This window comes from Puma concolor, chromosome C2, assembly GCF_028749965.1.
Source record: "Puma concolor isolate L17-30 chromosome C2, mPumCon1.1.hap2, whole genome shotgun sequence".
Taxonomy (NCBI): domain Eukaryota; kingdom Metazoa; phylum Chordata; class Mammalia; order Carnivora; family Felidae; genus Puma; species Puma concolor.
Genome location: NC_141675.1, coordinates 147,641,504 through 147,857,046, shown reverse-complemented (window position 1 = coordinate 147,857,046; position 215,543 = coordinate 147,641,504). Strand labels below are relative to the sequence as shown.

The 215,543-nt window shown below is 50.2% G+C and overlaps 3 protein-coding genes, 1 long non-coding RNA gene and 1 pseudogene across 9 annotated transcripts; 1 reads left to right on the top strand and 4 right to left on the bottom strand.

Moving 5' to 3' along the window:
• Positions 1-21,962: 21,962 nt before the first annotated feature.
• EVA1C (eva-1 homolog C) lies at positions 21,963-99,690 on the bottom strand. Of its 4 annotated transcripts, none has more exons than XM_086675854.1 (8): positions 99,079-99,688; positions 62,949-63,145; positions 59,967-60,090; positions 50,381-50,533; positions 39,220-39,363; positions 32,316-32,396; positions 30,879-30,968; positions 21,963-22,531 (listed from the first exon to the last, which is right to left on the bottom strand). In XM_086675854.1, the coding sequence occupies exons 1-8, from the start codon at positions 99,236-99,238 to the stop codon at positions 22,155-22,157; spliced, it is 1,326 nt and encodes a 441-aa protein (XP_086531980.1). In that variant the 5' UTR covers positions 99,239-99,688; the 3' UTR covers positions 21,963-22,154. The 4 variants fall into 4 exon arrangements, with proteins under 4 accessions (XP_086531980.1, XP_086531984.1, XP_086531983.1 ...); XM_086675858.1 differs by lacking the exon at positions 99,079-99,688 and adding an exon at positions 63,781-63,915; XM_086675857.1 differs by lacking the exon at positions 99,079-99,688 and adding an exon at positions 63,693-63,798.
• An 8,292-nt stretch (positions 99,691-107,982) lies between these two features.
• Positions 107,983-111,923, bottom strand: LOC112849762 (elongation factor 1-alpha 1 pseudogene; annotated as a pseudogene).
• Positions 111,924-115,605: 3,682 nt separating this feature from the next.
• URB1 (URB1 ribosome biogenesis factor) lies at positions 115,606-197,778 on the top strand. Of its 3 annotated transcripts, XR_015240418.1 has the most exons (41): positions 115,606-115,856; positions 118,837-118,976; positions 119,897-120,048; positions 121,019-121,151; positions 126,360-126,456; positions 128,677-128,762; positions 130,139-130,264; positions 134,514-134,638; positions 138,607-138,802; positions 140,078-140,215; positions 142,217-142,390; positions 143,007-143,136; positions 143,707-143,823; positions 144,923-145,035; positions 147,342-147,461; positions 149,165-149,281; positions 149,750-149,888; positions 150,670-150,840; positions 151,865-152,058; positions 153,890-154,108; positions 154,869-155,048; positions 156,717-157,572; positions 158,388-158,589; positions 159,267-159,453; positions 162,014-162,072; positions 164,116-164,309; positions 165,320-165,430; positions 165,845-165,908; positions 169,620-169,791; positions 170,290-170,392; positions 180,475-180,635; positions 181,183-181,294; positions 182,222-182,328; positions 182,833-182,976; positions 184,078-184,187; positions 184,576-184,773; positions 185,936-186,177; positions 186,604-187,200; positions 188,248-188,470; positions 191,562-191,698; positions 197,310-197,778. XR_015240418.1 is itself a non-coding variant. In XM_086675853.1 (40 exons), the coding sequence occupies exons 1-39, from the start codon at positions 115,715-115,717 to the stop codon at positions 188,427-188,429; spliced, it is 6,810 nt and encodes a 2,269-aa protein (XP_086531979.1). In that variant the 5' UTR covers positions 115,606-115,714; the 3' UTR covers positions 188,430-188,470; positions 191,562-191,699. The 3 variants fall into 3 exon arrangements, 2 of the variants coding, with proteins under 2 accessions (XP_086531979.1, XP_086531978.1); XM_086675853.1 differs by lacking the exon at positions 197,310-197,778 and having other exon boundaries at positions 191,562-191,699; XM_086675852.1 differs by lacking the exons at positions 191,562-191,698; positions 197,310-197,778 and having other exon boundaries at positions 188,248-189,036.
• On the bottom strand, positions 170,838-172,477 carry LOC147577588 (uncharacterized). Its single transcript, XR_015240419.1, has 3 exons — positions 172,260-172,477; positions 171,642-171,760; positions 170,838-171,273 (listed from the first exon to the last, which is right to left on the bottom strand). It is a non-coding gene; the product is annotated as an uncharacterized LOC147577588 (long non-coding RNA).
• Positions 190,344-213,215, bottom strand: MRAP (melanocortin 2 receptor accessory protein). Its single transcript, XM_025913290.2, has 3 exons — positions 212,994-213,215; positions 192,930-193,029; positions 190,344-190,607 (listed from the first exon to the last, which is right to left on the bottom strand). The coding sequence occupies exons 1-3, from the start codon at positions 213,097-213,099 to the stop codon at positions 190,478-190,480; spliced, it is 336 nt and encodes a 111-aa protein (XP_025769075.2). The 5' UTR covers positions 213,100-213,215; the 3' UTR covers positions 190,344-190,477.
• Positions 213,216-215,543: the final 2,328 nt, after the last annotated feature.

The window sequence follows — 215,543 nt, the reverse complement described above, 5'->3', positions numbered from 1 at the left end:
CACGGGTGAAGACCAGGGGCTCGTGTTCAAATCCTGACACAACCACCTGGCAGCTGTGAAATCCGAGGGAGTTCATTTATCCTTGTGTGCCCCACTTTCCTCGTCTGCAGAACGGGCATGATGATAGTACTTTATTTCACAACGTTGTTGTGTGGATGAAGCGAAATACGCCTTAGGTAGCGTGGCCCAGAGAAAGAGTTCCAGAAGGCCTGGTTATTATTCACAGCTTCCGGAGACCTGATTTGAGGATAGTAAAACCCTCTGGAGGCCAAGTGACAACTGAGTTTTCCTGGACTGGGCATATCATGGCCTCAGGCTCAAGTCCTGGGTCTGGCTGGGGTCTCAGCGTACCTGCCACAGGGTCAAATTTCAATAGAAAGTTGTCGAATGAGGAACTCCACAAGGATGGAGAGGATCCGGGGCTCCATGAGTCTGTGATCTGTTTGGGGACCATCCCGGGTGGTCCCATCGTGTCTTTTATCCACAGTTATGATGGTCCCAAGAAGCCCAAGGTTCCTGGGGTATCTCTCATCCTCATCCACTTCCCAGCCTCCACGCCTGCCTGCACACAGCTTCCATCTGACCCTCGGGGGAACTTGCGGTGCACCTGTAAAACCCCTGGTATGCTCAGGACGTCTGGGGGGCTCAGTCGGTTAAGCGTCTGACTTCCGCTCAGGTCATGATCTCATGGTTCACGAGTTCGAACCCCAGGCAGGGCTCTGTGCTGACAACTCAGAGCCTGGAGCCTGCTTCGGATTCTGTGTCTCCCTCTCTCTCTGCCCCTCCCCTGCTCACACTCTGTCTCTGTCTCTCTCAAAAATAAATGCACATTAAAAAAATTTTTTTTAATACAAAATAAAATAAAAACAACATTCCAGCTTAGCACAGTGGGGAGAACCCCAGCCTCAAGGTCACGGGGAGAGGGCTGGACGCCCCTGGTGCCTGAGTTCTTCCCTAGAACAGCAATGTCAAGCCTCCTCTCGCCGGGTCTCCAGCCCTCCCCCCAACGCTACCCGCTTCCGAGCTCAGAGCTCACCGAGAAAGCAGAAGATCCTCTGGGCCCAGAGATGCTGCGTGTGCTGCCTCCCTATCCCTTCCCCATCCCTCCCCCCTCCCCCCGTTTCAGGGAAAAGCCACCCAGGCTCCAGCCAAGGCCGTTCACATGATTCTGTCCCCTGCAAGGACACAGCTCTGGCATTTCCAGCCTTCCCCTTCCACAGCGTCACTTTTCTTATGGTGTCATCCCATTCATAAATACACATGCAGTAGTGGCCACCGTCGTTTCACATTTATTTTATTAAAACTTTTTAATGTTTATTTTTGAGAGAGAGAGAGACAGAGACAGAGTGCATGCAGGGGAGGAGCAGAGACAGGGAGGGAGACACAGAATCCGAAACAGGCTCCAGGCTCTGAGCTGTCAGCACAGAGCCCGACGCGGGGCTCGAACCGATGAACCGTGAGACCTTGACCTGAGCCCAAGTCGGACGCTTAACCGACTGAATCACGCAATGTGCCCCAGTAGGCCCCATCTTAAAACAAATCCTCTCCATCCACATAACAACCCGGTTCTCATCAGGCTTTATTTATTTATTTATTTTTGCTTCCTCAACTGAAATTGAAAGTTTGAAATTGACAACTCATGTTTTAAAGAACTCGCCAATCTATGATTTTGTTCTGATCATTCCTTTGCATCCAACAGCCTACGAACAATACCGTATCCAAGGACACACGGTTTTTAGGAACACGCGGCTCTTTCAACCTTAGGAGAGATATTAACGTGACGCAGTCAGTGCCTTGGTAGTTGAAAGGGAAAAAAGCTTATTATTTCCACAAATACTACAATGGTGTTTTATAAATCAATACCCATTCTTCTTTTTTAAATTTTTTAAAGTTTATTTATCTTGAGAAAGAGAGAGAGTGCAAGCAGGGGAGGGGCAGAGAGAGAGAGGGGGAGAGAGAGAGAGAGGATCCCAAGCAGGCTCCGCACCGTCAGTCCAAAGCCCCACGTAGGGCTGGATCCTACAAACTGTGAGCTGAGCCGAAGCCAAGAGTCGGATGCTTAACTGATGGAGCCCCCCCCCCCAGGCTCGGTATCCCCCGTGGTGCCTATTCTCGATAAAAGAAACAAAAACAGCTCTTGGTAACCCATGAAACGAGGGATACTTTCTCAACATGGTAAAGAATAGAGAGCAGCTAATGTCATGCTTAACACTGTATAAGTGAACACTCCCCAAAGCGTGTCCTCAGAAAAATGGATCTGGTGCTTCATACAGAAAGTAATATCCTAGCGTAGGAGTTAAGGTAATGTAACGTACCCCAACATTTCAGAAGCTTATCACAGTAGGAATGTGTTTCTCCCTCACGTAACAGTCCTCCATGGATGTTTCCAGTAGGTGGGCAGGATTTCTCCGTCTGGCGATTCAGGGACTCAGGCTTCTTCCATCATGGGGGCTCTAGCATTGCCCAGGACCTTGGAATTGGCTTCCAGCTGGTGTGCAGGAAAAGACAGACTGCAGGATCCAGAGTATCTCAATTACTCTGTGGCACGCCTCGCTTCCGTTCACACTCTGCAGGCCTGAGCTAGGCTTAGGAGGTCACTTGTCCGCAGAATTTCGCGCGAGACCCCCAGGGAGGAAGACGGGCAATCCTGTTCGTAGTGGCAGGAGGGCATGTTAGGACCCCCGGGATGGGGGACGTCCTGCTAAAAATCTCCCACATTTTAAAATATGGCATATCCTTTGACCTCCTAAACTCACCTGTAGCAATTTGCACCGCAGTTATGTTCGCGAACGTGTAGATTTACACGGTAAGGCTGGATGCATCTCACGATGACGTCCCGTGGCCGCTGATTCAAATGACCGCAAACTTGCCGACTTCAACAACAGAAATTTATTATCTCGAAGTTCTGGAGGCCAGAAGGCCAAAATCAGCATCACCGGGCTCGAATCAAGGTGTCGGCGGGGCCATGCTCCCTCTGAAGGCTCTGGAGAGATTCCTTCCTTGCCTCCTCCAGCCTCTGGCGGCTGCGGGGACGCCCCCGTCCCCGCCTTCAGCTTCACATTCTGGTCTCCACGTGCGTCTTCTCTTCTACATGTGTCGGACCTCCCTCTGCCTCTCTAAGCACATTTGTAATCTTCTCAGATTAGCTTCTTTCACTTAGTAATGGGTATTAGCGTTGCCTCCGTGTTTTTTCATGACTTGACGGCTCATTTCCTTTTAACCCCGAATAATATTCCATTGTCTGGATGGACCACAGTCCATTTATCCACTTACCTACTGAAGGACAACTTGTTTGCTTCCCCGTTTTGGGAATTATGCAGAAAGCTGCACACATCCGTGTGCAGGTTCGCCTGGGGAGGTGAATTTTCAACCCGTTTGGGTAAATACCAAGAAGCCCGATTGCTGGATCGTGTGGGAAGATCGTCTGGGCCAATTCCTACCCACCACGTTCACCCTCCCAATGCCTCCCCGTGTCCCTACACAACCAGCACCCCGGCGCCCATGTGATTAGTCTGTTTCTCACCGGTGCTCATGCATGTGGCACGTTCCCACTGTGTCTCCACCCAGGGTGGGAGGGGGCACAGCCTCCATTCCAGCAGGACAGACTCAGGCAGCGAAATGCGGGGCTGAGGGCAGCTGGGGGACCCCAAGTCAACCGCTGACAGACTCGCCCAAGTGTTTGGTTTCTGAATTGTGTAAGGATGAATTCTGTAAGTAGTTTTTGAGTTGCGGTAAAATACACATAACGTAAAACTTACCATCTTAACCATTTCTTTTTTATTGTTTTTTTTTTAAGTGTTTTTACTTATTTTTGAGACAGAGAGAGACAGAGCATGAGCAGGGGAGGGGCAGGGAAGGAGCGAGACACAGAATCGGAAGCAGGCTCCAGGCTCCGAGCTGTCAGCACAGAGCCTGACGCAGGGTTCGAAGTCACGGAGTAGGAGATCATGACCTGAGCCGAAGTCGGACGCTTAACTGACTGAGCCACCCAGGCGCCCTGATCTTAACCATTTTTTTTTTAACGTTTTTATTTATTTTTGAGACAGTGAGAGACAGAGCATGAACGGGGGAGGGGCAGAGAGAGAGGGAGACACAGAATCGGAAGCAGGCTCCAGGCTCCGAGCTGTCAGCACAGAGCCTGACGCGGGGCTTGAACCCACAGACCACGAGATAGTAACCTGAGCCGAAGTTGGTCGCTTAACCGACTGAGCCACCCAGGTGCCCCGATCTTAGCCCTTAGCGCACACTTCAGCCCTGTTAAGTGTATTGAGATTGACAAGTGGAATCACTTGTCTTCTGTGACTGGTCTATTTCACTCAGCATAATGTCCTCAAGGGTCATCCGTGTTGCAGCACGTGTCAGGATTCCCTTCCTTTTTAGGGCCGAATCATATTCCATCATGGCGTGTACCACATTTTGTTCATCCATTCGCCTGTCGACGGGCATCTGGGTTACTGCCAGCCTTTGGCTGTTGTGAATCATGCTACTAAGTCAATATTTATATTTTTATACGTAAGAATTACACATCCCAGCACATCCTATTAGATGCTTTCCTCTATGCACAAATATGTTACTTTCACTGTTTTTTTAGACGACCTTACAATACAGGATTTGATTTTATTTATTTTTAATTTTTTAATGCTTATTTATTTTTGAGAGAGAGAGACAGAGCACAAGCAGGGGAGGGGCAGAGAGAGAGCAGACACAGAATCAGAAGCAGGTTCCAGGCTCTGAGCTGTCAGCACAGAGCCCGACGTGGGGCTCGAACTCGTGAACCAGGAGGTCATGACCTGAGCCAAAGTCGGACACTTAACCCACTGAGCCGCCCAGGTGCCCAGAATACAGGATTTTAAAAAGACATTATTTGTGATCTCCTCCATGTCAGGTCTCTCTTCCTTGCCCCTGGGGGGCTATGCAGAGCGGGGGGTGATGGGGTGTGGCCTTGGGGATGGTGGGCAGGCTCTGGCACTGAGCACGAGGGAACCATTCTAGGGGCACAAGGTGAGATGAGCTGGGTTTTGTTCAGGGAAACACCCAGGTGGCAGGGAAGGCACGTGAGCGAGGGTCTGGCCAGGATGCAAGTCAAGGTTCCCTTCCATCTTCTGCCTCCCTCGCTGTTTTCCTTTGCGTCAAAGAAGACAAATTTCTCAGGGCGCCTGGGGGGCTCCGTCAGGCGTCCAACTTCGGCTCAGGTCACGATCTCGCGGTTCATGAGTTCAAGCCCCATGTCGGGCTCTGTGCTGACAGCTCAGAGCCTGGCGCCTGCTTCGGATTCTGTCTCCCTCTCTCTCTGCCCCTCCCCAGCTCATACACTGTCCCTCTCTCTCTCAAAAACAAATTAAAATTTTTTTTAATTAAAAAAAAAAAAAGACAAATTTCCTTTGAACTCCGTGTGCACGAACCACCTGCCTGGTGAACAGGAAGAGTGAGCAGAGAAAGGAAAACATTCCATCTTTTCCACCAAAGAAGCCAGACTTTTCAACAAGCAGGGAGGGGGGCGGGCAGGGGGTGCACCTGTCGGGGCTGAAACGGCCCTCAGGTAACGCTGGGGCTGGCTACTGTCTGCTGAACGCTATGCCATCTGGGCCCGTGAGCTCAGATGAGCACCTCTGCCTTCCCGACCTCATTCACTTCTTGCCACAGCCCTTCTGCAGTGCTCCCACGGTGATGGCCACCTTCTGGAAGCCCAGAGGTGACACCCAACCTTCATACAGCTACCAAGCGGCAGAGACGGGATTTGCACCCCGGGATCACCCGAAGCCAGCGCCCCCCCCCCAGCTGAGCCACGAGGGATCAGATGGAACCCCAGTTTGGCTGCCCAGCCTGTGACGTCCTCAACAGACCCCGAGGAGCCCCCTGGCTCTAGGACCACCACCTTCTTCTTTTTTCTGGGGTCACATTCCTGGGAGCACTGAATATGTCAAGCTGACATTTGGTGGTTCAGCCATCCAAGAGGAGAAAAGGGCATTATCTGAGACTCAAAAGGTGTATTTTATACTCACACGCTTGACTTTCAAGACCCTGAATGAATTTTGCTGAAATAAAAAGTCACCTTTGGGCGTAAGCCAAGTATGTGAAGTTCTAGGCCCCAGAGCCTTTTTCTCTTTCTTTCAAAAAGAATATTAAAAGTGACTGAAAAGAGGGATTTAGAAATGAATGGCTATTTTTCAACATGTCTTATAAAATGAAAAGGAGCAAATGCTATAATATGTCTCGGGGACACGGATTTAGGGAGAGCGAGATTTAGAGCCCGGTGGGTGTTTAGTGCAACGTGGGATTTCTATCCTCGCCGGCCTCGGTGTTCAATGCTGTGCAGTCAGAAGAGGTGGAAGCTCAGGTGACCCCCCCATCCCGGTTGCCAGCCTGCACCCCGATTCTAGCACCGAGGGTCCTGCCCGGCGGAAAACGCCTCGGTCCTTAGCAAGGAAGTGGGGTGGTAGGTCTCCCTCATATCTGCAGTAAAGAGATAGGAGAGGTGCTCCTACAACCCGGCCCAGGTGACCCGATGTCCCTGTCAATTTGATGTCACAGTGCATAGGCATCAAGGACGCTACGTAACACGGGTTGCAGGGATTTTAGGAGGCTCCGGAAATAACGCCTTATGTCCCGGTCTGGTTCTAGCTAACTGAGAATCACCTGTCACCTTCAGGACTGATAGAGCAGAGAGTGGGGACCGGGACAGAGCTGCGTGACAACAAAGGTTTAGATCAGCCCCAGAGCTAGACACAGGTGGCCTTGGACAGCCACAGGCCTCTCACTAGACTGTAAACTGCTGGAAGGCAGGGACACTGCCTTCGTCATGTTAATATGCCTAGTGCTGGCCTGCTTCCTGATACAATGAGCCCCTAACTGGGGACAACTGTCATGGGGACAGTTGTACTGGGGACAACTGTCATGGTGGAGGTGCAAAGAGATGTGTGCGTGTGCACACCTGGGGGGAGAAAGAGAGAGAGATGTCAGGAGGTGAGGCCCGGGCTCTACACAATCAGCCTTCACTGTACTCCCCGCCCCCCCCAACCCCTCCCCCCCACCCCTGTCTGCAATGACAACAAACGCCTTGGTGGAATCCTTCCCCAGGGGACAGAACAGCTACCTTGGAGACCGCCCAGCCCCCACCTTCCCCCACCCCCCTGTGCCAGCTCCAGGGACCCGTGGATCAATGGGGGTCCCGAGAGCTCACAGACACAAGCTGATGTGGCTGGGTAGCTACCAGAACATTCTTCACTGACTCTGCTGCCCTGGTCTAGTTGAGAGCTGAATTCCAAGGTCCCTCTGTGGACCTCACTTCCTCCGGGCGGCTCCGCAGCCATCGGAGGTGGAGATCCTCCCGGGAAATCTTCCCAAGAGTCCACTGGAGCCAGATCACCACGTGACAAGCCCCACGAGGTGGTGGCTGCGTTCACGGAGCCTGTCTCCTCCGCTGCCGGACTCCCTCCAGACAGCTCCGTGCCAGCTTAAACATTCAGGGATTTTGTAAGCCGGTTGTTAAACACGGCCGCTGCGAAACATCAAATCATAGGAGCTAACTATTAGATAGATTATCTTAGACACAAAGGTAATGACTTCTCAAAACTTATCACTTCCTGATTATTTCACTTCCTGTTACTATTACCCATGAAGTCATTTACACCTGCTGAGCCTGGGAGGCGGGACACTATAATGGGGTGTTATGGGGCGTCTCTTCCCAGCTCCGAGACGCTGATGTCACGCTGGCCGCTTGCATTGGCCATAGAAGGAGTATTCACACCACAGAAATCGACAAATACTATGTTTATTTTTGAGAGAGAGACAAGAGCGTGAGCAGGGGAGGGGCAGAGAGAGAGGGAGTCACAGAATCGGAAGCAGGCTCCAGGCTCCGAGCTGTCAGCACAGAGCCCGACACAGGGCTCGAACTCACAAACCGTGAGATCATGGCCTGAGCCGAAGTCGGACACTCACCTGACTGAGCCACCCAGGCGCCCCCATGAGTACTATAAATCAGGACTTTTTCTCCCCCGATTACTGGTAGTTCATATTTACCAGCACCACCATGTCCCCCCCCCCGCCACACCCCCACCACCAGCCCAGCTTGGTGGCTGACACAGAACAGGGCTCAACTGTCCACCCGTGGTGAGTAAACTGCCTGGAATGATCCCACGTGGCACATGCCGCCTGCTTCCTGCCGGGATTCTTGGGATGGGTCGATGCCTCGGCTACTTCGGTTCCCGGGAGCTGCTGGGGAATCAATCTGTATCAGCCTCCGGCGCTGCTATAACAAATGAACACAAACTGGATGGCTTAACACAGCAGAAATTCATTCTGCCACTGTCCTAGGGGCCAGAAGTCCCAAATCAGGTGCTGGCAGGGCCACGCTCCCTCCGAAGTCTGACGGGGTGGATCCTTCCTTGCCTCTTGGCTGTTTCTTGGCTTGTAACTGCAGCGTTCAAAGTCTGCCTCTGTGTTCATGTGGCCTTTGTCCCTCTGAGTGCTTCTGTGTGCCTTCTCCTCTTCTTATACGAACACCAATCCCTGGATTTAGAGCCCACCCTCTTCCAGTACGACCGTACCTCAACTGATTGCATCCGCAAGGCCCCCATTTCCAAATGAGGTCACATTCTGAGGTTCCGGGGGGCCTTTTCTCCCACCCCCACCCAGGTACACTCTCTCTCCCAGTAAGCATTCTCTGAGGACACTCACACCTTCTAGGGATGGCCTGTTCCGTGTGGCCTCCCAGGAGCTAGAGTTCAGCCTTATCCCAACAACTACAGCCACTGCCCAGTGCTCACTTACGTGCCGGACCAGCCTCGGGGCTCGCTCTAAGAGGCGTTCCACAAACACCGTGGACACGGAAAGACACGCGTTAACTTCTCCCAACCTGCTGCGATCACAACATCTCATCGCTGTGGAGCACTTAGCACATGTCACGGCCGTGGTCTGTGCCAAAAGGTGCCATTTCTATGCTCTCCTTCGGTCCTTATTTCAAGCTGACGAGAAAGTCAGAAAGATGCACGCTCTCCTATCCACTAACTTTTGCTTGGAGTTTCAGTGGCTTGTGGACTTCTGGAAGAGCACCACTGGTCTCCTAAGAGTTCATAAACCCCAGGATAAGAAGTTCAGGAAAGGAACACATCCCATTAAGCTGGTGGCACGAACACGCAGCCACAGATGACTGGAGACACAGATGCTCGGGACGGGGCCTCAAGAGACCCAGGCATCACATAGAGGAGCCTGTCAGTCTGCAGGAACTGGGGGGAGGGCCCTGGGCAGGCAGGACAGGGAGGGAAAACAAGGCTAAGGCCAGGGTAAGACCCAGGGTGCAGAATTTAAGGAGCTGTTCACTCTCTCTGAGGGTAACCCCCCTCCTGGCCTTGAAGGAGGATCCCAGCAAAACCCTAGTAGTGCAAAGTGGGCACCGGGCAGGGATGAGTCCCCAGGCACTGTGACAGTGGGGCCCCCCCAGGAAACTGATGGCATAGTCACTTTGGGACACTTCAGAAGGGCTTATTTACAAAGGAGTGAATAGCAGAGAGGGGACCTCGGGGCACAGCGCGCTGCCTGGGCTTTACCAACGGGAGCCGGTACCGGGCCTGACAGATGAACATGACTGACGGGCCCAGAAGGAAAGTGAGGCTCAGAGGCGGCTGCCTTGACAGGGGCAGGGACCCGTGGTTGGGGGCCACGGTCAGTCAAGGTGACCTGGTGGGGAGAATTAACACCTGACCTCCCTCTCTTTCCCCTCCCCCATCTCCTGCTGGGGCTCCCCACTCCCTGAGCCCAACAGGAAGTCAGAGGGCAGGGGAGACGGCTGATGATGGCCTGGGTACACGGCAGGGTAGAGGAGCCTGGAGGAGAACAGAGAACAATGGGTTGGGGCAAAACGAAGTGATCCCGTACAGAGCAAACCCAAACCAGATGTGGGAGTTGGGTTCTGAGAGGTGAGCAGGTAGTTGATGGGGCCCAGGAAGCCCAGGCCGAGCGAGCCCCAGGCCCTCAGCCACCTGCCAGAGGAAGCTCCTGTAAAGAATGCAGATTCCTCGGGGTGCCTGGGTGGCTCAGTCGGTTAAGCGTCCGACTTCAGCTCAGGTGGTGATCTCACCGTTCATGAGTTCGAGCCCCGCGTCGGGTTTTGTGCTGACGGCTCGGAGCCTGGAGGCTGCTTCGGATTCTGTGTCTCCCTCTCTCTCTGCCCCTCCCCTGCTCATGCTTTCTCTCTTTCTCTCTCAAAAGTAAATAAACATTAAAAAAAAAAAATTTTTTTTTTAAAGAATGTGAATTCCTGGGCCCTGAACCCTGATTCGGATTCAGTGACTCGTGGAGTGATGGAATCTGTCCTGCTAGACCCCTTGAACCGGCATTGTTGAGCCTTGAGCAGGGGCTACAGGTGGCCTCTGCCGAGGGCCAGGCCTGGTCCCTGGGCTCTGGGGTCCTTGGCCTGGGAAAGGCAGGGGGTGGGAAGCCAAAGAGATACTGATGGCTCAGCCTCACACCTCCGGAGACCCCAGACCCTCCCCCAAGCCTTTATCTCCTTCCCCTCTTCTCTGTCACCCTCGAGGGGCTGTGCATGCAAGGTGACCCACAGTGGGTGGCCTCGGGGCCTGCACACCGGACTGGGGAGAAGCTGAGGTGGGGTATGGGCGGAGGGTGCCGTGGATGGGGAGGGCCACACTGGGGAGCCACTTCCGAGTGGCTGTGCACAGGAGTATTTGGGGGACACAAGGACCCTGCCTGTCTCCATTCCCGGGCTGGCATCTGGTCCACTGCCCAGGGCTGGCCCGCCTGGCCCATGACAGCCTTCCACAGTCCTATCCCCTGGCTCTGCTATGACCTTCGCAGCCCGTGGGGGACCCGAGGCCACTCCTTCCCTTCTGGGTGTGTCTCTGCGGGACAGCTTATGGGGAGCGAGCCCCCAGATGGGCCAACGGGGTCCGGGACCAGCTGACCCCGGGCCAGCTCTCCTCCGGAAGAAGGGCATGGCTTTGAGGTCTCAGCCACTCCTGGCTTGAACCCACACCGGAGCCCAACTCAGGGCTGGCCACGGAAGTGCCAGGCTGCCCTCGAATGCACCAGGGGCAGACGGCCAACACGCAACCCTTCCTAAGTTGACCTGACGTGAAACAAAAGCCAAGCGCTGCGAGTGAGGGGACCAGCTCCCCGGATGACATCCCGGGGCCCCAGTGTGAAAAGACCCTGGGCCGCTCGGCTTGCTGGGCTGCTGGCAGAGCCGGGTCCCACCTCCACTCCCCAGGCCGCCTCCCCTGGCTGCGGGCGAATCTCCAGCTCTAATCCCACTGTACTGCCGGCCCCGGCCCCGTCCTGCCAGGATCGGGAGTAATTAGTGCTGTCGTGCTGGGCTTGTAGAAGGGCGGGCAGTCCCCAGGGGCACCTGCAGCAAGAGTGTGGACTCCGTGACACGACGGCCACCTTCTTCGGGAGGAAATCCACCCCCCGGACCAGAACCTCAGGACTCTGACCTCTGTGCGAGCCGGGCCTTCCCTCCTGCGGAAGGGTGGAGGGTCAGAGCGGGTGGTGGGCCAGGCTCCCTTAACCAATGCCCAGGGCTTTCCACAGTGCCCCGCACAAAGTGCCACTCCCTGGAGATTTGTAGAATGAATTGACAGAAGGCTGGACGGACACAGCCTCAGACAAAGGAAGAAGGAAAGAAAGAGGCCACCCCTGTCCCGGGTCTGGGAGAGCAGAGGGAACAAACGACACCTGCTGTGGAGCGGGGAGGTGGTCGAGGAATCTGGGAAGGCGGGTGCTTCCTGATCCAAGGTTGGTCATGACGAAACCTCTTGTTGGCATAAACTGACGCGAAGCGCCCTTCGATCCCAAGGCCGAGAGGTGAGAGGTGGTCATGGAGGGGATGCAGAGGTGGGGTGCAGGGGGATGATTTATCCACACCAGTCAGGGGCACACCACTTCTTTACCACCGAGACCCTTCCTATTACTTTCCCCTCTTGTCCGCCGACCCCCATGTCTTGAAGGTGTTGGTTTGTCAAACAGGGTTAGGAATGATCTATTTATTTGCAATTTTCTTTTTTTTTATTCATTGAAGACATCTGTAACTCTTTGATCGCCTTTCTTACCAATATGAGATAATGAAGCTACTTCTCGCCCAAAGCCAAGTCACGTGATATCTTCATTAACCATTGTGGTCGGATGGTGGGTCCATGTATGGTTTCCATGACACTATCTGGAAATGGTTCCAGATCATCCACGGACAACTCCCTTCCGAGCAAGCAGCCGTATTCTTGGTCTTTTCCGTCTCTCTCTTTGCTAGGCTCCTCAGGACTCACTATGTGAGAAACACTGTAAATGCTTCATCATCTTACTGTTGGCAAGAACTCCCTGTTTAAAAACTTCCCACTCACCTTCTATCCCTTTTGTCTTTGACCATGGCCTTTGCTTCTTTGAAGACCCACTTTCCTTCCCTGACTTCTGTTGAATTTCACCAGCTCCCCACTGACAGCTACTTCCCGATCACCCTAAGAGGCATGCGTAGGCAGTGTCTCCACTTTACAGATGGGGAAACTGAGGGCCGGTGAGGTCAATAAATTGCCCGAGGTCCATAGCTGCTGAGTGGCGGTGGTGGAATTTGAACTCCGGGCTCTGCTTCCCGACTGGCAGACTTTGAAGAGCTTCGGCGGTGATACAACCGACCTCTGCCCTGGATTTTCCTTCTGGTTCTATTTACTCCCCCTCTTTGGGGAAAGAATAAGCCAAGTGTGAGACAATTTAAGATTATTACAAGTTGGTTTGATTGTGTAAAAGGAAGATGATGAACCACCTTTCCTGGACACAACACCGCTTCCAAGGCTGGCACGGCTATCTCACAAGGTCTGTCCTTGAGGCTGGTGCGTGCATCCCTGGTCCCATGCCACGTCAAGGAGGTGGTGGCTGTTTGGGGGGATCGACGGGATGGAGCACGGATACATGAACTGTGTCGTCCACTGTAAGTATGTGAGGCCCCTCACAGAGAAGGACAGAGGCGGGGTCTGAAGAGAAAGGTGGGCCAGGGGCTGTGCCCTCCCCCCACCTCACCCCACACTACGCAGCCACATGTCTGCACCCACAGAAAAAGTTTTATTTTGAGTCTTTTTCTTTCACCTGAACGGAATCACGACACACGTATTATTTTACGATTTGCACTTCTCCCTTAATAACAGGACTTCCAGAATTTTTCAGGTCAGTACATGGAGATCTATCGACTTCGCTTGAAAACACGATACAAGGCGTCTCTATTATTATTATTATTATTATTATTATTTTCCAGAACAGCTGGAATTCTTCCCAAGACATCTTCGATAAGAACAGAAGTTTTCCTGGTGCGCGAACGGAGGGGTATAGGCAAGACGGGTGTCACCGAAGCCTCCGTGGAGACAAGCCTGGCCTGTTCCTGAGACGCCCCCCTCCACAGACAGCACATGCCTCGCTCTCCCAGGGTCCGGAGGCTTTCCAGCCAGAGGTCAGGTTCTAAGGAAGGAAGTTCGGGAGCTCAGAGCTGGGAGGCAGCTCACTGGGTCTGCACATTCTTCACAGATTAGTAACACATTCTCCTCCAGTTCATTGTTAGCCAATTGGGAGCGCTTTCCTTTTGCTCCCTTAGTGAGGTAATGTCACGATTTTACACATGCCTTTAATTGCAGCTCCCTCCCTTCCTCAGAAACTAATCGAGCATTTTCCAGGTCAGATTGCTGTTTAGTCATCTGGACACGAGGCCCTTTCCTCTTGCCTTAATCTTTCCCAGGCTGGAGTCTGTCTTTGAAACAATAGGAAATGACAAGGTCTATTTTTCTTTTCTTGAAAGGACTCAATCCATGGAGTCATGAGTTGGAACGGAGAAAGTAGGGGGAATGAATATGTACCCCCCAATCGGAAGTGACCAGCTTTCCTCCCTTTGTTCTGCCCGGTGCCGCGGGCTCAGCTCACGATATCCCAGAGAGTTTGCTTAAAAGCAGGAAGGCGGCATTTTCACCTCAAGATAAATTCCCAGTTGGATTTTCTGTTGGCCCAGTCTGAAATGCAATCAGGCTGTGAGCAAATCTCGAAGCAAAGGCTGGGAACCTTTCAAAGACAGGCTTTGCCAGAATAACTTGCTGGGCCCTGGATGAGATTGATCACAGCTTAAAGCACCCACGTGAGTCAGTCACTAGAATAGCTTCCTAAGCGTGATGATTTTAATTTCTCCAACAGAATTAAGCTGTAATCTGGTACTTTCCAAGATACTAACTGGATAGTGAGAGTTAAAATCGGGAGCGATCGCTATTCCGAGAGTCGGAAGGCCAAGGTTCGAGGCCAGGCCAGGCCCTGCTGGCCGAGGGTGGAAGAGCTGAGTCCCTTACCTGCTCTGGGGGGTGGAAGGATGTTTCCCAGAGAGGGTGATTCCATACTTACTGCCAGGGCTCAGACAAGTCCCGTGGCCCGGAGCACTGACCCGCCTCCCGGTGTCCTGCACCATTGTCCTGTTTTCCCACGGTGTGCCCCGCCCTGCCTCTGGCTCTTCCCCATCCCTGAACATGCCCTTCCCACCCCCGCCTCCGGGTCTATCACTGCTGCTCATTTCTGCACGTCAGGTTTCCACACCTTGATTCACCTTTTACGATTCTGCTCATTCTGGGGCGCCTGGGTGACTCAGTCGGTTGAGCGTCTGACTTCAGCTCGGGTCATGATCTCAGCGTTCGTGAGTTCGAGTCCCACGTGGGGCTGGCTGCTGTCAGCACAAAGCCTGCTTCGGATCCTCTGCCTCCCTCTCGGCGTGCCCCCCCCCTGCTCTCTCTCTCTTTAAAATAAATAAACATTAAAAAAAAAAAATACTGTCAGGGGCGCCTGGGTGGCTCAGTCGGTTGAGCATCGACTTTCAGCTCAGGTCATGATCTCGAGCTTTGTGGGTTTGGGCCCCGCGTCGGGCTCTGTGCTGTCAGCTGGGAGCCTGGAGCCTGCTTCGCATTCTGTGTTTCCTCTCTCTCTCTCTCTCCTCCCCTGCTCTCTCTCTCTCAAAAATAAACAAACATTGAAAACAAAACTTTAAAAATTAAAATAAAATTTTATTAAATAAATAAATAAATACAGTTCTGCTCATTCCTTGAGGACCAGGCTGAACGCCTCCCGCATTCTTTCTGTGCTCCGGGCCGCCTGGTTTGACCATATACTGTCATTCTCACAGCCTGCCTTGTGAAACCAGAACATCCAAAGGATAAAAGGGAAGGGCCGGCTCTGCGCCCGGGTTCAGGGGCCATGTGAGATACTGCAGGAGAAGAGGGGGAGGAGGGAGGGAAGGGGGCTCAGTCGTGGTGACCTAGCAGAGCGGCCTGGGGACGGGGGACAGGCTCCCGGGGTGCGAAAGGCCTGGCCCGAGGTTCTCTGGACTGTTCCCGGGGGTGCCGACTGTCTCTGGATCAGGAGGAAGGATAAGTGGCCAGGGCAGGGCCGGTGGATAGGGCTCCCATGGCTCTGCAGCGGGTCAGAGCCCACGAAAGTTGGGGTGCAGCTGTGGCTGTGGGCCCGTGCACCCACCGAGGCGCACCAGGACGACAGAGGCCTCGGGACTGGAGAGCAGGGACACTTGGGGGCATCCCCTTGAAGGTGAGCCGAGGTGGGGTACGTGGCACCTGGGTCCCACATTTCTGTGCCTGGGATTTCACCTGATCCCACCCCTGGTTGGCGAGGCCCAGGGTGCATACCCGCTCCATTCACTGCAGTGAGTTGGGCTCACGCCTGTGCATCTAAAATTTTTTTAATTTAGTATTTATTTTGAGAGAGAGACAGACCATGAGCAGGGAGGAGCCGAGAGAGAGGGAGACACGGAATCCGAAGCAGGCTCCAGGCCCTGAGCGGTCAGTACCTCATGAGCCGTGAGATCACGACCTGAGCCGAAGTCAGACACTCGACCGACGGAGCCACGCAGGTGCCCCTACGTGTCTGATTTAACCCACTAGCCCAGCGTCACTCAGCAGAACCGCCCACACTAGGACAGTAGCCACCGGCCACGTGGCTGGTGAACCCTTGCCATGTGACCGGTGTGACTGAAATCTGACGTTGAACTTGCGTCAGCTGATTTAAATTTAGGTTTAGATAACCACGCGTGGCACTGGACAGCACAGCCTTGGGTTGTCCACGTCGGCGATTAGACGTCGTCTCATTCATTCCCCGGGGAGCCCGCACAGCGCCCCACAGAGGGGGTGCCCGTGAAATTCCTAAAAAGGAGGTAGTGACCTCGGGTTATTAGCCAGCTTCCTGAGTTCTCCCTTATGTGGTTGGTGTTATCATGGCCCTTTCTTGCCTTATTTCCAACTATAGGCCAGCATGGCTCCCAGTTGACAAGGCATTTGGAATGAGTATTTGTTTAGGATTTAATCTCCCGGGCTCCTGTCCAGTCTTGGGATGGACTTTGGCCAGCTCTGGTCAGGCTTACAATGGGCTTCTTAAAAAAAAAAAAAAAAAAGACCACAGTTCCGGGTTCGTAACTACCCCGCCCCCCCAGAACTGGGCATAGCCTTTTAAGTCCATGCGGGGGAGACTCCACAATGGACTCGGCTGAAGAATCCAAGGAAAGTCCGACCTTGACACTTTCCCCTGAGCCCTGCCGACAGTTGCCCGTCCTCTATGAAGTCTTCCGGGCAGCAGGGCAGAAACGGGGCTGCCTCGTCCCCTCCCTCAGCTTGTTCTTGCTTTGCCCTTGAATTCTGTCAGATCTCCTATAGAAGGGACATCGGCCTTGGCCATGCTGGATGCTGCCCCTCAGGGGGGAGGAATAACCGATGATAAAAACTTGCCTTCCCTGTTGTTCGTACTGGATGCGAAGCACCACGACCCTCAACACCACCAGGAAGGACGTATTGTTATTATGCCCATTTTACAGATGGGGAAACGGAGACGCAGGGAGATCAACCCGAGATCAAACTGGGACCGAGTCAGAGTAGAAGCTGGGAGGCAACAGGGCAGTGAAGGGAGCCTGAGTCGGGGACAGAGCCACATTCACTGTGGTTGGCCTCCGTGTCTCAGTGTCTGGGGTGGGGGCAGGGAGCAGGGTGAAAGGAGGGCTCCCTTCCAAGACTTACCAGACACGAGGCTGACTCTTTCCTGGCACCACTCGACGGTGGGAGGGGTACCTGATGATCCTTTGGGTCTGGCCTCCACTGAGGTTTCGAGCGACGTTGTGCCAGCAGTGTGGGCCAACAGGGACCGGCACACGCCCCCCCCCCCCCCCGCCAGGTCCACAGCCCCTCACCCCGGGGGGCAGGTCAGTTCCCTGAGATGGGGACCCTTGCATGAGTGATTTCCTGAAGGAGTGCTCTCAGGAGGAATTCGTGTAAGCAAACGGCTCCGTTCAGAATGATCGTGTCCCCCCCGCCAAGATTCACGTGCGGAACTCTTAACCCTCAGATATCCTGGTATTAGGAGGTGAGGCGTCTGGGTGGTGATCGGGCCATGAGGACAGAGCTCCCGTAAGTGGGACTAGCGCCCTTATGAAAGAGGCTGCATAGAGCCCTGCCCTGTCCCTTCTACCACATGAGAAGGTGCGGGCAGGGAACCGGGATGAGGGCCCTCCCCCAACCGTGCTGACTCCCAGAGCCTGGGCCGCAGCCTCTAGAACTTCGAGAAACAGGTTGGTGTTGTTTACAAGCTGCCCAGTCTGGGGCCCGTTGTGGTAGCAGGTCTGGGAGGACCAAAACAGAGAGGATGGGAGCCGGTTCTCTGCAGAAAAGGGCAGCCGGGGGCCGTCGGGGGGCACCCCCCCCCCCCGGTCCGGGGATCCGGGCATCACCCGCTCCACATCTGTGGAAGCTTCTGGGTCCCCGGGGGTGTGCCGCTCCTCCCCGAGGCGGCCCCGGACGCTCGGCGTCTACGAGGCCCCAGCGGCCCCCGCCAACGTCCAGCCCCGGGACTGCAGAAGGGCCTTTTCCAGTGGGCAGCTCGCGTCTGGCGAGGCGGTGTTTGCAGCAGGGGCCTGAGGTGCTGACCGGGGCAAACCTCCCACCGAGGGCTGGCTTCTTCTCGCAGGGCTTCCGGGACCCCACCGCTCGGAAACAGAGGGGTGTCTGTTGCCCAGAGAGGCACAAAGCGGAGGAGCAGCCGCGTGGGCCCCGCGCTCCCCGGGGAGCCTTCCACCCGGGAGCTTCCTCCGGCCGCCACGCTCCAGCGGCAGCCCTTCATCCGAATCTGGTTCGGTCCTCTCCCTCCTGGGCTTCGTGCCCGTGCAAACACATTCTCAGCGGGACCCCTCAGGCTCCATGCATGAGAAGAACGTGGCATTCTTCTTTGAGGCTCAGAAAATGCAAATAAACAGCTCACTACGTTCGCGGGGGCCAAACAAGGGCCCTTGCCCGTGGCGGGCCTGTCCTCCGTGTGGCCTCCTCAGGGGTCCTGGGAGGGGTGTGCACGTGCGTGGGGCTTGGGGGTTGGGGACGGCTCAGAGAAGGGAAGACCCCTTGGGACACTCCACAAAAGCTTTACGACGGAGGTCCATGTGGGCCAGACTCTTTCTCCAACTGGTAAAGGGAAGACCTCCAGCTGCCATGTTCCCTTCAGCCCCAGGAAGACAGCAGAGGGACAGTATTTATGCTCATGGATGTGCCGCCTGGGAGCTAGATATGGAGACAATGGGGACAGGCGGCTCCAGGAGCCGGGACAATACCCAAGTGCTCCTTGCCGGGCTCCCAGAAATGAAAGGACAAGCCTTCTCTTTGATTAGAACGGAATCCTCAGGAAGAAGTTAGACAATGGAGCCGTGTGTTCATGTCACTGTCTGCCATGACCCAGAAGAAATTTCTCTCGCGTGACAGGTTTAAAACATGGCATCTCCAGCCCCGCCAACCTCTCCCAGGACCCTGCATTACGGAGGACTCAGCTACCTGGAGGTCCTGAGGCGTTTCAGCCTCTGCCCAAACCACCCCAACCAAGCTCTCTCGACCCATCCCTACCCTCCCACCTTCTCAGGGGTCAGAGTAAGGGAAGTTCATTCTGAAATTGGCAGGAGGACGGGGTGAAAGAGGGGATGTCACTCTGACTCATCTTCAGCGCCCCCCCCTTCCCTCTGTTGAGTGGAAAACATAGAATTTCTCAACAAACCTGCAGTCGCCATTTTGGGCGACGGCACTGTTGTTAAAATACCGCGTGTTAAAGTACACGAATGTTTACGGCAGCCTAACTCACAGTAGCCAAAGGTGGAAACAACCCGGGTGTCCACCAACAGACGAATGAGTGAGCAGAATGTGTTCTACCCATGCAATGGGATAGTATTCGTCCACAAAAAAGGAACGAAGTCCTAACACGTGTTACGACACGGTGGAACCAGAAGACGTTGCGCTAAGCGAAAGAAGCCAGGCACGACCAGACCACCCACGGTGTGATTCCATTTATAGGAACTGTCCAGATGGCACCTTGATCTTGGACTCCAACCGTCCCAAGCTGTGAGAAATAAATTTCGACTGTTCCTAAGTCACTCAGTCTGCGGCATTCTTGTTGTAGCAGCTCAAACGAACTAAGACAAATTGAATGACACAAAAACAAACAAACAGGACTGCAGACTCCTTCTCAAGGCAGGATGCTGGGCCGGTTGAGGACAGACTCCACACCCACCCTTTCCTGCATGCCTCGGATGGGCCCTTCACTCTCAGGTCCTGGGGGGGTGGGGGGGGTGGGGGGGGACTGAGAGAAAAATGCCTTCTCCATATCCAGCATTGTTTGAGTCCCTGAGGGAACAGCTAGTTATTCCAGATCACCTCACAACTAAGTCCCCTCCATCCCGTTCTGCCATGTGAACTGGGCCCCCATACTTAACCTGTCAGCCTTCCGCTTCCTCAACTACATGTGCCTGCTTGCCGGGTTGGTGGCAGAAAGCTTGTCCATCCACAGCAGACATACGAGATGGATACGACACCATCATTTTTGTACTCTAGGTACCACTGGAACAAAAAAGAAAAAAAATGGGGGGGCGCCTGGGTGGTTGAGTCAGTTGAGCATCCTATTCTTGATTTTGGCTTGGGTCATGACCCTAGGGGAAGTGGGATCGAACCCTGCCTCGGGCTCCATGCTGGGTGGGGAGCCTGCTTGGGATTCTTGCTCTCTCTCCTTCTGCTCCTCTCCCCCCTTTCACACACACACACACACTCTCTCTCAAATAAGTAATAAATAAATAATAAAATCTTATTCTACTCCATAGCTATAAGCCTCCTGTCCAGCAGGGGGAGCTGTCTAAAGGAACCTCTCACCAGTTCTCCTATTAGGAATCGGTTTCCTTACTTTTTTTTTTTTTTTCTTCTGCTCCCCTGAAATGATTTGAAAGGTAACTCCCCACCTTGATCCTTGCCCAAAGGACCATTGGGTAATCTGGATGATCCCTTTTACCACTAGAAGCTGTGCACTTTTACATTCTGAATCAGGAGTGGGCAAACTTTTTCTCTAAAGGGCAAGAGAGCAGGGGCGCCTGGGTGTCTCAGTCGGTTACGCGTCAGACTTTGGCTCAGGTCATGATCTGGCGGTCCATGGGTTCTGAGCCCCACGTGGGGACTCTTGCGCTGACAGCTCAGAGCCTGGAGCCTGCCTGAGATTCTGTTGTTTTCCTCTCTCTCTCTCTGTCCCTCCACCGTTCATTCTCTCTCTCTCTCTCTTTCTCCCCACGTCTCTCAAAAATAAATAAACATCAAAACAAAATAAAGGGCAAGAGAGTAAATATTTTAGGTCTTGTGGCCCACACATTATTTACAAAATCAGGTAAATGCTTGCTACCTGTTTTTGTACACCTGTGAGCTAAGAAAGGTTTTTACATTTTAAAGTGATTAAAAAAAAAAAGAATAACATGTGACATGTGAAAATGAAATCAAATTCAAAATTTCAGCGTCTGTAAATAAAGTTTTTTTTTTTTAATTTTTTTCAACGTTTATTTATTTTTGGGACAGAGAGAGACAGAGCATGAACGGGGGAGGAGCAGAGAGAGAGGGAGACACAGAATCGGAAACAGGCTCCAGGCTCTGAGCCATCAGCCCAGAGCCTGATGCGGGGCTCGAACTCACGGAGCGCGAGATCGTGACCTGGCTGAAGTCGGACGCTTAATCGACTGCGCCACCCAGGCGCCCCAATAAAGTTTTATTGGACACAGCTACATTGACTCATTATGTATTAGCTATGTATAGCTACCTGTGAGCTACAATGGCAGAGTTGGGCAGTCATGGCATGACCCACATGCCTAAAATATGATCTTGCCCTTTAAGAAAAATTTTGCTGAGGGGCACCTGGGTGGCTCAGTCGGTTGAGTGTCTGACTTCGGCTCAGGTCACGATCTCGCGGTCCATGGATTCGAGCCCCATGCCGGGTTCTGTGCTAACAGCTGGGAGCCTGGAACCTGCTTCGGATTCTGTGTCTCCCCTCCCCCCTCCCCCCCCCCCCCGCACCTCCCCTGCTTGCACTCTCAGAAATAAGTAAACATTTAAAATTAAAAACAAAAAAAAGAAAAGAAAAATGTTGCTGATCTCTGTTCTAAACAAATAATTTTAGTGATTAAAATCCGCCATAGTGGATGGATTCAAGCTTGCTGTCCTGTATATCAGTACTTTTTTTTTTTTTTTTTTTGATACAAGGAATCTCCTGTTTACTCATTTGTAAAAGGGATGATAGCCCTACCTCATGAGGTTGTTGTGAGGAATTAATGACTTAACATACGAAAAGCAGCTACAACAGAGCCTGGAATTATAAGCACGCAATAAATGTGCATTCTATGTTAATGTATAAAAATGAATTTAAGGGGCACCTGGGTGGCTCAGTCGGTGAGTGTCCAACTTCAGCTCAGGTCACGATCTCACGGTTCATGAGTTCGAGCCCCGCGTCGGGCTCTGTGCTGACAGCTCAGAGCCTGGAGCCTCCTTTGGATCCTGTGTCTCCCGCCCTCTCTGCCCCTCTCCTGCTCATGCTCTCTCTCTGTGTCTCAAAAATAAATAAACATTAAAAAAAATTTTTTTTAAATAATTTAAATAAATAAAGAAAACAAAGACTTCCCTCCTAATTTATTTTGAATGTGCTGTAAACAGTTTGAAAGGTCCCTTTAACAGCTTCTGGCTTCTCTGGTATTGGATGACATAACAAATACTCCTTCATGGAAGGTACAAGTGAAATAGAACCGGAGGGGCATTTTGGATCCTTCCCTCTTCAGAAAGTGTGATCGCATAAGATGTGTCTCTTTTTCAGTAGAACTGGCTCATATTTCTCGGGAGTGAGGTGTCCAAACCACTGTTCATCCATATTTCCTGGATGATTTGCTCCCTGCGCTCAATCCTTTCGGCCAGCTCTGCAGCTTCTATGGAACTGTAGACAGGATATGCAGTCCTACAAAACCCAGATGGTTCCCCTGGAAAATCAGAGTCTGAAGAGTCCTCCTCCCCCTCTTCATCCTCACTGTCTTCCTCAGCCTTGTCACTTCCTGGCACGAGGTGTTCCTTCACCAGCTGCAGCTCCCGGAAGTCCTTGGTGCAGGACACCCTGATGACCAGGGCGCACAATGTGAGTGCAAGACCGATGCAGACACTGGACACGAACAGCAGGGCTGCTCTCTCTGGGTGGGCTGTGGGGGGGGGGGGGGGGGAAAGGACAAGTCAGGAGCTGGCCGGGACTGTCAGCCTTCACCAATCCACAGAAACAGACGTCTGCCCAAACCAACAGCTCACGCAGGACGCCAATCCTGAGCAGCATCTTTTTCTTTAAATATTTTTTTTAATGTTTATTGATGTTTGAGAGGGGGAGAAACAGAGCACGAGCGGGGTAAGGGCAGAGAGAGAGAGAGGCAGGCACAGAATCCGAAGCAGGCTCCAGGCTCCGAGCTGTCATCAAAGAGCCCGACGCGGGGCTCGAACTCCCGAACCACGAGGTCACGACCTGAGCCGGAGTCAGAGGCTTAAGCGACTGAGCCACCCAGGTGCCCCTTGAACAGCATCTTTGAAACCAGCCTCACCTAACTGGTCGTACACTCCCGTTGGCTTAAAACAAGAAAAGGTTTTGAGCCTGCGTGGTCAATCCATATAGGTACACGAGAGGACACACAGCAGAGCGACTCAGAAGCTGGATCCCCCCCCCCGCCCCCGACTGCCCCGAGTGCAAACTACGATCTGCCACTTATTAGCTGCGTGACTGTTGGCTGGTTACATAACCCCTCTGTGCCTCAGTTTCCTCATATGTAAAATGGGGCTAATAGCACCTTCCTGCCAAAGAGTTCATTCCTGTAACACTCTGGGAACATTCACTGACACATAGTAAGTGCTCGATAAACTGTTCACTAGTATTAGTGGTAGCAGCGAATTATGAAAAATTAATTTATATATAAAGTATACGTACATGAATGTACTACGAATACAGTAGATGCTAGCAAAGCTTGATGTCTTTTAGATTAAAAAATAAATGTACACAGAAGTTTCTAGTAGTTCTTCCCACATCCAAATGATTGCGTAAGAATAACAGAAACAATGCTAATTTGTACCACGTATTCTGGCCTAAGTCCCGACATAAGGTGAATCCTTACCTTACCCCTGCGCGGAAAGGGCCATTATTGTCCCCATTTTGTAGTTATGTATCCCTTGAGGTCCTAGCACTCCCGCTTTGGGAAATAACGATGCAGCAAACTCCCTCAAAACAGAAATCAGGCGCTGGCAGACTTTCTCCTTCAAGGGCAGATAGTGAGGATCTCAGCCTTTGTGGGCCGTGAGTCTGTGCTGCCTTTGTGCACAAAGGCAGCCCCAGACCTACAGGGGTGGCTACTAAAACTGGATTTACAAAACCGGCCCGAGGGCCACAGTTTGCTGACCCCTGAAACAAAGGCTCAAGCTGAGCCAGCAAAGGGAAGCCACCGCCTGTGGACAACTGGCCTCTGTAGGCTTAGCCAGACCTGGATTCGGGATCTCGGGCTGTGAGCTCCTTGTGGGGTGGGCACTTGGAACCCCTGGCATTTGCTCAGTGCATCTCAGTGATCCTTCTCTAGGCACAGCACCCCCCCCCCCGCCGCCCCCCATTTACCACGCGGAAGTATCATGAATAATGACTATTGCCTTTGCTGCCTCTGTCCTTCCCCAGAGGTCCAGACTGGTGTCAAAACTCCAGGGTTGTTAAGTTTCCTATATCATCAAGGGATCTAGCCCACTGTGGTCTGATGGGAAGAGATCTAACCTCTCGAAACCTCTCCGTTCGGCGTCCTTCACTTGCAGCTCAAGTCGCGGGTGCAGCTCCTGGACCCAGATATGTTGTTCTTTGTTGCCATCACCCCTACTAGTAAAATCTGATCGCTCTCTTTATGACACGAAGTCTTAACGCCAATCGATCCAGCTCAGGGAAGGACAGGGTGTGTTCTTAAGTGCTATTAATAGTAATATATTTTTCCTGAGGGTCAAGGCACTTTGAAGATTTGGTCAAACACAGCCATGCATCCTTTGCGAGAAAAGAAAAGGCTATTTTCGTTTCTGGGAGTGGAGGTAGAATGGGGATTGGGCTGCCATTTGGGACAAAGTCATTAAACAACAACACACAGAATGATGGAAAGACCGGAGACTCTAAGGCAATAGGGCGGATGTTTCTTTCTCCCTCCCGCACGTCACAGCCTCCGCTGACAGCTGACTCCTCACCCCTGACTCCTCTCCCCTCCTGTCCCTTTGAATGTCCCTTTCCTCTCCCTGCTGCCCCCACCCCACCCCACCCCACCCGCCCCAAACCTCCCAGCCAATGTCCCCTCCAACCCCGCCATTCTCGGGGCACCCCGATGTGGGCTTTGGATGCAGTCACTACCCATGTCCTCCTTCCCTCAGCATAAACCGTGAGTCCCGCTGGCGGCCACGCCTGCCGCCATCACCCCTGTGGCACCCGTAAGGACTGTGGGTGGGGCCACGGAGTCCCGCCTCTTCCTTTTCCAGCCACCCACAGGTCAGGACAGGGCCACTTCCAGGGAGAAAGAGTCCCGTGATGGTCGAGCTTCCAGGAAACCACGATCACCGGTTTCTCTCCTCTCCTCTGAGAGGTCAGTCATTCCCAGCAGTGGCGTGGTGGGCAAACCTGGGCCTCACCCTCCCTGGACAGAGTTTGAGATCTGGCTCTGCCCCAGGCAGGCAGGTTAACTCTGGGCTAGTTACCCTTTTTCTCCCCCCTCCCCTCCCTTCTTCCCTTCCTTCCTTTTTAAGGAGCCCAGGTGGACAGAATTAAATTAGGAATTAAATTAGGCTAGGACACACCCTCTTTGCTGGTCAGGGCACGGCCCTCCTTGATGTTTATTCATTTCATTACTTTTATTTTTTTAAGTTTATTTATTTGAGAGAGACAGAAAGAGAGAGCATGAGCAAGGGAGGAGAAGAGAGAGAGAGAGAGAGAGAGAGAGAGAGAGAGAATCCCAGGCAGGCTCCACACTGTCAGCACAGAGCCCGATGTGGGGCTCAAACTCACAAACAGCGAGATCGTGACCTGAGCAGAAATCAAGAGTCAAACGCCTAACCGACTGAGCCACCCTGGGAGTTTTTAACTGAATATTACGCTGCCTCCTACTGCTCCGTTATCTTGACTACGCGGTGGCTTATTCACACTCTCTCCTGCTGGTCACTGTCTCCGTGGTCGTCAGGCTCTTGCCACGTGGGCACCGTAGCCTCAAACAGTCCTGTAAATGTCCCTGGCGTCCACGTGCAAGTGTTCCTCTTGGGGACGGACCTACGAGGGAGCTGATACATGTATACAGTTTCTATATATTCTTGGTAATAACCATTTGACAGTATGTGTTGTGACTATCTCTTGGTGAGTGGCTGGGACTTCCACTTTCATTAAGGCGTCTTTTGATCTGGTGAATTTATCTGAAAACCAGGAACAGCACCGCCCTTCTCCGTCTTCCTCTCTCCTCTCTCGCCCTGTCACCCACCTTCCCACTGTGGCCACTGCAATCTTTTTAAAATTGCACACGGGATCACATCACTGCCCTACTTAGCACCGGGAAACAGTTTCCCTCTTCTCACTAAGTTGGAAATCAAATCCTGACCGTAGCCTGCGAAGCCTTGGCCTTGCTAGGCCTTGGCCCCAGCTACCCTCCCCAAGTTCAGCTCCAAGGACTCATTCATGCCTCAGTTTCTGTTTTCCTGCCGCATTGGCCTCCTTCCATTCCCCACGGGGCTGGGGCGAGGGGCAGATGGCCTCACACCTTGGTGCTTTTGCACGGAATGTTCTTTCTTCCTCCTTCATCTAGACCTTTCTGCCCCCACCCCCAGGCTGGGCCAGGCCCCCCCCCCCCCCCCCCCGTCGTTAGGTTCCATAGCATCTTGAATGTCACTAAATCGCTGAAGGTGTTTTATCCTGTCTCACCCCAGAGAACGCAAGCTCCATGAGGGCAGGGGCCGAACTCTCTTGTTCTTCACGAATCCCCAGCGCCCAGGGCAGAGCAGGGATTATGCAAACACCTGCTGAGTCCGTGAGAAGAGGGGTGCCCTGTGGGCGGGGCTCCATTACATAGCTGCCTCTCTTCCTCTCTCCCTCTGCTTCTGGGAGGTGACGGTCAACTTCAAGGAGAGCTTCTCACTTATCAGGCCCTACGTGCCTCCTGCCCAGCGGTCGCTCTTTAGGCCAGGTCTACGCCAAGTCTGCTGAGATCCCGTGATCAAAGTTGGTGAACACGGCAAAGCCTCATGGGAGCCAGGGTTCCTCATCATCTACGCTGACTCGTTTGAGGTCACAGAATCACCAGGTGTTAGTTAGAGGGCACCTGGAGGTGGGCCGGCCCAAGTCCTCCTGAGGCAGCCTCGTCCTTTGTCCACAGCCACCGCGTGGCTGGGACCCCGAGCTCCGGCCGGGCTCTCTCTCCACAGCCACCGCCCCCTGGACTTTACATTGAGGGCACATCGTCAGTTTTCAACTGGACCACTCGCAGCTTTTACGACCCCTTTCCTATTATGTGTTCCAGAAAGATAAAGGCATTAGTCTCCCTGCAGTTAAAGAGAATCTTCACATCGTGTTATTGTTCTCAGTTCAGCCTCAGTTCGTCACAGGCTTAAGTGAAGGGCTTTAATGTCATCGGCTGCGGTAAGCCCACAGGAATCTCACAAGGGTGGCCTGTGACCTTTAAGGCCCCTGACCCTTAGATCTCTGGTCTGGAGCCAACACGAGCTCCAGTTCCAACCTGTTGTGTCCCAGTAAGACGCCAAGAAGCCGGGGCCAGGGTCCCGCCTCCTGGGCCCTGCTACTGGTGGGTGAAAGCACAGAGCTTCCTGAGCCCTTGGTCTGACAGCACTTACGGATGCGATAATAACCTTGTCACAGAACCGAAGATTAGAGACCGTGGGAACACATCGGAAGCCACACCTCAGTGGCAAGGTGGCGCTGATCCCTGATCATCCTCCCTCTCATGTAACTCTGACTTTGGAATGTGTTATCATACTTCTATTTCAATGCGAGGCCGTCTCGTAGCCTAGAATTCCTTTCATATAAAACACGATGCCTCCGCATCTCAGGACAAGCTCTGCTTTCTGACCGTGACCCCCAGCTACCCTAGTTACCCCAGGTACCCCGGGCGCCCGGACCGTCCACAGCATGCTCTGCCAGAGGGCTGGAGGCCCAAGCAGAGGCAAGTGACAGAAATATTAGGACACGAGAGGCATGCCTGCGGGTATATGTGGGGGAAACACACCAAGCTGCTGTCACGAAACTTACATAGGTGGAGCGGGTGGGGCGTCTGGGTGGCTCAGTTGGTTAAACGTCCGACTTTGACTCAGGTCACGATCTCACAGGTCACGAGTTCAAGCCCCACATCAGGCTCTCTGCTGTCATGCAGATCCTCTGTCTCCCTCTCTCTCTGCCCCTCCCCCACTGATGTACATGCACGCGCACGCACCCTCTCTCTCTTTCTCTCTCTCAAAAATAAAATAAACATTAACAAAAAATAAGTGCAGGGGGAGAGTCAGGTTCTGAACAAGACTGTCCAAATAAGGCTCCTTGGGTACAGTCTGCTGGGGGCTGATGGCTGAGCCAGCAAATAAACCGCTTTCCAAGAAACACACACACACACACACCTCTCCATTTCTCTGATTTCAGAATTTTTCCACAGGCTTCTTCAAACTGATGATCTGGTTCTAGAATGAATTAGGTGTGCACAATTAAGCATACGTTCGAACGTACTAAATGTACTAAACGTACTAAAATGATGCCTCACTGTTGGGGAAAGCTTCACAGGTCACTTACATGGCCCAAAGAGAAACTGTTCATCGGGGACCCCTGGACATTCTCACGTCCGTTCTGCCGACCCCTGTGTTCCAGTATCCCAGGACATGCCCCTCAGTTTTGGCTTCCAGTCGACTTGTCCCCTGTGTGTATGTGACTGCGCCAATGTGTCAAAACCACGTGCAGCCTGACCTGGGGAAACGTCCTTTGGGATCCACCCAATCTCCGGAGCATGCGAAGCTGATTTTTCCAGAAGCTGACCCGGCTCACTCTCAGCTCCGGCTGCTCCTGCCGGTGGTTCCCCCACCCTCTCAGACAGGCCTCCTCCCCACGGCTTTCGGGGACGGAGGCGCCCAAGCAACCCTCAATAAAACCAAGTCACCGGGCATGAAGTCCTTACATTTCTTCAAAACGGACTACCTATAAATAGCAAATACACGGTGACAAGAAGGTGCAGGACAGCTCATGACGCCAGATGAAGATTCATCATCTGCTCATTGGTTAACCACTTGCCAAGCATCTGTCCCATGCCAGCCTGTCCTGGTCCCTGGGCCGTGACAACAACTAAGAGAGCAAGCACTGGTCCCCAAGTCAGGCAATGTGTAGCAGTAAAATGGGCGCTAATGAGAAAATCTCTCACTTGATTTCTGGGAGGCACGTGTGTGTGAAAGGACAGACACGGGGGGAGGGAGTAATTCGGGTACATCCACCCCTCAAACTTCTGAAGGGCACATTTGTTGCTCAGAGGAAACCAGAGCACAGGTTTTCTATCTGCTGAGTCTGAATCGTGGCCCTGGTGATGTCCCTGCTGTGGCCTCAGGCAAATGGCTCAACTCCTCCGACCCTGAGCTGTCCTATGTGCAGAGTGGGGGATCAGAATCCTCTCTCTCGGGGTCTTTGCTATGGACTAAATTGTGCCCCCCACCCAATTCGTGTGTCAAAGGGTTAATCCCCGATGCGGCTGTATTTGGAGACAGGACCTATAAGGAGGTAATTAAGGTTAAATGAAGTCATTAAGGGTGGGGCCCGAATCCAAGAGGATCAGGGTCCTTACAAGAAGAGATGCCAGACAGCATTCTCTCTCTCTCTGTCTCTCTCTGCCTTCCTCCTTCTCTCTCTCTTCCTTCCTCCTCCTCCTCTCTCTCTTTCTCTCTCCCCATCTCCTGTGAGAGCACAGTGAGAAGGCATCCATCTCCAAGCCAGGAAGGGAACTCTCACTCGAAACGGACTCTGTGGGCGCCTTGATCTTGGACTTCCAGCCTCCAGAACGTGAATTTCTGCCGTGGAAGCCGCCAGCCTACAGTGTCTTGCCACGGTGGCCCAAGGCGACCAACACAGTTGTCGAGAGGCACTGACAAGGCTCAGCATGGCCACAGCTCCGTGAGCAGAGTCATCGCGGCTCCTGGTTGCTCGTTATTCCCTGAGAGATTTTTCATGACGCCTTTCCTCCAGGGGGCTCTCCACGGACTCTGAAAACGTGGGGAGATTTCTGACAAAAATCCTTGCGGCGCTTAACTTTGACAAGGGTGACACAGGGCTCTGGGGCCTCCCCTGCTGGGGGATCGGGATATTCATGGGAGCCCTGTTAGAAAGAACAGCAGGGCTGGGAAATGCAAAGCCTGGTGGGGAGCTGGCCGTGGGGGGAGGGGGGTGGGAACCAGAAGAACACAGAACGTTAATACTAGTTCTCTCCAAGCTTTGAGAGTAGGGGCGAGTCCTAGTTCTTGGTGGGCTCCCGTGTTTGCCACATCAAACATCCTCTACTTTTATGCAGAAGGGGAGCAAAGGCCTCATAAATGTTATCAGAAACAGCAAGAAATGGAAGTCGGAGGGTCGTCTGAAGAGAGAAGATTCTCAGAAGAAACCAACAACCGCACAGCACACACTCAGGAGGAATACGGACGCCGGAAGACGATGGAACAGTAGAAGATCCCAAGACCATCCTTTCCACTCCCGTGTGGAGCTGTTTCCTTAACACTTTTCTTTTCCTCTGAGGAAGGCTTCCCCCCAAAGAGCCTCAGCCCCGGCGGGCCCTGAGCGGCAATGCCACAGCGCTCTGTGGTCACACGAATTGTACAGAAGGCCTCAGAGGCTTTGGCCTCCCTGAACGGAGTCAGGCAGACATCGCTGAAACCTGCGGAGCTCACATGACAAAATATGGTCTACCCTGAGGTGAGCGGACAGGGTGGTGACGAACGAAGGCAAGGCACGCACCGTCCCCTCACTGATGCCGACGAGCAGCTTTGGCTCCGCCGGGTAGGGAGGGCTGAGTCTGATGGATCCTTGAGGGGAAGATCATCAAGGGGACCCTTGGCAACCGTGGGAGGTAACACTGGCGAGTCAGGAAGAGACTCAGCCTTCCCAGGGCATGGCCTGTTCTGTTCACCAAGGGGACCTTTTAGCTCCATTGTCTCCCAGCCAAGGGTGGGATTTAAGAACCCCGTGCCCTTCCCAAGTTTGAGAACTGGGAAATGTACTCCTCGGGTTCCTACTTCTCTCAGAGCAAACTACTCATGGAACCCAACTCCTAAGCAGTGTGACTTGATCTGTTTGCCTCCTCCCCATGTTGCTCTCTGGTGGGTGTTAACCCAGCTGGAGCGGCCCCTGTGTTTCCAGATCTTAGGAGACAGCACGTGCTGAGTCATACTTCCAGTCGTTTTTCGTTAGCCGAGTGTTGTAATTAAACATCGCAGCTGGCAGTAAGGGTTCGGTAAAGCATTCTGGGAAGCTTCGATTCATTGACCTACCTCTGATGTAGGCAAAGGCAGCCAGAGAGTTGCTAACAATAACTCCGTCTTTCCTCAGAACCCTCGTTTCGCTTGGGTCAAAGTTTATACCTGTTTCGTAGAAAAGAAATGCAAGGGCGATGAGTCACGGCCGTTCGCGGGATGCCCTCTGTTCCCAACCCAGGACTGCCATAATGAATAAAAAGTCACAGAAATCCAATAAATGGGCCTCTGACTGAATTACAAAAGACTACAAGCCAGCAAGAGCACTGAGTAAATAGTCTCTGAAAATATTAAGCCACAAGAGGGATTTAGAAACCCTAAAATGGGTGGGTTCCAACGTTAGATGCCACTCATCCACCCCACTGCGGCAGGGAACAAGCGGATTTTCCCGTCCTACGGGCAATGGCATTCGTCATGCCTCTGGGAGGCTTACTCACGGCATACGTACCTAACCACAGAGCTGCTGTCTGCACAGAGAAGAAGGGAGGGAGATTATGGAGGGAGATCGTGCAGGGCCACTTTTCTGGAAATGATAGCAAATGCAGGGCAGGTCTGATTGCAAATGCCTGGTTACACTTCTGTGATAGAGCTCAGCGATGGGCAGCCTGAGAGATCTGGGGACCCCTGGGGATGACAGACAGGGCAGAAGCCTCCGGGGCGGGGGGGGGATCGGGATATTCAGGGGCTCAGGGTAGGAACCGTGTCAGAAGCAGCAGTGGGGCTGGGAGATGCAAAGCCCGGCGGAGAGCTGGCACGGGGGTGGAACTCGAACACAGAACGTTAACATTAGTTCTCTCTAAGCTTTGAGAGTAGGGGCGAGTTCTAGTCCTTGGTGCTTTCCCGTTTTCCGCGTCAAGCATACTTCACTTTTCGATTTAGGGACAGAAGACCTCATAAATGTAATAAGAGTAATATAAAACTTTCAACACACAATGTGCAACATCTTCGATGCTCTACAGAAACTTTGTGGTTCCCATCAGGAGTCCCAAAGGGCTGAATTCCATTCTCGATCGGATAAGAAAACTAAAATGTTCACCCCCGCCCTCCTATTTACAAGAGCCCAGTGAAAACCGGAGGGAGGAGAGGGGCTTCTGGAAGTCCTCACGCCCAGCCTCGGTCTGGCCCACCTGCATTTCCGATGGGTCCTCTTTCCAGGAGGCCCATCGTCCAGGAACCCCAAATTTGTTTCCGAGCAGATCTCTTTTGCCAGGTGGTACTTTGTTTGGGAAATAAGCAGGGAATGGAAAGAGGTTTTATCCCACTTATAATTTGAAAAACAAAGCAAAACGCCAGCCACCGTTTGCAACCGATCGCCACAGCCCTGCCATCACCAGAGCTGGTAACTCCAATGACCTCCTGACATCCCCTGTCCAACCAATGTCACCCGACTGCAGTCACATGGGGCTGTTTACCTTCACTTAAAGAAAAATGCTGGTAGTAAGCCAGAAAAATTACCATATTCACCGTCTTTCTGCTTCAAAGAAGGTTTCAGATTAGCAACAGCTGGATCGATCGCTGTGAGTATGTTCTTGGGAACTAAAAACCAAAAAGAAATATCTTAATTCAGGGATGCTTGGGTCGTCAGTTGGTTAATCATCCGACTTCAGCTCGGGTCATGATCTCACAGTTTATGAGTTGGAGCCCCGCGTCGGGCTCTGTGCTGACAGCTCAGAGCCTGGAGCCTGCTTCCGATTCTGTGTCTCCCTCTCTCTCTGCCTCTCCCCTGCTCGTGCTCTCTCCCTCTCTCTCTCTCAGTCTCTCTCAAAAATAAACGAAACATTGTTTAAAAAAGTTTTAAAAAACTGCAGTTTGGTGCTGGTTGTGCATTTCTGTCAATTTCCTAGAACGCACTGAACTGTTTTTACTTAAAACGGGTGAATCTTAAGGTATGTAAATGACACCTCAATAACTAACGCTGTTAACTCTGAACGCGAACTTCTCGGAGATTCAGTGAAACAAGATGACTGTAATCAGCCCGGAATCCACCACAGAGCTCTCCCAGCTCCTCCTCTGCTTTTCATCCACGGCTCTCAGTCCTCACTCGCTTCCTTAATAAGCCTGAAAGAGAATTCTAAGACCGCATGCTAGAATGATCCTCTAAGTACTATAAGGACAATAGACAAATGAGAGGGGGCAGCAAAACAGACTGTTTTGGAAGTGGATTAAAGATTCTGCAGAACTGACCCTAAGAATAAACCATCCGATCTCAAGATGCCCTGGGGCAAAGCAGACAGGACTGCAGCGTGAGCGAAAGCAGAGGGCAGAACAAGACTTCTGAAGGCGAAGTGCACCACAGCCAGCTAGGAGAAGCGAGAGGAAACCAAATATTTTTTCCTGCAGAAAATTGCTTATTTTTGTTTGTTCGTTAGCCCAGCTGGTATCTGGGAGAAGTGGCAACAGGAAACAGGAGTGAGCCAACGTAAACCGTCCAAGTTCAACTGCACTGATTTTTAAAAAAGAGCTGGGAAGACATCTTCAGCAGCAAGAAAAGCTCATTTCCTTTCTCAAAGTGCTTAACTAAATTCTTTTAGGGATGTCCCAGGACCAACAACCAGAGAACATTCCTAAATTGTGGATTTTCCGTGCGCAGGAGACCCTGGTGCCTTCGCGCCCATCGGCAGGGACGGTCACATCTAGGTGACGATGACAGGAGGCGGCAGAAGCTGTCCAGGGCCCCCCAGGAATGCCCTTCGGCTGACCACGGCCATATCGCTGACCCAGGGACCAGGGCAGCGCCCCAGAGAACCGAACCGGGTTGCCACAAAATGCTTTCTGACGAAATAGCCTCTGCAGCCTGAGAAGGACGCCCCTGATTCCCTGGCAGGATTAAGTCCTCCCTGCCAGGAATGACACTTCTTTCACATCTGTCTCTCACCTTGTTCTCAAGATACGGCCTGAGCAGGGCTGGGCTCACTGCAAATGCCAGAGGCTTTGCAGTTGGAGACAGACGAAGAGCTCAGGGAGGAAGGACAGTCCAGAGGAGCTTTGCAGAATAACCCGGCCCTCCAGACATTAAACTGCTGTGCGTGATACAGGCTCATGTCAGGAAACTTGCCCACTTACTACATGACGACGGCCCCGCGAGTGGGTTAGGAACCTGAAAATAACAACAGGAGCTGGGATGCGATTTACTACCACCCCGCAAGCCTGACTCTCTCCATTTTAGATGCATTTGTAAGACCACGAGCAAACTGTTATTCGTGGAGCTCCTGATACGCGCTGGACCCCGGGCTCAGCGATCCAACGGTGCATCTCGGGCAGTCTTCACGGAGTGAAGACGCGTCTCATCCCCTTTCCCGCAGATGGGACAACTGAGGCTCAGAGATGCACCGTTCGCCTGGGGAGAGGTAGCGCCTCCGCTCCTGGTCTTGGGCACACATGCCCTCGATCCTTCCGTGATGCTGTGCTGTCCGTGGCACGCTCAGCCTTTGGCAACTGGATAAAGGATTATAAAGACGGCAAGGTGATTCCCATAGTCCCTGTGAGTCTGTCTAGGTGAAACCAGAGAAGACGATTCGCTAAATTTGGGCAGGGCAACCACCTTGAGTTCTTTTCCCCCCTGAATAAATCTTCTGTGTCAAGCTTCGGTCCGTGCAGACCTTAAGAAAGAAGTCTCTCCCCCCGCCCCCCCCCCCCAAAAAGAGAAGGAAAGAAGTCTCTCCAGGTTGAACTTAGGGTGCGAAAGGATTCTTCGTGTTGGAGAAAAAATGGTATCTCTGCTAAACTTCTCCTTCTAGGTAGGAGCCTAGACTACATGAGCACCTACAAATCCTTGCACTGAATCCTTCCTGTTCCCCAATCCTGGTAACCCCCCTTCCTGCTGCCCTTAAATCCTAGCACTCATTCTTCTTGCCCCCAAATACTGGTACCAGTATCCCTCTTGTCCCCAAATCCTGGCCCCTGTTTCCCTCGCCCCCAAATCCTGGTACCACCATCCCTCCTGTCCTCAAATCGGGCACCCTCAGCTCCCAGAGCAGAGACAATAACTGCTCACCGCAATTTCCCTACCCAACCCCCAACCATGAAGTGCAATCGTGGTCGCTGTGGGTGAGGCACCTCGTCCCCCTGCCTGAGTCACAGCAGTGATGAGTGGCATGTGTTTCTATAGAAATGAGGGCCCTCAGCTTGATATTCAGTATTTGTCCCTAAAGCACCCCCCCCCACAGGGTGGGGTGCCCTGTCCCCTGTGTGGGCACAGCAAGACTGCTGGGTAGAATCCCAAATCTGGATCAGACGCTGCAGTTAGAAGCAGGGTATTGGTGGGTCTTCTCTGATCCTCTTATGTAAGAGCATCTTTTTTTTTTTTTTTAATGTTTATTTTTGAGAGAGTACAAGTGGGCGAGGGGCAGAGAGAGAAGGAGACACAGAATCTGAAGCAGGCTCCAGGCACAGAGCCTGATGCGGGGCTCGAACTCATGAACTGTGAGATCATGACCCAAGCTGAAGTCAGACACTCAACCAACTGAGCCACCCAGGCGCCCCAGGAGCATCTTGACTTGGGTGGAGTTTGGCTGGGCCCCTCTCTCCAGGCATCCGTGTTTACAATCACATCACATGGCCTCTGGTCAGGGCTGATCAAAGGAGGGAGGCTACCTGACCCCAGCCCAGCCAATTACATATCTTTCTGTTAGAAATTTGGGGGGCACCTGGGTGGCTCAGTCGGTTAAGTGTCCAACTCTTGGTTTCAGCTCAGGTCACGATCTCATGGCTCGTGAGTCTGAGCCCCGCGTCCGGCTTTGTGCTGATGGCGTGGAGTCTCCTTGAGATTCTATCTCTCCCTCTCTCTCTGCCCCGCCTGTGTGTCTCTCTCTCCCTCAAAATAAATAAATAACTTAAAAAAAAAAAAGAAATTTGGAATTACTCCATATTGCTAGAAATGGGACACGAAAATGATTCAGGCGGTGGCGGTGGCCATATACGATCCAGCTCAGCTCACAGGCAGGCTGTGTGTGTGCAAGAGAGAGAGAGAGAGAGAGAGAGAAAGAGAGAGAGAGAAAGAATAAGGAAGAAGTGCCATGAGAAGCAGAGAAGAGAGATGCCAGAGATGTTTGCCATGACCTTGGAGCTTCAGCCCCTCCTGAGGCCTTGCTTCCCAGCCCTGTCTTCTGAAGATGGGCTTCTAGCCACATGATGCCCACCTGCCTCAACCCTCTTTTTGGCTTAAACCCACTCACGTTCATTCCTTCACTCACACCTGAAGGGTCCTAAGACAGATTCAATTAGAAATCAATGATTGACAATCCTCGGTCTTTGTATCCACGTCCACATCCATTGGGAGAAAATTTTTAAAAATGGAAACCTTTTCATTCCCATTCGGTGACCTATAAAATATTCAGACATTGCAAATCATTTTTTAATGATTCTGGTTGCACCGAGAAGAGCCATCTGGCCGAGGGTGGAGAGGGGGACATTTTTTAAATGCCAGCCACTTAGAAGGTGATGAGAAGGTGTCTTAGGAAGTGTCTGCTTGGTGGGGGATGGGCATTAGCTTGCCTCCCAGCGAGGCACCCCTTCCCTTTGGAATACATCTTGGGACCGCACTGGCGGACAAGGGGGCATGTCCTAGGGAGACGGGAAGGACACGGTCAACATCCCATTACCTCCACTGCCCCAGATCTAACACCAAGCTGCAAACCCCGTCTCTGACCTCAGCCTCCGTCCCTCAGGTGGCTCCCTCTGTAGCTCTCAACCTCGTCCAGACCCCTCCACTGACCCTACCTTCCCTTCTTCCTGAAGCCCCCTCCTGTCTGCAGCTGGGATCCCACTCCCCACCGCTGTGATCACTCACTTGGGATCACCCCAACTCTCTCCCTCCTTTGTCTTTGACCAGTGAGCCTGGTCTCACATCTGGTCTCAAGCAACTGGTCCCACTGGAAGGAACCACGCCCCCGGGCAGACCAGTGTCCTCCCCCAAGAAGTCTGACACGAGCCTCACTTTATACCTTCCCCCATCTTTTCAAACCGTCTTCCCTCCCCTGTCCTCACAGCTGATGACCTTATACTCAGAGAAGACCGAGGCCGTGCGACAGAACAGCAAGCCCCCCCTCTGCTCCCTGAGCCTCCTGTCCCGTTGTGACATTGACGCCCGTGTAAGGCCACACCCCATCTCTCTGCCTTCTCCGGGCGCCAATCCTTCCACCAGGCAGGAGTCCTCAGCGTCTGTCTTGCCTTCGCACTTTCCAAACCCTTCTCCAATCCACCTGATTTTTTATTTTTGCCATGGCCACCAGGCCTGCTCAGCCCGAGTGGCTCCTGTTCTAGCTGGTCGCCTGCCCCCAGCCCGTTCCCTGGAGCTGCCTGATGCCACCTTGACCTCTGTAGCTCCTTGCCTCCCTCCTACTTGGTGCTTCGCATGAGCCTGGCAGATTCACCTGCTTGTTTGCTTAGTTAAGTGCCCATCTCTCTCCCTCAACCGATAATCCCCAGCACAAGGACTGTGCCTTTTTTTTTTTTAAACTACAGAATCCTGGCACCAAAACCACCTTGACCCAGGGAACGTGCCCACGATGCGCTGAATGAACGAACGAGGGACAAGAAGCTCGAGCTGAAGCATGATGTCCAGGCCCTGAAAGCCCACCTTCTCTCAGCTAAGAGCCCCAGCCAGAGAACCTGCGCTCACCTCCTTCTCGAAGGCACACCGGGAGATCCCCCACATCCGCAGGCTAACGTCCCGCAACACTCAGCTGCAGAGGTCTGACGTTACTAGAACCTCAGAGTGATCTGTGTGGCTTCTTGGGGAACCCCAGCCAGAGGGGGTTCAACGCTACAGCATGGGAGCAGGAGTAAAGCTTGAGGGGGGAAGTAAAACCACGCTTTCCGCAGCGCAAGCGTGGGTGCTATTATTTCGGGAATGCGCTGATGCAGCCACTTCGTTGGACCCATGACGGCTTTGGCGCGGCAGAGGCCAACGTTTTGAGCTCAGGATACAAGAGGCAGGGGACGCATCAGAATAGCACGAGGCCACAAAAAAGAAGGGCGTACTTTCACGTGCTACAACATGGATGAACCTTGGCGACACGCTACGCAAAAGAGCCGACACAAAGGAAGAACCGCACATTGCGTGATTCCATTTATACGGGCCATCGAAGAGGCAAGTCCATAAAGACAGAAAGTAGATGGGTGGTTGTCTGGGGCGGGGCGGTGGGGGTGTATTGGAGGTCGCGGCTAAAGGTGCAGGGTTTCCTTCGGGGACGACGAGAAGGTTCTTAAGTTAATTGTGCTAAGGGTTGCGCGATTCCGTGCCTAGACCAAAACCAACTGCTTCGCGTGCCTTAACGGGTGACCTGGGTGATCTGTGAGTCACCCCTGAATATGCTACAGAGAGAAAAAGGGAGGACTGGCCAGCAGGAGAAGGGGTTGCCACGAGCACAGGGACGGGGCTCCTCAGATGCGGGACTCTGTGCTCTCCCTTTGCTCCTATGAATCATTTCGGGATGAACAGTCCACACGTCAGGATTACAAACCAGAAACCCGCCGCACCCGCAGGGAGTTAATTAGTGCCGGTTCACTTTGAGGTAGCTTTACAAAGTTGGAATCTAATGAACCAAGCATTTCATTTTCTTGCTCGAAGACACCGGAAAACCGAGACATGCTGCCTTGTAACATTTTTAATGGCTTTAGGGTGAGGATTTGCTCTGTTGACTCACCGCTGTGGGTTTGCAGATAGAATGGCAGCAGAGAGAGTTAGAGCCAAACACCGAGACGGGGAGGTTAACCAGGACCCAAACAATACTTCCGGGAGCCTGCATGACGTATCCATACATTTTAGAGCCTCCTAAGCACTCAGATTAAAATCACTATTCTCAACGACATCAGGTTTACCCCATTCACTTGTTCTTTTCCTATTCTCCCCGTTTGCGGCCAATCTGATTGCTGAAAAGGCTTTTAAAATTGTTTTTTTTAACGTTTATTTCTTTGAGAGAGAGAGAGAGAGAGAGAGAGAGAGAGAGGGCATGAACGGGGGAGGGGCAGGGAGCGAGAAGGAGACACAGGATCCGAAGCAGGCTCCAGGCTCCAAGCTGTCAGCACAGAGCCCGATTCAGGGCTCGAACTCACGAACCGCGAGATCGTGACCTGAACCGAAGCCCGACGCTTAACCAACTGAACCACCCAGGCTCACCCTGAAAATACTCTTAAAACAAATTCTGACCCAAGAACTTGGACGGCTCTTCTAACATGAACAGCATTTACAAGAATAAAGGATAGAAAAAGAGACTCTTGAATATTGGGGAAGATAACACACTTCCAGGTGTAGCCTCAGTTTGGCGTGCTGCTGGAAAATGCCTTTCGTTCCCATGATCACCTCCTCCCAAAGAGGCAGGGTCTTCCGTGGAGAAGTTTGTTGAGGGTGCGTTCTTACCACAGGCATAGGTGACAGAGAGGTATTTTTGCACTCCTGGCAGACACGGGCTCCCGAAATGGTGATTGTTGGCGATGATTTTGCATCTCTGCTTCCCGTAGCACCTCCTGGATAACACTTGCAAAGCTGAGTAAGACAGACAGTCTGAAAGGCAGGGAACAACGGGAACGTTATGGTACATTCCGTATCTGGCCACCACGTGGCTCTTGTTATTTTCTGTAAGGAAATACACGGAGCTGACTTTCAAATCTCACGGACATGGTCTCTCTGGTTATTTTCCGCGTCATCAATGCTTTACCCTATAATCGTACAGGCTAAGTACCTATTAATCGTACGGGCTAAGTACCTTATAGGCAGAGCTGGCCTCCTGACATGTGCTAGAAGGGTCCGGTGCTTACTGTAACGCCCTGCAGTCACCACCTTGAAATTCTTACGTGGTTTTTGAACAAGGGGTCACATATCCTCCTTTTTGCGTCAAGCCCCGCAAATTATGTAACGGGCCCTGCATACAGAACAGGCAAAATATGTAGAAAGTTGAACGAAGGTCCTTATTTCTCTTATGCCCTTTGCCACTCCTTAAAACATTTTATTTGCCTATGAGAAACTTAACAGAAGACCACGGGGGAAGGGAAGGGGGAAAAATAGTTGCAACCAGAGAGGGGGGCAAACCCGTGAGAGACTCTTAAATACAGAGACCAAGCCGAGCATTGATGGGGGGGTTGGGGGATGGGGAAAATGGGGGATGGGCACGGAGGAGGGCACTTGTTGGGATGAGCATCGGGTGTTGTATGTAAGCGATGAACCACGGGAATCTACCCCCGAAACCAAGAGCACACTGTATACACTGCATGTTAGTCAACTTGACGATGAATTATATTTAAAAAAAATAAAAATGAAATGTGTAACCCCAAAATATATATTTAATTTGTCTAGTTTGAGAATCCATCTCCCCTACGTGAACATAAGCTCCACGAGGACAGGGACTCTTCCTGTCTTGTTCATCCTTGAACCCCAACACGCTGATGAATGAACGAAACGTACTAATAAACGTGAGGCCATGTTTCTCAGCACCTGGCACAACGCCATCGCAATCAGTAAATATTAATTTAACATGCACACAGGATGAGGTGCAGCGACGCTATGTGCCATCAGGAAGACAAGTCGGAAGACATCTACTTTTCACTCACAGGATGGGCTGCAGCTGGAGAGACAACCCACCCACCCCCCCGCCCACCCCATGAGACCTGATGTCTTAACAATGGAAAACAGAGAGTGAGCGTCAGCAGTGAATGACCAGGACAAGAGGTGCCGGGGTCAGAGATGGGAGAGATCAGTGTGAACCAGAGTGTGGTCATGACAGGCTGTGCGGAGTAGAGGGGCTTGGTCAAGGGAGAAAGAGCATGAATTAGGCAGAGGCAAGTAAGAAAGAAAGGCATAAACGCCAAGGCAAGTGGGCTAGCGTCACTCGGGGAGGCTAGAGGGCTCATTGGGAGCTGGAACAGTGGACGCGGGCAGGGAGGCCATACAGAATGATCAGGAAAAGGAAACTGGAGAGGGACAAAGTTTGCCTTCGAACGCCTGGCCAGAGACAGATGTTACTCTCCAAGTAACATGGAGCCTAAGAAGTGGACGGCCTGATGCTTTTGTCCTTTAGCGACAGTGTACGGGAGCCCCCGGGAGAGAAAGAGAACCAAGCTCGGGGAGACCGGTTCGGAAGCGATTTTAATAACACACACTGGGAGGAATTAAGAGCTTGAAGAGGAGAGAACAGAGGCGAGAATTTTGGAGACCTTACAAAGTTCGGTCCACTTATAACAACAGCTAACATTATGACAAACTCTAAAAATTGAGAAGACTGACAATCCCAAAGGTTGAACAAGACACGGATCCGTGGAAACTCCTGAGCACGGCCCGTGGGGGTGTAGATCGTTCCTGGACCATACATCTCCATCTTTTACATTGGCACATTTCACACCCTCAGACTCCATGGATTTACTCTCAAGAGGTCCCATCTGCTGTCACCAAACCCTGCAGGATTTGCAGTCAAGAGGTCTGAGGATGGGATGTACGGTCTCTGCTTTGGGAGGAAGTCGCTAGCTGTCTGAATTACGAAATTCCTAGAAGTCTGATGTAACTGTTGTTGTTTTTTCTGTCACAAAGGAAATGCCTGTTTGTAGTCGAAAACTAGAAGAGCCCAGAGAAGCCCAAACTAGGAAACCAGAAATTCCCAGCGAATCCAACCATCGAGGAAAAGAACTAGTAACCTTTAAGGAACCTCCTTCTGGTCTCTTCTATGTGTGACTGTCCTTCCCCCTCAATGGTGGCATATACCTATTACTCTGCATGCTCCTTCTTCCTCATTTGTTAATGTGTCTGTGAAAATTTTAACACGAACATCACTGCGAAGAATTGCACGGTTTTTCATCTTATGGATGCGCCGGCTCTATGTTCAATACTCAATACAATCATCATTCCGATGGTTTCTGGAGTGGAACCTTAGAAGCAGTTGTGTATGGGGCGCCTGGGTGGCTCAGTCGGCTGAGCATCTGACTCTTGATTTCTGCTCAGGTCGTGACCTCGTGGTGTGGGACAGAGCTCTGAGTTGTGCTCTGCACTGACAGCGTGGAGCCTGCTTGGGGTTCTCTCTCTCCCTCTCTCTGCCCCTCCTCCTCCTCCCTCAAAATACATAAATAAACTTAAAAAAAAAAAAGCAGCAGTCCTGTGTGGGACATCCGTTGAACTAAATATTTGCACACGAGCACGACGCTTGCCGCAGGAATTCTTGGAAGTAGATTGTTTTGTCAAAGGCTATTCAAAATATTAAGGCTTTTGATACTCACCGCCGAACTGTCATCCAGAAAAGTTCTACCCATCCACGCTCCCGCCAGAATGGAACGAGGACCCTATAAACCTTATATTTTCTTAGGACTTGTGACAAGCGTGATTTACAGAGGCAGGTGTCTGCACCCTTAAATTACCCTGGGACTAAAAGAATTTATCTTGGTCGGAGTGAAACCCACAGTGTGTTTTCAGGAAGCGGCCCAAGGTAATTCAGGTCTGACTCAGGTCTGACCATATCCTTGTTGACACTGAGCTCTGAACTGTTCGCGGGATTTTTTTTTCCAGCAATTATCTCCCTCTCAGGCTGATTTTGTTTGCGCCCTCTCTTCCTGGCAGACCATCCTCCACCCCCAATGCATCTGATAACACGATATTCAACCATTTAATTCAATTTTTTTCTCGCGATTGTTTAGCACTGAAACTGAAGGCAATTAATCCTCACAACGTGTGTTTATTTTGATAATTAGGCCGCTCTCAAGTGACTCTGTCTTGGCAGTGGGGGCCCCTGGCACCTTAATCTTTGGCTGGAAAGTTCGAGGCCCACCCACACTTGGCCTTGGGATGGCCTTAGCCCAGCCTCTGAGGCCCACTGGGTGGTTTTTCTCGTTCTCTTATTAAGAAAGCAGCAGGATCCCTGGAGCCCACCCAGAAAATGTAACTGCAGCAGGAAATGACATGTCACAGTGGACGCCCAGCCAAGGGAACTTTCTGAAGTTCATGCCCAGGTCTGTGGGAAGGCTCACTCCCTTCTGTGATGAGATGCAGTTTCACTGGTGTTCACTTGGGGCCGGCGGTGGTCAAACACTTTCACACCTTCCCTTCCCTTCTCCTCAGTAAGACCTACAGGTCCTGATGGATCGGACTTGCCCGAAGACCTTTCAGAAGTGACTTCCAAGGGTCAACACCCTCAAGATAAGACACCAGATTAGCCTTGGTTGAACCAGTATGCAGCGGGATCTTACTTTTGGAAGACGGTCTCACAGCTGGCTTAGTTAGTCACCAGCCTTCTGTGTCTTCCCTTTTATTTCACAGTTTACTTTCATTTCAAAGTATTACTTTGTTAGGGCTGCTATAGCAAGTACCACAGCTGGGAGCTTGCACAACAGAAATCTATCTCCTCTCAGTTCTGGAGGCTGGGAGTCCAAGATGGCGGCAGGGTCAATTCCTTCCAAGGCCTCTCTCGTTGGCTTGCAGATGGCCGTCTTCTCCTTTTGTCCACACACACGGTCTTCCTCGGTGTGTGTCTGTGTCCTAACTTCCTCATCTTATAAGGACACAAGTTATATTGGGTTAGCACCCACATGACCTTAATTTAACTTCAACATTTCTTTAAAAACCCTTTCTTCGGGGTGACTCGGTCGGTTAAGCTTCTGATTCTTGATTTTGGACCCAGTCATTGTCTCATGGTTCCTGGGAGCCCCTTGTCAGGTTCTGCGCTGACAATGCGGAGCCTGTTTGGGGATTGTGTCTCTCCCTCTCTTTGCCTCCCTCTGTCTCTCTCTCTCTCAAAAATAAATAAATAAAAGTAAAAAAAAAAAAAAAAAAGACCCTCTCTTCAAATCTGGTTGCATTCTGAGGTACTGAGGGTTAGGACTCCAGCATATGAATTTTAGGGGCACACAATTCAGCCCACGACAGCCTTCACGATGGCCTCCAGTCATCTTCACCTCCTGGGACTCACACCCCTTTGTGTTCTCTCCTCTCACAATGAATCAGAGGTGGTTTGTGGGGCCCATATGGTACGGCGGAGGTGACAGCGTGTGGCTTCCATTTGTTTCTCTGTATCACTTGCTCTGGGAGAAGCCACCTGACACATCACAGGACACTCAAGAGACCCACGGGAGGAGAATAAAGTCCTCCCACCCACAACCGCACCAACCCGCCCACCATACAAGCGATCCACGTTGGAAGCCCAGCCTTTAGGTGACCGCAGCCCCAGCCGGCCACCCATCTGCCACCTTACCAGAACCCAGGAGACCCTAAGCAACAGCCACCCAACCTAACTACCCCAGAATTCCTGCCCCACAGAAACTTTAACAAAAATAAATGTTTGTTTTTATTTCAAGCCATTAAATTTGGGGGGTATTCTGCTACATTGAAACAGAAAACTAACACATGTTTTGATACTTAAAAGGGGGTTGCTGGGGTAATAAGAAATTCTTAAAAATGTGGGCGTGGCTTTGGAACTGGACTTTGGGCATAAATTGGGAAGACATCGAGGAAAGTGTTGATGAAGGTCTAAGGCCTTGAAGAGCCTTCCAGCATCTGTAACCTCTGCACCCTGAGGCCAAGTGCATCTCAGAGTAGAATTTCCCAACTTCAGAAGTGAATGGGCACAGGTGTGCTGGATATTTCCCTTGGGACCCCGGGCTGCCCCCCAGCCATTAATTTTGGCATTGGGTACGCCTCCCTTCACCCTACTGTGCCATACAAATAGAATTTTCTGTCACTGTGGAGAAAAGGCTGGGGAGACCTGTTCAAGGCCAGGGTGTGGTGTGTGACCAATGACTCTCTATGGCCTCGCCTGCCTGATACATTCCAAATGGGACCAGCTTAGGGCACTGAACACAGAACGGAGGCTTTGTTTGACTTCTTCCAGGCATGGGCTCAGAGCCTTTGCTGAGCCCAGGCGTGAGCATCTTTATGTCCTTGGGAACGTCCAGTACGAGCTCAGGTCCCACTAGAGCATCCCCTGAGGATGCTCATGGGAGCGTGATGGCGTCACGACATGGGGTCGGAGGTCATGTGCAGACGCCCTGACTTCCACCAGGGGTGTCCTCCTCCCCGCCGCCATGAAGCCCCTTCCTTCTGAACCTATCTGACGTGTAACATTCACAGAATCGAAAAAGCAACCAGCTGCGCATAACAAACCCAAACTCAAGTCCAGAAAAAAATATACCGTGGGGTGGGACAGCAGAAAAGCATGTAAATGATCCACATCTCTACTCTGTTATGTAAAAGTTTATGAAAAAAAATGAAGGGTCCCACCACCAAAAAGAAAAAAAGAAAGAAAAGAATAAAGGCGAGAGTGACAGTGGGCAAAGTGCAAATACAAGAATCACAAAAACATGGGAAACTTTCAAAGTCATTAATATTCAAAGAAAGGCAGACCCAAAGGACCATTTTATAGCCATTAAATTGGAACCACGAAGAACTATCACACACACCTCTGCCAGAGTCATAAGGTAGCCCGGAGTTACACATTGCTGTTTAGGCGTTTAAATTGATATAAAAAGGTTTTGGAAAAGAGTTCTGGTGATACATATAAAGCATTGTCAACATACCCACGCCCCCTTTTAGTATAAAACTTCTGGGAATTCATCCCAAGGAAACAATCCAGAGGAAAGAGAAAGCTACAAGCCCAAGGTTGTTATACATCACTCACAATATTCGAAAATCAGAAGCAGTAAAATAAGCCAGCCCCTAGGGAATGGTTAATCAATGATCTGTATCCCTTTTAGAAGATATGAGGAAAGGACTGGCATTGTTAGGATTTTGGTGGCCGCACGGAAGAACACCCATGATGTGAAGTGAAATTTCAGAGCAGAATCAAATGCGTCTGTTCTAGAATCGCCAATACGTAAAAACTGTTCTGTGCTCCCACACCAGGACTTGGAAGAGACCCTGCAAAGGAAAAAGCTGCTCATTTGATGGGTAACATCTGTGGCTGAACTGTTTTCTTATTTCTCTCTCCCTCTCCCTCCCTCTCTCAGACAGAGGGAGAGAGAGGGAGAGAGAGGGAGTGTGTGAGCTGGGGAAAGGGACCGAGGGAGAGAGAGAATCTTAAGCAGGTTCCACACACCTAGTGTGGAGCCCCACGTAGGGCTCGATCTCACAGCTGTGAGCTCAAGACCTGAGCCGAAATCAACAGTCGGGCGCTCAACCCACTGAGCCACCCAGGCGCCCCCGAACCATTTTCTTATTTCTGTTAAATGTAACTTATGGCACTGGTGCAAGAAAGTAACAATGATCGTAGCAATCATCTTCCAGAAGGACCTGGAAATGCCCTCCCTCGGTATTTAAGTGCCACATCAGCTGCGTTTCCTGACGTCACTGAGGTCCGGCTGGCCTCCACCGCGCATGCTCCCGGGGAGGCCCCGAGGCCGGAGCTTACGGGGTTCCTACAAGAGGAAAGGTGCGCACATCACCTTCCAGAGGCCGCAGGCAGGCCTGACCACCCGGCCCTAGACCTGTCATCCTGCAGAGCTCACGCCAGGCCCCGGGGTTGAGAAGAAACGGCCCTTTCCCCTTCTTCAAAGCCATGTTGCTGAGCTCCAAGTACTAACTGGGAACTTAGAACACAGATCCCGCTGGCAGCCTGTGGACCGGATGTGGCCTGTAGGCATGTTTTCTTTGGCTGAATCACTGTTTGAAAAGTTGGAACATTTCACATTACAAAAAAAAAAAAAAAAAAAAAAAAGGCCATATTTCCAGCAACTCATGAGGGTTTGGAAGCCGTGACGACACTAGACCCACCTTCTGGGCCGGCAACCATGAACCTGCGGGAGCTCCGGGTGGGCGCCTCACTTAGGACAGGCTCGGATTCATTCATGCATGCCAAGAGTCACCTGGGCACCTGCTCCGTGCCAGGCACTGCTCTAGCTGCTGGGAATCCTGCAGGAAGCAGACAGACACCATCTCTACGGTGCTTCCCTTCCCCAGGGAAACAGGCCATAGACCTGTATGCGATGGTTCCCACATTATGAAGACAAACACGGGACCGCGCAGACAAGAGGCCATGCTGGTGGGGAGCCCCAGGAGACCTGTCTCAGAAGGACATTTGACTTGATCCCTGAAGGATGAGACGGGGCCAGCTACACAAAGATGTGGGGTGAGAACGTTCCAGGCCAAAGGAAGAGCTTGTGCACAGGCCCCAGCCTATGAATGAGTGTGCCGAATGGCCCACAGTTCATTCGTTCATTCATCCATTCTCCCCACAGCTGGGAGAATGGATTTATTCTAATTACAGTGGACAAAGCGCTGGGCTTTAAGGGGTGGGAGGGTATGGTGATCTGATTTATTTTAATGATATCTCTCCGGCTGCTAAGTGAAGAAAGGGCCAAGGGAGGGGAGGGAATCAGGGAGGAGAGGGGGCCGAGACACCAGTCAGGAGGTGGTCCGGATGGTCCAGGCGAGAGATGCCCAGAAGCAGGGAGCAAAGTGGCCGGATGAGAGACCCTCAGTGCAGGAGAGCCGAGGACGTGCGGACAGAGTCAGTGGGAGGCAGGGTGTCAAAAGGTGTGCTTTCGAAAGTGGGTGATATCGGGCGGGCCTGGGCGGCTCGGTTGGTTAAGCGTCTGACTTCGGCTCAGGTCATGATCTCACGGTTCGTGAGTTTGAGCCCCGAGTCAGGCTCTGTGCTGACGGTGCTGAGCCTGCTTGGGATTTTCTCTCTCCGCCCCTCCTCCACTTGGGCGCGTTCTCCCTCCTCCCTCTCAAAATAAATAAATAAACTTAAAAAAAAAAAAAGTGGGTGATATCAAGGCGTTTACACAAGAGGATAAATGGATGGTCTGGTGGAGGGGGGATCATGCCAAGTGCAGTTTATAATCCTCCCGTGTGGCTTTCCTGGGCCAAGAAGTGAACAGCTTCTCAGCGTTCAGCTAAAGGGAGAAAACACATCGGCACGGGCAGCCGGGGTCTGCCCTTTAGCGCTGACCTGATGGGAGGGAATAGTCCAGGTTTCCATGTGAGCCCTCATAGGGCCTTTTGTGTCCCCTGGGAGCCTCTTCCCACCGCAGAGCACAGGCCCAGACGGTCTCCGGGGCTTGGCAGTAGTTCACGAGTGAGGCAGTTTGATCTTCAACCTCACGTGTAGTCAACGGGCAAGGGACAGAAGCCCTTGCCCGTGAGGGGTGGGAGGGCACAGGGGAAGGATGAGCCCGTGGCTTTTGCATGTGTGACTTTGCCAGGGCTCAAACCTTCTCAAACTGAACCGCTAAGTGAGGGGCCCGGTCGTGCATTCACGGACCTTTCCTGTATCAACAAGGGTTATTCATGGCATTAGGACAGCTGGTTGACCTGAGGATGCCTCGACGTCTCTATGGAAACCTGTCTTTTAGCCATGATGTCTGCTAACATTTTCTTTGGCTCATTACTTGATGAAGAAGGATGAGGGTCCCTTTGGTGCAGAAGTAGGTCAGATCACCAAGGCTCCCGTATCCAGCCAAGGAGACCGGATCATTTCAGGATGTTCAGAAGAACAGCCATCAGACTGGCCTTTGGGAAGGATGCCTCTGGCCATCTGGGCAGAAAAGCAGGCTGGGAGTAGGGAGATGGCACAATGACCAGCGCCCAGACCTGACACAGTAGCGGGGGCCAGGGCAGAGGGGCTGGAGACGTTCTGAACGCATGCGGGTGTTATACGAGAGGGACGCTGGAGTGTCAGGAACTCACAGGTCGCTCACTGGGGTGTGGGGTGGGCTGAGGGGCGTGCAGTGACATACGAGGGGAAGCCACCCTCACAAAGACCTCTCTGTCCCACTTGGCAGCCAAGCCTGTTAAACGGGAGTCCCCTCCCCCAGACCTGGTCAAGAGCAGCTAGATGCCAGCTCTGCCCCTTCAAAAGACCCTCTGCCGTCCTCAACAGAAGGGCCTTCCTTCCCAGAACACCGGGCTGGGGGGCTTTGGTGGCCCGTGTCCCTCCTGAACGGCTTCTTTGCTCTCTCTTCTCGTTTTGCCCGAGAACTTGCCTGCGCACTGGAGTCACATCACGCTCTTTTCAGATCCAAGATAATTGGTTTGGTATGAATTTCTTTTTAAAATTAACGTTTCGGGGCGCCTGGGTGGCGCAGTCGGTTAAGCGTCCGACTTCAGCCAGGTCACGATCTCGCGGTCCGGGAGTTCGAGCCCCGCGTCAGGCTCTGGGCTGATGGCTCCGAGCCTGGAGCCTGCTTCCGATTCTGTGTCTCCCTCTCTCTCTGCCCCTCCCCCGTTCATGCTCTGTCTCTCTCTGTCCCAAAAATAAATAAACGTTGAAAAAAAAAAAAATTAAAAAAAAAAAAAAATAAAATTAACGTTTCATTTCACATGTGATCCACGAATAAATTGTAGCGATTTAATACATTTCAGAGCTCATTTTACTTTTGATGAATAAAGTGCAACTCCCAGTAGGGCCCGTTCTCTCTGGTAACACGGTGGGTAAAGATCAGGCCTCTTCCCCACCACAGACTGGCATGCGTGAGGGTTAATTCTGTGTCTCAACTTGACTAGGCCATGGTGCCCTGCTGTTTGGTCAAACACCGGGGTAGACTGCTGTGAAGACACTTTTAAGATAGGGCTGACATTGAACTTAGTAGATTTTGTGTAAAGCAGATCACTCTTCCTCATGTGGGTGGGCCTCAACCAATCAGTTGAAGGCCTGCTTTTCCTCCGGGCTGCAGCATAGAAAATCTGCCCGTTTCCAGCCTGCCGTCCTGCAAAATTCAGACTCAAGATTGAACACCAACTCTTATCTGAGTTCCCAGACTGCCGACCTGCCCTGCAGGTGTCAGACTGACCATATTCCACCACTGTGCGAGCCGATTCCTTAAAATCAATCTCTCCTTCCAGATACAGGTCTATATGTCCCGTTAGTTCTGGAGAGCACGGACTAATCATAACCTCAGGTGACTCTGACGGCTCCCCAGGTTCACTCCCTCTCCTCCTTCAAGTCTCTGCTCAGCACGACCCTGTGAGACCATGCCTCTCTGTGGTACACCCCAGCCTTCCCTGTCCACCCCCACCCCCCGCCCGCCGAATGTGCCCTTCCCCTCCGCACTTGTGTGCACCTGAAATACAACACACATCGTTCGTTCTCTCATTACCTCTTGGTCCACTGCTGGAAGGTCAGTGCCACGTGAACCCTGTGTTGGTCACCGATGACTCCCCCACACCTAGAACGGGGCCCTGCATACAGTTGGCGCTCAGTACCTACTCGGTGTGAAGCAACTACACAACGGACAGATTTGGGAATGTGGGTCAGAAGGAGGTGGGACCACGTGGGCGGTTCCTCCCTGCCCTCGACTTTCCCTCTAATCCAGGGACCAGCCCCTGCCAGGCTTCCTTCCTTGGGGAAGTCAGGGCCCTAATCCACTCAGCACCCTAACGATAGCCACATAGTAACACATACCAGGGGCGCCTGGGTGGCTCATCGGTTAAGCGTCAGACTCTTGGTTTGGGCTCAGGTCATGATCTCATGGTTCATGGGTTTGAGCCCTCCACTGGGCTCTGTGCTGGCAGCTGTGAGCCTGCTTGGGATTCTCTCTCTCTCTCTCTCTTTCTCTGCCCCTCCCCACCTCAAAATAAATAAATAAACTTAAAAAAAACCACACACACGTACCAAAAGGGGGGAGCCGCTCTGCTTCTGAGAAGCAGATGTCTGGCTCCTGGGTCCTCCTGCCGTAGCTCGCAGAGTAGATGTTGAGAAACTTCGATGGGTGACAGTGCAGCTTCAGCTCTTGGTTTTCACACACGGTTTTGTTTTTTAGTTCATCTGAAGCAGAAACAAAGATCAGCGACACCATCAGCTTCCCCCAGAAGGACTCAGGGAGCCCTACAGGAGCCCTCAGGGGCTGTATGCTGAGAAGGACAGTGGGAACAGCCCCTCCAGCCCATGGCATCTATGACCCTGAGAAACAGCGCCCTCTGCAGGAAGACAGTGGGAATGACAGGTGCACAAGGAGGAGATTGGGGGGCGGGGGTAGTCACGGCAGGCAGGGAAGGCAGGACTTTCTGGCTTGGGTTTGCGGATGGGGGGCCTGGCCGGAAAGGATGTTTCTCTCCCTCTCTCTCCACCTGAGGTCACATATTCCTTAAATGAAGGGAGCCTTTTCTCAAATGCGGGCTTGGAGCTGCACAGGTAAAGACCAGGGATCGCCTGATTGAGGATTAAACCTCTGGAGACAGCCCGCTGACACCTCACCACCGGACCTCCTAATGTTCTAGCACACACCCCCATTTATATATTTAAAAAGAAAAATGATACAAAAGCGAGTTATTTCCTTGGGTAGAATACGGGAAAAAACAGGGCATGTGAAGAGTCCCTCTTCAGGGCAGTATGAAGATCTCAGTCCAGGAGCACCTGCGGCTGGGGCCGCGGTTGTGTGCTACCTTCCGACTCCCTGCACCAGGTCACAAATTCCCAAAGAATTTAGGAGAAGGTCTGTGTGTTTGTTTAATCCGCATGCCACTGTAAAATTTCCCTCTGCAATGTCACACAGCGTTGACACTGTAAATGCATTGCTGATGAAAATATAGTTTATTGTTTTTTTCTTAAAGAATGTACTGGAGGGGTGCCTGGGTGGCTCAGTCGGTTGAGCGTCCGACTTCAGCGCAGGTCATGATCTCGCGGTCCGTGGGTTCGAGCCCCGCATCCGGGTCTGTGCTGACAGCTCAGAGCCTGGAGCCTGCTTTAGATTCTGTGTCTCCCTCTCTCTCTGCTCCTCCCCTGCTCATGCTCTGTCTATCTCTGTCTCTCAAAAATGAATACACATTAAAAAAAAAAAGGGGCGCCTGGGTGGCTCAGTCGGTTGAGCGTCCGACTTCGCTCAGGTCACGATCTCGCGGTCCGTGAGTTCGAGCCCCACATCAGGCTCTGTGCCGACAGCTCAGAGCCTGGAGCCTGCTTCAGATTCTGTGTCTCCCTCTCTCTCTGGCCCTCCCCCCATTCATGCTCTGTCTCTCTCTGTCTCAAAAATAAATAAATATTAAAAAAATTAAAAAAAAAAGAAGGTACTGGAAAAGCATTCAATTAATAAAAAAAAAAAGAGTTTCATAATGATTTGATTTTTTTTTTTCAACGTTTATTTATTTTTGGGACAGAGAGAGACAGAGCATGAATGGGGGAGGGGCAGAGAGAGAGAGGGAGACACAGAATGTGAAACAGGCTCCAGGCTCTGAGCCATCAGCCCAGAGCCCGATGCGGGGCTCGAACTCACGGACCGCGAGATCGTGACCTGGCTGAAGTCGGACGCTTAACCGACTGCGCCACCCAGGCGCCCCTGATTTTTAAAAGCAGTAACAGTTAACCTGCCAGACACAAAGAACCACAGAGTGTATGATTCTATTTTTTTGAGATATCCAGAAAAGGCAAAGCGAAGAGACAGAATGTGGGTTAGCGGTTCCCTGAGGCTGAGGGTTGGGGACAAAGGGAAATGACAATACACGGACACAGGACATTTTTTGAGATGATGGAAATGTTCTAGAGCTGGGTTATGGTGATGGTTACATGACTCAGTACAGTTACTGAAAATCACTGAATTGCACTTAAAACCGATGACCTTTATGCTACGCAAATTATATTTTAATAAAGATATTTCAAAAATAATAATAGCCAAATTTATTGAGCACTTCCTTGAATTAAGCCCTGTTCTAAGATCTTTAAATGTATCGGTGAATTTTTTTTTAAGTAGGCTTCATGCCCAGTGCACAGCCCCATGTGGGCTTGAACTCAATGATCCTGAGATCAAGACTTAAGCTGAGATCAGTCATGAGATCAAGACCTAAGCTGAGATCAAGAGTTAGATGCTTAACTGACTGAGCCACCCAGATGTCCCTAAATGGATCAATCAAGTTCATACTCAAAATAGCCCTTCTGGGAACCACCTCTTCATATACTTGGCATGTTGTGTTTTGGATTTTTAGACACTGTAGCAGTGATTCATATAGTCTGGATGCTAACCTTCCTCTTTTACGTGTTATAAATATCTTTTCCTAGCCTGCCACTTATCTTAAACTTTGCAAAAGCAAAGCAAAGCAAAACACAAAGGGGACTACGGCCATTTATTTGCACATGTGGTTCTCTTCTCCCTACCTCCCCAATGTTTCCTAAAGAAAAAAATCATTCTATTACCCTCGTTCTAGATTTGTTTTTACTTTGAAATGTCAACTGCAGTGCAAACAGGAACATTTTTCAGCCAAACAAGCCAAGAGGAGCTAAATTACAGGAGCTAATGAAGGCTGTTTGGGGTGGGGAGGAAGAACATACCGAGAAGAAGGAAAACTAGCCCCCCGCGATGACCCCCCATGACCACCCCTCCTATGACCATCTCCCAAGACCATCTATGGCCATCCGCCCATGACCACTACCACTGTGACCATTCCCCATAACCATTCCCCATGATTGCCCCCCCATGACCATCCTCCATGGCCATTCCCCATGACCACCTTCCACAACCACCCCCATGATCACCCCCCCCATGACCATCCCCCCCCAGCTCCCACTTTCACTTCTCTGACTCAGTCATGTTTTTGGATTGGAGGTGCAGGCCATGCCCAGATCCCTCATAGATCTCAAGTTTTCCAAACAGTGACTTAAGGCCTATTCTATTCATGAAATCAATTTAGCAAATCGTGACCAGCAATTTTAAAAAAAACAAAGAGTTTAGAAAACATCAAAGCACCTCACTGCAAAAAAGGATAAACACTGTTTTACAATTTTTAAAAATCCTTTCAGTTGTGTGTATGTTATGCCGGGCCAAAATGTAAAATGTTTTCCTTACCCTGCATTGTAATCAAACCAATCTGAAAGCCCCCACTGAAGCCTTACGGGAAGGCGTAATTTCTACATCAGAGAAGCAGCAGTGAGGAAAGCTTCAGGATCTCAAGATACCGTCAGCTCTGGTGCTGTTTAAACCTGACACTGGTCCTTTTTTTTTTTTTTTTTTTTTTTTTTTTTTTTTTTAATGTTTATTTATTTTTGAGAGAGAGACAGACAAACAGAGCATGAGCCGGGGAGGGGCAGAGAGGGAGACAGAATCGGAAGCACGTTCCAGGCTCTGAGCTGTCAGCACAGAGCCCGATGTGGGGCTCGAACCCACAAACCATGAGATCCTGACCTGAGCTGAAGTTGGACATTGATCGACCGAGCCACCCAGGCGCCCCGGCCTTACGCTGTTCTTTAATCCGTGCTGAGGGGAACACTCAAGATGAGTGAAAGGCGTGAAGCAGAAACCAGGTTACAGATGCTCACCAAATCCCCGTACGGCCTAGTAACACACAAGGAACTATCAGAGGAGGGAAGGTTCTGGGGTGACCAAGCAGTATGTAGAATGCCCTTCACCCACTCATTGGAATCTTAATACAACAAGTTTGAACCTAAAGCCAAGAAGCTTTGTTTTCTTTTTCTGAACAAAAAGAACACTGAGTCTGACCCTGACATCGAGGGTTTGATTTTGGTGAGTCACATCCGCACTGGTATGAGTTTTTCAGTGCTTTTTATGAGTAAACGCTAAATCCCACCAACACCGAAATATTGCCTGACTTCAAAGGCCCGGAATGAACGATGGCCTTTGATGCAGAACAGGGGGCATATGGGTAGACGCACCAAAAAGAGCTCAAGCAAGCACCCTTCCAACGGGGAGAAGGCTGAAAAATGTCAAGAATGCCTTCCAGTGGCAGAGCTCGCCAGAAAGGATGAAAACCAAGCCTGATCTCAGCAAACTGGAAGCTTTTCTTTTTTTTTTTAAATTTTTTTTTTTAATGTTTATTCATTTTTGAGACAGAGAGAGACACAGCATGAACGGGGGAGGGGCAGAGAGAGAGGGAGACACAGAATCGGAAGCAGGCTCCAGGCGCTGAGCCATCAGCCCAGAGCCCGACTCGGGGCTCGAACTCATGGACCGTGATATCGTGACCTGAGCTGAAGTCGGACGCTTAACCGACTGAGCCACCCAGGCGCCCCAAAGCTTTTCTTTTTAACAGGACTGGCTCCTTCCTTCCTTCCTTCCTTCCTTCCTTCCTTCCTTCCTTCCTTTCTTTCTTTCTTTCCTTTTCTTTTCTTTTTCTTTTTTCTTTCTCTTTTTTTCTTTCTTCCTTCTTTTTCTTTCTTTCTCTTTCTCCTTTCTTTCTCTTTTTCTTTCTTTCTCTCTTTTTCTTTCTTTATCAGAATTTTTAGAAATTAGAAAAGACTTTTTAAGGCTTGTCAAGAAGTGCATTTATTTTTTTTTTTTTTAATTTTTTTTTTCAATGTTTATTTATTTTTGGGACAGAGAGAGACAGAGCATGAACGGGGGAGGGGCAGAGAGAGAGGGAGACACAGAATCGGAAACAGGCTCCAGGCTCCGAGCCATCAGCCCAGAGCCTGACGCGGGGCTCGAACTCACGGACCGCGAAATCGCGACCTGGCTGAAGTCGGACGCTTAACCGACTGCGCCACCCAGGCGCCCCAAGAAGTGCATTTATTAGCCATCATCTTTCTGATGTATTAAGGCCCATTCATTAAAGGAGGCCTTGATGCTGGCCAAACTCACGCAGAATAAAACAACACCTCCATGTAAGGCCTCCAGTGATCCTGTCCTCAGATTATGGGCAAACCATCTCTTGGAACGGAGAGGCCTGTGAGTGTCACCTTACATACATGGGGTTACTGCTGTTTGATGATGTGTCACTTGGTTCCTTAAGAATGTACTAATTCGCTGTCGCCTAAGAGTGACATTTCTGGGCCCTAAACACAGTGGGGCCACTAACAAAATCGCTACTTTTCTTAGAGAGAGAGAATTTGTTTCAGAGCTGGGTGAGACTGCTCAGTGGTCTCAGATTAGAAAAGGCATACACAGCCTTCCCAGTGGGTTTGGACAGGGAGGGTGACAGGAGCCCGGGGAAGTGGGAAAACCAGGACAACAGTAACAAAGTCCCCTTCCTGATTCTGCAAACTAGGGGGCTCTGTTTGTCCTCTTTAAAAAAAAATAATGTTTATTTATTTTTGAGAGAGAGAGAGAGAGAGACTGCAAGCAGGGGAAGGGCACAAAGAGAGGGAGACACAGAATTTGAAGCAGGCTCCAGGCTGTGAGCTGTCAGTACAGAGCCCGAGACGCAGGGCTTGAACTCACGAGCCATGAGATCATGACCTGAGCTAAAGTCGGACGCTTAACCGACTGAGCCACCCAGGTGCCCCTCTGTGAGTCCTCTTTAATAACACAGATACACATGTGCATATCAGCAGTAGCCTTCCACAGAAGGGCAGAGAGGGTGATCTGCCAGGATGAGAATGTGTTACTACTGATGTTAGTTACAAGGCCATGCGGGGCGATATTGACATGCAGACAGATACTTATTCACTTTTACCGTGTTTTTAAAATTCTCTACGGTATACCCTGCTCATGCCTGCACCCAGGGCAGACTCCCCTCAGCCCCCCAACATCTGGGTATCACTGCCTTTCGGTCAGTCACATCTTCAGCAAGAATGACCTTAATCTGCCTCCTGGAATAACAGCTACCAATTACTGAGCACAAGTGCACAACACCGTACTTTTACACACTCTGCCACAGTGTGGAAGGCGCACTGTCTTCACTCTACCGTTGGGTCACGGAGCCGACCCTGGGAGTTTCCCTATGCTATCCAAGGTCACGCAGCAGCCACACAGCAAACAGGGTTATGAACCCAGAACTGCCAAAATCCAAAGCCTCACGGAAACCAAGATTCTCTGCAAGGATGAGATTTAAGGAGGTGAAGCGGGGTGCCTCCTTGAGAAAAGAAGGCTCTTTCTACTGAGGTTTGCTGGTAAAATAGCTCTTCCACCATCCACAGGCAAGCCCTGATTTATAGCATTTGCCCATCTCCCTGGTGTAAATACTCCCGTTGTGGCAGATTTCACTGCACTCAGGCAGAGATGGGAAGAAATGCCCACAGTCGGCTCTCACGATGAGGGCTGGCTCCCCGGGCCCCTGGCTGCAGCAGTGGGGGTGCCTTCTGAGGATCAGTGTCAGTGTCACGCTCGGGCTGGCATCAGAAACAGAGAAGAGCCGCCGGGGTGAAAGGGCTGCAGAAACAGAGGCTGGAGGGGGTAGGAACGACCTCTCTTCTGCCTTCCTCTCACAGTGGTGACAGGGACCGCCTCCCAGCCTGCAGGGCCTCAGGTCACCAATGTCTACATTGCCCAAGGTGCTCTGGTCTGAAGGATCATGTTCCTGTTAAATTCGAGTTGAAATTCTGATGCCCAACTTGATGGTACTAGGGGGTGGGTCTTTGGGAAGGGCTTAGATCATGAGGATGGAGTCCCCATGCATGGGATTAGGGCCCTGAAGGAAAGATACCCTAGAGAGATTCCTTGCCCCTTCTGCCAAGTGTGGTTACAGCAAAGAGACAGCCATTTGTGAAGCAGCGGGCCCTCGGCAGGTGCCAAAGCTGCCATCCCCTTGATCTCGGTCTTCCCAGCCTCCAGAACTACAAGAAATAAACCCCTGTTGACTATAAGCCACCCAGTTGATGGCATTTTGTTAGAGCAGCTCAAACAGCCTAAGATACAGGGCTGTGCCCCACATCTGTTATACATGAGGCAACCAGAAGGGACGTGAAAACCCCAGCCACGCGTCCTCCCTGCTTAATGCCCCTCACAGAAAGAGTCCACCCCCTTCCTTGCCCATCAGGTCCCGGGGATCCTGCTCCAACTCCCCATCCGGTGCTCCTGCTGGCTCCCCAGAGCCCCCTGCTCCCTCCGGCCACAGCCTTCCATATGAAGTGCTCCTTCTGTGCCCGACCCCTAGTCTGCAGTCCCCAGCCCCATCACTAGCCAGGAAAGCCTTCCTTGCACCCCTGCCGGGCTCAATTCCCCCTGAGCTCCTGGCACAGTACCAAGAGAGTAGGGTTCTCCTGAGATGTATTCTGGACAGATACGATCTTTCTGGAGAAAGCTGATATTTGCTAGAACCTAAAAGGCAAGAAGGAAGCAGCTATGCGAGGTGAATGCTTGCTGGATGAAAGAACGTGGAAGCTCTCCAAGCTGGAGCCGCCATCCAAGAAAGTTCTGCAAAACAGGAGTTGCCTTCATATGCCAACACCTGGCCCCACACCTGTGCACGGTAGGTGCTTCAGCAGTGTTTTGCTGAAATGACATGAGCAATCAGACCTTATCACTGGCCACAGTAATAAGGCTGTGGCCTGGCATGATGTAGTCGAGGTTCGGCCACTTCCACAGGAGCCTTTTTATGTCTTTTACGGGTTGGTCTTTTGCAACTTCGCATTATGAAAAATTTCCAAGAATATCACAGGAGACAGGCATATTCTCACTGCGCAGATCCTTCAGCCGTTAACATTTTGAACACGCTTTAAAATGAGTTGCCTTTGGGGTGCCTGGGTGGCTCCGTCAGTTGAGTGTCTGACTCTTGATTTCGGCTCAGGTCACGATCCCAGGGTCGTGAGATCGAGCCCTACATCAGGCTTTATGCTGGCAGCTCAGAGCCTGCTTGGGATTCTCTGTCTCCCTCTCTCTCCGCCCCTCCCCTACTCAAGCTCTCTCTCTCTCTCTCAAAATATATAAACTTAAAAAAAAAAAAAAGGGTTGTCATTTCCACCATGGAAGGAGGACAGCATTTTTTGAGATTTAGCCATGGGAAGGACACTACTAAGAACACAGAGATGTAGACGGGATCTTCCCGAGTGAGACAGGAGGTGACGAGGATTCCTGGGGAGGGTTTGGCTGGTCTGCAAAGTTCGGGACTGTGTGTGGGTGTTTGCGATCATGTGCACGTGTGAGTATGTGTGTGACAGTGCATGTGTGTGTGATAGCACGTACGGGGGGGGATTGTATGCATGTATGAGTGACTATGTGCAATGTGAGCGTGCAATCGTGGGTATGCGTGCAAATGAGTGTGTGCATGTGAGTGTGAATGTGTGTTTGAACACACAGCATGGGGGGAAGAGCCATAGGGGCCGTTCTGAGGCATCTGGGCCCCAGCAAGGAAAGGGTTTAAGACAGAAGGCTGGGTATTTGCTGGAAGGTTCTAGTGCTTTCTCTGCAAATGTGCACTTGAAACTACTACACACGTATGAGCTAAAGCTTCACCCGCCTCCGGCACCTAGTCTGCCACTGTCTTGGGGGGGATGCTGGGAACCAGAGGCAGAAACCAAGAGAGAACAAAATGCAGAAAATAAAACCAACGCGTTGGGGTGACAGTGCAGAATTTTTAAAGTGATCATGCCTTCCTATCATCATTTGGTTAAATATTGTTGCTATAACTTTGCTTTCTTTTCAGCAGGTTATTTCGGGGTTGCCAGGAGCCTCTAATGTGGCAGTTACCCATGGGTTCTCTCAAGCAGGCTCTCCACACCTGCACGTGTGACCTCCTCGCTGAAAGGCAGTTACTTGTGGTCTTTAACGGGTTAATCACAAAACTGATGTGCGTTACAGGTGGCACAAGTCAACTGAGAAAAGTGCGAGAATCTGAGTAAGAAAGGCTGCTCCAGCCAGAATCTCCTCCTCTTTCTTTCCCCTTAGGGAAAGACACTGTGTGCGGAGCCCCTGCTGTAGGTGAAAGCGGAAGAAGCAAGTTCAGAAAGATCTAGAACCAGGGGCTCCAGCAGCAAATGTGCCCCCCGGCCCTCTCGAGAGAACAACAAACAGCCCAGCGACTGATGGTGAGCTTCCTTTGAGTAAGGAAAACCCAGTTCCCCATTTTGGGGAAAGGCAACTTCAGCCTCTTGCCACCCCTGATACCTTTAACATGGGTACAACTGGGTTTTACATATTACGAAGGATTTAAAAACAATTTTTTTTAATGTTTATTTATTTTTGAGAGACAGACACACAGACCACAAGCAGGGGAGGGGCAGAGAGAGAGGGAGACACAGAATCGGAAGCAGGCTCCAGGCTCCGAGCTGTCAGCACAGAGCCCCACATGGGGGTCAAACCCATGGACCACGAGATCATGACCTGAGCTGAAGTCGGACGCTTAACTGACTGGGCCCCCCAGGCGCCCCTACGAAGGATGTTTTGAATTCAAGGATTTGAAGAATGCACATGGATATATGGCTGCACACACACGTGCACACACACACCACAAAAGAATAGGTAGGACATCTCTATTAACAAGTTTCCAAGTTGGACAAACACCCACTGGCGGAGAATTTCCAACAGGGGTGTGAATAAAACAGGATATCCACACCCCAAACACACTGTCCCCCCCCCTCCCCCGCCCCAGACGTTACTTACTAGGCTGGCATTTAAAGGAGACCAGGAGGTATTTACTGCTTCCTGGACAAAGGTCAGGTCCAAAAACACGGCTATTGACCAGGAGATGGCAGGCACGCTGGTTCTGGCATTCATCCAGCACCTTCTAAAATGAGGGGGGTAGAAAAGGGATAGGCTTGAAAACCACACACGGTGTCTGTGAGACCCCACACCCGGGCTGCTCTGGGCTCTGACAAGGAAAGGACACCTGTCTGCTTGGCCTGGGGGCCACACAAAGAACCTTCGAGCTGCTATGAGCTGTGTCTGAGACCGCACACCTGTGCATTGACCAGGTCGGCTGCCTGTCTCCCTGTCTGTCCCAGAGCAAGAAACCCGACCCTACGGCGCCAGGCCCCCACCAGAAGCCCAGCCTCCAGTCTTCCTCGAGTGGAAGTGTTGCCGATGGTTTTGACCGAAGTGCTGCATCATGGAGGCTTCGGGAAACACGAGCGAGACCCGAGGACCTCAGAGCGTGGGCCAGATGGGACACGGAGGTCCCTTCCGGAAGGCGTCCCCCTGGCTGCAGAGCTGAGAGAGCCCTGTGAGGACCAGGAATCACGGCCGTCGCTCTACGTCCTTAGAAACGGCCGAGCACAGACCACAGAGAACTCAGCATTTGGGGGAGGCCTTGGGAGACCCAACCCAAAACAGGCCAAACAATAAACATTAGAAAGCTGATTCTTCCCACCCTTGCCAACCTGGAGGGCACAGGGCCTACTTGTTCCCCAGGGGGTAATTTTCCTCTTTGGAAAACTCAGGCCTTCTGTTGCTCATTTGGCTCCAAAGTTCTCCTTCAAATCTCTCTTTCCCTCATTTTTTTCCCAGACAGTGCACACTCCTTTGTGAATGAATCTGTTCCGTGCAAAAGCCCATGAATCGCCCTGTGGAGGGTCACAAAGGGGCCTCACTGCCGTGCTTCCTGTCTCCAAACACAACAGGCGCTGCCTGTAACACACAGGTCTTACACTTAGTGTCCGCTAACAGGATACCCAGCACACTATACGTTTCCCAAGAATCTACTCACTACTGTTGGACTCAATTTACCTCAGCTTCACGAGCCTGTCCGAATCGCCACGCTCTCATAGTAGATTATGGAATATCTCCATGAAGGCTGCTGGCCTTACCAGGCATCCCCTGTCACCTCAGGGGCCCGGCAGAGGTGGTATGAAATCTGGAAAAACGCCCAGGGACACCCCCCCCCCCCCCCCCCCCGCAGAGGACGGGACACATCCTCATGGCTGAGGGTCACCGTGCAATGACTCAGCCCTTGTGTGGCTCCACGTGATACAACCACAGAGTGGGACCCGAGGCGGGGCTGTTCCCAAAGGGGGTTAACAGCTGAGAGATGCGTGGGGCGGGGGGATTTCCTGTCGGCATTCAGTCACGGGCCAGACCAGCTGAGGTGCCCCTGGGTGGACATCAACACCTGTTCTCTCCAGCCTTAGGTGACCTCACTCTGTGGAGGAGGAAGCACTTTGCCTCAGTTCCCAAACGCGGCCCAAAAGACACAAAATAAAGGATCTCTTGCCTTCTGGATGAAAGAGCAGTGCACGGGGGATGTTTCTGGCAAACAAACCTTCTGAACAACAATTGGAGTCGTGTTCACAAATGCTAACTTGTCTGCCTGGCTCTGGAAACGCCCGCTTCCCTCAGGCCTGCCTGGCAGAGCCAGGCACCATATTGGAGAGCGAGGGTGGTGCCCATTCTTTGCAGCTCCAAGGTGCCAGGGGTTCATATTTCCACAAAGCAGGGCACCCGTCCTATGGCACCGGCCGGTGTTCTTTTTATGCACCTAGGAGAGCGGCAGCCGGCCTGGGGGGCCGGGAAGGGTGGGCAGGGCAGTTGGGGTAAGGACTGGGGGCAGGCCAACCGGGATACAGCTCCTGGAGTGGCACCCCAGGGACAGGACTGGGGGCTGGGTGGGGCACCCACAGGAAGTAGCTGCTGGTCTCCAGAAGCAACAGGTGGCCTCTCCTCGGGGGGTGTGGAAGCCACGTCCAGGGATTTCACTCAAACACATCCTTTTGGCTACTCGGCTGGTATCTTTACCCATCACATGGCCATTCTAGATACTAAGACGCTTGGAATGGAAGCAGTAAGTGGTGTAAGAAATAGAAAAATCCTTATGTTATCACATGAGTTTGGCTTCTCCTCTTTGGACCTCAGAGAGAGCTACACGGCATGAACACCAATTCCATCAGTCCTTAGTCTTCCTAGAAAATTTATCTTTCCCCCCCATTTCCTGCGGCTGAAAAACAGTCGAAGAGCCATGAATAGTCTAAAATCACCACTGAAATACTAGTCTTGACCTCTTCCTATACCAAATCTTTTGCTAATCCCAACCCTCCCCCCCAAAAGAAAGTCTTAGATGCCCCCTCCCCAAATTCCTGGTCCTATATGACAGAAAAGCAAATCAGCAGAGGCCGCCCAAAGAAGCTCGAAACAAGAATAATGTCATTATCTACAACTGGAGAAGAAAACCATTTTTTTTTAAAAGACCATGATTGCTATTTCCCTTCCTCGAGAGCATTCTCTGAGAAGTTGGTCAGGATCTCGACTGTCTGCCTCACACAGCCCCCCGTGGTTTCCACTAAAGGAATCACGTTCCCTCTCTACTGGGGTATCGACGGGACAGGTGGTCCTGGAGGGTGAAGGCCAGCACGACTGTACTTTGCTTTACGGCAGTGAGAGGTACGTCTCTGAATAAATTCGTAAGGCAAGCGTATTAAGGGAGCTCCCCAGCAGGCAGGAATCCCATTTAGTCTTGTTTGGTGAAGAACCTTTTCCAGAAGCAAATAATAGCGCACTTGTGAAACCGGTGATTTGTATAAGTTGGGGTTTTCGTGGATCAGGTTTGCTTTGAGCAAACTATATAATCACAAGCATATATACAGAGAGAGAGAGAGAGAGAAGGAGAGAGAGAGGACCATTTTATCATCCTAAAACATCTACGAAAGATAATACCTGCAGTGTTGTGGGTGCCACGCAGGTTAAGCTGTCTTCCCTCTGGGAGGCAGGCTGCTGGGTGCTACACATTTGGTAATCTTGCCCATAGAAGGCCGACTGGACACTTATCGTAGAATGCCGAGGGCACTGTAGATTCAAATGGTCCCCATCGCAGGCATAGGCGGTGTGATTCTGCAGGAGTTTGGTTAGGTAACCTGGAAAATATTCAGCTGGGTTACAAGAGGCCCAGGAACTCACCACTCCTTCACAGATGTCCAAGCAAGAGGACCTCAGCTCCCCAGGGGAAGGGCTGGTCAGTCCGGAAGACACCGGGTGGAGCTTCCCTAGCGGCTGCCGTGGAGAAGACCCCAAACGAGGCTGGTAGCTGAGACTAATGGAGCCAGGTGCCAGTTTTCCCATCTGGGTTGTAAACTTTGGTCTGGAGTGGCCCATGGGAAGGCTGGGAGGGCTCTTTCCCTTTGGGATTGGCCAAGGGCCAAGGAATCCTGAAGCATCTCCATAAAACAGGAAAAAATTCCAAGTGGGGGTCCCTTGGGCACGTAGTTGCCTGTCCCTGGAGAGATTCGGGCTCCGTGATCTCCCACTTGCTAGGCCAGGCCTTCCTGGAGCGAGGGGATGCCATTTTACTTCGGGGTAACCACTCCTGGGCCCTGGACAGCCTATGTGGGGTAAGGGCCTGCTCTGGGGCCAGGGGAAAGGGAGGGATGGTGGGGCTCTGTTGCAGGTTGAACAATGTCCCACCTCAAATTCATGTTCACCAGGAACCTCAGATGTCACTTATTTGGAGACAGCCTCCTCGAAGATGGAATTAGTTAAGATAAGGCCATACTGGAGGAGGCTGGCCCTCAATTGGTGTGACTGATGTCCTTATAAGAAGAGACAGAGGGAAGACAGCCTTGTAGAGACTGGAGTGATACATCCACAAATCAAGGAACCCCCAAGGATTGCCTGCAACCACCACAAGCTGGAAGAGGCAAGGAAAAGATTCTGCCTTAGAACCTTCAGAGGCACCAATGGCCCCAGGACACCTTGACCTCCGCCTTCCAGCCTCCAGAGGGAATGAATCTCTGCCATTTTCAGCCACCTCAGCCTCCGGTCATTTGTTACAGCAGCCCCAACAAACTCATACAGGCTCCGGGTCCCAGCCTCCCTGGTTCCTTCTCCAAGCAGACTGGACGAGCCACGGGGCCCCGGGCTCTGAGGAGCTGTGTGCGTGACCTGGCAGGCGCGGGAGGCCTGGACCACTTCTCAGAAAGGAGGAAGGAAGCTTCATCTGAAATGTAGATTCCTTTCCTCCTTCTCACACCTCATGAGGTCAGTCGCAAGGCAGCTGGGAGGGAAGCCAGGGACTTTCTGGTGAGGTGTGTGGGAGACGGCTTTGGCAGGCCTCAGCCTCGGAGGGGGCGGAGGGGGTGTGGAGGAAGGCAGTTTCAGAACTCCCCAATTCCCACGCAGATGGCCCGTGCTTAAGTTATTCCTGTTTAAGTTTCATAATCCTCTCAGGCCACAGTTCTCTGCAAAGGGCACCCACTCCAGCTCCCCGGCCTTCCCTGAAAGTCACAGTGAAAGGGACCCTGACGTCTGCCACAGGATGGTCACACTCACCAACCGGAAGGTGAAGAGGGGGACTGTTCGACATGTAACCCAGACCTGAGGCCTCTCACCGCCATCCCCTTTTTCCTTCCCACCCTTGAAAGCGGCCATAAATAGGCCAAGAAGGCCACTAGCTTGAAGTGGCCTAGCTTGAGCAGACCCTAGCTTGAGCCGCAAAACTGACATCAGGCACGGGGAGGGGGTGAAGGGGGGGGTGGAGTCTGGGTCCTGCTGGTTAGAACAATGTCATCACTCTCACTGTGCTCCCCTCCAGGCACGGAGAGAGGAGAGGCAGAGACCCCCTCGGTGGTCCCACGGCCACAAGTTGGCATCTTCCTGCGGGACACAGGCGGGCCGTGGTAAAGCCATGACTTGGGAAAGTTCCAGCCCCTTTGTGGGATCTCAGCTCCCCATGATGAGCCACACCAGGGAACTCAGAGTCGCCCTCATGCTGCCCCAGGCTAGCACCCACCCCGAAGTTCCCCAGGCTGCTACGCCCTCCCTTGTGTCTCTTGAAACTCATCATTAAAACTTTCTTGCCCATCACCACGCCATTCCCCAGGACCACACTGGGTGACCAGCTGACTAAAATGTTACATCAATCCCGGGAGCAAGACTTCGGCTTAATGGTTTGTCCCAACAGGCCATGCGTGACTCTAGCTAGATGAAGGAAATGACAGGGCCGGGGGGTGTTGGAGGCACAGGCCAGAAGGGGCCTGGGTCCCAGATTCATGGAGAAGATTCATGGAGGCTTCTCCACAAACTGTTACACGAGTGGGAAAGAAACTTCCGCTGTTTGGACCATTCTTCTATTTGTCATGCAGTCTGTCCCCAGTAAACAGAACTTGATCTCCGTGGGACCATTTACATCAAAACATGATGTGAGTGGGGTGTGGTGGCCGGAGCCCCCGTGCATGCCATATTCGTATTCTGATGGTGCTCTGGAGGCAGAAGCTCAAGGCAGAGGATGGCCTCTCAAGGCCTTCCGGGCCCTTCTGCACTTTGAGCGGGGAGAGGACTGTGTCAGTCCTAACAGCATGAGATACAAAGAAGACACTTCAGCAGTAACATCTGCTCTATGCTCAGTCCAGTTCCTTCTTCAAAAACCTATGCCTGTGTCCGCCCATGATTCAGCACTAAAATGAAGTGAGCGAGGAAACTGCAAACAGACACGGAGGGAACTTAAATGCACATGAGTAGCGAAAGAAGCCAGGCTGAGGAGGCTACAGGCTGTATGATGCCAACGACATGACGTTCTGGAAAAAGTACAACTACAGAGATGGTAAAAAGATCGGTGGTTATCAGAGGTTTGGGGGAGGGAGGGCTGAATGGGGGGATCTCAGAGGATTTCAGGGAGATACAGCTACCCTGCAGGACACGAGCGTGATGGACGCTTGTCAAAACCTCCAGAACACTTGTCATTATACACAGTCAAAACCTACAGCACACAACACCCAGAGTGAACCCAGACGTAAACTATGGACTGTGGTCCATACTGTGATGTGTCAATGTGGGTTCGTCAATTGTAACACACGTGCCACCCTGATGGGGAACATGGAGAGTGCGGGGGGGGGGGTGGCACTCAGGGCGTTGTCTGTGTGGGCACAAGAGGTATCTGGGAACTCTCTGTAGCTTCCACTCAACTTTGTCCTGAACCCGAAACTGTTCTACAAATAAATGTCTATTTAGGGGCGCCTGGGTAGCTCAGGAGAGTAAGCATCCAACTCTAGGTATCAGCTTGGGTCGTGATCTCACGGGATCGTGAGTTTGAGCCCTGCCTCAGGCTCTGTGCTAACAGTTCAGCGTCTGCTTTAGAATCTCTCTCTCCCTCCCTCTCTCTGCTCCTCTGTGCTTGTGCTCCTGTCTGTCTGTCTCTCTCTTTCTCGCTCTCAAAAATAAATAAGTAAACATTAAAAAAAGAAGAAGAAAGTCTACTTAAAAGAAAATAATTAAAACCACTTGGGCTTCCCCAGAATAGTGTCACCTTTGGGAGACGAGGGGTTGGCGACAGGGAGGGGTCATGAGGGTGAGCTGGCCAAGCTCTTTTCTGGATCTGAAAGGTGGATACATGTTTTACTTTGTGAAAGGTCACCCAGCTATGCACTAGGGATAGGTGCATTTTTTTGTAGGTAGGTAAATAAAACTGCTTAAAAAAACCTTTCTCTGACCAATGCTTTTAAGTAAATGAAGGACATCTAGACTCCATGGAGCCTCCGGAGGATCAATAGAACAAGGGCAGTGGAGAGATACCATGTTCTTTTTTTTTTTTTTTTTTTTTTTTAAATTTTTTTTTTTCAATGTTTTTTATTTATTTTTGGGACAGAGAGAGACAGAGCATGAACGGGGGAGGGGCAGAGAGAGAGGGAGACACAGAATCGGAAACAGGCTCCAGGCTCCAGGCTCCAAGCCATCAGCCCAGAGCCTGACGCGGGGCTCGAACTCACGGACCGCGAGATCGTGACCTGGCTGAAGTCGGACGCTTAACCGACTGCGCCACCCAGGCGCCCCGAGAGATACCATGTTCTACAGCCAACCACAACCACACCAGATGCTACTCAAGAGTGACGGCAGGAGATGCCCCTGAGGACAGACCACTGGCCCTCAAACCTTGGGGTCAGGATCCCTCCACATTTGCATCCCACACCTCCTTCTGACTGGCCCACTGTGTCAGAAGAGGTCAGGAAGAAGGACAAGTTACAAGTATCTAGTGTTTTCAGCAACAAAGAGGACATCACGGACCTTCTTGAGAGGCATTTGGGATGGTGGGTGGGGACAGAAGCCACTGAGCAGAGAGTTGAGGAAAGTTGAGGAAATCCAAGATGGTTCATGTGGTAGGAAGCATAGTGGCCTCCCAATGATGTTCACAGGCCCCCTCCTGGGAGCCTGTGAACATGTTACCTTACAGTGGAAAAGGGACTTTGAGGTTGTGATTAACTTAGAAATCTGGAGATAGGGAGGTGATCCTACAGGACCTGAGAGGCCCAATAGAATCGCCAAGGTCCTTATAAGACGGCCAAAGTGGATAAAAGATGTGGCAATGGAACCAGATTTTGAAGCGATAGAGTCATGAGCCGAAGAATATAGGTGGTTTGTAGAAACTGGAAAAGGCAAGAAAACAGACCGTGCCCTGAAGCCTCCAGAAGAACGCAGCACTGTTCACACCTTGATTTTAGACCTCCGATTTCCAGAACTGTAAGAAAATACATCTGTGCTGTTTTCAGCCACCAAGTGTGTGACGATTTGTTATAGCAGCCATAGGGAACAACACAGTTTATACGGATGACTCTTGCAACAACTTGGTAAAGGGGAGGAGAAACACAGGGCTAAAGTTATAAGAACTGATGTCCGGGGACAGATTTTTAAACAACTGTGATTGAGTTAAAGCTGGGAGAGACTTATGCACGTACGTGTGTGTGTGTGTGTGTGTGTGTGTGTGTGTGTGTGTAAATACATATGTAGACGAGCCCTAGGTCATGTGCAAATTATATTTCTCGCTGTGGGTTGAGGTGGAACACATTTGAAAGTGGGTCCTAGCAGGAGGGCGCTTGAAATGTTGGAGCGTGGGCTCCAAGCTAAATATAGGGCAGGAATTGAGCACAGGAGAGGCCCAGGGGAATAGAGGTCTGCTCAGATCCAGCAAGCTCAAGGTGGGTGCAACCACACCAGCAGGCTGCAGAGGCAGGAGGTTGTGCCCCATGTGATTTCGAGGCGGCGCACTTGGAGACCATGGCGATGTCCAAGAAGTGGCCACGGAAGAGGGTGTGAGAAGCGGGTGGAGGGGAAGGTTGCTAGAAACGAGGATGCCCCCTGGACCAGGCATCTCCCAGGATACAAGTAGGAACTGTGACGGAGCAGGAGCCTGCTGCCAAGGTTGCTCTTAAACAAAGGGCAGATGACAGATGACCCACTCCCAGTCCAATGCCTCTTCCAGTGTGCTGTCCAGCTTCCAGTGAGCACGTGCACTCTTCCCATTGCGTTGGGCAGAGTCAACACATTGCTTAGTGTTTCGGTCCATTCAGGCCTCCTATGACAAAACACCACAGATGGGGTGGCTTATAAACAACACAAATTCATTTCTCCCAGGTCTGGAGGCTGGAAAGCCGCAAATCAAGGCACCAGCATGATTGCATTTTAGTTAGGCCCCTCTTCCTGGTTCAGAGCGAGCCCCATCTTGCTGTGCCTTCACATGGTGGAAGGGGCCATGGAACTCTGCAGCATCTCTTTTATAAGACATTAATGGGATTAGGGAATCTCATTCATAAAGACTCTACCCTAATGACCTAATCACCTTCCAAAGACCCTACCTCCTAATACCATCACCTTCGGGGGTTAGGATTTCAACATATGAGTTTTGGAGGGACACAAACATTCAGACCATAGCACTTCGCTTCTCTATACCTTGGTTTCTTGGCTGGTTCAAATGAGATCCCTTTTAAAGAATGACTACTGGGGCACCTGGGTGGCTCAGTCAGTTAAGCGTCCTACTTCGGCTCAGGTCATGATCTCACAGTTCCTGAGTTCAGGCCCTGCTTCGGGCTCTGTGCTGACAGCCCAGAGCCTGGAGCCTGCTTCAGATTCTGTGTCTCCCTCTCTCTCTGCCTCCCCCATGCTCGCACTCTGTCTCTCTCTCCAAAATAATAAATAAACATTAAAAAATTAAAAAAAAAAAAGAATGACTACTAACGCAACTTTTTGTTGGCAGTTCTCTCTGGATTGAATGCCCCATCATTCCGGATCAATCAAAAATGCTTTATTTCTTAATATGCTCACCCAGAGCTCTTGGTCTAGCTCTATGTGTGTGGGCAAATATTTACTATCCTGAAAGAAAGCAGAAGAGCAAACTGTTAGGAAATCAGTCTTTGGAGCCTGGCCTGGCCTGGGAATACTCTGTTGTTCCTTGTTCATTTCACATAGTTCAGGGGCCAAGGTACAGCTTCTGTTTAACTCCAAGATCCTCTCCTGATGAATCTTTCCACTGTGTCACCAGCAGAAGCTTCCACAGCCATGGCCATGGCTAGAACTTTCCTTAAGGGATCATCTTGCAAGGCCTGGCTGGGTTGGGCAAATCTTAGAGTAGTTTAGATAAAGGCTTTTATGTGTTCCTTATTTTAAAGGCAGATGGATAATTCACAGGGAAGGAACCCCCTAAGAGTGCCAGGAGCTCTCCTCTGTCTTCAGAAAGACAAGGGGAAGTCACTCCTGAAGATTCTCATTCCCGTCACTTTTACGAGGAAAAGCCATTTCTACAGAAAAACTCCAGTGACCAGAGAATGACCAGAATGCAAATGACCAATTTTCAAGGAATCGTGGGTGTGTCCCAAAGTGTCCCGTGAGAGGAACAAACATTACGCGGGGGAGAAAGGAGGTTAAGTTATAGCAAAATGAGGCTGGGATGTACGGGTTAAAACAAGGCAAACACAGGTCTTTCCCTGAAGCATTTCCCAGGGCCACAGACAGGCCCATGTGCACTGCAACTGGCAAGCATCGGAAAGAGGAGACAGAATCCCTCGCACACAATTGACCAGCCCTCCTTTTTTTTTTTTTTTTTATATTAAGCATCTAAAGGTTATTGTTAAACGCATCACTCTTAAGGAAACGGTTAGAGTTCCGTAAAACACAGTGCAGACGGCTACATCTAACTTGGATGATTTCAGAAGGTAGTTCAGAATCCCATACGCCTGCGGAAACCTCCATGCGGCATCTGTGGGTGGGGAGGAGGAGCCGGAGCCGAGGGTTAAAAGCCTGAGAGCAGGGTTCAAAGCGGAATTAAGCTGTGTGACTGTGGCCATCACCTCTCAGCCTCGGTGTCCTCGTGTTTTGCGGTGAGGATCAGATGATGTGAAGGGCATAGCATCTTTATCGGCCATAATCCACGGCACCTGTCCGGGGTATCACTATTGGATTGTCAACCTTGAAGAACACGAATTTACACAGAGCTCTTTGGTGGCTTGCAAATCAAACCGCACTTCCGTAAGCCCCGTCTGCTCTGAGCACTGATGGTAGGACGGTCAGCTCACAGACAAGCGCATGGCCCAGTAGCCACCCTCATGGTCCAGAAATGTCACTGCTGTGCTTGAAGGGAAAGGGAAATTTACCTTCTTTCCTGCCTGCCTTCCTTCCCATCTTTCCTTCATCCCTCCCTCCCTTTCTTCTGTTCTTCTCTTTCTCTCTCCTTCTCTCTCTCTCTCTTTCCTTTTTTTTTTTTTAATAATTAAGGTTTACAGCATTACAATATTTACAACAGGCCAAACGAGCTGCAAATCCTTCCTCCTTTCTTTTCTGAAGTCAGAGCCCTCCGCCAAGAGTCCAGGTTTCCCAAGGGCTAATGGCTGCCTGAGTCACTCTAAGCACAGGATATAAGTACATTAGTTGCTGGCCCCACATCCATGTGCTAAAGTCCCCCAATCACCAGGGGCCAATTTCCCAATCTTCCTTCTGGGAAGAGAGTAGAATTCAATTATATTGCCCTTGCTACCCCCCCCCCCCCCTTCCCCACTTATTTAATAAAGCAGCACCTTCCAATCCATTAATGCCTTAGATAAGCGACTACACCCTTTTATTCACAAATACTCAAAGGTGTTTCTACATGTTTGAAGTTCTTTTCCAGAAAAGGGTTTTTTTTTTTTCTTTTGTGTTTGTGAGTATGTTTGGAGAATTGGCAAAAGCAGGAGCAGGGGGCAGTCCACGTGGCTTTAGGGCAATGAGTCAGTGTTTCTAAGAGCGCAGGAAAGGCCCCACAACGGATAAAGGGCTCATGACTGGGCACCACACACCCCAGAGCATTATGATCAAAAAGTAAAGTCAGTTTCAGTGATTTCTCTAGGCCTGGGTCTGGCACGAGAAGGTTGAACCTGGAGGTTTATGATGAAGAGAACGACAGCCTTCAGTATATATCTTCGATGTTTGAGGAGGAATCACAAAGGTGAGGGACCACCAAGGGTGGCCCTCTGATGTAACAGTGAGCTCAGATCCTGGTCCCAAAACAGACCAGGGGAGGACAGAAGGGGACCTGAGGGTCTCCATGGGGTAGCAATCATACATTTTCTTCTGAGCACATGAGAGGAGCACGTTTCCCAGTCCTGCTGTGTGGGCCAGTGGAAAGCTCTGACCAATGGAAACAGGGCAGAAGGGATGTCGGCCACTTGCAGATATGGCCCTTGAGACTCCACGTGACCCTCCACTCCCTCTCTCTGCCCATCTGCTGTCACATGTGGAAGACAGAAGGGACAGGGACAGCTCTGAGGACCCAGAAGATGGGGGAGGCACAAGACGGAAGGAATCTGGGTCCCTGAATGACTGCATGAACACAACCTCCCCCTTTTCTAATTACACTGGACCACAGCATGAGCAAGAACTAATCCTTTATTCTGTTATTCCCCTGGGGTTGGGAGTTGTGCGTTTCAGCAGCTAGCCCTACCCTGTCTAGTACTCCAGCATTCTGTCAACTGGTACCTGTGTTAAGTAGAAAGCCGGCAGGACTTTGAGTAGTACCGAAAACTTTCGCCAAACACACCCCCCGTTGGTTTGTGACCGTGGTGCTGACACCATTTCACATGACCTTCAATTTCACCAGAGGAGTCATTTCTTTGAGTCAAGACCTTGCAACCGAAAATCTACAGTTGAAGTGAGTTAAATTACTAAGGAGTTCAAAGGGATTAGCGGCCTCATTAATCAGTCACCGCTCTTCCTAATAACACTGACTTTTAAAAAGTGCATTAGCAAAAGTGGAAAGCAGAGGCCAGTGGGCTTGGATGGAATGCTCCCGAGGCAGGCGTTATGGCCATGTACTTGTTTCTACACACTGATGGATGTGAGAGAGGGCGTGGGGCCATGACCATGCTGGGCGATGCCCTTGCATCCGAAGTGCCACAGCACAGAGGTGGCGGCCATGGGCTATGAATACGGGGAATTCATGCTCTGAGCCCTCTCAGATCAGATGTGTGTTTGGGCATACTGAGAACAACCTCTTTAGACCTCTGTTTCATCGTCTGTAAAACCAAAGACTTATGCCTGCTTTATACTGCTGATGTGCAAGGGATAAGAAATAGTAGGGCACCTTTTAGGGTGGCTGGCACGTCATTTTTTCTTCCCTGAGGAGAGCATGAGTGTACCAGAAGGAAACTAGATTGGCAGTCCAATCTCTGGAAGAGGGAGCCCCAAAGAAGGCAAGGGTGAAGAACATGCCAAATCCACATCTTCTCAGCTTAATCTTGGTTTGGTCGTGGGACAAAGACTTCTGTAAAAACGTAGACGATGTTTGCTTTCATATTTTATGAACTTGTCCCCAAACAGGTGCTCATCTCCATGATGGGGGGATTATGCCATTAATCATTTACCCTCAGGTTTCAGGGGCTGTAGAAGCATTTTTCATAGAAAGAGCACAATGTTCCCTAAAAAGAACCAGTTAAGTGCTAATTTGGGTAAGTTTGCTGGCCTCTGATAAGCCACTTTTCAGCCTACAAATTCCTGAAGTCCAGTTTCTGACCACTTTTTCTCAAGAGCCACCTATTCTCTTTGAGAACAAAACTGCTTGGTTTTCTTAAAGCCAAATAAAAATACCACTTCCAAAGGCATAAACCCTACAAACTTTCCACGTTTGCTTGTGCTTCCAAGAGCATTTAAAGGAATCCCAAAGTGGATTGATTAAAATACTCTCCAATTTCTAATCAGACATGGAGTAAATAACCCTGGAAATTGACTGCTGACCTTTCTCGAGGAAAGTGACAAGCCGATCCCTGCCCCACCACCACAGGCTCTCTCTGTGACTTTTCTGCCTTGAGAAAGAAACATCCTGGGGTGCCTGGGTGGCTCAGCCAGTTAAGCATCCGACTTCGGCTCAGGTCACGATCTCACGGTTTGTGGGTTCGAGCCTGGCGTTGGGCGCTGTGCTGACAGCTCAGAGCCTGGAGCCTGCTTCGGATTCTGTGTCTCCCTCTCTCTCTGCCCCTTCCCCACTCACGCTCTCTCTCTCTGTCTGAAAAATAAAATAAAAACATCAAAAAAAATGAAATGAACATCCTGTATCTTTCAAGAGTGCCACACGGCACCCCATCACCCTTTTCCAGGCACACAGAGACTTTCCCATTGCCCCTGGACTTTGAATCCTTGTAGCCAACGCTAGGTTCTGAGAGTCACTTACCCAGTTCTCTTTTACCTTGTTACTTTTTCTCCCAATACCTCCCTGTTTTCTCTTCCTACACACCCACCTTCTGATTCATCAAGCCCCACACTTTCCCCTTTAGAATAGAATTATGTATGTTCTTAAGTGGATTTTTCTGTGTGGCTGCTCACGTGTAAATTCACGTGTATGGATTTCAGATCCCCGGGCCTGGCTAAGCACTTGTCTACACATGTGAATCCACTGTATGACTTTCCAACTCACCCAAACAAAAAAATCTAAAGTCCTTATGTGACTGGGCGCCCTTCTACCGTTGTGACCTCATCTCCTACCGTTCTCCCGTAGGCTCTGGCCGCAGTGGTCTTGTTTCTTAAAAATGCCACCCAAGCTCCCACCTCAGGATTTTGCTTTGGCTGCTCTTTTTGCCTGAAACCGTCTTCCCTCCAAATAGATGCTCCCCCCGGCCCCCCGGCCATCCCGCCCTTTGTTCAGACGTAACTTTGGGAGATAGGCCTTCCCCGGCTGCTGTGCAAAACAGCACACCCCCTGCCCCGTCACCCCTGATTCTGCTTATTTCACAGCACAGACACCTGTCGTGGTGTCTCCCCTTTCAACCCGTAAGTCGGGATTTTGTTTCATTTACTGCTCTGTCTCTAGCACCCGGAAGGAATCTGACATATAGCAGGAGGGCGAGGAATCGCGTTTTTAAACGAGTGAGAGAGTGAGGGAGACCAGCAGAGCAAGAGGAGGCCAGAGGAGCACGAAAGAGTAGCAGATTCTGATGCACCCTTACAGCAGCCGGCATGGCCCAGTACTTACACGTCTCCCTGTGCAGCTTCAAAGTCGCCCATCACTAAAACTTCTATCTTTCTGATGCCTCGACATCCCACAAACCGTGCGCAGTGACCAGGGTCAGAAGGCTGGCCCCCGTAACCAGTTCCCCTGCCTGACCATGAGCTAGTCACATTCAATAAAACCCCTCATGCCTTTGCTTGTATACTCCATCTAACCTCCCCAAAGGCGTATTTGCCTATCCGTCCGCTCTCTCTCTGCTCCCCACCTGGTTCAGCTGCTCCCTGGGCACTCCTCCCATGTGGCCCCCTGCATGGCCTCCGTGCCTCTGTCCTCTAGGACCTGTGTATTTCATAACGTCTTTAATTCCATGTGCCTCCGGAGGTGTAGTTTCCATGGCCATGATGGAGTGATCCTTAAAGACTCTACAAGAACTTACTCCCCAATTTGCAACACAGTAAAATACTGTATTACATATATATATGTATGTATTTATAATAATATGCTACTTATAGTAACATACTATACCATATATATTTACATATATAACATGTATACAATTATACTTATATACGAATATACAGAGAAGGAAGGGTACCAATCAACTGATTAAAAATTACTCCAAGCATGCTCTGTTGGCCTTGAATTACAATCTTATGATTACACGCATGATTTTATTTTGAACAAATCTGGTAGGAGCTCCTTCATGCTTTTCAACCAAAGATTTCCAATCCTATCGAAATGAACACGGGGCGCCTGGGAGGCTCAGTCGGTTGAGCATCTGGCTTCAGCTCAGGTCATGATCTCACGGTTTGTGAGTTCGAGCCCCGTGTCAGGCTCTGTGCTGACAGCTCAGAGCCTGGAGCCTGTTTCAGATTCTGTGTCTCCCTCTCTCTCTGCTCCTCCCCTGCTCATGCTCTCTCTCTCTCTCTCTCAAAAATAAATAAACAGTAAAAAAAATTAAAAAAAAGAAATGAATACCTTGTTCAGTAACCAGGTACTAAACCCAGAAAGTTATTCAGTGAACACCATCTGGACTAGATTAGCGTAAAAGTAACTGGATCAATCCCCATTTGCCTCAAGCACCTAAACGGAACACTTTTCCTTTTCTTTGGAATGCCGAGTAACCCCCAAACTACAGGGCCACTTGGTGATGAAGGCGGGGGACTGCAGTGCATTTGATAACTTAATGCAACTTTTTACCAGCACTTGAAACTCACATATGAAATCTACACTTGATCTTTTTCTGTTCGGAACTGGCCAAATTAGCAGCTCTATCCCCATGGACAACAAAAGGCTCTCAGAAATACTCAGGGAAGCTGACCAACCAGAAGGCCCAACGCACGGACGTGGGGGCAGACAGGTGCCGCCTTCCCCGCCCGCCCTGTAAACAGCCTTTCAACTTCAGATTGCTTATTTCACGTCTGCCTGCTGCCGAAATGTGTAGGATGATCAAGGTACATGGGATATGTTCAAGGTCCAAATGAAGACTTCAGGGCACACATTCAGTTAATTGGGAAATTATATAGTGATTTCACTGCTCATTATAATGAAACTTTTTTTTTTTTTTTTTTTTTTTACTTTAGAAATGATGCTGTTTGGTGAGTAGCACTAAAACCTCATAAGGCTATTTGGAAGGTTACAACGACTAGATTTAGGGGCAGGACAGGTTTGCTGTACTTTCAATGGGACATGGTTCGTTCCTCCAAGCAGTGAACAAAATCAGAGCAGGGGAAGTTTCTAAAAGTTGAAACCAACCTAAACAGCCTATCCAAACGGCTGCGTTTGGGAACAGGCTGGGTGACCCCTTGTATCTATTACAGCCACCTCACTGGGTCAGTGGACAATTTCGGACAGGCCCTTTGGCTTCCCCCCTTCTTTGGTTTCGCCTTAGACTTAGGGGAAGTAACAGTATTTCTCCCTTTGTATTTCACAGACACAGGGACAGCCGGACAAATGTAAAGAAATACGGGCGCCCACACAGTAATTGGGCTGGCCCCGCCTCGCCCTTTATATTCATCCTTAATTGAGTCCCTGGCACGCTCCCCCCAGGGCTGGGTTTAAAACTTCCCGAGCAGGTCCCGGGGGGCCCCTACTTCCTTAATTCTCCTAGAAGCTGCTTAGTTACTCTTCTGTATCCTTCCTTTGTGGACAGTGGTTTTTTCTGACTGTCCTCACTCTTCATGATCGATCACTTTATTTTACATTCAACGGCTTAGGTCCAGCTGAGTGATTACACCTCTCACTTTTGAGCCCTGTTTGGTCTACTTTATTCTCCACCACCCAGGAGTTTTCCAGTTACTGGCTCCCGGCCATCTTCTGGATGGCTAAGTTGGGGAAAAGTCTGACCCTGGTCATTGGTATACACAGCCCACCCTCATTATTCACAGATTCCGTATTTGCAAATTCGCCTACTCTCGAACGTTGATTCGTAACTCCCGGGTCAAGAGTTGCAGGGCTTGCTTAGCTCAAAAAATTCTCGTCGGCAACGTGCACGGCCCCAGCGGAGGTGGAGCAGGGCGACAGATGCTCTGCCTTTTTGATCCAGCTCTCCTACCGAAAACAAGTGTCCTTTCCACGGTCTATTTAATGCCAGTGTTTTTCACGCTCTTGTGAAGTGTTGGTGACTTCGCGGTGTAAAATGGGTCCAAGCACAGTGCTGAAGGACCATCAGGTATTCCTAAGTGCAAGAAGGCTGGGTGAGGCCTTAGGAGGAATATGCGTGTGCCAGACAAGTTTCCTCCAGGCATCAGTTATAGTGCTGTTGACCATGAGTTCAATATTAACGACAAGGGGTCATGAAACAGAAACACGCATAAAACGAGGTCACGTATTCCCCTACGGATGACTGTTCAGTATTTGCTAATTCAGTGTTGTAAAGCAATGGTCTTATAGGCTATAAGTACCTCAAATAACAAAAATCAAGTGTATTTATATATGAGATAGAGTAGGATTTATGTAGCCACGTGATTGCTAGCCTTCCGATTGGACACCTTTCTTAGATAACTCAAACGTCAGAACTGCCGTCTGGGATTGCCTTCAGAACAAGGTTCAATGTGGCAGAACTTTGCCTTTGATTTTTAAAAAAATACAATTATTCATTCCTACTGTTTTTATAAAATCTTCAACCTTTAAAAAAAAATCCTTGCCAGGGCGCCTGAGGGTTTCAGTCAGTTCGGTGTCCGACTTCGGCTCAGGTCATGATCTCACGGTTAGTGAGTTCGAGCCCCACATCGGGCTCTCCACTGTCAGCACAGAGCCGGCTTCAGATCCTCTGTCGCCCAATCTCTCTGTCCCTCCCCCACTTGTTCTCTCTTTCTCTCTCTCAAATAAATAAATAAATACTTTAAAAAATCCTTGCCATCTCCCTGCTCATTATGAAGCTCACAACAGCTAACAGTGATGCCAAGGAAGTCTTTCACTCTGGGCTGCACGGAAGGTGGCACAGCCAGCTCGTGACGGGGACAGGACAAGGCCCCGCTCCGGCTTCTGGTCTGGAGTCTCTTCTCCAGGTTCAAGGGGCTCCTCATGAACCTTGAATCCAGGGCTCCGAATGGAGGAGGAACTGCTCACCACTTCTCCTTCTACACTTTGTTACAAGGTTATTGCTATATATATATTATATATAATATTGGGGTGGCCTTGAATACTATGGTAGAGGAAGCATAGGGAGTGTTCAAAACACGGTGGAGGGGGGGAGGGAAAGGCCAATAAAACAGGCATGTGACACACCCAAGAGGCCAGGAGGGCTTCCAAGTGGGAGGTAACTCCTGAAGAAAGAGCAGGAACCAACCAAACGAAAATAAGCCTCGGGCATCAGGGACAGAAGTGCCAAGGCTCAGCGGGTGTGTGGAGACAGTCAGCCTGGCCAGCATGTAGGGTAGGAGGTCAGGTGCAAAGGCTGAAGTAAGCTGCACCTTGCTAAGGAGTCTGGATTTCCTCCTAAAGGCAGAGGGGAGCTACTGCAGGTTTGTTGGGGGCAGGCGATACTGGTCGGATTTACATTTCAGAGAAATCCTTCTACTGGTCTGCGTTGGATGGACTGGAGAAACCCGTGATGAAATGAGGGTGGTTGCAATCTTGCCAGGGAGCCTGGCTGCAGGGGATGGGGTAGGAGGGGCTGAGACCAGAGTCAACAGCACGAGTGTATGACCTGAGCATTGCACACAGCCCCACACTCAGAAGGGCCCCCGCGCTTGGTTTAACGCTCTGCTCTCACCATCTTGAAGTTCTTCATAATTTAAATCCTGAACTCCTGTTTTGTAAGTGAAGCCCGCCAGGACGATTGGGGCATGTGCGTGGGCACAGGAGGCACCCGTAGTATGAGTCACTGCTGTTCCTTGTCACCCCATTCCCATGATGCATTCCAGATGCCCTGAGCATAGAATTCTGGCCGACCCACAAGGGCAACGCGTCCTGGGAAACTCAAAGGGAGCACGGGAAAGGTGGGTTCTGTCCAGGACCGAGGAAACAGAGATGCTGACAGCGAGCCCCGGGCAGCCAGAGCTTCCGTTAGGATCAGAATTGGTTTGGGGAGGAGGGGCGCCTGGGTGGCGCAGTCGGTTGAGCGTCCGACTTCAGCCAGGTCACGATCTCGCGCTCCGTGAGTTCGAGCCCCGCGTCGGGCTCTGGGCTGATGGCTCAGAGCCTGGAGCCTGTTTCCGATTCTGTGTCTCCCTCTCTCTCTGCCCCTCCCCCGTTCATGCTCTGTCTCTCTCTGTCCCAAAAATAAATAAAAACGTTGAAAAAAAAATTTAAAAAAAAAGAATTGGTTTGGGGAGGAGCAAGGCCATAGCAGTGTGAGAAAGAGGGACGATCAAGGAGCCCCATCACATCCTTCCTTACCAGTGTCTCTTCAGGATGAGCCGCCACTTGTCCAAAAACGAGGACACAGAAGGAACAGGAAAGAAGGGGGAGCTTTCAGTCCCTCCTCACACGTCAGGAAGCCAAAGGCAGAGAGCGGTGACAGAGTGTGTGGTGCACGCGGGAAATAGGCGTTGTGCCACTTCTGTAATTCCTTATACGTGTTAGATGCCCTCATAGTCGCACTGAAAACTGGCATCGCCCAACGTGAAGAGGAACAGTGAAGTCCATGCTAGTAACTCACAATGCTCACTTGCTCATCGTCTTTGCTCAGAATGACACGGAGAGCAAATACAAACACCATACCAGGTTGGGAGAGAGGCCATGGAAGGAAAGGGAAATCTTTGTATTTTACTACCTTTAACAGCACGTTGCCCCTGATTTCTGAACAAGAACAAATTTCTGAACAATCTCAAATTACAGAGATTTGTCCCCAGGATCAGTGGGGACAGGGGACAGGGGCGGGGGGGGGGGGAGAAGAACGTGGCAGGAGGGACAAGGGAAGATACAGTCATGACTCCAGGTTTTGAATCGGTGGCACGTCCACTTGAGAAGTCCGGCATCCCACTGAGCGCCCCGGGTCAGAAGCTCCAAGAGAGGCCCTGGAGGAGGACCAGCAAGTGGAGGCTGAGGTCGGGAGGTGGCTGGGGGCAGGACTGTGGGCAGGTCTGCAGAGATGTAGACGGTCCAGAGATGGGGCAACAAAGAAGGTCCCAGAAGGGAGCCTAGAGGGAGGGCCACAGGAGCAAGGGAAGGGCGTGGGGTGGCTGTGGAGGAGAGGCGGGAAATAAGATGGCTGGCAGAGGCGGATGTGAGAGAGTTGACCAAAGTGAGGTGTGGTTAGCTCGAGTGGCCTTGAACCAAGTGCCCAGTCTCCCCGTGCCTCAGACGGTCATCTATCTGTAAGATGAGGGTACTGATAACACCGTTTGCCGCAAGGGGTTGCTGTGGCCTTCCACAGTTCTCAAGGCCGGAAGGCACAGACCAAGGTGCCCACAGGACCACGCTCCCTCTGAAGTCTCTAGGAAGGCTCTGTTCCAGGCCTCTCTCCAGCTTCCGGCAGCTCCTTGGCTTGGGGCAACGTCACTGTGACCTTCACATGGCAATCTCCCCGTGCGTGCCTCTGCGCCCAAATTTCCTCTTTTCGGAGACACCAGTCATCTTGGGCCGGGGGCCACCCAGATAACCTCGTCTTAACTTGATTACTGCCGTAAAGACACTCTCTACGAGGGAGGTCCCATTCTGAGGTAGCAGGGGTTAGGACTCCAACCTGTGGTTCTGGCATTGGGGGCAGCGGGACGCGATTCAACCCATAACTGCTCCACCCAGAGTCAAGCTGCTATATAAACATTCTTCTTCACCTTGACTCCTTCCGTTTATTCTTGTTTTCTTCAAAGGTATGAGGAAGAGGCCAGCAAGAGCTTGAGTTTGGGGAACCCAAATGTGTTGTGGTCACAATCTCCATGGCAACGTGACGCTCCTCCAGCCGCGCTCAGCTGCCCAGGTGAAGGTAAATACGTGGAGGAAGGAGAGGGAACAAAGAAAAGGGAATGGCACGTTCTGATAAGAAGCCAAAGCCAACCACGGGCAGAAATACCGACAGCGAGGCAGAGAGGGAAGGCGGCTCGCTGCCCCGTCTCCCCGCGGCTGCCCCGGAGCCCACGGGGGAACTGGGATACAGGTGGACAGAAATCAACGGCAACCCCTTCTCGACCTCAGCTAACACACTGTTCCCTACACGCGCGCAGAAGGAAAAGCAAGTTTGGATGATCTGTGAAGACGACAGATTTCACCTGTGGAGCAGAAAGGCATTCTGAGCCCGTGGCAAAGTGGAGGCCTTCGAGGAACTGAACTTCTGATGTTCTTTGAAGTGGTGAGAATCGCACCTGATCCGGAGATAAGCAACAGGTGGGAAGCTGGGTGAGTGACCGGAAGGGTCAGGCCGGGCATCGCCTTAACTGAAAGTATTTCTGGGGCTAATTTGCAAGGCATCAACCCCCAAGGAAAAAAACAGACGGAGCTGGGAGGGGGGTCAGAGCCTAGACAGCGAGAGGCGCTCCGATGGGGTCTTATCTGCACCTCTCTCCTTAATCCACAGCCCCTCCCGCGCTCATGTTCTCCTCTCTTCATCCCAACACCAGGAGTAACACTGATGGTGCCTTCTCTGGAGCAGTTCCCCTTGCCAAAGCTCCAGGTCCCAGAACCTTTCCCTCCCCACTCTCTCCCGCTCTAAGGCCTGTTTATCCTGAGTAGAAGACCCTCCCAGCTTTGCTAGACACATTACCAACTAAAAGGCTCAATGCATCTATGTGAGCATGGTGGGCAAGGGCACCTGCAATCTAAGAGGCCCGCACCCACCTTCACCAAACATCAAAGCTCACTTCGGAACCGCGAGTGACGGAACACCACATTCCTCCCCATGTGACGCACAGAGAACGCAAGGTCGCTGCTGTGACAGTCCTGCCCAAATGCATGGGGATATAATCACGACACACGAGACTGATCCAAACTCAGGGACATCCTCTAACATAACCGTCCTGTAATCTTCACAGACGCCAGCGTCATGAAAGATAAAGGCTGGGGGACTGTCCCAGGCCACAAGGACACTACAGAGACGTGAAACCTGAAAAATCCCAGTGAGTAGGGGTTTTCTTTTGCTCTAGATTATGGGGACAACTAGTGAAATCTGAATGAGGGCTGTAGATTAGAAAACAGTACCACGGCAGGTTAATTCTGATCATTGTTCTTGGTTCTGTGAGTCCCCGTTCTTGAGAACATGCAGAAGCATTTAGGAGTAAAGACATCTTGCCCGTGACTTGGAAAAGAATGAAGCAAATGTGATACAATGGTAACACTTGGGGAATCTGAGCAAAAGGTATAAAGGAAGTCTCTGTATTACTCTTGCAAATTTTCTGAGTCTGGAAAAATAATAGTAATTTTTTAACATTTAATAAACATACAGATGAATGGCACAAAAACAGACACTCGGATCAATGGAACAGAATAGAGAACCCAGAAATGGACCCACAAACGTACGGCCAACTAATCTTTGACAAAGCAGGAAAGAATATCCAATGGAATAAAGACAGTCTCTTCAGCAAGTGGTGCTGGGAAAACTGGACAGCGACATGCAGAAGAATGAACCTGGACCACCTTCCTACCCCATACACAAAAATAAACTCAAAATGGATGAAAGACCTAAATGTAAGACACGAAGCCATCAAAATCCTCAGGAGAAAGCAGGCAAGAGCCTCTTGGACCTTGGCCTCAGCAACTTCTTACTCAACATGTCTCCAGAGGCAAGGGAAGCAAAAGCAAAAATGAACAATTGGGACCTCATCAAAATAAAAAGCTTCTGGGGGCACCTGGGTGGCTCAGTTGGTTAAGCGACCGACTTCAGCTCAGGTCATGATATCGCAGTTTGTAAATTTGAGCCCCGTGTCCGGCTCTGTGCTGACAGCTCAGAGCCTGGAGCCTGCTTCAGATTCTGTGTCTCCCTCTCTCTCTGCCCCTCCCCTGCTCACACTCTGTGTCTCTCTGTCTCTCAATAATAAATAAATGTTAAAATTTTTTTTTAATAAAATTTAAAAAAACAAAAACAATCAGCAAAACTAAAAGGCAACCGATGGAATGAGAGAAGATATTTGCAAACAACATGTCAGATAAAGGGTTAGTATCCAAAATCTATAAAGAACTTACCAAACTCAACACCCAAAAAACAAATAATCCAGTGAAGAAATGGGCAAAAGACATGAATAGACACTTCTCCAAAGAAGACATCCAGCTGGCTAACAGACACATGAAAAAATGCTCAACATCACTCATCATCAGGGAAATACAAATCAAAACCACACTGAGATACCACCTCATGCCTGTCAGAATGGCTTACATGAACAACTCGGGCAACAACACATGTTGGCGAGGATGCGGAGAAAGAGGATCTCTTTTGCATTGTTGGTGGCAATGCAAGCTGGTGCAGCCGCTCTGGAAAACAGTATGGAGGTTCCTCAAAAAACTAAAAATAGAACTACCCTATGACCCAGCAATTGCACCACTAGGCATTTATCCACGGGATACCAGTGTGCTGTTTCGAAGGGACACATGTACCCCCATGTTTATAGCAGCACTATCGACAATAGCCAAAGTATGGAAAGCGCCCAACGGTCTGGCTGCGACATCTGTCACCCCATTGATCGCCAGGGTTGATTCGGCTGATCTGGCTGGCTAGGCGGGTGTCCCCTTCCTCGCTCACCGCTCCATGTGTGTCCCTCCCGAAGCTGCGCGCTCGGTTGAAGGGGACGACCTTCCCCGATAGAGGAGGACCGTTCTTCGGTCAAGGGTATACGAGTAGCTGCGCTCCCCTGCTAGAACCTCCAAACAAGCTCTCAAGGAAAGCGCCCAAATGTCCATGGATGGATGAATGGATAAAAAAGATGTGATATATATATATATATATATATATATATATATATATATATATACACACACACACACACACAATGGAGTATTACTCGGCAATCCAAAAGGATGAAATCTTGCCATTTGCAACTACGTGGATGGAACTGGAGGGGATTGTGCTAAGTGAAATTAGTCAGTCAGAGAAAGACAAATATCATATGACTTCACTCATATGAGGACTTTTAAGAGACCAAACAGATGAACGTAAGGGAAGGGAAGCAAAAATAATATAAAAACAAGGAGGGGAACGAAACAGAAGAGACTCTTAAATGCAGAGAACAAACTGAGGGTTGCTGGGGGGGGGGGGTTGTATGTGGGGGAGGGATGGGATAAATGGACAAGGAGCATTAAGAAAGACACATGCTGGGATGAGCACTGGGTGTTATAACCTAGGGATGAATCACGGGAATCTACTCCTGAAATCATTATTGCACTGTATGCTAACTAATTTGGATGTAAATAAATAAATGAAATGAAATGAAATGAAATGAAATGAAATGAAATGAAAAACTCATTTCCTCATGGTATAGTGTTTTTTTTTTAAAACCTTTTGGGGGCCACGGACACCTATCTGGCACTGTGTTGATGTTTACGAACCCTTCTCACAACAACGTTTTTAATGCACAAATAAAATACATGAGGCTAAAACAAAAAGAAAAATAAAAAATAAACATACAGATGGATTACAAGCGTGCAGTGCTTTCCAGTAGGGTCCCAACTTTGGCTGCACCACAGAGTCACCTCAGGGGATTTAAAAACGTCAATGCCCAGGCCCCAGCCCAGAGATACAGATTCACTCAGCCTGGGGTGAAGCTTCAGACATCACTACATTGGAAAAGCAGCCCCCCACCCCCGCCCCGAGGTGATTCTAGCATAAAACCCAGAGGAATGACAAACAGCCTGGGGTATTGTGAAGTGAGGGGGGAGCTCTGAGCTGGGGGTCTTTCTGAGCCCCTCAGCTCTGCTTCCTGTGAGAGCTGATCCTGGGAGCAACACAGTGACTCAACCCAGGTGCCGAGTCCCGGGTCCAGTCTTGGTCCCGCCACCATTAAGCTGGGAAATGTCCTGGTCGGTCCCTTCCCTGTGCCCAGCCTGGGTTCTCTCCCCCGTGGATGAGACCAAACGAGGGCAGCCTCAAGGCACAATGATTCACCAGCACTTGCTTCTGGGGGCCCCAGGGCTCCAGGGTGGGTTGACACAGGATGACAGCCTCAAAGCCTTGTGACATCCAGGTGGCAGAAAAAGAACCAGGTGAGTCAGGCTGGCCGACTTCTGGTATTGCTGGCAGGTCCTGTCACAGTCTGGGTGACTCCCTAGAGGCCCCTCCCTTCCCAAGGACTGAAGTCTGGGGAAGTTCTTGGAAAAGGTGCTAGAGGAGGAAGGGGACACGAGTCCTTCTCCAAGCAACAGAGAGGCAAGCTGGGGAGGCCAAGCTTCCGAGGGGCAGCTGGGCACCTGCCACTGGCCCTTTCACGAGGCAGGCCTGACAGAGGCTCTGTGGGAAGAAGGTGCTAAGAAAGGTGCTCCGTCCCGATCCCAGAACTCCACTTCTGCCCTGCTCTAGACTCCCCTTCTAGAACAGCACTGCTCAGGGGGCGCCTGGGTGGCTCAGCTGGTTGAGTGTCCGACTTCGGCTGACAGCTCAGAGCCTGGAGCCTGTTTTCAGATTCTGTCTGTCTCTCTCTCTGTCTACCCCTCCCCCATTCTCACATTTTCTCTCTCTCTCTCAAAAATAAATTAATATCGGGGCGCCTGGGTGGCGCAGTCGGTTAAGCGTCCGACTTCAGCCAGGTCACGATCTCGCGGTCCGTGAGTTCGAGCCCCGCGTCAGGCTCTGGGCTGATGGCTCGGAGCCTGGAGCCTGTTTCCGATTCTGTGTCTCCCTCTCTCTCTGCCCCTCCCCTGTTCATGCTCTGTCTCTCTCTGTCCCAAAAATAAATAAAAACGTTGAAAAAAAATTTTTTTTTTTAAATAAAAAAAAATAAATTAATATTAAAAAACAAAATTAAAACTGCACTGTCTCAGGTTGGTGGCCCCAGCCATGCATGACTATCGGGCCCTTGAGACGCGGCCGGTCAGACTTGAGATGTGATGTGGTAAATACACACCAGATTCCCAAGTCTTTGTGAGCCGAAAAGAAACGTAAACATCTCATTAGTAATTTTTAACGTATTCATGTCGAAATAAGGACACTTTGGGTGAAACAAAATTTAACTATGGAAATTCATTTCACCTCTTGCTTTCACTTTTGCCAACAGGGCTACCAGACTAGCTGGCATTACATCACATTTGTCCTGCACGGCTCTGTTCTAACGTGTGCATATTGTCCTGTGCACCACACTGCCCTGGTAGAATTGTATTACAGTCCAATGGAGAAAGGGTTTTGTATGCAAAGGCATCAGTCCTGGACCCCTAAAAGCCCGTCAGTGAGAAGTGCTTACCACTTCCCCCTGTGGTTCGAAGACTTCTGTGATCCCGGCAAAGCCACTCCTCCCCACGGCCCACGGAAGGGCCGATACTGTCAGGGAATGTCAGGGAATGTCCATTCCTCGCAGCTTTCTTGAATAACAAAACGGTAATTACGTTAATTTACAACCTAACCCTCAGCACCGTGATTTTAACCCCATCTGTGCAGCTGAACCACACACATCTGACCTTCGTAAAGTAAAGCTTTCAATGAATATACCGGACCTTGTATACGCCACCTAATGCTTTACCTTCCCACAGAAAGAGAAGACGTGGGTAATGCAAATAAACGGTGCAGAGTAGACTCAAGTCTACATTCCAGAAGTTTCCACAGGATTCCCCGGAAATCTTTGGTTTGGGTTTGGCTTGCATGTGACTGTCTGACTGCCTTCTAAGGAGAAGAGTCCCTTTGCTTTTGTGCGTGTGTGTGTTTTAGCTACATAGACAGGAGTAATTAATTAAGACGTGCCCTCTGGTCGGGCCTTCTTCACATTAACTGATCTGGGACCACGGAGAGCTGAGACGGGTTTATGTGTGTTCTGTTTCCAGACACTGATCTTCTCCATGGTCTGATTTTATCTTGGACCCAACCTGGTATAATCCATGCTGTGTGTAGAGTCTCCACGTCAAGTTTCCCATTATGGAAACAAACAAACAAACAAACAACAAACTTAAATTCAGGGACTGTCTAGGTCTTTAAGGGACTTTTCCAGAAACCAGCAAGAAAGAAACAGAGGCTGTTCTGCTGAGGTCTGGTGATTCCGGATGTAGGACCCAAGTGACTGGTTTGGGTACAAAGCTACTTCCATAACACGGATCAGTGCTTGGCAACCACCTACTACAACTTATTCATAGTTCAGTTGAACCCAGGGGTTGAATATGATGCTTCGATTCTTTCTTTCTTCTTTCTTTCTTTCTTTCTTTCTTTCTTTCTTTCTTTCTTTCTTTCTTTCTTTCTTTCTTTCATGTAGTACCTGATCTCTATGCCCAAGAGAAGGCAGAGACACAGAGGACAAAATGGGTATACATTAAAATAAACATATATGTGATAAAGAAAAATGACTGTTCACTGTTTAATGTTCTGGAAAGGAAACAACTAGGAAAGAGAATTTTCATAATAAATTTTTCCTGCTTATTTTTATAGCATCAATACTCAGAAGTAAATACCGAATGCATGAGGCATTTGGGAAAATTAATAACGTCTTTAGGCCTGCATTTTCAAAATTGCATTGCAACAAAGAAAGGTATGATCTTGCAAGAGGATCCTCTGAAAAAAATACATATATGCACAAATACATATATACACAAAATCTTTTGCATATATAGGTACGTACATATATACGTGTATGTATATATAAACACAAGTAGGTTTTTACTTTCATTGCAGGAAACCATTTCATTTTACTTTATTTTTTGTTTACATTTTTGAGAGAGTGAGCATGTGTAAAGGAGGGGAAGCGACAGAGGGAGACAGAGGATCTGAAGCAGGCTCCAGGCTCCGTGCTGTCAGGACAGAGCCCGACCTGGGGCTCAAACTCACAAACCCTGAGATCATGACCTGAGCTGAAGTTGGACGTTCAACCTACTGAGCCACCCAGGTGCCCCTGGAAGCCATGTTCATTTCCAAAACATACTAGTCTTTCCTTAAGAACATGATGCCTTTTTGTAAAACAGGCATCGAGGGAAGGTGCTTTGATTTCTCATATAAACTGATTCTTGAAAACCCAGGTTCTAGCACACCAAATAGGCAGGGACGAGAAAAAGAGCAAAGCCCTCCTGTTGGACGGCATTCTTACATCACCCACTTTAAAATTAAATCTGAAACAGAGTCCTGACAGGCCTGCTATTTTCTTCAGTGCCAACAGCCACACAATAGACCTTTTTTTTTTTTTTTTTTGGACAAAGCTCTTAAAATGCTTGGAGATTCAGATGTACTGAGTCACCAGGGTTCACAAATACTGCGCACCCGTTCTTGCGGGTGCCCCGTCCCTTCCTTTGGAAACGATACTATATTTTCTCTGTGTTTGGCCGAAGGAAAGAAATATTTTCATTGGACTTGCAAGCTGTTTGAAAGAGGGTGACTGGGGAGGGGCAGGTCTGAAAGTGGGTGGCTGTCCTTTGATCTGGTGGCCTCCGAGCAGGGGTGGCCAAGTTACCATTTTAGAGGGACCTGTTGGTTTTCCTTCCACGCGGCGTGCAATGGTGCTCAACCCCACGGCCACATAGGCTTCAAGCGCGCCCTGGTAAGTGCGTAACATTCAGCACCGGGCGTGGTGAACAGTGTCGCTCTGAAAGAACACTCTTCCCGCAATTAGCCCTCTTAGAAACATCTCGAACTTGTCTCTCTGCAGAGTGTATAACACGCAGCACCGAGAGGTGGATGCAACGCTTCACAGACACAACCGTGGGTATGATGTGCCAGACGCCGTGTGAATGCGGGTGTGCAGGGGTGGGTGGGGGTGGGGGTCATAGAGAGCAGGTGCAAGAGGGACCGGGAGGAAAGGAGGAGGAGGCGGGGAGAGATGCTGCCGAGGGAAAGCAGATCTAGGCACAGTTTTTGTGACTTACACTCTCTCTCTTTAAAATGCAAACTAAATTGCACCCCCCTCCCCGTCACAGGACTGCTTCGCCGAGTTGTGAAATAATTGAGAGGTGTTGCAAATGCATCCACGCGCCGCGAGTGAGCAACCGACTTCAAGTCTGAACACGTCTCCCGAGGGATATTTTAGCTTGACGATAATGATGGCGAGTGTGCGCGCTTGAAATCAGGAGGGCAAAAGGGCCCGAGGCAGAGCCAAGTTCCGTGGAGGGAAGGGGTGGGACTGGGAGCCACGGGGCGCGCGAGCGGGTGTAGACGCGGGAGGTAGTGGCTGCATCTCCGTTTCCTGGGCTTTAAAGACACTGCTCTTGGCGGCTGCAGAAGGCAAGCCGGCCTTGAAGAAGGGCGCCAAGGAGCCGTGTCTAGGTCTTCCAGACCCCCCCTTTGGTTATTACAAATTTTCCCCACCCTCCTCTGATGCTGAACGTGTAGCATATAAAACAGGGACACGCCAACTGGTCTAGCCCAGTGTTCCTCAAGCCCAGGGATGGGGGTCATTCCTTGTGGCGGGGGGCGGGGAGAGGGGACTGTCTGTGCGTTGTGGGTGGCTTAGCAGCATCCCAGGCTCCCACTCACTAGGTTCCAGGAGCGCGGCTAGTTGTCACAAATAAAATTGCCTCCAGACATTGCCAAATATCCCCGGGGGTGAGGGGATGGTATCTCCCTGGATTGGGAACCACGGGTTCAGTCTAACCATTAGGCCAAGCGAAGTTTTCATCAGTAAAGATAAGTCATCTAGTAGAAGGACCATATGGCATTTTTGGTGAAAGTTGACAACCCCAAATAACATGCCTGGACCAACCAGAGATGAGGACAGAAGTCAGAGACAAAGTGCTTCAAAGCACTGGCTTATGGCTTTAGGGAGCCATAACACCATTTCAAAAGAATTCTGGAGAAAAAAAAAAAAATCCTGGGGCATCTAACTTAAAAAAAAAAAAGGTAAATTAGAAGAGTGGAACCTTTACACTTGAACTCCAGGGATTAGAGAGGCAGAACAGACAAGACCTCAAGACCCACTCAGTGGAATTCTCCACAGCCTGCTGTGACCACTCCCACACAGTGGGTCCCACAGCTCTGGGTCTTCGAGATCCCTTTTCATCCTGAGGCTGTGGACGGGACCATCTTTGCATTCTGTCTAACCTGTGCAAAAAGCATTTGGCATTATTAACTTTGGAAGGCACGTTTAGTGGTTCAGGCCTCAGAGAATGGAGGAAGGTGTTTAAAAATGCTATCCCTTGGGGCACCTGGGTGGCTCAGTCAGTTAGGCGTCCGACTTCAGCTCAGGTCATGAACTTGAGGTTCATGAGGTCGAGCCCCACATCGGGCTCTGTGCTGATAGCTCAGAGCCCGGAGCCTGCTTCGGATTCTGTGTCTCCCTCTCTCTCTGCCCCTCCTCTGCTCGTGCTCTCTCTCTCTCTGTCAAAAATAAATAAACATTAAAAAAAAGAAGGCTATCCATGGGGCACCTGGGTGGCTTAGCCAGTTCAGCGTCAGACTTCAGCTCAGGTCATGATCTCACGGCTTGTGAGTTCGAGTCCCACGTCGAGCTCTGTGCTGACAGCTCTGAGCCTGGAGCCTGCTTCAGATTCTGTGTGTGTGTGTGTGTGTGTGTGTGTGTGTGTGTGTGTGTGTGTCTGCCCCTCCCCTGCTCTCTGTCTCTCAAAAATAATAAACATTAAAAAAAATGCCCATCCCTTAATTTTACAACCAAATTGACAAAAAAAAAAAAAAATCAGACAGTTGTGTAGGTCTGATTTGGGGTTCAAGTACATTTTTTTCCAGCAGAAAAGGGGCTATAAAATTGTATGCATCCCTTGAAGTGTATCCCTCAAAAGCTGTACAAATTGGCCTTTTCTGGATAAGGTCAAGTATTCTCATTTCCACCTGTCTCCCATCGAATGGGCAGAGAGAGACAGGGCTTGGTGGCCCAGGTCTCTCTTGTTCCAGAGTACAGTACGATGATTTATGATTTCTGAGCCTGAGAACTTCAGAAGCTGCTGAACATAAAAAGAGTGAAAAAATCTCCTAAGTCAAGAGGAAGAAAGGAATAACGTGGTAGCACAGTGCTCTTCTCAGACCCTGAAACACTACTCTGAAAGCTGTCACGAGTACGCATCACACTGGCCCTTGCAGACAAAAAGGGTTATTTTATCCAGATTATTCCCCCACATTGCAGGGGAAAAGGGACTCATTTGTAATCATCAAAAGAATGCTGACAGACTTGAAATGGGATTACATTCTATTATACTCATCCGAATTAAAGATTTGTTTTGGAGATCATTCTTAGGTTTCCTCCTCCCTGTTCCTCCGACCCCAAATGAGGCGATTTGTATTCACGAGACATCTGAGGCAGACATGAAATCAGACAGTTTGCAAACATACATTTCAGATTCAGTGGCCTGAGTTTTGAATTTTAATGTTGCCTGGTTCTCTGTGTGTGGAAAACTTGGCTCTCGGGTCAAAACGAACCCCAAGCAGCACTTCATTCCCTAGCTTATTAATGCAAGAGAAATTTCATTTCAGGGGCCTGAGTGAGCAAGTGACACAGGTGTCCAGAATGAAGGTATGAAAATGTAAAATCTCTGCAGGGCAGAGATTTCTGGGAGGTCTGTGAGCACGCTACTAAACCCTCAATTCCACGCTCTGTGGTACCATTCGGAGAATGCGACCTGCCCAATTGAGTACTGACCCCTCAAGTCTCTTTGTGTCTGTGTGTCCATGAATCGACTGAGAAGGAAGTTTCCCCAGGACAGGACTGGCTCTTTAGGGCAGCCCTGTATCATACCACACACAGCATCTGGTACCTGAAAGAACTGAACATTTCCCGTTCTTTCATACAGAACACCCATTGTGTAGTCACCGTAGAACTGCTGGCCACCTGGGGAGCAGGCGTGGGTACCTCAGGCTGGAAGTCATAAGGCAGTCAAAAGGACAAGATAGCTTCAAGAAACCTCCTGCAGGCAAGGAGACGGTAGTCTCTAAGAAGGAGGACAGAGCAAGAAATGTAGGCAAAGTGCCATCCTTTGTACCATTACTTTGCTCACCATTTCTTTTCTTTATAACTCGGTCCTTCCTTCTAGACTCAGTGTCCTTCTCCATGAAGGATATCCTTTAGTAGTCCTTTCAGTCAGCATTTATCGGTGGTGAGCATGTCTTCATTTCACACGCTGTCTAGAAGATAGTTTAGCTGGGTATACAGTTCTGCTCTGACAGGTTGTTCTGTTTTGTTCCATCTTTCCAGAACCTGGAAAAATATTTCACTGGCTTCTGGCTTTCACTGTTGTGGTGGCAAAGACTTTATAGAAGACATTTTTTCCTCTCTTTTTTTAAAGACTGTCACTTTGGTTTTAGTATTTTATGCTTTAAGTACAATAGGTATAAATTTATTTTTATTTATCTTCCTTGGGATACATGAATCTGAATTTTTCATTAAATCTTGAAAATGGATTCCAAGATCGTATCACTTCAAGCATTACCACTCCCTCATTTTCCATATTCTCTCTTTTTGGAATACAGATCCGACGTATGTTAAACCTTCATTCCATCCTCCATATCTTACAAACTTTGTTCCCTATTTTCCATGCCTTTACCTTTTTTGCTGCATTCTAGATAATTTCTCCAGCTTTATGTTCCAGTTCATTGATTCTCTTCAGCTGTATATGAGTGATCTATTAAGCTTTAATTTCAATGAATATATTTTTCATTAGTATAGTAGTATTAGTATAGTTAGCAGATATATTTTGCTCGTTTTCAAATCTTTATCGCCTTTCATTCCTTAGTCACATTTTAGCTTTGCTCTTTTATTTGCTTTTCTGTTTTCAGTTTTCCTCTGTTATTAAGAACTCTGTTGTTTTTACCACTGGCTGTTGCTCATATAATGTAGTTTGGACTGTGTGTTCATAACCAGGATTTCATCAGTAGGGGTCTTATAGAGTCTGTGATGATGTCTCTATGTAGGGAGCATTTGTGTGTGTGTGTTTGTGTGTGTGTGTGTGTGCGTGTGTGTGTGTGTTGCCAACTATCTTGGGGCACAATCAGTTTTGGACAATTTTGCTAGGGTCTCTTTCTCTGCTCCTCCCCCCACTCTCTCTCATGCTCTCTCTCTCTTCCTCAAAATATATAAATAAACTAAAAAAAAAAAAGAATGTATCTGACCAGTTTTAAAAAATCAACATACAGTTTTTAGAAGAGTGTCTGTCCGGGGCGCCTCATTAAAATAGTGACTGAGTATCATAACACTTCAGAGAGCCCTCACCTCTACCTTCTCGGTTCATTACTTAGCTTGAATGACAAGAGTATGGACTTTTGAAACCAGACAGTTATTGGGTTCAAATCCTGTGTCTACACTTAACCAGCAGGTGTAGAGCCAAGGTAGGCAGCGAGATTGGGGGCAGAGGCAGGTAACTGGGGAGTAGGTGTTCATTCCACATGCATCACCCCCAAAGTGGCGCCTTTGCAACCATTTTAAAGATGTTGACCGGGTGGCTGAGACCGGTGACCTCCAAATCTTTAAAATCACGAACGTCAGGGGCGCCTGGGTGGCTCTGTCGGTTAAGCATCCGACTCTTGGTTTCGGCTCGGGTCACGCAGTTGGTGAGTTCGAGCCCCACGCTGGGCTCCACACTGACAGCACGGAGCCTGCTCAGGATTCACTCTCTTCTCTCTCTCTCTCTCTCTTTCTCTGCCCCTCCCCTGCTCTCTCGCTCGCTCGCTCGCTCGCTCTCAAAATAAATAAACCTTTTAAGGTTGAAACCTTTCTTTTTAAGGTTCTTTTTAAGGTTGAAACCTTAAAGAAACCGATATGAAAAGACAGAAGTTCTAACGTTTTCCTCCTACATCTGTTGGATCGCCTCGTGTGCGCACCCAGTTTGGATGGCCGGGGTCAGAAAGATGCTGAAGGAAGGAACGGAGAAAGGGCTGTGTATTCAGCAGGCACCTGGCATAGCGGTGGTGGCTCCGTGAGCTGGTTAGGCCGATGGTGGCCCGTTTCTTCTCTAGCCTTGCCTCCCCCACCACCCTCCCATCACCCACACGGGCCAAGTGCCCCAGCCGCCCCCACCCCCGCCCTGCGCAGGTCAGAGCCTGAGTCCGCTCTGTCTCATAGCTGGGTGGTCTTGGACAAGTGAGTTAACCTCTCTGAGCCTGGATGAGTACTTACTTCACAGGGTTGTCAGGAAGAGGAAATGAGATAACACAGCACTCTATGAACACTTTCTCCCTGTCTTTCTGTCCCTTCCCTGAAACCGCTGCTAGGCTGCCCTTTCCAATAAAGTGCCTGGGAGAGCAAAGCCATTAATAATGGAGTCACTCGCTGGCCCCGACTCCTCTTCTCTGCCGCAGAAAGAGCCAGCAGAACACTTTTCAAATGTAGTTACTTTCCATGGAAACAGACTAGCAGTCTCAGAGCTTCTCTTCATCTCTCCTCTTCTGTGACAGCTGCACAATCCTTCAGACGTTTGGTTTGTTTTTCTTTGGTTATGAGCTGGCTTTTCATCCCATAAAATTTCTGAAAGGGAAGACAACCCCCGAATAAAAGGGCGGTGTGACTAGGGCGTCAGAAAATGCAGAACTCTGGGGCGCCCGGGTGGCTCAGTCGGTGAGGCGTCCGACTCTTGATCTCAGCTCAGGTCACGAGCTCACTGTTCATGAGTTTGAGCCCCGGGTCGGGCTCCGCGGTGACAGCGTGGAGCCCGCTTGGGATTCTCTCTCTCTCTCTCTCTGCCCCTCACGTCTTTGCGTGCTCTCCCGCTCACAAAATAAATGGATAAACGTTAGGAAAGAAGGGAATAGAAAATGTAGAACTTTGTGTGCGTGTGCTGGCATGCAGGGACAAACTGGTAGCTGGGAAAATATAGTCCTGGTCTCCCTGGTGGGGAGCCCTGACCCTGACCGGGGGTGGGGGGTGGGGTGAAGGGGCAGCCAGTCGTGCCCGTGTGCCCCCAAACAAGCTGATGCACACAGGAGATAGTCCAGCCCTCTGATCACCCCGAGCAGTGGTTCTCAACTCTGGCTGTACTAGAATTGCCTGGGGGGCTTTCAAAAATGAGACCCAGGCCTGGCTCTCCCCACACCAGTTACACGAGAAGTCGGGGAGTGCTGCTTGAGCACCCACACATTGTTCCGCGTCCAGCGATTCTAATGCACAGCCAGGGTTGAGACCCACTGCTTACCTGAGCAGAACGGGAAGGTTCGGCCTCCCCTAAATGGACACCTGTGTTCCCTCCATCAGGACCCGAGACTTCAAGATCGATCGAATGACCATTTTTCAATATTCTGAAATTCCTGGCCAGTGAAACCAGGAGCTAGGGTTGGGTTTATTTGCTAAGCTGCAAATGATGTGGTTAATGCGCATCACTTCCTGTTTGCTTGGGCAGGGAGCAGGACATCTGCCCAGAGAAGCCCTTCCATCTTTGAGGCCTGGGGACAATTTGGTGCCAGGAAGGCCTTTAAAGGCTGCCCCCACTCCCCTTGGGTTTCATCTTCCTCCCCTTCTGCTTCCCACAGTCATCACTATATGCCCTGGGGTAAAACCAAATGTGCGAACACATGCTCACAACCTTTTTCTAGGACGCCAAGTGGGAACTAGAACAATTTTCCACCCCTTCCCTCCCTGCCCCCCTTCCTCCACCTCCCTCTCAATAAGCCCATCAATCACTTTGAATGGAGAGAAAAATCACCAAAAAAATGAACAGGACCCAAGGGCAAAATAAGTTTGAGAGACACTCTGGAACTCTTTAAAGCAGTACAATATACAGAGGATCCTTTCCTTTTGATGGCTGGAACCCAAAATGGCACCCCCCCCTCCTCTCAGCCCTCACCCCTACCTTGTTCTCTGAACAAAGATGATGTTGGCATTATACTTCTATTTGAAAAAAAAAAAAAAATCAATGATCAGTTTGGACCGCTCAGGCTAAACCCCCAATTTGGGAATGCAGTCAAAACAACAACAACAACAACAAAGAAAAAAACAAACAAACCAACAAAATCAATCAATCAATCAATCAATCAATAAAAACAGAACTCCATCCCAAGGAGGAAAAAGGAAAACTGAGTGCATCTAGGGGTGGGATTAAGGATCACAGGCACTAATTTTGCATGAACTGCTCTTGTCTTCCTGGGATATGTTTTTAGTGCAGTGATGATAGCCTTCCAGTGGCCACTGGCAGCATCTCAACATCTTTGGGGATGAGCGCGAAGGGGCTGTGTGGGGAGGCTGTTTCCCAGCAGGCTTGGAGGTGATTAGCACAAGTCACGAGCAAGCAGGGGGAGGAGGCGGCCAGGACACAGCCCCTGGCTTATTAAGAGTGAGATCCGATGCTGGAATCCTCAGGGCAAAAAAAAAAAAAAACCCAATGACCCAGGAAAACTACACCAGCTGACAGCCTCAGGAAAAGGCTGAAGGAAGAGTTGCAAAGAAGAGAAAGGCTTAAGTAACTTTCCAAAACTCTGCACTGTTAATCTCCTGGGAGGCCCTATACTGTACACACAATGGCTGGGACCCCTGATATTCTGGTACTTTCTTTCATGTGGAAACACCATCCTTTCTCCATCCCCTTCTTCCCAGGGCGGAGGGCTCCCAAGTTCCCTCCACCCTCCCTCAGCTTCAGTTTTTGATGTTTCCCTCGTTTAGAAAAACAAGCAAGTATCTGCATTGTGGATTGCTGCTCTCTAGGGCTGGGCTATTGTTGTAAGGCTCCGTGGGGGACGGGGTAGGGGTGGGGACTGTCTCCTTACAGGCCTCTGGTTTCTAAACACCCCCTCGAAGTGCACAAAAAAGAACAAGACCACCTGTCCCCAGGAAAGCAGGCATCCGGTTTGCCCCCCCCCTCCCAGGGGTTTTGGAATTAAGTGATCAGTCTCCACGGCTTTGACTAAAGCCTTCAACTGAACCCTCAGACCCATCTTTAGAGCTGGGGAATTGTCCTCAATGCTGTGTATCACACAGTTAGGCGGTCCCTAAAAGTTTCAAGTCAAATTGATCAACTTTGAAAGACCCCTGAGCCTTCTCTAACGTTTCCCCAGTGCCGCACATACAGCGTTTAGATTTAAACCTGAATGTGTCTGTGCTTTGAGAAGACGGCGTTTTTTCTTTTCTTCTCCCAAAAAGGTTCCCTTGACCCTTAAAAAAATTTTTTTTAATGTGTATTTACTTTTGAGAGAAAGTGGGGGGAAGGGCAGAGAGAGAGAGGGAGACACAGAATCCGAAGCAGGCTCCAAGCTCTGAGCCGTCAGCACAGAGCCCGATGTGGGGCTCGAACTCACGGACCATGAGATCATGAATGACCTGAGCTGACGTTGGACGCTTAACTGACTGAGCCACCCAGGCACCCCTCCCCCCTTGACACTGTCTCCCTAATCCTCAGGTCTCTGGTGAGCAAAGGTGATTAGAGGAAAGAATGGGGGCTACTTGTGGATGGACCTGGCATTATCACCACCTACTGCGGACTCAACGAGTTTTCAACCCTGGAATTCAAGTTCACACCGAAAGCAGAAGGAAATATTTTCCATCATTTGTATCATTTAGAAGAACATGTATCAAAATATCCATTTCCCTCGGGATATAGTCCCTCTGTGACAGCCAAAGCACTATAACGTACAATGTAATATACAGAATACAGACAATTCCTAATGTGGGTGATAACCTGCAGGCTGCTGGGAGTATTGCAACTGCTTCACTAAAGACAGAGTGTCTATAATCTGTGAAAACAATATAATGGTCACACCGCGATTTACCTAAAGCGCTATTTTTTCAGTTGCAATGATGTCACACACGCAAAAAGGGCTTGTCAGCTTTCAATTCTTTCCTTACTAGTCAGAGCTACAGGGTGGCTGAATCAGAATTGCTCTCCATAGCTGAAATCAGCAAATATAAAACTTTTTTAGCAGCCAAGAAAGTTCTATTACCACCACCAAAAAAAAAAAAAAAAAAAAAAAAGTCAATAGCACTTGAAAAGCATTTCCCTCGCACATTTACCACAGCATTCTGACCCTGTGGTGCTCGATTTTAAGGACCACGGTTTGCTTGCCAAATAGGCATATCTTGGCTTCCTTCGCTAGGTAGAAACACTGCCTTGATATTAAATATTCAAAGCAAAGAACCTCTGACCCAAGGGCTCTCAGCTAACAATGACATTCTCTGTAAGTAAACTAGAAACCCAGCTCAGCTTCTGGTTTGCCAGTGTTCTCTGCTGTGTATTAGTCTACTGCAGGACAGGGTGAGCAGTGACTCCGTTTACCACGATTGGATTGCAAAAGTCCCTGCAGGCAAAAGCCTAAACTTGGCAGAAGATCCCTGGAGAAGGGGGGGGGGGAGTGGGGTTCAGAGCTGCCTCCTGGGGTGGGCAGGGGCTGGGAAAGGGTGAAGGCATCCAGCCTCACCAGAGGGAGACCCAGGTCTGTTACAACTGTAAGGACTTTGTTACTCTAAGCAAGTGCAGCGGTAACATAAGAATGTGGCTCCTACAACCATCATCAACACAGAAACTTCTCTCACTTTGTGGTGCCACACCTACAGCCCCAGAACTGAGATAAGCTGTGGGAGCTTTGGTCTGAGTCTCCCAGAAGAAAAGCCTCACCGTTTACTGGGAGGAGAAAAGCATTTTTGTTAAGAAGCCTGGGACTGGAGGGTGGAGGGCAGGTACCATCTGGCAGTAAAGACCCAGAGTCTCCGTTCTGTACATTTCTCCTCATCCGGCACACAGACCTCCCGCCCGGCTGGCTTCCCATCCCTGCCTGCAGGCGCAGACTTCAGGTCAGATGTCTCCAGGACTAGTGTCCTTACATGGGCACCCTGGAGGCCGGCTGGGGCGCACCCGGGCTACCCGGGTTTGCCAGTGGCAAACCAAGTGAAACTCCTCCGATCACAACACGTGTATTTTACAGCGCTGGGTGCGGCACAGGGCACAGCTTAAGGGGCCTCCAGGGGACACACATCCTTCAGAGGCGGGAACTTGATGCTGGGACCCGATGCAGGGAATTTGACGAGATAAACACCGGGGCGAGAAACTCGAAATGTTACCCATCCTTCCTCGGGGAGGGGAGGGACTCCTCTGCCATCGCTCCACACGGAGCCACCTCTGCCAAGGGCTCACACCAGGCAAGAAAACTGGCTATGAGCGTGCCTCAACTTCAATCCACCCCGTCTGTGCTCCCTCGGGAGGCTGCCCCCAGCCGAGGTATCACCTGAGCGCACCGCAGCGCGGCGCCGGGGGCGCAGGACGAGGGAGGGCGCTTCTTACCAGAGAAGTCCGTGAGCGCTGAGATCTCTTTGGAACAGACCAGGACAGTGCAGTAGAAGAGGCGCAGGAGCTGCCCGGGAGGCTCTACCTGCCTGCGGAGTCCAGGATGCTGCGCGGGCTGCGGCGCGGGCGGCGGGCGCGCATGGCCCGGCAGAAGCATGGTGCCCGGCGCGATCCAGCGCGGGCGCGGGCCGGGGGCTCGATGGGGGTCCCTGGGCGGAGGGCAGCGTCACATGGCGAAGCGAGTCAGTGGCCAGCGGCTCCGTGGCCCCCCGCCACCTCCCGCTCAGGCTGCCAGAGCCTCTTCCCGGCGCAGGCCGGTACCGGCTCCCCAGCAAAGGGGAGGGGGCGGAGAAGTGGGGCGGGGCGAGGAGCCCCGGGAAGGATCCGCGTAGTTTCCCCGAGAGGAAATCTCCGCTGCCGCCCCGCGGGAGGAAACCGGTGGGGGTGGGTGGGGGTGGGGGGGTGTTGGCGAAGGGAAAGTGCAGCCTTAGCGCGCCCGGCGGGCTGCGGAGGCCGGTCCCTGGCGAGCCGCCCGCCGCGGAGGGCGCCCCCAACAGCGCGCCGAGGGCCGCGCAACTTGAGCGCCTTCCACGCCTGGGTCCCCGCCCCGGAGACGGCCCGGCACCCCTGGCCCGGCCCGCGCTGGCCCGGTGCCAGCCTCGCCCTGGCTGCCGGAGGAGCGCGGCCGGTGCCCGTGACGCACTTCGGAGCCAGCGCCGCGGGTTGAGCCCAGGAGCCCCCGGGGCGGGGCCGAGGCAGGGGCCGCGAGAAGGTGGGGTCTTGGAGGTGTGTGACTACAGCACCGACGTCCCTGCGACCTGCTGCGCGTCTCGCAGTAGAATCACCAAGCACGCACAGTTCTCCCCATTTCTTGGAAGAGGAGACTGAGACTCCGCGCTTTGCCGGAGCTAACACAGCCAGGACGCGAACGAGTGGGCGAGCGCGGGGTTGGGGGAGGGGGGTTCAAAATGGGTCAGAAGACTCCAGAGCCGGTTTCTTTTTTCTGGTTGGGACTGTGCGCTTCCTTTGGGTACTGGTTGTCCGCAGCGCTCAGAGGATCTGACACTGGCCGGGCATAAATAGCCACCGAGCGCTAATAATTGGGCTTTGTTTTAAAATGGGCCACCGCATCTTTCTGAACCTCTCGATTACGCGCAGTGTGACCCAGGCCCAGCCCGTGGGCGAGGAACGGGTTGTGTGGCCGGGACTCGGGTACATAGAGGACAAGTGCGTGGGAAGGCATGTGGACTCGTGGCTTCGCGCGGGGTACGGGTACCTGGGGCTCCAGCGACCCAAACCCCCTCGGACAGGCCAGTAGACGCGGGAGGCAGGGAGGAGGGCTGGGCGGGCGGGCGCTCGGCACAAAGTGTTCCCGAACACCGCGGGGAGGCCCTGCCAAGTTCTCGGCGGGCCTGACGCGGAAACGTAGATAATGAGGCCCAAGGGCGGGACCAGGCGCACTGCCCCAGCGGGCTCCCAGATGCGCTGTGAGGGCCGCACGGTACGGCGGCGGGGAGGCCTGGAGAGAGAAAACCAAGACGCGCTGATTTACCCGTGGGACCCTCGTAGAGATACGCGAAAGGATCCGGGGGCGGGGCTGGGTGACTGGAGTCCCACAGTGCTCCAGCAGGAGCAAGGTCAGAGGACTTGGTATTTCCCTCCCCTTCCTGCCTGCCCGGAGGTGGGGTGGCAAATGCTAAACCTCCATATACATTCAGGGGGACCCACTCTACTAGGCACGATGAGTTTCAAATTCTATATTAAAATACTCAGCCTTCTTGGGGTGCCTGACTGGCTCAGTCGGTAGAGCATGTAACTCCTGGTCTCCGGGTTGTGAGTTTGAGCCCCACGATGGGTGTGGCGACTACTTAAATTTTTTTTTTTTAATATTTTCAAAAAAGGACTCAACCTTCTCAATAATTTTTGGCTGTAACTATTAGTGTGCACGTTCTAGGTTGGGGAAACTGAGGTGGGAAGGTAGGTAGGGATGCATAGCACTTAGCAGCCACCCTGTAAGTAACGTTTGCTCAATACCCAGGTCCCTCATGTAGTTTCCATCCCATCTGTTCACCCCTCTGGTTGGGTATGAGCTGGTGTGTGCTGGGGAAGCTGGCACAGGAAGAGAACCTGGCTCCCACAGAGCTGGGGGGCTGCCCCCACTGTCTTGAAGGCATAAACTGGCTTTCCAGATGCCAGTGTGGGCTCTCTTACTAACTGTGCACCCCCAGGTTTCCTTCTCTGTAAAGTCTCAGACTTGTGATGCTTTAATTAGTTGGTACAGGTGACATGGGTAAGACAGGGCCTGAAACGAGTAAATGCTCAGTCCATATTAGTCATTATTGCAGACAGGAAGACAGTGATTGGACAATCAGGAACTAAAAGAGGCCAGGGAACAAAAGAGGCGGAGCTGAGTGGGAGGGAGAGAGGTGTTAGGGGCTTTTTAAATTAAAAAAAAAAAAAATGTTTTATTGAAGTATAGTTGACATAGCATGTTTTGTTAGTTTCAGGGGCACAACATAGTGATTTGACAATACGTGTGTCACGAAACACTCACCGCCATAACTATAGTCGCCATCTGTCCCCCTGTGTTGCTACAGCGTTATCGACTATATTCCCGGTGCTGTACTTTTCATCTCCATGACTGATTTATGTTATAACTGGGAGTTTGTACCCTTTAATGAGCTTTACCTACTTCACTCATACCCCCAGCCCTCTCCCTTCCGGCAACCACTGATCTGTTCCTGTATTTATGAGTGTGTTTTCTTTGTTCCTTTGTTTTGTTTTTAAGGTAAGGTGGGTAACATGAGAAGAGTTGGCCAAGCCACAGCTAGCCAAAGCTGGGTGTCTGGGAGGGCGAACATTTTAGAAAAAAAAGGGGCCAGCATGTGTGAAATCCAAAAGGAGCATGGCTCCGTAGAAGAATGGAGAAAAGTTTAGAGGGAACCGGGCAGAGATGAGAGGGCGGACATGGTGAGGCGGACAGGTTGTTGGCAGCCAGAGCTCAGGGATCCAGAGACTTTGGTGAGCACTTCCATTTTTACCCTTAGCCCTTGTGAGCATTGCCATCGGTACCGTAAGCCACCGAAAGGTTGTTAGCCGGTGAGGGAGGTGACCAGGTGTGCGTTGGGAAAACATTGGGCCGGCTGCTGAGTGCCCCTGGACTGGAGGAGTCAAAAGTGGGTCCGTGGATTTTTATACGCCAAAGAAGTGAAAACAGGGACTCAGACAGGTACTTGTAAGCCACCATTCACTGCAGCATTATTCACAATAGCCCAGAGGCAGAGGCAACCCTAGTGTCCATCATCAGATGAATGGATAAAGAAAATGTGGAATAGTATTCAACCATAAAGTGGAATGACCTCTGGCACCTGCTACAACATGGATGAACCTTGAAAACATTATGCCAGGTGAACTAAGCCAGACGCAGGATGATAAACATTGTATGATTCCACTTACGTGAAATATCTAGAAAACGCAGATTCACAGAGACAAAGTAGAGGTTCCTAGGAAGTGGGAGAAGGCAGAATGGAGAGTTATTGCTTCATGGGTACAGAGCTGTCGTGATGAAAGAGCTCTGGAAATAGATAGTGGTGATGGTTGCACAACGTTGTGAATGTAATTAATGCCACTGAATGGTACACTTCAAATGGCAAATTCTATAGGTTTTTCCAACTTCAAAAAATTAACAATGTATTCCAAAAACCATCAAAACTGTGTGCTTTAAATGGGTGAGTTGTATGGTGTGTGAATTATATCTCCGTAAGGCTGTTGTTGTTGTTTTCAAATCTAACAAGAACATCAGAGTTGGTCCGAGAGGGATGGCCAGGGGGAAGTGTCGCCAGGAGGCTATGGCTGTGCTTTGGGCTGGGGCTTTGCGGACACAGAGAGAAGGGGCAAGTGGCTAAACTGGAAAGGCATTGGGATGGGGTGGATAGTGCTGGATGACCAGGTGGCTGTGGGACACGGGACAAGGGACCCTGAAGAGAAACTCCAGCTGCCCTCGGCTTTGCCCTTAAGCTGCTTGCTGTTAAACCAGACTGTAGTCCTAATCTGATCTCTTTAAGGATTTTGGAAGCTTGGATGCCTGGGTGGCTGAGTCGGCTAAGTATCCAACTCTTTATTTTAGCTCAGGTCATGACCTCACAGTTTGTGGGTTCGAGCCCTCCATCGGGCTCTGTGCTGACACCGTGGAGCCTGCTTGGGATGCTGTCTCTCCCTCTCTCTCTCTCTTTCCCTCCCCCTTTTCAAAATAGATAAATAAACTTTAAAAAGAAGAATTTTGGAATCTTGCAAGAAAATCAAAGAATTCCATTTATCTTCCTCTCTGGACCCCACACTTCCAAGTCCCTTTATGCCCCGAACCAAATGGAAACCAGTTACTGCCTATGCCCATTCCCTCTCTGTAAATATCGTACAAACACCTCAACCCTGGGGACCGTATAAACTCTAAGGACAGGAAGATGTGAAGAAAGCACGCACTTCAAAGACAAGGAAACCCTTGTAAAAATCAATCTGGGGCATGAAGAGCAACCTTTCCACCAAGATAATTTCCCCCTGAACTCTTTCTCCTATGATGGAATTTTAAAAATCACAAGTAATCACAGCCACTTGGGTAATTCAGCACTACTGCGGGAGCTGGAATCAAAGCAAATGTAGTCCGAGGAGAATGAGCCAAACAACAGTGCTCCTTAAATGTCAATACTCACAGCAGCCCTTTGAGATATGTACTAACCAGGACCAACTGCGTCATTTACTGGTCTAATGCAAAATGAAAGCGAGGGCTTCGTATTCAAAAATAATTAAGAGTTTCAAGATAGTGATAGCAGAGCATTAAGACAAACATGGGTGGGGGGCACGTGGGTGACTCAGTCTGTTAAGCATCTGACTCTTGGTTTTGGCTCAGGTCGTGATCTCACGGTCTGTGGGTTCAAGCCCTGCATCAGGCTCTGCGCTGACAGTGCGGTCAGTGCAGAGCCCGCTTGGGAGTCTCTCTCTCTTTCAAAATAAATAAATAAACATTAAAAGAAACCTACAAAAACACAGAAAGCAGGGATGAATGCTGGTATGGAGTAAAAGTGTTCCTTTCTATGCCATGGCACCATTGGATAGTCTTGACCCTCCTTGCACGCATGTGAGAACTGCCTCTGCACCTGCCACATTTATTCTGGGTGAAAGGCAACTGTGCAGGACATTGTAAGTTCTGTGCCTTTTTTCTTCTTCTTCTTTTGAAGCAATCCTGCCCCTTCTTTCCAGCTCTAAGGAACATTCCTATTTTCCTTCCTTTGGAGACCCTGGCTACTTCCCTCTCCACGGAGGCAAGCATATTTTGGAGGCTGTTTGAGTGCTGTGTGCTCAGACTCCAGTCCTGAGCCTGACCTCTCTCCTCGGCCATCAAGGTAAGGCTTTGGGCTTTCAACAAAGACAGGCTGTAGCCGTCCTCAGAAGACATAAGCCACCATTTGTCAGCCTCAAAGAAACCAACCTTTCAGCTCAGCAGAGTGAGGCCGAATGTTGTCCAGAGCTAAAAAGGCTTATTTTTAGAAAGCAACAAATGGTGGTTTGTTTATAGAGCTGGCACCAAAGAGCCACATCAATAGCAAAGAGCCTGCTCACTAAAACTGAAAGCTGAGGGGTGCACTAGGAAGGTTGTGTAGGGAATGTTTGGGCCCAGAAGCCTATGGAAGGAGGCCTTTAAGAATATGTGCGCAGAACTGATGTCTGTATGACAGTCCATTCAAAGTCAAAGGCATCAAGGGCAATAATGTCTACATTGCCACGCCTGGAGGCATTTAACCTCCCTGCCTTCATTGTTCCACATCTGCAAAATGAAAAGCTTGGACCATAAAGTCCATTGTGGCTCTGAAAGCCCATAGCCTATTTAAATTAGATGTGGAATTTCAGAAAATTGGGCTAAGTCTATACTGATTCCTTGACATTCCTTGATGTTTTCTCAAATACATATTTTCGTTCATTTTTTTTTTTGTATATGCTGTTTGTTTCTATGTGAATCATATTTTTTCTCTTTCTTAAAGAAGAAAAGCAGCACAAGCAAACTTCTGGGGGTTCTTGGAGCAGTGTGGATGATTGATTGGAATCTGATCCATGGGAGTTTTCAGGGTGAAAATTCCCAAACATGCAAAGCGGTAAACTCAGTTCCTGAAGGGGAGCAGACCCTTCCCCCGCAAGATGTGAAGGTGCTGGGTTCCCACGGAAGCTCTAAGGCTTTCCTTCTGCCTTTTAGCAAGCGCTACAGGAAGCCAGATCTGCCTGAGAGAGACCCTAGTCTGCTCCAGGGACCCCTAACCGCCTCTCCACCCTCTTGTCTCCTCCTCCCTTCCCTGTTGGGGACCAGGCACCCTCCCTCCCCAGCTCTCTGCCATCAGAAAGGAAAGTGTACTGATAGAAGGAAACTGTAGTATGCTGGAAAGAAGCACATAAACTAAGCTTGCCCTGCAGGCTGGCACGACCTAAGGCAATGGTGAATTGTATGGGTTTTGTGTTCGGAGTTTGCGCACACAGGTTCGAATCCTAGCTCTGCCAGTATGGACTCTAGCGGAAGGTGGTGCCGTTTAGAGCTAATGTAGCTGAAAGACTAATCAGAGTAGAGGCCTCATAGGTGGTAGCCGTGATAATAAGTGTAACCGTTTCAGGGACTTAGTGAATTATTATTTACTGAGCAGAAGACAGTGTTTGATTCCCATTTGAACCCCTGGGAATGTCTTCGTGATCAAATATACTTTTCCTTCTTAGACTATAGTTAAAATGTTTTCCAACTTGTTCCTTTCAACAACAGTGCCCCTGGTCCCCTGGTGGGACCCTGGAATGGGTTTAATTAGCAGAATTTAGTTTTCCTTTTCCTGTGAACTGACTAGGACACTCTCCACAATCCTGGTTTTTGACTATTCCCCCTCTTCCTCCACCTCTGATCCACTCTGTCAGTCTCCTCAGGCTTGGCTCACCTCCTCACCCTCTTCCTGGAAGTGTCCCTGTTCCCAACCCTCTGTGATACACCCGAGTTCTTGGGACCGGGCTTTCCTTCAAAATGGCAGCCAAATCTGACACCAGCTCTTCAAAGCTTCAAAGGTCTGACACCGTAGATATAGATATAAATATACTTAGATAGATATTACTTTTGTGGTGATAAAATGCACATGAGATAAAATTTAACGTCTTAACCATTTTGTAAGTGCAAAGTTCAGTGACATCAAGTATGTTCACATAGTTGTGAAACCGTCTCTCCCTCCATCTCCAGAACTCTCCATCTTGCAACCCTGAGACTCCGTTCCCATTAAATACTAACTCCCCGTTCCCCCCCCTCCCTCCAGGGCCTGACAACCACTATTCTACGTTCTGTCTTTAGGAGTTTGACTAATTCAGATGCTCGTATAAGTAGAATCATACAGCATTTGTCCCTTTTGTGACTGGTCTATTTCACGTAGCAGTATGTCCTCAAGATTCATCCGTGCCTTAGCATGTGTCAGCATTTCCTTCTTTCTCATGGCTGAGGAACATTCCGTCGTATGTATGTACCACATTACCACCTCTAGTGACATCGTCTCTCCCCTAAAGAAGAAAAGGGGATGGTCGGTTTCCCCCTTGGTCAACAGCAGTAAAAACCCTTCAGCAAAAGTCTCAGGGAGGTGAGGGATTGGCCGGGAGGCCCAGGACTGTTGCACAGGCTCCGGGAAAGGAGAAAGCTGGAGCTTCAGGAGGTTCAATTACCGCTTGCCAAAGAAATGCCGCCAGGAACTGTCAATGGCGCCCTCTGTAGGCGAGAATCTTAATTTTTTCTTAGTAATGGTGACAGGAGCCCGTGAACTCCAAAAATAAATTTTTTTTATTGTGGCAAAATACATATCACACATTTACATTTTAGCCATTTTTAAAGGTATAGTTCAGTGGTATTAAGCACGATGACTTCTATCCATCTCCAGAACTTTTTCATTCTCCGAAACTGTGAGATACTGTACACGTTAAACACGAACTCCCCATTTTCCCTCCCCTCAGTCCTTGGCAATTCCCATTCTACTTTCTGTGCCTAATGCTTTGACTACTCTAGGTAGCCTATATGAGTGGAATCATACAATATTTGCCCTTTTGTGACTCGCTTATTTCACTTAGTATAGTGTCTTCAACGTTCATTCAGGTTGTAGCAAATGTCGGAATTTCTCTCCTTTTTGATGTGGACTAATATTCCATTGTGTGGACATATCACATTTTGTTTATCCAGTCATCTATCCATGGAACTTAGGTGGCTTACACCGCATTGGTTACTGTGAATAATGAACATGGGTATAAAAAAAAATGGTTTTAATTTAAATTATCATTCCCAAGAAAAAGGGTAAAGCTACCAAAAGGAAAACAAACACAAGTCCATTGACAGGAATTCAGAATCAACAAAAGTGATTGCCAATTAAGGGTATAGAGCAGATATTCCAGAACTTTTTCAGTTCATGGTGTCCTGAGTGTCTCAGTGATTTTGCATAGAGCCTCTAGGTCAAAACAAACAAAAATCTGAACTGCTCTGTTTGTTAAGTAGCTAGATCCAAACTTAATAAGTATTTATGTTCCAACAGTTAAATAGTTGTTTGAAAAAAACACACATTTATTGAAAGAAAATGGTTTGTTTTTGTTTTCGAGAGAGAGAGTGTGAGCAGGGGAGAGGGGCAGAGGGAGAGAGGGAGAATCTTAAGCAGGCTCCACGCTCAGCACAGAGTTCGACATGGGGCTTGATCCCACGATTGTGAGATCATGACCTGAGCTGAAATCAAGAGTCTTCCGCTTAACCGACTGAGCCACCCAGGTGCGCCCCCCCCAAAAAAAATCCATTTTTATTTTGTTCTTATCTAACCACCATTATTTACTAGTGAGGTATGTGCACCTGTTGGGCATGTCACTAACTCTCCAACCTTGAAATCAGATTGGACACCGCCATCTTTATTTTCTGCCCTATGTTGTTTTTTCTCGGTACTTGCTTTTTATCAAAATCGGGCGCTTCACTGACTGAGCCACGCAGGTACCCCTAGCACCAAATTTAAATGGCTAAGTGGGACAAACAGTTCTGAGACTGTTCTCCCATCGCTGATTAATTTAGGGGTGGTACATATTCAGGTTTGTATTCATTTAGCCGTCTGAATGTTCTGGGCAGACTTGGTGACCTTGCCCGTTCCGGCAGCCTTCTTGGCCACTGCTTTGATGGCACCCACATCACCATCTCTCTCATGTCAGGAACAGCAAAATAACGCAGAGGAGGGTAGTCAGAGAAGCTCTCAACACACGTGCATTTGTCAGCAATCATATCAACAATGGCTACATCACCAGATTTCAAGACTTTGGAGCCATCTTCCAGCTTTTTCCCTGAACAGCCATCAGTCGCCTTTAGCTCAGCACATTCACAAAGCAGTGGGAGCTACGCGACCATCCAGCACAGGTGTGTAGCCAGCACTGATTTGGCCTCGATGGTTCAGGATAGTCACCTGGGTCACAGCACCAGCTGCTTAGATTGGTGGGTCATTTTTGCTGTCATCAGCGAGGTTGCCATGATGAACATTTTTGACAGACACGTCCTTGGCATTGAAGTCCCTGTTGTCCCCGGGAAGAGCTCCTGGCAAAGCTTCATGGCGCATTTCAACACACTTGACTTCAGCTATAATGTTGACTGGAGCAAAGGTGACCGACCGCCATCTCAGGTTTGAGAACACCAGACTCCACTAGGTCTACGGGGACAGTACCAGCACCTCCAATTTTGTGGACATCCTGGAGGGGCAGGCAAAGGAGCTTGCCAGTTGGATGAGTTGTGGCAGACGCAATACAGAATTTCCGGCAGCGTGGTTCCACGGGCATTGCCATCTTTGGGGGTGACTTTCCACCCCTCGAACCAAGGCATGTTAGCACTTGCCTCCGGCACATTGTCACCATTCCAACCAGAAATTGGCACCGAGGCTACCGTGTCGGGGTTATAGCCAACTTTTTAAATGTAGGTGCTGACTTCCTTAGCGATTTCCACATGCCTCTTCTGGCTGAAGAAATTCACCTTGTTAACACGGACAATTAGTTGCATCACGCCCAGTGTGTAAGCCCGAGGGCACGCTCTCAGATCTGCCCGTTCTTGGAGATACTGCTTCAAATTCACCGACACAGCAACAATCGGGACTCCACAGTCAGCTCGAGATGTGCCGCGATCACGTTTTTGATAAAGTCTCTGTGTCCTGGGACATCAACGCTGGTCACGTAATACTTGTCTCCAGTTTCTGTGGAGAGCTATCAGTGGTGATACCAACTGATATCAGTTTATCCAAGACCCAGGCACCTTGAAGGGCCTCTTTCCCATCTCAGCAACCTCCTTTTCAATTCTTCAACGATTCTTTGGTTGATCCCACCACATGTGTAGATCAGATGGCCAGTAGTGGTGGACTTGCCTGAATCTACACGTCCAATGATGACCCTGCTGATAGGAATCTTTCCCTTCCCACTTGGCTGAGATTCAGCGGTGGTTTCCACCACACCTCTGTTCTGGTGGCCAACCCGTGACAAAAAAGGGGTGTCATCGTCACCATGCACCAAGTTGCTATATATGCATAGGCATAGGTCTTTGTTTTGGATAGACTTTCTATGTTGGAATATTCTCGATTTACAGAAAAGTTGAAAAGAGAAGGATTCTGTATGCTCTCACCCAGTTCCCTCTAATATCTGTATTTTTCACACTTCTATGATACGTTCGATAAAACTAAGAACCCACATGCGTACACTGCTATTAACTAAACTCCCGACTTTATTTGTAGTTCACCAGCTTTTCTCTCAGGGTCTTTTCTCTGTTCCAGATCCAGCCCAGGGTATCACGTGATTTTAGTTATCGTATCTCCTGAATCTCATCTGATCTGTGACAATTTCCAAGTCTTTCCTTGTTTTTCATGGCCTTGACAGTTTGAAAGAGCACAGGTGATGTATTTTTTAGACTGTCCTTCAATTTAGATTTATTTGACATCGTTCATGTGACTGGGCTGGGTTATGGGTTTGGGGAAAGAGACTGCGAAGGTGATGTCCTTCTCATCATATCACAGCAAGGGGACAAGATAGCAACAGAACTTATCACTGGTGATGTTAGCCTTGATCACGCAGTTAAGGTGTTTACCGTGTTTCTCCACAATAAAGCACCAATTTCCCTCTTTCCTAATCTAATCTTTGGAAGTTACTCAGTACGTCTACACTGGCGGAGGTGGAGGGACAGTGTGAATTAAGCTCCATTTCTTGGAACAGGGAGTAACTACGTATATTATTTGGATTACTTGTATAAGAAAGATTTGTAAGGAAACTTGGTTTGTAAGGAAGATTTTCTCCCCAATTTATTTTTGCAATCATTTTTATATCATTGTATATTATATCATTTTATATTATATAGACTTATGTATATTTATTTTATAACTTAGGTGATAATCGAATACTATATTCATTATTTAGTCACTCATATTATTTTATTGGGAATTATTTCCGATTGGTTCCTGTGTCCCTCTGACATATTCCCTCTCCCTTGCTATTTTTTTTTTCTCCAGCATTTTGTACTTTATGGTACTACAAGATGCTCCAGGCTTATTTTATGTGTGCTCTGTCCCAGCCTTAGAATCAGCCACTTCTCCAAGGAGTCATGGTTCCTTTTATTTGATAATGGTATTAAAACCCAAGTTCCGGGCACTGGGTATGCTAATTACTACCGGCCCCTTCAGTGAACAGAACTAAAAAATATATGCGTATGTACCAACCTAGGTAGAATGCACCCATACAGTTATTTCAGTATCTCTCCATCTCTGTTTACATTAAGCTAAACATGAGATCATACTGATGTCTCTAACTCTAATCCAGTCCTACAGGGTTCATTCTAGCCCAACCTTCTCGATTATAGGTAACTTTCCTTTCCAGTAGTTGGAAGCGTGGCCCACATCTTCTCCCATCCATTTACTGATTTCCTCAACCCCAGGATACATGAAAAGCAGTTTCAGAGTTGGTAACCCATATCGCCATAACATGGGTCTGTTTTTGAGTCTATATTCTGTTCCACTGGGCTATTTGTCTAGTCTTTTACCATTCCCTGTAGAATTTGATTATTAAAACTTTGACATAGGTCTTCATACATGATAAGGAAGATCTCCTTATTCTTTTTGGCTTAGCCATTCACAGACCTTTATCTTCCCGTACAAAGTAATCATGATTTTTTTGAGTTTCCTAATTTTGATTGAAATGGCAATGGCTTTATAGTTCGATTTAGGAAGAGTTAACAAATTTGCAACATGAAGACTTTCTTCTACAGACACAGCATGTCTCTTTATTTAGTCAAATCTTTTACAATGTTCTCCTTAAACATGCTGTGCACTCTTCTTTAGTTTAATTCTGAGATAATTTACTGGTTTCCCCCACTCCCCTTCATGAATGGTGTCTTGTTTTCTATTACATTTTTTTTTAATTTTTTTTTCAACGTTTATTTGTTTTTGGGACAGAGAGAGACAGAGCATGAACGGGGGAGGGGCAGAGGGAGAGGGAGACACAGAATCAGAAACAGGCTCCAGGCTCTGAGCCATCAGCCCAGAGCCTGACGCGGGGCTCGAACTCACGGACCGCGAGATCGTGACCTGGCTGAAGTCGGACGCTTAACCGACTCCGCCACCCAGGCGCCCCTCTATTACATTTTTAAATTAGCTACTGCTAAAGTAGAGGGGACGATACTGACTTGGTAATTTAATCTCATATCTGACAACCTTGTGAAACTCTAGTTACTATTTCTGTTGAATATTCTAACTAGATGACAGTTTTATCTCTTTTCATTCTTTCATCTCTTTTTTGTCTTACGTCATCTCATCACCCAAGATCTTTAGTAATAGACAGTAGCATAAACAGTGGGTATCCCTATCTTTCCTATTGCCCCCCGTCACAATTCAAGTGCATCTACAGTTTTTCTATTATGCCTGATGATTGCTGCAGGCTTTGGGACATAGAGCCTTTATCAAGTTTTTTCTATTCCTAGTTTTATGTGAATTTAATAAATCATAGATTTTTTTTTCAAAACAATATGCCTTTTCCCATCTATTGAGATAATAACTTGTTTTTCTGCTTTAATCCATTAATGTGGTTAATGACAGACATATTAAACCATCCTTGTATTTCTTTTTTTTAATTTAAAAAAATGTTTATTCATTTTTTTTTTTTTAATTTTTTTTTTCAACGTTTTTTTATTTATTTTTGGGACAGAGAGAGACAGAGCATGAACGGGGGAGGGGCAGAGAGAGAGGGAGACACAGAATCGGAAACAGGCTCCAGGCTCCGAGCCATCAGCCCAGAGCCCGGCGCGGGGCTCGAACTCACGGACCGCGAGATCGTGACCTGGCTGAAGTCGGACGCTTAACCGACTGCGCCACCCAGGCGCCCCGTGTTTATTCATTTTTGAGAGACAGAGAGACAGAGTGTGAGCGGGGGAGGGGCAGAGAGAGAGGGAGACACAGAATCTGAAACAGGCTCCAGGCTCTGAGCTGTCAGCACAGAGCCCGACGCGGGGCTCAAACCCACGGACAGTGAGATGATCACCTGAGCAGAAGGCAGATGCGCAACTGACTGAGCCACCCAGGTGTCCCTTGTTTTTTTAAGTACAGTGTTGGTTCAGGTTGGCTAATATGTTATTTACACATATGTATGTCCACAAGTGAGATTAGCCCATCATTTTCTCACTTTGTGTTACCCTTAAGCTAGTTTTGTATTTAAGTTCTATTAGCCTCAAAAAAGATACTGGGACACTTTCCTTCTCTCTTGTTTTATGGAGCAAACTGAATAAGATAAAGATTATCTGTTTCCTAAAAGATTGGTAGAATTCACCTAAAAATTATCTGTACCTCGAGAAAGGCTTGATGATCATGTCATTTTATTGAATGATTGTTGGTCTATTCAAATTTTCTGGTGCCTTTTGTGCCAGTTTTGGTACGTTTGCTTTTTCTAGAAATGTATCCATTTTTTTTTTAGTTTTGAAAGTTTTGGGGATAGGTGTTTCTAATATTCTTTATTATTTAAAATCCTGCCAGTTTGGCTTACTTAATCTAAAAAACAAAAACAAATAGCTTTTGGTTTCTGGATATTCTTTAGTTTAGTGTTTGTTTTTTTAAAATTCTCTTTGTAATTGATTTCTCTCCTCATCTTTGCTTCTTTTCCCTTCTTCTATCTTTGGGTTGTTTCTGTTGTACTTTTTCCAATTCTTCATTTGAACATGTATTATTAGCTCATTTGTTTTCAATTTTTCTTGACTTCTGACAAAAATATTTTAAGCTATAAATTTTCCTCTAAGAACTGTGTCCCACAGATTTTGCTGTATGAAGTGTTCCTTTTGTTGCATTCCAAATCTTTCATGATTTTCCAGATGCTTTCCAAGGGTTACTTAGATTTTTTCTCCCTCCCAGCCTTATGGGATTTAAAAAAACAAAACAAAACTATCTTCTTATTATCAAGGTTAAATTTTATTGCTTGGTGGCTAGAGAACATGGTCTGTAAATGTTGATTTTTTAAAAAATTTATGGGGGCCTCTTTTGTGGCCTAAAACATGGTCAATTTTATGTCTTTCAATGTTATTTCAAAAGAACATATATTCTCTATTCATGGGTATAAAGTTCTATTACTAACTATCAACATGAATATATTGTTGTTACTCAAATTTTCTATATTTTCTAAAATTTCTGTGTAATGAGAAGACAGTAGGTAGACCAGTCTCCATAATACCCTTGAAATTATCATTTGATATTTTATTCTCTAAGTTGGGTGTGGATTTTGCTACATTTTGCTGTTCAAAGAATAGGGCCGTCAATTCAATAACCTTGTATTTTGAGTGGTCTAGTCTAAGATTCTGGTCATTGACATAACACATGTTTATTGAGAACATGGCTCTTGTACCAGGATCGGTGCAGACTTCCTGAGTGGATTTGGAAGTATATTTTTAAAAACTGAGGGGCACCTGGGTGTCTCAGTTGGTTAAGTGTCTGACTCTTGATCTTGACTCAGGTCATGATCTCACTGGTCATGAGATCGACACCTGCACTGGGCTCTGTGCTGACAGTGCAGAGCTTGCTTGAGATTATCTCTCTCCGTTCTCTCTGCCCCTCCTCCCATTGGCGCCCACTCTCTCTCCAAATAAATAAATAAACTTTTTAAAAAAGGCAATGAAGGAAAATAGAGGAGGGTGAGAAGAAGGGGAGTGAAAGATGGATAGGAAGAGCCCACATGAAAGGAAAGTATGAGTCATGTGAGGTCTGGGCAGAGTTTCAGAAGAAACAGCAAGTGCAATAGCCCCATAAAGGATACCAGCTTAGAATGTCATGGGGCAGTGGTGTTTATCTTTAACAGAGCAGAGTGTTCTTCGGGACAAATAAAGCCCTGTCTCTCCATGAAGACCTTTAATATAGAAAGCCATGTCACTACTTGGAAGTTTACTACTTGAAAGTTTGGTAAGCCTGATACATGAACGAGTGGGGTTAGGGATCTGGCATCAGTGACTCATGGCACTAGGCTGACTGAGTCTGAAGCATCCATCCACACACTTCTGAGCCACTTTAAGTTTTTACTTACTCATTTAAACCTCTACTTTACTGCAAAGCATTTAATTCGGCTCTCAAGTCATTGACATCTTACAAGAACACAGAACTTTTTGTCCCCCGTCAAAGCAGTTTTTCATACACAATGTATCACTTTCTCAGCTCAGGACAGCCCCAAAGATTAGGTAGGGCTGGCTCTGCTGGCTCCATTTCAAGGACGGGAACTTGGATGTGGAAGCCGCTGCACTGTTCACGAAGGGTTTTCACAGAAGTTACGTCTCTCCTCGCACCTGCTTGGCCAGAAGGGCTCACGTCCTCCCATTAGTTTGGGGAAGCCTGGGATGGAGGCCAGTGTGGGGCGACATCCCACCAGACAAGCCGGTCTGGTTCGGCCTGTGAGACAAGGTGCGGTCAGAGTTAAGGGCACCTGCACGACCCTCGGCCCAGGTGCCAGAGGAAGACCTCCCGCTCAAGCCCGCCTGGCATTTAGCCAGGGGCAGTCACCCTCCCGGCCAACCCGAAGGCCCTTAAATAGGGAAAGCATCGAAGCCCGTTGTTTGACAAGAGAGTTCTTCTACCGGCAGCGTCAGGGCGCCCCAGGTCGAGAACTGATCCGACTGTGCAGCAGCTTAGCACCGGGGCTCGTGCCCTCAGGGAATGGAGAACCCGGGGACTCCACCCGCCAAGACCCTCGAGAGAGCCGCTGGGGCAGGAGGGCTCCTCCTCACTGTGGCAGGGCGGTGTCGGTTCGTCCTAAGAAGCGAGCGAGCCAGCGTGAACAACAGAAACAGGAGAAACCTCGGGGTTCGGCGCCTGCAGCACCTCCCCGAACGGTGTCTAGCTTCCCGGCCGCCCCCCCTGGTTCAGGCCCCGCCCCGCCACAGGCCACGCCCCTTCCGCCGGCCCAGTCGCGCAGGCCCGCCCCGACCTCCCACTGAGGTCCCGCCCCTTCCGCCGGTCCCGCCCCTTCCTGCGCACGTGTGGGCACCTGGCACGCCGAGGTGGTACTCTGCTGTCCGCGCGTCCTCTTGCCGGGTTTCCTGGTGTGTAGATCCCGGCGCGCCCCTGCCCTCTCGGCCATGGGGGTCCCCAAGAGGAAGGCCGCGGGCGGCCAGGACAGCACGGCTCTCCGCGCGGGCGCAGCCAAGCGGCCCCGCTCCGAAGAGCTCACGGGCGTGCGCTTCAAGGCTGAGCTGCGGGGTCCGCAGGGCGCGGAGCCGGGTGAGTGCGGGGCTGGCCGGGGCGGGGAGCACGTGCGGGCGAGGCGGGTCGCGGCCGCGTGCCAGGCTCAGCCCTCCTCTGTGCATTGTTCGGTCCCGGAGTCTCAGAGCCGGGCCTTCCGGTTTGCAGACGGGAAACCGTGGTCCCGGTGCTCGGGCGTCCAGGCTCCCGGGCGGCCGGGGCCGCTGTAGGGCCGCGCGCTGCACTGTCTTGCCCTGGGCTGTCAGCTGGTGGAATCCGCCTTGCTCGGTCGTGACAGTTCCACGCGACTGCACGCCTCCTTTGGCCGGGCGGCATTCCTTAGCAACCTCTAAAACCTCTATTGCAATTGTCAGAGAAGCGTATATGTATACTTGCCGAGTCCCAACTGTGAGTCAGCTCGGGGCCGTTCATTGAGACAGTTTGCTGGTTCTGTGGCCGTCAGCGCTATTTTCAAGAGCTTTGAGCCCCCAACACTCAAGCTGATCCGATGACATGTAATAAACTACCGCATGAAGTGTCCCAGGGACTGGTCAGTTGACCAATATGGAACTGGTCTAGTCACTGGACTAGTGACCAATACGGAACAGATTCTGTAATTTCACTTTCTGAAAAGTGTGATCACGCTTCACAACCTCTTGTAATCCATTGGAAAAGTATGTAGGTTAGGAGGAAAAAAATGCAATTGAATTTTTTAAAGAAATTTAAGGTGTTTATTTATTTTTGAGGGACAGAGAAACAGTGTGAGCAGGGGAGAGGCAGAAAGAGAGGAAGGCACAGAATCTGAAACAGGCTCCAGGCTCCGAGCTGTCAGCACAGAGCCCATCTCGGAGCTCAAACCCACTAACTGTGAGATCATGACCTGAGCCGGAGTCGGCTGCTTAAGTGACTGAGCCACTCCTGAGCCACCCAGGAGCCCCAACAATTGAATATGCTAGTATGTGAGAGCACTGGTAGTGTGTCAAAATAGAAGTGACAGCATTTCTCCCTGGTTAAAGAGATTATTAAGTTGATGGCCAGGATAGCCCCACTTAACAATTTGTCCTCCCATAAATTTTGTTTTTAAACATTTGATGCCTGCAACTGCCAGCCAGTGCTTTGAAGATGATACCTGCTTTAGCTCAGAGTGCTACATTTCAGCCATTCGTTCATTTCTGCGTTATTTACTAGGGGCTGTGATGTGCTAGAGAGAAAATGGTGAGTAAAAAATCAGACCTGGGCCTTGCCATTCTGGAGCACATGAATAGTGAGGTGGAGAAGGCAGGTGTCAATGAATATAATTACATATGAAGAGTTCCAAGTACCAGTCCTCCAAAGGAGAGGTACATAGGGCCTTCAGTCCTCAGACCTAATCTGGGGGATCAAAGAGGTCTCCCCAGAGGGAGTGGCTTTTCAGCGGAGTTGTAGGTTGGGGTAGGAACAGGGACAGGAACCATTCTGGCAGAAGAAAGAGCATGCTTAATGATTTGAAAGATTGTATTCATGTACGTGTTCACGGTTTTGCTCAGGCAGCTCCTTGGCATTCAGGTGCTGCATTTGAACAGGTCTCAGAAGGAAACTCAGGTTGACGGGCAGTGGGTACAGATGAGGTAGTTGGAAGACACGGCGAAGCTGAAGTCAGTGGGTGAAAGCGTGAATCCGTTGTATGAGATTGTGTTGAATTTGTGTTTGAATCTGGTCTCTCTCTTGGATTCTGTCTCCCTTTTGATGTGTTCTCATAGCTTCCTGTGATGTGATCTCCTGACAGATCAGAGAAGTAGAATTGACAGATGTTGGGGGTTTTGATTTCATCCAGGCATTAGGAAAGGTTTTTTTGTTGTTATTTTTGTGTTGTCTTTTTACGTAGCTTTATTGACATACGATTGACATAACTGATGTAAGTTTAAGATGTACGATGACAGGTGCCTGGGTGGCTCAGTCAGTTAAACATCCCACTCGTGGTTTTGGCTCAAGTCATGACCTCACGGTTCGTGAAATTGAGCCCTGTGTCGGGCTCTGTGCTGACAGCGTGGAGCCTGCTTGGGATTCTCTCTCCCCCTCTTTATCTGCTCCTCCATCGCACGTGCTCTCTCCTTCTCTCTCAAAATAGAAAAACTTGAAAAGATGTACAGTGAGATGATGACACCCATATACCGTGTGAAATGATTACCGCATCAAGCTTCAAGTATATGCTACAGTACTGTTAATTACAGTCACCATGCTGTACATTAGATCCCCAGAACTTACTCATCTTTCTCATTATTTTTTTTCTTTTAAGCAAACTCTGGCCGCAGTGTGGGGCTCAGACTCTCCACCCCCAGATCAAGGGTCGCATGCGCTACCTACTGAGCCAGCCGGGTGCCCCAGAATGTACTCATCTTTATAGCTGGAAGTCTGTACCCTTTGACTGACATCTCCCCATTTCTGCCACCCCCCAATCCCTGGCCACCATTCTGCTCTCTGTTTGTATGAGTTTGGCTCTTTTAGGTTCCACCTATAAGTAGAACATACAGCGTTTGTCTTTCTCTGACTTACTTCACTCTGTGCCCTCAAAGGTCCATACATGTTGCAAAAGGCAGAGTTCCTTCTCTCTTCTGGCTGAATAATATATATACACTTAGATACAGATCAGCTACGCCACATTTTCTTTATCCGTTCTCTGATTTTACCCCCTTCATGGAGGTGAGTGTATGGCTTCAGGGTTAGATTGGTCTAGACCCAGAGGGTGCCCAGGAGTGGATCGATGTCAGCGGTGGGGAGGATCCCTGCCCCTAGAAGGCTTGGCTCTAAAGCTCTTCCTTTGAAAGTTGTTCCCCTTTACCTCAGTGGAGATAGAGAAAAGGCCATGTCAGAACTCTGGATGGCCCCGTCTCCGCATTGCTGCCGTGTTCTCCCTCCGGGTGAGCGGCACCTCCAGCCGCCTGGATGCTTCTGCTGGAAATCTGCCTCTGTCGCAGCCGCGGCTGTGATTGTTGCTAAGGAGACCGTCCCTGTTAACATTTGAACGTTACTCTTATTTCAGCCTTGGAAGCATTTGTCGCTGCTGCCAAGAAGCTACCGAGGGAAGACGTGTATGATGTTGTGGAAGGGTACATAAAGATTTCGGTTGAATGTGCAGAGATTTTCCAGCTCCTGAGCGGGGAGAAGCGGCCGGAAAGTGAAGTATGTCATTCCTCACCTGGCTTGCTGAAGAGAAGACAAAGTTCACGCCACTATGGTGTTGAGCTTGATGGAGAGAAATGTGATAGAAATTTCCAGAACATTATCACCTTTCTATAGAAGACTGTGTTTTGTTCCTGTGTCATAGGAATACATCCAATTGTGCATCATGACTTTTTAAAGCATGTGGATGGAAAGTGCTAACTTCATGTTAGTGAATGATACCAGAGGGAAGGACCATAGACCCTTAATCGCAATGCACTTGGTTTTGCCATGGTTTGTTTTTCTTTTTTTTTTTTTAATTTTTTTTTTTTTCCAATGTTTATTTATTTTTGGGACAGAGAGAGCCATGGTTTGTTTTTAAGCAATCTCTGCACCCAACCTGGGGCTCAGACTTGTAACCCCAAGATCAAGAGTCGTATGCTCCACCAACTGAGCCAGCCAGGTGCCCCCTTGACATGGTTGGTTTGTTTTGACAAAAGGGAAATAGGTAGAAACTGTATGTCATAGTTGCACACACATATTGAGTTGAGACTTCTGGTTCCAGAGAGGTTCAGAATTCGGGATATTTATGAACCTGTTGAAATCTCAGGGTTATTGCTGTAAGACTGTCGACCTGAATATCCCCAGAGCAGGGAGGTCCAGTCATGAGTAGAGATCGCTCTTTTCATTTCATTTTGTGTAATTATAAGCAGGGAAGAGTTCTCCACTTAGCTGGACCGTGGGAGCAGGACTAATTCCAGAGCTGGGGGTCTGCCGAGCAGCCTGTGAAGCTGTCACCTTCCTGCCTTTGGCTCAGGATGTGAGCAGGCCTGTCATGCACGTTGAAGGTTTTAAATGACTGGCTAGGACAGGCGGAGTGTATGTATAGAGGGAAAACAGAAATGAGCTGATTCATAAGCATTTTAATTCTGTCTTTGCAGACACTATTAATATTTCAAGTTTTTGAGGCCATACTATTGCGGACAGCGAGCGACCTTTCCCATTTTCATGTTGTGGGAACCAACATCGTGAAAAAGCTGCTGAACAGCCACATGAAGCTCATCTGTGAGTCCCTGTATGCCTCGGGCTACAGGTAAGTTGCCCGCTGTTATGTGGCAAGACCAGCCGTGGGCTTGGTCTGCGTTCAGCTCTCTGGGAGTGCTCTTGACCTTTCCTTCCCTCGTAAAGCCATGGCTCTGCCTCTGCTTCCCCTGGGGCCAGCCCCTCACACCATAGACTCCTACCATGCGTCCTTGTCACGCCTGTGCTGCTGTTCTTTTTGCTGTTATGGGAACACTCTGGACATTCTTTACGTTTCCTGCCCTTCTGCCCTAGCGGCTCTTTGTGGTCACTGCAGTCTCCCTCCCTCTCTCCTTCAGGACCCTGTGGTCCAGAAGTGTCATCTCAGGGAGGCCTTGCTCCACTGTCCTCCATTTGCTGTCACTTTCTGTCCTTTTAGCTGGCAGGCAGAAGTATCCATTTGCAGGTCTATTCGTGCAGCCAGACATTTGACATAATGTTCTAGGTCCGTCTATTGACTGTCCACTTCCCTTTGCTGGAATGCAAGGTGCATGCAGGCGGGGGCCTTGAGTGTCATATGAGATGCTGTCTTCCAGCACCTCGAACGGGACCTGGGGTGTGGTAGGCACGCAGTCAACCACGGGTTTTGGGGGGCAGTGGAACCGAAAGGCAGCTGAGAGCTTGCTTTTGGAGACGCCCGCTCCGAAGACGTCTTCGTGCCCTCAGTGGCGGGGACAAGCCGCGGGTCTCCCAGTTACGTGATGAGTTAGTGGGGAGAGACCTTGCCATCTTCTTTGTGTCTCACATTTTGTATTCTTGGATCCTCTTCAGACTCTGTTTTTAAGCTTTATTTGGAGATTGTGTGAAGTTTTGGTTTTGGGTGTTTTTGTTTTTGCTTTTGTTTTTTTAAGCATGCCTGCCTATCTGTTTCCTTCCTTTTTCTGATTTGGGGACAGCAGACCGCACAGCCTGGAGTGCACTTGGCTTTGCAGTGAAGTGGCTTTGTGCTTCTGCTCTTCCTCACGTGCCTGATGTTCCCACAGGATGGCTCGAGCCTGTCTCAACCTGATGGCCGCCATGGTGACCCAGGGTCCTGAGGCCGCCAGGGACGTCTGCAGCCATTTTGATTTGAATAAAAAGACCTTGTACACCCTGGCAACCAAGAGGGATTCAAAGGTGAGGAGCTCCCAGCGTCTTGTACCTCCCGTGTGTTTCTTTGCTCTCTGGAGGGCCGTAGCAGTTTGTTTCTTGTCCTTTCTTCGACCTTGGTCTTCATGTGGGCGGAGTACAAGGCCTGTATGTGTGGCAGAGCCTGGATGACAGGGACATCTGAGGACGGCTTCTCTGGGGGCTCAGCATCGCCGTGCCCTCCTGGCCCGTGAGGATGACATAGCTCGTGAGCGTCTTCACAGAGTAGACGGAATAACCTCCCACGTACTTCGTGGGGTGTCCCGGTCCTGGTCCTATTCTGTCCACTTTGGAGAAAACCCTTGGAAGTTTCAACTAGGAAGTGGCATCATCAAGGAAGATACAGCTTTTTAATGTTTCTTGTGCCTCCTGTTTGTACGTCTTATAAGGAGTAGGTGCTGGACTGTGCCAAAGAGAATTGAAGTGTGAATGGTTTTCAGGAGAGCTTTTTTTTTTTTTTTAGATGTTTATTTAGTTTTGAAAGAGAGGGAGACAGAGGAACTGAAGCGGGCTCTGTGCTGACAGCAGTGGGCCCAACGCGGGGCTCGAACTCACAATCCATGAGGTCATGGCCTGAGCCGAAGTTGGACATGCCCCTCAGGAGAGCTGTGTTTTTTTTTTTTTTTTTTTTTTTTAAAAAAAAGTTCCCAGGCGACTGAGTGGCTCAATCGGTTAAGCGTCTGACTTCAGCTCAGGTCACAACAGTTTGTGAGTTCGAGTCCCACGTTGGGCTCTGTGCTGACAGCTCGGAGCCTGGAACCTCTTCGGATTCTGTGTCTCCCTCTCTCTCTGCCCCTCCCCCGCTCACGTTCTGTCTGTCTCTCTCATAAACATTAAAAAAAAAAAAAAGTTCCCCGGTGGCCCTAGAAGTTTCACTTGGGTTGAGAGAGGTTCTTGAGGAGAAAGCACGAGTTTGAGGACTCAGAAGCTGCAAAGAGTTGTGTGAGCCCTCCCTGCTGGCATGGCTGTGCCGTCGACAGCTGGGTCTCCGTTCTCCACACCCCCATCCCGAGCGCAGACGGCAGACCGACGGTCAGCAACCTGTCTGCCCAGGTGGAGGGCCACGTGAGCGTGATTTACCTCCGCACCCCATTCTCTAACTCTTCAGGGATTCGGAGTTTCCGCACCTCCAGGTAATAGACTGAAGGTTAATCATAGTAACACCAAGTAACTTGTATGGCTTCGGGAGGTTGGGCCCCGTGTTGAGGGTTTTCCTGGAATTACAAACAAGGTGTTCCCTGAGGAAAAAAAAAAAAAAAATCCCAGGTCTTAGTGTCTCGCGGATTCTCTTTTTTTAGTACTGTGAATTATTCACATACTCTGTGTCAACAAATTCCGTTCATTGAGTGATGGCTCCTGACATTTAAATGCATCTGTAAAAAGAATCTGCGTGCCGTTTGCACATTAGGGCAGATGTCATGCTTCTTTGGTCTTACCTGGCAGTCAGCCTGCCAGTAATTACCCATCAGATTCCCTCCCTGCTTCCACTCCCTCTCTCTTGACCTCAACTAGCTCAGCCTCCTAAGTACAATATGTCAGTGCCCAGACCACCCACCAAGACACGACTGGGGCGTCCCTGCCTGAACCCCGGCTGTAGGCCGCGCCCGCTTCACCTCGGGGTCTCGGCAACTTATTGTACGTTTCCTCTGTCTGTAAAATGAGAATTATCGTCAAGATGAAAGTGTTTTTACTTTGTGGCATACCTTAAATGTTTTGTTTCAGGAAATGGTTTTAGACAATAATTTTTTTTTTTTCCCCCATATAGGGATGTCAGGGACATTAAAAAAGAGAGCAGCACAGAGAATTCCCACCTACCTGTCCTCCAGCTGCAGGCACGGCCCCCTCTCCCACATGTTTGGTTGTTTCGGGACGGTCTAGTGCCACAGATCCCACCCGGGAACCACATTTCCCCGTAAAAATTGCAGTGTGTACCTTTAACAAAAAGTGAGCTTTTAAAACAAAACCACACTACCATCACCACACCTAATACTGCTCACAATTCTTAGTATCAGTGAATGCCCAGTTTGGTCTCCGTTTTTCCCACTGTCTCAGAAATGTCTTTACGCTTTGTGATTCAGATCAGGATCCAGACAAGGGCCACCCATTGTGTTTGGTGGGTATGTTTCTTAAATTTCTTCCCTGGCTTTGAGTTTTCTCAAAGCCCCGCCCCCCAACCTTTTTCTCATGCCCTTCGGTTGTTGAAGAAGCTGATAGATCTATAGATCTATTTTTTCTTAATGGGTGTGTTTTAGCATCTTGGAGGGAATTCTTAACGCTTTGTGAAAAGAGTTATTTTTCATCCAGCCAAAGAAAGCGCTGTTCAAATCCTTTGCCAGAGAGCAGTTTTACCAAATATGTTTTGGTCTATTTTAGACAGCGTTTTGCGGAACGAGCCGTAAAGAGCCCAGGATGCTTTCTTCCTAGGATAATAATGCTGTGAAGTCAGAGAGTAGGAATGGGGCATGTGGCCCTCTTGCCTTCGATGGAGCTTGCTGGGACGGAGGGCAGAGGCCCAGGGGACAGTGAGGGGCTGTCTGGCTGGGGGCATGAGCAGGAGGCAGGGCAGTGGCTGCTTGGAGGGGGTGCACGCTGTGTCTAGGGTGATCTTGGTGTGTTCACAGTCAGGGGTCTGAAATTGGGGGCTGGCTGGGATATGTGAGATGGAGGCCGGGAGGTGAGGACCCACTTGCATATCAGTTCAAAATTCATTGCTGGGGGGGCCCTTGAGGGGATCTAGTCCAGCTGCTGTGTACAAGCAGGATGGAAGGATCCAGAGTGGCACATAACTGCGACCGACCTTCCAGGGCCCTGACTCCCAGTACTTAAGTGGGCACCCCCCCCACCCCCCCAAACTTGTAGAACCTTTCCAGCCAGCCAGCTAGCAGTACCTCACTGAACCTTACCAGGCAAGTTTTGGCATCTCACCAGCATTCTTGCGGAACACGAGGCACACGTGGGTCGAGATAACAAGTTACCTGTGCTTGAGTTAGTTGATGTGTTTCTTTTAACGAGGCATCTAGATAATTCGGGAGCGGTGGCTCCTTTAAGCTTCCTGAGGACAGGAACGGTATCTTAGTCGTCTTTGAGTCGTCTCTCAGCCCGAGATTATGGCGTCTTGAATATAACTGCTGTTTGCACACCACTGAACTATTGTGTTTTGAAGGCACTAAAGCGTTGCAGGTACGCTGAGGAAAAGCAGCTCACTTTCAAGACCTTAGTGACCGTGGTACCCAAACTCTGTCTTGTGAGGAGGCCCACAGAGTCGTCCCTGGAATGGGGAGCATAGTTTTGAGCGCTTAGTGTATTTGGAATAAACCAGGATCGGTCTGAGAGGGTCTTGCTGAAATGCCATGGGGCACGGATGGAAGTGTAGACCCAGTGAGGACAGCAAATGTGCAAGGCCTCCGTCTGGATGTTGCAGGGTAGGGGTCTGATGGCCTTTCTTTTCTCCCCAAGAAACACACACCCGACAAAACAAGACAGAATTAATTCAGTTCTCATGTAGAGGCCTAGGTGGTTCCAAGTGCGATCCTTGCAGATTGAGAAAAAGCAAGATGAAAATGCCGTGGCAGCTCGGAGAAGAAAGCACTTGTCCAGTCAGACGTAAAGTCGAGCACGAGGCAGTATGTTTGTACAATTATTTCCTGTTTTCCAGTTCCAGTACGTACTCACTTTAGTAGCTGCATGTCCTTGAGTGAGTTTTTAAAGCCTGTTTCCTCATCTGTAAAATGGGCGTAGAAGGCGTCTCCACCTCAAGTTGTTCAGAGGAGTAAATGAAGTAACAGATGTGCAGCCTTTGACTTAGTGTCTGGTATAGTGAATGCTCAGTAAATGACATTGGCCGCCGCCGCTGCCGCCGCCGCCTCCCCCGCCTCCTCCCCCGCCTCCTCCTCCTCCTCCTCCTCCTCCTCCTCCTCCTCTTCCTCCTCTTCCTCCTCCTCCTCCTCTTCCTCCTCCTCCTCCTCCTCCTCCTCCTCCTCCTCCTCCTCCTCACCACCACCACCCTGCCACTACTAAATGGAATGGAACCATCTGGAAGGCAGACTTCTTAATCTTTCCAGGCATTCAGGGAACTAATTCTCCATGGCATTAACTTATTTCCTGGCAACCAATTAGGGTATCTTTGGAATAACTCAAGTAGGGAGGAGGTGACAGTTGAAGCAGTGGAGGATCCCAGCATATGAGCTGCTGCTGGTACAGCCAGTGAGCGTTCCACATGACTCCTGGCGTGTGAACCTGATGAGGAGACACGCGTGTGTCTTAAAATTACTGGCAGGGAAAGCTGATCAGATGGCCCCCGCGACTTCCCCTGAAGTGTTGGCTACTGGTCATGGCCTGTGGGCCTCCTCGGGGACGCCCTCTGTCTTGGGTCGCGGCTGACACTGTCTTGGGTCATGGCAGAGTAGTGCAGATGTCAGTCCCAGGAAGGCCACGCAAGGTTGGTAACAGGACAGCGTCTGGGCCGCGGTGTCTGGTGTGAATTTATAATACCTGATAAAACCCAGACAGCACCTCGTTGGTGTCAGCAAAAGCAGAACCAGTCTTTCCATTGGCTCTGGATTTTCAAAAATGCGTATATTATTTCATTGGCAAGTGAAGTAGATGGTGTCTGGACAGGCTGGGAATCTTCTGCTCCATACCAAAGTGGTCCAGACACCCAAAATGTTTACGTTATGACCGGGAAGGGGACTCAGCCAAACTTTACCCATGCTTCTCTTTTTTTTTTTTTGATTTTTTTTTATTAAAAAAGATTTTTTTTTTGATCTTTATTTTTTGAGAGAGAGACAGCGTGTGAGCTGGGGAGGAGCAGAGAGAGATGGGAGATGCAGAATTCGAAGCAGGCTCCAGGCTCTAAGCTGTCAGCACAGAGCCTGACGTGGGACTCAAATTCACAACCTGTGAGATCACGACCTGAGCTGAAATCAGACGCTTAACCGACTGAGCCACCCAGGTGCCCTACCCATTCTTTTCTATTTAAAAACAGCTTGAAAGACAAGGAAAAGTAGAGCAGAAGATTGAGGGAGAAGAGCAGAGAGAAGGTTCCATGTTCCCATAGAGACATGACCATTGTTTTAGCCTTTGAGCCTTCTGACGGCACAAGCCCCAAGGCCTCTGTGCCATTGGGACAGGAGGGGCGTGCGTGCCGCCAAGTCCCTGCTTCCTGCACGTGACACGTGGTCTCCTTCGCCCCTCCAGGGTGTGCACGACGTCCGGCTGGCCTACATTCAGTTCGCCCTCTCCTTTCTGATCGCCGGTGATGACAGCACGATAGCACAGGTGCTGGAGTTGAAAGGTAGGTGCGCCTCTTTGTCTCGTAGCAAAGCCTGGTGGTGATTGTGTTTTGGAAGATCTGCTGCAGAACATTTTTCCAGGTTGAGCAGTCTGCAGCCTTTATGGCCGCTGCACACACTAGAATGGAGGACGCGTGTGCGGCAAAGCCGCGGTCGGTGCGTTTTTGATGTCGCTCGTGAGCACCGACAGAGGCATTCCTGTCATGCTACCTGGAATGCTGGGCGATGTGCTGACAAAGGAGAGATGCAAACTTGAGAGACCCGTACGAACAAAGGAGGCTCTGTGGCTCCAGAACATGCACAGATACGTAGCCCTGGCTGCCCGGCCCTCCTTAGTAATTGGCTTCGGAAAACTAAAGTTTAGTTACTTCGGTGGCCTTGCTGAGTGTTACCAGAATATCGGTAATGGAGCTTCAGAGAAGTCTAGCTGGACCACCTTCTGGTGGCTGTGGCCGAGAGCCTGTTCGGGCCGCTTGCTTCTCATCGAGAGATTGAGTAAGACGGAGAACGATGGCACTAGAAGGCACTTCGCACGTAGCAGGTGTTCGGTGTGATACCAGGCTCTGTGCGCAGGTTCCACGTCCTTGCCAGAGCTCTGGGAGTCAGAGGAACAGCACGGTTCCTGTGGCCCGGGGTGGCCGAGTCTCCAGTCCTTCTCTCACCTCCCCCAGGGTAGGAGCCCCGAGCTCTCTCTGGACAACAGCCAGCGACCGTTTAAGAACAGGGTGGTGGGTGCTGGTCACTCCATACGGTGTCAGCCCTGGTCCGCGCAGGTAGCCCCATTGATGGGGGAGGCGGTGCCACGGAGGAGACCCCTTCGTTGCACGGTGCAACAGACAGGCCTTAACTGCTGTGGCCGCTCCTGTGTGAGGTCTGCTGCTGCTGCTGCCAGGGCTAGGGTTCTTCCGAATTCCAGTGGTCGTCTGCGCCGTCCGGCCTTTATTAAAGGACAGCGGTTTGGGGTTACTCATGTGCGCTGCTGATGGGGCAGGGTTGTACTTCAGTTAATGTTTTTGCAGGGCGCTTTGCAAAACTTGAAAAATGCGTCGAAACTTTAAAAATGTGTGATCCAGCAGCCATTCCAGGTCTGGCCATTTATCCTAAGGGTAGAATTAAGGATGTGAGTAGAGGTTTTCTTAGTGGATAATTTTTTCATGTTCGCTGAAAATTGGACTCCTCCTAACTGTTCACCATCAAGGGATTGATTGCACAAACAGGACTAATCGTAAGGTGGAACGCAGCTGTTAGAAATGACGTAGAAATATGCTTCCCGATGTCAGCCTTTTAAACAACATATGATTGGGTGTAGACTCAGTTATAAAACTCGAGTATCCCATTTTACTGAAAAATACATTTAACGGAATATGGATATAGCAGAAGGTTAGCGGTTACTAGTTACCTCTGGGTAGTGGAATTATGTTTGCTTTCAGATTTCATCCTTTTGGTTTGTTTGGTATTTTCTGATTTTTCTTCTTTTCAGAATGAATTTCCTTTGTAGAAAATATGTGTGTGCCCTTTGAGCACCTCTGGAGCAAGCAAAATTCTAATTGCTTTGATGTTTCTGCCCAGTGTCACCATTACGTTAGTCATGATACGGCATCGAGCTGTGGTAGCTGATTCCTTGGAGATCAAAAGCATGAAAAGAAAGCAAACACATCATCCCAAATTCTACCACAGTTAATAAAATGATTTAAAATATAAATCTGGGGGCGCCTGGGTGGCTCAGTCGGTTGAGTGTCCGACTCTTGATTTCGTCTCCGTTGAAGACGGATCGAGTTCTATATCTGGCTCCGTGCTGAGCATGGGGTCTCCTTAAGATTCTCTTTCCCTCATTCCCTCTGCCCCTCTCCCTGCTAGCCCTCTCACTAAAAAAACATATATAAAGATATAGGTATCAGCAAATCTAAGCAAAGAGAGAAATTCAGCAAAATTGTACGTACATTCTCTGTCAAATAGTCAGTATGAAGGACAGTAAAACAGAACTACTGAACCTCTTTAATGGCTCTGTTATTGTTTTACCTTTAGATATTGATTTCCCATGTCATGAAGTGGTTTATTCCTACTGTGAACATGTGTAATCGAAAATGACAAAACCTTCAAAAAATAAAAAAGGGAGCGAATGGCATTGTTTGCTGTGCCACTTTATGAAGTAATTTGTTCTCTCATCTGCTCTCGTGTTCAAAATATTTTTGAGTTTAATGCTTTGAACCTTTTCCTTTCAGAATTTATTCCTTGCATTTTTAGCTCGGGCATAAAGGAAGACAGGATTTCTACCGTCAATATTTTGTTATCCACGCTGAAAACAAAGGTACGTGTTTGGTACTCAGTGTTGTTCTGTGGTTTGTCTTCTCCAGGGTGTGACAGGACCCTAGAGCTACAGTGTCTTAGGGCGCACAGGCTGTGGGATGGCAAACTGTTCCTTCGGGCTGCAGTTTTATCACCCCAGGAGACACGCTGTTGCTCGCCCTTTCACGGGGAGCCACAGGGATAATTGGGAGCCGTAAGTTATGGCTGTTTTCATTTACACACCCGGCAGAATGTGACTTTGTATCGCCTTATATATTCTGCCTTTTACAAGCATCTTGTAGAAACTTTAAAACTGGTTGAACGAATCACTGACTTTAATACAGAAGCAACTTAAACGCTCAGTTAGAAAAACTCTATGACTCTGCCAACACGAAAAGTCGTTAAAAGCCATGAACTGGCAGTCCATATAAAAATGGCTGATTAGTATAGTATTTAAAACTGTGGTTCTCAGCTGGGGGTGGTTTTGCCCCCTCCACTGTAGACATTTGGCAGTGTTGGAAACATTTCTGGTTGTCATAACCGGAGAAGTAACAACTGGCACCCAGTGGGTAGAGACCAGGCCCAGCGTCCTGCCCGCACAGGTCCGTCCCCTGCAGCAGTTATTTGGGCCAGAATGTCAGTGGTGCTGAGAAGCCCTGATTTAAAGTAACACAGGTCATGAGGTACAGGTTTTTTTCACCAACCAAATTGGCACTGACCTTTTAAAACAATGCCGTTCGGTGCTGGCAAAAGTACCTTTGAGTCGGGTGCTTTCGTGGAGGCAGTGTTCTAGCAGGTCTGGCGGTGTGCGTTAGAGGTCTTCAACATGTTCCCAGACTTGGGAACCTCAGAACCACCCAGGACACCCTGGGAGGCAGCAGGAGTGGGTTTGAGGGGAGCTGAGGCCTTGTGCCACAATTCCGAGTGCATGATCAGGGACGCAGGCAGGACTCGGCGCAAGGAAGCAGACGATAGAGTGCAAACAACCTCGCTTTGCACCCCCCGGGGAACGGTGACATAAATTATGGTCGCTAGAATGATAGCCTTCCAAAATGGTGTTCTAAAGGAGTTTTTAATAATGTGGGAAAAGTTCATACTATTTAAAAGTAGGCAGAAAACTATATATAATCTCACAGAGACAAAAACAAAACAAAACACAACAGTGATACACATACATCTTCTGTGTTGCGGGGTGGAGGGATGAAAGGAAGTATACCAGATGCTAACTTATCCTAGGACGGTTCAGATACCGATGAATTTTGTTTTTCTCTTTATGTTTTTCCTTTTTCTGGTCAAATATTTTGCCGTGGGCCCACAGGATTTTGGTAATGATGAAAAACAACACACACTGTTGTGAAAATCGAGCTCCTTGAAATGCATCTGTTTTATTGTTTTCAGGTAGTTCACAATAAAAATATCACAAAAACCCAGAAGGTGCGTTTCTTTACGGGGCAGTTGTTGAACCATATAGCAGCTCTCTACAGCTGGAATGGGATTGTTGACGTGAACCTGGAACATGGCAAGGTACAGTCCTGTTGAGTTTGAGTTGACCTCACTGTTAGTGTGTGAGCCTCACAGCTGGAGACTGGGGAACGTACCCCCTAAAGTCCCTCCGTTCGATCTGTATCTCTTGGCTCGTGGTTATATTGATTCTCCGCTTAGATGAAATATGATCTTTTTAAAGTTTTGGTTTTTTGTTTTTTTTTTTATAAGATTGTTTCTATTCTCTGAGGTATTTTGACATTAGACTTTTTTTTCTCCCTTGAAGGGAAAACCGTTACTCCTTTTAGCTGAGCGACATGCTGGTTTTCCCTGCTGGGCTTGCCCAGTAGACGCATAGTATTGACCCAGGCTCTCTCCTCCTCTCATTTACCTCTTCTTTTCCTTCTTTCCATCCTGTTCATACCAGCTCTTAGAGTTTCAAGGCCCGTTGCTTTTACTTCCAAGTGTCTAGGAAAACCCCAATTTCCTCACCTACTGACATGTGTAATTTATTTTGTAATAGTTCCTCAAACGTTGAATTAGAACAGTTGCTTTCAAGTTGACCCAAGGCCAGTGTACATTTTCATCCTCATTTTGATTTTCTTCAGGGTGTTTCGGAACATGGACTTGGCCAGAGTAGTGAAGGCTCAGCCTTCCTGTGAACTTTATAGTAATTTACCTCTCAAGAGCCCTGTGTTTTACGTCCTTTTATCTTTGTGACTGGCCTATGTCCTCTTGTTTTGAACATGTTTTGTATGCCCTATTATCAGGAAGCCTCGGGGGCTTAATAAAAACACTCCCAAATGTGGAATTTTATTCAAAAGACCAAGAGAAATTAAGTCATTCTTAAGCTTGTTTAAAACTACAGGTTTAAACTTGCCCCTCTTAAGAGTATTTTTTAATCTTTTTTTTTTAATGTGTCTGCTTTATAGGTGAGGACATTCAAATTCAGGGAGGTCAGTAATGCTTCTCACTACTGGTTACATTCTGGTGTCCAGCCAGAAGCTGTCCAGGAGCCTGTTAAGAGTTGCCTCATTAGAATAAAAAATGTTCCTACCACATAGAACATTCCAGGGGATTTTGGAGCCCTGTGTGAGAATTGGTGTTACCCCCATCACACAAGAAATTACTGGGGTTCTAGGGGCTCTCCGCCAGGAGCTGGGGTTGAAGACCAAATACAGTTGACCCCTGAACTATGCAGGGGCTGGGAGGGCCGACCCCCATGCAGTCAAAATCCGTGTATAACTTTTAACTCCCCAGAATCTTAACTACTGGGGCACCTGGATGGCTCAGTAGTTAAGCACCCAACTCTTGATTTCAGCTTGGTTATGATCTGGTGTTCATGAGTTCGAGCCCTGCTTCGGACTCTGCTGATAGTGCAGAGGCTGCTTGGGATATTCAGTCTCCCCCTCTCTCTGTCTCTGTCTCTCTCTCAAAAAATAAATAAATAAACATTAAAAAAGAAAAAAACACTTGGGGTGCCTGGGTGACTCAGTCAGTTAAGCATTCGACTTCAGCTCAGGTTATGATCTCACAGTTGGTGGGTTTGAGCCCGGTGTCGGGCTCTGTGCTGATAGTTCAGAAACCTGGAGCCTACTTTGGAGCCTGCGTCTCCCCCTCTCTCTCTGCCACTCCCCTGCTCGCTGTCTTTCTGTCTCTCAAAATAAATAAACATTAAGAAAAAAAATTTTTTTTAACTCTACTAGTAGCCTACTGTTGACAAAGACTTACGCGTAGCAAAAACAGTCAATGAACACATATTTTGTATGTCATATGTATTGTAAACTGTATCCTTACAATAACATAAGCTGGAGAAAAGTAAATGTTATTAAGGAAACCATAAGAGAATACATTTATAGTACTGTACTGCATTCATGGGAAAAAAAGTACTCATAAGCAGATCTGTGCAGTTCAAACCTGTGTTGTTCAAAGGTCAGCTGTATTTCTTTCTTTTTTTTTTTTTAATATAGGAAATTTATTGTCAAATTGGTTTCCATACAACACCCAGTGCTCATCCCAAAAGATGCCCTCTTCAATGCCCATCACCCACCCTCCCCTCCCTCCCACCCCCCATCAACCCTCAGTTTGTTCTCAGTTTTTAAGAGTCTCTTATGCTTTGGCTCTCTCCCATTCTAACCTCTATTTTTTTTTCCTTCCCCTCCCCCATGGGTTTCTGTTAAGTTTCTCAGGATCCACATAAGAGTGAAAACATATGGTATCTGTCTTTCTCTGTATGGCTTATTTCACTTAGCATCACACTCTCCAGTTCCATCCATGTTGCTACAAAGGGCCATATTTCATTCTTTCTCATTGCCACGTAGTACTCCATTGTGTATATAAACCACAGTTTCTTTATCCATTCATCAGTTGATGGACATTTAGGCTCTTTCCATCATTTGGCTATTGTTGAAAGGGCTGCTATAACCATTGGGGTACAGTGCCCCTATGCATCAGTACTCCTGTATCCCTTGGGTAAATTCCTAGCAGTGCTACTGCTGGGTCATAGGGTAAGTCTATTTTTAATTTTTTGAGGAACCTTCACACTGTTCTCCAGAGTGGCTGCACCAGTTTGCATTCCCACCAACAGTGCAAGAGGGTTCCCGTTTCTCCACATCCTCTCCAGCATCTATAGTCTCCTGATTTGTTCATCTTAGCCACTCTGACTGGCATGAGGTGGTATCTCAGTGTGGCTTTGATTTGTATTTCCCTGATGAAGAGCGATGTTGAGCATCTTTTCATGTGCCTGTTGGCCATCTGGATGTCTTCTTTAGAGAAGTGTCTATTCATGTTTTCTGCCCATTTCTTCACTGGATTATTTGTTTTTTGGGTGTGGAGTTTGGTGAGCTCTTTATAGATTTTGGATACTAGCCCTTTGTCTGATATGTCATTTGCAAATACCTTTTCCCATTCCGTCGGTTGCCTTTTAGTTTTGTTGAGTGTTTCCTTTGTTGTGCAGAAGCTTTTTATCTTCACGAGATTCCAATAGTTCATTTTTGCTTTTAATTCCCTTGCCTTTGGAGATGTGTCAAGTAAGAAATTGCTGCGGCTGAGGTCAGAGAGGTCTTTTCCTGCTTTCTCCTCTAGTGTTTTGATGGTTTCCTGTCTCACATTCAGGTCCTTTATCCATTTTGAGTTTATTTTTGTGAATGGTGTAAGAAAGTGGTCTAGTTTCATTCTTCTGCATGTTGCTGTCCAGTTCTCCCAGCACCATTTGTTAAAGAGACTTTTTTTCCGTTGGATATTCTTTCCTGCTTTGTCAGAGATGAGTTGGCCATACTTTTGTGGGTCTAGTTCTGGGGTTTCTATTCTATTCCATTGGTCTGTGTGTCTGTTTTTGTGCCATGTATTTATTTCTTATATCACAGTATCAATCACAACGCAAAAGCAAATAGAAGCTTAGGAAAATGATTTTCTAATTGAAGTGTATGCTGTAAAGAGAGACTCTATTTTTTTTTTTTTAACTTATTTCTGAGAGACAGAGAGCACGTGCACTTGCTTGTGTAAGTGGAGGAAGGGTCAGAGAGAGAGGGAGACACAGAATCCAAAGCAGGCTCCAGGCTCTGAGCTGTCAGCACAGAGCCCGATGTGGGGCTCACACCCACAAACCGTGAGATCTTGACCTGAGCCAAAGTCAGATGCTTACCTCACTGAACCACCCAGGTGCCCCAAGAGAGATTCTTTAATGTTGGGGGTACGGATACTGATCTGCTCCATATTTGCTAACGCAGTGGGGAGTTCCACTATGTGATCCATGGTTTGCCCTTACATAAAATGGTGTAATCATCTCTACCCTGCCAGACTCATAGGCCTGCCGTAAAAATTAAATGAGAACCCTTACTGTGGAGTGCTTGGAAACAATGAGACATGACTTAAAGTGTCCCCTTATCTGTTGTTTCTTGTTCCAGCAACTCCGTTTGTTCAATGTTAAAAATAAATATTTTCTTTTTAAATTCAGCTTATTTAAACTAAAACAAAAACAGTTCACCCATTTTTTTCCACTCCCCCCAACCTCTACCTCTGGCAACCACCAGTCTCTTCTCTGTATCTATGAGCTTTTTTTTTTTTTTTTTAATACTCAGTTTATTCTTTTTATATTCCACATATGAGAGTATTTTTGTCTTGTCTTGATTGGTGTTTCTGTTCTTTGGGGTTTTTTTTTTAATGATACCAAGCATGTAAGATGTTTTCTAAGTCATCATCAGGCACGTGGTATCGCCCAGTTTTTACTCTGTAGATGTTACCGAGGCTCATGAACTTCAGATTTTCATTGAATGTTAAAAAACTCTTGTAGACTTCTTCTGAGGACGCAGGGAAGATCCTGGTGAGGGAGCTTGTTCACACCTTCCTGATGGATCTTTGCTGTTCGCTCAAGCATGGGATTAATTTTTACGACGCATCTTTCGGTACCATCGGCAGGTAAAGTGGCACATTTGAGAAGCGCGGGCCTGTGTTCCGTCACGTACATGACTTCCAGCGGAAGTCTGTAGAACAACGGAATTGTGGTGGTTTACAACTAGAATTTTAGACATGACCTCACTCGTTACAGGGATGAACATTTGGAAGCCCAGAGACTCCCTGCTCATCACGTGCCCTTAGGGCACAGGGCTCAGGGTAGCCGCTGACTTAGGCCCCCAGTAGGAGGTGTCTCACCCAGGGGGGTGCTGCGGGTTTCACTCGAGACTGTGGCGTCGGCTGGGTCCGAGGAAAGTCTTACGGCCACCTTGCCAGAGAGGGTAGGCCCCTTCGCAGGCCTCCACACAGGCCGGAGGCGGGAGCCACCGCTCTCCCAGTTTTGCAGGTGAGGGAAATGGGCACAGAGAAGTTGGGTCACTCAGCGTGTGTCAGAGTTAGGGTTTACACCCAGGGAATCTGGGGGCCCCTGGCTGACTGACACTTGATTTCAGCTCAGTCATGATCTCACAGGGGACCGAGCCCCATGTTGTGCACTGAGCTAACAGTGCTGAGCCTGCTTGGGGTTCTCTCCCTCCCTCCCTCTCTCTCTCTGCCTTCCTCCCCCTCCTCCTCCTCCACCACCACCATTACCACCACCTTCTTCTCTCTCTCTCTCTTTCTTTCTCTCCCAAAATAAACTTTAAACCCAGGGAATTTGGTTCCAAGTCTGTCCTCATAACAGCTAAATAGTCCTTCTTCTCCTCAAAGCTGTTGATGTGCTAGGTTTTCAAAATTTGTTTCATGTTGCACACTTATGGCAATGTTTCATCAGTAAGGAAACAGAAAGTCCCTACCTGATGGTTTAGATGATATTCTTTTAGATTTTCTTTTAGTCTAATGGTAAACACATATCCATGTTACTATTTTTAATAACCAAAATACTCTAATGTTAGATTTATCAACCTGCTTTTCTTCCCCCCTGACGGCAAAAATATTAGGTATATTTTCTGTTCATTGTGAATACCCTCATTTTTAAAAATTTTTTTATTTTACTTCTGTGGCGCTTTTATCATAAGGATCTGGATGGTTTGGTTTAGTTTCTACCAGTTAGGAAATGACTGATTCCTTCAGAATGGGAGAACACCGTGGAAATTTTTCTCCCTGCTTGTGACTTGTTTTGATTCTGAGATTATTATGACTTAATTTGCCACATTATTTCTTTTTCTTTCAACTTTGTTTCAGCGATAGTATAACTTTGCTGTCATCAGGGAAAACAAGCTCACCTTCCTGGTAACATGTAACAGCAGACTTTTATCATCTAATATGATGTAACACCATGCTTAAAACACATTTTTTTCCCCCTAAGTAAGTAAGACCCATAAAATAGGTCGTTTGATGAGTGTATTTGAATCAGCTTGTGGGTGTGGGTCTGTTCGAATAAGCTGTGGTTTATGTCAGTTTTTGAAGCCAGGGACAAAAGACAAATGTTTGCGCTTAGGGGAGAGGAAGGGAATTTTGTTTGTGGGGCGTTAATGGAAAGTTTTGAGAAAATTGACATGTGCGGTTCCCCAGCGGAGGTGAAGCTTACTCCCTCCCTCCCTCCATTCAGGTGTCTGTGCACATGTCACCATATCCAGGAGGCCTTCCCCAGCAGCCCTTTTCTGAAATAGCCCTTCCACTGTCCCTGTCCTTTTGCCTTGCTCTTGACTATGACTTACCACCACCTTGCACATTTATTTATTTGCTTGGTCATTATGTGATAGATGAGAACCAATGTGAACAGAGGCTGGTCTGTTTGGGATCCCCAGTGTCTAGGACAGTGCCGGGCACCCAGTGGGTGTGTGAAAGCCAGGCATTACAGTTGGTAAACTTCTTCTCTAAGGGAAGAAGTAAGTATTGGAGGTGTGGTGTGCGGTCTGTATTGTGACCTCTCAGCTGTGACCTTGTAGTGCCGGAGCAGACATGGACATAAACAAATGGGTGTAACTGTGTTCCGATAAAGCTTTATTGACAAAGATAGATAGTGGGCCACAGTTTGCCAACCCCTGGTGTGGAGGTTGAGAGAACAAATTCTGGGGTCAGCTCTGAGACCTTGACAAGTCCTACTACGCTCTGCCTCTGTTGCCTCATCTGTAAAATGGAAATAAAGTTGGCATCCACTTCAGGGGGAAGTAGAGCGTGGGAAGTGCCTAGAGCAGTGCCCGGCCCACGTTGTACGCTGTGGAAATATGTTACTTTATTGCATTGTCCGTTAAAATAACGTGGATGTTTATAGTATTTTTAGTGCACTTTGTAGTATTCAGCGTGTTTGTTTGACAGCAAAAACTGTTTTGTTCGTGAAATTTTCATATTAGGAATTTTAAACTTTTTTTTTTTAAGTTTATTTATTTTGAATAGAGACAGAGCACGAGCAGAGGAGGGGCAGAGAGAGAGAGACAGACAGACAGACAGACAGACAGACTCCTAAGCAGGCTCCACACCGTCAGTACAGAGCCCAGTCGGGCCTCAAACCCGCGAGACCAGGAGATCATGACCTGAGCTGAAACCAAGGGTTGATTGCTCAACCGACTGAGTCACCCCAGGCGCCCCAAGAATTTTAAGTTTTTGAAAAGATAGCTTTCTGATCAAAATTCCACTCTAATTCAGTTTTTGAAAAATGTTTTATTATAGGTGAAGCTGTCATAATGCATCTTAATTTTAGTCAATTCACAAGGGGACACAGAACAGTGAGAATTCTGGAAGCCGTCAATGTGGCATGCTAGTGATACATTCTGAGATGTTTTGGATTTGGTGACTTCCCAGGAACAGGCAGCTCTGAAAAGTCATCCTCCCTTAGAAGGATCTGGGGGTAACCCTAGAGTACCGTGGGCTTGGCTGTCTAGATCCTGGGCTAGCTCCTTCCTTTATGCACGGTTTAATGTCTACAGGTTTTCCTGATTCTTATTTTTATGATCTTTTGAAAACTGCTCACTTAGGGACAAGTTTTGAGTATTTTCATACAGTAGATTTTTTTTTTCTACGTTAGCTTCTTGCAGCAGCTCAGTGAAGGCATAGGAATTTGAAATATGTTAGAAACGGAGGAGGCAGAAAACCTGTGGAAAGACTTGGAGCCATTTTGTCGAGTTTTAGAAATAATTTATGGCACTGTGGACTGTGGGGCAGTTCATTCGCCCTTCACGTGAAAGTCTTTTCAAAAGTTAAATGCATTCTCTGTTTTTTTATACCTAATGCTTACACGTATGTTTATTTACATACATGCCTTTTCGTGTGCGGTTGGAGGAAAGAGGTCAGGAAAATCCCACGGGGAAATTAGGGGAGTGGATTCCTCCCTGCGGGTTTGGCCCTTTCTTTACGTTAGCCTTGACTTCTGGGTAGACTGGTAGGTGGCCAGGGTGGAGACAGAGAGTGGGTTTCTTCCTTCTCTTTAAAAGTCAAACGGAGGAGTGCCTGGGTGGCTCAGTCTGTTGAGTGTCAGACCCTTGATTTCAGCTCAGGTCATGATCTCAGGGTCGTGGGATCAAGCCCCGTGTTAGCCCCGTGCTCAGCATAGAGCCTACTTGGGACTCTCTCTCCCTTCTGCCCCTACCCCCCGCCCCCCAAATAAATAAAATAAAAGTCAGATGGAACTCAAGGGAGGGAAGGAGAGGTTGGAGACAGGAAAGGAGAGACTTTTTCAGGTACTCAGAAATAGAGGAGAGAGATTCAAGCCCTTTCTTGAGGAGCTGGAACCCCGCAGGCCATGAAAACACCCCACTTAGTGTCACGAGGGAAATTCAAAGGTGAAATTTGCCGGTCGCCCTGTTTCAACTGTGTTTCCTGAGGGCGATTTCGAGGAGCTGCCGTTCTGACCCTGAGCTCTCAGTTTAAGTTTATTTATTTTGAATAGAGGCTTGTTTTTATTCTGAGATTATTATGAATGAATCATGAATTATGAATTATCTCAGTGTGCTGTGGAAATTCCTTGCCGACCCTTGTCTCTCTCTCAATGGCAGAGGCGGGAACCTGACCCTCCTGCACTTCCTGTTGGGTTTGAAAACTGCAGCAGACGACGAGCTGGTGGCCGAGCTGGTGGTGAACATCCTCAAAGTGTGCCCGGACTTGCTGAACAAGTACTTCAAGGAAGTAACATTTTCCTTTCTGCCCAGAGCGAAGTCCACTTGGTCAAATAACATCAAACTACTGAACAAGGTGAAACCCCCGGGGCTCTGGCCTGTGTCAGGGGCCGGGAGAGGGGGAGTGATGAGCTGACGGACTGCAGGAAGGATGGAGAACTCGTCCAGCCATTCTGCAGGGGCGACGTCAGCTCACGTCGGGCTGGCGTCCCGGTCCTCTGAGGACATCCTGCTCTTCGCTGAGCAGAACTTCAAGGTGGACGCCTTTTGCATCTGTTAAGACAAATGCGTCTCCTTCGTCCAGATTTTGCTTAGAGGGAGATCTCGGTGAATTTTGGCACATTGAGGCTGACGTGAGCGAAAGGTGTGAAATGGAGAACCATGTTTAAAGACCGCCGTCTTAAGTACTTACAACGACATAGGACACGCTGTGAAACGATGCTGTGTCTGTCTGGGTGCCGGCATGCGAATGTCCTCCTGATCAGAGTCCGCCCTCCTTCACCCGCCGCCGCGGACGTGCCTGCTGCACGTTCTTTCGCAGCGCTGCCTGGCTCGGGGCGCGCTGTCCGACTCGTGGTCTGGTGGTGAAATAGCGAGGGTTGCAGTGTCGTGCCTCCACTAGGCAGGCGCGGGTTATCTGCCAGACAAGCTCTCACCCACGCTGGCTTCGTTCTCCTTGAACGCGTGCGGTCCCCACGTAGATCTTGGGGCGAGAAGGAGGCCATTTGCCCCTTACGTTGGCTGGGGGGGCGGCCCGTGGCCACCCCCACCCCCGCTGGGGGCTGCTCTGGTTCCGCCCTCCCTGGGGAGGGGTGGGGGGGGCAGGTGTGCAGCCTTTGCCGGCCTGGGTGCGAGCCCTCGTGTCACTGCTTCCTAGCCGGGTGCCCCCGGGTGAAGTTATGGGATCTTACTGAGATCCAGCTTTGTCATCCACGAACGCTTTTTACTGTTAGTGTCCAAGGTCTCTACCCTAAAGGGTGGTCATGAAGTGTTAAAAAGATGACACAGTGTGTCAGGTGCCACAGCCGGTGAGTAGCGCGATTGTTACTTCCAGCGGTGACTTTGTCACCATCAGAGGTTTTAAGAGGCTCCCAGGCCGCAGGCAGAGCTCTGCTTTGAAGGTCACGGCCCTGCTAGCATGCAGGCTCGTGAGCTGACTTTTCTCTGACTAGTAGAGTTGACCGTCTACTAGTCCGGACGGGGTTGACCGTCCGGAGCCTGTTCCTTGGAAGTCCCCGGACTTCCGTCACTAGGACTGCTGCATTGGACTGGCTTCGCTGTGGGGTGCCTACAGTTGGCCTGGTTTGCAACGGAACCTGTAGCAGCTCATGCTCTCGTCTCTTTGTTGTAGATCTATGAAGCCCAGCCAGACGTTTCCCGGGCCTTTCAGACCAGAGAGTTCGTCCCCTTGCCTCGGCTCCTGGCAATGGTGATGGTGACCACCGTGCCCCTGGTGTGCAATAAGACGATGTTCACCCAGGCATTAAATGTAAGTGGTCACCTTTCTTCTAGAACTTTCTGTTCACTGCATTGGCCATGCTGGGGATTGTTCTGAGAACACCTGCCTGGATTCAGCGGCTGGTATTTTGTCAGCGAGCCTCAGGCTTTCCATGTTTCCACTCACCTGGACAAGGGCCCCTGGAGCCCAAGGCACGTTCCGGCCAGGGGATCTTCCTGCTCCAGCACAGCCAGGACCATGGCCCCCTGCATGGCTCTGCGCTCGCCTGAGGGTGAGAGCTTGTTAGACTCAGAGGAAGGGAAGTGTGTTCGGCTACAGCCCAGTGTCACATATGAAAGTGTTAGCTCAGGGTTTGTGGAAGGGGTAGGACTGAAATTTGCCTGGCAAATCCTGTCTCTTGTGGTTTAAGTGAATGAGATTTCTGGGGAACATTTACTTTGAGGATGAGCTGTGTCGGGCATTTTGACAGGACGTGCACGGAGAAGTGAAATTCCGTATCATTATTCGTGATGGCGGTCCCTGAGTCCCTCCAGAAGCCACCTTCTCAGGGACTCGTGTGTCTCCCACCACAGCACCGTGGCCTCAAGCGAACGGCTGTGAGCTGTCGGCACACGTGGGTCCCGTGCCCTGCCAGCCCCTCCTAAACCCAGCTTCCTCAACACTCAGCTGGGAAGGCCGGGTGTCCCCACGCTTCCAGCAGGCTGGGTTGTTGTGTGGACACAGCGGGACCAGGGTCAGCCAGGGTGGGCCGCACAGGCAGGAGGTGGCCCCGGCAGTGAGGGGGCGGTCAGCACAGAGTGGTGAGGACCCCCTAGGATATGCAGCCGAGCTCAGCATTGTTTTTAAAAATGTTTATTTTGAGACAGAGAGGGAGAGCATGTGAGCAGGGGAGGGCAGAGAGAGAGGGAGAGAGAGTCCCAAGCAGGTTCCACACTCAGCATGAAGCCCATTGTGGGGCTTGATCCCATGACCGTGAGGTCGGGACCTGAGCTGAAATCAGAAGTCAGATGCTTAACCGGCTGAGCTACCCAGGTGCCCTGGGGCTCAGCATTTTCAATGCCTGTCCAGGGTTTGTGCTGGCTGTGGGCGAGGAGCAGGGAGGCCAGAACGAAAGGCCTTTTGTTCTGGTTGCCAAATCATAACAGTCAAAATTGGGACCCTGCTCGCTTGCCCATCTGCCTGGTGGGGGAGACAAAGTGTTTTATCTCAAGGGGCTTTCAGGGAAACAGCTGAAAGGCATGTGTCTAATGCAGTGCCACTTTAGCATACCGCACACGTACAAAATGAACCCCCAGCTCGCTGGAACGCCGAGGGAATGGGGCGTTGTAGTTGTTAAACTGAAAGCCCATCGGGTAGCCGTTTTGTGTCTCCCTGCCCCTCACTCTGCTGTGGCCCAGCTGGCTCGCCCCAGCCTTCCCTGCCCCTGGGGTGCCCCTGGGCCTGAGTTGGTCGGGGCCGGGCCTGAGACGGCATCTCCCGGGGGTACCCTCGTTCTGGTGATCGCTCCGGTTCTTGAATTCTGTTCAACCTCTGCAGCGAGGGAGGATTCGGAAGTCTCCTGGCTGTCCTTATGAAGGTCCCTGAGCCCATGTTTGGGGGCTGCACGCTTCCCAAGCCTGGAGGTGGTTTTTCCTACTAAGTGTGTGGTGCCTTTTCTTGTCACCTGTGCGCCTGACAGTGAGTGCTAGTTGGGGCTGGGTGGGTGCTGGTGAGATCGTGGCCGTTCTTGATGTGGATAATCCACATGAGGTCAGTGGCTGTCGGAAAAGACTTAACCAAACACAGTGAAACAAAATTGAGAATAACTCTCAGACTCTAGTAGCCACCTCTTCAGCAGGTGCTGAGGTCAGATGTGTGGCAGGTCAAGGGGGCAGGGTCCCCAGGCCACCTCTTCTCACGGCGTCCCAACTCACGCAGCCTTCCCTGGGAGTGACCCCCGGAGAGGCCAGAGCCAGCCACACCCGGGGCTTGGGAGGTCTGTGTCCACAGTGCAGCCTACAGACGTGTGGATTTAGCTCTTTTTCTTCCCAGTTGGACAGCATATCAGTGAAGCACACAGCCTTGTCCCTTGTTTCCGTCATTTTGAAAAGAGCATTAAAAACGATCGAGCACTGCCTGAAGAAAGAGACGTGGCAGGAATCAGGCGTGTACACGGCCGCGGCGATAGAAGAGTTCGTGCGCCTCTTCAGAGAAGCCCTGAGCAAGGTAGGCGCGGGAGGTGGGTTTGGCCTTTCCGGGGAAGTTTCCGGGGCTTTCCTCACAGCTGTCACAGGTAAGCACACCAGGTGGAAGAGGCAGCTCCGGGAGCACAGAGGGCAGGTGTGAAACGAAACGTAGCGTAGGGGTCGGGGTGCTCCTCGCCAGAAGCTGACGTGCTCTCCCACTGCCGCACGCACGAGGGCCAGGGCCACGGCGAGGGGGTGGCTTGGGAGGCCTGTTCTGGTGAGTAAGGAAGGGCAGTCATCTGCAGACGGGGTACCTGCCCCAAAGGAGCCGAGGTCATGATGGACGCGGCCCCCGGCCGGTCGTCGGACATGTGTCTTCATTTCTAGTGTTTGGCTCAGGTGAAGGAGGCCTCGGAGCTTTGTTAAAATTATCAGCGCTTGTGTTTTCAACCACGTCCTTGTTGTACACAGTCGTGGGGATTACAGCGCGAAGCAGAGCTCACAGAGGGCGCCGTCCCGTCCTCCCCCCACGTCCCGTCTCGTACACACTCACACCACGTGTGCTCGTGTCCTCCCTTTGTGTTTAGCTTCTCCTTAGTGGACTCGTTTCATCCGCGACTCTCTCTTGTTTAACGTGACTGTCTTTTCCCTTTCAGGTCTTACCAGACCTGAACACCATCGTGTGGGTCTGGCAGTCACTTCGAAAGCAGGAGACAAAACAGGATGATGAGAAAGGAAAGAAAAGGGGCATCCAGACTCCTGCTGCCTGCGTGGCTCCCCAGTGCGGTGAGGGCTGCGTGGGGCCCTGCTCTTTGCAGACAGAGGTGACACAGGCAGCCAGGGACCCCTCCGGCCTACAGGGGCTTTGGAGGCATCTGTTGCAAATGTGCCCAGGCTTTACACAAGCACCTTGACTCTCTAAAGATTTGAGCGATGGGCACCATGTGCTCTGGCCTTTCCATGAGGGCCTCTCTTTGGCTGTGCAGGCAGAGGTGGGCTTCATGGTCCTCCTCCCCCCCCCCCCCCCCCCCCAGTAATGAGACACATTGACTCAGACCTTGCTGTTGGCCTGCTGGGCAGTGGGCTTTGTACCTTCTGTTTATATCCTGTTTAGTCCCCGTTGTTCACACGAAGGCGCTGACACACAGAGAGACAGTCGCTTTAACCTGTCCTAGGTTACAGCCCCCAAAAGAGGACTTACACCCAGTCTGTTTGAACAGTCTTGACTCTTCCCACGTAGACTCTGTAGGGATCTGTCCGCAGCCTCTGCCTGTGGCCGTTGACCGCATACCACCTGCTGACTAAGGACAGAGACGAACTGTGTTTCCTAATTTAAGGTGTTTTATCTTGGTTCAGATGATGCGGAAACCATTCTTCTGAAGGCTGTTCTGCTCCAGGTCATATGCCTGTACCAGAAGGTGGTCCCACACGTGGTCCTGCAGTACAACTTTGACTTCAGCAAGCTCCTGAAAGGTGCGTCTCAGGAGACGGCGGGGGCCCCTCTGCTCTTTCTGCCAGCGGGGATGAAGGAAACGCTCGTGAACCGGAGCTGAGCCCCCGGAGCTGAGGCCCGGGGAGGCCGGTGGGCAGTTTGGCTGGTGCACACGATCCACCTGACTGGTTATTTTTATTTGTACTAATGTTTTTTAAATTGCCAGTTGTCCTTAAGTAAATATCGGATGAACATTTAGCAGCAGTGGGCACAGCAGGGAGAAGCCAGGCTGCCAGAGGTTTCTGCCTTAGATAAGTGACAAATCAGATTGTGTGCATTAATGCTAAAGCCCCTCTTCAAAGGAGCAGGGGTGCAGAAATGAGAGCCCCTTAGAAGGGATGTCCCGTTCCCGCAGAGGCACTTTGGACGTAGTTACTCATGGTTTACCCAGTGAGTCAGGTTCAAACCACATCTTGTAAAAGTAACGTTACGCTTGTCTGGTCACGTTTCCTTGATGGAAAAGTGTGTCTAATAACTTCATAATTGGGCCCACGGAGGAAAACTTGCAGAAGCGTCATTCCTGGGGTTTATATAAGCTATTGGGATGGTTCCACTGAAAAGTTGTAATTAACTTCTTAATCGTTGGAAGGCGAAAGGTTCTTTTTGCTGTGAGAATACGAAATTTACTAGCACTGTGTCATTCCCAAGCAAAGGGAAATCCAGAAATCAGGCCAGCGGATGAGGACGCGGTCTTGGGCTCGCGTGGCCACAGTCTGTTCACAAAACGTCTGCGGTCTGGGGAGCAAGGCGGCGCCTCTCGCTCGAGACAACGTTAATGAGAGACCGCACCCGGGAGGCAGCGAGAGGTGTGGGCCTCACGCTGTAGGGAGAGGTCACTTCAGGCCGAGGGGCTGTTCTGGGCAAGTGGAGTTAGGGCTTATTGCTGAAGATTTGGATAGACCACAGGAGGGGAGGTTGTGCCAGGTGGGGCGCGTCTGGGCAGAGGAGAGGAGAGAGCCCCCAAGCCCCCTTCTTATTTCTACAGCTGGAGCTCCTTATCTGGCCCCCATGGCCAGGGGCGGCCTTGTTGGGCGCCCCCCTGCGCGTGACTTCTGGTCTGTTTCCCTCTTTCTGCCACAGGAGTCATCTCCGAGCAGGGCCTTCGAGAGGAGGTGCCTCCCATTCTGCAGCAGCACATCCTGAAGGTGGCTCTGGAGCTGCCCGCCAGCAAGTTCTTGTGGTTAAAGGCACAGGTGGGAAGCGGACAGCTTCTGCGTCTGTTAACTAACTCCCGGGCATGTTTTGGCCTGGAAGTGTCTAACTGGATCAGAACCCGACAGTTGGTTATCCAGAAGACATGCACGGTTCCCCTCTTAGACGCATCTAGAGCAGAGGCCAGGTTCTGATTCATGAACCAGGAGGCCTGTGAGTCTGTTTGCTTTTGCAAAATAGGATGTTGAGTGTGTCCTTACTGAAACAATATTGTTGGTGGGTATTGGGAGGGGTTTTGTTTTGTTTGTTTTACCTTGATGACTTTATATTTTGTTTGTCATTTTAACGTTTATGTATTTTTGAGACAGAGAGAGCATGAACAGGGGAGGGGCAGAGAGGGAGAGGGAGACACAGAATCAGAAGCAGGCTCCAGGCTCTGAGCCATCAGCCCAGAGCCCGACGCGGGGCTCGAACTCACGGACCGTGAGATCGTGACCTGAGCTGAAGTCGGACGCTCAACGGACTGAGCCACCCAGGCGCCCCGATTTTGTTTGTCATTTTAAAACCTTTTCGGAAATAGATACGTTTTGAAATACAAAATAACTCCTCTTCCTTTGTCCTCATCCTGGAAGAACTTAAGACAGAGATGGAAATAGATACCAAGCCGGGAGAGGACCGAGGCTGGTGCAAAAACCAGTAAAGATTGCTGGAATTTTTTTCTGCCTGTCACAATGTCTTCTAGGACCTTCTGGAGAATATAATGCTGACTCATAAAGGCAACTCAGGCTGCAGCAGACACTTACCTGTGTGTTTAGGCACAGGACACTCTATCATTTCTATCCAAGGAGGAAAAATAACCAGGCAAAATTAAGCATTTTCTAAGTGTGTTTCTTAGTAGCTCTGATGGTGATTTTTTTTCAGCGATTTAGGTCTTATTTAAAATTTTATGGAACCACAGTGCCTGGGTGGCTCAGTCGGTTAAGTGTCTGACTTTGGCTCAGGTTATGATCTCACGGTTTGTGGGTTCAAACCCCACACGGGACTCTGTGCTGACAGCTCAGAGCCTGGAGCCAGCTTCGGATTCTGTGTCTCCCTCTCTGTCTCTGCCCTTCCCCCACTCATTCTCTCTCTCTTCTTCTCTCTCTCTCTCTCTCTCTCTGAAAACTAAATTTAAAAAAAAGTTTTTTTGGGGGGCGCCTGGGTGGCTTGGTCGGTTGAGCGTCCGACTTCGGCTCAGGTCATGATCTCACGGTCCGTGAGTTCGAGCCCCGCGTCGGGCTCTGTGCTGACAGCTCAGAGCCTGGAGCCTGTTTCGGATTCTGTGTCTCCCTCTCTCTCTGCCCCTCCCCTGTTCATGCTCTATCTCTCTCTGTCTCAAAAATAAATAAACGTTAAAAAAAAAATTTAAAAAAAAGTTTTTTTAAAATTTTATAGAACCAGTAGCATGGAAATGTATGTAGGTATTTTTACATGGCACATTTCCAGAAAAGCGTGAGAATGTGGGAGCACTGGCATCTGTGCATGTTCCCCCAGGTCCTCTCCTGAGGTTCACCTGCATCGTAGTTGAGGGTTGACACGTGTGCCCTGTGCATCCATGCCTTTACCACCACTTAAAGAGGCAGCCGGGGCACAGAGTAGTACGGACACCCTTGCAGTGTGCTGGCCATAACTGGAGGATCCAGGGTTGGCTGTGGGCAGTGTTGCCCACGGCCCTGCTCTCAACCTCTGCACCCACCATGAGGCCATTGCCACAGACCCCAGAGAGATGACCAGCCCGGGGAGCCATTGAGTTTTTTACCGCAGCTGAACAGGGCCAGTGGGATCCTGGTGATTCATTTGGGAAGTGAACAGAGGGAGGCCTCTGAACTTTGAAAGAACTGGTATAAAAAATATTAATTTATATTCTGTGCCCCACCTTCTGCTTATAAGATGAAGTCTGCTGGGCTTTATGAACACCAGCACTTCCCATGTTCAGGGTCACCCTCATTGCCAGGGGCTGCAGGGACGCCAGCCAAACACAGCCTCAGTGGCATTTGGGCGGGGGATCTGGAGCTCCATGAACTCTGAGACGTATGTTCAAAGCTCACAAGCCTTTGTGAGAAGCTAAATTACGTATAAGGGATCGACTCTGTCGGCACCTGCATCTTGCTGAAATGCAGCAAATACAATTACCCAGCTGCTGCTGAGGCTTTGGTTGAGCACCTGGCCTCTGAGCCTCCTCGTGTAAAATTCCAGCCGTGTTGCCGAGTTGTAGTTAAAACGAGATAAGAGGCCTGGAGCCATACTGGGCTCCGTGTATATCCGTGACCTGTGTAATGTTTATCATCTGTTACTGTTCAAACTCCAGGAAGGCCCAGAGGCAGAAATTATTGGAGGAGAACGATCTGTGTTTTACTTGCTGATGAAAATGTTCGTGACCAGTAGCCATCTACAGCTCAAGTCATCCACCAAACTTCTGATCACAAAGGTGAACGTTCCCTACCCATTCCTAGTTCTGGGAAGCGTTTTCACAGTCTTCATTACAGAAGGTGCTTAGTAAACAGCTGTCGAATTCAGGAAGCGTCAGGGCTTCTGTAAATTTAAAGCGCGGAGGTTTTAAGGCAGTTTTAATTTATCATGTCTAAACTTAGCTACGTTCCCAAGGCAGCACGGTGAAGTGGAGAACATGGGCTCTGAAGTCTTGTTCCTGGATTTGAGTCCCGGTCCTACTTCTTCCTGGATGGCATTAGGCAGATGACCCAGCCTCTCTGAACGTTGTTTTCCCAGGTGAACGGGAAGGATGAAACGGTAGGGTTGCAAAGGAGGGCGCACGGGAGATCAAGCAGTAGATCAGGCCCGGCACATGGTAGGCTCAGTAACGTGTCCGGTTTCCGGCCCTCCGGGGAACTGTTGAATGGGCGGTGCCTTTCCGCACCTGTCCAGACTCCGCCTTCTCCAGGGGCTCAGCCTTTCTGACCTCCTTCGTCACCCGCAGCACAGGTATCCTCACAGTCGCTGGAAGGGAACGGGGAGTTGGGCTGTTAGCTTCTCTTTGTCACACGCGATCCTCACTCTATAGGGCTACTGCCCCCCGGTCTGGACGTCACCGTAGGAAATCTCGTTTCCGCCACCCAGCAAATGTCTTGGGTGCTACAGATGCAACAGACTGCACGTTCATTGTTTGGTGGGGGGGGGGGGGGTGCAGAGATTTTATCTTTGCAGCGTTGATATAACCTCCTCACCTGAGCTGCTTGAAGAGCATGAACATCTCAGCCTTGACCTTTACAAGCTGCCGTTTCCCTGTAGGCATGCACTTGACCCAGGCCTGATTTTGTGTTCGCTTAGTGCACGTAGGCGGGCTTGGCACAGTCGGGTCACTCTTCGGTGCGCTGTTGGGGCTCGTGCCTTGGGAGTCTGTGCCACCAGGCCATTTGGGGGCATCATTTAATGGTGTTGGCTCAAGGTCCTGCCTCTTAACACGTTCCACTCTCTTAGAAACACCGCTGCTTCTTGTCCCGGGTCTGAGGCTCCGGGGGGCCGCACTGAGGTGACGTGACGTGACTGGTTTGTTACCTTGGAGAACGTCACGCAAGCTGACGGTTGGGGGCTGTGAGGGGCTGAGTCGTGCTCGTTTACCTGGTTGTGAAAATCCAGCTATAAAAATCAGCCTCTGAAGCAGCAGCTGGGTTTTGTTTTTTTTTTTAATCTTTTTATTGTTTAGGAGTTGAAGGAAAGGAGTAAGCAGCAAGACGAAGGATTATGTGGTCTTTTTTTTTCAACGTTTTTTTTTTTTTTTTTTTTTTTTTTATTTTTGGGACAGAGAGAGACAGAGCATGAACGGGGGAGGGGCAGAGAGAGAGGGAGACACAGAATCGGAAACAGGCTCCAGGCCCCGAGCCATCAGCCCAGAGCCTGACGCGGGGCTTGAACTCACGGACTGCGAGATCGTGACCTGGCTGAAGTCGGACGCTTAACCGACTGCGCCACCCAGGCGCCCCTATGTGGTCTTTAATAGAGCTCAGAATGGTCTCTTTTCCTCGTTTCCCTCAAGTCTGGGAGCACTGTTGTGAAAGAGTGGCTTTTGGAGTAAAACTGCAGATGAGACTTTGACCCCCTCTGTGCTGTGCTGCTTTGTCTCCACGGGGCGCTGGCTCCGTCCTGACGCCCTGCCCCGGGTCTGCTTCCCGACAGATTCTTCGGGACACGGGGGTGTTTGAGCACACCTGGAAGGAGCTGGATCTATGGCTGGAGCACTTACATGACACCGTGGAAGAGAAGAGAGAAACCGTGATTCAGTTTTTGGAACGCGTAAGCACCTATTTCCAGTGTGAAGGAGCCTGTTAGTACACATGCCATGTGGTCTTTAGCATGACGAAGGCATTTTTGGTGCACCGGTGCCAGTGCCAGAAGCCCTGTGTTTCTGGCTTCCTTCCTAATTCCTGCTGAGATGTCAGAATCTGCTCAGTTTTAGAATCTGTAAAATGGGCCTCTATTACTGTGTACCGTGTAATTTCCTTTTGGGGATTTGTTTTTGCACCAAGAGAATAGAGGTGTGCTTAGAGCAATATTCAAAGCAGTGGTTTAAACCAAAAGGAAATTTTTTTTAATTCTGTAACAAAAAGTTAAAAAGAAACTTTGCATAAAAATTGTTCTTATTGGGGACTATTAACATTTTAGCTCTTCCCTTTGTATTACTGGTGACTTTTTTTTGGCTTTTTTTTTTCCATTTCATTTGTGACCATCTAAGTGTTTTCTGCTTGGCTCTTCAACACCCAGGTTTTACTGACGTTGGTGGCGAATCCCTATTCCTACACAGACAAAGCATCTGACTTTGTCCAGGAAGCCAGCACACTGCAGGCCGCGGGGACGAAGCAGGAGGCTGATGATGTCAGCATTCCGGTCTCCCACATCGATGGTAGGTGCCACTGCCTCTTTGCTCCTCGGGCTTCTGAAGCTCCAGCCGCCGTGGCAGATCAGTGATGAAAATGAGAATTGCGTTCATGTCTTACGCCAAGTGCAGGTGTCCGTTTCTTTGAGTTAAAGATCAGCCTACTCCGGAAATGAAAATTGCCTTCTTTGCTCATCCAAGGGGGAGTAGGCACAGAGCCTGTTTGCTGGGTTATTTTTGTTTGTGTAGTGTTCACTCTGTGCCAGGTGCTGATCCTAGCTGTTTACAGATCTAACTCCTGGAACCACATAAGCCGCCCTAAGCGGCAGATGTCATCATCCTCATTTTATACAGTGATAATGCAGCCGAGGCCCAGAAAGATTAGGGAATTAACTCAAGCTCACACAGCTAGTACATAGCAGACTCAGGATTTGAAATCCAGACCCGGGCTCTGGTCTGTGCTGCAGCCCCTGACCCTATTTTGCTTCTCCGATTTTGACTCGTTCACCTGAATATCCAGGTTAAGGTTTTGGGGCTTCTTAGGGTCACTTGAGGAAACTTCAGATTATTATCACACGAGCTAAACATCCTGTGTTTCGTCTGGCAGAGATCTTAAGATTTGATAGATGATGTCCTTGTGTGTTTAGAATCAAACTTCATATTAAATCTTTTCCCCCCAGAGATGTTTGGCTTTTATGCCTCCTTTTTTTCTCAGACATTCTCTTATGTATCCCTTCCTGCGGAGCTCTTTGCAGTGGGGTCCTTCGGTGTCTCTGGCCTTAGTTGGACTGTCCTTTTTCTGTCTCAGATGTTCTTGACATGGTGGACGTCCTGGTGGAGGACAGCGAAGGCTTAGATGAGGAAATTGGATTCTTACTGAACGAAGACATGATCCTGCTCACGTTCCCCTTCAGTGCGGTGGTCCCTGCGGCCCTGGAAGCCAGGAATAAGTTGCTCCTTGGGACGGAAAGTGAAACAGGTACCCGTGTATAGTTGGGATATTCTGGGTGCATCCAGCTGGGTCTTTGTGGGGTAGGAGGTGTGATTCCAGAGGCTCTGGGAATAATTGCTGAGAACCCAAGGTAGCAAGGTTCAGACCCACTGAGTGATAGCCACCTGGCCTTTAGAGCTAAGCATGTTGGGGTAAGAATCTAGAGGCTAGTGGACTTCTGGGAAATTGGCCATTTAAGGGATAAGTCCATAATAATGCATTTTTTGTATGGCTGCACAGACACCTGTTGTAACACTGATGTTTTCTCTTCAAAGTTTATTCTTGTCCTCACCATGCTAGGGTGTGAGTCCTTCATACTTGTTGGAAGTTACTGGAACTTAGAGCCAAGGAAATACTCATAGATCACAACGGTGTAATTAGTCAGGGTTGCTCAGGCTTTGCTGTGGTAACAAATAAGGCCCAACTTACAGTGGTTTAATGGGCAAAGGTCTCTCTTTGGACCTTGTCATAGTTCAGTACAGGTGTGGTTGCTCTCTTGGGTGACTGTCCTCAAGGAGGCAGCTCAGGGATCCAGGCCACTCCCATCTTGTAGCTGCACCATCTCAACATACGACTTCCAAGGTCACTGTGGAAGAGGAAGACGGAGCGCGCAGTCAAGCAGAGGCTGTTCTAGCCAGGCCTGGAAGTGGCTGAATCAGCCACATGGTCCCAGCCTGACCACAGGGGGAAGCCCATGTGCCAAGGACCAAGAGATGGATTAGTGAGCACCAAGCAAGTCTTGGCCCCAGATGGCTTTTGTGTCACTTCTTTTGTGCCTGGGTCTCCACTCCCAGGCCTTGGGAACTGAAGCCTGACTGTGCATCACACGTTTAGTGAAACGGAGCCTGGTGTGCCGTGCGGTGATAGCATCTGCCCTCCAGTGTGTTTGCGTGACCCCTTGTGGAATTGGCGTGTGTTTTTCTGGATCTTGAATACCTGTGGGAGTTGGTGTTATCGACGGGTCACGGAAGGGTCCCGGCGAGCCACCCACACAAGTCTCATTTCTTTGCAGGAGAGAGCATCGTGGCTTATATGACGGCGGTGCTGACAGACCTCCTCCACACCCAGAGGGACCCGCTGGCTCTGTGTCTGCTGCTTCAGGCTTATGACAAGTTGGAGCCTCCGGTGCCACCCTGCTGCCACCAGCTCTCTCGGTTCCACACGTACTACAGCCGCTGGATCCCAGAGCCAGTCCGCGAGGCCTTGGTGAGCCACGGCGTGACCGCCCCCGTGGAGACCCGGCCTTTCCCTGGAAAACCCCACAACGGCTTCCGTGGGCCGCACCTGCTGTGCCCCAACGGCGTAGTCTTACCGCTGTGCGGCCTGCAGGGAGAAACCTGTTAGCCTCGTGCTTTCCCCGGGCGGGAGAGGAAGCCCCGTGGCCTCACTGCTGCTTAGCTGGTGTGACGGGGGCACAGATGGCTCAGTGGTGCAGCAGAATTGCAGTTTCCGCTGGCTGCGGGATTGCCTAGTCACCGTGCCAGCTTTGGGGCGGGAGGGAGGTTGCTTTTTCTGGTCTCCTCACCGAGTGATGTGGCGTGCCTGGGTCCCAGCCTCCTTTAGCGGGCCTCAGCCTGCCCCTGGGCTCCGCGTGCTCCGCTGGGCGAGGGGGCCGCTGGTGGCCCCCGGCAGTCTCCTGTCTGTGAAGACTGGGAAAATGGAAGCAAAGAAAGAATGTTCTTTGCGTGGGGGCTACATACCTGTAACGGGGTCCTGCTCATCTGGCTCCAGCACCAGAGTATTTACAAATGTTGGGGGCTGGGGGTGGGAGAGGTTAACTTTGTGGTGTGCCTTTTGTGTATTCATTCACAAGTGTTAGCTGTTTGTGAAAAAGCAGGCGGCTGGGGACCTCTTTGTCTTGTGATAACTTGTGGCAGACGCTTTTGTTGAGGGCACATTTCCCGTTCATCAGGGCCTGGTACCAAGGGTACTAGGTGTAATTCAAGGCATTTAATCCTTACGGCACCTCTGGGAGGAAGGTTAGGACCTGCTGTGCTCGTTACACATATGGGGAACCTGAGGCATAGCCATTCCACCACTAGGCAGCAGTGGTGGGGGAGGGGGTGGTGGTCAGGATTCGGCTCAGGCAGTCCGCCCCAGCACCACGCCCTGCCTGGCCGCTGCTACCTTCCCCTGCAGGCTCAGCTGTGGTTCAGAATTGGATGTAGCCGTTCAGAGCTTAGCAGGTCAGTGCTGTGTCTCACGGGTACTCGAAGGAAGGTGTCCACTCTCTGGTGGGTAGGTCACAGCGGTGCTTCTCACCCTGGAGGGGACGTCAGTCCCCTGGCGGCTTGTTCAGACATGGTCACTGAGCCCCACCCCGAGTGGGTTTGGCTAAGCGTGTCCGCAGCGGGCCTGGAGATTGGCCTTTCTCACCCGGTCCCGGGCGACCCTGCTGATTGGTCCAGGGACCCCACCCGGAGACCTGCTGTGTCTCCAGGCCTTGTGACCTGGTTTTGTTGGCTTTAGAAAGTGGAGTGTTTGTGGAGACACGGTAATAAAAGGCACATGGGGTCAGTAAAGAAGGCAGTTTGGCAGTTATTGTAGAAGAAATTAACAACTTCAGTTTGAGGTAGAGTTCCAGAAATTTCTTTTCATTCTGTCCACGGTCTTGTTTTTCTCCCAACAAGATAGTCCGACCGAGGCTCCTGGCAAAGGCCTTTGGAAGGCAAAGAGCTTGCTGAGCTGGCTCCTTTACAGGATTGGCAGTGATTAGTCACAATGACTCCTCAGAGTCAAGTGAGCGCCCCTCATGGCTCCAGCCTGCGGCGTCTGTTCTCGGTGTGTGAGCACCTTCCTGATCCAGTGGCTTCGTGTTCGCGCACTCTGGGAACGGATGTGTGACTGAAAACATTGGGCTTAACTTCTTCCTTAAATAAAATGCTGGGCAGTCACATATTTTTTAGTTGGAGGACACAATTGTGAAATGTCCGCTTGTCATGAACGCCACCCTGTACCTTTTTTAGCAGACTGTGCACCCTGTTCATCTGTGGTGGTTTTTCTTTCCTTCTGTCCGGGCTTTTGCTGCCTTCCCAAGCCCTTTCAGACGCCGGGCAGTCTCGCGCCCCAGGGTCCTCCGGCCTCCTCCTTCTCCGCCCTGTTGCAGACGGCCTACGAGAGCGAGGGCGCGCTCCTGGACGAGCAGGTTCAGGCGCGGCTGCGGGCCGCCCTCCCACACCTCCCGATGCACCAGGTCCTGCGCTCGGCGAAGCACCTGCTGCTCTACATCAGGAGCACCGTGGAGACCTTCGGCCAGGTGAGCGCTGCTCCCCCCCGGGCCCACAGCCCCTGCGTGCTCCCACGTCTCTGCCTACAGAGTGGCCGCCTGTCATTCAAGTCCAGACCCAGCAACCGTGTCGATAGAGTATTGGAGTCTCGCTGTCACCCCATTGCACACAAGGGGACTTAGTGATGTGACACACGCAGGGCCACGGAGGTTCCTCCCCGCCCCCGCCACTTCCCCACAGCTGGGAGCCTGGGCTGCTGGTTCACCGCCCCTCTGTGCCGGGCTGCTCCCCCTCCCGGAGCAGACGTGCAGAGGTGGCTGCGGCACCCTTTTTCTGCGGGCCTCACTTGCAGATTCTGGACCTTCAGCAGGCGCAGACAGCATGGCCGACCTCTGTTGCTGGGGCAGCTGTCAGTCGAGCCAGGGCCCCTCCCACGGCAGACCGGACCGGTGCGCGGCCAGATGCTGCCTCTCTCAGAAGCATTAGTTTAGTAGTTCGTTGGTGAGCTGTCTCCAGTGTGGTTTACAAAGTTTTAGTTTGCGTTTTCCTCATCTTGGTCAAAATAAACCTGGTTCCTTCATGAAGGTTGAGGGTGCACATCTTCCTGAGAAAGGACCTTGAGGTTGTTGGGGTTTTGTAAGGACCGGCCGCGCTGGCCTGCCTCCCTCCTCAGTCCTTGTTTCTGGGAACACGGCACCTTCTGGTCGCGGAGGGACTCGGTCACTGTCGCGGTGACTGGGAGCCCTTCCCTGGCCTGAGCTCTCGTGTGTGTGGCTCTCATCCTCACAGCTGGGCCGAAGCGCAGGGCCCCCCGTCCTGCAGCTCCTCCTGGACCTCCTCAGGCTCCTGGTCGTCCACTGTGCGCAGCTGGACGCGCAGAACCAGCAGAAACGCGAGGCCGCCCAGGCCGAATCCGACCTCTTTTTGGACGTGGAGTCCGTGGCCTCGCTGGAGCTGGCCGGTGACGAGGTACCGCTGCCCTCCTTCCGTGGGTCTCCTTCCTGTTAGCCTTCTCCTGTAGAGTCTCGGACCCTGGCTTTCCCTCTGCTTCTGGCCCTAGACAAGTACGTGTTCATCGCAGGTAAACGAGGAAATGCAGCATAGAGGAGATGCTGCAAGCCATCCGTGACCCTCACACCCACAGATGAGCATGGTGCCATTGGGCGTTTCTCTTTCCAGTCGGTTCCCTGCTCCCACTCGCCCTCCCTGCAACTTGTGTCCCCTCTCCTTACGCCGGGAGACGTGAACATCTTGAGAAACCCAGGAGGAATGTTTTTCTTTTGAACAGTTGCAGCCTGTGCGGAATAAAGGCTGGGCAGTGGGTGCGGCTCATCCCAGCAAATACACACTGGGAACTTGCAGCTCGGAGAAGGAGCCTTTGTCCTGCTGTTAACCTTGTGCGGCCTCTGTGGGGCTGGGGCCAGGGTGAACCCTTCTCTCTCAGTCTGCATCTCACCTGCAAACAAGTTCCTCATCTCACAGTCTAATGACGGCCTCCTTCCTTTGATCTCCAGGTTGACTTCCCGGGAGGTGGCTGGGGCAACAGGACCACCTATGAGCCGTTTGACAGGGGCAGGGCGGTGCTAACATGAAATCACGCTTTTCTGTTTTTTTGTGTGTTTTTTTTTTTAACGTTTATTTTATTTTTGAGACAGGGAGAGACAGCATGAACGGGGGAGGGTCAGAGAGAGAGGGAGACACAGAATCTGAAACAGGCTCCAGGCCGAGCTGTCAGTACAGAGCCTGACGCGGGGCTCGAACTCATGAACTGTGAGATCATGACCTGAGCCGAAGTCGGATGCTTAACCGACTGAGCCACCCAGGCGCCCCACGCTTTTCTGTTTTTAACGGGCGCAGCTCTGTTGGAAGGTGTGATGGATTCCTCTTTCCTTCCTTGACGAGTGAAGGAGGAAGGACAGCGTCTTCCCATCCTTGGGGACTGTTGTTGGGACTTTGTTGGCTAGGAACCCTGTTCCGCGAGGCTGCTTACAAAGATCATTCCCTAACCCGGCCAGGCTGCTCACTGCTTTGTGCTCGGTGGTTTAAACACAGTGCTGGGTCTGAGTGAGTTCCCCAGGGGTCACTCAAGGTTCAGCCTCCTGGAACGTGACCTTTAGTTCCAGACTGTGGTCTTGCAGCTGTGTCCCCATGTGCTGTTCCAGGCGCGGGGTCTCTCCCAAACCGTGATCACGCTGCTCCGGTTGACGGGAGATCCCCACATCCCCCCCAGTCAGATTGATGCTGGAGGGCAGGGCTGCTGAGCGGAGACCAGATGACTGGCCTTCATCACATTTCGGCTTTCCTACACAGCCCGTCCCCTGTCCAGAGGGACTGGAGAGCAGTTTCACTGTGCAGTAAATTCACTCAAGCTGAACTCCTCAGACACGTGCCGGTGTGGGTGGGGCCCCCGCCGAGTCACGGTTGAGCCATCACAGTCGCCCTGGGGAGGGGGTGTGCTGTAGTCGGGTTACAGCTGTGATGGGCTCAGACTGGGGTGCCGCAGGGCACCCCCGAGAAGGGCATCAGAACTCGGGCCAGGGGATGGGGTGGCTTAGGAATGCTCCTGCCTGCCCTTCATCCTACTCCCCGCTGGCCCTGGGCCGCGAGTGAGGTCTGTGCCTTGTTGCCGTATTTCAGACGCTGGAGGAGGTGCTGGTGGCCATCCTCAGACATCCCACGCTGGAGGGCTGGTACCTGGCCCTGGAGCGACGGGCCCTCCCTCCGCACGCCCTCAGCCCCATCCTCGTGAAGCTCCTGGCGGCCCAGCTCAGTGCGGGGGTCCTGCAGCTGCTGCTGGCGAGCGCCCCGATCCTCCGGAGCATCTGTCAGCTGGGCCTCCTGGCCGGGTACTCGGAGGCCATCACCCGGAGCGTGTTGAACGAGCTGCAGAACAGGAGGGCGGGCCGGGCCACGTCTCGGGCAGAGACTCTCCCGCAGCTGGAGGCCCTGCAGGAGCTGCATCTGTACATGGAGGGTGCCCAGCTCCGTGAGGTCACCCTGGCTTTGCTGAGCCTGCCCGAGGCCCAGCTGGTGGCCCCGGGACCCCCGAAGTCCCCCGGGAAGGAGAGACACCTGAACGCTCTCGGCAAGACTCTGGTCCAGCTGTTGACCCGCAGCCCCCAGGATCAGCTGCAGAGCAGCGAGCTCCTTTGGGCCTCTGAGTTTGTGAAAGGCCTGGGGGCTTTGCTCCCCACGTTGGCCGTGGACGAGCTGGACGCCGTGTTTCTCCACACTCTACAGAGAGAGCCCGTGCTGGTCCCCGTGGTCGGGGTCGACGTGCTGGACTACTGCCTGGCCCGGCAGACGCAGGCGGCCCTCAGCACCGCCGCCCTACTCGTGCGGCTGAGCTCCACCCACCTGCTGCGGTTTGAGCTGTGGTGCGGGCGGCCCGGCTCGGGACTCTGCCTCCAGGAAGGCCTCGACGACTTCCTCCCCCTCGTCCACGTGTACCTCCGGTGCAGGACGTGGGGACACTTCACACGCCCGGCGGGAGGTACGGGAACCGGTGACGTCGGGCAGCTGGAGGCGTTAAGTCCGAGGATGGGGAGGTGGGAGCCGCAGATCCGTTACTGCACCTGGAACGTCCACGTTTAGGCTGTGGTGTAGTTCTGTTGCTCTTTCAGCCGCTGACTGACCTGCCTCTGGACACTGAGAAAGCGGGGAGATTCTCACTCGCCACCCCTCCCCTGTCTGGGCCTGTGGCTTGAGGTGCTGCCCCCACGCTCCTGCCCACCCTGAGCTCCCCACAGGAAGGGGGCAGGGGTGGGTCAAGGAGGGAGCCGCACCGGGGCCAGAGGAGGCGTTCGGGATGGCCGTCCTTGTCCCACCCCGTTGTCCCCCCCCCCCCCCCCCAAAGCGTCCATGAGTTTACCCGGAGTCTGGGCAGCTTGGGCTCAGCCTTTTCGCTCCACCCGTAGAGTTTCAGGCGAGTCAGCGGTTCTTGGTGCACCGCTGCTCACGTGCCTCTCCAGCTCCCGTGTCCTTGAGGCACGAACCCCGAGCGAGTTCAGGGCTTTGGTACTCACGTGCTCGTTACCAGCATCGAGCCAGGTGCTGTGCTCGGGACCTAGCGTCAGAGCGTCGACTGACCAGGTGACCTGTGTGTTGTGCTGGTCAGCGTCTAACCTGCCGGCCCTTGTGTTTGCCACTTTGCACGGCATCAGCACTCCCGCCCTGGCCAACATCAAGGTGCGAGCGTGACCTCTCCCCATCACAAGATGCCTCAGGGTTAGCCACGGGCTCTGTGAGCTGCTGCACGTTAACTCCAGCACAGCGTGGTGTGTGACTGTCCTTTTTGTCTCTGCCTAGTGTCCTCTGCTGTCATTCCTGTCTTGAGGAAAGCTCTGTGGAGGCAGCTACAGACCAGGCTTCTCAGTGCGGATGGGCCCCCAGGGTCTGGGCTGCATCACGAGGTCCTGGCCCAGCTGGTCCCGTTTGCAAGAGCCAAGGACCTTGGTATCCTCATGGACCATTTGCCTAGCCTGCTTCAGACCCCAGGCAGGCACGAGAGGTATGAAGGCTTAGATTGTCTGACGGCCGTTCCTCTCCCTGCTTCACTTTTCCCTGTAGTTTTTACATAAACTAGTGAGAAATTGCTTCCCTGCTCGTTCGGGGAGAAGGCACTTCTCACCGGCAGTCTGCCTCCAGCCATCCTGCCTGGAGCAAGCACATCTCCATAAGTGGATGGTTGGTTCTGATTCCCTGAGAGCGGCGGTTCTTATCTAGGGCTGATTTTGCCACCTCCAGAGGACCGTTGCCAACCTCTGACGTTTTTTTATCATCGTGATGTGAGTGAGGGGTAGTTGCTTCCGGCATCTAGAGGGTGGAGGCCAGGGGTATTGCTAAATACCTTACGCATAGGATGGGGACGTCTTCTCCCCCACGAGAAAGAATAATCTGGCTCAGGATGTCAGTAGTGCTCACTTTGAGATAGTCTCATTTAGGCGAAGCCCGGACAATGTTCTTTTTTTCTGGTGCACTAATATTGTTTCCCCTAATTGTAAAAATGTTGGTACCTCTGTGACGCCAGAGCAAGGAGGCAGGGGCGGCCTGTGATTCCTGTCTTTGGGTGTTGTAGGGGCAGGGGACTCGGGGCACCAGTCCCAGGTGCCCAGTGTAATGGTGGTAACACTTAAGCTGGAGGGATTTAGGCCATCCCTCTGACTTTGTGCCTTTTGTCTGTTGCAGCTGGAGCGTGGCCGACTCTGTGTCTGCAGTCCTGGACGGGTCGGCAGAAGAGCTGCGTGCCTGGAGAAGGACTCTGTTGGCGTCCTGTGTAAAATGGCTGGTCGTGTCTTTCAGTGGTGACCAGCAAGGCCAGGACGGCACCCAGGATCAGGAGAGGCAGATGCTGCTGAGATTTAGTGAGCTGTTGGTAGGCGCCTTTCCTTTTCTTAGGGACCCTGGCTACGTTTTTAAGGGAAGGAGTGAAATAGACCAAGGTGGACAGACGGACCCCAGGCTAGGTGGCTTGAATGGAAACTAGAGGGAGACGAGCCGGGCCGGGCTGTGTCTGGGAGGCAGAGCGGCAGGTGACAGGCAGCCCTGAAACGGTGGGCCTCCTTGCACCAGCCACGGATGTTGGATCTTTTCAGGCACTTTTTTGCTTCTACTGAGATGGTCGTGTGGTCTTATTTTTCGTTTCCTCTGTTAAGATGACTTTCATAAATTGATTTCAGTCATTAACCCAACTTTACCAGGATATATGTATATGGTTGTAACGTATTATGGCTTTTCCATATTACTGGATCTGACATACTAATGTTTTATTAACAATTTTTTCGTGCATGTTGGGTGTTTGTAATTTTATCTTCTAGCAGTGTCTTTCTTTGGTTTTAGGAACAGGTAACACAGCTCTCAGAATGAGTTGGGAAGAATTTCAGTGGGCATAAAAATCTAGATTTTATATATTTTTTAGGCTTTTTGAAAGAGTGGCTTTAGTGTTTTCTGGTATGCATAGTTTTTGATAAGAAATCTGTCATTCTTATCTTTATTTCCTCCCCCTTAGGATTTTTTTTATTAGGATTTTTTTTTAAAGCAATTTGATCATGGTGTACCTTAGTGTGGTTTTCTTTAAGATTTTTATGCTTGAGGTTCATGGAGCTTCTTGGCTCTGTGAGCCCAGGGCTATCATAAAATTTGGAAATACTCAGCTCTTATTTTTGGCCATTATTCCCTCCTGTTGAAGTGTACTTTTTAAAGAAAAATTACTTTTTGGTACAGAAATAATATCCTGAAGCGAAGGCATTATTTCTCAATGCATGATGTCAAATTGTGTTAAAACTCCTAGAGTCTGTGACTAGTGTTAAAACCCTGCACCCAAAATTTAAAAAGTAATCCTCAGGAAAAATAACCCCAAGTGACAGTTGTGTGATAAATGTTTGTAGGTCATAGATCGAGCAGTGTGCTTATGTTGTATTAAGAGATCTTGTAACCTGTGTTTCAGTCTTAATTCATTGTTACAGGTTTATGCATTCGAGGCTCACAGGAGCCCAAATATGGCAGTGCAAGGAGGGAGGAAGGGACATCCCTGATATCTAGAGAGAGCTGAGCGTAGAGGAGGGTGCTGGGCTCCCCCACCACAGGTGACAGTGGACCCTCCTGTGCGGCCCCATGGTCAGCCCCCCACCCAGCAGGCCGGCTTGATAGCCGATGAAGATTTGTGTTCTTCAGGCATGCCTTCTTCCTCCCCCACCTTTCTTTCTCTCTTCTTTTTCCCTCTTTAATAGATGTAACATTTTTAGAATGGTTTTAGGTTCACAGCACTGTTAAGCAGCCAGTACAGAGTTCCCCTGTGTTCCCTGCCCCTAGGCACACACAGCCTGCCCCACTGTCAGCACGCCTCACCAGCCCCCCCCTTTTAAAAAACAATTTTTTTTTAACGTTTCTTTGTTTTTGAGAGAGTGCGAGCTGGGGACGGGCAGAGAGAGAGGGAGACACAGAATCCAAAGCAGGCTCCAGTTCTGGGCTGTCAGCACAGAGCCAGATGTGGGCTCTCATGAACCGTGAGATCATGACCTGAGCCAAAAGTGGGTGCTTAACCGACTGAGCCACCCAGACCAGCCCTTTTTGTTCTTGTTTTTTTTTAACTGAGGAATAATTTTCATGTTGGGAAATACAGGGTCTTAAGTAGAGTTTAATGTTGACAAACGTACCTACGATTGTGCCCACACTCCTGCCGAAGATTTTCATCATCCCAGAAAGTTCCTTCCCTCGAGAGCATGCACCCCTCTGATTTAACACTGTGCCGTATTTGGAGATGTTCTCTACGTCAGTGACTGCGGACCTGCATTGGCTCGACTAGTGGTATAAAGGTCTCCCCTGCAGATACGTGCTGTCTTGTGTTTAAGCAGCCATGTGTGGCCAGACCTGTGTGTGGTGCCGTCATCTAGTACCTTCTGAAATGGAGGACAAAGGGAAAAATTACACGACTGTTAAGAAATTTTTTTCTACTTCTTTCGTGATCGTAGACAAGTAGCTCTTGACAGAACTGCTAGCAGAAATAATAAAACAATTAAAAAAATTAAAGTCAGAAGCAACCACATGCTTTTGTAGATTGCTTGGGTGTAATCCGTATTTGCCGAATGACTCTAATTTAAGTTCTGTATTCTTTATTTTAAGTTAATTGAAGGGGCGCCTGGGTGGCTCAGTCAGTTAAGCGTCTGACTCTTGTTTCAGCTCATGTCATGATCTCGTCGTGAGTTCAAGCCCTGCGTCGGGCTTTGCACTGACAACACGGAGCCTGCTTGGGATTCTCTCTCTCTCTCTCTCTCTCTCTCTCTCTCTCTCTGCCCCCCCCACCCTCGCTTTCATACGTGTGTGCACTTGCACGTGCGTGCTCTCTCTCCCTCTTTCAAAATAAACTTAAAAAATATATGTAAACAAAAACGAAAGGACAGTCTCCCCTGTATATCTCTTGCTTGTTTTATTCACAGAATTTCCTTAATGAAGTGGATCCTGGAGATTGGCAGAAATTTGTGAAGACTGGACTCAAGTAAGACAATTTCATTTTCTCGGTGCGATCTGGTAAGGGTGTGAGTGCACGTCGCAGGGCCAGCCTGGGAGCTTGTTGGCACCGTGTCTGTGACGGAACAGGCCCTGTTCCGTTGGCAGAGATAATGAGGTGTACTGTGGAGAGGCTGAAAGCTTTGCCCGTTGACGTGGAGTCTCCTTCTGTAGATGATGAGAGAAGCGGCCTTGAACAAATGAAATCCTCAGGGCACCTGGGTGGCTCAGCCGGTCAGACTTTGGCTCAGGTCACGATCTCACGGTCCAGTTCGTGAGTTCGAGCGCCACGTCGGGCTCTGTGCTGACAGCTCAGAGCCCGGAGCCTGCTTCGGATTCTGTGTCATCCCCTCTCTCTCTGCCTCACTCCCGCTGGTGCTTTGTCTTCCTCTCTAAAATAAAGTAAACATTAAAAAGAAATTTTTTTTTAAATGAAATGTTTTTTTAGAAACCAGAAGTGTGCAGAGGATAACACAGCAGCGCCCGGATTTAATAAGTACCGACCACTTCCTGTATTTGTCCCGATTTATTCTCTTCCCTCCCCCGAGAGCGTACTTCTGAGGTCAGGCTCTGTCATGGCCGTGACGGTTTTGGTACTTTGGTTGCACGCCGGCAGGTCTCTAAACAGTAATGGTATCACTTAGTTTGCTTAGCGTTCTGTACACGTCCACGTTGTGTGTCCTTTGTCTTTTTGGCACCCGAGTGTTTTTGAGTTACCCTTGCTGCTACACGGAGTCCTAAGCCCATTTGCTTATACTGCGGGGTGGGGTACAGAATTCTGTCTTAAGACCACACCACAGTCGATGTAGCCAGTCCCCGGCTGGCAGACGTCTTCCTCCCTCCCTCCCTCCCGTTCCTGCCCTGAAGGATGCCTTTCTTAGCGCCCTGTGCCGGCTTGTCTCAGGGTGGGGCACTCGCTGTCTGTTAGTGTGGGCACAGCTTCAGTTTCACCAGAATTTTAACGTGCTCTCCAAAGTTTCTGAGCCACCCTAGCGTGGTGTTTCCTCACATCCTCACTAGCACTTGATACGGTCAGACTCTAGTTTTTAGCAAGCAGATGATCATGAAACAGTGTTTTGTTGTACCTGTAATTTTCATTTCCCTGGTTATTCACCAACTTGGAGCAGAGGAAAATACAATACCTGAGAGGAGAGAAAGATGTGAAGGTGGGTTACAGGTTAATGACAGCCATGGATTACCATCACGACATGGTGACGTTTCGTTCAGTCTTCAGTTAATTTGTATTTTTAGAATGCCCACTATGTGCTGAGTGATTCTCAACATCATTCACATATGACTAAAAAGCTGCCCTTTTTTAGAGCATGATGCTTTCATTCCTTCAGGGGGTTCTGAGGGGTTTAAAACAGAGAGGGCCTCTGAGCCACTGGACGGGCATATTGAGTAGCTGGAAGGACGGAAGGAACAGGGGGAGGCTGACCTGGCAAGGTGGTCTGGGCAGCGAGCATCATCTCTATTCAGGGTTGGCTGTTCCTGGGTCTCCTGACTTTTGAACTAAACAGGAAGTTCGTGTGGTGTTTGCGCTATCAGGAAAATAAATGCACCCCAGCCCTGATTCAGAAGTACCCCCTGTGATGGGTGGGTGGCTTGGGGGGGTGGTGGGATAATGCAAGTGTAATGGAGCAACAGCAGTAGAATCGAGATGGGGGTATGGATGTGCAGCGTAGACTTCTCATCTTTGTGGTGTGTTAGAGATTTTTAAAAAAATGTTTTAACGTTTATTCATTTTTGAGAGAGAGACAGAGCAGGAGAAGGGGAGGGGCATAGAGAGAGGGAGACACAGAATGACAAGCAGGCTCCAGGCTCTGAGCTGTCAGCACAGAGCCTGACGTGGGGCTCAAAGCCACAAACTATGAGATCATGACCTGAGCCGAAGTTGGATGCTTAACCGACTGAGCCACCCAGGCGCCCCTAAAGATGTTTCTTAATAAAACATCAAAAGTTTTTTCTTGTCTCTTGTGAAATGAAACTCCCCTTTATGAAGCTCTTTCCCCCTTTGATTCTTGCCTCCTAGATTTCGGTATCAGGACCACATGTTTTTAAAGGCCCTCCATGCTGCCATACAACGCCTGTACCTTCCGGAAAACTCCGTGTGCACGCAGCTCACCCAGCTTCCGGCGATCCACATGATGCTCACGCAGCATTCTCTGTTTTTGCCGACTCTACTCAAGTCTGAAGAAGAGGAAAACCCAGACAGTCAAGTAAGAGGTGACCACTCACCCCACCCTCTCATCTCACATAGATTTTATTTCCTAATTTCGTGGCGCTCGCTGTGCACCAGAGTTTAGCACCTGTGTGTTTCCGGAGCTGAGGAGCATTACCCAAATGGCATTAGGCTATTTTGTTTCTATCAAATCCAAGCTCAAGCAGTGTTTCCTCTGACTTCGGGTCAAGCAGCAAGCACAGACCTTTCTTCAAAGTCTGTTATCACAGAAGTCACGTTTAAGGTCTTACTGCCGTATCGCAGGCCCATGTTATAATCTGGGAAGTAGGGGAAGTTAGATGGGTGTCTGCCCTGAGAGGAATTGTTTACTTGTGTGAGATGCTTCATGAAAAGATTGAAACTTTCATTGAGGGTGAAGGGTTCGAACGTCCCTGTTAACAGTTCCCTGCCAGAAAGGTCTCTGAAAGCCCGGGTTCTGAAGCTTTGCCCCTTGTTCAGTGGCATTTATTTTAGCCCCTGTGACCCTGAGTTTCGTGTAGGCTGTGGGAGAGGTCAGACGAGATGGTCTGAAGGGCTCTGTCCTCTTGAAGCCACACTCTGCTTAGAGACAACATGCCCAACCGGGAGAAATCACCGTGGAGTCGGTCTGTAATAAACTGCTAAGCTGACGAAACCATCACCCAGGTTACTGGTGTGGGTAGTAGGAAAAGCAGAAAGGCCCACCCTTTAGTTAGGCAGGAGTAGGGATGTGTTAGAGATTTTGCTAATGTAACCATGGAGGAAAGTGCTTAGGTTTTAAAATCTTTGGTGGGATGGGGAGTGAAGAGGGTGATGGAGGCTTGTCAAAGACCTGGGAAGAGAGACCATTGTGAAGACGTGTTTTTGTATCTTAAAAAAAAGCAAAAGATGATCGAGGCACAGTCCAAAGACCAGTATTGTTCAGAGAAGGATATTTGAATCATTTAAATGTTCCCTGAAATGCTTCCTCCTCTGCTTTTATTCTGTGTGCACATCCCCCCGCACTGTTGTGCATTTCAGTGTTCTTTTCTTCCAGAAGCGCTGGTGGATCTGATGTCAGTGGTGGTAAAGCTGTGTCCCTCTGTCTGTGAAAGCAGTCACTTTTCAGTGCTCCTTGGGGCCTATGGCGCCACTCTCAGTGTCCTGGGTAAGGGTGTGAGGAGTGGGTGGTATGGCCAGAGAGTGTGTGGGGACCGGGCGATATGATCGTGCGGTGTGTGGGACCAGGTAGGGAGTGTGTGAGGGGACCAGGCAGGCGATATGACCAGGGAGTGTGTGGGGACTGGGCCATGTGACAAGGAGTGTGAGGTGACCAGGGATTGTGAGGAGACCAGGTGGAATGACCAGGGAGTGAGAGGAGACCAGGCGGTGTGACCAGAGTGTGTGGGGACCAGGCCATGTGACCAGGGAGTGTGAGGGGACAGGACAGGTGGTATAACCAGGGAGAATGAGGGCGCCAGGCCATATGAGCAGGGAGTGCATGGGGACCAGGCAGTGTTCTAAAGTGGGAGGAGCATGTGAGGGTTTCAGTTTTCTAAATGGACTTTGATTTGACTTCTAGACCAGAAGATTCTGCTTCTCCTCCGGGCGTATGAACAGAACGACCTCAGCCTTGTGAACTTCAGGTGAGCATTGGGCCTGGGGGTGTGAGCAGCAGTCTTTGAAGGGGCCACCCCAAAACTGGGGCTCGTTGCGCACAGCAGGCTCCGCGGATCTTCTCTCATGTGTTGTTTTTTTTTTTTTTTTTTTTATGTTTATTCATATTTTTTGAAAGACAGAGAGAGACCCAGCACAAGCAGGGGTGGGGCGGAGAGAGGGGGGGACACAGAATCCAAAGCAGGCTCCAGGCTCTGAGCTGTCAGCACAGAGCCCGACGCGGGGCTTGAACCCATGAACCGTGAGCTCATGACCTAAGCTGAAGTTGGATGCTCATCTGACTGAGCCACCCAGGCGCCCCTCATACGTTTTTGATTCTCGGGGGAAGGGTGGGATGGATGGGGCTCCCCTAACACACTCCGGTTCTCATGAAAACTTGGCCTCATGCTCCAAGGTTCACCTGTTGGCAGGGCTGCATTGGCGGGGCCACCCTCCTGACTGTCACAGACCTGCCCCCAAACTCACTTCGAGCTGGAGTGTCTAGTTTGGCTGATTTTTCTCACGCTTTACTTCAGATAGGAGTGACTTTGACAAGGCGCTGCTGGGGAGAGGAGTGGGGGGCTGACTGGATGTTAATCCACTCTCTCTCGTGTCTCTTGGTGCACACGGGTGCTGGTCTATCTCTGGACTTGTCTCTGTCCCTGTGTGTTTGTCTCATTCTGTGTCTGCCTCTCTGTCCCTCCCGAGTCCCCAGGGGCTGCGTCCTTGGGTGGCACAGCTTTGGCCTGAGGGGCCAAGATTGGTGCCTTCCCCTGAGGGCCATGCCCCCCCCAGGGTCAAGGTTAACAGGGGACTTTTGTCCAATGAGCTGCTCATGGAAGGCATCTTAGATTCTTTGTGCTGCCCTCGCATAGTCTTTTCTCCTTACCATTTAGGGCCCGCTCCCTAACATCTGCCCAGTACGTACATGAAGAAGAGCCTGGTGTGTTAAGGCAGGAAGCGAGTGAACTGGGCCAAGATAAATAGTTCGGGAGGAACTCTGCGGAAGGGAGAAAAAGATAATTTTCATGGTGGAATACTTTTTTTTAAAGTATTCCATGGCAGGGGCGCCTGGGTGGCGCAGTCGGTTAAGCGTCTGACTTCAGCCAGGTCACGATCTCGCGGTCCGTGAGTTCGAGCCCCGCGTCGGGCTCTGGGCTGATGGCTCAGAGCCTGGAGCCTGTTTCCGATTCTGTGTCTCCCTCTCTCTCTGCCCCTCCCCCGTTCATGCTCTGTCTCTCTCTGTCCCAAAAATAAATAAACGTTGAAAAAAAAAAAAAAATTAAAGTATTCCATGGCATACTTTATATATATATATATATATATATATATGTATATATATACATATATATATTTATTCTCTTTTGAAAGACAGAGGGAGATAGAGGGCGATCAGGGGAGGGGCAGAGAGGGGGGAGACACAAAATCCGAAGCAGCCTCCACGCTCTGAGCTGTCAGCACAAAGCCTGACACAGGGCTCGAACCTATGAACCTCGAGATCATGACCTGAGCCAAAGTTAGACTCAACCGACTGAGCCACCCAGGTGCCCTCCCCCGCTGCACCCCCCCCCCCCCCGCTCCTTTTTGATTTAAAGATAAAAGCAGTATTAGCTGAGAAGCCACCCAACCCCCACAGGAGGAAAAACAAAAACAAAAAAAACCCGTTTCTATCTCTTAAGAATGCCCAGGTCATGAATAAACATTCTTTTCCTTTCCCTAATGAACTGGCCTTTCCAATGCTTTGGAATTGGTGCCGCATCAGCTGTACCCTTTCTGGAATAAATAAATGGTCCTCGTGTATGTAAGGGAGAGGAGGGCAAAGGGAAGAAAGAGCCGTTTTAGTCTCACTTGGGCCTCAGAACACCTTCTGTCTGCAAGAGTGAAGGAAGTTGAATGGGCTGCCCAAGGAGGACGGGTTAGAGCTGGTTATGGGAGCAGCCGGCTCTCAGCCCAGGAGAGGGGAGGTGGTGCTCACACAACTCTGTGCAGCGAAGTAACAGAAGAGTCTCCTCAGAGCCAATGTGAATGTCACATCCATCCCTGGAGGAGCAGGCCCGAGCTAGGGAGCCACATAGGAGCCCTGTGGACGTTCAGCGGACGGATCTCATGCCAGTAAATGGTGCCCGTTCGACATGCGTATCCAGTCTGTTAGCTGCTTGCCTGTTTACTCACCAGGGAACAGCCTCGCAAAGAAGGTTATTTATTTATGTGTTAAATGTTTGTTTATATTTTGAGAGAGAGAGAAAGAACATGAACAGGGGAGAGGCAGAGGGAGAGAGAGAATCCCAAGCAGGCTGCGCACTGTCACTGCAGAGCCCGACTTAGGGCTCAAACTCACGAGGGACCATGAGAACAAGACCTGAGCCAAAATAAAGAGTCAAGACACTCAACCAATGAAGTCACCCAGGTGCCCCAGACTATTTATTTTTTAACTTGAATGACTGTCGTTGATCTGCACAGAAATGAGTGTGTATCGAGAATTCAAAGATAGGTTCATTGAGCCCTTGCCAGGGCTGGGTGCTGGGTCAGCGCTGTTGAGAATACCTAGAGGAATAAGACACAGTCTTGCTGTCTGTTGAGGGGGTCAGATTGTTGTAAGTGTAACTCCTTTTGATTGGCCTTTGGTGGTGAAGGCCAGCGGTTATGGCACGTGAGGCCACCCTCTCCCTAGGGGAACCAGGGAATGCTTCATGACAGGGTTGGCATTGGAGGGATTTGATAGAGCTGAAGTTGGTGGTGGAGCCTGGGGACACTATGTGGAGGGAACAGTGTCTCAATGGCTGTGAGTCGGGAAAGTCATACATTACTGGGCACGGTGAGGTCAGCTTCTGTGCATCACAGGATATGTGTAGGGACAAGGTGGTGGGAAAGCTAGACAGGCTGGTTGGTAAGGGTTTTAAATATCAGACAAATAATATTTCCATCCAGGCAATGAGATAGCTGATAGACATTTTGGGACAGAGACATGGCCCTCCTCTGAGCTGGACTTTCAGGGAGCATCCTCTAGCAGTGGGGAGGTGGGGAGGAGGTAGTGGGGAGGGAGGGAGGAGGAAGGCGAGGTGGTTTCTTGGGGGCAGCTGTAATGGGTGTTGGTGGCATAAAAGGTCGAGGTGTTTATATAAAAGACTCGAGGCAGGGACGGCCAGAAGGCTGTTCGTGCAGACCTGCTCTACTCGCGGCCACCTGTGAACAGGAGAGGGTTTGAATCGGTATAGCGTCATCAGGCAGCCAGGATTCTGCTGCTGTGACCCAGGACGGACTCGAGCCAGACCCCCCCAGTTTTGCCTTCCAGCTGTGCCACTAACCCGCTGGGCAATTGACTAGCTGAGCAACTTTCTTAACCCTCTTGGTGTCTCTTCCCCCGTTTGCAAAATGGGAGTAGCAACAGTACCTACCTTATGGGGTTGTTACACAGATAAGCGAATTAATGGGTGTGGGGGGTTTAGAGTAAGTGGCACATCATAAGCTCCATACAGGTGTCATTGTCTCCCCCCCCCGCCCCAACGCCCTCTTCATTGCTGGCATCTCCACCACCCCGCTTCCCCCTGTGTCATGATGGAAATGAAATGATACATGCTCCGGACAATGCCTGGAGTGTGCTGGCTGCTTGACCAAGCTACCCATGACGGTCATTGTCATCAGCATCGATTCTGCTCCCGTGGGGCCCTGTGACCAGTGTGCTCTCCCTTGTGCCGCTCCAGAGTGCTGCTGTGGGGCCCAGTGGCTGTGGAGCATCACAAGACGTGCCGGAGTCTGGGCAAGTCGCTGTGGCAGCAGCCGAGCGTCGGGGACATCCTCCGCCTGCTGGATCGGGACCGGATGATGAAGACCATCCTCCACTTCCCCCAGAACCGGAGGCTGCTGCCCCCTGAGGTGCAGGGGGGCCCCAGGGCAGAGCTGTTGGGGAACGCTCCCGGCAGCCATGGGTGCCGTTGTGCTTGCCTGGCAGCTGTGAGTGCCGTTGTGCTTGCTCCTTTGAGGGTTCTGTTTGCACCCTCTACTTTGGCACCCTGTACATCCTGTGACATGCCAGTGCTGTTTCTCTTAGGGTTTGTTAACATCAAGTTAAGTAAAATCCCAACTGTATGCAAAGCTACCAAGACAGGACCCCCATTGGCCCGTTACTCAGCTTCGACAGTTCTGAGCACTGGCTGTGCGTATTTCATTTGTAACTTCCCCCGTAAGAAAGGCTAACTTGAAGCAGAGCCAACGATATCCATTTCATGCAGAAGCAGTTTTTTACGGAGCCATTTTATTTTATGCTTTTGAATATTCACAATAATTGGAACTCTAGATACAGTGGGTGAGCATTCACATGTTATTACGTTTAAGAGGCCAAACCACGCATTTTTTTGTTTCGGGCTATTTCAGGATGGACAGGAACTGATCTTCAAAGACAGGAGCACAGTGGATCTAGATGGCCTTTATGACCCCTGCTTTCTCCTGCATCTCTTCAGTGAATTGACCAGGCCAGGTAACTGCAGCCTTCTCTGGTGCGCAGCTGGAGGAGCGGGCTTCTTTTCTAAACAAAAATTTTTTTTAATGTTTATTTATTTTTGAGAGCGAGAGAGCGAGTGAGCATGAGCGGGGGAGGGGCAGAGAGAGCGGGAGACACAGAATCCCAAGCAGGATCCAGGCTCTGAGCCATCAGCACAGATCCCGATGCAGGGCTGGAACTCACGAATTATGAGATCATGGCCTGAGCTGAAGTCGGACACTCAATCTACTGAGCCACCCAGGTGCCCCCGGAGGAGCGGGTCTCTCATGGTAGTCCCCACCGTGATAATTGAGGATTGTAATTAATCCCAGGAGGATCCTCATCTGCCTTCTCACCTTTTCAGGAAAGTAACAGTGAATGTTTTGAATATAGTGATTTGAAAAAAAAATTATAATTTTAAAATTTGGGAGCATCCCTTCACGCTTGATCTTTTTCTAACTCTGTAGCAAGAGGCTTTTCTGAATTCTCACTAGGTAGTGATCCAGTACCACCAGATTTTATCCTTGAGAATGAGTGAGAGCCTGCCAAGGTCGGCTTTTTCTTGGCTTAAGTATATTTTTGAAATTGTATTTTGTGTCTAGTAGCCTGAGGGTGGGAGTCTTCATGAGTGAACGGGAGGGAGGAGGCAGAACGCAGACATACGCACACGTACCCACTAGGGCGGACGGGTCTGATTCCCAGGTCAGGCAGCTCTGTTGGTTTGGGACATTTCATCAGCGACAAGCGTATCATATTCCATTGTGGTTTTAATGTGCATTTTCCTAGTGGCTGATGATGTCCGGCGTCTTGTGGTTCATTTGCCATCTGTACATCCTCTTTGTTGAAATGTCAGGTCATGTCTTTTGCTCATTTTCTTTCTTTAAAAAAAATTTTTTTTAATGTTTTTATTTATTTTTGAGACAGAGAGAGAGACAGAGCATGAGCAGGGGAGGGGCAGAGAGAGAGGAAGACACAGAATCCGAAGCAGGCTCCAGGCTCTGAACTGTCAGCACAGAGCCCGACGCGGGGCTTGAACTCACAGAACGCGAGATCATGACCTAAGCCAAAGTCAGATGCTTAACTGACTGAGTCACGCAGGTGCCCCTCTTTTGCCCATTTTCTAATAGGATTTTTTTTTTTTTTTTTTTTTTTACTGTTGAGTTTTGAGGGTTCTTTATATATTCTAGATACTCATCCTTCATTGCATATGCGGTTTACAAATATTTTCTCCCAATCCGTAGCTTACCTTTTCATCCTCTTCACAAAGTCTTTGACAGAGCCAAAGTTTTTTGTTCTGGCCAAGTCCAATTTAGCGGTTTTCCTATTTATGGATCACACTTGTATTGGTATTCCTGGCTGGAGAGGCTAGAGACAAGAGAACACATAATGCATAAAGTTCAAATACAGGGCCCTGGCTCCTGTTGGGGAGGAAGGGATACTTCACTGGGCCTCCCCCTGACAAGCCTCTGATGCCCAGTAGGGGGCAGGAGGGGCCTCTGGTTACTGCCTCCCTCCCCCTACTTCCATCTAGGCCTCCTCTGACAGACGCCAATCCGGCAGGGTACTTGGGGCTCTGTGTCACAGCCTGGCAGGCTGAAGGCCGGGCTCTGCACTTGCCTTCACTGGCGTGGGTGGGCGCCAGCCCCGAGGCTTTCTGTGAGGTGTTTGGCTAAAGCAGAGCAGTTATTTATTACCTGAGTTTTCTGTCGGGCTAGGCTGTTTCTTTTCTAGTCTTTTGTCTAGAGACTAGAAAGAGTAGGCTTTTGTTCAGGTATTGTCTGTGCCTATTGATTTTTGGAGTTGCTGGCTTCTTCAGCTCGAAGTCTGGGACACCAGAAGCAGAAAGAAAACACAGGGAACTCACCTGAGGTCCCCCAGCTGGTCAGCTTCCTTTCCACCTTTTAGAGTCATCTTAACATCTGTCCAGTATATTTGAGTTGTACTTACTAGTAAAAGTAGAGAAAATATCATCAACTCCATCGTCCCAGAATTATACATCTAATTTAAGTAATTTTTACCATTAGATGTCATAGTCACAGTTCAAAAGTCAGGTGGTGCCAAAGGGTGTGCGGTGAAACTCTCCTTCCCACCCGACCTCTCACCATTGTTCCTAGCGGGGACACGTTACCTGTTCCTCGCATGCGTTCCTGGGCCCAGCTTGCTTCTTTGAGACCTGTCATGACTCTAGCTGGGCCTGCACAGACGGCCGCCCAGGGACAGGCGTGGTGTGCGGGTAGAGGCACACAGTCCACGTCTCTGCTCTTTGCCGTGGCCGGCGTGATGCCGTCAGGGACCCCAGGCTCCTTCCTGCTGAACTTAACGTACACTAGGAGACCATGTCTCCTTATTCGTGCCGTTCTCTTCATTTTTCAGCTTGAAGTTGTCTTTTTATGGGGCGCCTGGGTGGCTCAGTTGGTTAAGTGACTTCGGCTCAGGTCGCGATCTCACAGTTCGTGGGTTCAAGCCCCGTGTCAGGCTCTATGCCGACAGCTCAGAGCCTGGAGCCTGCTTCGGATTCTGTGTCTTCCTCTCTCTCTCTGCCCCTCCCCTGTTTGCGCTCTGTTTTTCTCTCTCTCTCAAAAAATAAACATAAGGGGCGCCTGGGTGGCGCAGTCGGTTAAGCGTCCGACTTCAGCCAGGTCACGATCTCGTGGTCCGTGAGTTCGAGCCCTGCGTCGGGCTCTGGGCTGATGGCTCGGAGCCTGGAGCCTGTTTCCGATTCTGTGTCTCCCTCTCTCTCTGCCCCTCCCCCGTTCATGCTCTGTCTCTCTCTGTCCCAAAAATAAATAAAAACGTTGGAAAAAAAAAAAAAAAAAAACATAAAAAAAAAAAAAAAAGATTTAAAGGTGTCTTTTTATGCTCCAGCGTGAACAGATTGGTGCTGCCTTTCCTAACAACAGGATGACAGGGCTGGGTCTCCTCAGGGCTTTCCCACTGGTGGCCCCTGGGGTTGCTGTAGTGCCCTGGCCTCCAGAGGCGTGGTGTTCTGTGGCTGAGCTAGATTTCATCTGCTGGAGAGCCAGGCATTTCAGGTCCGCCGCAGATCGCCGTAATGGCAAGCAGGTATCTTAACCATCCCAGTGACTTCGCAGCAGATTAACCTAGGCACATGGACCAGCGTGCGGCCCGGAAGCTCTCCTTCCCCCACCTCTGCCCTGGCAGCACTGGTGAGGTCTGTTTCTCATCAAATGTGAAAATAGATTTTCCACAGTCTGCAAATATGAGGTAACTTGAGTGGATTACAACAAATCATTTAATTGGTTGCTTGGTCTCTTAATAGAGCTTTTAAGAGACAGAAGGCAGAGGCTTGGACAACACTAATAGAAAAGTACTAAAAATAGGACACAGTGTTTTTCTCGGAATCTTGAAGATTGCCCTTTTTAGGTCGGGAGGACAGTGTCTGGGAGGCCTTTTGTGAAGAGAGCTAATTAGGAAGTGGGTTTTTAAGTTAGGGAAATCTCCAAACACAGCCTATTTTATGTTCTATTGGCATGATACAGGTAGGAAGATTTGCAAAACATGCCTGCCCTAAAAAGGATTTGTGGTAGCTTAAAATACCAGTTACACTAAAGTCATTCATAGTAAAGCAGAAAATTTTGAAAAGTATAGAGGTGGATAGAGATATGAAAGTAATGAAAATATTAAAAGAAACAAACAGACAAAAATTAGGTCATTAAATTTTACTTAGGAATACTAATCATCCAGAACAAAAAGTAGAAACGTAATGTTTTAAATAAATTTTGTCGTCTGATAAAAGGAAGCATACCAGTTTGTAGGGAAATTTCTAGCAGTAAAATGGTAAGTTGAACAGAACAGAAATCTATGAACAGCATATGGCCAATGTAGGCTAGGTTTATTGTTGTTGAATTAAATCATGAATCTGTTTTTCATATTCTTTTTAACACGTGTTTTTCTCTTTGCTTTTGCTCTGGTGAAGCAAGCATGAAGAATGTTTTGTTTTGTTTTTTAACTTTTTTTTTAATGTTTATTTATATCTGAGAGAGAGAGCACGCGAACAGGGGAGGGGTGGAGAGAGAGAGAGAGGGAGACACAGAATCCGAGGCAGGCTCCAGGCTCGGAGCTGTCAGCACAGAGCCCGACGTGGGGCTCAAACCCACAAACTGTGAGATCTTGACCTGAGCCAAAGTCGGATGCTTAACCGACTGAGCCACCCCGGCGCCCCATCACAAAGAATGTTTTAAATGAACTTTAATTGAAGTGTGATGTAGAGAAACGACCACAAATCCTATGTGTGTGGTGGGAGTTTTGGTGAAATCACCAGCTGGATCAAGGAGCAGAACATAGTGGGCAGCTCTCCCTAGTCAGTATCCCTTCCTCCCCAACAGGAGCCAGGGCCCTGTATTTGAACTTTATGCATTATGTGTTCTCTTGTCTCAACTCCATTTACCCCACATTATGCTCGTGAGTCCTTCATACCGTGTGTAGCACAGAAAGCTCTCAACAAAATGTTGTTACTTCCTGCAGTGACACCTGGGTCCAAGTGTTGCTAACGTCTTGCGATCCTAAATTGGGCATGTGATTGGTTTTTAAGCGTGACTGCCAGACTTCAGAGAAACTACAGTCTCACTTCTCCCGTTCAGCCTTTTGCTGTAAAGGGGAACCTGTTTTCTTAACCTTACTGCTTCCCTGCTTTGAGTCCTTGGCTGAGAAACAGGGTCAGCCAGGGCTGTTAGCAATGACAGTGACAGATGCTTTTTCCACAGTGAATTCTTGTCCTCAACAGAACTGGGCTGAGATCTTCAGCTCCTAAATCACGTGTGCCGCCAAACAGGGAGGCCGGTGTGCAGCTCTCTGAGCCTCGTCACCAGACCACGGGGACACAGGCCCCGTGGACTCCTCTCTCACCTGCCAGGCTGCCCCGGAGGGAAGTGGTGTAGAAGGAGGCGTCAGGTGGAGCCTGGAAGCTCCATAATACCACCACTGAAGCCCACAAAAGAGAGGCTGCTTTTTATTTTAATCCTTGAGAACCATGCTGGTTGAGCCTGGTTGAATCTTTAATCTTCAGGTAGCATCTGAAGATCTGTTATCGCAAGGCCAAATTGCTGTTTGCGAGGGCCCTGAAACAGAGAGTGGTGTTTATAACCGTTTTTTTTAATAGCCTATTATACTTTCTGCACCCCCACGGCAGCTCTTTTCCTTAAATGTTACAAAGCCAGGACTTCTTGAAACAGCAGATGATGGCAGACGTGAAATTGACTTTTCCTCATGGACACGTGGAAAGTCCATTTGTCTTAGAGAATGTCGCTGATTACTAAAAATACCCTAGCCAGCTGAGTACTAGCTGTTTTTAGTGAGCGTGATATTAAATGTTTAGACTGTTCTCGGTCTCAAACATATTCCATTTATGTGTGTTGGTTATGGAGGTGTGTAGCTGTATCTTAACACATCTCGTCTTTCCCGAAACAGTATGCTATCCCACAGTTGGATGTTTTTTTTTAAAGCTTTTTGAGTTTTCCCTCCTCATCAAAACTAGTCACTTGTTAGAAATGATAAAATTTAGTCTGTACACTCTTGGAGCCCAAGAGGCTTCCCATTATTCTCTTTTCATCTTTTTACTTGTAATCTGCATGTTGGTATTAAAAGTGGTTTCCTATTGACACATGGATTTGGGCTCTGCCTTTTTGAAATCCAGTCTGACCATCTCTGCCTTTTAGTTGGAATGTGTACACCCTTTACATTTAGTGTGATTATTGGTCCAATTCTGTGTTGTTTTCTTTGTTGGCTTTTAGCTACAGTGCACGTGTGTGTGTGTGTGTGTGTTACCTTAGGGTGTGTAGTACTCCCCTTCAGTTTATTGCAGTTCACTTTCAAGTGGGATTATATACCACTCTGTGGATAGTAGAAACACCGTACAACAGTATTAATCCATCCCTGCCCCTCCTGGTTTTCCGTGCTGTTCTTACCATACATTTTACTCTTGTGTGCTGTGACACCCACAATATGTTGTAGTTTTTGCTTCAGATTGTCGCAATGTCTTATATTTACCATTTTACAGTTGCCCTTTCTGGTTCTCTTCATTCCTCTGTGTAGACTCAGATTCCTATCTCCTTCCTTCTGCCTGAAGTACTTCCTTTAAGAATTCTTGTAGTTTCAGGGGCACCTGGGTGGCTCAGTAGGTTAAGCGTCCAACTTCGGCTCAGGTCATGATCTCGCAGTCTGTAAATTCAGGCCTCACATCGGGCTCTGTGTTGATACTGGAGACTGCTTCAGATTTTGTGTCTCCCTCTCTTTCTGCCCCTCTCCCCTCACAAAAAGTTAAAAAAAAGAGCTCTTGTAGTTGAGGGGTGCCTGGGTGACTCAGTCAATTGGGTGTCTGACTCTTAATCTCATGTCAAGTCATGATCTCATGGTTTGTGAAATTAAATCCCTGATAGCACAGAGCCCGCTTGGGATTCTCTCTCCCTCTCTTTCTGCCCTTCCCCTGCTTGTACTCTTTCTCTCTCTCACACAGTAAATAAAATTAATAAAAAAGAGGGGCACCTGGATGACTCAGTCAGTTGAGTGTCTGACTCTTTGATTTTCAGCTTAGGTCATGATCCCAACATTGTGGAATTGGGCTCTCTCTACAATGAGCATGGGACCTGTTTAAGATTCTCTCTGTCTCTCCTGCCCCGATTGCACAGTCTGTCTGTCTGTCTGTCTGTCTCTGTCTCTCCAAAAAGAATTCTGGTCATTCATGTCTGCTAATCAGTTCTTTCAGGTTTTTCATAGGAAAAAAACCTTAACTTTTAAAAGGTTTTCATGGGGTATAAAATTCTAGACTGACAGGTTTTTTTTCTTACCGTACTTGAAAGATGATGCCACCTGATTTTTGGATTGCATTGTTTCTAACAAGCAACCAGCCGTCGTTCCTACTTTTGTTTCTGTATATGTTGTGTGACTGCTTCGAAGATTTTCATATTATTGGTTTCAAGCAGTTTAATTATGTGCTTTCCTGTGACTTTCTTTATGTTTCTTGTAGTTGGGGTATTCAGTGAGCTTGGCTCTGTAGGTTTATAGTTCTTGTCAAATTTGGAAAAACTTTGGCCATTGTTTCTTCCAACTTTTCAGGACTTCAACTACACATGTATTAGCCCACTTGAAAATGATCCCACAGCTCACTGATGTTCTGTTCCTGGTTTAAAATTTTTTTTTCTCTGTGTGTTTCAATTTGGATCATTTCTGTTGCTGTCTTAGAGTTCATTAATCTCTTTTTCTGTAATGTCTAATCTGTTAATAATCTCCTTCAGTGCATTTTTCATCTCTGACATTTTAATTTTCATCTTTGGAACCTTGGTTTGGGTTTTTATAGCTTCCATGTGTCTAGTTAACATTTTCAGTATTGTCTTTAGCTCCTTGTACACGTAGAATATAGTTATATTAGTTACACTAGAATTCTAGTTCTGTTACCTTTGTCCTATCTGAGTCATCTTCAAATGGTGGATTTTTCTAATGGGCTATATTCCTTCTTGTTTGAATGTCTGATAATTTTTTAGTGTAAAGCAGACACTATGAATTTTACCTTATTTGGTGCTGGATATTTTTTATTTTTTTAAGTTTATTGATTTATTTTGAGAATACGCACACACACATGCACGGAAGCTGGGGAGGCACAGAGAGAGAGAGGGAAAGAGGAATTCCAAGTGGGGCTCAAACTCATAAACTGAGATCTTGACCCGAGCTGAAATCAAGAATCAGATGCTTAACCAACTGAGCTGCTCAGGTGCCCTGCTGCTGGATATGTTCGTATTCCTGTGAATGTTCTTGAGCTTTGTTCTAGGACACATTTGAGCTGCTTAGACATGATTTGATCCTTCCAGCCTTGCTTTGAATCTCTGTTAGGTAGGACCAAAGCAGCATTTTAGTCCAGGACAGACAGACTTCACCTCACCACTGAAGAAACACCCTGCTAAGCAGTGTGCCCTCTCCCGGTGAATGTGAGGGTTTCACCCTGGCTGGTGGGACAGGACCCATGTCCAGGCAGGTGTGAGCCTGGGGTTGTCTTTGGTCCTCAGCCTCGGTAGCTTCCTCGTACACTCTTGCCGGGGCGGGGCACTCGGCCAAAGAGCCTGGTGCTCTCTCCGTGGAACTCTCTTCTCTGGGACTCTCCCTTGTGACATCTGGCCACCTTGGCCTCCCAGGCCTCCTGCTCCATCTTGCACAACTCCGAGCTCTCCAGTTTCAGCCTAGAAGCCTCCAGGCTGCGAGCTGGGACTCTTGGAAGGTTCATCCTGTTCATTTTCACTCTTGGAGATTGCTCTCCTTTATCGCCTCATGTCCAGTGTCTTGAAAATTCTTGTTTTATTTGTTCAGTCTGGTTTTTTAGTTGCTTCAGGTGGACAGGGGAATCCGGTTTCTGCCACTTTCGGCTGGAAGTGGAAATCCTGGTTCTCCCTTGAGGTGGCGTAAACATTGAGAAAGAGGAAGGGGGCCGTGTGGAAGCATCCACGCAGCCATTGGTTGCCCTTCGCGGGGCGGCAGTGGGGGTGGGGGGCAGTGCTGGTGGAAGTTACAAGGAGCTGTGCTACTTCCGAGGGACAAGGACGCTTTATGGTTTAAAGTGATTTCAGCACCTTTGGGCAGCCACTCATTGGGGACCATCGCGTGCCCATGCATGTAGCTGTTTGGATTACAGTACAGAGGAGTAGCTGATTGGTAGTTTCTCTCTTACTGTTCATGCTTGACGTTTTTAAATTTTTTTTTTTTCCAACATTTATTTATTTTTGGGACAGAGAGAGACAGAGCATGAACGGGGGAGGAGCAGAGAGAGAGGGAGACACAGAATCGGAAACAGGCTCCAGGCTCTGAGCCATCAGGCCAGAGCCTGACGCGGGGCTCGAACTCACGGACCGCGAGATCGTGACCTGGCTGAAGTCGGACGCTTAACCGACTGCGCCACCCAGGCGCCCCCATGCTTGACGTTTTTAAGTTGCCAAAATTACCCTTTTAAAAGTCTCACTTCGGGAAAAGAAGAAAAAAAAAAGCTTGGCTTTTTAAAAACATCATTAGTGGTGTATCTTTTATCAATAGACAGTATGTTCCAAGATTGCACATTTCACTTGGTTTCTGGGTATTCTTTTCACTTGGTTTGTATTTAGTGCCTCATTTAACTGCGTCACCAGTGCCTCAGCCTAAAGAACATCTGCATGGGTGATGATCATGACCAAACCCTTCGTCATCATTTTTAAACACGGTGACCCATCTCTGTCCCATGGTTTTTCTTCACAGGTTTTATCTTCTAACTTATGACAGTATTTATGTTGTAAAAGGGCCTGGGTCTTTGTTAAAGAGGGTTTAAAGCGTCCTGAATTTTGTTATTGGTAACCAAGCCCTTTAAGTTGTGGTCCTTGGGGTCCCCTTGTATATCTGACCTTCCTGCTTGGTTACATTTCCTGACCTGATTATGGGTTTTTACAAGGCCTCACATCTAACAGATGGATATCAGCTAGCAAACTCTTTAGACTCTAACTTTTGCTCAGTGTGGTGAGCCTCTCTTCTATGAGATTTTCGTGGTTTGCTTAAAGGAAGGACTAGGGTTACAGAATGCATATAAGTTAATCCTTCATAGAATTGTTGGGCCGGGTTAGACTGGTTTGCACTGGCTGACTTTCCCAGCTTCCCTGCCTTTGGTATTTTCCTTAGCGGTCTTTGGAGCTAGGAACTCAGATGCTGCAGACTGAACAAGGTGGAAACGGGGAGCTGGTTTTCTCTGCTGGCCCCACAATCGTGTCCCCCAGGTCACCAGCATGCTCGGATCTCATGTCTCGGGTCTGAATGGCACCTCCGTTCTTCTCTGGCTCGTTGAATGTTGTGAGAAGTAATGAAATAGTCCTGATTGGGATTTATAAGCATTTTAGAAGTTGAAAATATAGCTTCTTGTCATAGAAGGGAAGACAGGCTTTTGTCCAACTTCAGCAGAAGCTAAGGGGGGCTGGAGAGACCTGTATTTCTTGTATCTAGCTAGCACTTGTTGCTGATGATGGCAGAACACAAAAGGAAATTTAATTGTCCGTGTTGCACAAGCATTGTGATCGTGTGTGTGTTTGTGTGTATTTAATGCTCTATTTTATTTCCCATAGAATTTGTGGTAGATTGTCGAAAATTTTTGGACTCCAATTCTCTGGGCCTAACCGTCGCGGCCCTCAGCAGCTATGACCCCCAGATGCGAGCTGCGGCCTATTACGTCCTGGCGGCCTACTACTCGCAGCTGGAGGGGGCACGGTTCCGAGAGCAGCCCCAGGTGAGTGCGCTTCAGGGAGCCGGTTCTCCGCCGCATCCGGTAGAAGGCCTTCTGTGTAACACAGAAGCGTGTTGTCTGATAAGGAACCGAGGTCCGTTCCCCTTCAGGGAGTGATGATGCTGGGGGTTGCCTCTGGTTCTCAACTCCGGGGAGATTGAGAAAGCTCTCCCCTTTCGACAGTCTTCTTGTGCGGAGGTGGGCAGAGCAGTTTGGTTTCTTTGGCCTGGGCTGTGGCTGAGGCAGCTGTTACCCAGGACGCACTGAGGCTCAAAAGCGTGTGCCCCAAGGTGGCGGGGGACAGGAACAGACTGGGTTGTTGGGGTGTGAAGCCAGGGTTCTCTCCGCCCGTGTGCACCTGCCTGGCTCCTCAAGGGACAGCAGAAGCACTCTTAAGATGGCAGTGAGCAGGGACGTTGCCTTTATGTGCATCCCGGGATGTGAGGAGCAGGCCACCCGGCAAAGCTGTGGTTTAAGCTGCATGAGTCGAGGCTGATCACAGCTGTTCTGAAAATTCTTTTTTTTTTTCCCCTTCTTTCCTGGTTTTAAGCTACTTTACCTGTTGGATGTAGTCCGGAATGGGATCCGAACTCAGAACATGAGACTCACCTTTACCTTGACTCTCTTCATTGCCAAAGCAGCCCTGCAGATTTTGAAACCAGGTACTGCTGGTAGGACTAGGTTGGGGTGAGGTTGAAATGTCGAGACTGAGCACGTCCACTTGTTGGCGTCAGTCCTGCAGGCGTGGTCCGTCACACGTGTGAGAAGGGACGTGTCTGGGTCATCCAGTGACACAGTCATATTCAAATGGGGAAGCAGCCCCCCACCTGAGGCCCCCATGGTCACATAGCTTGTCTGAGGCCCCACAATTCATCTGTAGTCAATTCAGCTGTTAGAATTCAGATCTAGCGTTCGTTTACTCCTGTATATTTTTTCTTCTCCTTAGAAATTACTGGAGGAAAGCAAGTAATTGGTCATTTGTAGACTCTAAAGAAAAAGACTGTTCCGAGAAAATATCTTAGCAGAGGCCATGGTGGTTGGTCTTGGCCTTCTGTCCAGTGCACCCTCTCAGATCTCATGTCAGGGTCAGGGGCATAAGCAGCAGTGGGCACGGGGTGGCTCCGAGGACCCAGGCGTCTGGACAGGTTGGAGGTGGCGATCGAGGGGGAGGAAGCATCTGTCCCCATCGGCCTCGTTGCGTTCTAGAGCCAAGTGCCCCGGGGGTGTCTGAGCCTCCTGTGCTGTGACAGTGACCTTCAGTTGGAGGCCGACGGGGCTGGGTGTCAGCCATCTGTGTAACCAGGTTCCACTCTGCAGACCAGCTGGTTGGAGCTTGCGCAGTGGGCCGCTGGCTGGGGAGGGGCAGCTCGCGGTCTCGGAACCGTGAGCAAAAGTCTGCACGCAGCACAGAACTAAGGTGCCTTATTGCAGCCTGATTCTCGAGAGCTGCTAACCTGGATAAGGATGCAAAAGCTCCCCTGGGGGAAGGGATTGATGTCTGCCCCCCCCAGATCCCATTCCCCAACTCCAGCAGAGCACGAGGGTCCCACTGGTGCCTGCTGGAAGCCACTGTCTGTCTTTGTCCTCAGAGGAACACATGTACCTGAAGATCAACAGGTTCCTGCTGTCACACGAGTACTTGAATATGAACAAGGTTCCAGGCTTCTACCAGTTCTTCTTCAGCTCAGACTTTGAGGTAATGCTTCTCAAGTCCCCGGGGGCCCCCAGAAGACTCCTCTTTTGGACTTGCAGCCACTGCTGTCCTTCCTCACCTTGCTCGGCACGGTTGGTGGCATGGCTGCGCGAGCTGTGTTGGAGCAGGAAGATCACGTGGTCGTGCTCGTAGAAATGCTTTTCACTCCACGCGTTAAGTTTTAGGTGGCTTCTCACACCTTAAAAAACTTCTGAGGCCTAAGCTGTGTGGCGTTCTCGTATTTTCTTGGCCGGGTTAAGCATTAAATGTGCTTTTGTAGGACACCTGCTCGAGTGGACACAGTGCAGTGTGTGAACTTGACCCGCTCCTTTCCTTCTGATCTGAAGGAACCGAATCGGGTGTTGAGGGATTCTGATCACATAATCAGAAATAGACAGACTGTTGGCTGCCATGGCTGCTTCCATTGCCACCACTTGAAAATAGTGGGGTCGGAAGAGCCGTCTTTCACTTGTGTAACAGTAGTTTCCCGTTTCTCCTGGGTCACAGCAAAAGACGGAACAGGAATGGGTGTTCGGGATCCTGCGGCAGGGGATGCGGGACAAACACTGCTATGAGCTCTACGCCCGGCGAGGGGTCTTCCACACCATCCTGGCCTTCTTCAACAGCCCCCTGTGTGACGACGAGGCACAGGTAGGCGGGCACCGCGGTCTGTTTGAGAATGAAAGGTCCGTGCTTTTGTTCACGCTTTTATTTGGAAGTCAGACCCGTGTGAATTCTAATCCCAGCCTGGATGTGACCAACCCACTCATGTGACATTAAGCTGACTTCCCACGAGGGGAAAGGCTGGCACTCGCTGCTGCCATTCCCTGTTGAAATGCTGTTCCTTGTGGCTCCTCTCCCGTGCCCTCACCTGGTGGTGAGGTCTGTGCAGAGGGCAGAGCCAAAACAGTGATCATGAACCTTTGGAGCTGGCTACGAAGCCTAGCAACAAATTACCCCCGTAAATGACTGATGTGCTTTTGCGGAGACCTTCTTGAGCCACCAGTATTTCACTAAATGCACAGAAGCTGTAGGTTCTCGAAACTCAGCTAGGAAACAGGAGTCGGGAGTTGAAGCCGACAGTCTTGCAACCAGGGAGGGAATCCCTTCAACCGAGAGCTTGTGTGTGTATGTGTGTGTGTGTCCGTCCACTCAATGCCCTGGGTGGCTGGAAGGAGTAAGTAGGTAGAGTTTTCAGTATCTGGATTAACTTCCAGCCCCGTCAGCTTTTGTGTCTGACCGGATATAAAACCTGTATAAATAGGAACAAGTCAGAAGCAAGAAACACGCTGGGAGAAACTGGAGTCTGGGTATGATAGTTATTTTTCCTGACGAGGGAGAATGAGAAGATACCCACTTCACAGCTCCAGGGGCGGCCGCATTCTTATGTCCTCCCTTCCGGATGCTAAAACTGAAGGGACAAAATGGGCCGCCAGCTGTTTGGACTAGAAATGGGTCCATATCCCCTGCCAGGCTCACACTGGGCCATGTGCTTTCCGAGCCGTGTCTTTGTGCCTGTGGGTTGGTTCCTTATGATGGGTTAGCAGGGGCGGTCAGCCCCAGTGCCTGGCACTTGCTGTGGATGTCTGTGTCCTCTGGCCGGCCACGGCCACCACTCTTACGCGGCAGAGCCAGCCTCTTGTGCGGCAGCGCCCGGAAATGGATACGACATACCGTTATGTTAAGTTGTTCCTTTCACCAAGTAAGTTCGGTTTCCCTACTGAGAAATAACTCTTCATTTTGGGTTTTCAGATTTGGATTCTGGAAATTCTACAGAACGCTGCCCAGGATGCCCAGTCTGCCTATGAGATCCTACGGGACTATAGCCTTTTAACGTGGGTTTTACACATCCTTGAGAGCAAGTAAGCGCCTCATGTGTGAGCGGCGTGTCGAGTGGGGAGAGGGTGGGGTGGAGACCGTGGAGTTTACTGCTGGCTTTAGTGGTGACTGGAAACGTACCGAACAGTCCGTCCCGTCTAGTGGTTGCCCACTAGGAAGGAGAATCGGGGCCCCACCCTGGGTTGCAGCATTTGGAGGGCAGGCTCCCTGTTTTCACGTGGATGCTGTGACTTTGGGGGCTGCGGTGGGGGTGAGCAGAAGGAATCGCTGCGAGAAGGGATAGCCTGCCACCCACCACCAGGCGCTGCCACTGCGGGCATAAGTGTGTCCCGAGGTGCCCCCCACCCCTGCTCCAGCCGAGGTCGCTGAGAGGAGAGGACGTGGCAGTGAGCATTCCGTATTTGGTTTCAGGTTTCTGGAGACGCAGCTCCTGTCCAACATAATCTCCTTGCTGCACACACTGTGGGTGACCAACCTAGGGGACAAGGGAGTGGAGTCTGAGGGCCCGCCTCCTCCCAAGCCAGGGTCCCAGGAGCCCCCGAAGCTGCTCGCCCTGCACCTGGTCAACGAGTTCCTGTATGTTCTCATTGTGCTCACAAAGCACCTGAGGTAAGCCCCTGCCCGCCAGGCGTGACCATGTCACCTGTGGACATCACCGCTCAGCGGTCCCCTTGGTCACAGCTTCACAGGGCTGAGCCACACGGCTGCTGTCAGTTGTGGGTGACGTCAGGAAACCTCTTAGCTGTTTCTGCTTTTCTACTTCAACTTTATGAGGCTCCTTTCAAGACGCCGAGAACTTAACACTCTAAACACCTAAAACCTGTCATACCAGATGGCTTTTAGCAGACAAACAACTCCCTTGATATTTTGATTCAAGCACTCGTGTATTTTGTAGAAAGAACATATTTTCCATCACCTTAAGAAAGTGTGTTCCCAGACTTGCTTCTGCCTTCTTTAGCCTGCACAGATTCACTTATCCCAGAATCTTCTTGAAAATTTCAGTATTTTCATATGACCTCTTAGAAGAATCCTCCTGATTTCCTCAGAGAGCTACACTCTCCTCAGATCCCACCGTCTTAGAGAAAATAGAGTCTGTGCACTCAGAGTTCTGACTTAGGAACAGAGGTGTGCTAATTGGAACCAGAAGATTGATCACAAATGGATTATAATCTCAGAGTGAAAACTTTCTTGATAGAGGACAGGGCATTTGGTCTTAGGTTGTTTTGAATTAAGTTGTTAAGTCAGTGCCGACACACCTGTTTCTTATTTCGGGGTCGTTGAGAACCGATGGCAATTTGAAATAATTCTAAAATCGTGTGGAGCAGGTGCTATCGTATTTTAAATTCCCTGGGGTTCAGAACGTATTTCTTACCGGTGCCCATCGTCGGGTTGGACCACGGATGGGGCTGAGTCTGAGAGGCCGTGAGGCACAGGGAGCCCACTGTCCCACAGTGTTGTGTTAGGTGGCTGGTGCCCAGACGCTCACACTCTCTCCACCTCACTCTCCCTGGTCAGCCATGGTTTCCCAGAGATTTCTGTTCCTCCAGCATGGAGGTCGGACTCCAGTCTCCACTGTGCCTCCCCTGCCGTGGCTTGCTCTGTCCTGTTCGTTGTGCTGGTTCCATGCTCCCTGTGTGTTGTAAAGGCACACTCCGGCGGTGGGTGGGCCATTTGACCCTCTGGGCGTTGCCCAGCCACCCCCGTCCTGGGGTCCTGGGCTATGGGACGAGGAGGCAGCTTGGGCTCAGTCTGCGACGTTGGCTTCTGACAGGCCGACCTTGGCCCCCGCCCAGCTGACTGGCTTCTTTGGGGCGCTCGAGTCCGTGCTGAGGTACCGGGCCACCGTCGTGCAGGCCTTCAAGGACATGAACCGCTTCACAGTGAACGAGACAGTGCTGTCCACCAAGGATGTCCTCGTCCTCCTGCATAAGTGGAGCCTCATCGAGAGAGATGCCAAGCTCCAGGACGACCTGAGAGCAGCCATTGAGCAATACCAAGTCAAGGAGCTGCTGAGTGAGTGTCGGGACCCGACTGTCTGGCGTTCCCCAGACTGTGCCCAGCTCCCCACGGAGCACCCAGCGGTTTGCTTCTCTAAGCAGCATTTCCGAAGCTGTCGGGGCTTAGGAACAGGGCACACCCGTCCTCGTAGCCCTGCAGAGGTTGCTGGGGAGGCCTGGCTTTGAGCTCTGGCTCTGCCACGGCCGGTGCTCACCATGAGGGGGAGGGGCGGTGGTGAGGATGAAGCGGGTTCATCGTGACAGCAGCGGGGACCGTCACAGGCCCACGTGGAGCACTTGCCGCGCTCCAGGCGTAGGAACGTGTCCTGTTGGGGCCGAGCCCTCGGGGCCTGTAGGCTGCCCTTGCAGCACCCGCCCGCCACCTGGAGCTGCATGGGGACGGGGGCGTCGGTCTCACTGCCTTCCTCTCCGTGTACAACAGAAATGTGCAAGGATAAGAACAAGCCCGCCGTGCCAGCCCGAGCTAAAGGCCTGCGGGGCCGAAAGAGGAGGCCTGGGGAGGAGGAGGAGACGGCCGACCCTGAGCCGCAGGCGTCCACCTTGGAGACGTGCAAGGGCCTCTTGAGGTCCATACTGACCCACTGGGGGCCCGCGTTCCCCGGCCCTGACTGCGCTCGGGGCCCCGTGGACGGGGCTGCCCCTGAGAGCGAGGCCCCGGGCCTCACATGTGCCGCCGCCTCCCTGGCGGTCGGCTGGGTGCTGCGGTCGGTGGCCGAGCACCCGCCCGGCAGGGCAGAGGCTTTGGGACTCCTTGGCTGGCTGAAGAGCCACATCTTGCCACAGCCGGTGGTCGTGGCAGAGCTTCTCGGGGACCGTGCTGTGAGGAGTAGCATCTTCAGGCTGTACAGCCAGTCCTGCAGCGCCGAGCAGCTGGCGGGCCCCGCGCAGAGCATGGCCTGCCTCTTCAACACGGTCATGCTGCAGCTAGCGGCCCAGGGCCCGGCGGGGAGCGCCTTCCGCCCGGCGGTCGAGACCCTCTGCCTCTCGTCTCTGAAGGAGAAGGACGAAGCCACCCGAGGTGAGGCTGGTTCGCTCGTCAGAGGCTGAAGGAATGCACCAACGGGTGCGGGGTCCGGAGCAACTCCCGGTCCTTAGAGCCTGTCGGGGACCCTTGATGAAGTATGGATGGGGCCCAACCCAAACCCAGTTTGCCATGGGGCCGTGAGCGGGCAGGGAGGAAGCCTCTGCTCTCTGGTCAAGTGCCAGTGATGATTGTGTTTGCAGTGGAGAAGCGAGTGCCCCTCAGAACCGCTGCACAGCAGCGGCTTTGCTACATTTCAGCCATTACTCAAGTGAAGATTACGCTTCACAGCAGTGCGGATGGATGCGTGGGTACAGATGCGTGTGTGTGTGTGTGTGTGTGTGTGTATGGATTTGCATATATGTGCACAAGCACGAAAATATGCACACAGTTTATGTGCTTGGCACTTAGCAGGTGCTTAGTGAGGGATTAAGTGCAGGAATGAATGAATGAACCAGCAGCAAAGGCTTAAAAGGCTGTAAGGAGAACAGAGGGAGGCTGACCATGTGCACGTGGCCTCCTCCATCTGAGAGGGTTGTTCCTTTCACAGAGGGATGTAAGGGGACCAGGAAAGAGAGATGGGCCAGCAGCCGAGGCAGGTGAACTCACCCTGGGAGTGACCTCTTCTCTCATCTGGATGCTGTCAGGGAGTTGAGTCTGTGCCTGGGAAACCCTGTCCTCTGGCCCATGCTATTGACGAAATGGTGTGAAGGGATCCTGGGAACCTCTTCTCAAACCACGGTTCTGGTTCTCAGCACGGGTGGTCAGGACCAAGAAGAAACTTGGCTTGTAGTAACTTTTTTTCACGTTCCACACACATTGATCAAATAGAAAGATGAATTTTTTTTAAAGAAAAAAGATTAACCCCAAATTTAAGCAAAATTAATTTGTTTTGAACACCTGCTCACCTGTTGCCAGAGGCATGTGGCACCGTTTACTTGGGTACCGAGCAAAGCTCCCATGTCCCCAGGCGTGTGGGTGGGGTGACTTGTTTTCCAGAGGAGTAGCTTTGTGTCCTGATGGCCTTGTTGCCCTCTTCCTCAGCCACCGCAGTGTTCCTGGTATCTCTGTACATTAAGGACGTCTGGCTGGGGGCTCAGCGGCCAGACACCCTCCTAACCCACATCCAGATGATCCGTGACGCCACAGAGGACGCACCAAAGGGTGACGAGGAGGCTGTTGTCATGCTCTGCAAGGACATCGCCGCCTTGGTCCCCAACGCTTGATGCCCTGCCCTCCGGTGCCTTCTGGCACCAGGTTCTAGAAGGTTAGTTGAGTCGAGGGTTTCCGTGGAAAGCACGTATAATGACAAGTTCCGTCAACATTAACTCCGTTTCCTGACAGGCGAAGTTGGCTTTGTTTAACTCAACGATGAATGATAAGCTCCGGGGACTGCGCGCACAAAGCGGTCAAAGCCGAAGCAGGCCTGGGTGCTTCCGGCCCACAGGCCCATTCAGTGTTCACACTGGGAGGACCCTTCCTCTTGGCTTCAGTGCTCTTCAAAGAAAATACCTCAAGTTGAGGTAACGCTTCTGAGCACTGAAGGGATTTGTGGGTATTAAAGCTAAAGGGTCCAAGAATAGAAGGCGTCAGATAAAGGAGCACGAGAAGAGGTGCTTCAGCTTTTCTTTCCGGTGAAGTCTTACACAGATGTGTACAACTTTTTGAGTGTTAATTATTTTAGTAAATAAAAGGGTATTATGCTAAATCCTTACAGTATAAAAGCGATTTGATCTCTGTCTTGGGAAGAAAGCCTGTATTTTTTTTTTTTTAACTGTTTCAAAGGGAGGATTTGGGATTCTATAACTTGTTAATAAATGTCTATTTTTGTTACGCTTTTGTGTTTTGCTTATGGATGGCAATAGGCCGTTTCATTTCACAGCAGCCTGCGTCGTAGAGGGTCAGCACCTGACTCTTAACCTTCCTATAGCAATTGGCACAGCGGCTGGCAAACCCAGTGGGGTTGTGGAGCCTGGGCGCTTGGAGCTCGGCGTGTGCCCGCGTCCCTCCCGCACGCCGTGGCCCCCGGTTATTCTTGACGACCTCACGTTTTAACCAAGATATGAGTGACACCTGTCTGCCTCCAGTCCCTTTACCACGTATGGGCTCATTGTCTAGAAAGCAGGGGGTGGACCCTCCCCTCTGCCCATCCCCCCGCCCCCTGACACAACACTCGCAACAGCGTTTTCTGAGAACATTCCCATGTCAGAATCCTGCTTTTAGGTTCAAGTTAGAAGAGCCCCGTGTTCTTTCTCGCCCCTTTTCTGCGTCTCTGGAGCTCGTGAGCCTCCTCTCCCTCGTCTCCCTTTCTAGCCCACCACCCCCGAGTAAGGCGAGGCCGAGTCTGCCATCAACTTGGGGAATTAACCGTCAGCCCGCCTCGGCGGCAGTGGGCTGTATGGGCTTTGTACTTGGGCGCCGTCTCCCTGCCAGGGCCAGGCTGTCGGGCGCTGGAGGACTGAGTCTGTCAGAGGGCTCACACCAGAGGTCCCATAAAGTCACCCAGATGGGACCCATCCTCCCAGCCCAAAGACTTTCTGTGGCAGCATTCTGATGCAGATCTCCTCCCCTTGGGCTTTGTCTTTTAAAGGCCTGGGGGGGGAGGGTCTGGGGGGGGCGGATCCGGAGTGTGACTGCAGTCAGCTGGCCTGGCAGGTGTGCACCACCCTGTCTGGGAAAGAGTGGGAGTCAGTGGGGGATGGGAAGGAACTTCCCAGGCCCTCCCTGGGTGCCCTGAAGAAGGTTCCAATCAGCTAAGAACTCAGAGCTGCTAAATACTACGGCAGTTAGTAGTTGAAGCTAAAAAGTGGCCCAGTGAAGATGAGCAAGCAAATTTTTTTTTAAATTTATATGTGTTTTATATTTTTGCCCTTCCCAAAGTGCATAAGGAGTAAGTATGCTGGTGAAATGCACTAAAAATCCACAACATCTGGGGCTACTTCCCCGTGCTAGCTGGGCTGCTGCAGGCCCTGGATGATGCATGCCGGTGCCCCCTTGTACAGCGTATCTTGACCCAGTCACGCTTCCTGCTACACATAAGCAGGCTTTTCGAAGGCACTTGTGTGTCCGGGTTGGTTTGAGTTCACCAGGCGTTTGCTGGTGTCCAGGCTACAGTTGAGAGGTTCTGTCTCCCGGAAGGGGTCCCCCCTCCTCGTCCCTGTTGTCAGCTGCTGCTGTGGGGGGTCCCCATCGTGACCCGGCTCCCAGAAGAGAGCAGGGTGGGTCTGCGGGGCAGGTGGGGCAGGGCGGAGGGGCTCCCGGCCGCAGCCGCCGCTCAGGGCGGGATGCTCTGCTGCCTGGCTCCTTGCCCGAGCCCGGGGGAGCCTGTGGGGTGCCTCCGGACGCAGAGCGGGAGGTTGAGGCCGCGACTCCAGGGGCGTGTTGGATGGTGCTGGGCGTTGTTCCTGTGGACAGAGCAGATGGGAGGCAGGCATCAAAGCTGGTGAGAGAACTTACTGGATGCTTTCCTGTTACACCCCGCTGCCGGCCCAAAGCCCGTAGAGAAGGCACGCGGGGCAAGGGCACCTCGGCCAGGGGAGCAGACCCTGGGGGCGGGTCACCCGCCTCACAAAGGTCACCCCTGTGCAGAAATGGAAGAGGACAGGCAGTGCTTGGCGGTGACCCAGACCCTACGTTGACTAGTTCTCTCCGAGGTCACGTCTCTCTTGTTTCCGTTCACGACAGGGAGCAGGCAGGCTGGCCTTCCGTCCGTCCACAGGTTTGAGTGTAGAGCTCAGGTACCTGTGCCTCCAGCCAACTTACATCTTAGCCAGGAATCTGCTCTCTGGATGCCTCTCCTGAGCGCCAGGGGCAGTGGGCACGGCCGCCTGACGTGAGCCGGCCCGCCCCGTCCCGCCGGCCCTCCGTCTCATCAGTGACGGGGGACCGTGATCGCCTCTTAGGTGTCATCAGGGTGACGTGAGGTGATGCGTGGCTGGAGAACTAGTTTCAACTAGTTGCAATCCTGACATGAATGTGGAGGCTCAGAGAGGGGGCCTGAAGGAGCAGAGCCCTCCTTTCACATGATGCCGGCAGACTTTTTTTTTTTTTTGAGGCGTGAAAGAGCACCTCCTCAGGGAGCAACCCTACGTCTGTCTCCCAGATCTTACTGAAGACCCAGGTGGCTTCCCTGAGCCCTCCCTGCCTGTTACAGTGTCTGGAGGGTGCTTTCTCTGGTGCCGGGGAACAGCATCATCCATTTGCCCTGTAAAATTGCAGCACTGAAGGCACCCGGGACCCCTCAGCCTCGGCCGCCTGTGTGCCCACTGGGCCGGGAAGCTTTCTCTTGCAAACCGTCCCTGGCACAGGGCTGGCCACGAGCCACCTCAGAAAGCTCGTTTCATTCATTTATCCCCCAGGTACCTCTTGGGGCTATAAATCTGCCCAAATTTCACGTGAGTGGTAAAAACTGGAAGAAAAGGACGGAGGTCTGCATTTGCTCAGAAGCTGGCCCGGCCTCTCCCCCCTGTGACCATAGGGAACCGGAAGTGACTTGGTGAGTCACCCCGGGCAGGGCAGGGTGGAGGAGGGAGACGGAGCCCCCTTGAAGCTGGTCCAGGCGTGCACAGATGGGCAGGTCCTCCCTGAGCCAGCGGCGGGACGCCCCCAGGTGGCGAGGCTGCCCTCTCGTCTTTCAGGGCCTTCCCGCTCCCTGCCCCCTCCTCTCAGAGCAGCTCTGCTCATCTGTCTGCTGCCAGCATCCTGTGCCGGCTCCCGGTCTCCACTCCCCAAGACTGCCTGGCCCATGATGGTGTCCGGCCCCAGTCTTCGCCCGGGATCGCTCTGCTACCTGGCCCCACGTTTCAGGGGAGTTTGGGCAGCCCTGGTCCCATCAGCTAAGGCAGAGACAGGCAGTCCCTTTTTATAGGGTCCCTTGTTAGGACAGTCATTTTAGACCGCAGTAGCCGTGGGGGCAGATTAAGCCAGAAGAGGAAATTGGATGTGGTAAGCCAGTTGTCTAGCACAGGAATTAGCATCTAATGAGCTAGGGTCGCCTGTGCGGCTCAGTCTGTTGAGCGTCCGATTTCAGCTCAGTCATGATCTCACCGTTCGTGAGTTCGAGCCGCACGTTGGGGCTCCCTGCTGTCAGCACAGAGCTGGCTTTGGATCCTCTGTCTCCCTCTCTCTGCCCCTCCCCCGCTCACTCCCTTGCTCGCTCTCAAATATAAATAAACATTTTCAAAAAAATGTGTAACGAGCTAGGTTAATTACTAGCTAATTCTTGGAGCTCCTAGATTTTACCGAATTTAACCCCTAAGGCACATAGTAGGTATTCATTAGCACATGGTGGTCATAGATGCCTAAGTTTGGGTCCCATTTTCCTGATGAGTTGTTTGGCAAGACCTAACTGGCATGTGGGGTCATTTAGGCTCTATTTTCTCTAACAACTTCATTGAGATACATACAGTAAAGTTCACCTATTTAAAACCTAAAACTCCAGATCTTCAGTATATTCCCAGTTATACAACCATCAACACAATCTGCTTTAGAATATTCTAGATGTTTCATAGCAATGGAATCAGTCATACAATACCGGCCCTTTTGTGTCTAGCTTCTATCCCTCAGGACAGTGACTCTGAAGTTCATGCGTGTTGCAGAAGGAATCGGTGATTTATTCCTTTTTGTGGCCACATAACATTCCGCTGCGTGGACGTGCGGCTGCTCGCTGTTTAGCCACGTGACTTACCTGTACACGTGCCGCCCCCCCCCCCCCCACCCTTACTCACCTCACCTGCGAGGACCCTGACCAGGACATGTAGAGCAGGATGAGGAAGAGAAGCATGACGAAAAATGCCAGGCTCACCCAGAAGGCAATGACAATCAGATCTGCGGGAGGGAGAGTGCATCTCAACGTCACTGTGACACCACCAGAAGCCCACGGCAAGGGGACGTGAGGGCCCCTGAGCAGCGTGGAAATAGGGCCCCGAGTGTTGGCATTCTCTCGTCTTCCAGCCTCTCAGCAGTGACCACCGGGAAGGTTTTTCCACTGACAAGAACCTTGGGAAGGAACAGGCCGACAGGGAAGCGGCCTTTTCCCAGAGCAACTAGCTTCAAGGTCTGTTAGGGTGACCGTTGAGGGAAAAGCAGTGAATGAAGGTGGGTGGCACCCCGTGGATTTGCTTTTTCAGTTACTGCTGCTGTTCCCCTCCTTCCCTTTCTCCCTCAGAGGGAGAAGCAGTGGCCGTGGGCCACTCATGTGACAGCCAACCTCCCCTCTGCTGTGAGGGCCGCAGGGGACTGTGGGGACCGCTCCGTTAGAGGCCGCTTCAGAGACCCCTTCGGAGTCTAGATTGTGGTGCTGCAGTGCTCCTGTGGCGGGCAAGGCAGAGTTTTTCCCTCGGGCCTCCCTGGCCCCTTTCTTTCAGGGGAAAGCACCTACTCAAGCCAGGCTCTGCCAGGGGCTGATGAGGATTCAGACGGGACCAAGCTAGCACACTGGAAATCGCTGCTGATGTGGGAAACTAAGGCAAAAGAAAAGCTAAATTCCCTTACTGCCTACAGCCCATTGATAAGTCCTTGAGGCAGACAGACTGACCTTCCTCTCAGAACTCAGTTGCCTGGATGATGACCCTTCGCTAAGAGGCAGAAGGTAACCTTAGCTTAACATTATCCTGACCCCCAAGATCCTGTAAGTGTCCTTTCACATAGAAAAATTCCTTTGGAAACTTCTTTTATCTCAACTCCCACCCCCACCCCCCCCAAGATGTATGTTGGCAATCATACTCCAAGCTTATGGCCCCCTGATATACATCTGAAGGGTCCCAGGACTGAGTTTCTACTAAACAGTAATGACCTTTTCCTAACAACAGCTAACGCCTCAAGGTCCTGAAAACCTTGTTTCCAAAATACCTTAGAGACTTACGTTATCCCTAACGCCCTCCCAACCTGAGGGTATATAATCAGTCACTCGCCACAACCCCACTGCAGCTCTTTCTGCCCCAAAGCCCTGGCCCCGTGGTCAAATAAAACCACCCTTTTGTGGGGCACGTGGGTGGCCCAGTAGGTTAAGCGTCCGACCCTGGATCTCGGCTCAGGTCATAATCTCACGGTTCAGTTTGTGGCATCGAGACCCGCGTTGGGCTCTGAGCTGGCAGCACGGAGCCTGGGATTCTCTCTCTCTGCCCCTTCCCCACTCACACCTTTTCTCTCTCTCAAAATAAATAAAACACCCTTTTTGCACCCAAGACATCTAAAGAATTCTTTCTTGGCCGTTGACTCTGAACCCCAACGCTTCAAACCACATCAGCGGCCGCCTCTGTCCTGCTCGCCCCTCCCCCAACGCGCTCCTCTGAACTCCAGTAGTACTTCCGATGATACACCCGCCTGCTCCATGTTGTATTCTGTTAAACAAAAAGATGTTTATGAATGGGTAAACAAATGAGGAAATGAACAAACTGAATGAATGAATGAACGAACGAACGAATAATGGGGTATTAGAGATTTGTGCATCACCTCCATGAATATGGAAGTAGAGGCCCCAGGGGTAAATAATGGTACCTGGAGTAAGGGGTGTCCCCTGTCCTCTCCACGGCCCAAGACAGGTAGAAGGAGAAACTGAAGGCCTGTTGATCTTGGACCTTAACAGCATCAAAAAAATCAGTCCCAAGGAAAAGATGCCATATTTGCCAAAGGAATCGAGCTCCCACTGCCTTGTAACAAGGCATCAGTAGCTTGGCCTTCATGCTCCAGAAAGGCCAGGACAGCAAAGACCCCCCAGGCTCCCACATCCTCTCTCCTGTCTGTCCTTGAGCTGAGAAACTGACGGTGGTGCCCCTGAGCGCCGACCCCGCTAAGGAGGTGTGTGGGCTCCTGGGAACTCGGGAGCGAGGTTGTTACTGTCTGTCCTAAACTGAAGGACTTTTGGGAGGAGCCTCTGAGTTTCTCAGCATTCCGTGACTGCTCACCGCACATTATTCTGTAACACCTGCTTCAGCCCCACTGGCCAGTCAACATTTATTTTATAACTACCGCAAAGTATGACAGTATAAATGCTTTCAGAAGTTTGGGGTTTATTCCGTAAGGGTGTTTTATTTTATATTATTATTATTTTTTTTACATTTATTTATTTATTTTTGAGAGACGGAGCACAAACGGGGGATGGGCAGAGAGAGAAGGAGACACAGAATCCGAAGCAGGCTCCAGGCTCTGAGCTGTCAGCACAGACCCCGACGCGGGGCTCAAACTCACAAACCGCAAGATCATGACCTGAGCCGAGTCAGATGCTCAACCGACTGAGCCACCCAGGCGCCCCAGGGTTGTTTTAGATTTAGGCAGACCCCACTGCTCTTTCTCCTTCATAAAGAGAACGTAAGGCTGGAGATCTTCAGCGCCTATATTAGTGCCGTCGGTGCCTCTAAGAAAACAGCTTCCGAAGTTTGGCAGCTGAGACCCACCCCCACCCGCCTCCCCTTCTCCTGGGCTCACACTTGTCTGCTTGGCCCTTGGTCATTATTCCCACATACTGGGCAGAAAATGAAGCGACGCCTTTCACAGAGCACAGTATCTTCAGAGAAGTGAAATTGGAATTTTTTTCAGACCAAAAAGGCGATCAGTAGCTACTCGCCACTTCCTGTACTAAATTCTCTTTCGTTACGGTCCTGTTGAAAAGTGTGGCCAGAAAAATAGAGTTCTTGTTCCTCTTCCTGCTGAAGGTTCAGCCTTAGTGCTCGGACAGAACATGTTGTTCCCGGACAAGAGCTGTCATTCCCCAGTGTTGGAATTGTTTAAACATCATTGAGCTTGTTTTTACAACAAGGAGCACCAGGCCGGCTTGACAACAATACTGGTCCAGCCGTGGAAAACTTCCCTTCTCTTTCCCTTCCCTTTTTCTCCCCTTCCCTCATTTACTTCCTTTTTCTCCTCTCCCTGTCCCTTCCTTCCTTCCCTCCTTCCTGCCTTTCTTTCTTCCTTCCTTTCTTTCTTTCTTTCTTTCTTTCTTTCTTTCTTTCTTTTTCTTTCTTTTCTTTCTTTCTTTTCTTTCTTTCTTTTTCTTTCTTTTCTTTCTTTTCTTTCTTTCTTTTCTTTCTTTCTTTCTTTTTCTTTCTTTTCTTTCTTTCTTTCTTTTCTTTCTTTCTTTCTTTTCTTTCTTTTCTTTCTTTCTTTTTCTTTCTTTTCTTTCTTTCTTTCTTTCTTTCTTTCTTTCTTTCTTTCTTTCTTTCTTTCTTTCTCTTTCTTTCTCTCTCTCTCTCTCCCTCCCTCTCTCCCTTCCTTTCTTCCTTCCACCACACTGGCAGAATGAGGGGACTTAGGTATCCACAATTAACTGACAAGAAGAGGCTCTGATGGCATGGTGGGGCATCACACTGGGGAATTTCTCATCCCACCTTGGAGCTGACCGCTTATTCTGATCCAAGTACTTCCTACTCATAGCAGGCACCTCAGTCTCGTTAGATTTTGTTAACTGCTAAACCTCAGCTTTAACATTCCTTCAAACACTACTAACATTTGGGTCCCAGAGTCCTGGTAAGAGATTAACTCCAAGATCTTTCCCTTCTTTGGAAAAACAATGGGGTTAAGGGCCTGAGCTCTGGAAGTGGGTAGTTTTGAATTCAAAATCTGACTTGGCCATTTTCTAACCATGGGGTCTCAGGCAGTCTGGGATTTTTACATCTCTAAATCTGTCTTCTCATCTGTTAAAGGGGGATGTTAGTGTGTGTTATGTAGACTGTTAGGTGAATTAAATAATATACCATGTGTATGTAATGCACATAGCACAGTTCCTTGTTTAATGGTTTTGAAATGATAGGTAAATAGAACTAAAATTATTATTTCTGTTAAGAGGGTAGTGTGGCAAGTGATATCTCTGTGATTCAAGCTCCACTAAAATCAAGTGGATACCAGTAAAGGTAATTGTGATGTATAGACTGCTAGTTGTCAATCCTAATGTTTGCTCTCAGGTGCTTTCATAGTCCTAGAAGCCCTACCTTTTGCTGCCTGGGATAAAGACTACATTTCCCAGATGCCCTTTCAGCTAGATGTGGTCATGTGACAAGGTTCTGGCCAATGAGCTGTGAGTAGGGAGTTACTAGGAATCCTCCTGCAGAGACTAATAGATTTCTCATGACCTTGTATCCCTTTGCATTTCCTTACTCCGTTTTGCTGGCCAGAACATGGATGTGATGATGAGGGACATGTCCGGGGGATGGCAGAGCAATGAGCTGGAAGGAAGCTGCTTTCTGAGGATCTCATGGACCAGACCCACCACGCTGTCCTGCAGACTTTTAGGTGAAAGAGAAATTAACCTCAGCTTTGTCCGGTACTCCGTTAATTATAACCAGTTTTCCTTATTGAGTCAGGAGAAGGAGCCAGCTTTTTAAACGAGCATATCAAAACTTACAAATCCAAATGAATGCTGACGTTCAAAATAATCATCCTCTCTCTATCATAGAGTCATATAAATTTTTCTAAAATACATGTCTTGGGGCACCTGGGTGGCTCAGTGGGTTGAGCAACCGACTTCAGCTCAGGTCATGATCTCGCAGTTTGTGAGTTCAAGCCCCACGTTGGGCTCTGTGCTGACAGCTCAGAGCCTAGAGCCTACTTCAGATTCTGTGTCTCCCCCTCTTTCTACCCCTGCCCTGCTCACACTCTGTGTCTCTCTGTCTCTCAATAATAAACATTAAAAAAATAAAATAAAATAAAATACATGTCTTGATTAAACATTTATAAACATTTATCAAACATTCATAAACACTCTAAATTATTCTTTTGGAATTACCATCAAGGACACACACACACACACACACACACACACACACACACATACACACACACACCGGTTTTGCTACTTTGTAAAATCATATTTCCTTTTCAACACCCAGGTGGTATCAGTCAGCTCGATCCATTCACCTGATTAGTTTATGGGTGATTCCTAACTATTTCCCAAAAGCAAATCCACCCTCGAAAGATATACATAGTTTCACTGTGGACGTTCCATAGAATATACTGTCACTACCAAAGTCAGTTCCAAAAGAAGAGTCCCAGCAGTTTTTGAACAATAATAGTATCATTCAAGTGTAGCGCCTTCAGTTGGGGCTACCTTGATGGGAAAATCGTTACGAGAACAATCTCATATCTCTGTTTAAAAATCACTTTTTAAAAAATGTTTAATGTTTATTTTTGAAAGAGAGAGACACACAGAGTGTGCGCAGGGAAGGGGCAGAGGGAGAGGGAGACACAGGATCTGAAGCAGGCTCCGGGCTCGGAGCTGTCAGCACAGAACCCACTGTGGGGCTTGAACTCACAAACTCTGAGATCATGACCTGAGCCGAAGTCGGATGCTTAATCGACCAAGCCACCCAGGCACCCCTAAAAATCACTTTCACTGCTTATATCATGCCCATAGGACTGACCATTTGAAGAAGATTTAGAAGTCTCAGTGAAAGTTGCAACATGAAATTGATTGCTCCGAATGCCAGAAGAGAGTTCTATGTAAGTTGTTTGCTCAGTCTTTTCCCTGAGCTCTCTGCCTTGCGTTCACAAGAGATCGGTTGGTGGCCTGTTTCTGTTCTTCCTCTCCCAGCTGACGGGGCAACAGGTGAACAGGCTGCCTGATTATCGAAGGTGCCAGAGCTGGCGCATCAGTGGAAGTCCATACAGGCTATGACAAATTTTTTCCTAAGCCATAATTAAAGGAAGAAGACATATGGACCCAAGAAGTAAATAACACAGCGTGAAAGCCAGACCCTACCCAAGGGAAGTCAATCCATCTTGCTGCTCCGTGCAAGGGAGCATTAGAGCGGTATCTGGAGATTCATCGCATTAGAATAATGTGTGTGGTCGCTGTGAGGTTGCTATATGGGACTGGTTTTCTCCTAAGCTTAGCCTCTGAAAAGGGGACAGATAGAAAAGCAAACATATAATTAATTCAGGCAGAGGCCCAGGAAACAGATTTGCATGCCCCACCTTTCTGACAGCATTGGAGAGATTCTTAACCTTTCCCCGAAACAGAAGTCACATCTGTAAAATCACAGGGGTGAAAATCCTTGTGAAGTCCCTGTAACAAAATCACACCAGATTTCAAGCTAACCCTGGGAAAGAGGAACCTAGATTCCTCAAGTCAGCACTGAATTTGCCATATATATATATATATATATATATATATATATATATATATATATATATATATCCCTAGGTATTTCCAATGATCTGTCCATCCATGATGGAATAAACTCCAGTATATGGGCATGAACACAAGAGTCTTAAAATCCCTCCTGCTTATTAGGTATTTTCCCTCCTGTGTCGCCTCCTTCCCTACTTGGCACAGGAGTGAAACTCAGCCTTCCACGGTTCAAGCGGCTGCCCCAGGCGATCTTCCAGAAGCTTTGCCTTTGTCTCACCTTAAAGCATCCCTGGCTCCTGGCTCCAGTCCTAGCATCTTTCTGTCTTTGATGTGAACCTCTGCACAAGTGAAGCTTTCTGATCTGTGTTTGACTGGGTTGGAGATCCAGCCCAGAGGAACTGGCGAGGAGAGAAAGGTGCATTTGTCAGCAAAGAGGCTCGCCTGCTCTCTGTGGTGTGACCTCTGTCCTTCCTCGCCCGGACTCACGCTTACCTTGCCCCACCTTCAAAGCCAGGTCAACAGAGCCTCCCTGAGACACCCTGACACCGCCTTCTGCTGACCATTACAGATCACAAGAGTGACATCATCATAGCAGCGGCACAGCGTGCAGGTGATGGAGATTTCTACTTTTGCATTTTGGGGATTTTTTTTTTAAGTGAACTTCTTTGAATTCAAATACTGTGGACACACAACAGGGGAAGAAGTTTTTTTTTCTTCCCAAGTCCACTGCTTGTAATAGCAAAATCCTGGAACCACTCTCCGTGTTCAAAACCGCACATTTTTAGAACGTCGTGCAGTTATTTACAAAACTTTGTGAAAGAATATTTTACAACACAGGAAAACAACATATTGTGAAGTCAATAAGGGCAAAGTATGAAAGAGCAGACACAGCCAGATCCTCCCTGAAATCTACAGGGGAGACGGGATGTTCACAGTGGACTCTGTAGAAAGGCGGTGCTATGGATCGAATGTGTCCCCCCACCTCCCGATGCGGAAGCCCTGATCTCCAGACTGGTGGTAGTCGGAGGTGAGGCCTTTGACCGGTGATTAGGTTTAGAGGAGATCATGAGGGTGGGACACCATGGTGGGATTAGTGTCCTTATAATAAAAGGAAGAATCTCTCTCTCCCTCTTCCTCCCTCTTTCTCTCTCTCTTTCCCTCTCTCTCTCCCACTTCCCCCCTCCCTCCCCCACTCTCTCCCTCCTCTCTCTCTCTCTCTCTCTCTCCCTCTCTCTCTCCCATTTCCTCCTCCTCCTCTCCCCCAGCCCCTCTCCATTCACATGCACCAAGGAAAGGCCATGTGAGCCCAACAGCAAGAAAGGACGTCCTCACCAGACAGTGACTCTTCTGCCACCTTGACCTTGGACTCCCAGCCTCCAGCACGGTGAGAAATGAATATCTGTTGAAGCTCCGCAGTCTGTGAAACTTTGTTATAGCTGCCTGAGTAGACTAAAATAGGCATTGACTACTTGAAATCTGGCTTGGGTTTGCTTACCTCCGAGGGATTTCCTTTAGAGATGGTAGATGGTCCCCCACAGCCCTCACTCTGTCTAGGAGGGCAGCCGGTGCCCTGCCCTCCAGTGGAACTGTGAAGAGGCCGCCCAAGGGCACTCTGCACGTGTCCTTTGCAGTTAGTGGGACACAGTGGACTGGAGTCTGATGATGTGTGCTCGAGAACATCTTAAAAGCAAGAGACTGGGCCATCAGTGTCAGCAGAGTGGAAGGAGCCAGCCTCCGGCCGTTGAGGGGCAAAGCTGTGTCCCTGAGGGCCTCAGGGGAGGGTGCGGGCTGAGTGCCAGCCCAGAGCTGGCCCAAAGGGTCACGTGCATGGGCACAGCCTGGAGGGGAGTCGGGCCTCTCACAGAGCGGGTCCAGGCGGAAGTTGGCCTCAGAGCACAGGGTCCCGGGGATCGTCCTACGAGGCCAGCAAGAGAGAGCACTGCCTGTGGTGGGAGATCTCTTGCAAAGCCGCCGCCAGGAGAGGAGGCAGCTTGCATCAAGGACGCCCCCGCCTGGATCAGTGCTAGTCAAGCTGGAGGGCGGGGAGGCCAGTGGGGAGGCCAGTGCAAGAGTCCGGCCAAAAAGTAATGACGGCTACCGAGGAGAATCGCTTCCCCACCCTCAGGTCATGGGGCTGGTGACCGTCACCCCAGGGAATGCACAAAGGACACCCGTCACACGGGCTGGTATGAGGAGGGGCGGCGAAATCGACAGGAGCAGAGTCCCCGAGCCAAGTAGCGGGCCCCCCTTTGTGGACACGGCTGACGTGCATCGATGTCCTCCTCACCCTCCAGGGCCGCCTGTGCGGGTGTGTCTGTTGTGCTGACCGGCTGCCGTCCGAATCAGAATCCGAGCCGCCTCACTGGCAAACCCCCTGGCCTCCAGCAAAGATGTGTCGCCAAACAGGATGGGGCAGGTGGCTGGGGGAGAGGAGCTTGCTGAGGAAAGAAGGAGGAAGCGCTCCTGCCCCCAAGCCAGGGAAAGAGGAAGTTCTCGCTTTGAATGAAGTTTGAAGGCGGTTTGGTTTTAAGTATTTTTGAAACTGATTTCATCGGCTTAGACATTTGCTCGGGTAACCAGACTGGCCGGTAGAGATTTTTTGGTTTAAGTTTGTTTATTCATTTTGAGAGAGAGCGAGAATGACAACGAGCCGGGGAGGGGCAGAGAGAGGGGGACGGAGGATCTGAAGCAGCCCTGCACTGACAGCAGAGAGCCCGATGCTGGGCTGGAACTCACGAACCCCGAGATCCTGGCCTGAGCGGAAGTCAACCAAGCGAGCCACCCAGGTGCCCTGATAGACACATTTTTTAAAATTTGAGAGTAAGGGGCGCTCAGTCGGTTAAGCGTCCGACTTCCGCTCAGGTCACGATCTCACGGTTCCTGAGTTCAAGCCCCGCGTCGGGCTCTGTGCCGAAAGCTCGGAGCCCGGAGCCTGCTTCGGATTCTGGGTCTCCCTCTCTCTCTGCCCCTCCCCCACTCAAGCTCTGTCTCTGTCTCTGTCTCTGTCTCTCTCTCTCATTCTCAAAAATTAAAAAAAAAACAGAAAAACAAAACAACAACAAAAAAGAGTGAGCATGAGACCTACTCCAGGGAAAGAGCCAGCACCACTAAGTAGGTTTGCACGAGCGGTCAGAGAAAGATGAGAGCAACATTCTGACTACACGCCATGAACTTGCTCTTTCCGTGATGGGTGCGTTTATGCAGATGCGGGAGAAAAAAGACACTGCGACTGGAAGGACATTGTGACAGGCCAGGCCCAGTCAGGAGGTAGAAATCACACAGCAGGTGAAACGGGAAGTCTAATATGAAAAATTATTCAGAAGGATTAAAGAATGTAAGATATGAGGAGACTCTACAAGGTGTGCTGGGGCTGAGGAGGGAGGGAGGGGGGACCCAGGTGCGTTTGCTCAGGCTGTGCTACAGGTCGGAATGCTTGTGTTCCCTTAAACTCCTACGTCAAACCTTCATGCCCCAGGGGATGGTATTTGATGGTGGGGCCTCTGGGAGGTGCTTGAGTCATAAGGGCGGAGCCCCCATGAATGAGGTTAGTGCCTGTATAAAGAAGGCTCCGGACAGATTGCCTCACCCCTTCCATCATGTGAGGACCCGGCAAGAAGATGCCAGCTATGAACCAGGAAGGGGCCCCTCACCCCAATGTGACCATGCTGGTGCCTTCGTGTTGGACTTCCCAGCCTGCGGAACCATGAGAAATAGATGTTTCTGGTTTGTAGGCCACCCGGTCTGAGGTGTTTTGTTATATTAGCCTGAACAGACAGACTAAGACAGTGGCTTAAGGAACAGAAACTTATTTTCTCACTTTAAAGGCCCCATCTCCAAATATAGTCACATTCTTTTAAAAAAATGTTTAATGTTTATTTATGTTTGAGAGAGAGAGAGAGAGAGAGAGAGAGAGAGAGAGATGAATCATGAGCAGGGGAGGGGCAGAGAGAGGGAGACACAGAATCTGAAGCAGGCTTCAGACTCTGAGCTGTCAGCACAGAGCCCGACACGGGGCTCAAATCCATGAACAATGAGATCATGACCTGAGCCGAAGTTGGACGCTTAACCAGCTGAGCCAGCCAGGCGCCCCTACAGTCACATTCTTAAGTACGGGAGGTTAGGACTTCAACATAGGAATTTGGTGGGGGAGGCCGGGGGGACCCAGTCCAGCCCATAACCCCAAGGAAGGACATACTTGAGAGAGGTTCAGACCTCCCTGGGCATGTAGTTTGGTTACCGGATAGCAGAGATGTTGGCTGGTTTAGCCAGACCTAACTGGTTTGGAGCTGCTGGATGAACCATAGACAACCCAGATGACCAACAACCATAGTGGGGTCCCCCGCATCTGGGCTTGCGACTCTTCCCCTGACCCACCGGCCCCAGATTGCCCCGGGGCGTTGGTTTTTCCGTCAAGATGGCCGCTGAGAGGTTCTTGCCACCGCGAGGCTGCAGGATCTCAGCGGGACCACGTTCTGGGCCAGTGACCGGGGCTGTTGGCCCTGCGCGTCCTCACACCCTCACTGCCGACCTCCCAGCCCCAGCACGGCCATCCTGCTGCGCCCCTGCCAGGGCCCCCTCCTGCGAAAGCTTCACTCCGGCTCACTGTTAAGGAATTCCATCGTTGATCACGGAATTACAGTAAACTGATAACTGACACAGGTACGCATCATGAAAATGACCAGTATGTACAAGAGCTGCGTACCTCACAGCAGTTGATCTGTTCATTCTGCAGAGACTTCTCGTGTGCCTGAGATGTGCCAGGCACTGTCTGGGAACTGGGGGTGGGGAGCAAGACAGGGAAGGGTTCCTGCTCCGCTGGAACAGTCTGGTGGGAATCTGCCCACTAATCGTGTCAAGTGTCCTGGGACGAGTCCTAAGGGATCAGAGCCTGGAATTTAAGTCCCAGCTCTGCAAATATTTTACTAGGTGACCTTGAGCAAATCACTTGGCTCCTCTGGGCCCCGAGACCCCCACATACTTTTATTCCCACGTCTGGGATACCATAGCACGCTCATTTATTTAGGCAGGCCCCTCCTTCCTAGACTGTCACCTCCTAAGGGTAGAGATCTTTCCAATGTTATGCTTCCAGATCTTTCCCAGCATATGGCTGTTTCCTGCCTGTGTATCACCTTCCTCCCACCCAAGCCTCCAATTTATATATTCGCCAGAGGGATATTTTTAGCCAGCAAATTGGACCTTGTCTCTTCTCTGCTTACAATTTTATTAATTTTTTTTTAGTGTTTATTTATTTTGAGAGAGAGAGAGAGAGAGCAGGGGAGGGGCAGAGAGAGGGAGAGAGAGGATCCCAAGCAGGGCTCCACGCTGTCAGCATAGAGCCCTTCGTGGGGCTCAAACTCATGGACCGTGAGATCAACGACCTGAGCAGAAATCAAGAGTCAGCACTTAACCAACTGAGCCACCCAGGCACCCCTCTGCTTACGGTTTTGAATGACTCCCCACAGCTCCCAGGAATCTTCTGAGACTGACCTGCAAGAACCCAACCCCCGCGTGGTCCGGAGCACATCCTCCATCACTCTTCCCCAAAGCACCTCTGGCCTAAGCAGGAGTATAACTGTTCTGCTCCCACCCCCAACCCCGCCCTGCCGGACCGGCCCCTGTGGATCAGACGGGCAAAGTCCCCCTGGGTCTTCTGACTCAGCTCAGCCCACCTTCCCTGTGAAGCCTTCCTTACGTCTTACTTCTCCCCAAGGGTGTCCTTCTCTGTGCTCTGCTGGCCACTTCTGCACGTTCTCCAGCACAACACCGTCCATCAAATAGCAGCATATTCATGATCAGTAGCGGCCACCTCACTAAACAGTCGAGGATGGAAAGAGCGACCTGCTTGATTCCTCCCTCGAGTCAGTGTCTTCTACAAAAAGTTCTAGACCAAGATAGACCAAAGAGATGTCACCAGATCCAGTACATCAACATGGAACAAAGTAGCTTATAAGCACCTTTTAGGGAAATGTGGGACGATGAAGGTAGACTGTTGGAGGACACTAAGACATAATTATTGAAATGTCTGGGTATCGTGTTACGTTCTTTCCTGTTACGATTTCCCTAAATCCGGTGGAGGGATGCCCTGATGTCCATAACCTACTTGGAAATACACCACCATAAAACAGATAATAGTGGCCACAAAATAAAATCATTCTTGTAAAATATCAAGGACGGGGACTTGGTCTTTTTGCATTTGTGCCTCCAACTCTCGGTGCAACGCCTGGCCTGTCACGGATAGTTGCAAAATTTGGTTGTTGAGTTAATCGCGAGCAAAAGCAAGAAGGTGGGTCAGGAATGGTGTGTTTCTAGTATGGTGTGGAAGTGGGGCTAGTTGAGATGAATGAAGCACAGAATGGACAGCACCGAGTTTCAGAGGACTACTAAGACAAAATGGGGAGCTTAGACTTATCTGAGAGGGCAGGGGCAGGGAACAGTGCAATGGGCACATGGTTGTGCCTGGAGTCCCTCCTACACAGTAACACCATGGAGAGTTGCACAGGTTGTGCACTGCTCAAGGAATTCCACCTGGATAGGTGTGATTAACTGTGTCCCCAGAGTAGGAGCCTTTTTCTGATTTCCCTATGATCTGGGGGTAGTGGCAGCATTGTTCCTGTCTGTGGGACTGGAGGGAGAAGAGGGGAGTTAAGATGACCATCTGATGTGCCTCAGTTCCCCAAGATGCATCCATGTGACAGTCCTGTGCCAACCTAAGGAGAGTGAAACTAGGGAAAGAAGGAAAAAGGTTGAGAGAGATGACAGTGGAGCTGGAGAGACACAGAAACCAGGGGGAGGAAGGAGGCGAGTGAGCAGGGTGACTTTTCCGAAGCAGCTGTTTCGGATGACAGTGGATGCCAGGAACCAGAGAAGGGGAAAGTGCTCACGAGTTTGAGAAGTTTGGCAACCGGAGGTGAGAGAGAGGGACTTTTGGCCGATGGTCCAAGAGGGCAGCGGGGATGCAGATCCGTGTGTGTTTCAGACACGGATGAGGAAGCCGGTGGAAAGAAGCTGGAGGAGGAGAAGTTCCCCCAGGCTCCGCTGAGGGGCCGTGGGGACACGTGACGGCATTTTGACCAAGTAACGAGTGGACACCCCGCGCGGGACTCCCGGGCCGGTTCACCTGTGCACATCCATCACCCCTGTGACCAGGTCTCTGCAACGTCCTGCTGTGGTGACTGTTCTGACTCCACACCACGCACTCCCAGTCCTCATCTGGTGACCCTCTTGGTTTACGCTCCGTGATGGTTAATTTCGTGCATCAGCTTGACTAGGCGAAGGGATGCCCAGACAGCTGGTAAGACACGATTTTTGGATGTGTCCGTGAGGGTGTTTCTAGAAAAGATTAGCATCGATTCGGTAGGCTGAGTAAGGAGATCTGCCCTCACCAGTGTGGGTGGGCATCGGCCGAGCCGTTGGGGGCTCAAATGGAACAAAAAGGCAAAGGAAGGGCAAATTCTTGCGCTGTCTCCTTGCACTGGGCCATCTATTTTCTCCTGCCTCTGGACACTGGTTCTTGGGCCTTTGGACTCCAGGACTCGAACCATCAGCTCCTGTAGTTCTCAATCACCGCCGGCTTTCCTGGGTTCCCAGGCTTCCAGGAGGCAGATGGTGGGACTCGTCAGCCTCCCTAACTGCATGAGCCAGTCCCTATAACCAGCCTCCTCTTATCCGCATCGACGTACCTCCTATTGGTTCTGTTTTTCTGGAGAACGCTGACTGATACGATCGCCATGCCGTGGGAGTTTACATCTCTGGTGTCAGGAGACTATCAACCTCCGGGTTGTTTTTGTAGTCTTAGCTACCTGCCGTACATTTCTTTCTGCCACAGAAAGCTCTGTAAACTGGCCAAGGGGCCTGCCTCCCAAGAGGGTCCTTGTCAGATTGAAGACTCCGTGACATGAGCCACACAAAAGGGCAAACAGCGTATGATTCCCCTTCGGTGACGTACTGTCTTCCTCCGTTCAGGCTGCTGTAACAAATCACATACCCTGGGTGGTTTAAATCACGGGCATTTATTCTCTCACGGTTCTAGGGGCCGGAAGTCCAAGATCAGGGTGTTGGTGGGTTCCGTTCCAGGCGAGAGCTCGCTTCCTGCTTATGTCCTCACGTGAACGAGGGAGAGAGAACAAGCACTCTTGTTTCTTCTCAAAAAGGTACGAATTCCACGGTGGGCCCCCGGCTTGATGACTTGGTCTAACCCTCATCACCTCCCAAAGGCCCCACCTCCGAATGTTATCCCACTGGGGATTCACGTTTCACGTGAGTTTGGTGGGGTGGGACCCCGGACTCAGTCCGTGGCAGATGGTCAGAACAGTCAGATTCATAGGGACAGAGAGCAGGAAGGTGGTTATCGGAGGCGGTGGGGGGGGGGGGGGCGGGCAGAGGGAAAGGGGGAGCTGGTGTGTAACGGGTACTGAGTTCAGCTTGGGGAAGATGGAAAAAGTTCCGGAGATGGGTGGTGGCATGATGTGAAGGCACTTACTGCCGCCAAACTGTGCCCTTAAAATGGCTTAAATGGTCACTTTTGTGTTGTGCACGTTTCCCCTCAATTGGTAATAATATAAAAAAGAGGGTCCTTGGGGCGCCTGGGTGGCGCAGTCGGTTAAGCGTCCGACTTCAGCCAGGTCACGATCTCGCGGTCCGTGAGTTCGAGCCCCGCGTCAGGCTCTGGGCTGATGGCTCAGAGCCTGGAGCCTGTTTCTGATTCTGTGTCTCCCTCTCTCTCTGCCCCTCGCCCGTTCATGCTCTGTCTCTCTCTGTCCCAAAAATAAATAAACGTTGAAAAAAAAAATTAAAAAAAAAAAAATAAGAGGGTCCTTGTCAACATGAGCGAAATGTTTAAAATCCTGCCAAACTGCCCAGAGCGTGGGGTTGTTGTCCCCAGCCTCCCAGCAGGCTCAGGGTCCTTGTCCTTCCCAGCCGCGCTCGTCCATCCACTGGAGAGGGTGGCCCCTTGCTGCCCGCTGGGCTCTGCCTGGTAGTCACAGGCCCGGGGAGGAGAGAGGTCACTCAAGGCAGGTCTCAGTTTCCCCTCAGGAGTTATCACAGACGGCATGTGTGTATATGTGCGTGCAGGCACATTCTGTGTTTTGAAGACAGAAAAACCCGAAGGCGGCCAGGCACCAAAATGCTAACGCTGATTTTTGTTTTTCTGAATGGTAAAGTGCAGTAATTCACTGTCTGAGTCTTTTACGATGAGCATATTAACCTTTACGACTTACATTTTAGAAATTCGAGGGGCACCCGGGTGACTCGGTCAGTTAAGCATCCGATTCTTGATCTCAGCTCAGGTCACGATCTCATGGTCACGGGATGGAGTCCCTCGTCGGGCTCTGCACTGACAGCACGGAGCCTGCTGGGGATTCTCTCTCTGCCTCTCTCTCTCTCTCTCTCTCTCTCCGCTCCTCCCCCACCCAGGCACGTGTGCCCTCTCTCTTTCTCTCAGAATAGATAAACGTTCTTGAAAAGTTTGAATTATAAAATGTTCCAAATTCATAGAAATACACAGAGTATTTCCTCCAGATCCTTTTTTTAAAAAAGGATATTAAAAGGGGTGCCTGGGTGGCTCAGTCGGTTGAGCGTCCGACTTCGGCTCAGGTCATGATCTCGCGGTCCATGAGTTCGAGCCCCGCGTCGGGCTCTGTGCTGACAGCTCACAGCCTGGAGCCTGTTTCGGATTCTGTGTCTCCCTCTCTCTGACCCTCCCCGTTCATGCTCTGTCTCTCTCTGTCTCAAAAATAAATAAGCGTTAAAAAAATTTTTTTTTTAAAAAAAGGATATTAGAATGTTAAGGTCATCATCCACGTGTGGCAATACAAATTTCTCCACTTCCTACCCCGACACACTGAGTATCAGTGTTTCCATGTTTGTGCATTGAGTGAGTGTGAAATGGAACCTCAGTGTCCTTCCCAGGGCGCTCCCTGAGTCCTTGTGAAGGTGAGCGTTTTCTCACGTTCCTCGGCCCTTTGAGTTTCCTCTTCTGTTAACTGTGCTCTCGTATCATTTGCCCATATTTCTATTGTTTTTTTTTTTTTTCTTGTTGATTGATGGGTTGTGTTGACTTATGAAATAAGAAAATGGCTTCCGTTTCAAGGGGCAAAAAGGGTATTTCCCAGGTAGTTTGCAAAATACAAGGGAATAGTCACTGCCATCGCTTTTCGTTCCTGGAACACACCAGATATCCCCCTGCCTCAGAGCCTTTGTCTTCGGAGTTCCTGTGGCCTGGAAGGCTCCTCCCAGAGACCGCTTCAGGGCTTGGTCTCTCACCTGCTCACAGGACATCCTTGGGGGGCCTTTGCCAACCGCCCGGTTCCTCTTAGGGCCCCACCTCTCCCTGGCTACCCTTCCTGTTTTATTTTGCCGCCTGCCATGCTTTTTCTTGTTTGTGGTGGGTGGAAGGCTGCTTTGAGTTTTCAACACTTTTCTCACTGCAAGATAGGTTCTAGTTCCCTCCTCTTGAATCTGGCCTGGCCTTAGTAACTTGTTTGCCCCAAGTCACAGAGCTAGAAAGTGGCAGAGCTCAGATGTGAACTCGTGCCAGGTGGCGCAGGGCTCCACGCGCCCGGCCTCTGATCCGTGTGTCACTGCCTCCTGGCTGGTCCCCAAACACAAGCTAGACAACTACCCATCCAGGACAGAAACACCCTGGGAGAGTATTTTTGTCTAGCCTCAAACTCCTTTTCCAGAGAAGGTGGAGATTAAATTCAGAGGACACATGAAGGCTGAGATACAAACAGAAATCAAGGAAGCCAGGAGTACCTCTCTCCGTGGGTGTCAAAGACTCCTGACCTCTAGGCTGTCTGGGGGACCCAGTGACTGGCCTCCCCCTGGGACAGTTTCCTCACTGAGATGGTCTATATTGCATTTGGGAGTTTGGGAAGGCATTGCTTTTTTAAAAGTTTATTTATTTATTATTTTGAGAGAGAGAGAGAGAGAGAGAGAGGTAGAGAACAAGTGAGGGAGGGGCAGAAAGAGAGAGAGAGGAAGAGAGAGAGTATCCCAGGCAGGCTCTGCACTGTCAGCAAGGAGCCCAATGGGGGGCTTGAATTCACAAACTGTGAGATCATGACCTGAGCCAAAGTCGGACACTCAACTGACTGAGCCACCCAGGCGCCCCAGGAAGGAGTTTCCTCATTTGTCTGCCCAGCAGGCTATGAACTTTTTATCTCTAGCTCATGTGTGCAAGAAAAAGTATTTCTTTTAAGACCTCACACACAGCTTAGAGAACATCAACCACTTCCTCCAGAAATGGACGTTGTTCATGGGTCATTACACAGGGCAGGAGGTTGAGACTGTAGGTTCGAAGACTTTGGATAAGCAAAGAGGGCTCCCACTCAGAGCAGGGGAGAGAGCTTTGGAGCCCAGGTGGTGACCAAGCGGGATGTCTGCTGTACAAAAGGATGGGGGTGTCTGAAGCTAACAGCATTTCATTTAATTCAGGTTAAAAAATTTTTTGAGAGAGAGAAAGAGAGCACACGTGTGTGTGCACATCCTAAGGAGTGGGGGAGGAGCAGAGAGGGAGAGAGAGAGAATCTCTCCAGGCTCCAGGCCCAGTGCAGAGTTGAGGGGCTCGATCTCACAAACCACTGAGATCGTGACCAGAGCCTAAATCAAGAGTCTGACGCCTAACTGACTGAGCCACCCCAGCGCCCCTAATTCGTGTGAATTTAAAAACAACCTTCCCGAATACAGATTTACATTTTGTCCAGACCAATATGTATCCTGAAGGTCTGAACTTCTGACCATACATATCAGTGGGCTTCTATTTCAACCCTGCCACTTTCTCCCTGGGACTGTGAGCTGTCTGTGCAAAAATCTGCTTTTTGATTCGTGAGTATATACCCCGCATCAGGAAACACACACCAAACCTATCGTCCCCCGCAAAAGCTTTGCTACCAGGCTGGGGACGCAGCAAACGTGGATGGGTACCCGGACTCCTGGAGGCTGTAAATGAAAATGGAAACAGGTACACTTCCTAACAAGACATTCTAGACAACTTTCTCCAAGGGCTCTGCCGGGGATCTGCTACCTTTTATTACCGATAACATCCAAATGGATTTCAGTTTTGAGCTGATGCGTGAACAAGTGATCTTGCTTTTCATAGGAAAAGCATCGTGTTCCTTCTAGTGACTGCACTTACTTCTTGACAGATTATGTGATCATAGGGCATGAAATAGCCAAGGAGGGGCTAGGCGTCCGACTTCGGCTCGGGTCATGATCTCATAGTCCGTGAGTTTGAGCCCCGCGTTGGGCTCTGTGCTGACAGCCCAGAGCCCGGAGCCTGCTTCCGATTCTGTCTCCCTCTCTCTCTGCCCCTCCCCTGCTCATGCTCTGTCTCTCTCTGTCTCAAAAATAAAAATAAAAATAAAATAAAGAAAGAGCCAAGGAGCCCGAGACTTGAGGATGGCAGAGCCCTGAGACTGTTTTTGGTTTGCTTTGCTTTTTCGTGCTCATTCCCTCAGCTAACTTGTTATCTTGACCGAGTAGCTGGAATAATCAGAGAAGATTGTTCACAAAGCACCAACTTACCCAAGGGATAGAGACTGGGAGAGAGAGGAGCAAAAAAAGCATGTTGGTTTGCTCTGGTGGTCCTTCCTGAGACCATGAAGAGTAAAATCAGTTGGTATTTAAAAAATTTTTTTCACATTTATTTATTTTTGAGAGACAGAGAGATAGAGCGCGAGCAGGGGAGGGGCAGAGAGAGAGGGAGACACAGAATCGGAAGCAGGCTCCAGGCTCCGAGCTGTCCGCGCAGAGCCCGACGCAGGGCTTGAACTGACGAACTGCGAGATCACGACCTGAGCAGAAGTCAGTCGCTTAACTGACTGAGCCACCCGGGCGCCCCAATCAATTGGTGTTTTCATGGAAACCAGTAAATCATATATCTTAGGGGTGGACACAGTAACCTCCCCCAAATCTGCATAGAGTGAGAGAAAATGCGAAATCTGCAATTTGAAGAAATTTCACCTAGCTTACAGGAACCCTGGCAAATCACACTCTAACAAAAAAAAAGTCTGTCTTAAAAGCATATTCTGGGGTGCCTGGGTGGCTCACTTGGTCAAGCATCAGACTCTGGATTTTGGCTCAGGTCACGATCTCACGGTTTGTGAGACTGAGCCCCAAGTCAGGCTCTGAGCTAACATCACAGATGGAGCCTGCTTGGGATTCGCTCTCTCTTTCTCTTTCTCTGCCCCTCCCTGCTTGTGCTCTGTCTCTCTCTCAAAATAAATAAATAAACTTAAAAAAAAAAAAAAAGAAAACATATTCTAGGGGCGCCTGGGTGGCTCAGTTGGTTAAGTATCCAACTTCAGCTCAGGTCGTGATCACGGTTCATGGGTTCGAGCCCCGCATCGGGCTCTGGGCTGACAGCTCAGAGCCTGGAGCCTGCTTGGGCATTCTGTGTCTTCCTCCCTCTCTCTCCTTCTCTCCTGCTCTCACTGTCTCTCTCTCTCTCTCTGTCAAAACTAAGTAAACATTAAAAATAAAAAATTAAAAAAATAAAAGCATATTCTGCTCCCAAATCATCCTAGTTTCTTAGGAGGTTAGTTCCAAACCTCTTACAGAAGATGACAGATAAGATTCTGCTCCCGTTTACTTATATCTCTGAGGGTTAGGGTTAGGGTCGTGTTTGGGCTCATCTGTGACATCTGTTGGGAGTAGGAAGTGGCCAGAGAAAGTCTTTCGGGCCAACCCCCAGCCTCTGCCTGGCTGGCTCCCCCAGTCGAGGACTCACATTTGTTGGCTTTCAGCTTCCTCTCATCCACGGGAATGAGGTCCACGTAGTCCAAGTAGTATTCGTAGCTGTCGTACAGGGTGGAGGCGTTGGTCTGGTTGGCCATGTCCGCGGTGCTGGGAGGGGGCGCATCCGGAGCTAGTCAGAGCCCTCGGAGAGACCAGCCGACTGATTTCTGTAAAGTCATCCAAGTGTGTCTGTGGGTCTCGGGGCTCAAGGCCTGCCCACTTACTTATCGGAGCCGTTTAGCTGGGAGAAAGGCCAGGGGGCTGTGCTTGACATCTCCGCCCGCACGTAGAACTTTCCGCCCTGCTCCTCCTTGATAAAAGTCCAAGACAAACAGAGCCACAAGGCAGGAAACCGGGTTTCCAGCGCGGCTCTGGCTCGCCCCTCTGGGTGAGAACGGGAAAAGGGATACCTGGGCCCCTTGGAAGACAAGATGCCGAACAGGGGCTAGGAAGGCCACTCGCTGTTTGCTTTCCTGCTTAAAAAATTAATAAAACCCAAATGAAAGGCTGGCGGTGCCCTTGACGTACATTAGGGCGGTTCTTGGTGCTGTTGAGCAATCAGCAAGTCACTGGTTCAGATTTAGTATCTGAGGGCAGGAATTGAGTGATGGCAGCCCTTGAACTCGTAGCCTCTCTCATGCACACAGAGCCAATTAATTGCACCCAAAGAACCCTCTTGTCCAATTGAGTACACCTTCCAGCTTTTGTTTGCTTGTTTTTTAATGTTTATTTGTTTTTGAGAGGGAGGGAGAGAGAGAGAGAGAGAGAGAGAGCAGGGTAGGGGCAGAGAGAGGGGGAGACACAGAATCCGAAGCAGGCTCCAGGCTCTGAGCTGTCCGCACAGAGCCCGACGTGGGGCTCGAACTCACAGACCTCAAGATCATGACTTGAGCCAAAGTCAGACGCTCAACTGACTGAGTCACCCAGGCGCCGTACCCCCCCTTCCGGCTTTTATTGAAGTCCCAAAGAACCAACCAGTCAGCTGCATTTGTTCTGACTGCCTAGGTCGTTTGCCTGGGCCAGAATCAATCCCACACGGATCCAGCTCTTAGGCAATAGGGCCTGAGGGTTCGCCCAGCCCTTGGCTAACAAGTGTGAGGGGGTTTCTTCTGGGTTTCTGAAGGGAAGGGCTCTAAGTTACAACTCATTTTTCTAAGAGCCCCGGACACAATCAAGAGGAATACTCCAAATATTTGGAATGAGCAAGACTGAGTGTGACAGGAGCCAGAGAGTGTAGCCTCCCAGAGAATCAGTGAGGAAGTCCAAATTCCCAGAATGACGGGGCCTTTCCCTCCAAGATGCCAGCTGTTGGTTGTTTCCGGTCTACATTCCAGAGTCAAGCTGGGCATCGATAGTGTGCAGCTATCCATCTGTGTTTGCTGAGGACTTTACCGTTCCCCCAGCACACTACCCCCGACATGACACTAAAAACTTCTGCAGGGACGATAGGGTTGGTGTGTCCGACTTTTAAGGGTGTGTCGAAACAGAAAAACAGTTATGCCACCAGCTCTTCCTCAGCTTGGGTTGTATGTGTTTTGATACTTTTTTGAGCAGTTTGGCATGTATCTGTTCAAGTCACTGTCGTTTTTTTAATTTTCTCATTCTAGAAGGTCGGAAGGTTGGAGTCAAGAGGGTTGGCAAGATTGGCAGGTGGAGTGGACGCAGAGCGTGAGGGTAGCCGAGTCAGGTGGGAGTGGTTGCCCTTCTCTCTGCCAGTCCCCAAAGCCTGCTACCTCCTGGTTCCTTCAAGTGTAGTTCCCCAGGGCCCCAAACGACCTCTGGACGTGCCAGGCCCCAGTGTCCCTCCCTGCTCTCCACTCCAATCACATGTATTTGTCATCGCCACCATCCTTTAAAAAATTGTTTTAAATTGAGGTATAACTTACAGTAAATTGAATGCATAAATCTTACAGACAGAGCCTGACGAATATCACATACACCCCCCCCCCCCCCACACACACACACATACACTAACACTCACACACGACCATCACTCACATCAAGATATAGAGCATTCCTGGGGCGCCTGGGTGGCTCAGTCAGTGAAATGTCCAACTCTCGATTTCGGCTCAGGTCATGATCTCACATTCATGAGTTCAAGCCCCGTGCTGGGCCCTGTGCTGACAGTGCAGAGCCTCCTTGGGATTCTCTCCTTCTCTCTCTGCCCCTCCCCTGCTTGTGCTCTCCTTCTCTCTCTCTCTCAAAATAAATAAATAAACATTAAAAACCCTCCACTACCCCCCGCCCAGACCAAGGAAACCACTGTACTGACTCCGATGGTCACAGATAGTTTTGCCCAATTTCGAACCTCAACTAAATCTAATCATACAATAATACAGTATGTCTCCTTTTGTGTCTGGTTCTTTTATTCAACAAATGGTTGCCTGTGCGGTCATTTGTTATTTCTTTTCCATATGGTATTCCATCGTATGAATATTCCATAATTTATTTCTCCATTTTTCTATTGATGAACATTTACATTGCTTCCTGGTTTTGGCTATTATGAATAAAAATGGACGGAGAACATTTTTTTCCCATGTAT

Excerpts from the sequence above, each read along its gene's own strand:
- EVA1C (XM_086675854.1), bottom strand. The coding sequence starts at position 99,238 with ATGCTTCTGCCGGGCCATGCGCGCCCGCCGCCCGCGCCGCAGCCCGCG. Across the intron at positions 60,091-62,948 it reads TGGCACCCACAACACTGCAG|AAGGTGCTGGATGAATGCCA; the intron begins GTATTATCTTTC and ends CCCTCATTTTAG. Across the intron at positions 30,969-32,315 it reads GCAGAAAGACGGTGAATATG|GTATAAACTTTGACCCAAGC; the intron begins GTAATTTTTCTG and ends TCTACGAAACAG.
- URB1 (XM_086675853.1), top strand. The coding sequence starts at position 115,715 with ATGGGGGTCCCCAAGAGGAAGGCCGCGGGCGGCCAGGACAGCACGGCT. Across the intron at positions 162,073-164,115 it reads TTTGTGAAGACTGGACTCAA|ATTTCGGTATCAGGACCACA; the intron begins GTAAGACAATTT and ends CTTGCCTCCTAG. Across the intron at positions 181,295-182,221 it reads CCTGCAGATTTTGAAACCAG|AGGAACACATGTACCTGAAG; the intron begins GTACTGCTGGTA and ends CTTTGTCCTCAG.
- MRAP (XM_025913290.2), bottom strand. The coding sequence starts at position 213,099 with ATGGCCAACCAGACCAACGCCTCCACCCTGTACGACAGCTACGAATAC. Across the intron at positions 193,030-212,993 it reads GAAGCTGAAAGCCAACAAAT|ATCTGATTGTCATTGCCTTC; the intron begins GTGAGTCCTCGA and ends TCCCTCCCGCAG. Across the intron at positions 190,608-192,929 it reads TCAGGGTCCTCGCAGGTGAG|GAACAACGCCCAGCACCATC; the intron begins GTGAGTAAGGGT and ends CTCTGTCCACAG.